Source organism: Phycodurus eques, chromosome 15 (assembly GCF_024500275.1).
Source record: "Phycodurus eques isolate BA_2022a chromosome 15, UOR_Pequ_1.1, whole genome shotgun sequence".
NCBI lineage: Eukaryota > Metazoa > Chordata > Actinopteri > Syngnathiformes > Syngnathidae > Phycodurus > Phycodurus eques.
Genome location: NC_084539.1, coordinates 22,391,535 through 22,618,445, shown reverse-complemented (window position 1 = coordinate 22,618,445; position 226,911 = coordinate 22,391,535). Strand labels below are relative to the sequence as shown.

The 226,911-nt window shown below is 43.3% G+C and overlaps 20 protein-coding genes across 42 annotated transcripts; 8 read left to right on the top strand and 12 right to left on the bottom strand.

Moving 5' to 3' along the window:
• Positions 1-2,913: 2,913 nt before the first annotated feature.
• Positions 2,914-31,236, top strand: setd1ba (SET domain containing 1B, histone lysine methyltransferase a). 8 transcript variants are annotated; one of them, XM_061697755.1, is made up of 20 exons: positions 3,909-6,085; positions 6,493-6,575; positions 6,820-6,965; positions 7,153-7,251; positions 7,685-7,955; positions 9,550-9,671; positions 12,947-14,035; positions 18,260-19,003; positions 21,474-21,647; positions 21,736-21,829; positions 23,228-23,436; positions 23,554-23,620; positions 23,692-24,033; positions 25,115-25,252; positions 25,382-26,357; positions 27,244-27,409; positions 27,605-27,730; positions 27,834-27,953; positions 29,224-29,361; positions 29,603-31,236. In XM_061697755.1, the coding sequence occupies exons 1-20, from the start codon at positions 5,973-5,975 to the stop codon at positions 29,774-29,776; spliced, it is 5,391 nt and encodes a 1,796-aa protein (XP_061553739.1). In that variant the 5' UTR covers positions 3,909-5,972; the 3' UTR covers positions 29,777-31,236. The 8 variants fall into 8 exon arrangements, with proteins under 8 accessions (XP_061553742.1, XP_061553744.1, XP_061553739.1 ...); XM_061697754.1 differs by having other exon boundaries at positions 25,379-26,357; XM_061697759.1 differs by having other exon boundaries at positions 25,115-25,537; positions 25,796-26,357; positions 29,603-31,235.
• A 647-nt stretch (positions 31,237-31,883) lies between these two features.
• plrg1 (pleiotropic regulator 1) lies at positions 31,884-41,328 on the top strand. Its single transcript, XM_061697673.1, has 15 exons — positions 31,884-32,037; positions 32,482-32,588; positions 33,236-33,372; positions 33,855-33,911; positions 34,229-34,322; positions 35,208-35,298; positions 35,390-35,488; positions 35,597-35,689; positions 36,549-36,698; positions 36,871-36,972; positions 37,050-37,152; positions 37,236-37,344; positions 38,045-38,184; positions 38,269-38,462; positions 38,566-41,328. Exons 1-15 carry the CDS (start codon positions 32,029-32,031, stop codon positions 38,623-38,625), a joined length of 1,545 nt encoding a protein of 514 aa, XP_061553657.1. The 5' UTR covers positions 31,884-32,028; the 3' UTR covers positions 38,626-41,328.
• On the bottom strand, positions 39,315-57,893 carry dgcr2 (DiGeorge syndrome critical region gene 2). Of its 4 annotated transcripts, none has more exons than XM_061697668.1 (11): positions 57,206-57,893; positions 50,577-50,609; positions 48,813-48,935; positions 46,966-47,052; positions 46,684-46,897; positions 46,478-46,554; positions 45,339-45,515; positions 45,049-45,252; positions 43,280-43,432; positions 42,547-42,783; positions 39,315-41,809 (listed from the first exon to the last, which is right to left on the bottom strand). In XM_061697668.1, exons 1-11 carry the CDS (start codon positions 57,285-57,287, stop codon positions 41,583-41,585), a joined length of 1,614 nt encoding a protein of 537 aa, XP_061553652.1. In that variant the 5' UTR covers positions 57,288-57,893; the 3' UTR covers positions 39,315-41,582. The 4 variants fall into 4 exon arrangements, with proteins under 4 accessions (XP_061553652.1, XP_061553653.1, XP_061553655.1 ...); XM_061697669.1 differs by having other exon boundaries at positions 46,684-46,894; XM_061697671.1 differs by lacking the exon at positions 50,577-50,609.
• A 502-nt stretch (positions 57,894-58,395) lies between these two features.
• ess2 (ess-2 splicing factor homolog) lies at positions 58,396-65,828 on the bottom strand. Its single transcript, XM_061699434.1, has 10 exons — positions 65,431-65,828; positions 64,779-64,941; positions 64,025-64,102; positions 63,777-63,949; positions 63,585-63,702; positions 62,454-62,587; positions 61,511-61,613; positions 61,309-61,418; positions 61,113-61,228; positions 58,396-59,319 (listed from the first exon to the last, which is right to left on the bottom strand). The coding sequence occupies exons 1-10, from the start codon at positions 65,575-65,577 to the stop codon at positions 59,040-59,042; spliced, it is 1,422 nt and encodes a 473-aa protein (XP_061555418.1). The 5' UTR covers positions 65,578-65,828; the 3' UTR covers positions 58,396-59,039.
• A 1,010-nt stretch (positions 65,829-66,838) lies between these two features.
• Positions 66,839-75,316, bottom strand: LOC133413306 (homeobox protein goosecoid-2-like). 3 transcript variants are annotated; one of them, XM_061697467.1, is made up of 5 exons: positions 75,306-75,316; positions 69,430-69,523; positions 69,119-69,322; positions 67,422-67,702; positions 66,839-66,995 (listed from the first exon to the last, which is right to left on the bottom strand). In XM_061697467.1, the coding sequence occupies exons 3-5, from the start codon at positions 69,273-69,275 to the stop codon at positions 66,918-66,920; spliced, it is 516 nt and encodes a 171-aa protein (XP_061553451.1). In that variant the 5' UTR covers positions 69,276-69,322; positions 69,430-69,523; positions 75,306-75,316; the 3' UTR covers positions 66,839-66,917. The 3 variants fall into 3 exon arrangements, with proteins under 3 accessions (XP_061553451.1, XP_061553448.1, XP_061553450.1); XM_061697464.1 differs by lacking the exon at positions 75,306-75,316 and adding an exon at positions 70,970-71,487 and having other exon boundaries at positions 69,430-69,458; XM_061697466.1 differs by lacking the exon at positions 75,306-75,316 and adding an exon at positions 70,022-70,133 and having other exon boundaries at positions 69,430-69,458.
• LOC133413302 (uncharacterized) lies at positions 70,828-76,852 on the top strand. 2 transcript variants are annotated; one of them, XM_061697460.1, is made up of 3 exons: positions 70,828-71,063; positions 74,188-74,476; positions 75,650-76,852. In XM_061697460.1, the coding sequence occupies exons 1-3, from the start codon at positions 70,934-70,936 to the stop codon at positions 76,149-76,151; spliced, it is 921 nt and encodes a 306-aa protein (XP_061553444.1). In that variant the 5' UTR covers positions 70,828-70,933; the 3' UTR covers positions 76,152-76,852. The 2 variants fall into 2 exon arrangements, with proteins under 2 accessions (XP_061553444.1, XP_061553445.1); XM_061697461.1 differs by having other exon boundaries at positions 74,188-74,471; positions 75,650-76,071.
• Positions 76,469-84,247, bottom strand: rnf185 (ring finger protein 185). The gene is made up of 6 exons (XM_061697463.1): positions 83,230-84,247; positions 81,784-81,802; positions 81,587-81,699; positions 81,435-81,489; positions 80,338-80,455; positions 76,469-80,266 (listed from the first exon to the last, which is right to left on the bottom strand). The coding sequence occupies exons 1-6, from the start codon at positions 83,418-83,420 to the stop codon at positions 80,169-80,171; spliced, it is 594 nt and encodes a 197-aa protein (XP_061553447.1). The 5' UTR covers positions 83,421-84,247; the 3' UTR covers positions 76,469-80,168.
• Positions 84,248-84,323: 76 nt separating this feature from the next.
• Positions 84,324-89,368, bottom strand: LOC133413301 (chemerin-like receptor 1). Its single transcript, XM_061697459.1, has 3 exons — positions 89,316-89,368; positions 87,937-88,641; positions 84,324-86,139 (listed from the first exon to the last, which is right to left on the bottom strand). The coding sequence occupies exons 2-3, from the start codon at positions 88,626-88,628 to the stop codon at positions 85,827-85,829; spliced, it is 1,005 nt and encodes a 334-aa protein (XP_061553443.1). The 5' UTR covers positions 88,629-88,641; positions 89,316-89,368; the 3' UTR covers positions 84,324-85,826.
• A 495-nt stretch (positions 89,369-89,863) lies between these two features.
• Positions 89,864-94,229, top strand: LOC133413307 (iron-sulfur cluster assembly scaffold protein IscU-like). The gene is made up of 5 exons (XM_061697468.1): positions 89,864-90,055; positions 91,330-91,443; positions 92,625-92,735; positions 92,823-92,901; positions 93,851-94,229. Exons 1-5 carry the CDS (start codon positions 89,954-89,956, stop codon positions 93,940-93,942), a joined length of 498 nt encoding a protein of 165 aa, XP_061553452.1. The 5' UTR covers positions 89,864-89,953; the 3' UTR covers positions 93,943-94,229.
• A 927-nt stretch (positions 94,230-95,156) lies between these two features.
• On the bottom strand, positions 95,157-98,034 carry tmem119b (transmembrane protein 119b). Its single transcript, XM_061697462.1, has 2 exons — positions 97,773-98,034; positions 95,157-96,114 (listed from the first exon to the last, which is right to left on the bottom strand). Exon 2 carries the CDS (start codon positions 96,099-96,101, stop codon positions 95,445-95,447), a length of 657 nt encoding a protein of 218 aa, XP_061553446.1. The 5' UTR covers positions 96,102-96,114; positions 97,773-98,034; the 3' UTR covers positions 95,157-95,444.
• A 3,630-nt stretch (positions 98,035-101,664) lies between these two features.
• On the bottom strand, positions 101,665-104,062 carry selplg (selectin P ligand). The gene is made up of 2 exons (XM_061698180.1): positions 103,972-104,062; positions 101,665-103,223 (listed from the first exon to the last, which is right to left on the bottom strand). The coding sequence occupies exon 2, from the start codon at positions 103,221-103,223 to the stop codon at positions 101,973-101,975; it is 1,251 nt and encodes a 416-aa protein (XP_061554164.1). The 5' UTR covers positions 103,972-104,062; the 3' UTR covers positions 101,665-101,972.
• A 1,199-nt stretch (positions 104,063-105,261) lies between these two features.
• On the bottom strand, positions 105,262-120,217 carry LOC133413598 (coronin-1C-A-like). The gene is made up of 11 exons (XM_061698179.1): positions 119,845-120,217; positions 117,320-117,519; positions 115,001-115,123; positions 114,208-114,337; positions 112,858-113,039; positions 110,785-110,904; positions 109,590-109,694; positions 109,370-109,515; positions 108,529-108,586; positions 107,386-107,643; positions 105,262-106,086 (listed from the first exon to the last, which is right to left on the bottom strand). The coding sequence occupies exons 2-11, from the start codon at positions 117,515-117,517 to the stop codon at positions 105,964-105,966; spliced, it is 1,443 nt and encodes a 480-aa protein (XP_061554163.1). The 5' UTR covers positions 117,518-117,519; positions 119,845-120,217; the 3' UTR covers positions 105,262-105,963.
• On the bottom strand, positions 118,247-122,341 carry LOC133413601 (uncharacterized). Its single transcript, XM_061698181.1, has 2 exons — positions 120,675-122,341; positions 118,247-118,393 (listed from the first exon to the last, which is right to left on the bottom strand). The coding sequence occupies exons 1-2, from the start codon at positions 121,489-121,491 to the stop codon at positions 118,272-118,274; spliced, it is 939 nt and encodes a 312-aa protein (XP_061554165.1). The 5' UTR covers positions 121,492-122,341; the 3' UTR covers positions 118,247-118,271.
• An 11,484-nt stretch (positions 122,342-133,825) lies between these two features.
• Positions 133,826-146,680, bottom strand: ssh1b (slingshot protein phosphatase 1b). Its single transcript, XM_061697796.1, is given in 17 exon segments — positions 133,826-134,386; positions 134,764-135,361; positions 136,169-136,257; positions 136,259-136,370; positions 137,420-137,566; positions 137,943-137,989; positions 138,094-138,222; positions 138,293-138,386; positions 138,606-138,800; positions 139,676-139,741; positions 141,403-141,471; positions 141,561-141,682; positions 143,594-143,658; positions 143,734-143,834; positions 144,425-144,462; positions 145,464-145,611; positions 146,601-146,680. Coding segments are annotated over 17 exon segments (2,484 nt in total). The 5' UTR covers positions 146,663-146,680; the 3' UTR covers positions 133,826-133,984.
• On the bottom strand, positions 146,178-155,539 carry LOC133413519 (synaptic vesicle 2-related protein-like). The gene is given in 19 exon segments (XM_061698015.1): positions 146,178-146,824; positions 147,659-147,748; positions 147,826-147,907; positions 148,135-148,246; positions 148,769-148,778; positions 148,780-148,874; positions 148,954-149,030; positions 149,131-149,207; positions 149,278-149,406; positions 149,841-149,882; positions 149,884-149,967; positions 150,217-150,280; positions 150,660-150,784; positions 150,880-150,951; positions 151,936-152,034; positions 152,175-152,263; positions 152,350-152,468; positions 153,531-153,946; positions 155,463-155,539. Coding segments are annotated over 18 exon segments (1,590 nt in total). The 5' UTR covers positions 153,593-153,946; positions 155,463-155,539; the 3' UTR covers positions 146,178-146,662.
• myo1hb (myosin IHb) lies at positions 153,511-163,070 on the top strand. 6 transcript variants are annotated; one of them, XM_061697978.1, is made up of 9 exons: positions 153,511-155,211; positions 157,994-158,155; positions 159,418-159,464; positions 159,912-160,175; positions 160,252-160,423; positions 160,496-160,631; positions 160,719-160,789; positions 161,283-161,380; positions 162,062-163,070. In XM_061697978.1, the coding sequence occupies exons 5-9, from the start codon at positions 160,355-160,357 to the stop codon at positions 162,306-162,308; spliced, it is 621 nt and encodes a 206-aa protein (XP_061553962.1). In that variant the 5' UTR covers positions 153,511-155,211; positions 157,994-158,155; positions 159,418-159,464; positions 159,912-160,175; positions 160,252-160,354; the 3' UTR covers positions 162,309-163,070. The 6 variants fall into 6 exon arrangements, with proteins under 6 accessions (XP_061553962.1, XP_061553964.1, XP_061553960.1 ...); XM_061697980.1 differs by adding an exon at positions 161,936-162,013 and having other exon boundaries at positions 159,418-160,175; positions 162,106-162,195; XM_061697976.1 differs by having other exon boundaries at positions 153,511-153,859; positions 159,418-160,175.
• A 6-nt stretch (positions 163,071-163,076) lies between these two features.
• susd2 (sushi domain containing 2) lies at positions 163,077-175,982 on the top strand. The gene is made up of 16 exons (XM_061698012.1): positions 163,077-163,188; positions 163,459-163,657; positions 164,046-164,197; positions 165,320-165,487; positions 166,453-166,624; positions 166,972-167,173; positions 167,950-168,035; positions 169,218-169,486; positions 170,550-170,684; positions 170,757-170,906; positions 172,243-172,551; positions 173,724-173,907; positions 174,266-174,360; positions 174,758-174,943; positions 175,484-175,583; positions 175,678-175,982. Exons 1-16 carry the CDS (start codon positions 163,077-163,079, stop codon positions 175,739-175,741), a joined length of 2,583 nt encoding a protein of 860 aa, XP_061553996.1. The 3' UTR covers positions 175,742-175,982.
• A 761-nt stretch (positions 175,983-176,743) lies between these two features.
• On the top strand, positions 176,744-190,086 carry taok3b (TAO kinase 3b). 3 transcript variants are annotated; one of them, XM_061697903.1, is made up of 9 exons: positions 176,744-176,970; positions 177,145-177,472; positions 178,448-178,684; positions 179,469-179,597; positions 180,668-180,871; positions 181,875-182,114; positions 183,130-183,342; positions 184,531-184,713; positions 185,071-190,086. In XM_061697903.1, the coding sequence occupies exons 3-9, from the start codon at positions 178,499-178,501 to the stop codon at positions 185,233-185,235; spliced, it is 1,320 nt and encodes a 439-aa protein (XP_061553887.1). In that variant the 5' UTR covers positions 176,744-176,970; positions 177,145-177,472; positions 178,448-178,498; the 3' UTR covers positions 185,236-190,086. The 3 variants fall into 3 exon arrangements, with proteins under 3 accessions (XP_061553887.1, XP_061553886.1, XP_061553885.1); XM_061697902.1 differs by having other exon boundaries at positions 177,072-177,472; XM_061697901.1 differs by having other exon boundaries at positions 176,744-177,472.
• Positions 190,087-192,844: 2,758 nt separating this feature from the next.
• Positions 192,845-195,592, top strand: m17 (IL-6 subfamily cytokine M17). The gene is made up of 3 exons (XM_061698805.1): positions 192,845-192,995; positions 193,783-193,925; positions 194,003-195,592. The coding sequence occupies exons 1-3, from the start codon at positions 192,950-192,952 to the stop codon at positions 194,459-194,461; spliced, it is 648 nt and encodes a 215-aa protein (XP_061554789.1). The 5' UTR covers positions 192,845-192,949; the 3' UTR covers positions 194,462-195,592.
• A 2,941-nt stretch (positions 195,593-198,533) lies between these two features.
• Positions 198,534-203,353, bottom strand: tescb (tescalcin b). 3 transcript variants are annotated; one of them, XM_061698344.1, is made up of 8 exons: positions 202,888-203,353; positions 201,797-201,866; positions 201,514-201,594; positions 201,123-201,262; positions 200,985-201,046; positions 200,423-200,529; positions 200,300-200,348; positions 198,534-200,042 (listed from the first exon to the last, which is right to left on the bottom strand). In XM_061698344.1, exons 1-8 carry the CDS (start codon positions 202,949-202,951, stop codon positions 199,965-199,967), a joined length of 651 nt encoding a protein of 216 aa, XP_061554328.1. In that variant the 5' UTR covers positions 202,952-203,353; the 3' UTR covers positions 198,534-199,964. The 3 variants fall into 3 exon arrangements, with proteins under 3 accessions (XP_061554328.1, XP_061554329.1, XP_061554330.1); XM_061698345.1 differs by having other exon boundaries at positions 200,300-200,368; positions 200,449-200,529; XM_061698346.1 differs by having other exon boundaries at positions 200,300-200,347; positions 200,449-200,529.
• Between the last annotated feature and the right edge of the window lie 23,558 nt (positions 203,354-226,911).

Here is a 226,911-nt window from a genome sequence, read left to right as displayed (position 1 = left end):
TGGCACAAAGTTTTGCCCACCCCTAGTCTGTATCCTTTAATAAACAAATAAGTCATATTTGTTTGATTATTGGTTGTATAATTGTAGATTTTGTCATTTAAAAACACATGGGGCCCATAATGACAAAATGGGGGCATAATTTCAACTACTTGTATCTTATAATCAATTTCCACGAGTAATGAGTGATTTGACGTGACAAACACTCCCGATGCAATCTTCCTCAGCAGAAAACTGACTTGGAGAGTAAAGAATAGCAGTGTGTGATGATATTAAACTGTCAGTACTGTATGCCAAGCCTCTTGACGGGAGCAAGACGGCATGAAAAGTAAGTTTAAGATAAACATGGTTACTTTTACAGTTATCGCTTTTTTACAGATAAGATAGCAAGACCAACATTGAGCAGTCTGCCTCTGGACATTGTGCACTTACAAACACGGTCCTGGTCGCATAGTCTTCGTCTGGGCTTAAGAGAATTTACAAATCATTAGCCTTAAATGCCCAAGTCATTTTTAAGTGAGTGTCACAATGTCAACAAAAAATACAAATGACGTTTGCTGAAAATTGTGGTTTTGTTTTGTGGAAATTCCAGGTTGGAGTAATCCAAAAAGGTTGTACAGAGGCAACTGGGCTCTTCTTGTGTGTTGGATTTGTTGCGCTTTTTCTTATTTAAATGTAAATGTTCAATATTGACCTATGCAATCATTCTATGAAGCTAACGAAATACAGTCCGGCGTGGCCCTTTCAGGTTTCTATTTGTGATTTATATGTAAAGCGGTGCTGCAATGATTTTTGTCAAGCTGTGCCTTTAAGGGAAGCGACAAGACCAGTCTATTTTGACGAGTTATTCTCATGTCCTTAGCATTCCGAATCCTTAGAATGCTAAGGTACTAAAATTAAACCAGTTTGCAAGGTTTAAATTACACATGACAACCAAAATAATGAATTTTGTTCACTATACATTTCAAGCATGAAACAAATAAGTAAAAATGAAATAAAAAGAACAGCTAGTTACGACTAGTGTTCCCACCACTAGTTTATTTAAAATCTCAAATACATACACGACATATTGTGAAACAAAATAGATTAGTACATGCAAGTATTTAAGAACCATTAAAAAATGGATTACCAATCCGAGTCTTCAAAAGACAGTTGCTGATTGATTAGTCAAAGAAACACAAGGTGCCAGATACAAGCAACAAACTGTCGAAATGGCTTTAAAGAGAGAGAGAGAAAGAGAGAGAGAGAGAGAGAGAGACAGAAGAGGGGAGGCCATAACCAGTTGGTTATGCTGATTATTCAAATGATAATAGCGTTCTATGGAAAATTACTTATCGACAAAAAGGGAGTGGGTAGTTTGACGGTTAGCCTAAAGCAACTGTTCCGTCGACATACAGACAATATCCACGGGTCTTTTTCGTCAAAAGGTGAACAAAGAGCAGCTTTTGTTGGCCACGGAGGGAGGCAACTGACCGAGTCGAGATACTAGGGCAGGGCAGCAGCCCAGTCCGCGGTGGAACATTCCAGAATGTTGAAGGCGCAGCACTCATGTAACGGGCGTTTATTTTGTTTTTCTCCAAGGCCTACGACCACTCTCTCTTTAAACGAATCTCCTTCGTGTAATAAAACGTTCACCTTGCATACACACGCTTCTTCTCGACTGTGTGGTTCCATGGAGGAGGAGAAGGTTGATGTGGGGGGAGGGTTGTTCGAACCGCAGCTCGGAGGAATAACAGTCCCGTGACCTGCATAATGGCGGAATGCCCAAAATAAACATGGCGAGCCGGAAAAACAGGCCTCTTGACACACGCTCGTCAAGTCAAACACAATAGACTACCTTTGTGTCGTCTCCAATCCCCAGACACGCCAAACGAGCATGTGTATTCTGTTTTAATGGATTTTTACATGGATTTTCCGGCGTCCGGTGACATTATTTTCGAGGGTATTTTTATTTCCACCTCGGTCAACCAGACAACAGAGCCGCTGCAGACGTCCCATGACCTTATATGGCAACGTGTTGCCATGGCAACCCCCGCCACAGCTCTCGGATTACCGTCGCACCTTCCGCTTCGGGAGAGTCAGGGAGATCCAACCGTCGCCATCTTTTATTTCCCTCTTTCGTCGATTCTTCGTCAATTCACCTCGACCGTGTACGTCCATTCCTGTTAAAATGACATGGGGAGTTAACAAAAAAAAAAGAACTCAACAAAAAAACGCCCTGTTTTGAGTGTGGAAACGTCGTGAATTTCCCCTCCCCCACCTCCTTCTCGAAGTGCTCTTCCTCCTGAATGAGAGAACCTCACCCACCCAGTCTGAAGCACAAGCGCGTGTGTGTGCCGAGAAGCCATTTTGAGAGCGGGCACAGTCGACAAACTGCTCGACACTTTGAAACCTACACGCCACCTAAATGGCTATTGGACATTGGGAAAAGCAGTGAAAAGTCCCAAGATTTCTCCCCATTAAGATTCGTTTACGTTTTACAGGCGTGGATTACATATTTTGAATACCAGCTGTAAGTCTATATTATTGACAAATACTGTACAAAAGTATTATGTTACATACATTGCTATGGAAAACTGTGTTGATGACTCTCACTTGACAAGTGTTAACTGTCCACTTGGGAGAATGCCTCCATGTAGATTAAAAAACAGGCAAAAGTGAGTGAAAAGTGTAAAAATCCATTACCTTTCCAAACCACATTTCCTTGTAGTTTTAATGTGTTGACACTTAGTGAGAATGGTCGACGTGGAAGAGATTTTTAAGGTGACTCTTATCCTGTCTTCAAGGAGAGAGAGAGAGAGAGAGAGATGGTTTGCATATTGCCCCAACAGATGATGGTTGAAGATGCATTATTCGCAGCCAGGGACACAATGGCAAGAAGCACTCATGATTTCTTTTGTTTTTGGCTATTCTGAAAGAGCCTCGTATCTTTTGTGCTAACGGATCCCTTCCTTTTCAGGAGACGTTTCCCCATCCCTTATTAATGACATTGCTGGAGGAGCCGAAGATGGAGCTGAAATCGTCCCTCTTGCCCCTGCATCATGTAGGCCCGTTCACTGCATTTGAGGTAAATATCGTCAACCGTAGTCCCTTGTCCTCTGGCTCTCGACCCTTTGACTGCAGGGGCTGTCGAGTATAGATAGCCCTGTTTAGGGAAATTAAATGTGCCCTTGAAGCAAGGTCATTTGGTTGTTTTAAATGGAAAATCGAGCAGCACAAATCAATCCTGCCCAGAGCTTTCTCCCAAAATCCATCAGTTTCTGTTGTGGGAGAAAATGTTCAGAGCCATTAATCAAAGCAGTTGGGTGCTCAATTTAATGGTGAAAATGTAGCCCACATAAAAAGGCCACCAATGACCAACACTAGTATTCATATAAAGACCAACATTTTGAATAAAGATCGAAACTACAAAAACTTTACTCAGTTCTAGGAGACAACAGTTTAATGAACAATAACTTGCATGCCTTATTCACATTACAAACATTTTAGATTATCAGAAAATTGGACTTACTCATTGCTACTCATACAAGGCCTCACTCAACTATACATTCAGATTTGATGTTTTTCTTCCCCCTCCCAAAGTCATTAAGCTGTGTTTTAAAACATTTATTTTAAAAAGACAAAACTACTATTATATGGGTATGCCGTGTGGCCTGGCTTAAAACAAAGATGGATGATTCCAAGCAGAGGAAAAAAGGCTGAAAATGTTCACGGGGTAATTACATCCAGTACATTCTCTTCCTTCTTCTCAGTCCCTTTCAAAGGAAGCAATCATAGGATCTTATCATAGTCCGTGAGAGGTGAGGAAATCGAGTGTAAGATCCCTTTTTGGAACAAAGGAAACCCATGTAGGCCATTAAGTCCCTGTGTTGTTGTTGTTTTTTTTTTTTGTTTTTTTTTTTTTCGTAAAATGGCTGCTGAGAGAGAGCTTTCAGGCCCCCTCTCTCTGCTGTGTGTTGAAGGACTTCTTGTGCCTCCCTCAAATAGCAGACGGCTCCTCTTTCTCTTCTTTCTGCTCCGCGCTGATTGGTTGGCCGGGCTGCCTGGTGGTAACCAGCCAATTGCTCGAGGACTGCAAACAAAAAAAACAAAAAAAGAAAACCCAGCAGGCAATGTCAAACAGAACCTCTTACTTGCCCTAAAAAACAACCCAAAAAATAGATAAAATCCTTTGAAACTAAATGCAAACATGGCATCGCATAACAAGCCGGTGAGAACAACTTAGTACTCTGTTGTCTGTGGTGCATTTAAAGGCACCAGCTACATAAAGGTCTGCTGTATTAAAATACATACCACACATTGTATAGGGTTCTTGTTTTAAAAGCAATTAGATAGATAGATAGATAGATAGATAGATAGATAGATAGATAGATAGATAGAGTGCATTATAAAAAGTCTACGCCCCCGTTCTATTGACAGGTTTTTGTGTTGTAAACTCATTAGACCAAGCTAAATCATTTCAAAACCTTTTTCCACCAGTAATGTGACCTATAATCTGTACAATTCAAATGAAAAAAGAAAGAGGAAGTTAAGATCATGTGGTTGCGCAAGTGTACACACCCTCTTAAAACTGGGGATGTGACTGTGTTCAGAATTAACCAATCACATGCCAAACTCATGTTAAATGGGAGTCAGCACACAGCTGCCACCATTTAAAGTGCCTCAGATTAACCCCAAATAAAGTTCAGATGTTCTAGTAGTTCTTTCCTGACATTTTTGAAGTAATATCTTACAGTACAAGCAATGAATGATCTGCAAAGAGCTTCCACAGCATCAGAGGGATCTCGTTGTTCAAAGGTATCAATCTAGAGAAGTGTACAAAAGAATTTCCAAGGCATGAAATATACCATGGAACACAGTGAAGAGAGTCAGAATCATATGGAGAAAATAGAGCACAACAGTGACATTACCCAGAATTGGACATCCCTTCAAAATTGGTGAAAAGATGAGAAGAAAATTTGTCCGGGAGGCTGCCAAGAGGCCGACGGCAACATTGAAGGAACTGCTGGAGTTTCTGGCAAGTATCGGCTGCTCATTACTAAATGAACACCATATACCTCGAGTGAAACATGGTGGCTGCATCATCATGCCTCGGGGACATTTTTCTTCAGCTGGAGCTGGGGCCTTAGACAAGGTGGAGGGAATTATGAACAGTTCCAAATACCAGTCAGTGTTAGCGCAAAACATTCAGGCTTCTGCAAAAAAAAAAAAAAAAAAAAGTCAGGAAAAGCTAAGTCGAAAAGCTCAACTTTATGAATCGGATTAATCAAAGGCACTTGAAATGGTGCCAATGTGTGTGTGCTGACTCCCATTTAAGATGAGTTTGAATGCAGTTATTTTTACTTCCCCTCTTAAAAATATATATATTTTTCCAATTGAGTTGTACAGGAAATAGGTCACATTATTGTTGAAAAAAGTTTTCAAATGAATTTTCTTGATCAAATTTTGTATATCACAGAACCTGCCATTTGAACAGGGGTGTGTTGACTTTTTATCTACTGTAAATAGATAGTATTACAGTAAAATGATTTATACTCAGACCAGATTTGAAGTGATACATATACTTTTTGAATTCATCAAGAAGGGAAATTCACTTTCAATTTACTTAAATTCATTAATACATCAAAAGGCTGCAGCTCAAATCTGTCTTTATTAAAAAGGCATTTAAATAGTTGTTGTGCTACCAGATCGTTTATTTACATTTCGCTGGCGATTGTCATGAGGTTTGGCAGGCAGTGTCAAACGAAATGCTTTTTTTTTTTTTGCCATAAAAAACTACCCAAAATAAGTAAAATCATGTTAAACGTAAACATGGCGTCAGATGACGTTCGCGATGGGAAAGACACTACAGTATTTGTTTATTGCGATGCATTTATTAAAGGCATCAGCTACCAGCTTACATCTGTCTTGTAATTAAAATATATACTCACATTTAAAGCATTTTCTTAGTTTAAAAACAAAGAAATTGCCGTTGGATGTTTTTTTTTTTAATTCACATTTCGGTGGCGATTCTAATGAGTTTTGATCGAACGTTTGTCTGTTTGGACATTGCGAGAGGATGCAGATTCGTCACAAACGTGTTGAGACGGTAAACCCGACACCGAAACATATATGATAATAACAATAATTTTTAAAAAGTCAGACGCGCACTGTATATTTTAACCAGGATTTTGTGTGCGTATCACGTTACGCGACGCTTTTGTCTTTATGCAACGAACGGGGTTGAAGTTGTCGTGGCGAAAGTGTGTGTATGTCGTTCAGACGTGGGGCCAAAGCGTCAGCTAAGCTAAGCTGTGTATTGTGGGAGAGACAGAAAGAAGCTACCTATACCGTAGCCGACCGAAGCTCCACACAGCAGCACAGACTCGAGCGGCAGCCACACAATATGTGCGGGTTCTCGCGCAGAAACGAGCCACTTATACTCTTCTTCCAGCTAAACCATGTAATGTGATCAGGGTTAAAAGCGACTCTCCTTTATCTCACTGATTCAACAAGAATCCCTCGATCGGGGCGAAACATGTCCAAGCCGGGGGAGAGAAACAAATTGTGCGAGGACCATGGCAGAAAGCAGAGTTCAAGTAAGATTTTATTTGTATTTTTTCCTCCTCTTTCTCCACGTCTCTCGCAATTAATTGCCTTGTCGAGCAATACGGAGTCGCGCATGTGTAACGTTTTTGGTGGAAGTGTCGCGGAAGAGGAAGGTGTTGGTGGTGGGTAACTGGTGGGAACGGGAACGGGATCGAGCGAGCGAGCGTCAGTGCTTTAGCCGCCGCCGCCGCCTCACGTTAGCTCGGCTTTGCCTTCCCGTGTGTGTGCTTTCAGCGCTGGCCAACGGCACGGAGAGTCACCCTGGCTCGGCGGAGAAGCGCAGTCACCACTGGAGAAGTTTCAAGTTGATCATCGACCCGGCGCTCAAGAAGGGATCGCACAAGCTGTTTCGCTACGATGGACACGCTTTCAACATGCCCGTAAGTGGACCGCCGCCGGTCAGAGTAACCGAGGAGGAGACCTCCATGACGGGGGCTCGCTCCCCCGGACGCAGCCTCCTCCATCATCTAAAAAGCAAAAGCGACTTCACACTTCTTTGTTTACTTGTCATCGGAGTGAGAGAGTAATTAGGCGGATGACAGCAATGCGCTCCTGCCTCCTCCACAGAACCCCGGGATGCCACCGGTGGACAGCGTCCGAGACCCGAGGATCGGTCGCCTGTGGACCAAATACAAAGAAACGGATCTGCCGGTGCCCAAGTTTAAGGTAACCTGACAGCAAGTGTTCTTCTTGGGGTGTGTGTGGAGGGGGGAAACCGAGGGTTGTCATAAGTTCCAGACACACCCCCTTGCTCATCTTAGGCCTTTTCTAGGACAACTGTTGTGCTGCGTGTTAATAGTGGAGGTACTAATATCTTGGCAATGAAACAAATGTTTATTATTACAAATTAGCAGCATCTGTAGGGATTTCTTGGACAACTGTTGCGCTGCATGTTAAAAGTAGTTCCTATTTAAAGTCCTCTGAGGGCCATACTATACTTCAAGAATGAACAAATGCTTAATAACACTACATATGAGCGGCATTTGTGAGCTTTAAAAAAAAAAAAAAAAAAAAAAATAGCCCCTCCAAGCTTTTGTTTTTGGAGTTGCATGGCATGCCAGATCAAATTCTCTCTCTCCAACCGCTTCCCCGACCCAAGATCGACGAGTATTACATTGGCCCCGTGCCGCCAAAGGAGGTGACGTTCGCCCGCTTGAATGACAACATCCGCGAGGGCTTCCTGACGGACATGTGCAAAAAGTTTGGCGACATCGAGGAGGTGGAGATCCTGTACAGCCCCAAGAACAAGAAGCACCTGGGCATCGCCAAAGTGGTCTTCGAGAGCGTCAAAGCCGCAAAGGTGGCCGTGCAGATGCTGCACAACACGTCCGTGATGGGAAACATCATCCACGTGGAGCTGGACCCCAAAGGTAAACAACTCCGGTCGCATGCTCTGACACTGCCATATCTGAACGCATAACGTCTGCGTTGCTTTTGGGTGACGGCTGTCACGTGATCACCTGCATTGCTTGGGAACTGAAGGCAAATTGAATTTCATTGAATGTAATACCTGCTCCCACAAGCCCCTGGCTGAGGGCGCCGTCCGTCTACTCCCCAGTGAGCCTAATTTCAGTCCTGTAACCAAACATTAAACAACCTGACAGTGCCCCCAAAGTGCAAATCCACTCTGCAGTCACTTGTATGTCGATTAGACATTTAGTTGAAATGCGTGGTTGTATTTTTTGACCCATCCAAACCATTTAAACTTGAAACTGTTCAGATCATTCAGGATGTCTTGGAACAGTAGTGGGGCTTTGAATTGACTCGTGCCTCGAATTCAGTATGTTCGAGAAATAACCCTAGATGGTGTTGTATGTTATAAAACCATACAGTAATCACATAATTAAATAGAATGTAAAAAAATAAAAGTTTGTGTATCATAATTTTGACTCCTTCTGGTGTGCGTGCCTTGGCCCCCAGGTGGCAGTATAATATATACACACATGTATACGCGAAGATGGTCACAACTGTTCAGTAAGCTGCAGTAATAGTATTCTGTTTTTTTTGTAGCGGCAAAAGACTATACCGTATGCCTGTATTATGTTGTCTGTCTGTTGACGCACTGTTGGTGTTCAAATGTCCGTTACTTAAAGTGTTATAACACCGCGACTTCGATGCTAGTTTCGTTGGCCAGTCCATGGTGTTTTGCATCGTGTGTTAACATTAGGCTAGCAGACGTTTGTAAGACAAAGTTAATGTGGTTTGTGTAAATGCAAAATTTGTAATTCTTTTAGTTTTACATTTATTTCGACAGTATACTACAGCTGGGGACGGTGATAAACGGCTTGAAGCCTTTTTTTGAAGAATTGTTCAGTATCTGCCAAGCTGCTTCTTGATGTGAAGTTCACTGGCACCATCTATCGCTTGTAACTCAAATTTATATAACAACTCGAGACAAAAAAATTGTCCGAGCTCTGCTCCTAAGTCGGGTCACTCGTGAGTGAAGGTACCACTGGTTTCCTATTCCCCATGTTCCTGTATATCCACTGTAAAATTCTCAAGTTAAAGAGAGAATAGACATATTAACCTCCTCCTTCCACATTTCTCGACTGATTCAAACCATTCCACACATTTAACATTTCAACAATTCAATACATTGCACAGCATTTCAGTTCAGCTTCAGATTTTTCAGTCACACACAATTGCTACAGAAATCGCATTCTCTAGCTGTGTTCTTAATACGCTTTCAAATGTTTTAGCTCCTTTTCATGTTGCTTTCAACTACAGGAATCAAAGATTGGGTGCAGTCCTACACCAGTGCAAACAATCTTCAATAATAAACTAGCAGTCATAAATAGTCAATATTAGTTTATAAAATCCCTATTTGTAGTAGTTTTTTCAGCGCCTCCACATGCCGACTTTAGTGTTCAGATGTTACTGCAGTAGGAACAATGCCAGATGAAGTGTAACAAAGGCGGCTTTCTGAACCAGGCCTCAGATTCCCCTATGTTTACTGCTCCTCAGGTGAGAATCGCCTTCGGTACTTCCAGCTCCTGATGAATGGAAGCTACACGCCGCTGACGGTGCCGGTCGGCGGGGAGGAAGCGAGAGAAGTTTCCCCTCGCAGCCTGGCTGAAGCCTTACTGGTAAGAAAGAAAACCGACTACTGCTTCCAATAGGCCCTTTTGTCGTAACCTGTTGCAATGTGAGCCTTTGCGCTGAATTGCTGAGGTCAGCGTGCACACTTCAGAGTCCATACCACTTTTTTTTCCTGTTTCAAAGGCTTTGAAACATGCACTTTGAACTTATAGTCCAATATCCTCCCCCTATGCAGTGTCATGATATGCAAGTCGGGGAGTTCATTTTTTACCTCTGCCAAGGAGGTTTTTCAAATGATTGTTTTCAACATTCTAGGAATAGTAGTAGTATTTCTCCAGGGATGTTTACATTACACAGTTCACATGTTAATGCCCAATTTTTCCCTTAATGGTCAAACAAATGAAAAGCCATTTTGCTGTTAAATGTGACTCGATTTGAAGGAAATGTTTTGTTGTTTGTGCTCGGTTTAGGATCTCAGAAGTGCTACCTTTTAAACGCAGGGGTGGGGAACTTTTTTTTTTTACAGGGACGTTTTAAGCTTTATGTGGGCATTCATACTGAAGTTATACATATCGCAGTGATTGAACACATCACTATTGTACAGGTTCATCACAATGTCTTAGAATATCGTGTTCAACGTAATTGATTTCAGTAGTTCAATTGAAATAGTTAAACTCGTACAAACTCACTACATACATTGAAATATTGAATTCGATTTTTAAAAATGTATTAATTATTGCTTACAGCTAGCAAAAACACAAATTTACCATCTTAAGACGTTTGAATATTGCATAAATGTTAAATAATTTATGTTTAATATTTCTGAATAATATTTTCCTGTGTTTAAAAAAACACTGATACATGAATTTCACTTTTTGAATTGAACGACTGAAATAAGTAAACATTTGAATTTAATTCTGCATCACAAAAAAGCACCGAGGATTTCATCCTTTTAGGGTCCCCACTGAGCTGAAGTTTGCCGAGATACACTGACACCAGCGTGATGAGCGTTTGACCTCCTTTTGGCTAGGGATGTGCCGTTCATCTTTTTTGCACCCGAGTCCAAGTCAAGCCACTTGATTTTGAGTATCTGCCGATAGCTAGTCTGGATCCGATACCTCAGCATTGCATTGTATTCATAAAGAAAAACGAGATTGTTCTACTGGCAGTCTTAAAATTCTGCTATGACAACCCCTGAAAATGGTACGCTGTGTAAAATTAGTTTCGCTTTTTGAATTGAATGACCGAAATAAATGAATATTTCTACAATCTCCTAGTTTATTGAGATGAGCCTTTGTGGGTTAAACGTTGTCCTCAGAGGTCTGGATAAAATGTGCTCGCAAACGTCACATCCCTCGTGTTTAAAGTGGAAGGAAAGGGGGAAAAATGGACAAGAATATGTTGTATGTACGCCCACTAATCTAAACCTGATATTCTAATTAATATTGTGTTTGTGGAATAAGGATTAAACGGAGGATGTGTCCGAAATCACTCACTAACCACTATATAGTGGTTATGCCATTTTGTAGTGGCGTCCAAATGGTTAGTGATGAAATTCAGTGCCACTGCCACTAAAACTTTTCCACAAAGCACAGCAAAAAGTAGTGACAATTAATGCCTTGTGTTTTTGATGCTCACAAAAATAGCACGTTTAAACTGAGGTCTATTTGTATTTGTGTTTGAAATTGCCTCACGAGAAATGTTGGTAGACAAGAAAATGCAGTTTCCTGCTATATTCACGATGTGAATTTAAGAAAAATACTGTTGAGTTTCGAAAAGAGGAAACCAATCGGATGTTCATTAAGTGAATGTCTCATTTTCTCTTGCGTATTCATCATTGGGCTTTAACCAAGCAAAAAATATAGTTTATCCTTATATGTGATTATTCCGATAGAATTGTCAGTAGAATAATCGTAATAATGTAATTGCAGCACGACTGAATGCAAACTGTTATTTGTGACTTATTTAATGTCACTTCAGAAATAAAGTGAGACAGTCTAACTCATAGCATAACATTTTCATAGAATAAGTGAAAACCTACTATTAATTATGCTTTTGAAGGTGCAAACATTTTGATCAGCCCCCTTGTTTTCTTATAAATGTTGTTTATCAAATTAGTTTTGATAAAAAAATATGGATTTTTAAGTATGTCAAATGTATAACTGCAGTATATAATATATACATTAATTTAACAAAGAGATTTTTATTTAGTTGGTACAATGACTTGAAAGGACTTGAAACTCAAAAGTGTAGGACTTGCGACTTGACTCGGGACTTGAGGGCAAAGACTTGAGACTTCCTTGTGACTTGTTCCCACCTCTGCTATAGAGTGCAACCCTGCATGGAGAGGAGGGAGCAGTGAGTGAACGAAGAGAAATTAATCCATTTTCACCTATTCCGGGAGGCATCCATTTTTGGCTAATATCGCCGTCTGCTGTCGACTGAAAACAACGTCTCAGGCGTCACAAACGTCACGTGACCAAGCGCGGGGGGAAAAAAAAGGATATCGGGCTCCCTCTGTATGCTAGTCTCCATGCTAACTAGAACTTTGGGTTGATTACATGACGGTTTGGACAATATTCTAGCAAGTTTGAGTTCAAACAGTGCAACTCCAGTCAAAAAGTTGAAGTCAAGTCCACCGCAACAAGATCGTTCATATTAAGCAACACGGAATTTAAGAAGAAATAAATAGAGCATCACAGCAACACCCGCAGAAGCCTACGTTACTGCCAAGTTCCAAATAAAAGCTCCACCATTGAGCATCAATGCCTTATTAGGCTTTTGCCCGTGAATATTCTCATTCATCCAGGTCGTTTCACTCTCAGAGCATTGACTCGATCGCAATTGGTCAACCAGAGCAGTCCATTTGTGATGGATTCATTGCCCTAAGATTTGTGTGGCTTTTACTTTTGAAGCGCCGTCACAGCTCTTTCAGGCCTCCGGCAAGCTGTCAGTGATAGCAGTCCCGTCACCAGACCCAACAGTATCTGCTGTCCTTACCGCAGTTTATATTGCCATCATATACTGTTTCCACTAACATAAACACAACACCATCCCGAAAGTATGTACAATCGCTACTTTAATATGATACATTTATTACGCTGTCATTAATTAAATGGTAGAATACGGTACTAGTGGCTTGCAGCTAGCTACTCTAGTGCTCGGTAGGTTCGCGACAGTATTTTTCCGAGGAAGTCGAAAATGAATCTGCACACAAATACTTAGAAGATATGGACATTTACGATATAACAGGAATTTTTGACCTCCTGACATTACTTCCGCTTGAAATGTTTCTGTTTTTTTGCCCCCCCCCCCCCCGAAGGCGTGCGAGCCCATCCGCAGGTTGTCTGAGAGCAGCTTGTCGGCCGTGGCGGAATCGGTGCCGCCCGGCAGTAGCACCTCTACCACGCCGCTGTCCCTGGAGACCGGCTACTCCAGCCTGAGGCAGGACACCCCCCAGTCCCAGGGGACGCCACGCCAAGCGGGCACCCCTTTCTCCCAAGACTCCAGCTACTCCAGTCGCCAGTCTACACCCGCGTACCAGTCCGGCCGGGCGGAGAGTTCCGGTGGTTACAAGTCGCGGAGACACGAGAGCAAGTTCCAGGATGCGTACAATCGCAGACCGGAGAGGCCTCAGTACCGCAGCAACATGTACCGGAGTACGACGTCTGAGCAAGCGCCCTTTAAGCAGCACCGCCTCACCCCGCCTGAACCCCCACCTACGCCTCCCTCTTTCACCTACACGGCACCTCCCCCCGCTACGCCCAACTTCAAGTCGGGTTTCTCGCCCTACCAAGCTCCCTTGCCTCCCGCGTTTCCCCCGTCGGACGCCACGTTTCACCACCCGTCCCAAAGAGAGGGCGAGTACCAGCGACCCCCTCAGCCACCTCTGGCAGCACCCACTGACTTTTTGCCCTTGAAGGACAGACCGGAAACCCCTCCCATCCCAGAGCCCCCGCCGGAACCGGGTCCCCATCCCAGCACACCACCTCCCCTGATGCCCGAGCACTGCCCGTCGCCCGGCTCGCCCGCCGCCGATACCGAGCGCAATAGCCTGGACTCGCGCATCGAGATGCTCCTTAAGGAGAAAAGGACTAAACTGCCCTTCCTGGCGGAGCGAGACTCGGACACTGAGGTGCGAATGGAGGGGAGTCCCATCTCCTCCTCGTCCTCGCAGCTTTCCCCCATACCGCCGTACATGGGCGGCGGCGCGCAAAACTCCCGACCCTGTAGCACAGGCTTGGAGGACATCAGTCCCACGCCGCTGCCGGACTCGGACTCGGACGACGAGCCCCTCCACGGAACCCCCTCGCTGGTCAAGAGGATCGGCTCACCCCTCGACCACGAGAGCAACAGCGAAGTCAGAGAGGAACATCCCCGAGGACACACGGAAACGGTGAAAATGGAGATGGTAAGTACGGTCTTCATAATAGTAATAATGCTCCGTTTTGATCAGAAAGGTATTCACAGAAAAAAAAATTATTATTGTGCTTGCAGAACTGTGCTATAACCTTGGACCTGATTGATTGACTTTGATGGCTTTTTTTTATGGTCCCTATAGTGGGATTTCCTGGCTCATATTGAGGCAGAGGTGCTACCATTCGGATCATCCGCACATCCAACAAACACTTTTTCTTTGAAGTATTTACATGTATTTTACTGTTCCTTACCAGGTTCAAATTCTGAAAATATTTCATCTTTCACATGTGCCTTAAAGTTTTTCGTTTGAGGCTTGACGAACACGATGCATACATTCTTGAAACACTACAAATACATAAAACCACATACACCTAAGAAATTTACACACGTTATTTAAAAGAGACTTTGCTGTGGGAATAAGCGTTTTTTTTTTCTTAAATAACTTGTCGCCACCCCGCCTCGAAACAAAACTCGCTTATTTTCCGATTCATCTCTGAAAAGCCAAAAAAGAAAAAAAAAGGTGTAACACTTTTTTCTGCAAAATGAGATGTGGTTGATTACAAAATATTTACCTGTCTGAAACTCCACCAAATGATCTGACATATTGACATATTGGACGGTACACGGGACAATTCGCCCTTAATGGAGCACAGTTTTGCAATTCACCTTGCATTGACGTTTGCATGAGCGGAGGGGTTGCGACAGAGACAAAAATTTGAAGACGTGCACCGATTAATTTGTGTCACTGTTAAATACAAAGGACATTTTATTGTTTAGTGTTGCTTGAAACATGTCCCGTAATTTTCAAGGAAACACAAGCAATATGACTGAGCTTCTCCTTTGTTTGTATCCTGAGATAATAACGCTTGCTGGACACATGACAGCCGAGTGACTCGAAAGGTAACAACAGTGAAACAAGTCTCTATTGATAATGCTTTTGAGCCGGTGCATTCCGATTTGGTGTACAAATGTGCACTACATTTAATTGGAATACCCATATGACATGCGCACTTCGTCGTGAACGTCACGTCATTTATCAAGATGCAGGACCGTCATCTATTCAGCACAGTAGTTGGAATTGATTTGAATATTTTAAAAACATTTGATAAAACAATTTACGTGTAGTTGGAAACAAGATCTCCATCGCATATGAGCTCCGTCATGAGCCGCCTTATTTATGTCGTGCGTAAACGATGACGTCACCACGCATTTTTCGAGTTCTATCATCAATGACGGTATACATGGTGAAAATTTACTTCTGATCAGTTTGGCAAAAAGAATATTCCACCCCTGTGAAACCGAATGAAATTCCCTTTGGATTCGGCCTGTTTATTCCGATGAAGGTGTTTATTTTCATTCGAGTGTAGAAGGCTCCATATAAATCAGGCTAGTCTTGCGGCTCTTTCTTCATTATTTCAGACCCAGGGGATCCATATCACATAAGAAACACAATTTAATGACAAACAAGCAAGGAAATTATAATAACAACAATAATGATTTAAAATTAACTATATATATATATATATATATATATACACACACACACAATTAATACAAAATAAGGCCGGCCTTATTTTTCATGATTTCAGAGCCATTTAAAAAAAAATATATATATATCACTGAACGCACCTCGTGATTCGCTTAACGGCGACGTAAACATGAATGGCGGCAGCACTGAATGAGTTTCCAAAAATGGCGTTTATACCCAGACGTGAAAGACATATGAAGGCTCGTATATAGTGCGTTCAGCTGGTTTTTGTCCTGGAAGTCCTTAACAAGACCTGGGACGCTTGAATGAAAATGAACCTTCGTTCGAAACCCTTTCAGTTGCTAGAATGAGCCCGTTCTCAATAACATTCATCGGGCAGAAAACGCTCGCCCAAAATAGAAACTAGTTCATGAACTTAGGTCCATTGAACTCGTTTAGGTACAAAATTGCCCTCACCATGATGCAGTGCAGTTCTACGCCACGGCAATCTACAATCAGCAGCATTACAATCTTTGTAAAGGTAGAATTTGGGACATTGGCTTGCAACAATAGAGATTTCAGTTGTAGCTCCTAGCTAATGTGTCAGATGTGCTACTGATGAGAAAATATTGGCAGATCACTGACCACAGCACTGATCATAAAAGAGAAGAAAGTCTCGTGTTAGCGATGTTTCCGCATAGCTGTGAATGGCAGTTACCAGGACGCAGGAAGTGAGGTCTAGTTTCAAGTGCTAAAAGAAAGCTTTCCCTTTTTGTTTCACACGTTGTTGTTTCTTGTAAAGGAATCTCAGGTGCCAAAGCAAAAATCAAACTCTGTTTAGTGTCCTAAAAGTGGCATGTGAATGAGTAAGTATAACATGGTGCTCGGCCAAACGGGGTTTCTACTCTGATGCGCGCGTGATTAAGAAACTACCGGTAGGCTTGTTCCTCTTTCTAACGCTCCCTCGTAGGAAAAGGAGGAAAACATAAGTTTGGCTGTTGGCCCCTTTCAGTGGCACACTTCCTGCTTTCACTGCGCTCCTGACAGTCAAGCTTGGCCATGCCGCCGCATGGGTGCTCACATTTCAGTTATTACAATGCAAACACATCATTTGTGTAAGCACGACACTCTCGCGCCTGCTTTGTGTTGCTGCTTTCACAACAATCTCAGATTGTTGTTGTTTTTAAAGTGACAGAATGTTTTTATATCACTTGCATTTGCATCACTGAATCATCCTGTTTTGGTTCATAGTTTGGTCCCGCGAGACAACAGTTTGGTAACGGGCCTGTATAAGGCTGTCACAAGCGAATATTTTTAGACTCTATTAGCCTATCAGTTATTCTATCAAATAATCAAGTAATTGCACCCCCCCCCAAACAAGAAAATATTTTTTTCCCAATGTTATTATTATTATTATTTTATTTTTTTACACTAACATGCATTTTATTCTCATTTATGAGGGCTGGACTTCTATCCTTAAACTGCATATGTCGGTACTTAGTGTGAATTAAAAAATCACTTTCAGACGCTCCTCTGTTGTTTTTGACAATGCTTTTAACTGGCCCAACACTGCGTCTGCAATAAACGTCCGTGCAGTAAACATGGACATTGCCACATTGGTTCTGGGTGTCGCACATATGCTTCTATTATTATTTTTTATCACCACCAGGAAAAAATCTTTGCGTCGACCAATTTTTGTGGTCCACTTAACCGAGTTAGCCGATTTTCCACCCCAGCCCTAGTCCTCTATGTGCGCTAAACCTAGATTTATTGATATTTGCATGAGCAACAGGTGCTTTCCTTGAGTTACCTTCTAAACGTCAAGAAATCTTTGTCGTTAACTACTGTTGTGCTTGAGACAACACTATCAGAGACCAAGACTTGCCTGAGTCTTCGGTGGTGTGACTGGGTGGGTGTGGGGTGTGACAGTGTCCTTTTCAAAATTCCACTCTGGCACAGAAGTACAGTGATCCCTCGTAATTTAGCGCAGGTGTTAGGTTCCTGACCAGCCCAGCAATAGGTGAAATCCGCAAAGTGGCGGCCATGTTGTTTTTGTACACATTTTAAAGCTTTATGAATCTCCCCAGTCACATTCATACCATTCTCAAAGAGAATTCACCATTAAAGTTGAAGTTGATGCTGATTTTGCTTGTAATGCACAGCCACGAAGAGCATTACAGCTACCACCCTGATATTATTTTCGTCCTTGGTTATGTATCAGACCAAAGATTGAATTATCCCATAATGGGTCAAGAAGTTCCATCTTTACTGCTAGTTAGCTGCTGCCATCTGCCTCTCCTGCGAACTGCCAGGTACCTTGGAAGGCACAGAACGTTTGGGCGGCATTGTGGGCTTGAAATCAAGTATTGTAACGTCTTCCAATGATACATGCTGAGATGTTAGTGTATTTATCGATAAAGTAACAAAACGCTGAGACGTAACCGACGCCGTCAACAAACTCTCTCTCGGCTCCCCCGCCTCTCGGTTACCCCCCGCATGCACTGAGAAGCGATGCGTTCGAAGACACTCGTAAATCTCAGCAATATAAATATGATGAAAAAATCGACGATGCACTGATAATGTGTATATTTAGCGTAGGATTATTGTAAACTGTCAAAGTGAAAGATGAACCATTCTATAGTGGGGGTCTACAATAAGAAGTGGTTTTGGGCCACTAAAGTACAATGTGACGATCTCTCAAGGCACACTGATCGTGAATGATGGGTTTACCTCTTGCTTTACCCACAGAGTCATCAGTCTTCCGGAGAAGACATGGAGATCTCTGACGACGAGATGCCCGGCACGCCAATCACCGGCGGCGACTGTAGCAAAGGGATCGTGGTCAACTCTGCCGTGTCCCCCATCCAGACCCTCGCCCTCCCCCTGCCGGGCTTCTCCCACCTGGCTCACCAGGCGGGCTTCGCCATGCCCCACCACCACCTCGCCGCCGTGCCGGGGCATCCGGCTCATCTCGCCGCCCATCCTGCCGTGCACCCGCACCTGCTGCCCCACATGGCTCACTACGCGCCTGGCATGATTCCGCTGGTCCAAATGGATCTGATGAACTGTTTGCGTTGGGAACAGTGGAGCACGGTTCCCATGTCCTTCCAGATGCAGCAGCAGATGCTGAGTCGTATGGCGCAGACGGGGGGGCCTTATCCTTATCCTCATTTCGTAGACAACGCCGCCTCAGCCCCGTTTGCCACACCGTACCAACATCTATCCATGGGTGCCTCGCATGCCAGCGGTTCGGGGGCGCCGGGACAACAATGGCAGCATCCCAGCATGCCCAAGTTCAACCCAAGTGTTCCTCCACCGGGATATGAGACTAAAAAGGAGGACCCCCACAAGGCCACCATTGAAGGAGTGCTGCAGGTCATTGTCAAAGAACTGAAGGCCATCATGAAGAGGGACCTCAATCGCAAAATGGTGGAGGTGGTGGCTTTCAGGGCATTTGATGACTGGTGGGAGAAGAAGGAACGCTCGGCAAAGGTAAGTCTTTCTAGTTTTTACGCTTTCAAATAATGCTTGGCGATATATCGAGAAGCTCGATTTGAGCAATATTGTATTAATGCTCGAAATGGAAAAAGGGCATCATCGATATCTGTGTAAAATCACCTAAAGATGAAAGCACATTATTGAGTGCGATGTATGGTTTACGTTACGTTAGAGAGATCCATGACTCGTGCTGCTCCTCTAATGTAAACACAACAACGCCGTGATCGTGGTGGGAGTTGAAGCACTAATGTTTTTGTGTTCGCTCCGTGAACTGTTCGGGAAGAAAACAAAATAGTAGTTTGCCTTTCGCAGATGAGATAGAAAGTGTCCACCGGGTTTGTTTATGTTAGCGTTAGCAGCTACGAGCTAGTTCTGTTGCGTGAGTGATCGCCAATCACGCAAATAGTTTGACCGTGGGTCGGCTGTCACTGTCTCAAAAAACTTTTCCGGACAGTTTGGTTTGCACAGTATGATATTCTCAAGAATCAGTCTTGTATTTCTTTTTTTAATTTACTTTATTTACTGATCCCCACCTTGATTCGTCCCAAATGACATCACATTTCTTCTTCGTGTGATCGTCGTCTTGATTTTCGGCACACTGGGCATGTTTACGTACATTGCTGCCACCTAATGTTTAAGTGATGAACAACAACAACAGCCAAACCCGAAGAAATGCATTCAAATAACAAATATTAAAGCCATAATATATAACGATTAAAACTGTAGAGTAATGATTATGCTGCCCAATTGAACAGTATGCAGAATTAGTTTGCTGCTTTTACATAATATACTGTCCCGTGGTAATGACCTCACAGTTCATAGAGTGGGCGACGAGGGGTTTAGTTTTCCCCCTGCTTCGTAAAATGTGCAATCTGTGCAAAACTGAAGTACCTTGGGGGGAAAGATCATCTAAATGCTTCAACACAACAAATTTGATCACAATGTACACAAGGAGGAATATGCCACGTTCAAGCAACACAGCATGGAAACGGAAAAGCTAACAACCAAACGGATGCTAACGCAAAACAACGCTGGGCAACACCCGTCCATACCGGGAAAGTGAGAGTTGGCACGCGGAAGCTGATGGAGTTCATGGTGCTGGCCCACCTCCCTTTTTATGTTGTGGAGAACCCCGCGTTTCAAAGATTGCTAGCACATTTTGATCCACGCTACATCCCCCCCAGGGCACACATACTGTGGCGAGACCGGTCTGAAAGAGCCACACCGGGACGTGCACTTGCACGTAGCCAGCCTCCTGAAGGAAGTCAGTCCTTCGCTTAGCTTCACCACGGACAATTTGGTCATCAGACGTTAGCCCCAAGTGACTTCTACGTTTGACTTGCCTTCTATTTGCACTAGTGCGACTGTGTGCATTACAGTATTTGTTATGGTAAAGTAATTTAAGTACAATACATTAATTTCATAACAGTAAGTTCGCACCCATTACTTCTTTTTCAAGTAATTTATGTCAGTGGCCAATCCTTGAATGCCCTCTAGAGGTCACTGATGTTTTACCTTTTGTCTAAAATGCAAGAGAATACTTTTGAACAAGATACTCATTATACAGTACACAAGTGTATACAGTAAATGAGCAAGTCATTTAAATAGACATATTGCTCCATTTTGTGACTGGATGGGTGATCGATTATTATTAGTATTTTTTTTTTTTTAACTCGATCAGTGATCTGCCCCAAAAATCTTGATCGTGTAAAGCCTAATAATCACATCTTAGTGATGAAAAGCGTCACTTGTGTCACTCTCCACTATTTTTATTTTATAAAATAGCAAATATTGAAGCCATAATTTCGTAACGATTATGATTATAGAGTAATGACTGTGTTGTGTTCCCCCTCCCCCCTTTTTTGCATTCCAAAAGAACGATTCCATCCGTGGTGTGGGGCATGCCTCTAAGTGGGAGCATAAATAGTTGAGCCTTTCACACAAACCCTGGCCAGTGCCTCCCAACTAAGCCTTGTTGCATGACCTGATGAAGCTCGCTCGGATGAGAGGCGACACGTCTTCCAAGACAAACGGAACAGTCGAGTTGCGATCGAGTCAATGCCATGAGAATTTTGACAAATTGTTCTGGAAGTGAATTTCTTTAGGTTGGCAGCCCTGCATTTCTGTATTTTTAATCATTAAAAAAAATACATTATAGAGTGCTATTTTGCCTCATTAAAAAGCACATTACAACAACATCGGCGCTGGAACAGATTAAGGAATTAAGTAATTGAACTCATCTCAAGGCAAAGGTCATAAAAACAGATCACTTAATAAAACACAATTTAGCGGGGAACACTGCAAGCCAAAGAAAAAAGCAAGACACACGGCCAGAATTAATCGTGTGAAGGTCTCTGACCTCTGGTCAATTTGCTGAACCATATTAATATGATGTCTTGCATGACTCATTTTGTGCAGCTTTCCCCCAAAAATGTTGCTCAAATTTCAAATGTTGTTGTCCCAGGCATCCTTGACTCCAATCAAAGGTGCGGAAGGGAAGGAAGAAGAGCGACCTAAACCTAAAGAGACCATCGGTTCGAGTCTGCTGGAGAACTGGAACAAGGGCGAGGGGCTGGGCTACGAAGGGATGGGTCTAGGAATCGGCCTGCGGGGAGCCATCCGCTTGCCGTCCTTCAAGGTAGGAGGTCTTTTTATTTATTTATTTTATTTTTTTTCCTCCTCCTCTCTCTCTCTTTTGGTGTTGAGCTTTGGAATGTCGCATACAGGTGAAAAGAAAGGACCCACCTGAGGCCATCTCTGCGGGGGAGAACAAACGAGCACGACCCGCCACTCCAGTGGATGATGAGCTGGAGGATGAAGGTAAAGGCCAACCCACTGAGCATTTACATTATCATAGAAAGAGTCATAGAAATATAATAGAATGGTTAAATGGAGCGCTGCGATTGGCTGGCAACCAGTTCACGGTGTATCCTGCCTCTCGCCCGAAGTCAGCTGAGATGGGCGCCAGCTCACCCGTGACCCTAGTGAGGATAAGCGGCTCAGAAGATGGCTGGTAAATGGAGTGCACTTCTATAGCGCTTTAACGCCACAATAACGGTGCCCAAGGCACTTTATAGAGGCTCACACGTTCACACGTTCACTCACCAGTGAGCGGCTGCAAGGCTCCGCCAGGCACGCTGGGAGCAATTTAGGGTTTGGTGTCTTGCAGTTGGAACTGGGATTCGAACCGTCGACCCTTTGCTCAGTGGATGACTGACTCTACCAAAGTATTAACAATTACATTTGAAGTACTTTTTTTTTTAACCTCATCTACAAACGACCTAGCCATTCTATCTGATTTAGTTTTTTTGTTCATATATGGTATCTCATTAGATATCTGTTTGGTTGATGGTCGCTATTTTGGTTTAGTTTCCAAAGACCGCTTCATTCAAGTTGGTGTTATACCTTATATTGCTAGCATATATCATTTGACACAAACATCAACACAGCACCACACCCAAAATCATGTCCAATCGCGAATTTAATACACACAAAAAAAAAATCACAAATGAGTTGCGCTGTCTCTGATTTAAAATGGAAGAATATGTTGCCGGGCGCCAGCCGTCCACGTCACCGTCTGCCCTCACGCTGAGCGCCCGACCGACTGTGGTTACGTCGTCTTCCCAAACTCTTGGAAAGGTCTTAGACCCATGAGCGATACAATAAGTAAAACTATTACGCAAATGTATCGAACCTCACAGTTTTCTCTCGTTGTTGTCTTAAAAAAACTAAACATCCAGACAACAATTATGCCGCACAGCTCCCGCAGAGTGAAAGAAGAACGTTGAGAGTTAATAGATTTGTTCTCAAGCTACTTTCAACACTTTAAATGGGTTAATAATGCATAAAAATAACAGAGGACACGGGGACAGACTAATAGTATTGATATGTGCAAAAATATGGAATTGACCATATGTGGACATGCGGTTTCCGCCTGACAGCGATGATATACATTTAATCATTTTCATTTATTATTTGAAACAATTGGTTAATTAAATAATGGAATTTTAAAATGAGAATGAATTCTTGAATTATGAAAATGTATTTCACATAGTTAACATGTGACATTTTAACTACTTTTGTGTTTGACTCGGCCGCTCTGACCATTTTCAAACCGAACGTGTCTCTTGAGTACAAAAGGTTTTCGCACCATGGTCTGAAGACTGGTCCACAGGCAGTTTTCCATCCGCTCACGTTCTCACCACTCCTCTCAATCAGACCGCGATCAAGACCCAGCGGAGCTCCCCTCGGACGACTCCAAAATGGACGGCGACGGCATTTCGACCAAGCGGAGACACTCGCGGCCCCTTGACCTGGACAGCGAGGGCGAGGAGGAGGTGGACACTTCGGGGAAAGAGGAGTCGCTGGGTGACCGAGAGGAGGAACCCGACGACACGGCGCCCATCGACAGGCGGTCGCCGAGCAAAGTAAGTACAGGGAACTATGTTGCTTTTTTTTTTTTTTTATTTTTTTTTATTTTTTTTTATTTTTTTTTTTTTTTAATAAAACATATTTTGTGGACCCGCTGTGTCTTGTTTTGGCAGAGCGGTGATGAGGAAGCGGACAGAGACTCATCCAGTGAGAGCGGATCCTCAGACTCCTCCGACGATGGTACTTTATTTGCACTTTATTTGAAGTCTGCTGTCCCGCAGTTTGTCATCTCTCTGCTTCATCTCCCACAGAATCGGAGACTTCCTCGTCGTCCAAGAGCAGCTCGGACTCGTCGTCGGCCGGCTCCGAGTCCGCTGAGTACGAGTTGAGCTCGGAAGAGGAGGTGTCCGAGGTGGAGGCGGAAGACGAGGATGCGGGCAAAGCCGCCAAGACCTCCTCGTCCTCTTCGTCGTCTTCATCTTCGTCCTCTGATGAAGAGGGAGAGGCTGATGCCAAGCCGCCAAGTCCTCCTGCAGCAGGCTCCGTCGTGGACACTTCGGAGGAGCTGAGGAGCAAACCTAAACTCAGACCTCCGAGTCCTGAGGACGAGCTAACGGAGGATGTGAAGTCACCGTCGCCTAAAGTTCTCCCAGGTAGGATTGCTCAACCGACAGCTGCGTTGAGCACGCAAGCCATATTTTGTTGTTTTATCGGGCCCACCGGGAATTTACATGATCAAAAGTCCGTTTGATACTTGTTCCATTAAAAAACGCAGAATTGTGAAATTAAGACATAATTAATAATTCCAACAAATGGCGTTACCGGATGACCACCAACCGTCGCTCATACGTCGTAAAGTAAAACCTCTTCACGTCAAACAGTCCGATCCAATTTATTTGGAAGCAATTTTTCTCACTGAAAATGAATACATAATCATATTTAGTAGGATAGTCATATTTTTCCCGAGAATGAAGTTTTCGAGATGAAAGTTGTATATTTACGAGAATGAAGTCATAATATAATGACAATTAACTTGTCTAGTTCTATATTTTCCAAATTAAAAATTGTGTCTTTTGGAGATTCGTTATAGTTTTATAAAAATAGTCTTCCATTTTCAAGACAAAAGTCCTAGTGTTCAAAGAAAAGTTGTGGTGTATTTTCTCGATGAAATGTAATATTTTCAAGATTAAAGTCGTAATATTATGAGAATATAATTATTTACTATGTTTCAAATGAATGAAAATAAAGTTGTATATTTATGATGTAATAAGTTAATGAGAATAAAGTTGTTTTTTTTTATATATACGAGTAATATTGTCAAGGTAAGAAATGGTATGTTCTCCATTGAGCATTTACATTTTGGGAAGTTTTTTACTTAAAAACAAAAACAACTTTAAAATGTGGTTAATTCAAATTCATGATTTTTGTATTCAAATCGTTTTTATTTATTCATTGTAAAATCAATAATAAAATAAAAATAATTCCAACTATTTTGTATATACATTTAAAAATATATATTTTCTGAAACAATTGTATTCTTTGTTTTAAATTAAACTTAATTCATTACAATATACTTTGTGTAAAATGTATCCAAATAAACATAAAAATAGGAAAGATTTGCCAAATGTATTATTGAAAATAAACTAGTTTGAATGTAGATTTGAACATGTGCAAATGAGCCGCCCGTCCGTCTGTTTTCAATCAAAAGTTTGCCGTTTGTGTGCCCAAATCAAGAAAACGACTCTTCTGATTTTGTAGTCAAAGAGGAAGATGAAAGTCGCACCGTGAAGGCGGAACCTCGGGAGAACCTGCGGCCGGCCACGCCGACGGGCGCTCTGCCTTCCGACAGTGACCAGGAGAGCAAAGCCAAAGGTAAAGCGGAGCCCGAGGGAGCGGCCGTGACGCCGAGCGGATTTGTCCCGTCCCCCCTCCGTTCCGAGGCCCCCTCGCCCCGATTCGCCTCTTTAATGCACCTCCCTCTCCCGCCTCACCCGACAGTAGAAGGTCGCTCCCTCCTCCGCCCGCCCTCGGACCTCCCTCAGCGGGCACGCCTGCCCACGGACGAGGACGTTCCTAGGACGCCCGGCCGAGACCTGATGGAGCGAGCCCGGAGTCTGGGCAAGTCCCAGAGCACGGACACGGTGCCCAACACCCCAGGTAGTGACGCCCCGCTAACGGGGAGCAGCCTGATGCTCAGCTCCCCACACATTCCCGGTAGTCCTTTCTCTTACCCTGCTCAGTCTCCTGTCCTTAGCGCCGGAGTCCCTCGCACTCCGGGGCGGGACTTAACCTTCACTCCTGTCTTCCCTGACCCCTCCGCACTTAATCGCAAGATCTCCTCCGAGAGCTTGGACGATCGTCCTGTGTTTAAGGAGCCGCCCGTCGGCGCCTTACCTAACCCGGCCTCGTCAACAGGTGCGGAGCGTCCGGCCGGCCTGGCCGGAGATATCGCCGCCGGCTTCCCGGAGGAGGATTCCGACGTATCGGACGGCATGCCGTCAAAACGCAAACCCGGACGCCCCAAAGGGAAAAAGATCCCCATCGTCTCCGAATCTTCCGAGCCGTCGCCTGAATCGACTCCTTTGCGAGATGTCGCCGTGCGGGAAATTTCCACCGGGTCCCCCGATGGCCTGAGCCCCGACTTCAGGGCAGAGGAACCTCAGACGGCGATGCCCGAAGCGGAACACGGCTTCCCGTTCTACGAAGAGGACGCCCCCGTGGCCGTAAAACCCGCGCGGCGGGCGCGGCGAGGCTGGGAGGAGCTTCTGCTGGACAGCCTGTCACCCGTCACCTCGCCGCCTCGCTCCTACTTCTCCAGACGGAGCGACTTTGAGGAGATGACCATCTTGTACGACATCTGGAACGAGGGCATAGACGAGGAGGACATCCGGCTCCTGCAGGTCACGTACGACAAGATGCTGCAGCAGGACAACGGCAACGACTGGCTCAACGACACGCTCTGGGTTAATCACCCTCATATCCTTTGTTTGGTGACCACCGAGCATTGCCAAAGACATTTTGGTCAGATTTTGGATTTCTTTACAAGGCGTTTTTCTCATTTTCAAGCTTTGCCACCATCCCATTATTAAGGCTGGCCCATCTTTTTAGGAACCAATGTCACAAAAACTAACTACACCGTGAGATTAAAGTCAAAAGGTTCATTTTCACATTTTTAAAATAGATAACTCGGGAGTTTCTATTTTTGGGGTTAAAGTTGTGACTTTATAATTTGGAGTAAAAAGGTGGAAATTTGAAGGAGCAGTTGTATTTTTATGGGGAGAGAGATGTTTTTCAGATCCACAAATATATCCATGATTCGAACCTGTTTTCTAATGTTTTGTGTGCGTTTATCATGACTTGTCATTTGTAAACATTCAATTCTGCTTGTGAATGGTTGAAGGCGCGTTTGTGGATCGGCGGGTACTCGCATTTATTTCGGAGACAAACGGAACGCAGTTTCGAGCTGAAAAGATTCACACGGGTGGGAAGGCCCTCCCTCCATCCGCCAGGCGCCAGCGTTGCTGTCTCCGTTGATGACTTGACTGCAAGTCATTTTTATGGGACTCCAACAAGTCTATGGTCCCACCCTGCTGAAATCCCCAGTAAACCGATCGCGGCCGGACAACCGGCAGCCCCGGCATTAGTTGGTCAAATAAAAAGAAATTCCTTCCTCATCTGTCAGGAAGATACAAAAAACAGCTTATTATTACAGTGTTTAAATAATAGCAGTGGCTAGCTCTCAAACATCTATATCTGGATCGATCTCTACCTATCCATCTATCTATCTATCTAGAGAGCGAGAGAGCGCAGTTTTTGCTTCCTTGCTGAGCTCCAAAGAGTTCCTTCCTTGACCGCGCTGCACAAACCAACATCCCGCGGGTGAAGAAGAGGAGGCGAGACGACGGCATGAGGGATCACATGACCGGCTGCGCCAGAAGCGAAGGCTACTACAAGATTGACAAGAAGGACAAGATCAAGTACCTGCAGAGCACACGGCTGCAGTCGGAGGAGCCGCCCATTGACACTCAGGTGATTTCCCCCCAAAATTTTTGAGTAGCATTCTGACATATGATGGGAAATGTCATAGACAGAAATTTGCTTAGCGGTACCGGTAATTGTAAACCTTCAAACAACTGCTACTTTAACACACACGGACAGAGCAGCGACACACACGAACGGCGGGTACAACGCATCCTCACGTGAATATTATTCCCTTCCTCTCAGGGGATGAGTATTCCTGCACAAGTCCACGCCTCCACCAGGGCGGGTTCGGAGCGGCGGTCCGAGCAGCGGCGCTTGTTGTCGTCGTTTGCGTGCGACAGCGACCTGTTGAAGTTCAACCAGCTCAAGGTCAGCATCCGTCCGCGGACGCCCACACAAACACACACACACACACACACTGTCTTTTGATAACAAATTGTACGACTTTGCTGACAAATGTCCGCCCTTCCAGTTCCGTAAGAAAAAGATCCGATTCTGCAAGTCGCACATCCACGACTGGGGTCTGTTCGCTTTGGAGCCCATCGCTGCTGACGAGATGGTCATCGAGTACGTGGGACAAAACATCAGACAGGTGAGAAGGGTTGACGGAGACCATTATTGTTTTTATTAGTATTATTAATAATCAATGCTGAGAACATGTTTGTTATGATAATTGTAGTTTGCTGTGGTGTACAAAACACGATTGCAATATATATGAGAGAAGAAGGAAAAAGGGACTATACGTTTTTTGAGATTAAAGTCATCCATTTTCAAGATTAGAGTTGTACTTTTCAATTTGTATCGCTTTATTTTAAACCTGTCCTGTTAGGCTGCACGGCCGCGCAGAATGGTGGCTCTGTATGCCTTTGTGCTGGAACACTTTTGCTTATGTTTTCATTTTTGAATTCTTCGAATGTTTATTGAAAATGCAGCCGGACAGGAAAGGGTTTTAGGGAACAGACACCGGGACAGAACAGACAGGGGTCATTTGAATCCAAATCAAATTTGATAAAAACAGTTGCTTTTTTTAAACAACAAAAAATTTACAATTTCAAAATTTTTACAAGAATTGTTGTATCTTTTCATGATTCAAACGTGTATTTTTTGTAAAATTGTGTATTTTATAAATTTAAAATTCTATATTTTTAAGATTCAAATTGTAATTTTTGTAGAATACGGTAGTCAATTATTTAAAATAGATATTTATATTTTTTAGAATAGTTTTTGAGAAAAGAAAGTTGCATATATTCAAGATAAAAAGTTGTGTATTTTCAAAACAAAAGTAGTCTTTTGGATTTGGCATAGATTTCCAAGAATGAAGTTGTATATTTTCTCAATAAAAAATTATCTTCGATTCAAGTTGTAGTTTTACGAGACACAAGCTGTATATTAGTTAAGGACAAGATTTTTATAGGATTAAAGTCCGAATTTTACAATAATCGTTATATTTTTCAAGATTTCAAGAATTTATAAGAAGAAAGTTTTATGTTTGTGATTATATTAGATTAAATTTGTAATTTTACCAGAATAAAGTATATTTTTTAAGAGATACATTTTTATTGGTTAAAATTTGTGTATTTGTGTTTTTTTACATGAAGTCAGATTTTGATGAGAATAAATGTCCATATTTTCGAGATGTTGAGACTTTTGGCTTGTGACACAGCGAGTCACTCGAATGAATTTGTAATTTTAAAAAAATAGATTTCAATTGTGCTCTTATGAGAATAAATGTTCCTACTGTATTTTTGTGTGTATAAACCACTTGAGGGGTTGGAGTCAGTCCAAAACGGAAAGCCGCACGCAGTGGCAAAAACGGCGCCATCTGCTCCTCACTCGCTGCCGTCCGTGGTTGTCGTCCGCAGGTGATCGCGGACATGCGTGAGAAGCGCTACGAGGAGGAGGGCATCGGTAGCAGTTACATGTTCCGCGTGGACCACGACACCATCATTGACGCCACAAAGTGCGGAAACTTTGCGCGCTTCATCAACCACAGCTGCAACGTAAGACGACAATACCAAAATTCCTTCCTTCCTTCCTTCCATCCTCCCTCCCTCCCTCCCTCCTCCCTTTCTTTCATTCCTTGACCGGGTGGACACCCTAAAAGAAATATAACCGTTGAATGTATATCGTTTATATAACGATTTCAATATGCCATACTGTGTTGTTGCTGTTTGTCTTCTGTTCATGTGTTTTCCTGTTTTTGTTGTTGTTGTTGTTGTTGTTGTTATTTCTTTTCCCCAGCCTAACTGTTACGCCAAGGTGATCACGGTTGAGTCGCAGAAGAAGATCGTCATCTACTCCCGGCAGCCCATCAACGTCAACGAGGAGATCACGTACGACTACAAGTTCCCCATCGAGGACGAGAAGATCCCCTGCTTGTGCGGGGCCGAGAACTGCCGGGGGACGCTCAACTGAGGAAAACCACCAACGTTGATTGTTTACGATTTATGGTGCTGTTCCATCCATGTGACTTTTCCGCTTTCGGTCTCCCACGCGCCCCCCGCGAGTCTTCCTCCTTGCAACTCGGCTTCTTCTTGCTTGCAAAAATCCACCATGGGCAAAATTAATGACGCTGCTCGCCAAAAAGTTCAGAATGACCTCTGCCAAGGCATAGGACACGAATTAACACTTTTGTCTTTGGGATGATACGGATTACAAAGAACCAAATTCAACCCGAGTTATGATAGTAACAAACACATGGGGCTACTTTCAAAAGGACAGCCACATTTTGTGTCACATTAGTTTATGCAACGACAAAAGATGACAAGACTCTTGGCATAATAATGGTTTATGTGAGAGGGAATTGTCCTCTTCAACAGTATTTGTTTGGATCTGGGGCGGGGAACCAACAGCCCACAAGAGCATTAATAATTCTAAAAAGAAGTAAAATCACAGAGAAACGGTTGTAAAAGCCCCCACACCCCCATTTGCGCATAACATATAATCTTTTTATTTTCATGGATTTTTATTTAGGACTTTCAGTGATCACTGCGCGAAACTAAAGAATCATGCAGAAAAAAACTTAAAGGCTCAACTTTAAGCTTTTGTACATTTATTAATTAATTTGACTCATTTGAGGTATCGGCAAGCTTCGCATCACGTTATTCTGTCAGTGTTCAAATGGTTCCTAAAATAGCAAAAAAACAAAAATGTTGAATGCACTTCCGCTTTGCCAGGAATACGACGTCTCATTGGCTCGGTGTCACAATACTGGAGACTTGTTTTCTGTTAATGTTGTAAACTTGTACAAAACAAAATCTGCAACCTTTTTTATACGTCATCACGGGGTCTCAATTTTAAGATGTTTTCTAGGGAAAAAAAAGACTGAATATTAAAAAAAAAAAAAAAGTATTATCAGGGATCTTTAAAAGGAATGACAAGCTGTTTATTTAAAAAGAAACGAAGGTCCACTGTGTACAGGAAGTCACCTTCCATCTCCCCTTTTTGGAAAGATTGTTTCTTGTGGAAACGTCTTCATTCCTCTCGTTCGTCTCAAACGTGTAGATAAGCTAACTGTGAATATTATTATATAAATATATATTTTTTTGTTCCCCGAGGATTTGCTACACCTTCAGAGCTCCAAGAGCTGTGTAACATATGATGCGAGCGGTGAGCTTGTAGCACCACATTTCAGCTTGTGTCAAGCTTTGGGTTTCTTTTCTTTTTATTCATTTTTTTGGGTTGTAAATTCTATTAGAAGTTGTTTTGTGGTGTGGAGAAAGACAGGAAGAAAAAAAAGTGCTGAATCAGCGTAGGATGAGGACTGAACAATCAGCCTCCTCCTAATGTCTATTTATTACATGACAAATGTATGAACATGTTTGAAAAAAAATGGAAATAAAGCAATTTTGCATACATCCATAAACAGTGCTTGTGTGTCTACAGCCAACTCAGCATTTCCTGTTATATTTGTTGCATTCATTTTAGCCATCCTGAAATTGGTTAATTTGAATATTTCAATGTTGAGAATTGATTGTAAATGATAGAATTTTAATTATTTATTTGAATATTGTTGCACTATTGGAGTTCTTTGTTTCCCTCTGAAATTGGTTTAAAAAAAAAAAACTAGGTAATGGAAAGAATAAAATGAAAACCATTAGTAAAATGTTTATTTTAAATAGGTGGTCCATTATTAATTGTTAGGCTTATAGCAGAGTTGCTGGTCATTTTTAACTTACTATTACAATATCACTAAAAATCGAATGTGCTTGTTAAAAAAAATTTTTAAATGTGGACTTGGGCGACTACACTAACGAAATACGATTACAAGTGAACACATTTTTTAACTGACGATTCCTAAGTATACCACCTGTATGACGTACGGCTTTAACGGGACAAGACCTACTATTATTGCTACATTAGAATTATTTTATTTCTTACACTTTCTTTTATACGGAAGTTTGTTACAGCTGCGGTTTTTATCACAACGCGCTATAAAGTGGAGTGCATCAAAATAAATTAAAGCGAATTTCCCCCCTTGCCTCTAGATGGCGCAAAGAAACAGCCTTGTACGTTCAATTGCTCATGTTTGCTTCCGGTTCGTGGGAGGGTCGCCGTCCTGTTGTGGTCGCGTGCTTCATTTCCGACGATATAATAAAACTTTTTCTTGTCCATAAGAAAGAGACAGATTTCAGCTGTAACACTTTTGCTACTCAATTATTATCAGAATGACTGAGGTAAGACGAACGTTTGATGCTTTTCGTGGCTCTATTTCGAGCGCTTCAGCTCAGCTACTCGGGGTCCGACTAATACCTGGAGAGAATTAGGATCGTATAGAATGTTACTATTGTCAGTCCTCAAATTATGTGGGACACACACAGGGCCCAAATTTGTTTTACAAAAGGCCACTGTTACAAAAACAATACAAAAGAACATGAAACATGCGTTCAAACAGCCTCGTTGTTGTACGAAGCGGGAAGGCTGCGGTCTTCCTTCATCAGTGGATCAAAGATGTTGCGATCACTCGCGTTCGTTTAAAATAAACCAGCAACTATCGCGTCCCTTGGAACATACAGAAAGAATGTCTCCATCCTCCAGGCCCGTCTAGCTGCTTTCGATGCGCCACTTTTAGACGCTGCTTTGTTGTCCTCAAGATCGAAATATCGTTTGTGTGTCCGCAGGACGTCCAGAAGCACTCTGTCCACACGCTGGTCTTCAGGTCGCTCAAGAGGACTCATGACATGTTTGTGTCCGACCAAGCCAAGTACATCGCATTGGACGATCAAAGGTCAAGTCAGTTTAAAACAACACTAAAAATGTATCGAAAGATGTAAAAAGGAAAATTCCACTTACGTGTATCGACCTGGCAGTGCCACAAGGGGCTAATATTAAAGGGCAAAACAGTCATGTCTTAAATCGTCTTTCCCCGTTCAATTGAGTGAAAATGCAATTAATCTGTTCTAGCGCCTGAAAAAACACCAACCCAACACATTTTCATTTTTTTAAACAAGAAAAACAGTACTCTACAGTATTGTACTTTATAAAAAAAATAAAACCTTTCATCACAGAAGTTTGTGCAGCATGATAATTCAATGCATATTGTGCTGCTCCTAGTGTGCACACGTTGGCCGCCAGGGGGGCAGTATACAAAGCCATACTTCAAGTAGATTTGGTAATGAAACGCAGAAGAAGGGTGTCACAATTAAGCTGCAATAATAGTTAGGGATGTCCCGACCCGATCACGTGATTTTCAGCTGATTGAGATTGGGCGAAAAGATCGCTTTTATTCATTTTTCTATGGCGCTTCCCATTACGTGTTAGCATTAAGCTAGCAGACTTTCGTAAAGACAGTTATGTGGTTTGGTTAATTAAATACACAACATGTTTTTGTCTTTGTGTTTGCTTTTGGTTCACACTGTTGCCGTGCGTGTGCAGTCACAAGCTGAAGATGGCGGTGAAATTGAAAGCCGACTACGATGCTGTCCTCCACATGCCCGTCTTGAAGGAAACCAAAGACCGAGTCTCTCAGCCTGCCAGCAACATGCAGCTTCAGCTAGGCTACACGCAGCCAGGTGACCAGACATAAACAAACGCTGTACATATATTTAAGATTGTGTGTGTGTGTGTATATATATATATATATATATATATATATACAACCCCAATTCCAATGAAGTTGGGACATAGTGTTAAACATAAATAAAAACCAAATACAATGATTTGCAAATCATGTTCAACCTATAGTTAATTGAATACACTACAAAGACAAGATATTTATTGTTCAAACTGATCAACTTGATTGTTTCAATTAAATATAGGTCGAACATGATTTGCAAATCATTGGATTCTGTTTCTATTTATGTTTAATGTCCCAACTTCACTCACCCGCCTTGACTCACATATGATTTTAAGTGATATCCCATTTTAAATCCATATGTATTCAATACTTAATGTCAGTATACTCATATATATGAGTGTGTATATATATATATATATATATATATACACACACACACACACACACACAGACACTCAATTCAATTTTGTATTCTAGTGCCTGATGACCCAGAGTACATGATCACTGGAACACATGCTTACCCCTCTGGACCAGGTAAGTTCTAAACTTTTCCGGAAAACAACAACAGTGGTGCCTTCACTGACAAGATTTCCGGGGTTTGCGCTGTTGCTTGGTCGGTATTTTTTTTTTTTTTGCTAACGAAAAACGGTGGCGTTTCTTTGGGGGCTGCAACGGCAGAATGGATTTTGAATTCATTTTAATGGGGAAAATTTATTTGATACGAGTAAATGAAGTTAGTAGCTTGGTCACTGAATAAATTAAACAAGTAAGTGAAGGTCCTACTGTATTATTGATATTGTGTAATTAATTTAAAGTAGACTAATTTAAAGTCACTGAACTCAAATGATCAGGAGTGGCGCTGACCGCCGACACCAAGATCCACAGGAACCCCAGCGAGACCGGCGTCCACTCAATGGCGTTGGCGCTGCCAGCGTCACGAGCCAGGTGAGTCCCGCCTTCGGGCCTTTTCACACTGCTATTGGCGAGGCGTCCGACCCCCTCGACTTTCCCGTTCTTTGCGTATGTGCCGAGGGGACAGCGGCGCATTTTGAAGTCGCGCTTGGCGTCCTCGGATAGAAAAATGTTCTATTCTGGAGCAGCGAACAAGTTTAGACGCCGACATTTTGCCGTGAATTTGGTATGATATATATATATATATACATATTTGTTTTTGTTTTATTTTTTTTTGCTGCTGTGTCACCACCACCTCCTTAAAATAAGCAAAGTTCGGGCTTTCTTTTCCGACAATGACAAACAATCGTTTCGCCACTTAAAAGTAGCACTGCCCGCCTTTGAAGAATAGAGAGACATCGCACACGACATTTACGTGATGGAAACGCTGGCATTTTGTTTTCCTTTGGGGTCAGAGTAGATCGGATATGGTCCGAAGTCCGTAAAACCAATAAGATCTGATTTCCATGGACGCTATCTGACCTTGCTGATACATTTCTCCTTTTTCTATAGACCAGTATACTTGCAATTGGTTTTTGTTTTAGATTTTCAAATCTGGAAGTGCAATATACAGTGAACACATTCAAGTGGAATGCAAAAAGAAGTATTTTGCAACTTTCCAATATAAAGAACATTTTGAGAAAAAAAGCAGTGGAATCGTAGATGACAAAACCAGGAACTTCAAATGTGGTCATTTTATTAGTCTGCTATATCGCGATTCACTTTTTGTGGCTTCGCTGCATGGCAGATGTTTTTATCCTTCTTATTTTGCATTTTATTTGAGCAACGAAAGCAACAGATGCAATGGCCCGAAAAAACCCGAAGAATCTCCCAGCCGTACATATGATTAATGTGCAATAAAATCTTGCCGACTTGCAGCCAAGATGCCAACCGCACCGCCGCCAGCGTTCCAGACATCCATCGGCACGCCGGGGCGGCGGAACGATCTCACCCGCCTTCGACCACGTTGGTACGCCCCGGAATGGATTTGACTTCCTCTCACGTACCCCCGCCCGCCACCCCTTTTGACATTTTTATTCAACAAGTTTATTTTTCTGCAGTCCGTGGTGGAAAGTGCCAGCACCAGGACTTCCGCTCTCATGAGACGAGCGCCCACTATGCCCAAGCCCCAATGGCACCCGCCGTGGAAACTGTTTCGGGTGACTGCATCTCACAGGAACTGTGCGCTTGCGAATGCTTCTATGTGAGCGTTCTGAATGTGTGTGTGTGTGTGTGTGTGTGTGTGCGCGTGCGGTGCGATGCGGCAGGTCATCAGCGGTCACCTCGGCTGGGTGCGTTCCATCGCCGTGGAGCCCGGCAATCAGTGGTTTGTCACCGGCTCTGCTGATAGGACCATAAAGGTGACTTATGCTCAGATGGACGTTTTCAAAACGTTCCTCTATTTACAGTGGTGCTTTCAGATGCGAGTTTAATTTGTTCCGTGCCAAAAAAAAGAATTCTGTTTGTGATTTTTAATAGGGAAAAAGCACGGTATAATATTGTACTTGTTAAGAACGTATAACACAATCATAGATCATTTTACACTTGTAAACAACGAGTCCCAGCCCTTTAACAATGAATCACTGCAACTTATCATCACGGAATACAGATATAGTAATCGTCGCACTCTAATTATTCACAGCGCTTCGGCCTCAGACGCAGATTGATGTCGCTTTATGCGTCCCTGCACAACACATCACACAAACAGTCAACGTGCAGCACACTTGCGTAGCGCTTTGCTAGGCACTCAGAGACGGTTTACAATTTCATGCATTATTCATTCACCTTTCAGTAACTTCCTGGTGGCGGGAAGCTACTTGTGTAGCCACAGCTAGCACTCGGGCGGAAGCGTGGCTGCCGTTCTGCGCCCACGGCCCCTCCTACCGCATTCGTTCATAGGCATTGTGGGTTAAGTGTCTCGCCCCGCCCGGCACACAACGGCGACGTGCGCTCGACGTACTCGTGCCCTCTGCGCCTCGCCGCCCACAAGTAATAACATAATTAGATAAAATGTAAAGAGTTCAACAGTTTGAGCATCGTGATTTATCGCTGGATTCCAATTCATTGTGCCGCTCCTTCTGGTGTGCCGGCCTTTGCCACCGGGAGGCGGTACATTACAGTCGTGCAGGCACAAACGGATCATTTTTATCCATTTTCTTAAAGTGCAAATGTAACTTTTTGCGGGGGAAATTAAGTGTGCTGTCGTGGTCCCCCCGACAGATATGGGACCTGGCTAGCGGGAAGCTAAAGCTGTCGCTTACTGGGCACATCAGCACGGTGCGCGGCGTGGCGGTCAGCAGTCGCAGTCCCTACCTGTTTTCCTGCGGCGAGGACAAGCAAGTCAAGTGCTGGGATTTGGAGTACAACAAGGTGGGCCTGCAAGGCGATGGAGCGCTTCAGTGTTTATGTGTCCCGCCGCCATATTGCCGTTGATCGTTTGCGCCTCAGCTATCTCGCAGATGTTCTGACGAGACGTGTCCGTGTGTTCACCGTACGTCCGACTTTTGCTGTTGACCTGAACGTATCGGTCCTCGCCCGACAGGTGATCCGCCACTACCACGGCCATCTGAGCGCCGTCTACGGCCTGGACCTGCACCCCACCATCGACGTGCTGGTCACGTGCAGCAGAGACTCCACGGCGAGGGTGAGCCCCGCCTCGGCCGCCGCGTCGCGATCACGCTTACCGCCTGAGTGTCGATCCGCCGCATTTTTCTCGTTCAGGTGTGGGACATCAGGTCCAAAGCTAACGCGCACACGCTAACCGGTCACACCAACACGGTGGCCACCGTCCGGTGTCAAGCCGCCGAGCCGCAAGTCATCACCGGTACGAGAATACTGCAGTAATAGACGGTAATGGTACAGTCCAGCCAAAGTGAATCCTGATGAATGCGATGTGACCTCCTCCAGGGAGCCACGACTCAACCATCAGGTTGTGGGATTTAATTGCCGGCAAAACCAGAGCGACGCTGACCAACCACAAGAAGTCGGTCAGGAGCGTCGTGCTGCATCCCCGACAGTAAGTCTGGCGAAACTCTCCTGGGAAAGTATTCGACTGAGATACAAATCACCGGTGACGTTCCGAGTCGATTTCCACTCCCAACACAACGTCCGCGTCCATCCAAGACTGAGGGCTTCTTTATACTTGCGCGGGCGTCACCGCGGCTATCCCGTGTGCAGTTTGCCTTTATACTCCAGCGCAACCCAGGCGCGCAGTTTTGAAAATGTACTGCAGTTTTTACATTATTTTATATATTGAGGGAAAAAATATTTTCAAAGCTACCCCCCCCCCCCCTCGTTAAATAATGAATTAACTGTGGCACATTTAATGAAGGGCTGAGTTCAGTTTCACTGACCGAACGCAAGTCTGATTACCTCCAGACCTGTTCAATCAAGAACAAAATGAAGTTGGCCAAAAGGTCAATCACAATCCAAATAAATTGAAGAACAGATGACAAATAAAGTAATTGACATCCATTCATCAGTAAAGGCTTACAAAGCCATTTCTAAAGCTTTGGGACTCCAACTTGCCAGTCATTCCATTAGTCCACAGTCAATTCCCAATCCCCAGTCTGGGGTCCTTCCCCTTGCCAGTCCCTAACTTGCCATTGAGGTCACACTTTATTCTGTTTCTCTCCAAGCGGCTAGTGAAAAGGGTTTCCCAGCACTGCTCTCTGCCACACCCACGTGCACATAAAAAAGTATTCCTTATCTGCCAGATACACGCTGGCCTCCGGTTCCGCCGACAACATCAAACAGTGGATGTTCCCGGACGGAAAATTCATTCAGAACCTCTCGGGACACAACGCCATCATCAACACCCTGGCCGTCAACTCTGACGGCGTTCTCGTCTCGGGAGGTATCGGTCCCCGCTCATCGTTTAGCGCCGATGGCCTGCGACGCGTAGTATGATGTCACACCCGGCGTCTGTGTCTGTGCGTAGCCGACAACGGGACCATCCACATGTGGGACTGGAGGACCGGCTACAACTTCCAGCGGATCCACGCCGCCGTGCAGCCCGGCTCACTGGACAGCGAGTCGGGCATCTTCGCTTGCGTCTTCGACAACTCGGAGAGTCGTCTGATCACCGCCGAAGCGGACAAGACCATCAAAGTGTATAAAGAGGACGACACCGCTGTACGTTGTTTATATTTTTTAGTAGTAGATGACATAAAATTTTCCGATAGTAATTGATTGATATATATCACTTTCACGACATTTCAACATTTGTGTTTTGCAGACGGAAGAGAGCCACCCCATTAACTGGAAACCAGAAATCCTGAAGAGGAAAAGATTTTAATAATCCCCCCTCGACCCCGCTACCAGATCAAATGTCTTTTTTGTTTAATGCCACCACCGCCGTATCCTACGCAATGTTTATTTTATATTGACACACACAATTTAGAAGCATTCATGTTGCAGCAACATTAAAGAGCTTTGTACATTGGAGTAACTGATTGAGACACAACTTGCTCAATTTTTCTTCTTTCCACTTAATGGCTGGTGTCTTCGGACAAAAGTTCAATACATGTACAGTAGATTATGTATACAAATATGATCGAAGCAAACAAATGAAGCCTAAACATCAATAATTGTAGTGTTTGGTGGTGACATCTTTTGTTTATAAAAAAAAAAAAAAAAAAAAAAGTGTCCTGAAGACATACGTATGGAGCCACATCTAGGAGATGTGGCTGTAGAGTTTTTGACCAGCTTGTTCAACAGAATTCTCACGTGTGAGGTGGCTCGGGCATCTGTCGAGGGTGTACCCCGGAAGCCTCCCGGGTGAGGTGTTCTGTGCCCATCCATTGGCTGGCCTGGGAATGCCTCAGGCTCCCTCCGGAAGAGCTGTAGGAAGTGGTTGGGGAGAGGGAAATCTGGGTTCCCCCGCTTAAGATGCTGACCCCGGATAAGCGGAACACAGTGGATGCATGGATGGAAACTTCATTGTGCTTGAAATTGGTGCAAGTGATGAGAGTCTGAGTTGTCCTGCACGGTGTGTCATTTCATTTATTTGGCATTTAATTTGACGTACAGTACATCTAGTTGACAAAAAACACAAATGCCTTCTGTACAAACAAGGGCATCGCTTCATTTCCAAGCTACCAAAGAATCAAAAGACATTTCAATCAAAAACAGAAAAAGTCAAAACAGTCCAAACTCGATTGGGAAAAATAAACCGCACTCCTTGCATCCAGAGAGACCAGAATGTTGTTGGAAAAAAATAACTATCCCAGCATGCATTCAGAAGTACGTAGCAACACAAGACATTGGGGTGGGGGGGGGGGGGGTGTCATTTACTTCAATTTATCCATCAAATACTCATTTGCAGCTGCAGATTAGGAATAGTGCACGCGCAAAATACAAATTAATATTATTCCTGGACATTTGGTTAAGCAAATGGAATGCACATTCATTAGAAATAAAGATAGGTGACGTACAATTTCTAGCAAAGGTGCACGCTACTTGTTTACTAAGACGTCCAAGTTGTCCACAAGAAGAATAACCACGCAAATTAGTATTTCGTGTGCACGTTACACTTATTTCGTGGACACAAATTACTATTCAGTATTGTTCCCCTCCACCCCCCAATTCATGTCTGGGGTCCGTAAAAACAACAACAAAACACCAGGCACTGCAGTTCGACAAAGAAAGAAAACACATGCACTCCACTGAGGGACCGTCGTGGCCAAAAACAAAATGGTGGGGAAAACAAGCACATCACCTGAAATGAATGATGAGGGGATGATTGTCCACCCAAAAGAAGAAAAAAAAAAAGTGTCCATGAGGAGAAAGACTAAGCGAGTGAGGAAAGGTAAAAAGGTGGTGGTAGAAAAAAAGGGTGTAGATCATGATCGGGGGTTGGAATAATTCATTTTCATGTGTTCAGATTTTGTCTACAGCGACATTTTGTTAGTCATTAAGTTGTTTTAGCCCCTAAAAAGTCGGAACATGAGAAACAAGTTGTAATTTCACATTAACATTGTTGTAATTGTATGGGAACAAAGGTGTCATTTACGTGAAAAAAGTTCTGTTACATTACATTGTCGTTATATGGAAATAAGTCTCAATATGGCGGAAAAAAAACTTAATTTGAGCTCCCCAAAAAGGTGTAAGATTATGAGGAAAAACTATGCTTTTACCTGAAAATCTTGCACGTCGATTTTACACGTCAAAAAAAGGGCGTAATATGGTGAGAAAAATATAATTTTACCCCCCAAAAGTCAGAAAAAAAACTAATTTTACATGAAAGGTTTGTAATTTTACAGAAATGCAGCTGTAATTGCCTACAATGTCCTGCAGGAATAAAGTTGTATTTTATACATGAAAAAGGTCATTTAACATGCAATTTGTCATTTTATGAGAAAGTCAAAATACACAAATTTATCTTCCCAAAAGTTGTAACATTATGAGAACAAATCAGAATTTTACATAACAAAATGTCATTCTACCCCCGAAAAGCTGTAATATTACAAAAATAAGTCATAATTTTGTGTGTAAATGCTTAGTTGTAATATTGTATGTGGGAAAAACGTCATTTTATACGGGGGGAATCAAAATATGATGAGAAAAATGCCATTTTACCCCACAAATTGTCATAATACTACAAGAAAAAAAAAAATAATAATCTACCGTATATTTTGTATGTAAATGTAAATTCAGTTGTAATTTTTACAGGGCAAAGTTATTTTACGAGAAACAAGTCATGTTATGGGAATAAAGACAAAATATGGCTAGAAAATTTTACCCCACAAAAAAGTAATTTTAAGGGAAAATAGACATTTTACGTGAATGCAGTTGTAATTTTTTGCGTGAAAAATGATACATTTTACTATACCAAAATTGAGATTTACACGGAAAAAAGCACATCACCGTAATCGATGACCGGGAGATGATTGTCGACCCAAAAATGTCCATGAGGATGAGGATGGAGGGGGAGATGATGAGGGGGTGTTGAATAGTTTCACTTTTCATGACGCGTTCAGGTTCCGTCTACATCAACCATTCATTTGTCGAAAAACAGAAAAGGACGCGTAAAGTAAATGTACCGTGTTGCACAATCCACACAGTGTAAGAAAGAATCGAGTCGAGACAGGAGCACGATGGCGTTAGCTCGGGGGACACGTTCACCTACCTGAGGGGCTTATTTACATCCTGGGGGCGGGGCTTGGGGGTATGTGGACCAATCAGATCAGTAAAAATGCAGCCTTAAATTAGTGTTCTTTATACACAACAGTCCTGTCTGCTCGTCCGTCTGTCTCAGACGGCCGTGCTGAGGGAGGACGGCGAGGCGCCGCCCAGTGGCGCCTGGCCGTCCGCGGTGTGGGTGTCGGGTCCCACCAGGAGGGTGCTGCTGTCCACAGAGTCCTCCCTGGCTTGGGAGGCCGTTGCGAGGAGCGGACCGGCGGGGGCGTCGACGGTCTGCTGGAGTCCGTCCACCGTGACGGTCACGTGGTGGCCCGGCATCACTGGCGCGCTGCCGTGTCCTGTGGGGGACAGGGAGGCATTCAGGGCGTTCCCCATGGATCCATCTTAGAGCCCCTTCTTTGTATTGTCTACCTGCTTGAACTTGGGCACTCTAGTTTTCAACACCAATTTTTGCAAGTGGCCGTATTCTGGTGAAAATGTACAGTATGAACACAACCACCCCCAAAATGTAATCAGTCGCGCTCCATGGAAGGTTAGATAGCACAAAAGAGTCAATTTGCTCCATAGGCTGCTTCAAACCAAAATGGCTGACTTCCTGTTCGATTTCAGGCATGGGTCCTTGAGACTTTTTCATGCATCTTGTGATGATAGCATTGTCCACCAAATTCTATGTTGATTGGTGAAACTGGTGTCTGGGCCTGATTCTTGTCCCCCTCATTTGCCCAAAATGGCTGTTTTCAACCAAAATGGCCGCGTTCGATTTCAGGCATGGAGCCTAGGGACTTTTTCATGGGCCGCGTTCCGACAGACATGTCAACCCAATTTCGTGTTGAAACTGCTTTCGGGGGCGTATTCTTTCTCGTTCTTTCTTTCACTATCAAGGAAATACATTTTGACCACAATACACATACACGCAGAAATTGGGGCACAAAGTACAAAACCAATAGTTTATTAATTTAATAATAATTTTAGAGTTTCAATGGACCGCCATTAGTCATGCTCCCCCCTCCCACAGCCATTTAAGAGTCCCTGTAAAGCTCTGAGCGTAGGAGTGTATTTGTTTCTGTGGTCTTACTGAGGTCCACGTAGAGGAGGCTGTCGGGGTTGATGGATGCCTCGTAGGGAGGCGGGGGGTCGTCGGGGTGTTGGATGTCAGGGTACTTGTAGGCGGCGTAGGGCGGCGGGGGCTCCTGGAAGTGGAAGGCGCCCCCCTCGCCGTCGTCCGACAGATGCAGCGGCGTGAGGCCTGTGCCGAACGCGTCCGGCCCGTAGTCGAAGCCAGGGACGCGTCTGCCCAGGTTGAAGTGATGCACTGACACACACAAACAACCAAATGTTATTACTACACTTCATGATTACCGTAACGTCTACGCTCATTTACGTCGAAGGTGTTAAGCAGGATGTTTTAACATTAAGCGAGCTCATTTTGGTGAGATGAAATGAAATGGTTTGGGTGAGCATTTTAGTGTCAAGGATCTGGTGTCGTATGCTCAATTTGTTGGTGTTGCTGCTCCGTGTGTGCTAAGGTAGTAGCGCGGTACTGTAAAAGCCGTGACGGGTGATCATTTCCGTTAACCCACATATGGCGTTTCGCATTATATGTTAGCATTATCAGCTAGCATACATTTTGTTTGACAAAATGACACGGCTTGGTTGAACATATTTGTGTCACGTGTCAGTTTTTGTGGAATTTCACCATATTGTCCAGAACGTGATAAACGGGGGGTTTACGGTTTGCCGTTCGCTTTGATTGGAACGATTGGCGCAGCTCTAGTACTGGTGGCGTGACCGGGCGTTTTGGCGCTCACAGTTTCCTCCGATGAGCGTTTCGATGCGCTCGCGTCGGCGCTGTCGTAGCCGATGCACCATGAAGAGCAGCAGAGACAAGATGAGGAAGGACGAGATGCAGCTGACGATCAGACGCATGCCGCTGGCCATCGAGTCAAACAGGCTGTTTCCATCTGAGGCCGAGAGTCGCCAGGAAAAGACAAAAACAAACATTCAATTCAAACATATTTATTTATATGCGGTATGTCGAAAAGTCTCATTTTTTAGCAAATGGAAAAAAAAAAAAAAAAAAAAATGTTCATCGCAGTCTTATTGCTTTCCTAATTTAAACATCTATTTTTTCCTGATTTAAATAGTTTTCAAAATATATATGTATAGTTATCATGGTCTCATTTCCCCACAGGTTTAACAAAAATAGATATTTACAATTGTCTCATTTTTATCTGAAATGTGAACATTTTTACATCACAGTCTCGCTCTTTTCCTAATTTAAAAAATTTAGTTTACAGCAATACAATGTAAAAAACACTTATGGCAAACGTTTTTTTTTCCACAAAAACAACAATTGTTTTTTCCCCTGAAATGTATTTATGTATTTTTTAAATGATAGGAAAAAATAAATACCAAGGTTGCATGGGGGGGGAAAAAAAAACGTTAATCATGGTCTTCCTCATCCCCGATTTAAAAGAAACAACAAAACACTACCGTAAAAGAAAATGCTAAAATATCATCGTACCCCAATTTCTTCATCTACAGTGGGCACGGAAAGTGTTCAGACCCCCTTCAATGTTTCACTCTTTGCTTCAATCATGCAAGTTCATTTTCCCTCCACATTAATCCATATCGACAGGAAAAAAAAAAAAACGTTTGCAGATCTATTCAAAAAGAAAACCGAGCCTTTGCTCCCTTCTGAGCGTTTTCGGGAATGACGCAGCAGGTTTTGAAGTCAGGGCTCCGGCTGGGCCGGTCAAGAACAGTCACGGAGTTGTTCTGAAGCCACCGCTTGGCTATTTCGGCCCGATGCCGCCACACCACCGCGCTTCACCGCTGGGACTGCATTGGACAGGCGATGAGCGGTGCCCGCTTTTCTCCACACATGGCGCTTAGAATTTCGGCCGACCGTTTCTAGCTCGGTCTCATCAGACCAGAGAATCTTATTTCTCACCGTCTCGGAGTCCTTCAGGTGTTTTTTGAGCCAACTCCATGCGGGCTTTCACGCGTCTTCCGGCGGGCCACTCTGCCGTCAAGCCCCGACTGGCGGAGGGCCGCAGTCACGCTTGACTTTCTAGACTTTCTTTTCTTCCATCTCCCGACTGCATCTCTGGAGCTCAGCCACCGCGATCTTTGGGTTCTTCTTGACCTCTCTCACTTTTCTCCCCCGATTGTTCAGTTCGGCCGCACTTGGAAGGGTTCGAACGTTGTCCATTTCGGGATTACGGAGGCCGCTGTGCTCTGAGGAACCTCAAGTGACTCCAATGAAGGTGTAGAACCATCTCAAGGATGATCGGAAGAAATGGACGGCGCCCGACCGAGTTCGATATATGAGTGGCACAGCAAAGGGTCTGAAGACTTCTGGCTGTGTGACATTTCAGTTTGTCTTTTTCAATAAATCAGGCAAAACGTCAACAATTCCTTTTTTCCCTGTCAATATGGGCTCTTGACGAGGAACAAAATGAACTTAAATGATTTCAACAAATGGCAGCAATGTAACAAAGAGTGAAAAACTGAAGGGGGTCTGAAAGCTTTGCGTACTCGCTGTATGTATTTTTCACGGCGGGCGACGCGGTACCCGGATCGAGGCACGTGAACTTGCAGCACTCCTTGGGGTCCTTGCGGAAGTGCTGGCACCCCTGCGGCCTCTCGCAGAGCGCGGCCACGCACATCTCGGGCTCTCCGTCGTGACACGTGCAGCTCAGGCACGGGTCGTCGCCTTTGGGCGTGAAGTAGTAGCCCTCGCCCACCACGTTGTCCTTGATGTCCACGCACGTTTGCTCTGTGGCAAAAAAGTTCTCACGGTGCAATTTCTTTGCCAATATGAAAACCATTGCCATTGCCTTATTTGTGGTTTTATGTACGTACTGCGTTTGCAGAGGAAGGGGAACTCCTTGTAGCAGTTCTCCGCATGCCAGCTGTGCAGGCCGCGCTCGTTCATGCTCTTGAGCTGGAAACGCTGCAGCTGGGCGCAGAAGACATTATCCTGGTTGGCCTCGCCCAGGTTGGGGAGGACGTCGGGCGGCAGGAACACCTGCACGGGGCCTGCGACAAAAACAACATGACCTCTTCGCTCCCCCGAGCGCGGCGGCCCCTCCGTTCTGTAATCTGGCCCACGGAGCATTCGCCGTTTCAAGAGTCATGCGATATTTATTTCTTGCGATTTTCCCTCGATATCGGTTAGTTTCAAATGGCTTGATTCTTTTTTTTCTTTATTCTCCAGTTATTTATGTCATTCGTCGGTTAGTTAATATATAGTAAATCAAATGACTATGCACTTAACATGTTTTAATACAATGTATTGTATAAATGGTTAATGTTAATGATAAATTACAAAAATGAGTAAAAATAAACATTTACAATATTTTTATTAAACAATTGGTGTGTACTGTAAACCATCAAACATACGTTTACCATTTTAATTGATTATAAAATGTGTTCATTTATTGACAATAAACTAAAAATAGTAAAACAAGCAATGCTACACATACATTTAACATTTTAAAATCATTTTATACAATACTTGCTTAATTTATTATATATAATCTATATAGAGATTTACCTCTAAATCAATTTGATCAAATAATTGGTTAATTTATTGTGAATAGTAAAATAAAAATATTAGCGAGATAATTTTACATATACATTTGTATTACATGGAGATTTAATAGATTGCAAAAACTAATTTCTAGATTCAGTGTTTTAAATACATTTATTACATAATGGATTGCTTTATTGTAAATAATGAAATAAAAGCAAAAACCATATAATACATTTACATTCAACCTTTTACTGATTCTAGAATTGGTCAATTATTTAATTATAAAGTCACCAATATTACTAAACAATTTGACATACAGTATAAAGTCAACATTTTTGTATTTTGGGGATTAAATAAATGGTGAATTAGTTGTAATTCATTGGAAATATTACAATTGAAAAGGGAATGTCAACTTTTTTGTTTTCAAAGTGAAACTCAAAAGTCGGCTCATCGTGATTTCCATTACCGTTATAAACCACCTCCCAGTGGCCCTCCACAGAGCGGTTCTGGTTGGTGATCACATACTGGTAGCCCACCCAGAACCTGAAAGGCAAAAAGAGCCAACTTAGACCCTGACAACGGACAATCTTTCTTCAGGCAGGGATTCCAACCCAGAATGCACTCGTTCAGAAGACGTTTCAGTCGTGGGCACTCGAGGCAAAGAAAACTCACTTGCACTGGTCTCTGAGCTCGCACACTTGGTCGTCAAAGTCCACCTCGATCTTCAGGATGAACTGCAGCTCCTCGTCCGTGACGAACGTGGCCAGAGAGCCGTCCACCTTCTGGCACGTGTCGGCCGCCTGCCAGTAGTTCTCGCTGCGCAGGTACACCTTGTAGCAGCTGGCCGTCTTCTCGTAGTGGTGCCACCCGTTGGGGCATTTCTCTGCTGACGCAGAAGCGCATGAGTGTGGGCGTGCGTGGCACGCAGCGATGCGAAAGATGCGGGCCGCTCACTGTTGTAGCGCATGGGCTGAGCCACGCCGATGACGTCCTCCACCTGGTTGTAACCTTGGCCGAAACGAAACCGTTCTTCCTTTATGGCTGCAAAACAACAACAACAACAACAACGTTGAATACGCTTTACAAATCGCACACTTGCTCCTAAATGCCCATTCCCGACATACGGGATGTAATATTGTCTCCACGGTGCCTCGTAAACGTGAAATACGAATTCAAACGGTCCCCGCATTCCTGAGCTGCAGACGTTTTACTGCCGAGAGGCCTGAAATCAGGTCATCGGAATTTCTCAAGCTTATCTACGCTTGCTAGCTGCTAGCTTATCAATTAGCATGGCTTCTCCGTCTGTTAAATAATCCTTGTCCTCCCGCCGTTCTAACAATACTTCTTAAAAACGTAGCTTATTCACTGTCATGGAGGCAACGATTAGTGACGTACGCTGGATTGACGCTGGCCGCAAAGCGAACGTTCGCCTCCGCGTCGTGTTTAGCCGTGTTAGTTTTAGCTCGCAGGTAGCTGGGGCAGCGCAAAATAGCGAGCAACAAGCATTCCCTGACACGGAAAGCAGCGAGTTTGGGCGACTGCTCAATGTGGACCTGCCATTTATTCTTTTTTTTTTTATATATATTTTTTTAAAACAATATAGTGTCCACGACCACTGCGTTTTTTTGCTTGCGTCATATCCGTTTCAGACATTTTATTTCGGTGCCAAATGTTTTTCAGTCCGAAAGCCAAAAAGCACCGTTGGACCATTTTCGGCCGCAAATCCGGTGCATCACCAATATTGACAGCATATTTAATGTTCTATTAACATATTGTAGCGGATTGAGACCATATGAAACGTCCTATACACTTCTAATGTAGAATATTTACATCTATTTATTGTGTACACCAGAGCAGCAGCTATCCAATATAGTGAGAGTCGAGTATTCTCCCGATTATACCCATCGATTAAACGGAGACCAATTTGTTTTTCCTGATTAACTCACTCACTACAAGCTGTTTCCAAAGCAGAGTTCCCCATATTAGCAGCCAATTTAGAGCTTTTGACTTCTTTCAAGTAGGGCTTGGCGATATGGCAAATAAAACGATAGCGATGAATTTTTTCATATCGTTTTATGCCATGACACGTATCCCAATCGTGCCACTTTAGGGTTTCCCACATATACATGTAGCCTCGTCCCGAGGACTCAGCACTATTTTAGTTTCCCTTACGACGGCATCAGCAAACACTTGGACAGCGCACGTACACCTCCATCTGCCGCGCTGGCTCGCGTGTCACGGGAGCTTCACACCGACATCGGGCGAGTCTTGGCAAAACATTTCATACGCTGGAGTACTTTAAGCCATGCATTACATTTTTTATTGAAATTTCCTTTCAGTTATTTGGTAAGTGTTCGATATTACAGTTTACATTCATTTATTTGTTTTTATACAAGTTAGTGAATGTATTTTTGAAATGGAATTTCTTATGTAATTTAATTTATTGCATCCGTGAAAAGAAAAGTACAGTATTCGATTCAAATCCCAATCTAACTTTTGTGTGTGTGTGTGTGTGTGTGTGTGTGGTTATAAACATCGATGTGCAAAAAGAGAGCCCCCTCCACCCCTCCTCCCAACAACGCGCCTGCCCGGGCCGGTCAGCAGGTGCCCACCATCGCAAATAGATTCCGATCCTGTGGGAAACCTACACTTGTACTACAATTCTATCTTTTTTGTTTTCTTAGCTTACTAACCATGCAGTATAAAAACCAGCCTCACTTGTTTGCTGTCTTGTCAGTGTACAAGGTGAGAAAGCGGGGGTGTAAAAAAAAAAATAAAAATTAAAAAAAAGAAGTACTCACGGGGACAGTCCATCTCGTCGCTCTGGTCCTCACACGCCGTCCAGCCGTCACACTGCCACGACACGGGGATGCACTGCATCTTGCCACTGCGGCAGGCGAACTGCCCGGGGCTGCAGCGCTGCTCTGAAACACAGCGACAATAAAACACACGTGAGCGCAAACGAAGCAATTAATCCACTTCGGGACCGCAAATGCCGTGACGGACTAAAAGAGAAAAAGCAGGATGAAAAGGCAATCAAGCCTGAAGCGATGGAAAGTCCTCAAGTTTTATGCCAGTCATCAAACTCAGACGCCGCGCTCCAGCCGCACACGACGACCGAAACTTGAGCGTTTGACAATGTCCATGTGTCTAGTGCACATGGTTCAGATTTGGGAGCAAATCGGACAACATCTCAAGGAGGAGTTTGTCTTTGATGGACTGCAGGGAAATGGGCAAAATGACCCCAAAATGGCTTTTTCAAAACCAAAATGGGAGACTCCCTGTGTGCCTTTTCATGTAAGGCAGCGTGAGACTTTTTTGTGGTTCTACTTACTCCCCAGCCAATTTTTGGGTGTTGTGGTCATGACGGCAAAATGAGCCGAAAATTGCCACATTGAGACCAAATAGTAGACTTCCTGTGTCTTTCCAGACAGGACTGTTTTTTGTAAGTCTCCTTGTGATAGACATGCCTACCAAAGTTAATTTGGTGTCATGTGACACTGGCTTCGGGGGAGTTGAATTTTCAAAGAGCAGAGATTGATGGCATATAATGGTTGCAGTTTGCCTTCGTACATTGCTGCCCTCTCATATTAGATATTTAAACTTGTATTGCACGCTTGTATTGTAAACTGTCAGCCATTGCAATAAAGTTAAAAAAAACAACAACAACAACAACATTGCTGCCCTCTGCCAAGCCAAAGGCTGCCACACACCTAGCGACAGTTAACGTCTAAATGCACAGAAGCGTTCCCTCACGTTGAAAATGCATTTCCGGGTTTTAATTGCGCCGCCGTGCCAACTCAAGCCATATAAATAGTAAAACAAAAATCAGATATTGTGTTTTACATCAATACTTAACTATATTCACAATGTACTGTAACTGTGTGTCCATCTGCATAGCTATGATAGTCAACATTAAGGTTCTGAAGAATTTGATCCAAGGGAAGTATATGCAGGAGGGGTCCAAGAACTGACCCTTGAGGGACCCCATAGGTCTTTGCCATTCCATGAGATTGAACACAACCAGTGGTTACAAAATAACGCCTTTCCTGCAGCTAGGACCTGAACCATTTAAGGATTCTTCCACTTAGTCCTACCCGGGTTTCCCACCTGTTCAGCAGTACGTTATGATACACCGTATCAAAAGCTGCACTGAGATTCAACAGGACCAGAATTGACACCTTTCCCGAGTCAGTATTCAACCTTATCATTTAATTTGGCGCCCAGAAGGCTAACTTGCCGAGCACAGATTTATCCAGTTGGATCGCACAAATATAAATCGATATAATGAATGAATCGTTACACCCGTGCATGCAGTGTAGTGAAAAATCTGTGATATAAAATTTTATATGTATGATTTAAAAATCCCCGATCCGGTTGGACTGTGAATGTGAAACGCCATATGGCAAAGGACAACTGTACTTGCAAATTTAGCATATCAGCTTCAAAGAAAACATGAAGGGACGTGTTCTGTTGTGACGTCGAGAAGTACAGTACAGTACTCCATTTTACTGATAAAAGGCGAGTAAATGCTAATTACGCTTAGGAACATTCTGGTTGCTTACCTGACAATAATCTTGCCAGCGCTAGCCGGGCACCTGAAACAAACAGACAATAGAGTCAACTAACAAGCAACTACCTAACACTGACTGACGACTGTGTCTTCTTGTATTACTCGTCTACGCTAGCGACGTACAGCCACAATAATAAACAAAAGTAATAAAAGTAAAACCTCTCCGACAGTGAAATCAAAACTGAGCATACAGAATGCATTGGATGTTTACATCGAGCTAATCCAGGGACACGCTAGCACCTGGTGTCCTAAATGCAGTTGTTTCACCTACCAGTAAAGCATGACCAAGAAATGATTTGGTTTTTTGTTTTAAACTAAGCAACTTCAGTTACTGTAACTCTGTTATTAGTGCATTCAACTTAAATGTTCCGTTTCCTTCCATTCGGAGCGCAAGTCTATCGAACGTAGTCCACCTTACTTTTTCAATTAATGCTTCATTTTGAATTTGAAGGCAATGAGTTACTTTGATTTATTCTTTTTTTTTTTTTTTTTTAAGTGGCTTTACAGTGTACAGTTTCGACACCTTTCCCAAAGCACCTTTTGCAAGTTCTGCCAATAACGGTTTTAGAAATATGCTGTGTATGACTTACTTATTGTAATAGTTTGTCTGGGATAACATTTGATTTGCATTGCCAATGTATACTTTAGCAAAGAAGGCTTCAAACAAAAGGTGCTCGGTTCTGAGTTGTTTACCATATCGAGATGTAAATACCATGAAATAAAAGCTGGAATTCTAAACTTTTGTCTCGTATCCATCTTTTGATCTGAAACCAAAATGTCTTCAGTATACAACAAAAACAAAGGAATTGACCTTGCTATTCCAATACTTTTGGAGGGTGCTGTAAATATATATTAAAAATCATGAACTATTTCACTCTGGGTGTATGTAGTGCAGCTCTATAATGTGAATTTCAGTTTTTGAGTTGAACTCCCTCACTAAATGAAGCTTTTGGCACCGTTCTAATTGACTGAGATGCACCTGTAGTACGCTCTCTTCAATTCTATATTTGGCACTTTCAAAGTTGAGTCGCAGGGAAGTGATTGACCGATTTGCAAAAATGAAAAATAGGCAGTACATTTTTAACGCTGAAATAATAAAGCAACTGAGAGTTCTGACTTTCTATTGTTTATGTCATCCAGTATATGCTTTTGGTGCCATGTTCAAAGTGTTCATAATTTTTATTAATATCTCAAGTAGTAGTTTTAGTACAAGTGCAGTAGTGGGCTGGGGCGGTTTGTGAGCGCGTCAGGAAGGAGATATACTATAGTCGGGGGGCTGTGCCCCAGTAGCGCTTTCTGCCTAGCAACGCCCCTGGTCACAGATTAGTGTAGAACCCGAGTATGGTGACACCAATTGGTTCTAAAAATATTTGACAGAGGAGAAAAGAGCCTCGTTTACGACCCAATTTTAAAACGTCAATGTTTTTAGACTGTTGCTATGTAGACAAACACCCAAAATGTCACTTTTTATCACCTGCCTCCTAAAAATGGCATCTTAAAGATTACTGCGCAAGACACCAGAGGAATACAACCTCTGCTGTTAATTCATAATAACTTAAAATGAAATGGCACTCTGAGGGGTGAATCGGTGACACTAAACTCACACACAGGCTAGTTTATTTTTTTGGGAGGGGGTGGTGGTGGTGTTCAGCGTACAGACGAGTGAACACAACTACATCTCTTACATAACAGACGAGAAAATACAATAAGGGAGCGACGACATGTTTCACCGGCTCAACATGCTCCTTTTCGACAGCAATATCTCAAATTGGGAGGATTACCGTATTTGACGTCTTAATGCGGACGTAAAGATTGACATCCGCTGTGAGAAAACATCCTTGCGAAGGACTACTTCTGCTCAAGTGGGGGCTTAAATGGTAATCAACCACTCGGGGAGGCATGTCCTCCCTTTAAAATATTCTTTACGTCCTACAAGGATGTCTCTGCCCGCTGGCACAAACATTGTAAAACTGGATTCTCTGCACTTGGAACAACAATGCAGCACCGATGAGATACAAAATAATCTCTGGAAGAACGTGTTGGGATGTCCCGATCCAACCGTTTCAGTACCGATCTGATCAACGATAACGATATCGGTCCGATCCGACAGCAATACTTTATTTTGTAGTATGGAATGATCAAGTGATATTACTCAAACTGAGAACAATAACCACCAACTGTAGCTATGAGAAAAACTGACCCATTTACTATGAACCAATGGGTTACATAAAGTAATTAAACATAAAAATGTACTACAATTGAAAACAGATACAAATTATATTAGAAAATCCTGCAAAATAACTTCAATAAAACCAATAACAAAATATATTTAAAATGTAAAACGTCAACATAAGTATATTCTACATTTGAATAGATTAAATAAAAATTAAGAAAATCATGAAAAATAAATACAAATGATACTTTTAAAGTGCAAAATAATTACATTTCAATTCAATTATTTTTTACTGTTACTGTTATTCCTGTTCCTGCTGTCCACGTCTTGGCCTCTCAGGGGCAGTGTGGTGCACGCAATGAGATACACACTTGAAGTAACAAACAAAGTAGAAGTATTGACATTTGCATATATATTTAATGTAGGCGAGAACCCAAGAAAATTCAGTGCTTTAGCACAAAATTTTCTCAGCTGATGTAGTTTGTAAACAATGATCAATCAATCATCCATTTTCTGTCCCGCTTATCTTCACTCGGGTCGCGGGCGTGCTGGAGCCTATCGATCAATTAAAAAGAAAAAAAGAAATCCCCTAAAGTATAGAAATGCATCACAATAAACTATAAATAATGACAATAGGAAGAAAATTTGCGGCACAAATACCACAAACCTTGACAACTTGAATAATTACCTGGACAGTCTAGGAGGCTACAACACACCCAAAATAGCACTAACACGCTAGCGCGCTAAAGCGAAGACATATCCGTAAAGTCGACGCCACACGTACTGTCGCTGCCTGACTGGAATGATTTTTAACTACCTTCATCCTGTTAGCGACAGATGCTATTGTTTTTGCGCTAAGTGAGCATGTCGAAGAGAAGCCTGCTCCACTAATGTTTGACAACAAAGTATTAATGATACTTAATTTTAAGCGGTAGATAATACTGTTTAAAATTTGATCAGGCGTCATTGGTAAACCGTTTCATCCATTTCAGGTTGATCGGACTGATTTGAAGCAAGTTTGACTTTTCACTACTGCTTTCCGGACGGGCAGTACACGGTCTTTTAGTGTAGGATGAATTTCATCTCTTACATTTTTATTTATATATAATAGTTTTTTTATACTGCACATTGGAACAAATGTTCAATCGGTCGGTCCAAATTGGACCTCTTTCGCTTTGTATTTTGGACCTCTGTTATTGATGATCCATAAGAACAACAGCGTCCAGATTCTGGCACCACATGACCGTTAAATTCACAAAAACGTAACGTCATTGAGCTCAGTTCTGGGCGAAGAACAACAGTCACAAGTCTTTGTTTTTACGATCCTTTCATGATGGCAAATCACAATCCACCTGCCCTGCACGGGAAGCCAGCCATGGGAGACAACAATACGCAACTTGAACCTTTATTTTTCCATGAACACACGAGCAGGAATTACAGTGATATCCGTTAATCCATGGGGAAACCTTACAGAGCCACCGGCATTAGGTGAAGACATCATACAATTTTTATGATTTTTTTTTTTTTTAAAACATAGTGTTACTCCTTCCACACATTTAAATATATATTAAACTTAGGGCTGGGTGATTCATTGAATCAATAAACTATTTTTAGGGGTCTTAGCCATGTATTTTTTTTTATTTTATTTTTTTTAAAGTAGCTTCCATTGCCTTCTGACACGCACGGTTTACACTGAAGTCATGGTGGCGAATATAGAGGAGCTAGTTTGCTAAAGAGCCACCGTTTTGTCAGTCATTTGGAATTGGTTTGAGTCTGCAGCGCCAGACGATGAGCAACAAAAAGTCCACCGCAAAGTATGTTTAAAGGATGTCGAAAGCAAAGCGTGCAGCACGGAAGGGAAAACGCCCGCTAAGAATCACACAACATGAGACAAATTATTTCACATTGGTCGCGTAAATGGTTGAACATTTATAATATATTATTAAAATGTTGTGCTTAAACAGCCACTTTTGTTTCAAAAACATTTCATTATTTGCTTTTGCTTTTTATTGAAGGGGGAAGAAAACAGATTAAAATCCGAAACCGTTTTTTGGGGGTGGGGGGGGCAATGGTGGATTTAATTTTTGGGGCCATGTCGCCCAGCTCTAATTAAAACACAAACTTGTTCAAAGTTGTTTGTCACTCCCAGTTAATGTTTAGTGTACAACTGACACATGCACACGGTCGCGAGACTGCGACCCTTTTTTTCAGCTTGTGCGGAAAAAAATAAATTCCATCTTGTGCATGTTTTAATGGTTGAAAGTCGCCTTTTTTCCCCACTGCAATCTCCTGGAAGTATAGAATTGCCACAAATCTCTTGCTAAAATATCACATTTTAAGATTTAGGGCTAGCCAAGGGCGCCTTGACCTAATTCTGTTCAGTTTTTTGTTTTTTTTAATCAGGGTACAAAACCTGGCTTTCAACTCAACCTCCATTAAACAAACAACAACAACAAAAAGGCAGCAATCACTCAACACAGTTAGGGTGGTATGACTCTTGAGTAGAAAATCAATGCGGGCATGACCCAGATTGAAGCTCACGTCCAACGGAGCGCAACAAATATCAGTCAAAATACACAAAAACTGAGCGCGGACTTTGTATCCAGGTCGCGGGAACTGTCAAACAAGTCGCTGCTGGTTACGGCTATGAAACATTTCACTTAAGCACTCGCAAAACATGGCCAAATAAGCAAATAGACTTGCAAGCACAATTGGGCCACTGAGAACTAGATTGGGCTAACTCCATTTTAGCCATTTTGTCTTTCAGCGTGAACTGAATACTGGTCTAAATTAAGGTTAAGTTCCAATTCTGACATATAGGGGGGCAGTCCATTATTGCACTCTCAACTTTTCTTGATCCATCCATGAAACACCATTTCCACGTTTCCTTCCCCTTCGTTTTTCAAGTGCGGTTCACAGTGTCATTTTCAGGGTTGGCGCCCCCCAAAAAAGACAACTGAACAAAACTTAAAAAGAAAACAAATTGGAAAAAAAATACGCAGATTGGTTATGAGTATGCGGGGGTTTACTTTCTTGTCTCGCCATGACTCGGCAGGGTGCACTCGCTTGCTATTTTGGCAGCTTAAAGGGAAACTAAACCCTCTATTTCTTTTTTTGCAAGAATATGTTGCATGTGCCCCCACTAGTCTAAGCACAATATTCCGATAGGTATTGCATTTGTGGAATAAGAATTACAAAGATTAATGAATCAATTTACATTCATCTCAGGGGGCCGCCATGTTTGGCAACATCCCGGAAATGTGGTAGCAGACTCCCCATGTATGCTGCGATAAATAGCGCAACTACGGGATGGAGACAATTTAATGAATTAAGTAGTTTAGACTAGTGGGCTAGACTAGACTAATTCTAGCGTATACAACATTTTCTTCCAAAACATACATAAATCAATAAATAAAAATAAATCAGTTTAGTTCCCCTTTCATGTTGCCATAACCATGCGTTCGCCCCCTAGCGGTTGGCTGACAACTGGTTGAGAAAGTGCTCGAGTTTGTGCAGCACAACCCGCAATGTAAATGTAAATATCGCCAACAATACGGTGACGTTAATCCAAAGAAGCCACAAATCGTAATCACGATTAAAATGTGATGATTTGTGCAGCCCAGTTCTACTAGAAACCCTAACCGGGAAGCCCAAACTACTCTAGAACCATAACCCCTGACTTGAAACCTAAAGAACCGTTTTGACCTTTTTTTTTTTTTTTTTTTTTTTTTTTTTTTTAAAAACAGTCCTAAATTTTTCCAAAGGGTGCTTTTAAATAAATTGCTTTATTGTAATTATTATTGTGAAGCCCTGCGTTGAAACCCTAATTCTGTCTTCAAAGCGTATTTCGAAAGTTCATCTCGGATGCTTTTATTGAATTTGATGCAGATGGGAATTAATGTGTTTTTCTGCGTTTGTGCCGCAAATTCCGCAAATGTTGTTTGACGAATGTTGTGATTTTGAAGGAGGACATTAGCAGTATTTACCAGATTAGACTGTGTTTAATCAATGACTTTATACCAGTAGCTACTTTTTTTTTTTTTTTTTTTAATAGCTGCATGTTAATGCTGGAGGATGAGCCCAAATGAGATGCAGGCTTTTTGATGCGGCACCATGAATCTTCCATGCTAATTAGAGTTAGCCCAAGGCTAACTCAGCAAAGGCTAAAATTGCTTTAACAACATTCGATTACTTTTGGGGGGGAAAAAATAAAAATCTTGAAAAAATATCCCCACGTACCAGTAGAACAGTTATAAAACGTGCACACTAATCAAGTTGTTACGTTAGGAGAAAAGGCGCAGGCTGGCCGTTCACGGTCTGCTCCATCCATAACCCCGCAGACGCTCCTCAGCGGGGTAGAGAAACACTCGAGCCCGCGGCTTGACTAGGCCTCTACGCCGTTTCTCCCACTTTCCCAGCCGGGCTAAATTCAACTCAAATCCGCTTACCCGGCCGCGGCGGGTCCGTCAACGTGAGGACAAAGAGCAGAGAGAAAAGGACGAAACTGCTGCTGTCAGCCTTTGGCAACATTTATCCTCCATTCATAGTCACTTCTTTATCCAGAAATGTAAACCATACACGGGGGGAAGAGGGGAGCCGCTGCGGCAGTCGTCGTTCGACCTCGTCTGGGATTTATCCGGCGAAACACTCGCCTCGATGTTCGCCCATTTTAGTGGTTCCGCAATCAAACGGGGGCTGGCGAGGAACGTTTAAAAAACATATTCCTTTAAAGGGAGCGAAAATAGGGGCGGCTAACATTTGTGTTTTTTTTAGCTCGACCGCTTCTTCGTGCTCCAGATTGAGTCGCCGTCCTCCAATTTGCTGCACATCAAGATGGCCGCCTGCGCTGATCAAAACAATCCCAAACATGCAACACCTCGAGCGGACTCGGACGAGCTTCGACTCCGAGGTCCCGTCGTCCCAAATCCATTGGGTTTAGGAGTTAGGAAAATGACATTAATCCCTTCTAGCCGCCCTACCCCAAACAAAAATGCTTATTTATGAGGAAAAAAAACACTAAAGTATTTGACTACACTAATACCACAATTAAATAGAATATAAATAATGAAACAGTTTTCGCATTAGGATTTCATGTTTCAATGCCCATCGGCATTGTGCTCCTTCAGGTGAGTGCGCCTTGGCCACCAGGGGCAGTATAATACAAAAAGAAGAGTTTCACAACTAAGTGACTCGGCTGCGGTAATATTAGTCATTTTTCGTAGAGGATAAAGAATATATGCCTGTGAGTATTGTTTTATTGTGTGCGTGTCATTGCACTGTTTGTGTTCAACTATCTGTTGCTTCAAGGCTTATAACGCCACAACATCGATGTAGAGTCATTAGCCTGTCTATGGTGTTTTGCTATGTGTGAGCATTAAGATAGCAATATGGAAAAACATGAACCAGGAAGCATCGAACCATCAAAATATTGGCCTTATTTAAGCAAACAATTTGATATTGTTGAGTCCAAGAAAGAATGTGTTATGTGTCAAACGCTAGCTAAGCCTGCTCTGTTCTATTATCCGGCCCAGTGAGCATTTGCAATACATTATCAACAGTCCTGTAATGTTTTAATTCAGCAGTTTTTTCCTAGTTTTTTTTTTTTTTTAACCTCTTCCACAAATAAAATGGCCCATTTGTTTATTTCAAAGTCTAAGGTCCTCCCACCTTTTATCAGTTTTTTATTTTCCAAAAATAAATTTTTTCTCTTAGTACAAGTGACAATACATTTTCTGGACATGCTACCCAAAAAAGGTTTATAATTGCCTCGTAGATTCAGCGAGATTGCGCCCATGCACTATTTTTTTTTTTTTTACTTTGGACTGGCTCATAGAATAGAATCTCGTCCCTTTTTACTTTCAATAGTTCCTTGGCCCGACAAAAGCACTACCTTTCCAGGACTATGACATCTTAAAACAACAGGGCAAAGGAAACATTTTCAGCCAATAACATAATTGGTAAAAAAAACAAAAAAAAACAAATGGGAGCAAAAACACTGTCCCAACATTGACCCATTTTATATTTCAATTGTTAAAAGGAACATCTGGCAAAAGGCAACATAGAAAACAGTGTTAAACATGATATTTCCGCCTGCGACACAACTTTTGATGACAGTTCTTGGATTTGTGTGTACTGCTGCTATTTTGGTATGTGTGAACAACACAAATAAATAAAATACGGTCACCAGCATGTAAAATGCTGAAGCTTCCGACACAAAAATGTAGCAAATGAATTCTCGACATTGCAGTTAGTCCACGATTGAAAGTCCACCGAAATGTCCTGTTAGAAAAAGTCAGAGGCTTTCCGCCTCTTGGGCAGCTGCAGCAGATTGTCGGTGAGCGACGACTCGTCCTGCGCGCCGGGCGTCTTGGCCTTGTCGGGCGTGCCCGCGGCCGAGGGCGTGGCCGGCCCGCCGAAGGGCGACTTGCAGCCGGCGGCGCGGTGCGAGGGCGACGGCGTGTAGCTGGCCCGCAGAGCTTTGTCCGTGTACTTGCTGGACGTGCGGTTGACCAGACGCTGCAGGGCCGGCGTCAGTGCTGGGCTCAGGCCTTTCGGAGTCAGGCTGCCAAACAAACACAAAAACAAGTCGCCATCGTGTCTCACGCTGTGGCACAAGTTATTACGCATACAGTGAACTATATCGGGGTTCATCTTTTGCGTATCTCAAATTATTGTTCCCCACTGAAATGTTTGGAAACGCCATTAATCTGGGCCAGCACCCCCAAAAAGACCTCCCAAAAATATGCTTTTTTAATACGAAAAATAGCACTCACTCTACAATATTGTACTTTACAAAGACATACAATAATAACAATTAAACGGAATGTAAAGAATTTGCGCATGAGCTTGAGGCCAAAATGTACGCGCGCTGGGTACGATCAAATGAACGGGAGCGAACGAGACTCATTTAAAATATCCACACACTGGCTTTTATTCTCACTCACATCCAACCCGCTTCTTCCTTAACAATTAATTTATCTTTTTAGGGTTTAATAAATGTGATAAAGTACAAAATAGCGTATGTGCAGCATCAAACATCTATACAGGTTCACTGCTCAGAGCGTCTATAATCCAATCACCCAGTGTGTGTGTGTGTGTGTGTGTGGGGGGGGGGGGGGGGGGGGGGGGGGTTGTGAGTCAGAAGTGTCATTTTTTTTTTTTTTTTTTTTGCAATGGTCCTCTCCTATCGGGTTCGACAGCACTGCGCAGTGGGCCAAAACTGCAACATTAGTTGCGTTCCGCAGCGGAGAAAGAATTGAATGCCTGTGAGTGTTGCTATATTCTCTGTCTGCATGTGTCGCTACCACTTGTGTTCATATAGAAGTTGCTTCAAGGTTTAGAATTATCGTGACATCAGTGCTAGTTTTGTTAGCCCATCTATGGTGTTTTGCATTGTCTGTGAGCATCAAGTTTGCAGACTTTCTTAAGACAAAGTTAATGCGGTTTGGTTAATTACACAACGTGTAATTCTCTTTGTTTAGTTTGACAGTAAACTTCTACTGTGAGTGCCAATAAACTGCTTGAAACAAGCCCTTGCCCCCCCCCCCCCTTTTTTGTTCACGATCTGCCAAATCCGCCTAAAAAAAATAAAAATAAAATACATATATCAAATATATTTTGAAAAATGTAAAGAGTGACGGCTCATATGTAAAACTCGTGCACCGAAATACCAATATAAAGTGACTTTAAGCAATTTACAGTGAACTTCCATTTATCGCGGGAAATACATTCCAGACTCACCTGAGATAGGTGAAAATCCTCGATAAAGAGACCATATAAGTTTATATTTTTTACTTTTACATCTCCCACAAGCTTGAAACACATCTTTTATATATAGATAATTATTTTGCTATTCAAAAAAAAATGTAGAAAAGTATTCTAAAATATATATAATATAGAAACTTTAGTAAATGCCATTATTTTACATATACATTTTAACCTGTTTTTTATTGTCAAAAGATTAACACTAAGATTAGACCTTTTCCTTGTGAGATCACGTTTTAGAAAAAAAAATTATAGTTTAACCTCATAAAATTGTTAAAAAAAAAGACAGCAGCACTTTCCTAACCATACCTTTTTCTAAACATTTATATTTATTATTATGTAATCACGCCATTTTTACAACTGCATTCTTGCAAGATTACAACTTTTTATCTAAAAAAAAAAAAGTACTATTCTTGTAATATTAAGACAAACAAAAAAAAGATTTCATTTTCACTCTTGTCCGAAGATTATGATTTAATCTTAGAAAAAAACCTTCTCGTAACAGAATTATGCGCGCAGCCTTACATCAGCATATTGTTCAAAATGAGGAACCCAGTGTCAACTGCGTTTGAACAGGTGTTAGGCGTTTACCTGGCCAGATTCTCTGTGACTTTCCTCAACGCCTCCTGCTTTTTGGCCCGATTTTTGGCGGCCGCTTCGTTGGCCATCTTCAAACCCAGTCGCTCTCGTCTGCCCGGCTCGGGAATCTGCCCGGACGGACGACGCGCCGATAAATGTCCGCATTTCCACATTGCTTTCGCACAAACACCGCGGACGCTTTTGGTACCTTAAACGAGGGGCCGTGGTTCCTCTCGGCATACGGCGTGTCGGAGCCGTCCAAGCGAAACGGCGTGCTCTCGATTTCTCCCCACGTCATTAGCGGTGACTCGGCCACACCTGAGACGAGAAAACCAATGATGATTATGGGATTGATCCCTCCTTCCCCACAAAATCAAAAATCATTTTTGTGCGTTTGTTGAGTTGCTCACCAGGGGCGGGGGACGGCGTCCTTTCAAAGCCGTACCCGTTCACCGTGGGAGAATCGTGCGGAATCAACTCTTTGCCATCTGGACCCACCTTACCCTGCTTGAACTGGACCGCATCGCACCACAGGGACAATGTGACTTCTATGGAAAATTGGACTTTCCAATTTGTTTCCCAAATATTTTGGTAGGTCTGTGATGAAGTGCTGCCTCCACAAGTGAAAATACCAATTGATCATTGTTTTTTCTTTATTGAGGCTCACATCCACTTTGCAGTTCATGCTCCCTACTTTTTGACTCTAGGCTAGAGGTGCAACAATGAATCCATTAATCAAAAAGTAAATCATTATCAAATGCCTCTAAAACTATATTTTTTGATTGATTAACCATTTAGAGACCTTGTTTGACTTAAAAAGTCTTTGGAATTTCAGCCTCTCAACAGTAAATATTCTCCAATTTCTGTAGTCCTCCATGAAAGCAGACTGATTACCTTTACATGCAATCAAAATAAGACATTTGCAAACATCAGTTTTCACTTTGGAAAACAAAAATATTAAATGTACAGATCAAAGTAGTAACTGAATCAAAAGCAGTTAAATAATGTCCTGTTGTTGAATAAAGGGATGTTTGTGAAAACACTTTTGTGGTCCAATCAATCGAAACAATAATAATCAGGTTAATCAATTATTAAAATCGTGAGCTGCGGCCCTACTTGGGGGCCAACAACTTTGGTCTTCATGGTAACATATGCCATACTCAGCGTTGGCCCAGCAGTAGAGGGGGCGGGATTAGGTGTGTCTCATTTAAACCAGACAAGGCTGCCCCTTTAAATTGGCTCATATCAGCAAGGTTTCAAAATGGGTGAAGACACCCAGAAACTGTTGAAAATTGTGAGAAAAGAGCCTAATGTGTCTTGTTTCAAGCTAATAATATTGCGTGTGTACGTCACCTGTGCGTTGAGTGCTGCAGCCTGCTGAATCTGACTCTTGTTCAGCGTCTTGCTGAACGGGTCGCCGGTGAAGCGCGTGTTCCTGTGAACCACCTCGCGGGGCTTCTTGAAGATCGCCTCGTCGTCTTTCACACCTAATACGTGGTCACATTGATGTGGACAAATTGTGGAAAATTGGCATTTTAATGTGAATTGAACACGGCATTATTTTTTTTTTGCTTCAATTCAATGGAATAACTCGGCTAAATTGGGTTAAAAAAATAGGTTGATGCAAAATTTCTTCCTCAAAGTTCCGCCGAAACCATGTTTGCGCCACCGTTAAGTTTGTTTCACACGGACACTTACTGCAGACGCACGTGGTGTTGTGCCAGCAAAAATCTTGCCAAAAACACATATAATGTACATATATTGTGATGTATGAGTGAGCTGAATGGTAGTTACCATTTTTTTTTACCTAAAATGGCAAGCGCTAGCACGCAAATGCTAATCACAATTGCTAACCGTTTAGCATTTTGTTGTCTCAAATACTGTACACCAAATTTTTACCATACACTCACTCTGCAGTTTAAGGATAGAAGTCCATCCCTCATGAATGAATAAAATGTACATTAGTAGTAAGGGGGGAAAAAAACCTATATTATTTTATATATATATATATATATATATCGCTCGCTCTTTGCCTTTGATCCTGGACACCCACTTTTTGAGTGCGCTTTAGGCGATTGCTGACATTCTCCAACCTTTTAAAAGTGTTTCGTGGTGGTTCCCCTTCAAAAGCAAGAAATTCAATCACAGCTCTCTGCTTCTGATGGGCAACAATGACGTCATTTCCAAAATGGCTGAGAGGAAGACGGCGGCGTTTGTCCTCAAAGATCCGTTGTTTATAGGGTTATTACACTATGACATCGACTAGCCCGTCTATGCCGTTTGTTTTGTTTCTGAAGCCACCGATGTAGCTGTGAAAGTGTGAAATTTAAAAAACCACAAACACCTTTTGTTTTCCAACCATTTCTGAAAGTGTCTTCCTTTAAAAGAGCATTTATCCCAAAAATGATGGTTCAAATTGCACATTATTATTAACTGTAGAGGTTCAACTGTAGGTAGTGAATTTTTTCCCCCCATTCATCTCACCTTCTGGGTAATACATCAAAGCATTCTTTGCTTTATATTCCCACGTTTCCAGGCCGGCTTTTACGCACTCAAGCGCGGCCTTCTCTGCTTGTGGCAAGGCGAGGTTGTTCTCATGACGCTGGGGAGAGACAGAAAACCAAGGCTTCATCCAATAATATACTGTGCCGTATAAGAGGGGGTTTCCTCTGTTACCTGTTTGAACTCGGCTTCGGCTTCGTACAACCACGCGTGCTTCATCTTTTCCTTGTCCTCGGCCAGCTCCATGATCTGCTCAAACGACGCATTGTCCTCGCTAGTGTTTTTGGCCAGGAAGCGATCCAGCGAGGGCAGCTCCTTCTCCTCAGCCTTGTCGCCCGCCACGCTTTCTAGATTTAAAAAATATCCACGGACGTCACACGAGTCTGGTGGAAGAACAACAGCTGTACGTCTGAATGACTTACCGGCATCTAGGCCTCTGTTGGAGATGGAAGGCGATCCTGCGCGGCCCACCGGTGTCTCAAAGCTAGCCGGCGTCACGTCTAACCCGACAAAAAGTCATTGAAGTAATCACTAAGGCTGTCACGATTAGTTACGACAACTTTGACAATCAAGATCGTCAACAATTTATTATATATATATATATATATATATATATATGAATGTATACAGTGCAGTTTGGTGGCCGACCGATGTCCCTACGTGGCGGCCATATTAGTGGGGGCAACGTTCCTATCAAAGGTAATACATTAAAAATGAATGATAATATGCTAATTTATCAACCGAATTTCATGAGGTTTACTATTTTGTCGACGTCAAAGCATGTGCTATTAATACCGAACATTTGACAACAATGTTGCCTATGAAAGGTTATTACCAGTTACCTTGCAGTGATTGTACATGAACATTAAACAAAACAAAAACATAAACTTAACTAAACAGTTAAAATGTTGAAGGCCAGAGCCATCATTTTAATTTGCATATATAACCATGTCAGGAATACTGGTACAAGCTCCAAAGTTTATGTTAAATTGAATATACTATTACCAAACCAATATTGTAAATAAGAAACTGCAATATATTTATAATTATACTATGAACCTATTTGTCGACTAATCGACTATCAAAATAAGTGTTCCGTTGCAGCCCGAGTAATCAATGTGTAGGAGTTTAACACAAAAAATAATAATAACAAAAAATAGAACATCCTTAACTCACAGGGTGCAGAGGATTGGGGTGTGTTTTTGGACTTCCCGTAGCGGATAGAGATTTCTCTCATGCGCTCCAGGTCTCCGCTCTCCTCTGCATCCAGATAATCCTTCTGAGCCTGCAGTTTGGTCACGTCTGGGAAGAAGTCCCTCTGGATTATCTTCTCCAAGTTCTATCAAAGGCATTCACAGAGTAAAAAACATACATGTCAAACTTGTTTTCATCAGGGGCCACATTGTAGCCAGGGTGGCCTTTGGGCCCCATGCTCGTTGCAACAATTTATTATTTGGCTTCCATAATTCTCTAAAGATAGAGAGAAACTGTTATTTTCTAACAAAAGTACTCACACGTTGAGCAAAATACTTTATTCACAAGAATAAGTTCAACAATAAAGAAATGTTTAGTTTTTTTTTTAAAGGCCATAACAACAATTGTTTAACTACTTTAATACCAACGTTTAAGATAATGCATCCCTGGCTTGTTTTCCCTTTATGACTATATATTATTAACTGTACGTTGTTGTTTGTACACTTAATGTTCTGTCTAGTGTAAATGACCAATTTATCAATAAAGGTTATACAAGCCAAATTAACACTCGACCTGCGCATGCGCAAGTGACCATCCGAATGGCACCTTCACGCTTGACGTTGACGCGACTTACCTCAATGTAATCCTCCTCGTTGAGGACCTTTTTGTGCGGCTTCCCCCCGTCCGCGTCTGTGGGCTCCGGTCTGAGGGCGACGGCAGTGAGGGAGGCGGGCACCAGAGTCCCGCACAGGGCTCTCCTCACACTAGCGCTGCCGTCCATGGTGGCGCTGCCGCGGGCCCCCTTGTTGACACCCTCGCCCGGAAAGCTAAATGCGGCTAACAGTCTCGCGACAACGGCCCGACAATTTTGCACAATCTCAACACAATCGTATAAATTAGTTGTTAAAATGTCCCCGTGTTGCGTAGTTCTCCCCCGCCGTTTTTAGCTAAAGGCGTGTTTAATCAGGCATTACGACGACGAACTGCTCAGATTGGGACCGGAAAACACAAAAGCGAGAAACAGACTGAGGCGTGACGTCACCGGAAGTTGTCGTCGTCTTCTTCTTTGCTTGACAACTGGACACTCGGCTGCCACCAGCAAGATTTTAAAAAAATAAAAATAAAACAACAACTGCCACTGTCACTCGTTCGGATTTGCTCGTCTACCATAAACCACCAGTTTCTCTATTGTTAATTATTTTTCGATTTATAATGCAATTATTGCATACGTGGCCCCAGCGTATATTGTATATGAATAACCTATTATTGTATTTATTAATATATTGCAATGTCAAAAACTATTTAGTGGCTAGTTTTTTTTGCTTCCTGTATGATGTAGTTTACTATTGGTTTTTACCTTTATCTATATTTCTAGATTGTTTTCAAATTTTGCTATCGGCGAAGAGGCGAATGTGTGTCATTTCATTCACACGTGCGAAATAAATGAAAAATGGCCAAATCAAGCCAGAAATCAATCAATAATAGGGGGATTTTGGAGACATTTAAAGCGGTTCTTTTTTTATTTAAAAAAATATTTTGATTTGAAAGGTCATTATGAACTATAACAATATTGATAAATACTGTAATTGTAACTAATCAATTTCAATACATTTTACTAATTGAAATGTTTTTGCATATTTAAATATTTTACGTTTTTTTTCAATGTTTTATGTTGTTTAAAAGCAACATAAACTAGCACAAAACCCTTAATTTCTCAGGATGAACGTATTCATGTATTCATATGCTGTATATAAAATACATGTTACATTGCTGCATTTTCAATATTGGGTGTCATCTGTTTCATTTTTGAAAGAAACCTTTTGTGTGTGTGTGTGTGTGTGTGGTGTGCAGAATCGAGGCAGGCGGCCACCCGGATGTGGAGAGCAGAGGCCAATTCATAAAACACGCATTTAAGGAGGCTGCTCCAAAGTCGCATTCAAAGATTATGTTTTGATAAAACCCAGAAAAAGACAATGGCAACATGCAAGGTTTGCAACTCAAAGATAAGAGAAACAACACCAAGCCCAAATGTTCTATGCGTGTATGATTATGGTATCATTCTTTAATGTAATGCATTTTCATTTTCCAAAAAAACATACACTAATGGTGATCCTTACAAAGTTAGTTTTCTGTGTTTCCCGTGTAAAATGAGAGTCTTCGCTGGCGCCTCCACTTGGCTCTCCGGTTTTTAAACCAAACCTAAAAACAGAAAAATGGAACAAAAGAACTATTAAAAATTAAAAAAGAATCACACATTTAAAAAATATACTTTTTCACTGGGAAATATTTAAATTCCCAAAATAATAAAATATTTGTTCTTTGATTTTCAGATAAAAAAAGAAAAGGGAGATACAAACTCTGATGCAAAACGAGTGCAAAAAACTCGAACAAATGAAATCACCCATAAAAGTTTTTAATACATTGTTTTGTTTTCAAACAAAAATTCAATCATTGAATTGTTAAATCTCCAAAACCATAAAATATGTCTTTATTGCACAAAATTTAGAATGACAATGCTCTGTTACACATTTTGTTTGAAAACAAAAAATAAAAATGTGAAATTGACCCTAGCTAAGAAGAGTGCCCCCGATTTGACCCTCGCCGCCCACCGTAGGTCCTCCTTACCTCCACCCTCTCTTCTCGGAGGCGCGTGCTCTGCGCTATCTTTTCCCGGGCGTTGACGTCCGGGTAGTGGTTCTGCAGGAAGACTTCCTCCAGAGCGTCTAGCTGCTCCTCGGTGAAGATGGTTCGGTGTCGCCGGGTCCTCCTCGGCGTCTGGGCCGCCGCCGTCGCCGCTTCCTCGTCTTCTTCTCGGACGCCGGACTCCGACGTCGCCGCCCATCCGGTGAGGGAGGGAAGCCCGGTAAGTGGTCGCGGTGTTGGCGCCACGCAGCGGCAGGCCTTACCTTGGGGGAGGTCACCCGTATTTCCAGTTATGAGAGACCGCTCGGTCCATTTTTGGATTTGTGTGGAGAGGCAAAATTTGAGTCACTAAAATTTGGGCCGAAGTGAAAAAAACAACAATGGAACAATTAAGGTACTGTAATGGCCCGGCATTTGGGCAAGGAGAGCCACAGACAACGTTACCGCACCTTATTTGTTCCATGTGGTGGCGCTTCTGAAACGCAAAAAAAAAGGATCAAACGACGGCTCGTGACTTGAAAACCCAGGCACGGGGAGAACATGTAAACTCCGACTTGAGAAACTCTTAAGATATATTTTCATATTTTGGGAATTCATTAATTTATTCACTTTATTTTTTATCTAATATTGTTTATTTTTTATTTTTTATCTAATATTGAATATTTTTAAAATCCCCAAACGAGGATTTTTTTTGTGTGTGTTTTAAATAATTTTAAAAAACAAAACTTTTTTACTGTAAATGCTCTTTGTTAGAAAATGTGTTTAGCTGAATAAGATAAAATAAAAATAAAAATGTATTAATATTGGGTATAAAAAACCAAGTTATCAACAAAAGGCACTTATCCCTGTTTTTAAATTAATTGAATTTTTAAATCAATTATTTATTTAATTATAAACTTAACGTAAAAATGAAATAGATGATATTTTCGATCGCAAAACTCAAAGACATTTTTTTGTCAAATAAAATAAAACACTCACACAAAATTTAGAGAAACCTATTTTGGACATTTGAGATGATGAAACTTTACTAAATTTCTCAATAGTAAAAATATTTGTAGATATGGAAATACTACATTAGAATTAAATTTTGTAATAATTGTTTTGTATCTCAAAAACAACAATAACAATATTTGTAAATAATATGTATAATTTTGCAATTAATTTGTAATTCATTGTTTATTTTATGGCGGCACGGTGGTTCAAATCCCGCCTGTGTGGAGTTTGCATGTCCTCCCCGTGCCCGCGTGGCTTTTCCCCGGACACTCCGGTTTCCTCCCACATCCCCAAAACATGCGTGCTAGGTTCAATGAAGACTCTAAATTGCCCATAGGTGTGAATGTGTGTGCGAATGGTTGTTTGTTTGTGCCCTGCGATCGGCTGGCGACCAGTTGAGGGTGTACCCCACCTCCTGGCCGATGATAGCTGGGATGGGCTCCAGCACGCCCGCGACCCGCGTGAGGATAAAGCGGTCCAGAAAATGGATGGATGGATATTTTATTGAAAATATTTTAAATCCCAAAACAAAAAATCCTCAACCCCTTAAAATACTCAAGAAGAACAAAAATAGTTGTGCTTTTTTGAAGATGATATCATTTCACAATTTGAAAATATTTTTGTTTGTGTGGGTTCAGAAAAAAACAAAAAAACAACACAAAATTGGGAACCCGCTCTTGTTTTACCTTGACTCGGGTGGTCCGTCATCCCGTCTCCGCAGCAGCAGCAGCAGCAGCAACAACAACAACAACACAAACACCACATCGCCGGATTATCCCAGGCCGCGCTTGGATAATTCCTCAGGATGTCTTCGACGGTGAACGGGAACTTTTGCCTGTCCATCTCCCCAGCCTCGACGAAACTGTGCTCGGCTCCTTATGGAACGCCACCTGGGAGAAAGAAAGAAAAAAAAAAAGAAAAAAAAAAGGTAAAATCCCCTCTACCAGACATAAACCGGCTAATCTTGGGCTAGTTTTTGTGAAAAGGTTAATCTCACCTTCTTGATTCCTTTTCATCAGATTTTGGCTGCATAAAATGAGAAGTGGAAAAGAGCCAAAGATTCTCATTGTTGGCGGGTTTACAGAGAAAATCTCGGTATTAGAAAGCCGGATTTAAGGGGGGGAAAAATAGGAAAAGTTTTCACTCAGCAACTCAGATTACTGTTTAAGCAATAAATGCGGGTTACGATACGATACAGATGGACGATGAAGCCATCTCGTTGCGTGTTAATTGTATTTTTATTTTTTCCTCGCAATTTATCAGCGTGGCGCAGAGTTTATTTCATAACCAGCCTGGCAAACACGGCGGAATTAATGGATTTCCACAACGTGTCCTAAGCTCCTCTCAAGCGGCCTTTGGAGAGCTGATAACAATAAACACCATCTCATCCCTTTCACGCCGGCTTTAATAGCTCGGCAGATGCTATCTGCGCTCATTGTGCGCCTCAAACGCCTCACATTTCATTACCGGGGATTAAGAGCATAAAAAGACGCGGTTTGGGATGTTGGGAAAGTCATATTTGCTCAAGAAACCACTTTTGTTCAGCTGCAGAAAACAGAAATATGTTAGAAAATCAAACGGGTAATCACCTGATTAATAGTTCTCGGTTGATTTCGAGTGGAAATGAACGTACAATTGATTAGATTTCGGCGAACGCGAGAATCCGTCTGTGATGTCATATTGGCTTCTTTTAACAGCAGAAGCAGTTATGCCCATCCCGACAAACCTCCCCCCCCCCCCCCCAAAAAAAAATAAAAATAAAAAACTATGCTCACTAAATGGCTTTCATTATAATTGACATGAAATACATTTTTTAAAAATCCAGAAAAAAAACCCGCAAATAAACTACAAATCTGGTCCCTAAAACGCAAATAAGGGGGAATCGCTCCATCGGGAATCAGTTCCCAAAAACGTGAATAAGCGGGGGATTGGGTTCAAAAAACGCAAATAATCGATTAGAAAACATTGTTAGCGCTTAGTTTGATAATCAATTATCGCTGTAAAAACCTCAGATATTGCAAAAAAATCTGAATAAGAAAGAAATAGAAACGTGAATATGTATGATTTAAAAATCCGCAATACGGTGAGACCAGAAAAAGTGAACCGCGTTATGGAAGACTAATACAAAACGTGAATTTCCTTTGCTGGATTACAATAAATGTAGGATCATTTATTCAATTGTTTTTTTTGGGGGGGGGTGAAAATTTATATTAAATTTCATATTTATATTTTATAATTATATAGTGAGGATAAATCTTAGTACTGAAGGAGAGAATGGGAGTATTTTTTTGCCTCGTCTGCTAAAATGACAAACCCCCCCAAGATGAACAGCATCAGCAGCAGAGATGACGTAACAAAAGCGGACTTTGTCACCACCTGGTGGCCGCCGCCGTCATTACGGCACGCGGCAGAAGCGGCAAGTGACGTGCAAGTCGGCGGAGAAGGCGGAAGGCGAAGTCTGCCGCTTCCGCGCAGCACCAAACAACCAAGCACAAAGAAAAATGGACGAAAAGTTAATAGTTAGCGTGTTTAAGTACCCAGTGCTGTACGATGCGACTTTGGTCGAATACCGCTGTATGGACAGTCGGATTATCGCGTGGAAAAACGTCAGTACTTTAGTCGGGCAACCGGGTGAGTAGCGCCGAGTGGTTACGGGCTCAACTTTTACCGAGTTGGATATTTGGTTAAACGGGCACAAATGGTCCAAATGTCCTCTCGGGAGTCCGAAAATAGGCGAAGCGAAACTTGTGGCCGCCCTGTGACGTTCGCTCCAGTCGGGCTGCCGCGTGGAACGACGCGACAGGCGACCGGGCTAGCGGTAGCCGCCGTCGCCGCGGTAGCTCGCGGTAGGCCGCGACGCTTCCGAAGTCGGCGGGGAGGCGGAGGCGCCGCCGGCCGCGTCGCCGTGCTACGCGCGCGGCAAGAGACGGCACGCCGCGTCGGTCAATCCGCGTGGAGCTCCACAAGAACCGACGCGGACGGAGACGCTCGCGCCTTGCGGTGGTGCGTTCAAATGCTACTTGGAGTCGGCTCATATTGACCACCGTGCTCAACATGCCCGTGATAATCGGCAGCAGAAAAATAAATGAAATTTAATTTAAAAAATGCGACCAGGAGGTTTGGCTGGGCGATTACGGAGAGACGGGAGGAAAAAAGTAAAACAAATCACGATTAATAAACTAAATTATTCATTGATTTTAAAAATGTAGTATTTAGTCAACTACCAAAACTCAACTTTAACTTAAAAGAACAACCACAAATAAATTAGTTAGTAAAATAATAAAATATTAATTAAGTAAATAGTAGCAAACTGCTACTATTTACAGAGCCAATGATAAGTTTAAAAGGAACAAAGCAAACATTAGACTGGAGGTAGTGGAAAGGGAAAATATTTGCTTTTCTTTCTCTCTCTCTCTCTTTCTTTCTTTCTTTATTTATTTTTTATTTCCGGACGGCTTCAAGGAAATTCTGGTCCACCAGCCGGCGTCTCAGGAGGGGGAAGCAGTGCACCATCAACACTGTGTATAGCGGGGGTGGGGCGCCGCTGACCTCGACTCGGGACGTTGTGAATCGGTAGGGAGAATACTTGGAAGACCTCCTCAATTCCACCGACACGCCTTGCCATGAGGGAGCAAAGTCGGGTTCTCCTCTCCTATATCTGGGGTTGAGGTCACCGAGGTGGTTAAAAAGCTCCTCGGTGGCAAGGCCCCGGGTGTGGATGAGATTCGCCCGGAGTTCCTAAAGGCACTGGATGTTGTGGGGCTCTCCCGGTTGACACGCCTCTCCAACATCGCGTGGACATCGGGGAACGTCCCTCTGGATTGGCAGACTGGGGTGGTGGTCCCCCTTTTTAAGAAGGGGGACCGGAGGGTGTGTTGCAACTACAGGGGGATCACACTCCTCAGCCTCCCCGGTAAGGTCTATTTAGGGGTGCCGGAGAGGAGGGTCCGCCGGGAAGTCGAATCTCAGATCCAGGAGGACCAGTGTGTTTTTCGTCCTGGCCGTGGAACAGCGGACCACCTCCACACCCTCGGCAGGGTCCTCGAGGGTGCACGGGAGTTCGCCCAACCGGTCTACGTGTGTTTTGTGGATTTGGAGAAGGCGTTCGACCGTGTCCCTCGGGGAGTCCTGTGCGGGGTGCTTCGGGAGCATGGGGCACCGAACACCCTGATACGGACTGTTCGGTCCCTGTACGACCGGAGTCAGAGTTTGGTCCGCATATCCGGCAGTAAGTAGGACTTATTTCCAGTCAGGGTTGGGCTCCGCCAAGGCTGCCCTTTGTCACCGATTCTGTTCATAACTTTTATGGACAGAATTTCAAGGCGCAGCCGAGGCGTAGCGGGGGTCCGGTTTGGTGGCCTCAGTACTGCTTCTATACTTTTGGCAGATGATGTGGCTCTGTTGGCTTCATCAGGCCGTGACCTCCAACTCTTACTGGAGCGGTTCGCAGCCGAGTGTGAAGCGGCCGGGATGAGAATCGGCACCTCCAAATCCGAGACCGTGGTCCTCAGTCAGAAAAGGGTGGCGTGCCCTCTCCGGGTCGGGGATGAGATCCTGCCCCAAGTGGAGGAGTTCAAGTATCTCGGGGTCTCGTTCACGAGTGAGGGAGGAATGGAACGGGAGATCGACAGGCGGATCGGTGCAGACCACAGTGATGCAGACTTTGTATCGATCCGTTGTGGTAGATTTACCGGTCAATCTACGTTCCTACCCTCATCTATGGTCACGAGCTGTGGGTCGTGACCGAAAGAACGAGATCCCGCATACAAGCGGCCGAAATGAGTTTCCTCCGCAGGGTGTCCGGGCTCTCCCTTAGAGATAAGGTGAGAAGCTCGATCATCCAGTAGGGACTCTGAGTTGAGCCGCTGCTCCTCCACATCGAGAGGAGCCAGATGAGTTGGCTGGCGCATCTGATTCGGATGCCTCCCGGACGCCTCCGGAGGAGATCCCGGGGACGACCCAGGACACGCCGGAGAGACTATACGCCTTTCGGCTGGCCCGGGAACGCCTCGGAATCCCCCCCGGAAGAGCTGGATGAAGTGGCTGGGGAGAGGGAAGTCTGGCTGTCCCTGCTAAAGCTACGGCCCCCGCGACCCGACCTCGGATAAGCGGTAGAAAAATGGATGGATGGATTAGGGCTGGGCGAAAAACAAAATAACTGCTAAATCAACTTCAAAAATAGGTTGACGCAAAATTTCTGCCTCGAAGCCCCGCCGGGACCATATTTGCCCCACCGGAATCAATGTTTCACACGGAAATTCCTTGCAGACGGACGCAGTGTTGGGCCACTGATAAACTTGGTCAAAAACGACAGAGGAGCATGTGTGATTATTAAAACACTTTTTGATGCGAGCTGAATGGTCGTTAGTGTTTTTTGACCTAAAATGGTCATCGCTAGCTCGCTAATGCTAAACGCGATTGCTAACCATTTTGCTGTCTCAAGTTTACACCATACAGTCAGTACCAACGTGCAGTTTAAGGATCAAAGTCCATCCCTCATTAATGAGAATAAAATGCATGTTAGTAGTAAAAAAAAATAAAAATAATAATAATAGTGGGGGGGGTGATTATTATTCGATTATTCAACCAGTAATCAATAGAGGATTCCATTCTAAAAAGGTTCAATAAAGTGAAGCGCTGTGAAAAAGTATTCACAGTGCTTCACTTTTAGAGAACTTAAGAAATGTGTGTAGAAACAAACCATTTTTGCTGTACTTTTATTTTCTGTCCATCTTCGCACCGTTTCCTGCTGCAGTGGACGATTGCAAACGGAAATGGAAGAACTTGAGAGATCACTTCATCAAGGAGTTGCGCAAGGAGGTGCGCAGCAAGTCGCAAGGCGAACTTGTTAGCAGCCGCTGGAAGTACAGACAGCAGCTGAACTACCTAGCGCCATTCTGCACTCCCAGGCGCAGAGTGCCCGACTTGGACCAAGACCGAGACCGCCAGCGCGCACCCGCCGGCGCTGAGGCCGAGACCAAGCCCGCCGACAAGGCTGACGTGCTGCCCGTCGCCAAGATCCCAGATGTCAGGTCACAGGCAAGGTTACTATAGTTAATTAAAAAAAATAAAATAAATACTGCACAGTGAACCCCACGTTTATCGCGGGGGAGGGAGGATACGTTCCAGAACCACGCGCAGTGGAGCCTTGAGATACGAGTGCCCCGATTGACAAGTTTTTCGCGCTACGAGCCGTCGTTTGGCCCATTTTGTTTTGTCTTCCGAAAAAGAATAAACAATGCAAAACGCCACGGACTAGCTAACAGCAACAAATGTAGACGAACAATTCGACAATACTCACAGCCATCTATTTGTTATCCTCTGCGAGGAACGACTAATATTACTGCGGCTTACTGAGCAACCTGCTATATGAGGACCGTCACGTGACCAAACCCGGAAAACAGATTAGCTTCCTTCCCGTGTATGCTACGCTAACGAGCATGACGACGGGTTGATTACATGAGTGTTTGAAGCCAAAATTGCTCAAATTTGGTTTTCTTTTTGGCTGGTGTCTTTGGACAAAAGTTAAATACATGTATATAATTTATTCATACAAATATGATACGATATATGTAAATGTACGAAGCCTAAACATCAACTATTGTCTTCTTTGGTGGCTCTGTGGTGACATATTGTGTTAAACAAAAGACATTGTAGATGTTTAAAATTCCTACGGTTGCTTCGAACCGAGAGGAAGCGCTTAGACTTGTTTTGCCGAATGCGGAAGTAGGTTGCGCTTATACTGGATTGTGACCTCGGGTTGTTTGTGTCAAAGTGGATGAGCCAACGGAAATTAGCATTGATTATAAACCTTCAAACAATTAACACACAGCGAGAAGCAACACGTACAATAGATCATACAACAATACTCACAGGTACAGTAGATTTTCTCCCTGCTCTGTGGGAACGATGACTATTACTGCAGCTGTAGTAGGGGACCTACTCTGCCGCCTCGTCTATTATGCTGCATGCCTTCCAGTAGAGCTCAGTGCTGCCTGCCATGTTGTGGCAAATTGTGGTACTACACTGAAGACGTACAAATTCGGACTTGTTCTCTGTAAAAAATAAATGATTGCTTAAAAATCTGCATTATAGCAGGGTTCACTGTAAAGGTGAAACATTTTCAATAATCAACAAGAGTCCACTCACTTGATGACTGAGAATGCATACAGACAAAAAAAAAAAGAATGACTAATTCCAAACTATTCTAAACTTAGTCCCAGGTGGCATTTGTGTACCAGCTCGTCTCCCCGGGAACCAAGATACCGCAGAGTCCTCAGAGCGTCAGGAACGGAGGACACAATCGGCCTCCGTCGCCGGCAAAATGGGCGAAGAAAGAAAAGGGCCCCTCGTTGGACTCGGACAGGTCGAGGGACGAAGACGAACTCTTCCTGCTCAGCTTCGTCCCGGCCCTCAAGAGACTGGCGCCTCAGAAGCGATACCAGACCAAACTCAAAATTCAGCACATCATGTACGAGGCAGAGTTCAACGTGGAGCAGCCGGAAAGTAACCACACAAACCTTCTGGAAACACAAGACTAAGACAGATCTTTCGTGTATGTGTTTTCTGATGTGTTCAAAGAAGATTTATATCGTCGCTGTTGGGCGGACACCTATTTCCAAATATTTTCAATTTCATTTTTTTTACAAATCAATACTGCTGGTCAGTCCCGATGTGGGTCTGTTATTTTTACAAATATTAACCAATCGAAAATGTTGAAAATTGTTTGAGGTCAAATCTCAATTCCACCACTTCACTCCACGGGGGCCTTGCTACATTACGTCTCCTCAAGATTGAAAGTTGCAACGGGTTAGAAATCCTCATCGCGCAACACGTCCTCTGCATTTATGTTGCTTTTTAAAAAAAAAAAAAAAAAACGCCTTACAGCGACTTTTTGCAAGTTTCCCAACATCGAAGCCTTTGCCGAACTATGTGCCGCTAACGCTAATCAGTGCTAGCATGCAGCCCTGCATAGCTTTGTGGCTCTGACATGATGGTGCTTCCGTGTAGTCCGGTGGCAGGAAAGTGGCTTTGGATCTTTGCCCAGTCTAGCTGCCAAATCATGGGCAGAGAAAAATAGATGGGGCAGGGTTATGTAAATTAGCCCCACTGTTGCATTACGATCCAGGACTCGCTCACAGAAATAGACAGCTCACGAAAGATTTCCTTGGTTGTTTAATTCCACACTTGATTGATGGATGGGTGGGCGGGCACCCCATATACACCATTATTGGGATACAACCCACTAGAGGTGTTTTCCATAATTTTCCCTATTAAACCTTGACTTTACGACCCTTTCTGCTTGTTTGTATAGTCTGTTTCTTCTACTGTACAAATTTCAACCAACGTCGGTTCTTATCATTAGCATGTTTATTTTTTAACATTTCGAATTCCAATTTGCTTGCACAATGCTCGGGTTTTAAAACAACATATATAGTATAGTCTTTCTACAGCCAGCAGAGGGAGAGTCCACTCCATCCATTTTTTATACCGTTTCTTCTCACTAGGGTTGTGGTTATGCTTGCGCCTATCCCAGCTGACTGTGGGAGAGAGGCAGGGTACACCCTGAACTGGTCGCCAGCCAATCACAGGGGACATATAGACAAACAACCATTCGCACTTACATTCACACCTACGAACAATTTAGGGCCAATCCCAATTCTACTCCTTAGCCCTTCTCCTTCGTCTTAGCCATTGCTTTTGATGCGTGCACAAGAACGAAGGGGTATCCCGTTTCCTAGGGGAAGGGCTAAGACGAAGGGGCGCTCACTTGAAAGAGAGGAATGGGACAGGCGAAGCGCTTGTTTACAAGATGGTGGAGCAGACGAAGTATATGAATGTAAGTGAACATAATTATGGACATCCATACTAATGATAGTCATGTTTTCATCAACATAAATATTCATGTTTTGAATTGTTGGTTAAACGGCTTGTTATCGCGAGCTCGCGCATCGCTAGTCAATCGTCAGACTACGGTGACAAATTCACAGCAAACGCACTTCACTACAATGTATTGCATTTTATTAATGATTAGAAAGAATTATTAGACAGCTAAGTCACATTCAGAAGCTACATAGCTAATGTAGCATCGCTAATAATGTCGCTTGAGTTCACCGTGACATTCGCTTTCCCTATTGTTAGCTGTAGCCTCAACACTCATGTAATCCCGTATTTCATCGGCGTGATGCTGTTATGCCTTTATCAGACAAGACAAATTTGGTCTCTCTCTAACCCAATTGCACTATGTCAGACTACTGCCATAAAATCTTGGCGCATCTCGGTCAGACAGTGGCAACACTACACGACATTTATTCTGATAGTACCGTATCCCGTCTTTTACGATCCCTGGTCTTGTCAAATCAAACCCTGTCGGAGAGGCGAGACCAGAAAACGTGTCACCGGTCAATGTGACCCGATAAACCCGTTACCATGGCGACAACAACAACGCGCCACCCCAATGTATTGTGTGTGGGGGTAAAAAGAACAAAATGAGGAAAAAGGTGCAGTGGTCGTCACTGGTGCTCTGGAGAGGACGTCCATTCAACGATTGCTTTAGGTATGTTCACATACTTTGAATACAATACGGCTTGCGAGCAGGCAACAAAACGTTATGTAGCCTAGCAAGCTAGTGCTAGCACTAACTGTCGTACGTAAACGTGCCGAGATTCTGTCGAATCATGCTCTAAAGCTTTGGTAAACATTGGTTCGTACATGTGAATAAATGCTGACAACGGCGTGCAAGTACGTTGAAGACGGCAAGCACGGGAAGCGATGCGCCGGTGTCAATACGGAATCCTATTGGTCGACGTCGAGGTGCGCTCTCGGAGAGTTGTCGTTGATATGTCACACTACATGGAAGATATCCCCAAAAAATTAAACATGCTAGACTTTTCATTTTGGTGTCGGTGGGCCAAATCGGTGGTCGTGGATTATGTCACGCTACAAGAAGTTTTATCGTTCCGAACAAAATATGTCGGGCCCGATCTGGGAAATCGGCTGCGATCACTAATCAGGCCAATATCGGGGCTAAAATCCTGTAGTCTGATCTAGGCATTAACCCTTCAAACAAAAGGGCTAAGGGGTAGGGGTAGAATTGGAATTGGCCCTGGGAGCCTTCAATTAAGATAGCATGCATGTTTTTGGGTTGTGGGAGAAAACCCGGAGTACCCGGAGAGAACATCCAAACTCCACACAGAGGGGAGGCCAGATTTGAACCCGCAACCATAAACTGTGAGGTAGATGTACTAACTGGTCGCCCACCGTGCTGCGAGCTTCCCCTCCTTGAAGTCCAAATTGCAACATTCATTTCACATTTTTCACCACTGGAGTGCAACAGGCCATTAAACGGCTTTTGCATTAAACGGCTCTCTTGTCCAAATAATGACAAATGCTGTACTCTGGTAGGAAACTAACTTAAAGGTTTTCAGGTGTCGGGTCTACAGTGAAACCCATTTTACCCAAATTGTATGCTTCAATCCAGTGAACATTGACAAGGAATTTAAAAAGTGAGAAGGTTTTCATGGGTTTCAATTGGCCAACAGATAGACCCAAAAGGTCCAATTTGATGAAAAACAAATTGATGTGAGAGTCACTGATGGTGTAGTGGTACACTCGCCTGACTTTGGTGCGGGCAGCGTGGGTTCAGTTCCCACTCAGTGACGGTATGAATTATATGTGCCCTGCGACTGACCGGCGACCAGTTCAGGGTGTAGTCCGCCTTTCGCCCGAAGTCAGCTGGGATAGGCTCCAGCGCCCCGCGGTGTTGAAAATGGACGGATGGATGGATGGACAGATTGATAAGTATAAAAACCTCAAGTTGGAAAAGACAAAAATCAGACAAAATCGACATCCTTGTAAAGCAGCAATTTAATGTTTTCTCCTCATCAGAACATAAATGCTGACAAGAATATATAGTTTTCATTCACGCAATTTTAAATAGTGAACTGACATTTTTATATTGTCCAATCACAATCACGCATTTCCACATTGTGAGCATTTTTCTTTGAGTTTCAGAGATGAAGAAAAAAAGACTCAAAATGCTGAGATTTTCACTTGATAATGTCAATGTATTATTGATACACCCTAAAGGATCAAACGACTATTTGAACAGCCATAAATGTTAACATTTGCTTGAAACTCATCTAAAATAAAGATAGCGATTGGTGGAGGACCTGCCGCGAATGGCGAACATCTGCAAGTTAATTGATTAAAAGCTTTATTATTGCCTATAGATGCCACTAGATGATGGCAAAGCACTGCTCTTCTATTGGACAGTGCTACGGCCCGGCGAAATGAAGCTCCTCCCCTCACTGCGACATAGTTCCTTGGAAACAAGATGGCGCCAAAATAATACTTTTATATTAGACTGGGCTTTGGCGGGGAGTTTTTCAACGAACAACAGGACACAATCTGCAAATCGGTGAATCCGTGGAACACTGAACTACCGGAGTCCTCCCAATCAACAGCGACATTTGGGTGACGGCTGGAATCCATTTCGTTTAAGGATTATTGGTGCTATCATTATTATTCAATGGCCACTTCATTTGATGTATTAGGTACACCTTTATAAACCAATGCACTCAACGTAAGGGCTGTATTATAAATTGTGCCGTGTTAATTCCACAGTCAGCTCCTATTTCTTTTTAAAATACTGAAGCCTTCAATCTCACGCAGCTTTCGATGAAGAGAAAACAAAAGAGTCTTATCTTGTCGCTACGACTAAATCCTGTGTGCTGTTCACGCTATGAGGAGCCAAAACATGATGACCAGAGCCACGAAGAGGAAGAGTCGGGACAGGAACTGTTCGTCCAAGTGCTGCGGGGTTCCCGGGGCAGCTGTGAGGGCGATTGTGGGGAAAATGTTAGGATTACGAGACTTGGATCCTTTGAAACGTACGCTCAAATACCTGGAGGGGGTCTTCCGTCATTTATGTTAAACGCTGTGGCAAAAATACCAAAGGGGAAGGCACCTATTCCAAAGGACATCTGAAAACCTCCGTCCCCAAAGCCGAATCCCTGGAAGCCCTGGGAATGTGGAGAACAGGCAAGGCTAGGTATCACAGCCCCCTGGTGGCCAAGGTGCACGCACCAGAAGAAGCAGCGCAATGCCCATTGAATTATCATGATGTACAATGCGTTTAATTCGTTACTTTCCATTGAATTCTGTTATTTCTGTGTGTTTTTATAGAGTACAATACAGTGGAACCTCAATTTAACGGACTAATTGGGGAGGGGGTCGTCCGTAAAATCTGATTGTCCTTTAAATTGAAGCCATCTTAGCTAAATGAATGAAGCACAACACAAGGCTCACAATGCGTCATTCAGTGTAATGTCACGTTACACTGCCTGGATTTATACTTTTGTGCATCAAGTGACACAATTCCCATGTTTTGCTCTCAAGTGGCAAAATTGGGATATACAATCAGATATCTTAAGATGGCAAAACAACACAAAGACACAGAAACAACAACAATAAACCTACACTGTAGTAAAAGCATAGCAAAATAAAACTTTCTAAATAATGAAATGCAAATCTCCTTCAGTTAAATACAACTGAACAGTACTTAAATGTACTGTACTGGGTTAAAACAAATATCCGTGACGCTGGAACATTATGCGCAGTTGGAACGTTTAGTTCAGTGACTCATTAGCGTACCACTTGAGGGAGCTGGCATACCACCAGTGGTACTCGGACCGCACTTTGAGACTCACCGGCATAGACTGTTAAATCATGTAAATATTCTACATTGGAGGTGTACAGAACATGACATACGGTCTCAATATGCTACGTTAAAAGGCGTATCAAACAGTCCATCAATGTAAACACAGACGTATGGGATATGTGTTATTTGAAATATTCATGTAAACGGTCACAAATATGGGATATAGTGTCGGCATTAAATGGGAATTGTGCAGATGGAGTCGCAGTGCAAATCCAGCCTGAGACACAGCTGTGTGTATTCATGCGGTGCGTTCAATGACACTTGGCCTGAGTGGTACTCACGCCCCGGTTTTCTGGCTCGGGCCTTTGGCCTTGAGGTCGCGGGGGTGTTTTTTCTCTAAAAAAAGTAGAGGGGGGCAAAAAAAACAACAGTTTTGACTTCCGTCAAGTGTCACCATGACTTCGTTTCTGTTTTGTACCAAACATCTTCCCACCTGGGGTCCTGCTGACCGGTGCTTCCGCGCCCATATAAGGGGATGACTTTGTCCCTGCTGATGCCGGCTTTACACACCGGACACACTTGCCTGCTGGGTCTTGTCTCCAACCACTTGAAAAACAAAAAGACAAAGTATGTATTACAGATAAGAACACTGATGACGAGGAGTGTTTGTAAAGAGACAATTGTGCTTACCTGGTGTAAACAAGGCCAGCTGATGGGAAATGGAGACCAATTAGAATTGGGGAGTATAGGGAAAGAAAGACCTCTGATTAGTTACACAAGACCAGGCATAAACACAATCCTCAACTCCAAGTAGGAGTTTGTCAAAGTACGAGCCGTGCAATCCACCCAATATGGCCGCTTCAAACTGAAATGGCCAAATTTCAGACGTGAGTCCTTGCGATGTTTTCATGTGTCCTTTTATGGTGGACATGTCCAGCTAAATTCATGTTCATCGGTAAAACTGTTGTCGGGGGCTGAATTTGTTTCCTAACTTTCCAGGCACGTTTTTTCACTGAACTCGTCCAAAATGGCTACTTGGAGTTAAAACAGCTACATTTCCTGTTCAATTGTGACCATGGGTCCTTGTGACCTTTTCTTGCGTCCTGTTGAGTACACCCAATTACATCTGGATCGGTTATCATTTCATTTGTACCTGTGGTTAAAAAGTGAAGCGTGGTGAGTCTCTGTCGCCGAAATACACGAGTGAAGTCAACAGTCTCTCAAATAGTCACAATCTCTCCTTTATTTCGTGCCCATTTCCTCACTTGGTATCATTAAGAAGAAGTCCCGATCCATTTTTTTTAAATTTCCGATCCGATATTGCAGCCTTGAGGTGTTTTTGGGACATACTTGGCAAAATAAAGATGATTCTGATATTGACAAGCAATCACCAAAATAATCGACAACTTTTTGCTAATCAATTTAGACCGACCCATTGTATAACTTAAATGTGTCCAAATCCTCTGCTTTCAGCCTCTCAACAGTATTTATTATGATTTCTGTAGTCCGTTGTGAAAGCAGACTGTTTAGCCTTTGTGTTTTTGCAAATGGACGTTTGCAAACATATGCTATTTACTTGGCAAAATAATGATCAACATTTTTCCCTGATTTTCTGACCGATGTTATGGACTGAACCAGTAACTGAATCGTGATCATTTTATGTTTGCGCATTTTCTGCATTTGGACTGTCAATGAGAAATAAGGACCTGGTTTTCAATAAAGGGATGGAAATTATATGTTTTTAATCCAATTCATCAATTAATTGAAAACCAATAGACAGATGAATCAATTCTTAAAATAATTGTTAGTTTCTGCCCTAGTTAGGATTAAGGGTTAATTTAGGTTTAAGGGTTAGTTCAAGAGATAGTATATCTATACATTTTTAAGCACAGAAAAGTAAACTTACCATTTCAGTGCAATATTTTTAGTTATGCAAAATTTGGGAATGGTCTGATTTTTAAATACATTTTCTAGGAGTTGTCTGGTTTTGTAATGAAATGAAAAACACATTTTCAATTTAAAAAATAAAAAAATTAAATGTGTCTCTTAACTGTGTGCTTTTGCGTTTGCACTCTTAAGTGATTTTGAAAGTCGAAAGCGGAAAGTCCAGCATGGTCGTCGAGCAGCGGTTCCTACCAGAAGAGGTGCCCGCACAGGCTGATGACGGCATCCTTGGCGGTGTCCAGACAAATGTTGCACTCAAACGTGCTGTCCTGGTTTCCGCCGTCGCCCGCCGCCGAGCTGTTGGATCCGGGGCTCGCGTTCTCGGCGGCGGCGGCTCCAGGAGAGCCGGCGGCCGCAGCAGAAGACGGGGCCGCGGTGGCCATTTCAACTACAGCTCCAGTCGGTTAACAACAATTTGTAGCCAGCTGCCGAAGCTCCGCCGACATCCAACGCGTCAAAAGCCGCACATGAACACACCAGGAACGGGCACAATTTTCCACAATTTGACGTCGAGAATTGAGTCAAAGCTACACAGCTGCTAGTTGCTTCCTGGTGGAAAGTCGGCAGTCCGGACGTGGCTAAAAGCTAAGCTAGGAAAAACAACTCGTGTGACTCAAAATACGCTTTTGAAACAGAAAGTCCGATTTGGTTGTTCGAAGTTCAGGGAGCTGGCTACGTCACATAGCGGCACACTTGGCGTTCATTTGCGTCTTCTTCTTGAAGATACAAACACACGAGAAAAATCCTCTTCTTCAAACGCTCATCAAATCTTCTTCGACTGGCAGTTTACGAGCACATTGTAAGTAAAAAAGTACGCAGCGCCACCTACAGTCAGGAAGACTCCGCCACACCAATTTAAACCGTTCCACCTTCAAAATTCAACATTGCCCAAAATCCCACTTTCACCGAGAATTACAAAAACCGAAATCCGCTGAATGAAACATTCCTTTAAAATGTCCTTACTTTCCCAAATTCCACATTTGCAGCATTCCCAACTGTTGTATTATTCCACATTTTCCATGACAACATTCTCGAATGAATACAGACATTTGACATTTTTTCTCAACCAATTCAAGCCATTCCACCTTTCAAATGTTCAACTCATTCAGGACCGTGGACTTGGGAACTGTTTCTATCAAACTTCTCAATCTGTCATGTTCACTTGGGTTACCTTTGATAATATTTACCTTATATATTTATTTATATATATATATTTTAATCAAACGAAATTACCTTTTTTTTTTTAAATCAATTATCTTTACATAAATAAATCATCAATACATGTATTTGAAAAATACATTTCATGACAAATAGTTTATATGTAAATAAACTCATACATGAAATTCTTGAAGAGGAAATGAAAATTCCAGTGAATAAAATGAAATGCCACAAAGGACAGCGAATGTGGATGTCTACCGAATTGGTCCACTCAAGCACAGTTTACAACAATCTGGAAACAAATACAATGTTCATCATCTTGTTTTGTCGCAGGTCAAATTGACCCGTGTCAAAAAATCCTTTGTTCAGCACAATGAAAATGGTTCACTTCACATATTTGCATTGAACTGGCTTGCATTGGAGTTCATAAATAACCAATGTTGATTGGGATATTTTTCTTTCCCCACACTTTTGGATAATGAAACACACAGGAACATGATTGCTGTTCCTGAGAAACAAAGGTAACAGGAAGGTTAAGAAACAAACAAAACAAACAAACAAACAAACAAACAGTTACAGCTGAGATGAACGAAATGATCATCAAACGTTGATGTCATGCTCCGCCCACATCAGCGGGAGTAGGCAGGAATGCAATTTGGCGTCGCTCATCATGCTAGGAAACATCCGGTACTTCCGATGAGGCCCATTCCTTCGTTCATAGGTGTCAAACTCAAGGCCCGGGGGGCAGATGCGGCCCGCCGCATCATTTTATGTGGCCCGCGAAAGCAAATCGTGCTCGTCAACTTCCGTGATTTTTGCTCAAATCTGTACCCAAATTCCAAATTGTCATAATAATAAGCAATAATGTTGAGATATTGCATTTTTCTGTTACCAAACCCTTCTTCGACAGTAACTTAAACAATACTTGAACAAACTTATTATCCTCGTCTTCTTGTTTCAAAACTAGTTATCCCTCAATTTGTTGTGTAATTGTCCTAATATGTTTTGGTGATGATTAAACATTTATATGGTTTCACTGTTCCAACGGCCCTCTGAGGGAAATCACAACTACAATGCGGCCGGAGACAAAAAAAAGAGTTTGACACCCCTGCCCTAGTTGGACTCCTGCAAAATACAAGCCCTGGAATTCGCCCAAAGTGGCTGCTTCAAACCAAAATGGCCGACTTCCTCTTCAATTTCGGGCACGGGGTCCTAGAGACTTTTTGGTGCGTCCTGTTATGATAAACGCATACGCCCAATTTTGTGCTGAACGGGGAAACTGGTGTCAGGGGGTGGCTGGATTTTTCAAACAGTCCATGTGGCACCAATGAGTAAATTCACCCAAAAAGGCCGCTTCAAACCAAAATGGCCAATTTCCGGTTCAATTTTGGACTTGGGCTCTCCGACTTTTTCCTGTGTCCTGTCACAATAGACATGTACACCAAATTTCATGTTGATCGGTGAAACTGATGACAACAATTGATGAGCTTTGGGGCACGTTGATGCCCCCTCAGAAGGCAATTAATTTGTTGAATAATAATAATAATGAACAATGATTACAATAGGTTCTTCACACATACTGTACCTGCTGTACTTCATCACCAGATCCATACGGCATATGGAATATGGAATCAAAGGTTTTGCATGTTTTGCACCGACTGAGAGCGTCCTGTCCAGAAACCCTCCGCCATCACCGACTCAAACCTTTGCGTCAGAGAGCGTCTTAAGATTTGGTTGAAGTCGTTCCCGATGAAGACGTAGAGAACGGGCGACAGGAAGCTGTTTGCCGCCGCCAGAGTAGGCCCAACTTTCATCCCGGTGTGGAGAGTCTCTAGGCTGAGCTTCTTCACGTCCAACTCCAGGAGAACAAACGTGTGGTAGGGAACCCAGCACACGAAGAAGCAGGAGATGAGCGCCGCCATGACTTTGTACGGCTTTGTGGACCTGAATAAATGAAAAAGATGTGTGAGAAAAGCGTATGCCTTTGCAGAAAGCAGACCTTGTTCCTCTCCCTCTTTCTCTGATACTGTAGGATCACTTTGCTGTGAAACAAAGCGATGTATCTGTGGTTGCGGGAGGAGTGCCAGTTGCATGAGGCAGATGCCTGTTGATGTGTGTATGAACGACCTCGACATCGTGTTGTATTTGGACTGCCTGCCTCCTTGCGTGCAAGTTTGTATTCAAATGTATCTCTCATCATTCTCCAAAATTCTAGGAATTTTCAAAGTTGGAAATGGCCAGGCATGGGAAAACGTGGTTCAAAAGTGTGTTCTTTTAGGCCTGCTCCGTGTGGTCCCTCACCTCGGCCCTGTTTGCCAGGGGCGTCAAGCCCCGGACAACTTACAAGCAGCTCCTAGGATCATTGGGACACGCAAACCCCTCCACCACGATGAGGAGATGGAAACTCACAATTAATCGGCAGTCCGACAACAGTGGGAGACGATTCTGGTACAGTTGCTGGGCTTAGTAACCTCGTGGGCCAAATAATACACAGAGTCATCATCAGAGTCACATCAGGAGTCATCAGAGTCGAGACCCACGGCGAGTCGGCGGCCCTCGTCGGCGGAACGGCCTGCAGGGCGACGTCGGCGTCGCAGAAAGCGTTGATATTTTTCCAAGGGGGCTCATGACGCCTTTTTAGCCTGACTTTTAACTGATTATGAGTCGCTTGTTTTATAGCTAACATTTATCAGCCATTTTATATATATAGCATTTTATGTACTCTTAGGTTACCAAAGTTTGATTGCTCACTTCTTGTATTTATTTATTTTACCCTATTTTATTATTGTTATAGTATGCTATTAATCTTTGTATTTACCTATTTATTCCTTTATTTTAGCGTTTCTATGTCTTATGCTGCAGTCTTGTTCTTTTATTTCTTTTAATGTTCCAGTGTTTCCACACCGGGGGGCATCAGCCCGCAGTCTCTGTTGGTGACGGCCCCCCATGACGGCGCTTCTAAGTTCCAATCTGTGCTCTGCCATGTCTCAATAGCTCTGTTATGTATTTCGTCATCTTTTTTACCGTAACTACTTTTACTTACGGGTGTTGGTTGTGGCAGGGACTCGGAGACTGCGGGCGGGTGGGAGGCTTGCATTAGCGTCTTTTATCATTTGCCTTGTGAACCACGTCGTGTTGCTTTTTAAGTATGAAAGGTGCTATACAAATAAAGGTTTGATCGATTGATACCCTACTCTTTTCTCCAGGAGCTGTTTTAGGAACAAGGCTCGGCTGACGATCATTTGGACAGACATGAGGCCGTCAGCATTTGCAGCTTAGGCTTTGCAGTTCTTGCAAGCATATAATTCCCTTGACCGTTGCTCACCAGTTGACATTATGAATTTCTCTGTCTCCGACTGTAGTTCGGCCCAGTGCAGCTCTCCGGATAGACGCCTTTGCACGAATGCCTGCTCTAGGAGTTCGGTGTTCTTCCTGACCATTTGTCAAGAACAGGTCCTGTTTTGAGAACCCTGCCATGGATAGTGTACATCGCACTACGTATTAGAGCAGTGTGATGGCTATAAAGCTTCTCAAACAGGCGCTGAATTGCAGTCGGGGACAGAAAAACTTCTTGTCGGGTGGGAATTTTGCAACGCTTACAAAAACTGCAGAGCCCAAGCTGTCAAATGCTGAGGGCCTAGAGTCTGTATAGTGACTTTTAGGACACCCGGTATACATGGCGAGTCATATATCACCAGTCCCCACTTGTAAAGCCCAATGGGAAAGAAGAAGAAGTTGAACCTGATGCTCATCCCTCGCAGCTTGGCAGCCAGCACGGCGCTGCACAACACGATCACCACGAACGGCACCAGGAAACCGCAGATGAAGCGGCTCAGCACCACCGCCTTGTGTCTGGACGGCTCCGTGTAGCCCAGGTAGCACAGGACCGCGTCTCCTCGGGCCGCCGTTTGCCTGAAAATCAGCGACGGCAATGTCAGCAGCGCCGAGAGGCCCCACGTGACCACCACGGCTGCCGAAGCCCCGCGAACCGTGCGGTAGTTCCGCGACCACACAGGGAAGGACGCCATCACGCATCGGTCGGCGCTGATCAGAACTAAGAGGAAGACGCTGCTGTACATGTTGAGGAACAGCACGGACGACATCAGCTTGCACAGCGCCAGTCCGAAAGGCCAATGCGCAGTGAGCATGTAGAACACCTCCAGAGGCAGGAGGGCGCAGAACAACAAGTCGGAGATGGCCAGACTCAGGTACCAAGTGGTGATGACCGTTCTTTTCATCTTCCAGCCGCAGATCCAGATCACCAGAGAGTTCCCCACCAGGCCCATAACGCAGATGAAGACGTTGACGGCCACCAGGACAGGAGTCAAAGACGCGTGGCAACTGCCGACATTCAATGCACCGCAGACGCTGACGTTTGCTTCGGTTTCGTTGTCCGCAGTGTAATCTCCATATTCGATGTAATCCACACTCATCTTGGACGCTATGCTGAAATCGAACACGCAGTTTATCTGGATGCCCGTGAATATTCTCCTGTCGTTCTCAGGGCATTGAATCGATCGCAAATGGACTGTTCTGGTTGTCTTAGAGGACATTTGGGCTCTCGTCCGAGCAGGCTTCATCAGTTCAGTTAGTGTGAGTTTCTCCACACAAATTCAGGCTAGCGCATTGAACTGATCGCAACTGGACTGTCAGAAGACGGTTCAGGCAAAACATCTAAGACAACCAGAACAGTTCAACTGCGAGCCATTCAATGCCCTGAGAAAATTCATCTGGATCGTTACTTGGGCGATATTTTTGTCTCGAGTTATGAGCGCACAATAGATTCTCCGCAGCTCCAGTGAAGAGAAGAAAATTAAGCAATTCCATATTACCCAGTCAAAAATTACCCATTCAAAAATGGAAAAACTATACGACAAAGCACAATTCAAAATGTGAAATGAAAATAGTGCCTCTTACTCAGAAGAAAAGTATTTTCTCCAGCAATTTTTAAGTTCCTCATTAACAGCCAACTTTCAATTTGGTAATCTCCTGATTTATTCTTGTTCATTCTCATAAATTCCCGTGGATTCCGATAAATTCCCATCGAAAGTTTCCAACTATAAAAGTTCGATGAATTTTACAATTCTAGTCAAGACAAAGAAAACCTTTTTAGTACTCACAAAATGCGTGCTGGTGTGGGTAAGAAGTAATCCAGAGATGAATTTTTCTGCTGACTCCCATGCAACAACGCAACTTCCCATTTTTTTTGTTTCCTGCCGAGTTCCTGATAAAAACGTGACACAATATGAAATGTGATTCTGCCTTCCAAATTGTATATATATATTTTTTTATCAAGCATTTACTTTAGCATTTATTTTACAGGAGGGGTCAACAACATGCTGCCCCCAGGGACTAAATGAGTAGTTCTAAAAAAAAAAAAACAGCTCACCAGTGATTGGACATTGTGATTTCCTAGAAATGTGAAAAGTGTTCATTTCAAAATGTAAACACATGATGCAGCTATTTATAGAAATAAAGTGTTGCGTTTTGATATTTATTCGTTTTCTACCTTGTTACCATCAGTCATTATTGTTGTCCAATTAATAAAAGTGAGCCTCACTCATGTCAATCCTGACATGCGCAGTATTGGCGCATATCCCCGCCCCTTGGTGGTGACGTCGCTGCGACGCGTGTTTTTACGTAGCCCGCCGTTAGCGGTTAGCCGATAGCTGGCCTTAAATAGCTGCCGTCCTGTTTGCAAGTGCGTCACTACTCACTAGTGTTTTGGTGTTACTGTACGCTCGTATCCAGCAGCAGCATGGCGGCCATTGTGGCGAACAAATGCTTCAGCCCTCTAACTTTCCTCACCAGGAGACTTTCTGTTCCCGAGTTCTTCTCCCAGTGTTGCTATCATCAGAAGGTAGGAAGCCCTGGCTTTCCTTCTTTAAAAGGGTCAAGTCGTTCACTGTGGCTAATCGTGATAAGTCTCTTATTAGCAAAGTAGGTGACTTGGCTCTCTTTATTGATTTGTGTTACGAAAGAGATGTATTTATTGGACACACTTTCTCTCGTAAATATCAAAAGTGAAAGTGAAAACGTGTCAAAGTCACTTTCATCATGAATCATTTGTAGCTTGTTGAGCTTCACCTTCATCATTTACACCAATGAACGCGTAATTGCATAATAAAAAAAAAAAAATTTGCTCAATGTGTACTTTTTAAATGAATTGATCTTATTAAATAATTGGTTAATGAATTTATTGTAAATAATAAAATGAAAATACAATTCAAAAGAAACTATTTTACACATACATAAAACCAAAACAGTTCATTATAAATAATGAAATGAAAAGGAGAGTTATGATTTCATTATTAAAATAAAGTATTTTACATATTGTCAGCCTAATCGATTAGTTGCCTGAGTCATTTTTGAATGTTTCCGGAAAACAAAATGTTGTTTTTGTAATGTAAAATGGATTATGCTAGCCTAATAGCGTACTTGCCTAAGTCATATTTATACAGTAAAAAAAAAAAAATTCAACAAACAAGAAAAGTCCAGTTGCCTCCAGTCGACCTTTTCGGATGACCATGATCAAGATAACCGACAATACACAGACACCATTTTTGAATTGATACTGTGACAGTATTAGGCACTTTCACTATTAAACTAATGATATTTACCAATGACTTTCTTTTAAAAATCAAATGTGGTCCTTGAACACACACACACACACACACACACACACACCCGTACACACGCTACTGAATGTAACTCACTAAAACTTCTTAAAAACTGAAAAATGGATTTACTACAAGCAGCTGCAACACATCAAAACACTTTGAAGTTGCATGTTGTAGTACATGGATGATTTTTTTTTTTTTTCTTGTGTAATTTACTGTGATGTAATGTTGCCTTGGTCACGGTGACTTAGCAGAAACTTGTGGGAGTTCATCATTCAGGCGTTGCCATGGCAAACAATGATATCCTGTCCAAATAAATTTTTTTCATCACGTGTCATTCGTCATGTTGAGAAGGCGTCCTTGGGTAAATGATGGAATTTGGAGTTTAATCCAAGAAAATGTCAGGATGAATATATGCCTCAATAATTTGGGAGGTGCACAAGGTCACGTGAGTTGAGTTCTGTGCGCATTATTAGCGAATATAAATGCCGTTCTGTTGTGTCCTGCGCTGAAGGTGGTGGATCATTATGAGAACCCGAGGAACGTGGGCACCCTGGACAAACGCTCCAAGAAGGTGGGCACCGGCCTGGTGGGCGCCCCGGCCTGCGGAGACGTCATGAAGCTTCAGGTTTGGAATAAAAAAAAAAAAAAAAAAAGAAATCACGCATTCTTGTGTACACTTGCGCCCGGGATAGACCGGGAGGTGTCCACATTAACATGTTAACTTGTTAAACACCAAAAACATGTTGACAAAATGTTGTTTTTGGGAGTTTATAGTGTTTCCTTACATATTTATTGTAAGGTTTAATATAGTATTTTGAATGAAATTATTTTTCAGTGTAAAATTTGTTTGTTCATTTTATGCAGTTTCTGGAAAATTAATTTCTTTATTTAATTTTTTAAATTATTTTTACTTTTTAAGCTTTACCACAAATAACCTTCCTTTTAATTTAAATATTTATACATTTATTTTCTGATTGTGCCTTTTCCCAAAATAACAATTTTATATTTAATATTAGTTTGTTATTCTTTCTGAAAATAAATTTTAATTATTACATTTCATTTAAATATGTTTTAATTTATGTTGCGTTTAATTTTCATTTTGATATTTATAATTTTGTAAAGAAAAAAAAAATACCCTACCAAAATAACTTTTCACTTTATTTTTTATTTTTTTATTTTTCTATTTAGTTTTTATTTTAAATTTGTTTGTCCTGTTCGGGTGAACTTTTTTACTTTTAATATTTATCATTCTGTAGTAGACTTTACACCCATCTGATCGGCCTGATCAGATATATTTGCGGGGGTATTTTGCTTCATTTTTTTACCTTCACCAAAAAAATAACTTTAAAACATTTTTAAATGTTTATTTTTTTCATTTGTATGATGTTATTGTCTTTTCAGAAAATACCTTTGTGTTTAAATTTGTTGTGCCTTGATTTATTTACCATATTCCGCAGACTAACTATCTTCACGTTTCGTCTGTATATATTTTTTTTGTGCCTTTTCAAAAAATGACTTTCTTCAATTTTATTTGAATTATTTTGTTACCATTGTCTTTATAAACTGCCTGTGCCTTCCCGTTTTTGAAAGTAAATGATTCATTTTTATTTTATATCATATTTTAATATTTTGTGGTTATTGTGCCTTTTCTGAAAATAATTCTCATTTTTATTGCAATGTTTTTGTGATATTTCTTTCTTTCTTTCTTTCTCGCTTCATTTTTATTTGAATTTTATGTATTATTTTACATAATAATTAGCATCCATCTTGTCCAAAAATCCAATTCAATGTTAAATGTTCTGATAGATTGAGGTGGACGACGACGGCAAGATTGTGGACGCGCGCTTCAAGACGTTCGGCTGCGGCTCCGCCATCGCCTCCAGCTCTCTGGCCACCGAGTGGATCAAAGGCAAATCTGTGAGTATTGTGCGAGTGTATATTTATATCCATATACGTGTATACTATGGGGTGTTGGGTTCACCGGATGCCTTTTTCTTCTTTGAGGTGGACCAAGCGCTGACCATCAGGAACACGGACATCGCCAAAGAGCTCTGCCTGCCGCCTGTCAAGCTACACTGCTCCAGTATGTTCCTATTATCGCTAAGCAGCGATCCCCCGTTTATCTCGGGGGATACGCTCCAGACACACCCGCGATAGGTAAAAATTCCTACCACTGCCGGTCCTCCATGTTAACATAGTTATTTGAATTCAAGAGCCGTCAATGGCAGTGAATGAGTTGAGTACAACTGACACATAAAACAGAAGGGCATTGTATTAGCTTAATGCTAGCATATAATACAAAACACCTTAGACAAGTTAACAGAAATTAGCATCCATGTTACAGTAATTATAAACCTACAACAATACTCACAAGGATATATACATTTTATTATGATTATACTTCAACATTTAAGAGCTAATGTTTAGATAACAGGTATCTATTTAAAAAAATGTAATAACTTTTATTTTTATTAGTCACGTCTAAAATATTGTAGTGATATCTTGCGCCATTCAACTTACAAACTTTTTAAAATTAAAAATAAAATTGTAGCATTTAAAATTAACAATTTTAAGTGAAAACATGGAATGAAAACGTATAATCAAACAAAGTGTGATTATATTGTAGCATGCAAATTTTATTACTTTCATTTTGAATTTAAAAAAATAGTGTATTACCTTGTAGCATTAGATTTAAAAAACAATTTTTTTAACCAAATGTAAATGAAAGAATTGTGTGAAAATGTTGTATTAAACCTTTTTTTATGTAGAAAATAAAAACCCAAAATAAAATAATAGTTCCATTTTTAATTATAATTTTATTTTCAAGTATGCTATCTTTAAACATTTTCACTTTTCCTTGTGACCAAATGGACCTCGTATTTTGTTGATCGGCCTGATCCATTTGATGGACTAATCACCCGACCAAAGCGAAGGCTCACTATATACTGTGACAAGAATGGAAATAGACATGCCAAAGTTGGACATTTCAAAAGCAGGAGTGTACCGCGTACCTAATGAAGCGTCTCTCCTAGTGCTCGCCGAGGACGCCATCAAGGCGGCGCTGGCCGACTATCGCCTCAAGCAGCAAGACGACCAACAGGTGGCGGCCCAGGCCTCCAATTGAGCGCCACTTCCTGTTTGCTGAGAAGTAGTACTAGTAGCTGTTGGCCAATGCTGCCCCCGCCGCATCACTTCCTGTACCCGGTAACAAGCCACAGCCTCACCCTCCGCGTATAACACGCTTTGCTTAGCCTGTCACGCATACGCACAATTTTAACACTTGATGATGTTGTTCATGTTGCTAGCAGAGTTGTGAGTGTTGTTGTTATGATGTAACCAAGCAACCCAGCTTGTAATTTGCGGCAATGTTTACAAATGCCCAATAAAACTACTGAAATGTATATTACGCTACCTTTGAGCACGTGTGAACTTTAACATGACAAAATGTCTGAAATGTGTTCAAAAGAGAGGCCTGCGATGATGTGTGCTTATTTGGAAGCAGCAATATAAATAAGCCTCTTTCAATTATTATTATTATTATTATTCTTTCCATAATGGACTAAGAAAATTAAAGGGAACAGACATGCCACCATTAGTCGTTGCCAAATATAATTCCAAAGTAATTTAGGTTCTTGTGTCTGTATCCTGCGAAACAATGAACAAACAAATAAATGGAAATGCCATTAATCAGTTCCAACCTACCCAAAAATAACAACAATATGTGTAATGTCTTATGTCATAAGAAAAAGTAGTACTCTATAATAACATACATTTTATGATAATAAAAAAAAAATAGAGAGAATTGAACGATTTTTGCCACGTTTTCTTCAACTTCAATTCATTGGACATTGTGCTGCTCCCGCCGGTGTGTGCACCTTGTCCACCTGGGGGCAGTATAATACAGCCGTACGTCTCAGGTCCCCATGCAAGCCACAGCAACGGAAGTCGTCGTACGCAGAGCATAAAGAAAATATTCTTGTGAGTATTGCTATATTACCCATCTGCATGTGTTGCTCAGTATGTGTTCAAATATCTGTTGCTTTAAGGCTTATAACTACTGCAAAATCAATGCTAGTTCTGTTAGCCTGTCTATGGGGTTTTGCATTATTTGTTAGCATTTGGTCAAACTGACTTCCCTAAGGCAAAGATACATGGTTATTTATTGGTTGTTTCGTTATATATTGTATTATATTTCTATATTATTTTGAATTGGACACATTTTAGCGCAAGGTTGAGGATGTATAAAGGAAACGTACCATTTGAAAACAACATCAAATTACTTTTTTTTTTTTTTTGGAAATATATATATATATATATATATATATAGTATGCCATTATGTATGACCATCAGTCTAAGCCACTTTTACACAAAATAGACACACAAAAAAAAGCCCCCACAAAAACATTCCTGCACTGATGGCAGCCGTAGTGACATTAACCCAAAAACCGTTCAAAACCGAGAGGGTTCTCAGAGCTGGGACTCGAACCCAAAACCTCAGTGATGTGAGGCGAACATGTTGACCACTAGTTTGCCGTGTTTTTTTTTTTTTTCCCCCCCAATTCTCTTCTGAAAAGCTGTAAAAATCCTTAAAGCTATGAGGTTAGTCCAAAGTGATTCGGCCTTTTCTAGAAGGCAGTTTTCTCCCCGGCGATGAGCTGCAGAGTGGCCGAGTCGTTGTGAAGGTGCAAAGACGGAGGCCGCAGACCCTTGACCGTGGCTGGCGCCCGGGACTCATCTTCAGGCTTGTCCACCGCAGCACCCCCTGGTGGCGGTCCGGTCGCCTCGCCGGCTTTCCCTGCGACGGGACTCGGGGGCGACTCGTCTTTCTTGGAGGCGTCCTCCAAGGTTCTGGTCGGTGTCCTCAGACTCTTAGCCGCCCTCATGATGTCTGCCTGGAGCTGCTTGTGCGAGTCCGCTTGTTCGCTTTCCGCATCTCTCGCCAGCTCCTTCTTGTTGTCCAGAATTTCGTGAAACCCCCTCACCCCGCCGCTCTTGTCCAGCTGGTCCACGTACATCTTGGCGGGGTACGACGACGGGTAGTAGGCGTTGGCTTTACGCCGCCGCGTCAGGAAAATGACACCGCACACGCCGAGGACCAGAATCAGAACCAGGGAGACCGCCACCAGGACCAGGAACACGTGGTCCCGCAGGAAGTCCGCCAGCTGGACCAGGAAGTCCGAAGTCGTGGATCGGTGGTCCAGGGGGGCGCCGGAGGACGTGACGTTGTCTGGTTCCTCAAGGTCGGCGCTGCCCTCGGCTGAGTTGTACAGAGCCAGATTCATTTCCCTCCAGGATCTGGAAAACAACACGGTCACAACTCGGACTCCATTTCTTCTTCTGCTCATCTCAGATTTTGGTCTCAAAGGTGACATCGCCCACAGAAAAGCCATGATAAAAAAATGATGTCACGTGTCAAAGCGACGACCAGCCGTCCAATCGGATCGCTCTGATGCAAACCCTAAGCAGTGGTAGGAAATAAGAAAGTCCAAATACTTTTTTGCTGTACGTCAAAAAAAACGTGCTGGATTTGACGACACTTTCTGGTTCGTAGCCTAAACGGTCAGGCATTTTTAAGATTTTCTGTTTTTTGCTTTTACTGCAGGGTTTCAACTAAAATTGGTATAAAAGCCATTCAATTGCATTTTGTTTTCAATCCCTTCAACATTTTAAATTAGTTTGAATTAAAAATACAATTTTCATATATTCTCAGGATCGCCATATTTCTTTCTTATCCAGCGGGCGTGCTGGAGCCTAGCCCAGCCTATCACCGGGCGAGCGGCGGGACACACCCCGAACCGGTCGCCAGTCAATCGCGGGGCACACATAAACCAACAAGCATTCACACCTACGGGCAATTTAGAGACTTCTAATGAGTGACCTCGCCCAAAAAGGCCAATTCAAACGTCGGTGGCCAACTTTCCCGGTGACTTTTTCCTGCGTCCTCTTATGGTGGACCTATCCACCCAATTTTCTCTCGCTGCTGGCAGGGGCTATTTATTTTTTTTCTAACTTACCATAGTGAGTGGGCACAAAAAGGCCCCTTGAAACCAAAATGGCTGACCTCCTGTTCAGTTTTGGGCAGAGATCGTCGGGACTCTTTTTGTGTGTCCAGTTACGATAGACATGCTGACCCAATTTCACGTCAATCGGGGAAATTGCTGGCAGGGGGCTAATTTCTTCCAACTTTCCGTAGTGAGTGAATTGGCCCAAAATGGCCACTTTAAACCATAATGGCGGACTTCCTGTTCAATTTGGGGCACGGGCCCTGGAGACTTATCCGTGCGGAGTGTCATGGTGGACTTGTCCACCCGATTTCGAACTGGTGACGGGGGCTGGTTTATTTATTTTTTTATTCCCCCCCCCAAAAAAAAAAAAACACACTCCTTGTGTTCTCCCCCAAAGGCCACTTAAATTTGAGGCATTTTATTTGAGTAAAGGTTTCAGCGAGTGTTGTAAGAAGGTTTAGTAGAGGAGAAAAATGTGATGATGAGGCAATGTGAGCAAGACAGCCTGCTTAACTTAACTAAGTTTGTTTAAATGTTGATCTTTTGATTTATTTCTGCAGCGTCCGTGTTCTCGCTAGGCCAAGTGAAACTTAATCTGGCCGAGGGAGCCGAGTTCATTTTTTTTTTTTTATTTATTCATTTCTTTTTACCGAGACACACACCCACACATGCATGCATGTGTAGTGTAGCGTGACACATAAACATTCAAATTGAGACTTTTTTTTTTTTCTTGCAGCAGCAATGAACTCAACTCACAACGACGTATTCCTTAATTCTATTGTAAAATAACAAAATAGCTCCAATGTCCTCACACTGGAGGCTCGCTTGAAGGCATCGTGGCGCATTCCCCGTCTCTGAACTTCTTGTGCTGCATTCAGGGTGCCGTTTATTTTCAATTTAGCCTGATGGCGTGTACGACGGATGGGGGGGGGGGGGGGGGGAACTCACCAGCAGCCACCAGGATAGAAAAAGAAGAAGAGTTCCTGTCAGTAAAGAGCTCCGTTGAAGGATGGAAAAGTCAAAGCTTCAATGGCGAGCGTTGCAAACTGGTCCACGTGCACTTTCCCAGTCAGGAATGGTCGAGACAGACGGCGTTTAAAGTGCGAGGGGACCTCCCTCCCTCTTTTCCTCCCTCTTTCCTCCTCCTCCATCTGCACTCCTCCCCCCGTCCGGTCTACACAGATTGTTCTTGTTAGCCAGGAGTTTACATTGTGTGGGTGGAGGTGGAGGTAGGGGGAAGTATTTGTGGGTGGGTGGGCGTTGGGGGGGACGGGACGGGACGGGACGGGACGCGCGCCTCCTGTGTACAACACACGTGTCCGTTATTAGATCACAGCGTATCTCCGTAATCCACATAACGAGTAAATATAAAGGGCAGCATCCGAGATAATGTCGGTGTCAAATAATACGTGCATTTTATTTGACTGGTTGATTTTTTATTTATTTATTTATTTTTTTAAAATTGTATCAGTAAAGAAATGCAAAACATTTTTCGACCCATTTTCTTTCTTTTTTTTTTTTTTTTAATCAGATACACATTTTATTAAGCTGTTTAATTTCTAATATTTTTAAAATGTAATTTTACCCTTAGAAATAGAAATGTATATTAATTTCTTCAGTTGCCATTTTAGTCATATTCTTAAAGAATTATTTTATTGCAATTAAAATAAGATAAAAAATGTTATTTTACTTACATTTATCTGGGTATTTTTATGACACAGATTTATTTTTTATTCTTTATTCCTGAGCCTAAGTTGCTCTGCATTTCACCCAAAACATTTTTTACTGTGTGTTTATTTTCATTATTTATTTGAAAATGTTTTAATTGTGTTCTTTTAGTTTTGTTTTATTCTTTTTGGTGATTTACAATTACGCCACATTTTTTTTGGCCCAGAAAGTAAATAATACTGTGCTTTTCACAAATATTATTATTTAAATCTTATTTTTAAATCAATGTTCAGTTGGGTTTTCTTTTTGTACCTTTTTACTATTCAATGTTTTATAATTACAGTATTTAGCATTTTGATTTTTAAAGTTTGTATTTTTTTTCAAATGTGTTTTTTAAAATTCCTCACTTCACTCCTTTTATTTTAATTACACATCTCATAATTATTATTTTTTAAATATCTGTTTTAGTTGATGCTTTTTTTCCTGTACTCCTTTTCAATCCCTGATGGGAAAATGATAGATATATTTTTTTTAACTGCACCTTTACTGTATTTTCTTTTTGTAATAATTCTATATTACATACATTATTTATTTCATTCACTCACACATGTAATTAAATGATTTCATCACAATTATTTTACATTAAAAAAAAATTATTGGTAAAAAAATGTTTTAGTGTATTCCCTTTTTTCATACTCGTGCGTGTGCGTGTGAGAATGCACACGAGTTCAAAATGTTCGGCCACGCAACACTGCAGATTTGATCTTGTTTGACTTGAAATCCCCCAAATTGTTCTTCCCCGTGTGCCGCCCCATGAATGAATGAATGCAGGTCAGGTCAAGCGGCGGCGGCGGCGGCTAATGCAGGAAGAGGTTAATGTTTCCTGTGTGGCCAACCTCCAGAATGGGGGTTGGGCAAAAAAAAAAAAAAAAAAAAGTGGAATGGGGCAAGCGCACACTATTGGAAAAAATGCCGGCTGATTTATTATTTTTTCCCTCTGGCTGCTAAAGTCACACATTTGAAACTTTATATGGTCATCGGTGAGAATGATGACGACGACGACGACGGCGATGATGATGATGAGCGGTAGTCTGGATTCTGTCGGTGGACACCTCCGAGGTTGGCCACTCAAAAGCATTCCGCCGGTGTTTTGTTTTGGCAGGGAGGGGAAAAAGTACAGTCGTGGCGTGAATATGCGACGAGTGAAAGCACAAACGGGGGAACTTGACTCAACGAGCGTGCGGCTCACTTTTGAATGCGACTGTTCCAAAATACATTTGAATAGCTTCATTTCATGCGGGACATTTCAGCGTGAAACCCTCACACGTGCTTACATACTGGGGGGCAAAAATATGAAGTGAAACTAGTGTTTAAAATGTGTAATTTAAGGATTTCTTTTTTTATTGAACAAAGAAAACCAAAGGTCCAGTGAAACTGGAATTAAATTACATTTTTGGGTGCAATCAATTCTTCCAAAAAGTCAAGTCGAATTTTATATTTGAATGATTTTTCAAATGTAATTTTATATTTTATACTAAATTGTATATTTTTAAATACAGAAACAAGTTTAATTTCATCATTGAATGTAATCATTTGCAATTTCTTTCAACTTAATTGAAAACCAGAATATCACTTTCAGTATTTTTATTTATTTTTTTTGTAAAAATAAAATCCGACTTTCAAATGTCAAGTGAGAGTGGAGTGTAATGAATTGTTTTTGTTTTAATTGAATCGACAATGTCGAGTGAAAGTAGAGTATAATTTCAATGACTTGTTTAGAATAATTACATTTGGATTCCCGGAAGGTAAACATGGACACGCGCGACATTGTGGAACGAGCACATCATGACAAATGGCCACGCCCACATACATTAAGATAATGAATTCCGCGCAGGGGATGCATTAAGACGCCAAATCGTCAAAGGAAGTGTTGACGCGCCTCGACCGGTTCTGCTTTTTTGGTTTGCGATGGAGTAGAGGTCCGCCGTTTGAGCAAATAGGGCAATATTGGTCCGCCAATCAAGATTTCCTGTCAGCTGCTAAGTCAAGCAGCAGCAGGGCTCAGCTCCGGAAGACTCGAGCTGTTGAGTCACGACTGAATAAGAAGACGGAATAGTCCGTTGCGCGAGAAGGGAGGGGGAGCGCTCGAAACGAGCACGATACAGTAGACGAAGCATTGGATGGGTTTTAAAGCGCGTGAATTATAAGGCAATAATAATTCATGCTTTTTTTTTAATGAGATGTTTTGGGTCCCCGGAAATCCCAATTGCCTGCGTTGGCCTCATGGAAAGTCCGCCCTGGCCAAGTGACAGAACTAAACCGAAATATGAAGGATTTTTCGCGTGACTGCGGTTCGTCTTGCTGCGTTGAACTTAAAAGTCAGTCGGGTTCAATTTTGGCTCATCTTGGTGCACACTTTAGTACTCAATGTTTAGCCCTAAAACAAACTTTTCCTCAAAATTCTAAAAATCTTGACAGTGAAGTGCTGCAAATAGTTCCAGAATGCATTCATCTTTGTATTTTTTATTTTTGTATTCTTTTTTTTTTGCGTTCCTTTGTTCCAGCCTTATTCCAAAATGTGTTACCTCAAAATTCAATGCACAACAAACACCCCATAAAGACAACATTCATTTCTTAGTTGTCGTTTTTTTTTTTTTTAATTAAATATGATCAATTAAGAAATGACATGTTTACGAGGAATGGGCGAAACTACCCAAAGATGGGACAAGTATTAAACAAAGGCCATGAGTACGTTTGTCCATGTCATTTCTTAAAGAGCTTTTAGCCATTGAGCGGAGCAAAAACATAAACATACAGGAACAACTCTCCACAACTTCCAGTAACAAACCAGGCTAAATTTAGATCTTTGTCTCTCAGTGGAGCTCTACCACCTCAGCATACTTCCTTATCACCAATGACTACTGCAAGGATGCAAAATTCGAGCGCTGAACCTGAGAACCGTGAGGCAGACGTGCTAATCGCTCGTTCACTGAGCTGCCCAGAACAAATAAACGAGGCGACATAAGTCATCGAAATATGATGGCGCGTCGCGTGTCGTTGGCCTGCGCTTACTCTTAAATGAGGGGAATTCTTTCGATGGACAGACTTCTAATGTAGCGTAATTACATCATATTTGATGCTATTCGCGGGGGGGGATAGGGACTGACCTCGACTAGCAAAAATTGCACGCAATTGTTTTTTTTTTTAAGATAAAAAATTCTTGAACCAGCAGTGATACACCATCAATAAGCGCTTTTGGGATTGGTTCTGCCCCCCCCCCACAAAAAAAACCAAAAAACAAACAGAAAAATGTAGGAAAAAATGAAAAGAAGTTGAAATATTTTTTAAAAATGTGGAGAAAAAAAATAGGTGAATGCGCCGGTGCCGAACGTGAAATCCTCCTTCCGACGACACTACAGTCAGGCTGCTGGACTTAAAAGTTTCACCAGTCAGTGACCATCCAGAAAAAACAAGTCCTTCCTAAACAAAGCGGTCGCTTTCCGGAAGGAAACTGCTCAGGGTGAGGTTGTCGCTGATGTCCTCCTCGCTGTCCCCGGCGCTGTGGATCACCAGGACTCCGTTGGAGACCGGACTGCGCTGTCTTATGCCGGCGTAGTTCCTCTCGGGCAGAAGCACGTGCGACATGAACATCGTCTCCTTCTCGTCCTGGGCCTTCCTAAGCTTGTACTTCCTGGTGGAGAGTTTGGCACAGAGCACAATGGTGGACACCATGAAGACGGTGGCTAGCGTGGCCAGGCAGGCGATGGTGATCAGGCAGGGTTTGACTACGCCGCGGGGGGAGCACGACTGGCGCTCCACGGTAGGTGGCGCCTTTGAGGTGGTACAAGGGGGCGGTGTCGCTTCCAGAGTCTGAGTGGTTGCCAGGTTTAAGGACTTTCTCGTGGTGGAAGCTGCTGAGACTGAGATCAGGCCTCTCGTAGTAGAAAGAGCTTGAGATGTGAGCTCGGCGACAGTCCTTCCCGTTGTCTCAAAACCCGTAGGACTGCTTTGGCTTTGGATCGGGACTGCAGAAGAATCGGGGAAAGAGCTGGATCTCTGGGATTCTGGAGGCTCTGGTGTGGAGATCTGTCTTCTTGAGTCAGAAAGATCCAGAGATGTAAAGGTGCCAGTAGAAGTTGTCCTATAACTTGGTGGACGGCTGCGGTTTTGGATGGGGATTGGAGTAGAATTTCCTCCAGACCTTCCTTCAGATTCCTGAGGCTGTGGTGTTGAGATCAGACTGTAAATATCAGAGTTACTCGTAGATGATGTCTTTATGTGTGTCTTTTGACTTCGGGCTGGGACTAGAGTAGACTGCATACTGGACTTTGAGGGTTCAGGAGACTCTGGTGCTCTGGAGTCAGAAAGAGTCTCGGATTTGAAGGTAGGATCTGAACTCTCAGGAGACGATGTCCTTCCAGTTCCAAAACCAGGAGGACTACTGGGGTTTTGGATTGGGACTGGACTAGAATTAATTTTAGTAACCGAGTCAGGAGAAGAGCCAGAAGGCCGCAGATGTTCTGCGGGTTTAGTTCCAGAGATCGTCCGACCATGATGTAATCCACCGGCACCTGCCACACCTGGACTCACTTTGGCAGAGTCCTCAAGGACGGGATACAACCTGGTCTGCATTTCTACAGTGGTGGGGACCACCAAACCAGCAGAGACCAAAATAGAAAGACAGCCTGACAGCCCCAATAGCAAAAACCAGTTCACGCTGAGACCCGACATCTGAAAGAACAACAAAAGGTTTGATTGATTGATTGATTGGTAGCAAAACTGCAGGACACAAGACGCATAAGGAACTTTGTTTTTTTGCTGCCAACACACTTTTTGCAACATTGTTTTTCCACGAGGACCAACATAGAATGATTTTGAGACTAACTGAAAAACCCTGATTCTAGATTACGATACATTTGGATTCAAGGATTATGTTTTGGATGAAGATAAAATGTATGTCATGTTGGAGTTGTATTTATCTACAGAACTTGGTTGTTGTTAAAGTGCTCTGAAATCGAACGAATAAAAACAATTGAGTGAACTTCAAAGTTTAGCTCACCGATAGCTGCTCAATCATGAACCAAGCTTGGTCACACCCAAGCGATTAAACGACTTGACTTACGACTTGCTTCACCCAAATGAAGGACTTGCCTGGACTATCTTCAAAATGTTGTCGAGACTGGACATGCTTGATTTTTGTCTCCGCTAAATATTGACTTGCTTAAAAACTTGAAGGTTAAGACTTGAGACCTACGACTTGACTTAAAACTTGCTTAACGCAAGTCATGACTCGACTTGCTTGATTTCTGCCACATTAACTTGGGACTTGAAAATTGAAGGTTGAGACTCGAGACTGACTTGCTCATGTGACTTACTCGCCAGCTACTGCTAATTACTTATAGTACAATTGTAGTATCGTAAACCCCCAAAGCAGATCATCATCATCATCGTCAAATCTACTGGATTGGAAATGTCTTACCTTGGCTCGCCAACAAAACGATGCGTTCAAGTCACGTCAGTCTCGATGACACGCTACCCATGCCGACTGCGAGATATCAAAAGGAAACAGGAAATGTTCACACTTGAGGAAAAAAAAAAAAGAAAAAGAGGTTTTGAGATACACGAGGCACTTCCACTCTGTGCTCCCGTTAGCAAGGAGGAAGTCCGAATCAAATGTGACTGGTTGCGCAAGTCACCAGTCGGTCGCTCCGTAAGTTCTGCAAATGCAAATGTGACGCGCTAACCGCGCTCGGGCCTCAAGAGTCGACACGACGCTTCTTGTTGTAAAGATCACGACACACGTCAGTAACGTGAACGAGGCCAAAGCAGAGATGGACAAAACGGCCTTCAAATAGAATCTCGGTTTTTTTTTTTCCCCCCACAAGAACCCGAGTTCCGATTTTCATCGATTTTTTTTTCTGCACGAAGCAAATGCCATCATTCAAAGCTAGTTTTGCTGTTTCCCCCCTTTCTGGGATTTCTTTTATTTCTCCAGTTGCCCAACAAGCTTTGAAACGGTTCTATCCCAGCTGGATATTAAAATGGAAAAATATCATACAAATGAAATTCAGTTTGGACAACAATATATATTTTTTAATTAAAATAGAAAGAAACACAGTACATACTTAAACAGTTATTTCAATCATTTGTGATTTGCAAAGCAACTGTAATTTCTGGGGAATTAGAAATAGACAAAACTTATATATTTAAAAATAATCATGTCAATTTGGTATATTCTAAACAACAACCGCAGTACTTTTGCTATTAAAATAGAATATATATATATATACATATATATATAAAATGAAATTCAACTGTGCATTACAATGCATTTCTTTTATTAAACTACAATATATAAAACAACAAAATAATTGTGTACTGCAGAGTAATATGCTCCACATGGCCTAAAAAAAAAACCCCCCAAAACTGCTTCAATGTAACGGCCAAACGGCTGTATCGGACGACGCCGCCGCCGCGCCTCGATTAGTTCGTTCTATCGCGGTTCCACTGTATTTTAAATGTGTACTGTGTATTTTGATAAATAAGCATATTTTTTAAATGAAAATAGAATTATATATTCAAAAATATTCATTTAATTTGTTTGGGTTTTATGTAAAAAAAACATTTTGGTCTAAAAAAAAACAAAACAAAAAAACATTTGATTTTGATTTGGTTTTTGCAGTGCATGCAAAGACGACGTGTTTCAGGGGGGAAAAAAAACACAAGCTTTAATGTTTGTTTTGAAGTGTAAAATCTTTATTATGTGCACAGAACTTATCGTCAGCGATGGAGGTGTGAAACACAAGCTGGGTGTGAGTGGTCCCTCTTCCCAACACCCAAAACTCACTTGACAGGGTGGCGTCTTTTTTTTTTTTTTTTTGTACTTCAAAAACCCTCCACAGTGACAAGAGGCACCACTACAATTTGCACAACATTTTACACGGGATATGCAAGCCCGCTGCCCACCTGGCGAAAACCCCCCAAATCACATTTGTTACATATTTCAAGGAGTTCTTCCACATTCATTGATGGACAAAATGGTGGGCGAGGGCTGGATTGGGGCTGGGGGCTTAAAAAAAAACAAAAAAACAATTCGACCTGGAATGTACGTACAACGGGACAGAAAATGCAAAAGTTGCGCATGAAACTGCACACAAATAACTCGTAATGTAATATTTGGCAACACAGAAGATGACGAGACATACTGATGCTACACTTTGAGAACACAAGCGTCACATGATGTAAAAAAAAAAAACAAAAAAAAAAAAAAACAACGTAAGACTGTTTCTTTTCCGTCTGCGTGTCTTGAGTGTGGAGAGAAGAAACGGGGGGAACGTGTGGGAAAGGGAGGAAAAAGTTCATTTTGGAATGTTGGCCTGGCGGCACCAAATTGGGTCCAGCGAGGGAGAGGAGGAGGGGGAGGGCGAGGGAGGAGGGTTGGTGTTTTTGAACTGGGGGGGGGGGGGGGGACTTACATGGCAACCTTGGCGACCTGCTCTTCCAGTCTGGCGATACGCCGGTCCTGAAGGATGACGCGGTCTCGCAGACACTTGAACTCTCGGAGCACCTCTTCCAGTTTATCCTCCATCTTTTGCTGGAAAGAAAAAGTTCAGCTTTGAACTGCTGCTATATTGGCAAAATATGCGCTGATTCATAACTTTTCTGATTTGTTCCAACCACACTAATTACCCAGAGTACCGACATCAGCACAAGACACAAACCCAAAACGCATCATCCACTATTGCATTCAGTTGATCCCAGATGACGTTTGGCGAGAGAAGTGGGATACACCCTGGCCCGGTCGTACGGCGGACGACTTTCCCGATCGGCCCGACTTATTTTGTTGGGAACGACAAAAGTCAAGTCAAGTCAAAAGTGACACAAGGCGCGAGCAACGATTTGAACCCTTGAAGAACGAACGGCCCAAAATGTCCTCTCCGGACCACCGCGGCACGACGCCGCACACGTTTCTTCTTCTTTCTGTGTTCCCCCCCACCCAACACAAAATAATCAGAACTAGTGCCACTTCCTCCATGATTGTTGTTGTTGCCGCTACAGGTAACGGTTAGATCCGGTAGCGTTGACACGTTTTCCGGTCCCGGTAGATGTTGCGTAATGTTGTCAGTGTTCCGACGGCGACACCCGTGGGATTTTATGGCAGTAGTCTGACACAGTGCCATCGTGAGAGACCAACTTTGTCTTGTACGCTGATGCAGGCCTAAATAGCTCAAGAAAGATCACATTTTGGGGGTTTCCTGAAAGCTGACGGTTTTTGGAGATGTGAGGATTCCGCCTGACGCCAGCGAGGTCCACAAACGAGCATTCGCCTGTGGACAATCTAGAGTCTTCGATCAATCTAAAATGACTTTTGGCGAGAGAAGTGGGGCCCACCCTGGACGAGTTGCCGGCCAATCGCTGAACACAGAGACCAATGGTGTCAAACTCAAGGCCCGGGGGCCAGACACGGCTTGCCACATCATTTTATGGGGCCCGCGAAAGCTAATCATGTGCGTCTGCTTCGTGCTACTTGGACAAAATCTGAGATTCCGAGCATTTATTTTCCTCGTTGAAAAATAAATGAGACAATAGTTGAATAAAAATGGTTTTCCTTGACTTTGTATTTCAAAATCAAGTAATTTTGGGGGGGTACACTTTATGTCGTCATGTTCTAACGGGTTCAGCATGTCACCTTTAAGCCCAAATCAGGGTTGGAATAAAGTGTGTGTGGGGGCGGGGTTATGCAAATGATCCCAGTTGTTGCATCACAATCCGACCAAATTCAGAACAGTTCTGTCACAGGCACATTTTCAGAAATAGGCAGATACCGAAAGATTTGATACTTGCACACTAATTGGACAAAAACCTTACAAATTCACTTCATGCGCGCACTCACTGTCGCCGGCTGCGCAGGAGCGTGAGACGAAACGTTCTTGTGGACGTTGGCGGCGTTTTCGGCGGCCTTGGCGGCAGCTTTGCCCTCCAGGACGTTGGCTTTGACCACTTTGAGGTCTCGGCTCTTGGTGGGCACGTAGCCGTCCTTGAGCGAGATGAGGACCGGGCCGCCGTTCTTGCCGGCGAACCACTCCTCCGCCTCCAGGGCGGGGTCGGCACCGGCCGTGTCCGGGTACAGGTCGTCCTGGAACAGGTCCGACTGACGGGGCGACAAGCGGCCGCCGACGTTAACGTACTAGTCACAAAATGTCATTTCTTTCACTACAAGTACGAGATTCTCAAGATACGACAGAGGTGGCATCTGTAAAGCTGACATTTACAGGGAAAATGCTGCTGTAAACAACAATTGTCAACAATTATCTATGCTGACTGTCATTTATTTTTACGTTCTGATCATTACATATATATATATATATATATATATATATATATAGGAATTTAAAACTTATTATATGATTTATTTTAACTGTATTTGTATTATTTTAGTTTAATAAAATTTTCTAGAACCAGTCATTTTCTATGCCGGTTTTCTTGATATATTATTATTATTTTTGTTAATTATAATTCATTATAGTAGATCATTGTATTCATTATTCACATTTCATTTTGTATTGTTAATGTTACTTAATATACTTTCATATTTGCAATTTGTATTATTGAATTGAATTATCCTTTTTTCCCCCCCAAAATGATTTTTTTTTTTCATTTTTAGTTGATGTTAATATTATTTAATTTTTATTAGTTCATTTATCCATACCTCCATTTTCTATGCCATTTGTCCTTGTTAGTTTGCTGTATTATAATACGTCTTTTTATATATATATATATATATATTCTTTAAATTGTATTCATTTTTATGATCTCATTTAAATATCATTTGATCTATCATTGATTTCTATGCCGCATATAATATTTTTTTTAACTTGAATTGTATATTAGTACTTGCTGCCATTTCCAATGAGTTATTTTAAAGAATTCCTTTGTATATTTTATATTTAGTTGGAAAACAAGTGACTTACTATTCAAGGTTGCTGTGAAAATGCCTTTTTACAACCGGAGGCCTGCCACGTAAAAATGAAATTACCTTTCGGGGCACCGTCATGATGATTGGCTCACATTTTCTCTCCTGTAATTTGTAGAACCTGAAAAAAAGATTGATTATAAATACAGAACAGTGAACCCCCGCTATATTGCGCTTCGTCGTTTGCGGCCCACTATATCGGCAATTTTGAATTACCTTTTTTTTTTTTTTTTAATTCGTGGTTTTTGAGCGTATACAGGCAAGTCGGAATTTGGAGTTGTGTGCCTTCCGTGCAGTACCACGTTGGGCCACAACATGCCAGGCAGCACTGAGCTCTACTTGAAGACATACAGCATCATTAGGAGCAAGAAGAAGAGGCGGAGAAGGTCCCCAACTCATGTAAGTTCTTCGTTATAGTCGTTCCCATATAGCAGAGAGAATATCGGCCTGCGAATATTGTTGTATGTTTGTATGCTGCGTTTTAGTTACAGTAGCAGTTGTTAGAAGGTTTATAATTGCCGTGGCAACGATGCTAATTTCTGTAGCCACTCTATGGCGTTTTTCATTATATGTTAGCATTGAGCTAGCAGACGAAATGATATGGCTTTGGTTTTTAAATACAATAGATGTACAGTGATTTCTTTTCTTTTGTTGTATGTGTTATACAGTCAACTTCAACTGGGAGTGACAAAGAGCTTGAAGCCAGCACGCTGTGCTTCTAATTTGGAGAACTGCAAGTGAGGGTCTTCTTTTCGCTTCCTCAAAGTGATGTTTTACGACAATCTTCCGTTTGTTGACTGTGAGAAAGTCAGAACAGGTGCTCACGTGTTTTGTCAATCGGTTCAAGTGTGTTTTAGTAAGGTTAAATGTGTTTAAAGCGTACAGGAGGGGTGACTGGGGGTACCTGGCAATTTCACATTTGTTGACATCGAGTCCGCGCTTGGGCATGTAGCCCATGCCCCTCTGCGGCTCCTTGGTGGAGAAGGTGTTGAGGTAGTGCACGTACGGCGCCTCGTCCGTGATCTCAAAGTACCGAATGCTGCTGTCGCCCTGAGGAAGGACCGGCAAGATGAGGAAGAGGAGGAGACTGAAGGAGGAGGCGCGGAAGGCAAGTCAGCGTTCACCTTTCCACACAGGTACACTATGTTGGTGTCGGGGTCGAAGAAGGGGAGCAGGACTCCGTTGCTGGAGTCCATCTCTTGAACGCAAATGGGCTCCTCCATGTTGTCCTGCTGGCACAAGACGCAAACAGCCGCTTTGGAAACTTGAGCTGACACGCAGAAAAATACAGTATTTCAGTTTTTCCCAATCATGTGCTCGGAAATAAACGTCGCACGTGTCCTTTTGCGATGTCCAAAGACTGAGAACTATGTAGTACTGAACTGCGGAGACATAGTGTTAAAACAGTTTTTCACCATTTCAGTTTTCCGGATTTTCCGGACATGGCTAAAGTGGCGCCGTGTGACGTGTTTCTAACATCAGCCCCCCCCCCCCCACACACGATATAAGAACTTGAGCACATCAGTGGTTATCCAGCACAATTGCAACGTGAGGTTAGCTAGCTAGAAATGTCTACACCCGTCTTCCGTGGCCGCTGTAGAGCGCCTCGTTGTCGGCCGTGAGCGCTAAAGGTGGAAACGCCAAAAAGGGGGATTGATTAATTAATTTGTTTTTTTATTTGACTTGAAAGCCATATGGACTGGGGCTTTTGTGGCCGCTTTAGAGCGCCCCGTTGTCTGCGGTGCGCGCCCATATGTCATGCAGAACAAGATGGAAGTTTACAATAATGTGTATTTAAACAAAAAAAAGATGACACGTGGTTTCCAGAACCTCTGCTCAATTATATCCACTTGAATGCATTAAAACTGCACCCCTACTTTTCCCCAAAATGATAAAAAAAATATGTGGGGGGAAAAAAAACATTCTTATTATATGTGTCGGCTTCACTTTGTACACCGGACGCCCTTCCCGAAGCAACGCAGCCATTCATCCGGTACGGGAGAAGTTCAAATGTATAACTGTTTATTTTACAATAAATAAATGAACCAATTACTTAATGGGATAAATGGATAAAAGCTATACAGAAAGTGAACAAACATTTCAATTCACCCATTTTAGGAGAAAAATGGCAAAATTAATGCAACCGAAATCACAGGACTTTTTGCAACACAAATGTCTGCGGCCCCCGGGCCATACTTTGCCCACACCTGCTCTAACCAAAAATGTTTGCGTGACAAAGCAGACTCCACGTCGCACTCCAGCGCCCCCCAGTGGACCACCACAGCAGTACCGAGTCATATCGCAGGAACGGTGACGTACGGTTTTCCATAGCGCTAGCTGGCGCTCGCTCATGCGGCTGAATCCGGTGGTGAAGATCTTTCCATCCGCGAGGAAGATCGCTCTCATTGGCCGAGCTCCCTCGTGGGCTTTGTCCTTCTCCTGAAAACAGAAAGGAGCCCATCACACTGGGCCGCTGAGCGTTTTCAATTCATTCGTGGACTGAGTGACTAATGCAAATCATACGGCCATATTTGCATACGCTATGTGACTGATGGACTTGATGTGAGTCAACGACTGAGTAACGTAATCTATGTGAGTAAATATATGAATACAGTGGTGCCTTGAGATACAAGTTTAATTTGTTCCGTGACCCTGCTTGTAACACACAACTCTTTTCCCCACTGAAATGAATGGAAACACCCCCAAAAACACCAACAAAAATGTTTGTAATGTATTATTATTATTGTTTTTTTTTAATGCCCGGACGCCACGCAGATCCCATGTGATCAGAACAACAGGTTGCTAAGGTGCTAACATAGTAGCAAGGAGTAAGAGTGAATGTTGCTTGCTTAAAGTCGTCAACTGACACTCCAGTTGAAGTTCACTGTGAAACTAAACTCACATTAGAAACAATTACACCTATTGAATGTTCAAAGACGTCACAGCCTTCATTTCGTTCTTCGTTTTTATTTGTGGTGGCTCAAAGCTAACACACAATGAATTAAAACACCATTGACGAGCTAATTGAAATTAGCACTGAACTCACAGCACTTATATCTCTCAAAATAATGAATATTGGTACACAAATTCTGTGTAAATGCAACAAAAAAAAACAGGCAACATAACAATACTCTTTAGCATATATTCTTCAAACTGGAAAATATAAATATAATCATATTTGATCGTGACTCCTGCTTTCTTTGTTACTGCAAGTGTATATCTCATTGTGTGCACCACACTGCCCCTCAGAGGCCAAGACGTGCACAACAGAAACTGATTGTATGTATGTGATAAACACACAGACACACACACACACACACACACACACACATATATATCCATCCATGCATTTTCTGAGCCGCTTTTCCTCACTATGGTCGCGGGCGTGCTGGAGCCCATCCCAGTTATCATCGGGCAGGAGGCGGGGCACACCCTGAACTGGTTGCCAGCCAATCGCAGGGCACATACAAACAAACAACCATTCGCACTCACATTCACACCTACGGGCAATTTAGAGTTTTAGAGTCAATTAACCTACCATGCATGTTTTTGGGATGTGGGAGGAAACCGGAGGATATTATATATATTATATATATATATATTATATATATATATATATATATATAGTATATATATATATATATATATATATATATATATATATATATATATATATATATATATATATATATATATATATATATATATATATATAGTATATATTATATATATATATATATATATATATATATATATATATATATATATATATATATATAAAATACTGTACTGTAACTAATACTGTAAATGTGCCGAATTTAGCATCCACCTCATTTACATTCGTAGTCCCTCGGCAGGTGACTTAAAACAAGAAAACAAACAAGGCATATCAATAAGGACATACAATTATTCAATAAATGGTAAATGGGGTGTAACGTGCCCAACTTATGAAATGCGAGTCAGAAAATGCTTGCAGTGCTTTTAAAGTGCTGCAGTTTCTAGGAATTACGAATAAGTAATTTCTATGTAATATTTGTATTTACTGTACAGTGTTCACCTGCATATTGCAATTCTCAGATTTTTTTGGGGCGGGGACCTGTCCTTTGTCATTTGCTGAAAAACTATTGAAAAACCTACTCTTTGTTTTTGTGTTCAGGCCAAATCCCTGTCTAATAGGAAAGTAGTGCTTTGCTGCCGTCTTGTGGCATGTTAGTGCCAATGAACTATGTTGAAGTGAGGGAAGGAACTTCATTTCGTCAGGCCGTAGGGACGGCCGACGGAAATGAGCCACGAAGCTGTGATTTGGCACTGAGCGTCTCTTCTCCGGATGATTCGTTTCATGCTTTCCGTGCATGGTCGCTGACAAAATGAAGGAACCGTCATTCCACTCACCGCCACGATCTTCTTTTTCCGGGGGTCCACCACGCGGACCTTTTTGTCCTTGCAGGCGGTGCACAGGAGGCTGCCGTTGCGGCTCCAGCTAACGCTAAAGATCACGTCGGGATGCATGTCGTCCAGGTTGATCACCGCTTCGCCCGTGCCCACGTTCCAGATGATCACCTGGTTATCGCACCCTAAAGTGGCGTACACACATACCGATAATCAGGATACGATACGATACGATAATCATCCCGTTCCGATCAAAGTCAGCGCAGGTCTGATTATCAGATGTCTCTAAAGCACGAGCCGCTAATCTCATTTTGGTTGTCGTGCCGAGCTGGCTCGAACCAGGGCCGTACGTACCGTAGCTAGCTCGTCATTTGGCGGCCCACGGCAAACATAGTCACCCCCCACCCATATGTAATTTGTCCTGCTTTTGAAATCTGTTACACTTATCGGACAGCTGAAGTTAGTCAACGAATATTTACCACCAAAGACCAAAAATCAATTTAACACTTTTACCGTAATTGATAACATTAATCAACATTTTATCTCCACTTTATCGCTAGATTTGGCTGACACTGACAACAGTGCTACTGTTATTGGCAAGAGCATCATTATATAGTATTACATTTTTACAAGGCATGAAGTTAAATCAATAGGTCTGCCACTTCCAAAAACTGCGAGCATGACTTAAACGGGGCTATAGATAGTTTTCAAATAATCAAATAGGATTTTCCATTTGTTGGACTTTTATTTCTGAATAATACATGGGATAAGAGAGCAAATTGATTCGATCATTGCTCGGCAAAGACAATACGAATATCGATTGGATTTTAGGGGCCGAGTCTGAGGCCTAATATTTATGATCAAATCCTTAGGTGTGTGGTCAACATCAAGTTTGGGGAAGAAGACAGGGTACACACATACCGATAATTGGTACGAATTTCTGCATTGCCCTCCCTCGGATTCAAGTCAGCAAAGGCCCGATTAGCTGATGTCTCCAAAAGATGGTCCTGAGCAATTATACTGTGGGGTGGGTTGGGGTGCGTTATGAGTGATTTTTCCTCCCCAATCTGCTTGGAAAACGAATGGGGCTGAGAATCGTGCCCTGTGGCACAGTGCTGGTCATTTCGAGTACACCATACACGACAGGAGCAGTGAAAAACATTTCTTTCATGCGTGGCGTCTCACGTTTTCAAAATCTGTTAAGATGTTAAAAAGAGGGTATGTGTTCATCATGATGGATAAAAAAAAACAAAAAAAACACCGCATTTATTTGGGGATTTGGATCTCAGCTGTGCAAAGATAACAACACGGGACAAAGCAAATGCCAAAGCAAACGCAAAAGAAACTGCGTACCAGCACTGAGGAGAACGTTGCGAGCGGTGGGGTGCCAGGACACGATGCCCACCCTCTTGGAGTGGCCCTCCAGAACCACCACCGCCTCCGAGAGGGGAGACTCCAGGCCATTCTCTGGGACCTGCCAAACCTGGAACACGCACAACAATGTCAAGGAAAAGCTCGACATGGAAAAAGTACAAGATCTGTATCGAAAAGGATGGCAGTATCACGAAATCGATAATATTGTCATTGTGCATAATGTACGTGTTAATATGCGTTGAAGAAAATTGATACACACTTTCTATTCACACCTTAACTGTGTATGTGAACCAGTATTGTGGGTAACTACTTGTACTGTATACTGAAACGTGTGTTTTTCTTGTGTTTTTTTGCTCATTAAGCACACATTTGTATTAAATAATACCCCAAAACATCTATTTAATTGAATTTTGTAATATTTTTGCTCATTCGGCATACATTTCTAATAAAGAATACTCAAAGAAAATTCCCTTTTTATTGACTATATTGCCACCTTTTCTCTTTACGCCTATATTTCTAATAAATTATACAAAAACATGATTTGCTATATTAGCATTTTTTTGTCATGAAGCATATATTTGAAATAAATGATATAAAAAAAAACAAATGTATTTACTCTATGTCTTGTGAGTTCTTTGTTCGGGCCTGCTCAGAGTTTTCTATTTTTAAACTTCTAACACTCTAATTGGGTGCTCATAAATGACCAGCCCATAAAGAAGACATTTGTTGCACAAATCATGTGACGGACCAGAGGCGAAAAGGGCGTCCTTACCATAACGGTGCAGTCCTCGGAGCCGCTGGCAATGACGAGGTCATTGTGAGGACACCAGTCGATGTCCAGCACGGGACCCGTGTGACCGCACACCGTTGGGAACACCTTGTCGATACGGCCCGTCTGCGAGACACAGCAGAACCCGCCGGGAGTTAGCGTACATTATTCAGTTGATGGCGTATTGATCCCATGCCCTTAACAATTTGTTATGTAGGCGGCACGGTGGGCGACTGGTTAGCACATCTGCCTCACAGTTCTGGGGACCGGGGTTCAAATCCCGGCCCCGCCTGTGTGGAGTTTGCATGTTCTCACCGTGCCTGGGTGGCTTTTCTCCGGGTAGTCCGGTTTCCTCCCACATCCCAAAACACGCAGGACAGGTTAACTGAATACTCTAAATTGCTCGTAGGCGTGAATGTGAGTGCGAACGGTTGTTTGTTTGTATGTGCCCCGCGATTGGCTGGCGACCAGTTCTGGGTGTACCCCGCCTCTTGCCCGAAGATTGCTGGGAGAGCCTCCAGCGCGGCCCTAGTGAGGATAAGCAGAACAAATACAAAAATCCCTTTCTTCAGTCGACTTTTTTCTTAGCTTTGTAATTTTGTTTTATGAATAAATTGTGGAATTTTTGAAAAAAGTAAATTATCCATCTCATTAAACCAGTATGCATCCATACCAATTATCAACATTGGTATTCAAACTCCACACAGGCCAGGCTGGGATTTGAACCCCAGTCCCCAGAACTGTGAGGCAGATGTGCTCACCGGTCGTTCGCCGTGCCGCCCACTCGTATTATTATTATTTATCATTATGATTCAGCTGTGAATGATGAGGTCGCCTCAGTTTATGGCAATGCTACGGCTCATTAAGTCCAAGTAATGATGTGGAAACACCAGGAAGCCAGTCGCCTAAGTTTCACCCTCCCCCCATTGAGAGTATCACATGCTCATTGATGTAACTGGAACACAACACTGGAAACATTGATTATCTGCATTTTTTATGGCTCTGGTATTGATCAAGCACATGTTCTAAATAGGCCTTACACGATCAGGATTTTTGGGGCCGATCACCGAGTTTCAAAAAACGATAACCGATCACAAGATGGAGCAATGTGTCTATTTAAATGACCTGTTCATTGACTGTATATACTTGTGTACTTAATTGCTCAAAAAATATAGATTTATCATAAATAATATATCTTTGTTCGTCTATTTATGCCAGTGAGGAAGAGTGACAGAAGAACAAATGAATGGTCTTCTATTCGATGGCAGGACGTACATACAGTAATGAATGTCTCCACTTTTTGTGACATTTTTGTTTGTTGGTGTGCCGTGAGATTTTTCAATGGTAAAATAAAGGTTGGAAATCACTGCTCGAGTCAGATCGTGGATTCGAATCAGTCAGCTCAAAGCAACATTACAACGTGACAGAAATAATGGGTGCTAAGTCACTGTAATTAAATTGCTTTTATTGTAATTAAATGACTTCACCCACACCGAAACTTTAGAGCACGATTCGACAGAACGGCGGCACGTTTACGTACAACGGTTAGCGCTAGCACTAACTTGCTAGGCTACATAACGTTTTGTCGCCTGCCTGCGAGCCGTATCGTATTTAAAAGTACGTGAACGTACCTCAAGCGAGCCCCTCCTGTCCCGAGCACCGGTGACCACCAACACACGTTTTTCCCCATTTTGTCCTGATAATACAGTCAGCTCGCTCCACTCTTGTTGTCGTCGCCACGGTAACGAGTGTATCCGGTCGCATTTGAATTGACAAGATAAAGCCCAATGATCGTAAAAAAAACGGATGCGGTGGTATCGGAATACAAGATTTGATTGCAGTAGTCTGACATAGTGCAATCGTGAAAGAGCAAATTTGTCTTGTCGCCTTACGTGTTGTCCGTCTCAGATGTGTTGTCTGTCCCACACCGCCGACGTGTGTGTTTTTTTTTTTTTTTTTAAATAACTTTATTGGCCGGCTGATATTAACAGTACTACGTCAAAAGACATGCGACAAGGCTAAAAATAAACTAGCTTTTGGATTCAAATATACTGTGCACGATGGCGATGCGGAGTCAATGTTTTTGCAGAGCCGATCGGCGAATTATGGTATTAAAGCCGATCAGCGTAAAATGCTAATTATCGGCCGATACTGATCAGGCCGATCGGTGTAAAGTCTAGTTCTAAAAGCCATCAATCCGTATGATATGTATACCCTAAATCGTGAACCCACAATAAACGGCGTTTACTGTACTCTCTGTCTCTGTCTCTTTATTCCTACTGAAGACTCGGGTTAGTTTGTTATTGTCCGGGGCATGCTGACCTTGTGCAAAGGCAGGACCAGGAAGGCTCCGCCGCCGCTGGCCTCGATGATGATGGCGACGAACTTGGGGTTGACGGCGCAGAAGGAGCTGTCCCATGTGACCCGGGAGACGCGGATGTCGTCGTAGCACTGGTCGTTCCTCACCGCCTGGCCGAAGACGTGGCGGAACTTGCTCTGTCGCACAACTCGCCGTAACATGTCTGCCGGGGGGCACAAACGGACTAAATGTCAGTGAATGCAACACGCCACATGGGAACCATGCGTATGCTGTACATTCTGCTTGGTTTCTTTGGAGCTAGTTTCTTTTGTAGACGAGGGCCACATACAGAAAAATGGAAACAAGAGAGGGCCCCACTTCAACTTGTGTTTATGAAACATGGTAAAAAAAAATTCAATATGCTGTCGGTCAACATATTATAAGCAGTTTAACATATTTAAACAAAAAAATGTCTCACTCTCATCTTGGTGGTATCAGTGACAAAACAAAAAGTTGTTAGTGTAAATATGATATCTTGTAAAATGTTACTTAAAATATTTTTTTCATAAAAAGTACTGAGATATTTTCGGAACATTCAGTCTTGTACATAAAAAAAAAATGTGCAACAAATTGTCATCAAACCTCTTTTAACCTTTCTCTCAATTTAAAATAAAAATGCGATGTATTGTAACATTCAACTACATTTTTATTCTTAATTATAAAATATTTACATATACAGATGGTTTAGGTATTTATTGGAAATGTAGTCAGACAGAATGAGGTTTGAAAAAAGACAGAGAGAACAGAGTAAAAATAAAAATATCAGTATAACAACACTAATGTGACATAAAGGTTGGATTTGAGCTATACGATGTGTGACAGAGAAGTCGCAGGACTAGTGTCACAAAATATAGTACATTGCAAATCTATCCCCCGTGAGTCGAACGCACTTTCCCAGCCTTCTCTCCCACATCTTCAGGCAGTCTGGAAGGACTTTTCAAGGACTCTCCAAAGTGTCCGCAGCTCCATCGTCACAGCCATCTTGATGCCGCCCACATCTTCAAAACCGGTCCCCTGTCCTGGATGAGCCTCCTTAGCTTGGAAAAGAGGAAAAAACATCACACGGAGCCAAGTCGAGCGAGTATGGACGTTGCTCCAGCAAGGCCACGTTCTTCTCGGCCAGGAACTGTTGGACGCTCAAGGCGAAATGGTGGAAGTAGCCACGGGTTTTCCTGCCACAACTCTCGACTCTTCTCACGCACTGAACTAAGCAAATTCCACAGGCTCACTTTATAGACATGCTGCTTGATTGTCTGGCCCACATTGAAGGAGAAAACTCCTGATTTGTAGTTTGGGTTTGAAATGGAGAATATCTTTTGTGACATGTCCTGGAACCTTTCTGACACACCTTGTATGAGGAAGGAAATAGCAAATAGCACAGGAAAGGATGGGACAGGACAGGGCAGTTCAGGACAGTACGCAACAGGACAACGGTAGTTTGTGTGGAATGCGGCGATGCAATTTTAGAAAAATCCCCAAATTCTGTCTATGCTTAAGACACCAGTAATTCATTCATCTTTTTAGCACATGGGCTCAATTGGACATCATCTTTATGAACGGTGTGGACAAATCCAACTACATTGGATATTTTAATCCTTCTCGTTTGACTTTATTCCACTGCAACTTGTCGAATTGTTCCATTTTTTGGGGCTATGTCCCCACCGACAGATGTGAAGCAATGGAGGCAACATCTGCACCGGGCTAGCTAAAACAATGGTGCTGGCTAGCCGCTAACGTTAGCCATCACATAGCTGAGCTTTCCCTAAACCATTTTAATCAATTAAGTTACATTTTGGAGCTACTAAAACGGCCCGTGGTCATTGAAAAGCCAACTCAGCGTACATATCCAGTAAAATCACACGGGAAGCGTTTTTCTTTGTTTCTTTTTAGCGAGCTGGCTAGCCACCCAAGCTAACATCCTCGAATAGCCCATTGAGGAGGGTCGGCTCGGGTGGGTGTTCGGTTAATACGCTCCAGATGCCTTCCCGAAAACAGCGGTTTGTTCTTCAACGCGATTATAAGGTGTTATAAATGACTATAACATAAAATAGAGCGTTAAAATGTGATAGAGAGGTGACTGTCTGTTTGGGAGCCCAGCGGTGAGCCACTTAGCTCCACCGGACCGTCTGGCAGCTGCTCGGCGGGCTGGTTCGTTCGGAGCAGCCGCGGGCAACGGAACAGCCATTCCACGGCAAATATAGGGCTGTGTGAACATAAATGACAAGGTGAGCGAGTATAATTTCGGGGTGTCAAAAGAAAAACAAAAAAGTAAGACGTTTAGTGCTCTCGTCTGTCCCCCTCAGTGACCGGGACCGCCGCCAGCTGACGCAAGTGCAGATATTTCCAACCCAGCGCAGCCTACGAGCGAGCTAACGGATGTTGCGGAGCCCGCCGGTCGACACGTAAAACACCCCCCTGAAAGCCCTCAAAGCTAAGTAAAAAAAAAAAAAAAACACGCACACATTCACCCACTCGCTGTTTTTCTTACCTCCAAAATTGATGCAGTTCTTTCCCGAGGACAATCAATCACGACACATGAATGTGTTGGGTTTTTAGGCGCGCCCTTATCCTGCAGGACGTTCCTCCAGTATCCCTTGTCTCCACACACACACACACACACACACACACACACACACACACACACACACACACACACACGCACACACACACGCACACGCGCGCGCACACGCACACACACGGACACAACAAAAAGCCTGATATATGTCTTCAAATTCTCCCCTTTGTCAAGATGCCGGCTGCGGAACTGCGCATCCCCTTTGCTCTCATCACCTGCGGTTAACAATCGCTTGTTCTTCTTCCCCCTTAAAAGCGCCGTTATTACATTCAATGGGGTTTGGCGATGGGCTACTGCACATGCGCAGACGGAGGAGCTGGATGCCACGAATGTGTGAATGGATTCGGGGGTGGGGGGTGGCTTGCCTGGGGAAAAGATGGATGGATGGATGGATGACTGCAAAGGGAAGCTAAATTGTTGGAGATCGGCGTGGCTGCTACAGATAGATGTTAACAGTGATATTACGAACACACACCCCGCAGCTGTGAAGTTTATAGCTGAGTTTAAAGAAAGCACTTCAGTATGTAACACTATCATTATTGTAAAATGCAAACAAAGGCACACAACATCCATCCATCCATCCATCCATTTTCTATTGCCCTTGTCCTCGTTTGGGTGTTGGCTAACTGGAGCCTGTGCCAGCTGAGATCAGGTAAGAGGCGTCCTACACCCTGGAGTGGTTGCCAGTCAAGTTTTGGAAACAATGGAGGTGACGACACCCGGAGGACAACATTCTGACATACCTTTCTTTGGAGACGAGTGACTTTCTTGTGGCCTCTCTTTGGATTTCTTTGGGTTGTCAAAGGCATTCTTCATCTGGGACACTTTGACACTCGGGTTCTGCTCTGCCACCCTGTCCTGGGTTTTGGCCACCTCCGTTCTAACAGGGCCCTGACTTCTCTTTATGGTTTCCTTGACCAGTTCAGACACGGTCTTGTAGGAATCTGTGTGATCTCCAGTGTCTCTATCTTGTTTGAAGTTGGCTGCGTTGTCCCAGGGGTTTGTCCTTTCAGACGGGAGCTCTCGTCTCAAAGGTTGCGTTTCGCGGTCTAACTGGACCTTGGGGATAAAAGGATTCGGAGGCTTTTTCGCAACCGGCGGTGGTGCTTTTTTATACCGATTCCGTCTCTCCAGGAATACCCTCCTTTGCAACATGTCCAAGTCTACAGGATCCTCTTCCGGAGACAACTGCGCCACTCGGTCGCAGTAGTCAAAGTCGACTAAGCCTCGGTACTCATTGTCCAAACGGTCCAGCGACAAAGGTTCCCAAGGACTGAGGTCCACCGACAGGCGCCGTATGTCGGACAGAATGCCGTAGGTGCCCCTTTCGTCCCACAATGAGCACATGTCCTGATTGGTCGCAGCGCTCCTTAGGAAGCCTTTGTGAACATCGACGGTGTGTCTCCTCCTGGTCCTCTCCTCAGAACGGAGGTGATCTTTGACTTGTCTCTCACCGGACTTCAACTGAGCTGTTTTAAGCTTTATGAATGGGTTTGGGGGTTTTTTTGGGAACTGGTGGAGGTGGACCTTTGGCTTTTGGCTTCTCCTGTGGTGTGACATCTGTGAACATCTGTATGCTTGGTAATTCTTTGTCAGGCATGAGATCAGTTAAAGGTGGAGGGGTGTTGACCGCATAGAAGCGAAAGGGATCGGTCTCTTTTGTGAGCTGTGCCAAATGTGACAAACCTTCACAGCCTTTGGGGCTACAATTGATGGAATGGCATTGTTCCAGAGACTGTCTTACACAAGGTGTGCGGGTCTTGGAGGTAGACTCTCTAGAGACAGCTTGGGCATCCTCTCCTGCGACGTCTTTTGTGCCCTTCAAGACTGCGCCGGCATATCTGCCCTGACCTGTCGCAGCAACTTCCCCTTGGGTTTTTCGTACTCTATCAGGCTTGTCAAACACCTCCGAGGAGGCTTCACAACTCCACTGGTCTGCCTCCTGAACTCTGTCACTGTCAGTCTTTAACGTGGTCTTAGCTGCCTCGTTATGGCTTGTTGTGCACACGTGCTGCACGTTTCCTCTCTCGGTTGTCTTGCTATGTCTCAGTCTGCCCTCTGTCGCGTTCACCGAGCGTTGACCCAGACTCTTTTCTGGCAGGTGATTCCTGGATAGTTGCGTGGCATCTACCTCAACTCTATTCCTGCCGGCGGATTGACGATCTTCTGTTTTTATCTCCTGACTGAAATGGACACTGCTTTCCCTGTCAAGCGGCACCAAAGCGTCACCCCGTTCTAGAACCACAAAGTCGTCCTCGTTTGGAAGCTCGCGTGTATCTCCGCTCTGCGATACATTTCCGCCGGCTTCCATACCTGTAGCGCCGGTACAGGCTACAGCCCTCTTCTTAAGCTCCAAAGTTTGTGTGATCTCCCTGAAGTTCAGGCCACTGTTTGAGTCCTCAGCTGTACTAGTGTCACGCCGACCCTCCCTCTCTCCACCCACCGCCTCTTCTGCGGTAGTCAGAGGTCCATCCCTCAGACCGAGATGCCTGATTGGCTGCTCAATTTGGGGATCTATATGCTTCACTGTCTGCTCCGAACACGGGGAACCTCTCTCGTCGGATGGAACACCCTGCTGGGCTCCTGTCTCTCCGTTTCTTTCCAAGCCATTGGGTGACTCCTCGTCTTTGTCCCGCACCTTGTCCACCTTCTGACCCATGGTTACAGTCCTGTCTTGCAATCAGAAACACATCAGTCAAGACGCTGCCGGCGGGCGTATTAATAGCGGCGTAACAAGGGTGACATCACACAACAGGCGTCGCCTTCTATCTTTAAACCATCTTGAATCCCCTCTCCTCTATTTTCGTGTATTCCTCACACCCTCCCCAAGGCATTCCTGTCTATCTTCTGCCATTCTCCATGGCAGGAATGCGCTGCCGCCTATAATTAGGTGGCCCTTGTGCAGCCAGTGAGTCAGGAGGCCAATAAAGGCAACCGGACACGTGAGATAAGAGCCAGTTGACAAGGTCACTTTGAAATTTAGGGGAAGTCCGATTTGTTTGAAATGCGTTTTGAGAAGGATCAGAACCTTCTGGAAGGGTTTCAGACGTTGTGATGCTTCATCGCAATTACCCCTTTGCAGTCGGGGAAGTAGCAAAGTACAAATACCTTCTTACTGTACTTAAGACAGGGCATCTTTTTCAGGTATCTGCACTTCAGTAATTCTTTTCTGACGGCTTTTTACTTCCGCTCCCTACGTTTGAACACGGTTACCCATAGTTTCCACTATTGCTAGTTTCCTTACTTTGTCAAGTTTGTCGACTCGTTACTATTTTCCACCTGCACAGATGACAACACGACGACGGTGAAGTCAACCGCAGTTGTGATCTTGTTTTGCTGAGACTTAAGTACAGCGTGTGAGTACTTTTGCCACCTGTGCCGCTTTGGATGCCGGCCTTTGTTTGTTCCCATGATTGTTTTGGTTACACCGTCCAGCCTAAAGGTCACCCGGAATTTGCGGCTCGAATCACAAGCAGCTAGACGCCTGCTCTCAATCATTTGTTTGGGGTTTGGCGGACGATGGACGGCGAAGGAGAGGAGGGATTATTGCAAAACGGGGGAGGGGGGGGACGACAAAGCTCAGTTGACTTTAAAGTGCTATGTAGAAGGACTGTAATGGCTATTTTTAGGCTTGGAACAAAACGGTACATACGCAAAACAACAGGTTGGATTTTGGAATGGACAGCGGCTAAATAAAGTACAGTGGACCTTTGCACTCATGACTAAACCTCGAAGGTGACCAGTGATACGTATTAATTAGGCCTATCTAATCATTATTTTGTAAATACAGTGGTAACTAAGGAATTCATTATATTTTGAGAAAATTCTGCCTCCGAAGTCACGCAAAACCACCATACACGTCCAACACCACATAAGATGTCAGCATGTAATGCAATACTTCAAATAAACGTACTTAATAGATCCCGGTAAAGTAAAAAAAATAATTAAAAAAAACAGCCCCCCAAAACCAGTCTTACCAATGGACATGAAATTGGGTTCACATTTCTATCATAACATCCATCCATCCATTTTCTGAGCCGCTTCTCCTCACGCGGGTCGCGGGCGTGCCGGAGCCCATCCCAGCGGTCATCGGGCAGGAGGCGGGGTACACCCCGAACGGGTCGCCAGCCAATCGCAGGGCACATACAAACAAACAACCATTCGCACTCACAGTCACGCCTACGGGCAATTTAGAGTCTCCAATTCATGCATGTTTTTGGGATGTGGGAGGAAACCGGAGTGCCCGGAGAAAAGCCACGCAGGCACGGGGAGAACACGCAATCTATCATAACAGCGTGCATGGAAAAGTCTCAAAGACTCATGCCTGCAATTTAACAGGAAGTTGGCCATTTTGGTTTGAAGCATCCATTTTGGGAAAATTCAATTAAAAAGTTACCTACAAATGAGCCCCTGACACCAGTTTCATTGATTGACTGGAAATTGGATGGACATGTCAATCATAACAGGATGCACAAAAATGTCCATGCTGAAACTGATCAGGAAGTCAGACATGGAGCTTATGAGTTGCCATTTGGGATGAATTCCAGAGCTCGGACTTTCATGAACTCCGCCAAAGGCTTTCGGCAAAATGAGCCCCAATCGGAAGCAACCATCTTAGTCTGGATTTACAATGTATGGTTCAAATGACACAATTATGATGATATGAAATTAAGGTATGCGTCATGGCAGCGTAATCGCATGGAATCAGATCCGAATTAGGCAACTTCTAAATGTTGATAAAAATCACGATATTTATTAAATATCTGCTGCGCAAATGCGATACAACTTGTCAATGCCAGCTTCATGTCATCCAAATAGAGAAATTGGTGACGTATACACTCCCGCGTCAAACAAACAACACAAATATACATTCAAAAAAAAATTATAGCCAAAACATTTTTAAGTCTGTTAAAAAAACTATCATTTTGACATCAAAATCCCTTTCTCTCTGTGTCGTTTTATAGTTGGAGGTGTGACAAAAGCAAAACATATTAGCGTCAAAGTCATTGTTCTGCTTGACACGGCTCTGTTCGCAAAACAGCTTGTTTTCTCCACTTTTTGGTCAGAAACTGCTAATTACAAAAGAAAGTAAAAAAGCTAGAAAATAAAAAAAACATTTTCTGGTGAAACAAAATAGTCTACTCTTTCTTTCGGTAGGTTCGATGCGTATATTGTCACAGAACACGATAGTCTGTGGGTCTTGAAAGATCAGTCAAAACGCTCTAAAATGGCTGGCAATATGAAAATGTCTGGCAGTGAATAAGTTAAATATAGTGTAAGTAAACATCATTCAAGTGTATATATGATGTAAATATGCTACATTGGAGGTGTATAGCCATTAAATACGTACAATAATGTGTCGTAATGTGCGGGAAAAGAGTCAGCGCAGGCCAACTCAGTGCTATTCAACTTTTCATCTTTGTTATTATCGATGTATTGTTGTTTACTTCTGAGTCACGCCCGGTGTTATTTTGATACTCATTGGCTCAATTAAAAATGTTAAACTATGACTTTCATTTCCTGCCACCAGTATTTCCACTGTGTTCAACTTTCTGATCGTCCACTTGGTGCCAAAAGATTTATTTGTGGCATTCTGTGTCTGCCGCATACCCCCCCCCCCCCCAGCCCCCCCTTCCTTTGCTCATGGGTTCGTTCGCAAGGCGTTTTATAGGAGACTTGTGACTTGGAGCGCACAACCTATTAGCCCGGCTTGAGACTTTGCGTCTTCGTGGTCCCTTTCGGAAGGTTGACGACACAATGACGTGCTCGGTATATAAAAGAATAATTAAAAAAATAAAAATAAAATGTGTTGTATAAAACTTATTCTGCGAGCCTACTTTTTGTTATTTTCTTCTTTTTGGGCGATATTGTACTATTCATTTTAGATGTGCAAACACCGCCCCGTACACAGGACGCTATATTAAATATATTGACCCAGCAGTGGCACGAGTTAAAAAAGCAGTGCAAATGTCATGTCTCGTTTATAAAATGTATACAACTTAAGGTTCATAAATGTAGTTTTTACGTCATAGTTCTTACGGTGGTATTTTATACTGTTAACCTCTGATATTTTCCTTTGTTTTTTTTAACTGCGTCTTCTCTGAACCACACGTTGAATTCTATAGTAACAACACATTACAACAGAAGAAACATGAAGTACAATAAGGTTAAATATACTGTAAGGAAAGTGGTAATACTTACCGTGCAGGACGCCTAAAAAAAAACGGACGGCTGATTTCCTGCAAGCTTCTTAATGTGAATAACTTAATAAGAGTCTCAAGGAGGAGGCACAAGAAGTTGTTGGTTTTTTTTTAACACTTTGAATGTTTTTATTTTCATAATAAACACAAGACTTAGAATGAAAAGTCCAACACACAATAAGCAATGTACAGTACTGACAAAAAACAACAGGAGGTAGGTAGAGTGCGTTTGACTGTCCATGCTTGCTGGCAGACTTGTGTTAATTCAAACACTAAATACCCCCATTTCCCTTTACAACAACAATAATAATAATAAGAATAATAACAACAGTAATAGCATCTTACCTCATTTCTCCCAAGCAGCAGTATTGTCACCACTAACTTCATTAGCAGGCTATTAGTGTGACGTAAGAAAAATATGTACAGGCCCTTTGAGCATTTTTTTTTTTCTTCATAGCCCTGATATCCAGCTCAAGGTCCATGTACTAGTATGCTCTTTGTCCTCACTAGTAAGACAGTTCTGTGCACTACTATCTTAAAGTTGTACTAGGTGGCCAAAAGTGGCACTGATAACTGATAGTTGAAAAAATAAAAATTCTAGTAAGGATAGTCATTCTACTCGTGTGCTGAATTGTCAAAGAGTGTACTACTACATGGAAGCAACCAGGGCGCACGAGTAGAACGAATGTCTTACAAATAACATTAGTAGTGGAGAAAAAATAAATAAACGTACTAGTAAAACACAGTCATTCTACTAGTGCGCTGAATTGTTTTACACCCGGAATTCCAATGAAGTTGGGACGTTGTGTTAAACGTAAATAAAAAAAAGAATACAATGATTTGCAAATCATGTTCAACCTATATTTAACTGAATAAACCACAAAGACAAGATATGTAATGTTCAAACTGATCAACGAGATTGTTTTTAGCAAACAATCATGAACTTATAATTTGATGGCTGCAACAGGTCCCCAAGAATCTGGGACAGGGTCATGTTTAGCACGGTGTTACTTCACCTTCATTCAATGAATGTTTGGCCACGGAGGACACTAATTGTTGACGCTTTGCAGGTGGAATTCTTTCCCATTCTCGCTCCATGTACAGCTTCAGCCGTTCAACAGTCCGGGATCTCCGTTGTCGTATTTGACGCTTCATAATGCGCCACGCATTTTCAACGGGAGACAGGTCTGGACTGCAGGCAGGCCAGTCGAGTACCCGGACTCTTCTACGACGAAGCCGCGCTGTTGTCACACGTGCGGAATGTGCTTTGGCATTGTCTTGCTGAAATAAGCAGGGGCGTCCGTGAAAAAGACGTCGCTTGGATGGCAGCGTGTGTTTCTCCAAAACCTGCATGTAACTTTCAGCATCAATGGTGCGTTCACAGATGCGCAAGTTACCCATGCCATTGGCACTAACACAGCCCCATACCGTCACAGATGCTGGCTTTGGAACTTTGCGTCCACGACAGTCCGGATGGTTCTTTTCCTCTTTGGCCCGGAGGACACGACGTCCACCATTTCCAAAAACAATTTGAAATGCGGACTCGTCGGACCGCAGAACACTTTTCCACTTTGCGTCGGTCCATCTTAGATGAGCTCGGGCCCAGAGAAGCCGGCGGCGTTTCTGGGTGTTGTTGATTTAAAAAAAAAAAGCCCTAAAATTCTAAGTTAACGATTATTTGCTCAAAACAATAAAGTTGATCAGTTTGAATATTAAATTTCTTGTCTGTTTTTATTTATGTTTAACACAACGTCCCAACTTCATTGGAATTGGGGTTGTACTAGTGAGGACAAAGAGTGGACGAGCACATGAGCCTTAAGCTGGATATCAAGGATACTGAAACAGTTTGAGCATTTATTGGTTCTCCTTGATATCCATCCTAAAGTCCATGTAGTGGTATGATCTTAAGCTACCAGTGCGCTGAAATGTCTTACTTGTGAGGAGGAAGAGCGTACTAGTACATGGACCTTAAGCTTGATGTGCTTGGTATCAGAATCAGAATCATCTTTATTTGCCAAGTATGTCCAAAAAACACACAAGGATTCTGTCTCCGGTAGTTGGATCCGCTCTATACAGGTCGATGTACTAGTACGCCGTTTGTCCTCACTAGTAAGACAACTTTGGCAAACTAGTCTGAGAGATACTTGGGAGGCAAAACTGTGCACTTGTTGACATTTGCATTTCTACTAGTGGCTTTATAAAATTCTGATCGTTAATTCAGCGCACTAGTAGATCATCTGTGTCTTACTAGTAAGGTTTTTGTCACTACTAGTGCCAGTATTCGCCTACTAGTGTGACCTTACGACTGATATCTTTGACGAATTGCTCTAATGGCTTTCTGAAAAACGGGATATCCATATTAACGTCCATAGACTAGTACACGTTTTCCTCACTAGTAGGACAAGAACATGTCCTACTAGCTGAGGAAAAAAACTGCACACTAGTTGACAACTGTGTGCTACGAGTACTACTTAGTGATGTGAGAAAAGTCTGCTAGTTAACATCTAGCGCTTCACTAGTAGTACTAGTAGCGTGCAGATGTATTGCAGTGTGAAGGTTTGCTATTAACGATGCGAGAAATCCAGAGCATGCGCGCCTTCCCAAAGCCTGCGTGATAATGTCGTGAGTAACGGAGCGAAGGCCCAGCTTAAGGCACTTGAATCGGAGAAAAACAAACAAAGAAGAAAAACTAAATATTCATGCCAATGAGTACACTTGAAAGGAGTATTTGGGCAACACTGCAACAAAATGCGCCGCTAGATTCTTTTCGAAAATAAAGTCGGGATATTTGCCAGAAAAATGTTGCACGTTTCCGAGAATAAAGTCATGAGATGAATCTCAAAGATATAGGACTTTTAAAGACGGACTACAAGAAAAAGATCTTACATTTTAGATTTTAATCTTTTCCAGATTAAAATGCTATTTTACGAGAATAAAGTCACATTGAAAAAAACATTAAAAGCCTATATTTTCAAGATACACTAATAATTGTAGGATTATAAAAATGCATATTTTCAAAGGCAAGATTTTTTTTTCACATTTTAGATTAAAATTATTTATTTTCAAGAGAAAAAGTTGTATATATTTTTGAAGTAATAATTTAAAAAAAAAATAGTGTTAAATAATTCTCATGATCAAGCAGAAATCTGACCAGAATATAATCACATATTTTAGATCAAAAGAAGTATTTTTTTCCAGGATGATGTCATTCTAACAGAATAAAGTTGCATATTTTCAATCATAGTTATTTTTTATTTTTTTTAGAAGTTGTGTATTTTTAGACCAAGATATTTCAAGAAAATATTTTTTTTAGATAAAAAGGAGATATTTTTCAGAATAAAGTCAAGACATAAGAATAACAGTACAGTACACTATATCGTTTAGATTAATCTGTAAAAATAGGCAACTTCCTAATATTATTATTAGTAGTAGTAGTAGTAGTAGTAGTAATAATATGTTAAAAAGTAGACTAAGTAGATTAAAGTTGTATTATAATGAGAATAAAGTTGTCATACAGTCATATTGAGCAAATAAAGTAATATATTTTTTTAATCAACATATATTTTAAAAAATAAACTAGTATATTTAGAGATAAAAAGTTGTATATTTTCAAGATTTAAGTCACAATGTTACGTGAGCAAAGCCGTAATGTAATGAGAATAAAGTTGTATATTTTGGTGAATGAAGTTGTATATTTTTTAAAGATACAAACTTGTATAGCTTGGACCCCGCATATTCCCCTTTTTTGTTTTTTCTCCATTTTGTGTTTTTTGGGGGAACCTTTGCTAGTTTTTCATGGAAACTGCTTATTGACCGTATTTTCCCATTTATTTGCAATTGTTTTTCATTTTATTCACGCTTTTTTGGCAAAAAAAAAAAAAAAAGAAAATACATTTTCAGGGGGTGTTTTTTTTCATGACAATTATAATTTGCTCCAATTATTTGCATATTTTCATTCTTCACGGGGGATTGGAACTGCGCCCAGGGGTCCACCGTATGCTCGAGATTAGAGGCACAATTTGATGTGAAAAAAAGTTGCACATTTTTTAGACAATTTGAATATTTCCATATATCAAACATTTTTGTATTTTCAAGATTGAAGTCGTAATGTTGTAATATAATGAGAATAAAGTTGTTTATTTTCAAGGGAAAAGTCATTGTTGAAATGACTGTCATATTATCACAAGTATTTTTACGAGGGGAAGTGAAGGAATGATATCTTAACTTTATCTTGACAAAATATGACTTTTTCCTCCTGAAAATATACAACGAGATATAAGACTTTAATCTAGTCGGCTAGTTTTGTTTTCTTTTCAGTGCGGCCCTAATACTAATACTAGTTTTTAACTAAAAAAGCAAAAAGAGGGAAGAGCCTCTGAAAAGCTGGCTAGTTAGTTTAGCATTCCGCTAGTGCTCTGCTTAGACGATTTATTTAGCTAATGTGTACATCGATCGATGTACACATTTTTATCCGGATCAGGTGGGTTAGTTCCCTTCGTTTGTAACCTCTTAGCCACAACATGCTAATTGCATGACTGATGCAAATCTTATAGCTTGGCTTTTTCTTTGGCCTTTCCCCCCATTTGTTTTGTTGTTGTTGTGATGTCGCTATATATCAGTTGTGGAACCAGAAATTGACATGGTGGATATTTCCAAGCACATGCTAACGACAATCTTAGCATGTAGCCCAGAAGCATAATGGCTAATGACTATTTGACACTTTTAGTCTCCATTTTGTGTCTTCATGGGGTTTTACTTTATTTTAGTCTTATGAAACACTGGTGAACTTTTGCTTGTGTGGGGATAATTGGAGTTACAAGTCATGCTCACTCAAACACTCACTCACAAGTGCTAAAAACACAGTGAAAGCAAAACCTAATTATTGAAATCTAACTAGTGGAGCAGACCGGCAGCTCCCTGGAATCTAGATAACATTGGGTCGGGAACAAGAGGAAGTATTGTTGTTTGCCTTTAAATAAAAACAAACCATCTGATTAAAGAAAAATCCATAGCCAAAAAATAAATAAATCCCGTCTCCCTCGTGGTGGTTAAATTGCAAGCGGTCATCCTCTTGCTTGCCAGCACGCCAAAAACAAGAATCCGTCAGCCAAACAAACCATGTCAGCCATATCATTGGATAGGCCGCACAGTTTTACAAAAACCAAAAAGCTGCAAAAGGTTTGGCAATTTAGCATTGCCCATCTGTGGAGGAGAATTCCAATTGGGGCTCTTTTGGGACAGTTCCCTCTTTGGCGCTAATAAAATGCAAGGCCTGCTTGGAATTCTCCCAAAATGTCCGCTTTAGACTAAAATGGCCAAGTTCCTCTTCAATTTCGGGTGTGGCTCCTTGAGACTTTTCCGTGTGTCCTGTTATCAGCGACGCGACAAGTGGAATTTTCTAAAAAAAACATGAAATGAGCATTTCAAACACCTCGAAAATCCTCAATAACCAATAAATTCACACAAAACAAACTATTGATCGATGAATCACACGACCTATTCCACTGCTCCTCTCACCACTAATGTTTCTTTTGCGCGAGTTGAGTTTTTAGGGCAAGTGATGTCGTTTGAAACGTCACGGTAATTTCGATGCGTCGGCGTCTCGGAATGTCGGCCCGTGTGAGCGATCGGTGGATATTTTGAATTGTAACTTGTCGACTTATCAGAAGGGGTTACCCAAGTGGCAAACTAAATGAACCGGCGAGGAGATATGTTGAGAAATAATTGCATTTGATTGTTTTACTCTAATTTGAAGGTGTTTTCTGACCAACTTTTGTGTGGGTAATATCACACACACACAAAACATTTTCAAAGTTCTTGCTGCGTTTGACTCAGGTTGAAGTAGCCGTTCCAATCGGACCGTGCATTTTGGCAAAACTTGTCACGTTGCTACTGTTATGACAGACGTACATCCAATTTTGTGTCAAATGATGACAGCGGCGGATTTTGGTTCAACTTTCCAAATCCCCCAAATGACAACGCGTTTGTCAAAGTACACATCCGAGAATTCACCTAAGATGTCAGCTGCAGTTCAAAATATGACTTCCCATGCAACTTCAGACCTGGGTCCTTGAGACTTTTTCGTGTATCCCGTTATAGTTCATGTTGATGCGTGAAAAGGATGATTGTTTTATCTACTTCCCAGGGGGCACCAATGAAGACTTTTGAGGCGAATTGACGCCTCAAAAGGCCACCTCAAACAAAAATGGTTGACTTCCCGGTCCATTCCACGCATGTGTCCTTGAGACTTTTTTGTGCATCCTGTTATGATAGACACGTCCACCCAATGTTGTGTCGTTCTGTGAAACTGGTGTCGGGTTAAGTTTCCCCCCCCCCCCCCGCCCAAACTTGCCCTAAGGGAACTGATAATTCAATTTTCCCCAAAAGGCCACCTCAAACCAAAATGGCCGACTTCCAGTTCAGTCTCAGGCAGGAATCTTGGAGACTGCGCACGTTTATGATAGACATGTCCACCCAATTGTGTGTCGACTGGGAAAACTGGTTTTGGGGGGACTTTTTCTTGCATCCAGACACATCCACCCAATTTAGTGTGAATCAGTGAAACCGGCGTCAGTGAGTGATTTTCTTCCCGAAATAACAAAAACTCACGATTCTCGCCATTTAGTCTGACCAATGTGTCTCATATAACCGCTTCTAATCTGTGCTCATTTTGGGGAATTCCTTCGTAGGAGTTTGTCAAAGGTGGCTCCTGCTTGGAAAACGACCAAAATGGCTGACTTCCTGTTGAATTTATGGCTTGGGTTCATGACTTTTTCCGGTGTCCTGTTATAATCGACACATCCATCTAATTTGGTGTCAATCAGTGAAACGTGCGTCAGGGACAGATTGTTTTCTTTACTTTGTTGGAATCCTTCACAGTGGTCGTTTTTTTTTTAAATCTGTACCATGCTCAGGATCACAGTACCAAATGACTAATTAACTGGGAACACTTTAATCCTGTCAATGTAAAAAAAAAAAAATCCAAAAAAAATCCATTCATGTTTTTTGGTCTCAGTTTCCTGTTTTAAGTCTTCTAGTCCCTTTGCAACCCGAGGTTGGAAAATGAACACTTTTAGATACGTTTTGTGTGAAATGGAACGAAGAATTATTTTCCTGTGCTCACACTTGAGAGGTTTGTTTTTTTGGGAGAAAACCAACCGTGGTATCATCGGAACCAGAGTCCACTTGAAAGTGGACTCTGGTTCTGTTTGGTTCAGTTAACTACACGGACTACATCATTTTTGGAACACGTAAAGAACAAGGACTATGGATCCGGTTGTTGCTTGTTTTTTTTTTTTTTTTTTTTATATAACCATGGTCTGGACCAGTGTACCAAACGTGTGAACACAGCATTGCATTAAATCCTGGATAAAAAAAAAAAATACCAAACTTTGAATTGAAATGTACTCTCGAGATGCAAAATCACGACACTTGGACATAAAACATCGCCTTGTTGTTACAACCATCGAGATTAATTTGTGAATATTGTTTATGAGTTACACCGATTTGAGATATTTATCCTTCTTGTTGCAATCTCATCATTGATAGGTCCAGCTCAAGCGACCTAAAATCCGATCCTGGCCTCCATGCTTTTGTAAAAATGACGTACAGTGCCCCTCGAGAGTAAAAGGACTTGGTCGTCCTGTTTCCGTTTCCAGGTTTCAGGTTCCAAAAAGTCTTTTTGGTCCAAGCCCAACCGGATGCATTCGGCCAACCAGCTCTGTCTGAGTCCTACCCCTCAAAGCGGCCAGTCTAAATTTTTCTTGCCCGAGCTCGGGCTACCCTGTCACGGGAAGCCGGTACCGTTGGTCCACATCAAAGCAGATCACCGATTTAGACATTTGGTGCCCGTATCACTCGATTTCTGCGATTTCCGACCCGGCCTGAGGAGCGGTCTTTCCTTCCGCCTCGGGTTCGTCCATGGCTTCTGCTTCCGCCAAGGCGCGGGCATGCGTGGGGTCTTCGCAGCTCATGGGCGACACCAGTTTCTGGCGTGAAAGCGGGACCCCGGCAGAAGAGCAGTACTGGACCGGGACTGGAGGGGCAAGATTCGGTAGCGACTGCGAAATGAAAATGGTCCCGGGGGGATCGATGCAGATGGTGGGAAGGGTGCAGTGTCGAGAGGGGTTGAGGCGGTGGGAGCGCGACCCCGCCGGGCGGTCGCAGCGCCGACCTTGCGGCAGACGCAGGCAGCAGTCTTTGCAGGACTGGTAGGATGGCTTGACTTTAAAAGGGTTGCCCGTGCTAGCGCTGTCCTGTAGGGATACAAAAAAAAAAAAAAAAAAAAAAAAAAAAAAAAGGGGGAAATAGTCAGTCCCTAACCCCATTATGTACTCATATTCAAAAGTTGAATACTTGAGGTTTCCAGCCATTTCAACCCAACCACATTTTTATTTCTTCATTTAGGACGAGAAATGTTGGATTTATATGAAATTTGAGCAAACTGAAAGAAATGTATGCTAAAATTGAGAACTTAAATAAATGACCCAGAGGCTGTCTTTGGAGTCACTCACTCGTCACCTACTTACTACACAGTCAAGCCCCACATTTTGCAGTCAATGATTTGCACATTTTCTCTATTCACTGTGTCGTGATTAGGGAGAAGGAAATGAGCCAACGATTCCCAACTCACGTCAAAGGCGGCCGGGCAGCTTCGCTTGGCGGCCAACCGGTTGCTGTTGTTGGTGTTCAAGTTGGCCAGGCCCAGGCGGCTCTCCTCCACGTGCTTCTTGCCCTCCAAGGCGGCCATCTCGGCCTCCTCCTTCTTGGCCTCCTCCTCGTCTTCCTCCTCCAGTGTGCTGAACTCTAACCTTAGTCTCATGTCCTCCAGGGGGTCGAGACGTCCGCACGTCTGTGCCCCCGTCCCCCCGCCGCCACCGCCGCCCGGCAAGGCCAGATGGGCCACGGGGAAGCCCTCGTCCTCCAGGAGGGCGTCTCGCTCCACGTCCTCGATCTCGATGAAGACCCTCTCCATGCCAAGCAGGGGAGGGCCTCGTACCGGCGTGGAGGGCTCGCTGTCCAGCGCAGAATCGGACAAACGTCGGAAGTAGTAGTTGTAGTTGAGAGAGTCCAGGGGCTCCATCTCCAGACCCCTGCAGGGGGACGCCCCGCAGAGCCCCCAGGCCTCCTCCTCGTCACCCTGCTGCCCAGCGACCTGGCCCGAGACCGGCACGTCGTCCGAGACTTCCTCGTCAATGCCGGGTCGCCAGAGTTTATTGTGACGCTGTTTGCTGTTTTAAAAAAAAAAGTGGAAATCGATCTATGCTGATCATCGATGATCAACTACAGCTACCGACAATCAGGATGAATTGAAACATTTCTCCTCCCTTCCGATCAAAGTTAGCAAAGGCGGGATTATGGGATGTCTGTCTCAGAAAGATGATATTCGCCTGTGGTGTTGGCTGCCTGGGAAAATGGTTGGCCAGACAATTGTAAAGCAGGGTACACACATACCGATAATAAAGATGAATTTGAGGATTTTTCCTTGATTCCCATTAAAGTCGGCAAAAGTCCGATTATCGGATATCTATAAAAGATTATCCTGATGGATTATGGTGTGTTCAGAGTGATTTTTTCCATCCAGGTCTGCTCGAAAAAACAGTCAGGACGACCATCGTAAAGCGGGGTACGCACATACCAATAATCAGGATGGTTTTGAGGATTTTTCCTCGCATCTAAATCAGTAGAGGCCCGATAATCTCAAAAGGATCATCTCTAAAGATGATCCTTTTGTGTGGGCTGTGTTAAGCCTGTGAGTATTGTTGTCTGCTCTGTTTGTATGTGTTGCTGCTCTTTGTGTGTGTTGCAGTAGCAGCTGTTAGAAGGTAAAGAATGACTGTAACAGCTATGCTAATTTCCTTTAGCCTTCTATGGCGTTTCCCAGTCTATGTTAGCATTGAGGTAGGTAGGACTTTCGTTCCGATGTTTCGCTTGAACGTTTATTCTATGGTCTCTCTTAACGGCAAATGTTCACCTATCGCGTGTCGGCCTGGAACGTATACCCCGCTAAAAACGGGTTGAGTGTAGCCCGGCTTCACCTGGCATCAAGGATGCCCTGGTATTCTGCCAGCTGCCTCATGAATCCGGCGTTGGGCTGAGCAACGCTGCGCTTGTGCTTGACAAAGGTTGAAAGCTTTCTCCAGGGACCATCCGTACTCCTTCATGGCGTACGCCATCACCGTCGAGGCCGAGCGGCTCACGCCCATCTTGCAGTGCACCAGGCACTTGGAGCTGTTCTTCCTGGACGGAAAATAACACACGGTCACTACGGTGCAAATTTGCATTGACAATCTAAATGCTTGGCTTTGTTCCATGAAATGCTATGAATTTATTCCCATCCATCCATCCATCGGGATGCGGGAGGAAACCGGAGAAAAGCCACGCAGGCACGGGGAGAACATGCAAACTCCACACGAGCGGGGCCGGGGATTGAACCCCGGTCCTCAGAACTGTAAGGCAGACGGCTCTAACCGGTCGTCCACCGTTGCCGCCGTTACCTTCACAATTATTAGCGCTGGACCATGTAAACTATATTAGCAACGAGCAGATTTCAAATTCATCCTCACAGGGCCAGAGCGCTGGCCCTCGATGATGTCAGCATTTTTCCATTCTCTGATTGGTTGGTCAGAGCTAAAATGTTCAACTAGCAAAACACGTCTGTAGCGATTTGTCAGCATCTCTGGTTAGCAGGTTGTATTCTATTGAAAATATTCCTGTTTTTGCTTCACAATACTGATTGTGAAGCGCCCCTGAGGATGCGCGTGGCACAGTTGCGTGCTATTATATTGCATTTTTGTATAATACCGATGGTTTTCAAACAAAACAACAAATATATATATATATATACACACACACACATTAGTAAAATAAATTACAAATATTTTTTAAAACGTATATACCTGTACAGTATGGCAAAAATATTTATGCATATACATTTAAATATATTGTCATAGAACAACAATGATGTACAATCTATTGTGTATTAGCCCTATTGTAAATACATTTTTTATTATGCATGAGTGTAGATGAATGCGCGTCACTCAAAAAAAGAGCATAATTATCTTTGCGAATTATCTAATTTTCTATTTAGTTTGCCTTTTTGAATTGACCGTTTCTACTTATATACGTTGATCTAGTGTACATTTTCATATGTCGCTACTGTATATTGTCATAGAACCCCAATAATTGAAGATACTATTGTGTCTCGTGAGCGCATCACCCGCTGAGTGCAAAACGTTCAATTGTCGTAAAGTTCCATTTCCCGCATGAAAAGCCCAGAACGGCGTCACCTGGCTTTGACAATAAAGTTGTAGGTGTCGTTCCAGTGGGCCAGCAGGTCGGTGGCGTCGTCGTCGTTAACGCGTACGTTGTGGTAGGAAAAGCTGCCCGGGAAGAAGTTGTCAATCTCTCTGGTCATGTTCAGAATGTAGCCCACGCTGGAAAATAACAAGACACGACCAAATGTGGTCCTTTTAGTCATAGGACACTGGACAGGAAGATAAATATTACGTACAGGGTTCCAAGCTATTGAAGTAGTCAGTGCCCTCGAGTGTGATACCGCTAAATAACAGTGTAACATCTTTCTGAAGGCAGTTAGTTACACTGGAATTTATTTCGGGCTATCAGAGTAATAAGGGCTGAATACGTTTGCACACCACAAAACATATTTGAAATCATTTTCTTTCCGCTTTGCGTTGGTCTCTCGCGTGAAGTCCCGATAAAGTAGATTTCGGTTCAACGAGACAAAATGTCGCTTTTGCAGGCCGCTGCGTATGAACGCAACGTTTAGCATACCGATATGAATCGTCTCACCCGCATTCACGAAGTTCGTCCAGGTTAGAGGCGTTCCATTCCGAGCCCTAACGACAAATATCGACATGTAAAGCCTTTGAGAGGATGCCCACGTAAACGACAGCAGAATGAGTGTCGAGTTGCTGCGGAGTTCGAGTAGGCGCCGGCTCACCAAGTAGACGTGGTCAAAGATGAGCGTGGCCTTGTCCATCTGGCCCAGGATGAGCAGCATCTCGTTGTCGATGAACTCCTTAAATTCTTTCAGGTCGCAGCTCATGTGTTGCTCCAGCTCGTTACGGATCTGACACGGCGAGCAAACAAGGAAAAATGCGTTTACGTTACGAAGCGTATGTGTGTTGTGAGGCACGCACCTCCTTGGAAGTGATGTTCTCCAAGTCTCGGAACGTCATGATGCCGCGCAGCTTGGCCTTTATCAGACTCTCCGTTCGCTCTCTTTCGCTCGGCCTGCGGGAGATGACGCGACATCAGTGACCGCCACGGGTGGGAGGAAGTCACGTAGCGTTCGCCTGATCGCACGAGGTGCCTGAGCCATTTTGGAACGTTTTCACAAAACGTGAATTTTAGCAAGCGCGTTTGTATTTTTGGTTGTTGATATTGTGACAGAGTTAAAAATGACTTCGGCAAGTATGCTATTAGCCAAGCGAGACGAGGCTTTGGACTCACTGGTCCCCGAACGTGGCAGGGGAGTCGGGCCGAGCGGTCTCCAGGTCTGTCATGGCGTTCCACTCGTCGACGCAGCTCTGCTCGGACGACACGCGGCCCTCGTAGAACGCCGTCCACCTGAGGGACGGGCCGCCGGGGAAGTAGCTGAAGCGGCGAGACACCTCGCACGCCTTGTGCACCGCCTGAAGGGCGCACCTGTGCAGTGACAACAATAACGTTAAGGTGGATGGATGGCTGGATAGATGGATGATGACGGGTTGATGGATAGATAGATAGATAGAGTGGCTATAAAAAGGTCTACACACCCCTGTTCAATTGTTCATTTCAAAACTTTTTCCACCATTAATGTGACTTGTACAACTCAATTGAAAACAAAAACAAAAAACAATGAAATGTTTTCGAGTTGGGAAGCAAAAATAAACAACTGTAATAACGTGCTTGCTACTAGAACAGCTGAACTTTATTTGGGGTTCATCTGAGGCAGTTTATATGGTGGTAGGTGTGTGCTGACTCCCATGTAACATGAGTTTGGCATGTGATTGGTTCATTCTGAACACAGCCACACCCACCAATATAAGAGGGTGTGCACACTTGTGCAACCACATTATAAGTTGTGTGTGTACGTTGTCACACACACCCCGCAACCCCACCCCACCCCACCCCATACTTCCTTGTCCAAAAATATATTTTTGGGAAATTCAATTTAATTGTACAGGTAATTGTTCACATTAATGGTGGAAAAAGTTTTGAAATGATTTATCTTGGTCACGTTTTCTTTTATATTACAAAAACCTGGCATTTGAACAGGGGTGTGTTGACTTTTTATATCCCCTGTAAATAGCTAGATAATCATATATAGTAATGATGAATTATTATACAATTATCAACCTGCCAGAGGAGTTGAATCAGTCCTACTTTGACCAAGTATCAGTACTTGTACTTACAGACTGCAAGTGAAGAGTGTGACTGAATACTTTTTCCACCTGTGCTGGGACTCATCCAAGCTTTCCCTGGAAAATGTATTAAAAAAAAAAAAAAAAAAAAAGCTGACGCCAAGCCAGCGAACTCACCACATGGCCTGCACTGACACAGGCTTGAAGACATGCGAGCGTCCCGCCGTCTTCACACTGAAGCCTCTGGAAGATGCAAAAAAAAAAAAAAAAAAAAACCAGAAACAAGAACAAGATGAAGGAGACGAAGGTGAAGAAGAGCGGCGCATGTGCGGGATGTACACACGGCAGTGGGGCGAAGTGGGGCGGAGGGTGGGGGGGGCCGGTTGGTGCAAAGCATTCAGGACCTGTGGAACATTCCTCCGCCTTGTTACACGCACACAATGTTAGCAGGTTAACGCACACAATGTGACCACGTCAACAGCAACTCTTCTCGCGCTACCACAACAAAACAAACCAAAAATGCTCGTCGTTTACCGCTGCGCCGCTGGGGGTCAATCAAGGTCACATTTCAATTCTGAATTCCAAATATGGAATGGAAAGTTTCATTGTCAAGACATTTACATTTCAACTAAGTGTTCAAATCAAACCATAATTATCCACATAAGTTAAGGATGATTATTAACTAAACAATATATATATAACGTAATATTGATTAATACAAGATATCATATATTACTGTATAAATAATACTGTATTAATATTAAAATAAATAATTCAATTAGCGTAATACAACAACTGAATATCTTTAAAATGTTTTTTTTTTTAAACTAATGTCATAATAGAAACAAATATTTGGAGTCATAAAAAAATAGATTTAATTTTAATTCATACACAAATGTTCATGTAAAGTATGAAAATCATTTCATAATAGGCGCAAATTATTATTTTACATCTACATTTTTCCTCATTTCTTCTTGTAACATCATTGCACAAATATGCACATACTGTGTATGAATTGTTATAATAGTAGTTTTGCTGCAAATAATTACAAGTACGTTTGGAAAATATTCCCATTCATTGATTTTTTTTGTATCTTGTTGCAAATCTTGTTTCAAATAATATGAGCAATCTGAAATTGCGTCACAATTCAACAACATAATGCAACTTACAGCTCACACTGGATCTGTATACTGTGCAGCTTTTATAAAACAACTTGTTAAGATCTCGAAGTCATGTTAAATTGACGGAAATTTCCACAACCGATCTGGAAATCCGCAACTTATCACACCACACAAAAAAAGTCTGAACTTTTCAGAAAGAGAGCACAATTGTCCCCCTGCCTTTTAAGTGGATGGGAAAAAAACAAAAACAAAAGGGTTCCTCGAACTCAACCGCTTTTGAATTGAAGCTGTTGACTGATATTTTGCGGTATTCATTTCAACGGAACCGTATTCTTCACAGCGCAAAGTCGGCACAGCATTTGATGTGAAGTACGCCGACTTCGCTCCTGAAACTTGTCCTCGTTTACCTCTCACGAGTGCATCAGTACCAGGCGTCAAATCCTGAGTTACGGCCAATTTCAGAATGTCATTTAAGTGGTAAGTGGTCATTTAAGTGATCGCCAGTGCGACCCCCAGTGGACAAAACTGCCAACAACAGTTACTTTGAATTATGAATGTGTTCTATCCCTATGGGCTGGATAGGGCCTCGGCCCGTACGTTTGACACCCCTGCCTTACCTAATACCGTACGTTCCGTGTGGGAATAATATTGCCCGTGCGTTTGGCTACTATTATCCTTTTTTGGCTGGTTTCGAACAGACATCATGGAAAATGCGTGGCAAGCTTTGGCGCACCTCGAGTTGGACACGTGCGCCACCGGATGCGAGTAGAAAGCCCGTCTTACCCGTCGCCGTCCAAGCGTATGTTGGTGTCGCTCCACAGCGGCAGCACCATCCCGATGGAGCAGCTTTTTCTAGCGGGGCACAGCCATTGATGGAAACACAGTCAGAATCATCTCAAGACGCAACGACATATTCCCCCCCCCCCCCCCCAATGATCAACCTGTCTTTGTCGGCGAAGTCCATGCCGAGCACGACGCTCTCCTCCGTGTCCCGATGGCCGCCGGTGTACACCACCAGCATGTATCGCACGCGCTCCGACCGGCCGCTCTCCAGTCGCACCGCCTGACAAAGGCCACAGCGTCTTTCGTACGGATATGCCACCCGATAACCCGCAAAATGTATTGCACATGTAGGCGGTGTTTATTTCATAATTGATACAAATAAAAACATATATTGGAAAAATATATACAAAAATACATAAAACAAACATTTTATATCTTATATATACACACACATGTATATAAAATGGCATATATTGTATATAAAAAAAGTGGCGTGAAAAGGTATAGGGCCACTTCTCAATTTTTATATATATATATATATATATATATAATATTTTGCAGTTTCCCCACTTTAATATTTCAGATCATCAAACAAATGTAAATATAAGACAAATATAACCCATGTGAGCTTAAAATGCTGTTTTTAAATGTTTTTAAACCTGGCACTGTGAGAACAAAATAATGACCCCCCCCCCGTTAAATCATGAATTAATTGTGGCTAATCACAATTTTTGATGGCTTTTCACTGATCATCCCCAAGCCTGATTACCTCCAGGCCTGCTCAATCAAGAAATCACTGAAAGAGAAATCAAGTTGGCTAAAAAGCTCTAAAAAAGCTGCAACAAAACGACACGATCCAAAGAAATTCCAGGACAGTCGAGAAATAAAGTCATTGACATCTGTCGGTCTGGAAAGGGTTAAAAAAAAAAAAAAAAAAAAAAAAGCCATTTCTAAAGCTTTAGGATTCCAGCGAACCATAGGGAGCGCCATTAACCTCAAATGGAGAAATTGTGCAACAGCGGCGAACCTTCCCAGGAGTCGCCGGCCTACAAAGATTATCCCGAGAGAACAGCAATGACTCATCCAGGAGGCCACAAAGGAACGCAGGACAACTTCTGAAGAACTGCAGGCCTTCCTTGCCTCAGTTAAGGTCAGAGTTCATGACAACAATAAGGAAGAGACTGGGCAAAAATGGCATCCATGGCAGAGTTCCAAGGCCAAAAGCACTGCTGATCAAAAAATAACAAAGGCTCGTCTTACTTTTGCAAAAAGACACCTGAATGATTCCCAAGACTTTGGGAGAATATTATATGGACTGACAGGACTTTTTGGAAGGTGTGCGTCTCGTTACATATGGCGTAAATGTAGCACAGCGTTTCAGAAAAAGAACATCATACCAACAATCAAACACGGCGGTGGTAGTGCGATGGTCTTGGGCTGCTTTGCTCCTTCAGGACCTGGACAACTTGCTGTGAGTGATGGAATCATGAATTCTGCTCTTTAACAGAAAATCCCAAAGGAGAATGTTCAGCCATCAGTTTGTGACCTCAAGCTGAGCCGCACTTGGGTTCTGCAGCAGGATAACGATCCAAAACACACCAGCAAGTCAACTTCTTGAATGCCTTAAAAAAAAAAAAAAAAAAAAAATGAAGGTTTTGGAGCAGCCTAGTCAAAGACTTGAATCTGATTGAAATGCAGTGGCATGACCTTCAAAAGGCCGGTCATACTTGAAAACCTTCCATTTGTGTGCAGGGAAGAGCGGGCCAAAATATCTTGACAGAGATGCGAACGACTCATCGCTAGTTCTAGAAAACGCTTGATTTCAGTGGTTGCTGCGGAGGATGGCCCAACCAGTTCTTAGGTTTAGTGGGCCATTACTTTTTCCACACAGGGCCAGCTAACTTTGAATACTCCCCCCCTTAATAAATGAAATCACCGTTTAAAAACAGCATTTTAAGTTCACTTGGGTTATATTTGTCTGATATTTACATTTGTTTGATGAGCTTAAATATTTAAGTGGGGAAACTATGCAACAATTAATAACAATAACAATTCATTTGCTTCACTACCATTACCATAAACACATTCCCCCCCCCCAAAAAAAGCTGGATGGAAAATGTGTCCTTTATCAAGATAATGGTTTGTAACAGATGAGCCTGATAAAAAAATATGACCAATAATAAAAATGTACCAGCTTAATGCGATCTTCCGAGCGGAGGCTCTTAAACATGACCTGCAGGTGTTGAGGCAAGTCGCCTGGAAACAAACACAAAACGCAGACTTCATTTCCCTTTTTCTTTTTGCCGTTTGCCGGTAGGTTGGTTGTCGTACCCGCGTGTGTGCGGCGGGCGGGGGTCTCGGGGTCCTCGGTGCTGCCGCCCTGCTGGAGGAAGAGGGCGGCCCCCTTGACCATGAAGAAGCTCTCCTTGAGGCTGACAACAACAACAAAGAAGAAAACACTTTGAGTGTCGTCATCATCGGGTTGCTGCAGAGGTCATGGAAGAGTCACAGAAAGGTATACAAGTGGACTTTTAGTCGCCTCCCTTCGCAAAAACAAAACAAACATCCATTTTCCATAGCGTTCGTCCTCATTGGGCTTGCATTTGAGCTGGCGTCTATGCTGGCTGGCTGGCTGACCTTTGGCGAGAGAGGTGGGACACAGCACGGATCGGTCGCCAGCGTTGTGCGTAACCCGCTTCTCTCGCCCAAAATCATCTCGGATTGATTGAAGACTAAATTGCTCGGAGGTGGGAACGGGAGTCGGAATTCTTGTTCGTCTGCGCGTACCCGCCGTGACTGGCCGGCAACCAGTCCACGGTGTGCCCCGCTTCTCTCGCCGACGGTCATTTTAGGTTCACTGAGGACTGTAAATTGCCCACAGGTGCGAATGTGAGTGTCTGGTTGTCTATATGGGCCCCGACTGACTACATTTATTATTATTATTATTATTATTATTCACCTTTTTTTCCCCCTCAATGTGACCTGTGTTTTAAGCAGAATTTTTCTTTTTGGCGAAACTCACCCTTGGTTATTTTTGCGGTCATCGTCACTTCCAAAATTCTGCAAGACAAAAATAAGGATTAAAAGCAGAACAAACGCGTGCGTCTGTTTGAGTTTGAATCATGACGGGGGCGCCCAAAGATTCTTCGAAAGCACTCCATGTGAGTGGTGGTTTGTATTTGTTATGCAGTATAAGACAAACGATACCAATAACATATATTAACCAACTACAATATGCAGTTATTACACATGCTATAGTATCAAACACATCGGATTTAACGCTATACTACCAACAAAATTTATTTAAAAAGCTGCACGTTCAATGTCAATCAATCAAAAATGTCACTAACATCGCGGTACGACAACGCGTCCTCGTTCGCTTCTGTCAAACGAAACGTCTCCACTGTGATTGGCCAAATGTTGAAGCGGGTACAAATTTGCCAAGCTCCTCAGCTGTAAAAGGTGACGAGTTGGCGCGCTTGGTTATGCTCCACATGGTAGAAATGTTAACTGATCCACCAAATTATTTAGAGGCGGGGGTTAAGAATATATGAAGGGGCTTCAGCCCCCCTAAAAGGGGCCTCTAACGACGCCACTGACAGGCTCTGTAGAAAATAACGCCCCGAATAATTAATTGGGGAAGTGATGAAAAGATGTGTCCGAAGACTGCCAAATGAGTCAAACGGAATGTTTCACTCTGTGGTGCTTTCAAAGCAAGTCGGCACAGAGCACAGGGGAGGCCTTTGTGGCGCTACGCCGCCCCCTGCCGGTCGGAGGCGTTAACAAACCATCCACCCTTAAGTGGACAATTGGTGATGTGTTCATCGTGAGGAGGGGTTCCTCTATATTTGCACCCTCGAAATCAGACCAAATATTAGGACCAGCTCTCACCCAATCAAAACGGAGCCTCGTTCTTTATACAGGCAGGTGTACCTAATAATGTGACCAAAAATGAGGACTTCGTTACTGTGGCGGCTAAAGCTAAAGGCTACTTTAGCCACCCACACCCAGCGCGTATGATCACAGTACCCGGCTCGTCAGTTCCACGCACGTCCACGTACCTCTCCCACGCTGCTGGCCGACGGGGCTGCACTGGGGCTGGGGGAGCGCTGCAGAGTCACCAGGGCCATGGCCGGAGGAAGAGGAGGATGCGGAGGCGGAGGATGGGGGGGGGGAGAGATGGGGGAAGATGCGCAGAGTTCGCCTCCGCTGTCACCGGGGAGAAAACGGCCAGTCAGGCCGGGCGACGCGGCTCCTCGTGCGGGTGCTGGTCCACAGCCGCTGCCCCCGCGGCCGGGATGAGGAGCGTCATGCTGCCGCTGCTCGTGTCATCCGTGCGTGGATAGAGACGAACAGAACGGCGCGTGTGCGTGCGTGCGCGCGCGCGCGTGCGCGAGCATGACATGCAGCTTTGTGCGGGCCGCCTCTGATTGGCTGGCCTAATTTGCGTGTGCGCTGTCATTGGGCCAATGTTGTCAAGGTGACTGGACAGACTCAGACCAGATTACCCCAAAAAAACAACTTTAAAATAAAATGAAATCAAATAACTGACGATGATTTTAGCCCCAAGCTAGAAATAATCTTTTTTTTTTTTTTTTTTAAATTCATTTTTAAAATGACATGAGATTAATTACTAAATTGCCCTTAGGTGCGAATGGTTGTTTCTATGTGGCAACCAGTTCAGGGTGTACCCCGCCTCTCGCCCGAAGTTAGCCGGGAAAGGCTCCAGCACGCCCGCGACCCGCCTGAGGATAAACCGCGACGGAAAACCGATGGACAATTACAATAATACTAATTTATTACAAGACCACCAATGAAATGTACATTAACACATCATGATGAAGTTATTTACGTTAGTTTATACTTACAAAGCGAATTGAATTATTATCATTCTTTTTCAAGTTATCACATTAAATTTCAACTTTGAAACTTAAAAAAATAAAATAAACAAAAGGCCAAATACAAAAATTGGTCAATGTACGGTAAATTGTCAAGATAACGATGACATTTTAGCGCCACGCATTCTCAAATTCGTGCCAGTTGTGAATTTGTGCGCTCAGAAATAGCGGGGGGATTTTTGTAAACAGTAAAGTCGCAGTCCGAAACAAATGGTGTTAATGGGATTTAATTAACAAAAGAGATAAACATCTATGTAACCAGTCCAAGAGAATGTAATCAACCAACGAAACGTCTTCCACCTTAATGGCGTGCTTGTCTCGACTCCTCTTCTTTGCCAAGTCGTTTCAGTCTCGTTGGACATTTAGGGGGCCCTTTTGGCGGACCCGAGCGCGGGGGTCCGCTCGGACTCCCGGAGGGCCCTCCCCGACGTCTCGACGGGCAGCAGCAGGCACATGAGGCCGGCCAGGAGAGAGCAGAGGCAATACAGGGTCAGCGTCAAGGACACGGAATGTCTGAGCAGCACCTTGGGTCCAAACATTTCAAAGGTGAACACCAAAGCGCCATTCTGGGCAACTTTATATTTTGCACTTCTATTGGGGTTAAAGGTCCCAAAATTACAGTACAGTCAGTGGCTTGACGTACATGTTTAATTGGTTCTGTGATCGCGTTCGTAACTCAAATCACTTTCCCCATTGAAATGAATGGAATACCATTCATCTGTTCCACCAAAAGCATCTTTTTGTAATGTGTTGTTTAATAGCGTCAATAGCACTGTCTAATTATTATCGTATATCGTACAATCATATTGTATGGTACAGTTTTTGCTTCAATTAAATGGACATTGTGCTGCTCCTTCTGTGTGCGCGCTTTGGCAGTATAATACAGAAATACGAAGATACACTGTGAGTCACAACAATATTAATCGTTTGTCGCAGAGGCTAAAGAATATATGCCCGTGAGTATTGTATTACCTGTTTACATGCGGTGCTACCGCTTGCGTGCACAATTACCGCAACATCAATGCTAAGTGTGTTAGCCTGTCTATGGCGCTTTGCATCGTGTGTTAGCATAAGGCTAGCAGACTTTGAGGCAAAGTTATGTGGTTGTTTTGAACACACAGAAGTGTGATTCTCTTTGAGTTGAATGTTTAGCTGAACGGTAAACGTCAGCTGGGAGTGGCAACCAACAGCTGGAAGCTGCCACCAGGCGGCGCAATATCTCAATTTTGCACACAAGTCAAAGCAAAAGTAAAAAGAAAACAAACAAAAAAATCAGCCAAACGAAAAACTCAGAAGTTGGGTCCCTCGTATCAAGGCACCACTTGAGTGTTCTCGTATTTTGACGGACAGAGGTTTACCTGTGCCACGAAGGGCGTGATGAGGGCGCCCACCTTGGACACGGCGCTGCAGGTGCCAACGGCCAACGATCTGATCTCGGTCGGGAAGACCTAACCGAGCGGAGCGGACAGTTAGACTCGACGACTTGAAATATTTTTCGAGGTAAAACCGCTAGCATACTGCATACTTCTGGCGTGTACACATAAACGACTTGGAATCCGCCCGAGATGAAGGCTCTGCCGATGAAGATGAAAACTGTGAGAGTCATCCTAGAAGAGGAAACGCACGCAGGCACAAACTTAAAAGGAGACATTTGATGTCGTTCCCAGGTATCTTAACAAGCAAACTCCGGCCACATACGGTCAAGGGGGTCTTCTTCAATTTGGCCCGCCGAGCATTTACGTGATCGAGAGTGACTCGAGACAGAAAATTGTTGCATTTAGCTATTCCCCCCCCCCTCATAAAATGTACAGCATCTCTCACACACGCGCGTTACCTCCCGATACAGGCGTACAAGGGCAGAATGCTCAAGGTGAAGATGAAGAGGGGCAAGGCCATGCTTTTCTTCCTGCCCAGACAGTCCACCGTCCCCAGAACAACAACCAGGCCTGACGCACAAACACATCGTCAACCAACAACATCGCACGTCACGATAATTCCTCTTTCTTCTTACGTTAGCCTTGGGGATACATGGTATAAAATATGCTTACTTAGCATTACAGCAAACATTTAGACGAGCTGACGATCTGCATTAGTGCGCACGAGCCACATTGACGCAGCGGGTTAGCGTACTTCCTCCCACAATAGAAGCTGGGCTCATTCGCTCGCTTAAAACCCAAAGTTTGGCTCAAAAGCTTAAAACACTACAAGTGCGCATGCACCAAAGACTCTCCATAACCCTCCACTAACAACCCAGGCTAAACTTAGCTCCTCCGCGACATACACAGCTGGTCTCAGTCGAGATACTTCAACATACGTACTTGACATTTCCTTATTTCTTTAAAAGGTTTATAACTACTGGAGCTACTTTCCTTAGCCCATCTATGGCGTTTCCCATGATGTGTTAGCATAAAGCGAGAAGACGTTTGTAAGAGAAGGTCATGTGGTTTGGTTAACACGGAAGAGTTCACCTGGAAACTCATGCAAAGGTCGTCCATAACAAGTCTCTGTAGTCCTCTGATGTCAAAAATGTGCATTCCAGACGACAACTCGGTTCCGTTTTGGCCCCCTGGGTGGCTGTAGTTCATGTTGAGGTTTTGGCGGTTATGCGCGACGGAGAAAGGTGACGGAACCAAACGCAAACGGCGCGACTCACCCCCACACGAATCTCCAGATTGGAACATCTCCGTCGTCAGCAGGATGATTCCGTAATAGGTAAAAGCGAAGGAAAACCTTGGAATGGAAAAAAGGTATGCCGTACACAGAATGCCAAACAAGTCCTGAGCTACGCGTAAAAATACGTGGAGAAGTAAGAAATGTTTGTCAAGCTGACCATATGAACCAGAGGAGAAGCGTCGTTTTGTAATACTGTCGCGTAAAAAGGTCTCGGAGACGCCCACGGTCGTTCCGCTGCATCCAAGTGAGACACAAAGACGACGGTCAAATGACATCTTTATGGTGGAAAGACGGATCCCCTCACCTGTATGTCGCAGACCATCCTTCCCCGAGGTAAGGCCTTGCCGTTGTCTCTGGCGATCCTCTCCAACGTCGCCATGACTTTGCCTCGGTCTCCGTTCAGGAGGTCGAAGCGAGGGCTCTCGGGCAGCCACTGCGTGCGCGCCGCAAACGAACAAACAAACAAAAGCTGATTTGAAGTGGAACGAGACTCAAGTTTCTCAGGAACGGTATTTGCGCCCCCACTACGCGCCGGGTTCAATCAAACCGCGGTTCTGCTAGTTATCGCAGCATACGCGGCGAGTCCGCTAACTGTTTTGGGGATTTGGTCACGTGACGTTTGCAACGCAAGCGCGAGGGCACTCGCGACGTTAATTTCAGTCGATATTGGCGGCCCCGCCTGAGATCGGATTAAAATGAATTCATCCGTTTAATTCTCATTTTTTTCATCAAAATGTCTCATGAAATGGACTTCTTGTTTTTCAGCCGTTCACGCGCGTACGTAGCGAGAGACCGGAAGGGTCACAGAAAGGCAGAGCAGCGCGGCCGATTCTGCGGCTCGTTTCAAGGAACCGCCGACGTCCTTACCAGGCAAAAGCACAGAAAGATGGCCAACGGCGTGGAGGACAGGGCCCAGCAGCCAGCGCCAGCCCAGGGTGGGCATGACCCACAAGGCCAGGAGGACCTCGAACACGGCGCCCAGAGCCCAGAAAGCCTGAAACGTACCGAACAGAAAGCGCCTCAAGACGTCCCTACGTGATCGGGCCACGCTGGAGCTTCATTCAAGAGGCTAAATGGTCCGTAGGTGCAAGCGCTACAGGAAACGAATGGACGGACTTCAAGCGTTGCCCGCACACGCGCGAGAAAGCTTTTATGGCGGTTCATTTGCACTGTGCGCCATTGGCAAAATGTGAGAAAACTTTGCGTTTGCATTGTGCGGTGAAAGTGATGCACGTGTACCGACTGCTATCAGGATGACGGCTAAGCCCCTCCTCTTGCACGGAAGCAATTCCGAGTACAGCGTCACCCTGCGGATGAAGACAATGACACATTGGCTCGTCCAGTGCAGCCGGCACTGTGCAGACGTACTCTAGGGTATCGGTGCAAAACAATGGGAACGTGTTTTAGATGACCACCGCCCCCCCCCAAAAAAAAAATAAAAAAAATAATAATAATCAATATAATTGATTCATTAGCAGGCCTAAAGTACAAAAGTGACATCAACAAATAACAAAATGTCACAATTGAGGCGATACGATTCAGCTGCGATGCCGAAGCTCACCAGGCCTCAAAACAACAAAATCGACTTTAACTGATGAAATCAATCCAGCCCTAAATGGAAAAGGTAAACAAACAAACAAAATAATAATACAATCAAATTATAATTATAATCATAAGCGCGCTCACGATTGATGGGCTCCTCCGATGCCAAAGCCCACCAGGCCTCGCAGCACCAAAATCCAACAAAAGTCCGGCGCCAGCGCGCTCAACACGCTGTAGTAAAACGTCCAACACATACAAACGGTCAGCCCCTGCGTTCGCGTTCACAAAAAAAGGAAAGACGGGTGAACGGCGTCACACAATCACCGCGCGGGATCGTCCAAGCAAACCGGCGACCTCGGCCGACCTTTTTCCTGCCGTACTTGTCAGACAAGTTTCCCCATAACGACGAGCTGAAGCACATTCCGGCAAACACCACCTGAGGGGGAAAAAGAAAACAAGTAAGACCGACGGGGTTTACAGCCCAAGTGCACCATTTCCATTTGTACGTGTGTGACGTGTTCCGTAAGCGCAACCGCCACATTGCAATTACTTTGCCTGTTTAGTGACGGACGCTTATTCGCATCACATTTCGCTTTCCGCGCACCTCTAACGTAGCACGTGCACATATTGTTAGTTCCTCCATATTTGACGGCAACATGACTGATTCTCCAAGTGTGGTATGTGGGCTCCCCCTTGTGGTACGCTACAGCATCACTGAATTTAATAGAAATAAAAATGTACATTTAATACACGATTTCAGACTTTTTTTTTTTTTTTTTTTTTCCCCCCCCACAAGTACCACAAATTTTTTTATTTTAATTTCTATTATACTTTTTAAGTACATCAGTTTTAATTTTTTTTTTTTTTATTAAGTACACTCGAACCAACGATCCTTGGCCCTCATAAAGTTTGAAAGTGATAAAAGTAAAAGTTAACTTTATTGATAAGAATAATTAAATGGTATTTCAACTTCATGTAGTTAAAACACTTAAAGTCTGTGTTTTATGGAAGATGTATTTTTTTGAGTGCACAGTTCACTTTTATTTAAAATTGAAGTACAATACGTTTACCCGTTTGTTTGTATTTGATTTAAATTACTATATAAATGAAATTCTTTTTTTCAATTTTATGTACACCAATTGTATTTTCGGAGTGATTAAACTACATCATGCAACAGCGGCTTAGGATAATGTTCAACGTACGTCTTCGGATTCAAATTCCCGCAAGGGCCACGCGGCTATCGTTATTTTTAGTCTTCGACCGATTATCCCGTCGTTTAATCGAGTAACTAGTCGTGTACCCACTTCATTGCAAATAATGCGTCGGAAGTTCTATTTCCCGCTGAGGGGACCCAAAAGAACACGAAAGAAAAATAATATGTTACGATTATTTTCTCTTCCGGAATTATAGGCGCCGTTACCGACGTGATGAGAGCGACTTTGTAGCCCGGCAAGCTCCACTCGCAGTGCAGCTGCGGGCCCAAGATGCCGAGGATCATCATCTCCATGGCGTCGGCCACCTGAAACGTTACATTCATCGCGGTCAATTCTCCAAATGGTCCTCTCGCCAAAAGTCAGCCGGCGGAGACGCCACCCGGATGACGATTGAAGACGAGCGCTGTGGAAAACGGATTCAAAAACTAAACAAAATCCTCGTTACCCAGGAGAACCCGGTGAGAAATAACAATTTCCACTGGAAGCTTCCGAAGCCGAGGGCGTCCAGCGCCTCGTCCAGACTGAAGGAGGTTTCTGCAAGGGACGCCACGCCGTCAAACACGACATTCGGTCCTGGCGCGTCGTCTGACCAATCCGTCGCCGATAGCGGACGAACAAACCTCGAGTCGAATCCGCCGCCGGCGAGCGGGGAGACTTGAGGCGTCCGACGGTCACGGAGCAGTTTTCCTCCATCGAACGCGAGGAGTCCGCATTGGGAGCCGCGGGGTTCCCCTCCGGACTAAACGTCACAAACAAGAATCAGTAGTAGGACGCACTTTGTTCACCGGACAAATCTCGACTGCCAACGCACACAAACATGAAAAGACACACACACACAGAGAGAGAGACGGAAACACGCAGACACCCACATGTTGACAAACACACAGTCAGCACACAAACATGGAAACACGCACATATAGATGTGGATAGAAACGGACACACACAAAGTTAAACACACACTCGGACATAGAGAAACATGAAAACACACACACACACACACACACACACATACATATAGATGTGGATAGAAACGGACACACACAAAGTTAAACACACACTCGGACATCGAGAAACATGAAAACACACACACACACACACATATATAGATGTGGATAGAAACGGACACACACAAAGTTAAACACACACTCGGACATCGAGAAACATGAAAACACACACACACACATATAGATGTGGATAGAAACGGACACACACAAAGTTAAACACACACACACGCACACACACAGAGAGAGACGGAAACACGCAGACACCCACATGTTGACAAACACACTTTGGCACACAGTCAGCACACAAACATGGAAACACGCACATATAGATGTGGATAGAAACGGACACACACAAAGTTAAACACACACTCGGACATCGAGAAACATGAAAACACACACACACACACATATAGATGTGGATAGAAACGGACACACACAAAGTTAAATACACACTCGGACATCGAGAAACATGAAAACACACACACACACACACACACACATATAGATGTGGATAGAAACGGACACACACAAAGTTAAACACACACACACACACACACACACAGAGAGAGACGGAAACACGCAGACACCCACTTGTTGACAAACACACTTTGGCACACAGTCAGCACACAAACATGGAAACACGCACACATAGATGTGGCTAGAAACGGACACACGGACACACACACACACACACACACACACACGCGCGCGCGCGCGCGCGCACACACACACACGTATAAAGGCGGAAACGAACGCGCGTCACATGACCCACAAAGACGCGGAAAAGTTGTTTGTACTTGTGCTCGGGATTTCTCCAGCGCTTGTAAGTGACGGACGTCGCCGAGCTCCACTCGTCCATCTCGTCGTCGTCGCACAATCGCGGTCTTCGGCCCACACGCGCGGAACCCGAAAATCGGGGCGGGGTCTCACGCACCCGGAAGCGCGGCGCCAGCCGGTATTTCGTGGCAATGCTCTTTCAGTCACGTGACCGCCGTGCCATCCCGAAACGCCGAATGGCAAACGGCATCCGTGACCGGGTGACCTCCGAGTCACGTGCCGCGCCGACGCCCCGAAGCGCGCGATTGCGTCACAGGTTCAGTCGAGTGGGCGATGAGATGATTGACAGGTCGCTCTGCCTCCTTTTTTCCTTACTATTATCATGATTATTTTCTTTGACTTTATCGAAAGGGGGGTCGCTGCTGCTGCTGCTGGTCTGAAAGAGAAAAAGAAACACGGAAATCGCAAAGCAGACGCTTTTTTTTCAAATGGGACACCCAAGCAAAAAAGAAGCCAAATACAAATAAACCCACAAGCCCGAGTAACAGCAAACCAAAAGTTCACAACAAAGGTTGGAGTTGGCGCCTCCACCTCACCGACGGAACGCCGAGTAACCGAAAATAAGCAAGAAGAAAAAGCAAAACTACAAGTTGTGCTTGTGGCGGACAAAGGAACAACGTCGAGGCAAGCTAGCAGGGCGCTAGTATCCGTTTGTCGGGCTAAATAGGCCGAGAAAGTTTGATCGTGGTGGTGGTGATCCATCCATCCATCCATCCATTCTCTGAGCCGCTTCTCCTCACGCGGGTCGCGGGCGTGCCGGAGCCCATCCCAGCTGGCATCGGGCAGGAGGCGGGGTACACCCTCAACTGGTCGCCAGCCCATCGCAGGGCACATACAAACTAACAACCATCCGCGCTCACATTCACACCTACGGGCAATTTAGAGTCGTCAATTAACTTAGCATGCATGTTTTGGGGATGTGGGAGGAGAGCGGAGTGCCCGGAGAAAAGCCACGCGGGCGCGGGGAGAACGCGCAAAGTCCACACAGGCGGGGCCGGGGATCGAACCCGGGTCCTCGGAACTGTGAGGCGGGCGCTCTAACCAGTCGGTCACCGTGCCGCCGGTGGTGGTTATATCACATCTAAATAAGAGAGCAAAAAGTCTTCGGTGTCGTTATTTGTGTCGATCGCGCGGGCCAAATTCTGGCGGAAAATCGAAATTGTCGTCAGGAAAGCAGCCGGAAGTGACTGCAGTGGGCTTTGGGGTGTCAAGCGCGCCTTTACAGGCGAACTTCATTTGACCTTTCGGGAACGTTTGAATGCATGCAAAGGTGAAGTTTCGCCCCAAAGCCCAATACCCTTCCGCTCTTTTGTGTGCGGTGTACTGAATGTGTCTCGTTGGCAAACGGGGCGTTAAAGTCACGACGGCCGCGGTCGCGCAACGTTCAGGACGGCGTGATCAGCAAAAACAAAAAAAAAAAAAAAAAAAAGGCCCGACGAGCTGAGTCGCACAGCCGGCCGCGACTATTTACGGCTGTGTTACGGGCGTGATGTTTGAAATGAAGAAACTGTTGGGACGCTCATAAATCCAGCTGGATTATACGGCGTATTTATACAGCCGCCTTCGTCTCGTTTGGACTCGCCGAAGAGCAGACGAAGCCGAAGCGGAGCGTCTCGGATTCGCTGCGGCACGGACGCGGAGGTAAGACGAATCTGGGAATGACCGCCGTTTTGCGTGTTAAGCTCCAATGTTCACGTTGCTCGCCAGCGGGTGTTCGCTATGAACTGCTGCTCCTCACTTTCTTGAAGTCATTGCATCCAATTGAAACGCGATCAATGCCCATAATTGAAATGTTTACCGATTATTTATCGCGCGCCATGGCTCGCGCGACGTCAACGACAATCCTTCCAACGAGCTCTTTTTATGTGTTCGGCGCATCGGCGGGCGCTAACCTTAGAGGTCTTCGTTGACGCCCCCACGGGAAACTCGAAATATTAAGGAGAGGCCAAAGTCGTCGTCGTTGTGGAGAGGATGCGGCCGCTGCCGTAAAAAAAAAAAAAAGTCGCTTTTCACTTGGCGGAGGTCCAAACCATTTGAAGTGCGTGTGGCAAATGCGAGAAAGTTAGACCGATGGACGGACAGCTACGAGTCTGCATAAAAACAAAAAGCGAGGCCACGTCTGCTGTTTGTTTTCTTAGCACCCAAAAAGGTTGCGTTCCGAGTGCGGCTTTGTGAATTGATCACCTTTAAGGAAAGATTGGGAAAAAAGAAAAATCAGCCCCCGACAGCAGTTTCACCGATCGAGTCGGAATTGGGCGGACATGTCCATCATGACAGGACGCGCAAAAAAGTCTCAAGGACTAATGTCTGAAATTGAACAGGAGGGCGGCCATTTTCCCAAACGAGCCCTCGTCGGTAATGAGTGATGCTAATTGCAAATCTCTTTTTTTACCTTTGCCATCAGATGTGGGTCAAGAACAATTTAGGTGTGTTTTAATGAGTTTAAAGCACGGGGCGGTTGTAAAACTAAGTAGAAAGATTCTTTTTTTTTTTTTTAATATGGTCTCTGTTTTATGGGTTTTCACCGATTGCGGGTGGGTCCGAAACGTAACCCCGCGATACACAGGATTTGACTTTACAATAGAATGTTTTTACGCTTCTCTATTTTCATAACCTCATGGGTCTCAAGTGCAGTTCGTAATCAGTTTGAAAAGCACCCATCTAATCAAAGATCAGTAATCAAATACCTGTGTTTTAATTGTAGGCCAGGATAGGGTTTCTTCATCCTTGTGTTACAGTATAACACACACACGCACAGAAGCGCAGAATGGCCGTTTGCCGCCTGAGCGCCATGAATGTTTAAGCAGTCTCGGTCCGTCCGGGCCCGCGCGAGCCCTTACCGCCTCATTGGCGACGAGGTCGGAAGCAGCAGTCCTACCTTCCTCCTCACCTGGAGAGAAGACACGAGAGACGACCGCTGACATATGCCTTTGTTGACCAACTGGGGTTCCGCCCCGGGTTTACCTCGGGGCCACTAGAATTGCCATTGTGGACGATGTCTATCTGAGGAACACTTCAGCGTTGGAGCTGAAGACCATTCGGATTGAGCAGGTTCAAGATACAAGACCGATTCAGCCGTGACTCACGTGGCTTTGGAGGTAAAGGAGGTAATGACATGAAAGTAGTTGCTCACGGCTCAACTTCTCAATTGGTGTCACTTTGGGACGCGCGTTTTCCTTTGCTTGCAAGGTCACGAGACCCTTTTATTGCCACCAGTTTACTCTGGAAACAAATACAGTGCAGCTAAGCCTCTGGCTATAACGGATGGATGGATGGATAAACCGCCACTAAGCGTTTTTGGAGTTGTCCCCCCTCCCAAAAAATAAGAAACAAAAAGAAAGTAGAAAAAAAATAACAATTCTGAAAACATTTGTAAAAACTTTGGGGGGGGAAATCCACAAATGGGCGAACGAATGGTTAACCGTGAGTATGCGGGCCGTCCGTTGTACAGGTCATTTCTTATTCGAACCCAAAATGAGTTGGCGACCCACTTTCGGGTCCCGACTCACCAGTTGAAAATCTCTGCCCCGAGGATTGCAAACATTTCTATGTAGAACACTTAGAAATAAATATTAAAAAAAGAAAGAAAAACAGTAAGTGCGGTAGTAAGTGAGCGTGTCCTGTTGTGCCGCATTTGGTCTCACTTGTAACCTCAAAACCTCGTAAGACGGGACTGTACGCAACCGAGGACCCCCCGTGGTGTGCTTGGAGTGAAAATCATAGCAACAGCGAGGTAACGTAGCGCCGCGTCAGGTTTCCATCGACACCCGGAGCCCCCCGAAGCCCCCCGCGTGTTGTCCCGTGCGACGCGCTGCGCGCCTGTACCTCTTTCACGGGGCCCAACGGCCTTTCTGCGGCTCGGTAACAGGATCCCGCACCGTACCGGAAGGACGACGAGAACAAAGGAGCCGCCTCGGGCTCAGATAGACTCTCCTCTTCCTCTGCGGCTGACATCCGAGTTTGATGTTTGCTCTTGTTGATTTTGGACACAAGATGGCACCAACGCGCTGGCTAACAGGAAAGTCGTAATTAGAGTCTTTCTTTTCTAGCGGCGCGACTTTTGGCTTATTGGTACGCCATTTAACCTTACAAGTCAACTACTGTGCTGCACTTGTGACACTACTAGGCCCGAGTAGTGGGCATGTGTCACGCACTAGTAGCCTTCTGGTTCCTCCGAGTCGCTACCAAAACGCCCGCTAGTAGTTTTGCCTGACTCGTAACATGAAATTGTCATAGTAGTTTGTGGAAGGCAGTAGTGGGAAGAAAATGTTACTAGTAAGACAGCTCTTCTACGAGTACACCTGTCCATTCTACAGTTGTACACAGCATACTAGCGCGTGGACCTTCGGCTGCATATGAAGGATATCAAATCACAAAAGCTTGACGGCTCGCTACAGTGTTGTCATTTTCTCGATCGGCTCAGGGCCTGGAGGAGCGCTGCGACCGCATCCTGAGGAACACGGAGGCCTCCCTCGCAGCCCGGGACCGCGTGGGGATCCAGGATTTTGTTCTGTTGGACGCCTACACCAGCGAGACCGCCTTCCTGGACAACCTGCGGAAACGCTTCCACGAGAATCTCATTTACGTGAGTCGCTTCCTCGTACACGCCGTGGCCCTCGGTTTATGTTTATAGTCTATCGCTGACCTACGCTAACGCAGTGAAAGAGTCATAATTACAGTAACTCTTTGTTTTGTCGCTCGAGTCTCCTCTTTAGCAGGTAAAATACATGCTCTGTTGGCTTTAAGTCTGGAGATGGCGCCGCAGTTCGCCGCAGCCGCTGTCATTGGTTTTGTTTGTTCTAATGTTTCACAAAACAAACAACTTTGGTTACCTCATCTTTCCCAAGCGGTCTTACTCAAACGGATCTCACCCATTTTCACTCATTATTGTCTCAAGGGTGAGGAAGAGGCGGAGTTTCACGATACTTCTCGGACAGTTCGAGCGGCCGAGAGAGTGAATAGCTTTTCTAGTTTCAACGCTTTAAATGATTTGATAATGTGAAGAAAAAAAAAAAAAGAAAAAAAAAAATCATAACAACAGATCCCATGGGGACAGACCAACAGGATCGATTTGTGAAAAAAAAATATATAAAATTGATCTTAATTGGACGCGCGGCGTTTCTGCCCCGACAGCGACAATATTAAGTTTGTGCTGGCATAACTTTTAGACACCCGGGTATGAAACCTTGTGAACAACACCAAATTCAAATGCCGGGGCAAAGGTCAATAAATGCCACGTATAAAATAATTCATATCGTTCAGCTACAGTAAATAATACTCCCATGACAATTGTCACGCACAAGTAAGAAATTCGAATATGAAGTTAAAGGGTCGCAAGATCACAGTCGTGCGACCGTTTAACTTCATATTGGTCTCATGTGATGCCCCTTTTTGTTTGCCATCTTTTTTGTGAAAATTCAGAATTCGGTCGCTACCAAAATGTCACATTTTGGTAGCGACCCCCCCCCTCGTCCTTCCACCCAACATGCTGCTTTTACCCTGCTGCTAAATGAGACGCCTGTTCTTGCTGAAAGTGCAAACTCCGCAAGGGTCACCTCTGTCCGCGGCCTCCCCCAAAAAGCCGTGAAGCAAACTTATTGCTCTTGAGCGGGACGACATTGCTCGCACGGCGAGCACCTTCTCAATGTGACCTGCGTTTGATGAACGCACACGTGCGAGGCACAAGAGGTGACGACCGTGACCTTTTGTCTCCGCAGACCTACATCGGCACTCCGCTGGTGTCGGTCAATCCCCCCCCAAAAAATAAACAAATGGGCCGTACCTAATCACGTGTCCGGCGTGGCGCTCGGTGGCGGCCAACGTGATTTTTTTTCTTTTTCTTTTCAGGATTTCTGGACAAAAACAACGATCTTCTGTATAGAAACGGAAAAGAGGTAATGAACGAAACGAACCTGTTTTGACACGGCAGCCCGAGCCGCTGCTCGGCTCCGCCCCTCTACCGCTGTTCCCGAGAGGCCGATGGGGTGTCGGCGAGTGCGAACTGCCAACGGGTGGTGACTCCCTGTTGTATTTTCTCTGGCGGACGCAGGCGCTTCGTCAACAAACCGCCGAATGTCACTTGCCAATTGGTTTGTCGATCTGTGTATGTGGCGCATGCAGTAGCCGAACAAGAATACCTCTGACAATCATTATCTTACACTATTCCACTGAGAGTGAACACATTATTTACATACAAACATCCGGCGTTCTCTCATTTGACCAAAAAATGAAATTTGAGCCAAACAAAAAAACGGATACTTGTTTCTCCTGACGCTGCAAGATTACTACGGCGCATGTAGTCGATGACAACGTTCCAATCCAGATTTCTTTTTCCAATCGAGGTGATGCGACAGTCCAAAAACGCAATCATCCAACACCGCTTCCCTCCGAGCGAGCCGGATCGAAAGAAGAGACCGTAAACCGCAAGAGATATTTGTTCGAAACATTCCGGCCTCTCGGGTTTCGCCGTTTCGACCGCCGAGCCGTGCTGTCGGCGCAGGCGGTGACTCAGTTTAAGAGCAGCCTGGCGGTCCTGACCCAGATCCTCGGCGCCAAAGAGCCGCGGTACGTCCGATGCGTCAAACCCAATGAAGCCAAACGGCCAGGTGAGCCCCGGCGTCCCGAAGTTCTCGAAGCACGTCAGACAGATCCTTCCCGTCCGTTCGATTGCCCCGTTTGCAGCGCGAACGGGAAATCGCGACCGCAATTCGCCGAGCTGTCGTGACTCCCGACAGGACGCTTCGATGACGTCCTGGTGAGACATCAGGTGAAGTACTTGGGCCTGATGGAGCACTTGAAGGGTACGGCGCGCGGGGTTCGCCTACCGCCGGAAATACGAGATCTTCCTCCAGAGGTAAGAGCGGACGTGGGAGTAAGTCACGTGTGTGGCAAAAGTCACATCCTGTCGCAATGTCCAAATGTGCAGTACGGCGTCCCGGCGGTGAAGTACGACCGCAACGGCTTCCGCCCTCGTCCTCGGCAGCTCGTCTTCACCCGAGACGCCGCCCACCTGCTGGACGAGGCCAAGATCAAGCAGACGATCCGTTACGGCTCGCTGAAAGGTCAACTCGGACCGGAGACGCAGTTCGGGAATGACACTCGACAAGTCGCAAAGCCTCCGACACGTGTCGCTCTTGTTTGGGTTTCAGGAGTTTCCGTGAGCAACCTGAGTGACAACTTCCTGATTGTCCACGTGACGTGCGATGACATCGAGCAGAAGGTACGACGGGGAAGCGACTTGATTTTCATCAGAACGGCGATTTTCCGAGCTTCTCGTTAGCGGCCCGGGAAAATACGGACAAACTGATTTCACCGACTGACGTGAAATTGGGTGGACGTGCCGATCGTTATAAAACGCACGAAAAAGTCTCAAGGACCCACGCCCGGAATTGAACAGAAAGCCTAGACTTTGAGGTTTGAAGCTCCCATTTTGGGGGGCAAATTCCAGGTCGTGATTTGGTCGGACTCCTGTTGGGCTATTTGCCCAAATGAGCCCCAAGTGGAAGCCGCTATGCTAACGAGACAGATGAGGGCTGCTTAAATATGGCTGACGGTATGCTAATTGCATGCAACATGGCGAAATAATTGGACAATCAAACGAAGCAGGGCCGACGACACGAGTCGATTCGCATCGCGACTTCCGCTGTCGTCTACGACGGAAAACGGGATGATATTGCGTCAGCTCTCCACGTTACTCGAGCTTGCCGTTGCAGGGGGATCCGGTGCTGCAGTGCGACTTCCTGTTCGAGGCCCTGACCAAGCTGAGCGCCATTGTCGACAAGCGCGACTTGATCCGGGTGGTCCGGGGCAGGTACGCGCCCGCCGCTAGACGTTTCGGATCGAAATGACATGCTGCTTAGTTAAAACAACCACGTAGTGCGGCTTAGCTTCATGCTAACAAACAGTGCAAAACGCCATGGACGGGCTAACGAAACGAGCATCGACGCTGCGGTCGTTATAATCGTTTTAGCGATGGATATTTGAACACGAGTGGTAGCAACACATGCGGACAGACAAAATGACAATCCTCACAGGCATAGATTCTTTATCCTTTGCGAAGAATGACTCATATTTGTGCAGTTTAGTGAGGGTTGACCGCGAAAAAACATTGTTTTAAAAAATTATATTACTATATGTTTATATGAAGTACAAAATTGCAGATTGTTTTTCTCCTGATTAAAAAAAAAAAAACTTTTACCTCAAGCCACCACTGTATTCAAAACTGGTTTGACCAACACGGACGGACGTGTTGGTAGGTCGTAAACGTTGGCGGGGTGAATGTCAGTCAATAATATAATCTGCGGTGGACTGGAATCGTAATCCAGATCCCGATTTGAAACGCGTTGTGCGCGTTTGTCACGTCCAGCGTGCGATTTGACATCCAGCCCGGCAGGGAAGGCTTCGTGGACTCGTCTACCGGGCCAAAAACGGACATTTGACGGTGGTGAGCTTTTTTTCTTTTTTTCTCCCCTTTTCTTTTGAAATCCTAAAGGACGCCTCCATTTGAAAGGAATCCATTTTCAACGTCTTCTTTAGGAATCCACAAGCACCGAATCCAGATGATTTGGGACGCCGCCGCCCCCTGTCTGCAAACGTCTGCGACGGCCACGTTCGCTCCAAAAGCCCAAATTGACTTTTCTTGCGACTTTATGATGTCATTCAACAACAAGAATGATGCCAATATTTTCATCATGGAAGCGGTCGTATACAAACACGCGCATTCACCGTGCTTAATATGAAAAAAGCGACTTAGTAATGTCTCCGTTGTGTAGATGTTAGAAATGATTGTGACGCATTAAAATCAGTAACGAGACTTGGGAGTTTACTGGCAATTCCGGAAGCTGTCGCACTGCCGGTACCTTCAAGTACCCGCTTGAAAGTTGTCAAAAACCAAGTCCCGTATCGATGATATATGATATATATTCATATGTTACCGAAAGAATGTTCGATAACAAACTGTTGTAAAAGATTAGCGTTGGGCTTCGGTTAAATATCCATTTTCTTTTACCGCTTCTCCTGACGCGGGTCGCGGGCGTGCTGGAGCCCATCTCAGCAATCATCGGGCGGAAGGCGGGGTACACTCCGAAACTGGCCGCCAGCCAATCGCAGGCCACATACATACAAACAAACAAACAAACAAACAAACAACCACCGTGCCGCTAGCTTAGTTAAGTAGGTCAAGTAAAATACAACTGAATTTCCCTCAGTGTCCCGTCATTTAAAAATATATACGATATAGAGTGCGTCGCGGCCTTTTTCAACGCGTAGCGAAACGAGTCAACAAACATTGACCTTTTAAAAGATCGTTAAAAGGCAAATTCATTTTGCCCTTATCGCGACGGTGCCGGCTAACAAAGACGGGCAATAAAAGCGCCAGCGGTATCAAAGGTTGTCTTCGCGGCAGTAAAACAGCCGAGCGCCGATTCCTCCGGCGACTTCCTGGTGAGAAACAAACGAGGCCAAAAGTCCAGCGAGGCGACGGCGGCCTTCCTCCGACGTTCGACTTGATGGCGGGATACGATACGATCGGCGGCTTCGCGCCTTTTTCGCCGAAGGTGGACACGCGCACGGCCGTCGCCGTCCTCCTCCTCCTCCTCCCGTCCGTCGGCGGGACGCTCGGTGAGTGCCTGGAAATATCCTTGATTCTATTCCAAATCGCCATTCTTAAAGCTACGTATGTATGCGATAGGATACGTTCACACATTGTTTGATGAATATGTGAGATTATGATCCGTTTCTAAATTAGCGTATATATTGGAAAACACCTTTGCATTTATATTATTATTATTGTCCCGCGTTATAGGGGTTCATTGCTTTTGATTTCTGCAGTCACAATCAAAGGTGCAACGTTAAGCGAGGCCAAGTCAACTTGTTGTTTTGGTGATTCAGGTGAGTCGTGCCAGGGCAAATGCGGGCAATCGTTAGGCCGCTGTTCGTGCCGGGCGACGTGCGCGTCTCTGGCGCGCTGCTGCCCGGACTACAAGGAATTCTGCGTGGAATTCTCCCCGCAGTCGGGATCCATTTTGGGCGGCACCGATTTCCTGGTGCTGCACGCGACTTTCAACCGAAGTGACCTGATCGTGTGCAAGTAGGACTTCCCTTTATTTTTCGCATGCTCGGCAATTTTTCTTTCCGAGTCACGTGACTTCAGATATGTCAGATAGTCAACACTTTTATTATTTATCATACATTGGATCAAAATGAATGAAGCAATCGTTTAACAAAAGAAATGGACAAATAGTTTTGGAAATGTATTTTTATTATAAATTGTACGAGCCCAATTCCAATGAAGTCGGGACATGGTGTTAAACGTAAATAAAAACAGAATACGACGATTTGCAAATCATGTTCGAACCTATATTGAATAGAATCCCCTCCGAAGACGAGCCCAATTGGCAATTTGCGGAAACCGCCGGCAACAAAAGCGAGCGCACCCCTAAGTGAAAATGTCCCGCCGTTTGCTCGTGGTTTTCCAGGTTCGACGACGGCGTCACCACGACGGGCTACGTGGACGAAGCGGAAGGAGGCCACTGCATCTCGCCGCTGTTGTATCAAAGCGGCTGGGTCCCCGTGCGAGTCTCCTCCAATCACGGCATCGCGTACGACCGCGTCGGCTCCTGGCTGGCGGGTACGCCGCCTTGTTCTCTTGGCGCACCAGCTTAGTTCGGGCCGAGGTGCTGCGGGGAAGTCACTCGGGAATGGAATCGCTTTCATTTGAGCTCGTGTTTTATTGAAAAATCAATACATCGTCAAATTGATCATCCGATGTTTACTCTCACCTAATATCACTATATTACAACAAAAGCAAAAAAGAAATACTGTTGCAATATATCAGACCATTTTTAAATGTCAAAAAAAAACAAATTCACAATACAAATTTTCATACCATTTTGTAAAATGTATTTCTTTATTTTTGTTTAATAATACACGGTTTTTCAATCGTATTCTATTAAGTTATAGAAAGTTGAATTTCACAAGATGTCGCGCAATTTTGATAAAAAATGTAAATGTCAAAAAAGGACTGCTACACTGTTATACCATCATTTATTGATTAGAAAAAAATGAAGCCAAACCTTGTTACAAGGTATTGCACATTTGTTTGTCAAAAAATGGTAAAACACATTTTCAGAATATTTCTACATTTTCTTTTCATCATTTCTTCACAAACTTTTTAAGCCTATATTTTGGAATTGAGTTGAATTTCACTGGATAATAATAGGGTCTTTTTTTTAAAAACGTTATATGATATCATAAAAAAGATGTAAAAGTAAAAAAAGGTGAGTGTTACAATATACAATTTTCTTCTTTTAAAAAAAATGTCAACAAACTTTTGAACATTACAAGATAGACAACTTTCAATTGTTTTATTCTTTTTACAAAGTTAAAAAAAAGTTCAATATTACAAATTATCACACTATGCATTTATTTAAAAATGTTTTTTTTTTTTTATTTTTTTTTTTACTTAAAACATTTAGAATTTAAACAAAACGCTGACTGTGACCAGATCTACAGTAACACTGTTTTTGGGATTGAAGTGAATTGAGAAGAGAAAAAAAAACAAAAAAAAACAACAACAACAACAAGATAACAGTACTAAAAAGTAAATATACTAAAAAAAAAAAAAAAAAAAAAAAAAAGTCAAAAGATAAAAAAGACACTACCGAAAAAAATCCTCCCAGTTTTCTTTTCGTCGGCCCTGCGCGTCAAACATTTGTGATGCTAACGCGTCTGCTCGGAATGTTTGGCGCAGTGCATACTGGCAAGTTGGACGCCAAGCTCAAGGCGCATTTGGTGAACTCCACCAAGTGGCAGTACTACGGCACGCCTCAGGTGGGCGGCTCTCTGGAGATGACCTGGAACACGTCCCTGGTCCGAGCCCGCGGGGTCAACGTGGAGCTGTGGGGCTACAGGGAGACGGGTGAGTCTCATTGCACTGTTAGCGCATAACCGACGATTTGCACTTCGGCTACGTAAGCACATTTTCAGTTGTTGCGCTTTACTTGGGATTATGCTAAAATCGGGCCAACCTTCAGTTTGGTCAATTCCCGGCTTTATTCCTATTTATTTATACATTAAAAAAAAAAAAAAAAAAAAATTACATTCTATTTTATTTTTTCTCCGAGCCGAGCTACGACGAGCGAACATCCGCGAGCAATTAACAACCCCTCCAAAAGGTTTCCAATCATTCATATAGATGCCACAAGATGGCAGCAAAACGCTACTATTAGACACGACTATTTGTTGTCGATAGATCGGGGGTGTCTAACGTATGGCCCACGGGCCAAGACTGGCCCGCTAGACGCGACAATCTGGCTCCAATTTGAAAATGAAAAAAATACAGAACAGATTGTGGCGGTGGGGAATAAGGATCATTTTGAGAATTTGAAGGCTCGTGTCAAAAAAGGGAATGGGAATAATTCCTAGGTCTTAATAAGCTGATTTCATTTGAAAGTGCAATACTATATATTTTTTTCAGTTTCAAATACCCATGACTTAGTTTTGCGCCTTCAAATAAAATCACTGTGATCCGTTTTTATGCACACAAGAAATCCGAGCTGCTTTTGTAACGTAACAATCACTTTGACACCCCTGGTCCGAATGAAGTGCCTCCACTCACCTCAAAATAGTTCCTCGGCACCAAGATGGCATCAAAACAATCCTTTTATATTTGACAACACTTGGGCCACTTTGGCACTCGAACAAAGAATAGGCGAGCCTTTCAGAGAATAACGGAGGATAGGATAAAAAAAAAAATCGAATCAAATCAGCAAATATTCAAATGTGCAAATATGCGGGGAACACTGTACATTTCAGAGTCTCTACTGAAGTCATCAATATTTTCGTTCTTCTATTTTGACTTTTCATCAATACCGCCCCGTCCAGGAAAGCCGTATTCGGACCGCTGGCGCGCCGAGTGGAAGTTTCTCTACTCCCTCGCCGAGGACGCGGCAAACAACGGCAGCTTCGCTTTCGTGCCTCAACCTTCTGCCGATTTCTCCAGCTGGGAGGTCGGAGCGCTCCGGGTCAGCTCCAGTACGAACCCGCGCGGCTTGTGGTACGCTTAATTATTGTTATTATTATTACGATGATTTTTGGGATTGTTTTTTTGACCAACTATTAATTATTGTGAAAAGGAGTTTGGTAACGGCAAAACAAAATTGCTATAATATCTCAACAACAATTTTGGCACAGATTTCGAGCAAAAATCATGTCACAAATGTTTTGCTTTGGCGGGCCGGATTTGGCCCCTGGGCCTCGTGTTTGACACCTGTGATTTCTGTACGCATTGCAGGACAATCTGACCAAAAATATGCTCACGCTTCGCTGGCAGATTGCTATTTGTTATTGATATTGTGCCAATAACTTCCATTGACGAGCTTCGGGCGGTTCCGACGCGGTCAGGAACGTGGAAGCGGCGTGGAGCGAGGACCACGCCTTGGCCTGGCACCTGGAGCGCAAGTTCCGTAACGACTCTGGGGCTTGGGCTCTGGGCAAATGTTTGGCGTGGGACCGGCTGGAAAACGACCTGCCCGACTTCCTGGACGAGATCGTCGACTGCCCCTGCACGCTGGCGCAGGCCCGAGCCGACACGGGGAGATTCCACGTAAGCGGCCGCGGTTGCCGTTTCTCTTCCGCGCCCCCGACGATAGCGGCACCGTTTCGATGGGTTGGACTTTTTTTTTTTTAAACAGTACACAGGCTCGTCCCAATTTAAAGTTGCGCACGTTCAGCGTCGTACCACGTTGTCGCCCGTCGCCACAACGTGCCGGGCAGCACCGAACTCTACCAGAAAAGATGCAGCATGACGAAGAGGCAGAGAAGGGCCCCAACTAAACTCTAAAAGTAACGTTGGTCCTTCCCCACTGAGCAGAGACTTTTGCCAAACGCTCCGTTTGTATGTGTTGCTGCTCCGTGTGTGTTAAATAAGTAGTTTCCGGAAGGTTTCTAATCACCATAACGTGGATGCGAATTTCCGTTAGCATGTCTATGGGATTTCCCGTCGTATGTTAGCATTCATCTCCAAAGCTTTCGTTAAACAATATTATGGTTGAATTTTGTTTCTGTTTAATTATACAATTTCCCATTCTCTTGTTTGAAACAGTGCGTTCCAAATGTCTGACGCAATTATGCTACGAGGCTAACAATCTGGAGAGCTGTGCGAGCGAGTCTTCTTTTTGTTTCCTCAAAGTGACGTTATCCGATTGTCCCCCCGTTTCTTGACCGCAAAAGAGCGACATGGTGCTAAGGAGTACATTAAAAAGTATCTTTTGATCAGTTGACGTGTTCAAAGCGGGTTCGCTATGATAACTGATGACTTTAAGACGCTTTTGCGAATGACTCACCGTCGACGCTGACGTGTTTTTATTGCTCCGCCTCCAGACGGATTACGGCTGCGATATCGAGAGAGGGAGCGTGTGCACGTACCATCCGGGCAGTGTTCACTGCGTGAGGGCCATCCAAGCCAGGTGAGGGAGTTCAGAGCGAATACGGTTTCAAGGCCCAACGATCACATTCCCATCTCAATGACGGCACCACAATACATACGCGCGTTCAAAGAATCGGTGAGCTGCAGGAATATCCGTGAAAGACAAACAACATACTATACCTGCGAGTACTGTTAGCATTGTCTGTCTACATGCCGCCGCACCGTTTGTGTCGAACTATCTGTTGCTCAAACGGTCAGAGGACCGTGACGTTGATGCTAGTTTCGTTAGACCATCTATGGCGTTTTGCATTGCGCGTCAAGCACAACGCTAGCGGACTTTCGTCTTTGGCAAAGTGATGGCATTTGGTTCAATGCACGTATTTAACATGGTTCCAATTTTTGCACGCAAGTCGAAGCAAAAAACAAAAAACAAAATTGGAATTCAAATTCTTTTAGAAGTTAAAAGATGAAATGAAAGAGTTGCTCGGGATGTTAACAAACCGACCTTAAATTTGCCATTTCCAAAGCGATTCAACTTGCAAATGTTCACCATTCCTCAACAATCCTACATTTGTTTTTCATTCCACATTTTCCATTTCTAAATGTCTCCGTTAACGGAGAAATTGAACAAATTCACTCCAATCGATTCGTGTCATTAAAACGTCAAGATGTTGTGGTGTTCATTCGGACCATCTGCTTTCTTACTCTTCAGATTTCACAAATTTCCACTTTTCCCCCTCATTCCAACAGTTCTGCATTTTCTATAGGACACTAAAACATTCGAATGAACCCAGAAAAAAAAATCCTACTTTGAAAAAAGAACTCCACATTTTACGTTAACGGAGAAATGTTCCAAATTTGCCTCAAATTCATTGTTTCTCAACTGATTCAATCCATTCAATTTTCGGATGAATTCCACATTTTCCATGAAATGATTTCCAAATCATTAATTATTATCATATTACTAATATGAATTTCTAAATTCACCATTTCACTTTTGGATTAATTTCCCATCAGAAAATTCCCAACTGGCCTCACATTCGACTTTTCAACGCATTCCACATTTTCCATTGGAAATTTCCCAGGTCAACGGAGAAATGCACCAAATTCCCAATTTCCCAGCAGCTTCGAAGCATTCAACTTTTCCAGCCATTCCACATTTTCCCTTTGAACGCAAGAGAACCGTAAGAAAATCACCTGATCCCGAATGTTTGGTCTCCAGTCCGAGGTACGCGGCCGGCCAGCAGTGTTGCTACGACGGCAGCGGCGTTCAGGTCCTGACGGCGGACTCCGTCGGCGGCAGCACCCCGGACCGGGCCCACGACTGGGGCTCGCCCCCGTACGGGAGGCCCCCTCGGGTGCCGGGTCAGTCGCACTGGCTCTACGACGTCCTCAGCTTCTACTACTGCTGCCTTTGGTCCGATAACTGTCGCTACTACTTCAAACGCAGACCGTCCAGCGACTGCCGGCGATACCGGCCTCCGAGCTCAGGTTGGCGCTCGCTGCAGTCGACATTGTTCCGCAGCGACATTTTCGACCGCCGTCGCCGTTCGACTCCTTCCGCATTTCTCCACCGATTGGAACCGTTCCAACTTCTACTCTTCGCTTTTCGCGACATCTTGGAAATTGGTCCCCTTTCCAAAATTGACACGTTCCCAATTGAAGAGATATTGGACCTATTTACCTTCGACTTCCACATGAACGTCAAACCTTTTTCACTATGAAATATTCGGCTTATTAAAGGCGTCCCGGGAACTATTCCCATGCCCAAGTTTCCCCAATTTCCAAGATAGTCGTTCCCAAATTAAGAGCCATTTTACATATTTACCTCCTCCTTCCACATTTCTTGACTGATTCAAACCATCTCAACTTCACATTCAGCTCATTCTGGGAACTTTTTATCACGTCTTCAGATTCCCAAATTTTCACAATAGATTTCCAAATTCAAGCCATATTTAATGTATTTCATACTTGGACATTTATTGACCGATTTAAAGTACTCCAACTTCGAGTCTCACGTTCTCTTTCCCAAAATTAATGAATACATTTAACAAGTGTACCTACCATTAGAAATTTCTCAATTTTTGAAAACCATTCCCAGGTAAAAATGTTAAGCAGTTAAAAAAAAAAAAAAAAAAGCAACTTTTTTTTATTTTTTTTATTTCACATTTACCATTAGAAAATCACCAAATTAATGAAGACGTTTTACAAATTCACCTCAAATTCACAATTCCCAAACCGCTTCAAACGATTCTTCAAAATGTTTGATATTACAATAAAAAAGATCATTCCAAATGTTGCTATTTTTTTGGTAATACGTCCACACTTCATTTGAAAAATCCCCAAATGAATGGAAAAAATTCACAGTTCTAAAATATTAAATGAAAACGTACCTAAACGTTCAAAGTGAACTGCACTCCAAACTTCAAATCAACTTTCAGTGGCTGTAAGATGTTGCACAATTTGATCATTTCATTCAGTGATTGTTTCACGTACCACTAGAAGGCGCCCACGTGCCACATTTCGCGATGACCAAATCCGTTTGCATCCCCAGCTGTGGTGTTTGGAGACCCGCACTTCATAACCTTCGATGGCGTGCGCTACTCCTTCAACGGCAAAGGGGAGTACAATTTGTTGACGTGTCCCGGGAAGCGTCTGACGATCCAAGGCCGAACCGAGCCGGTCGACGGTGAGCCACGCGCGTTATCCTGTTGCGAGCGCACTTCCTCGACGTTTGATCGCATGGATTGGCGCCCCGCAGGAAATGCCACCAAGCTGACGTCCGTGGCCATGAAAGAGGCGTCGTCCGACGTCATCGAGGTGCGACTTGTCGCCGGCGATGACGGCCTGCAGGTGCTGCGAAATCAAAAGCAACTTCTCTTCAATGAGCAGAGCTGGATGGACCTCGATGGTGAGCAAAAAAAAAAAAAAAAAAAAAAAAGAACCTAAATTTTGCTATATTATCGTATGTTCCATCATGGATTAAATACATTTTTACCCTCAAAATTGTACACCCAACACCCCATCAATGCAATGTGCTAAATGTATATATATTTTTAGATGTTTGCAAATTTAATGAGAACAAAAAATAAACATATAATATAAATCATACAGTATGTACATAAGAAAAGGGCAAAACTGGCTGGATAGGTGTGCTAAAAATGTTTTGTATTTTTTTTTATACACAGAATAGCCTATTGTGACAATGTGAAAAAAAAGATTTGCAATTTTAGCAAATTTACTAAAAATAAACAAAACTTAGAAATCATATGTACATCAGCAATGGACAAAAATGACTAAAGACGTGTGCTTGAAAAAAAAAAAATTCTCTCCACACAATCCATCATGATGTGAAAAAACATATTTGGGTCGATAACAAAAAAACAACAACTAAGAAATCCTCTGTACATAAGGAATGGGGAAATCTGCTCAAACGTAATTGTGCGCCCTCAAAATGTTGATTTTTTTTTTTGTACACAACACCCCATACTTTCAATGTGTGAAAAAAAAAAAAAAAAAAAAAAAAACATCGTACGTACCATAATTTCTCATGTATAATACGCACCCCCAAAGTTGACCTCAAAATTCTGGAAAACCCTCTACCTATGTATAGTGCATTTTTACAATGCATGAGTTTGCTTCTGGCGGCACGGTGGACGACTGGTTAGAGCGTCTGCCTCACAGTTCTGGGGACCGGGGTTCAATCCCCGGCCCCGCCTGTGTGGAGTTTGCAGGTTCTCCCCGTGCCTGCGTGGGTTTTCTCCGGGCACTCCGGTTTCCTCCCGCATCCCAAAAACATGCGTGCTAGGTTCATTGACAACTCTAGATTGCCCGTAGGTGTGAATGTGAGTGCGAATGCTTGTTTGTTGATATGTGCCCTGCGATTGGCCGGCAACCAGTTGATGGCGGCTGGGATGGGCTCCAACGCGCCCGCGGCCCGCGTGAGGAGAAGCGGCTCAGAAAATGGATGGATAATAATTACACACAGCACCCCATAATGATCTTTTTTTTTTTTTTTAATGTTTAACAATTTATTAAAATCTAAATAACTAATAAATCTTATGTACATTGCTAATGGGCTAAACTTGTCAAAGATAGGTGTTCTAAAAAAAAGAAAAAAGAAACAACAGCACATAATGACATGAAAAAAAACTTGCTTTTTGAAATTTGTGGCAAAGGTTTTCAATACGATGCCACAAACATACGCGCAGAATCCGAGCCCAATTGTGCGTGAACGTGTCTTTCAGGCGTGTTTGTGTTTTCCCCTTCGGCGCCCAACGTGACGGTGATGTTCCCCAGCGGCGCCGGCGTGGAGGTGCGTCTCCGGGACGGCACCGTGACGGCGACGGTGCTCCTGCCGGAAGAATTCCACAACGCCACGCGGGGTCTGTTGGGCAACGCCAACGGCGTGGCCGGCGACGACCTGGTGCCCGCCCGCGCCGGCAGCAACGCCACGCGGGGTCTGTTGGGCAACGCCAACGGCGTGGCCGGCGACGACCTGGTGCCCGCCCGCGCCGGCAGCAACGCCGAGGACGTTTTCAACTTCGGGGCCAGCTGTGAGACCCGCTTCATGTTTTCTATTGTGCTCGTCTTCTTTATCAAGAGAACATATTACATCATATATTTTGCATTCATTTAGTATTTATTTCCCTTGAAATTGTCAAACTGAAATGTATTTATTTCTTTTGTTTACTGATTTATCTCATTCAATAACCTTTCAATTGTTTTGTTGTGTGTGAATTAAAAGATAAAAATAGTTGTAAATAAAGCAATGTTACACATGCATTTAAAAATAAATAATTGGTTTTAAATAATTTCATAATAAATAACACACTTGCGAAGATGAGAGTAATTATTTTATGAAAATAAACAATTATCCATATGCATTTAAAATGTTTTATTCGATTAAATATTGGTGAATATCAATAAATGATTTGTCAATCATGAAATTAAAAAAAAAATGAGAATATTGCCGACTGGTTAGAGCGTCTGACGCCTCACAGTTCCGAGGGCCGGGGTTCAATCCCCGGCCCCGCCTGTGTGGAGTTTGCATGTTCTCCCCGTGCCTGCGTGGCTTTTCTCCGGGCACTCCGGTTTCCTCGCACATCCCAAAAACATGCATGAATTGGAGACTCTACATTGCCCGTAGGTGTGAACGTGAGTGCGACTGGTTGTTTGTTTATGTGTGCCCTGCGATTGGCTGGCGACCAGCTCAGGGTGTACCCCGCCTCCTGCCCGATGATTGCTGGGATGGGCTCCGGCACGCCCGCGACCCGCGTGAGGAGAAGCGGCTCAGAAGATGGATGGATGGATGAGCATTTCCTTGTTAAAATAAACAATTTCACTTATAAAATCAACCTTTTCTATTTTATTAAATAATTTGTTAATGACAAATAGTAATATTTAATAAATATTTATTTTATATTTTCATGTAAGATGTCAATTCTTTTATCAAATAATTAAATAATAAATAACATACAAATATTGGTTTTCAACAACTTTTTGAATTTTTCGTACAAATATTAAATAGTTGGCTTGTTAATTATATATAGTACCATTTGAAATAATTTTGTTTTTATTTTCATTTTAACAGTTTTAAAGAAAATTCATTCGGTAACAGTAAGTTAAAAGGACTTATTTAATTACAATTACACTGTTAGGCAAACGATTTCCACCCATCGAGTCTAGCTGGCGAATAATTGTGGCTTTCTTTTTTTTTCCCCCCCAGGGGCCGTTTCCAACGAATCCGCCTTGTTCACGTACGATTCCAAATACCTTTTGGACACATATTACAACTCTCCGAGACACGACCCCGATTTTATTCCGGCATTTTCCGTCCCGGAGAATCCCGACGACCCGCTCTACGATGTCGCTTCGGACGTTTGCTCCGGGGCCGGCTCTCAGTTCTGTAGGTAGGGGCGCCAAAAACGCGTAACACAACGTAAGAAGACAGTGGCGAGAAAATACACGTCGGCGTGGTCCTACAGCCGTGCAGCGAGTGCACTGAGCGGTATACTTTGCTTCAGTTAACGGAACCTGAAATTCGTTTGCATTTTCACTGTGGAAAAAGACTAGGAAAAGAACCAAATGGGTAAAAACAAACAAAGTACGCATTGGCGTGGTCTCACAGCCATGCAGGAAGTGAACCATGCGGTATAATTTGCTCCAGTAGACAGCTACTTGAACACACGTGGAGCATCGACACACAAACACAGCAGGGGACGCAGGACGCTGCAGTCGTTTCGACTTCAAATGTGGTGATTTTTGCAGGTATGACATTTTGGTGGGTCGTAGTCCGGATCTGGGAAAGGCCACCAAAGTCTCTTTCCAGAGTCACGCTTCTCTTGTGGAGGACTTAAAGCCTGGTGAGTATATATAGTACACAAGAGAACCACAGGGCTCATGTACTGTATACTATATTATTTGTTGACGTAATATCAAGCGAGTTAAGCGTTAGCATTTTAGCATGTAAAGCTATTTGCTAATTGCTTACATACAACTACTATCTTTTTCATCAATGTATATTATTGTTTGACATAACATGCAGTTTAACTAAAAAAAAAAAAAAATCTGAAAAATTGTATCGCGTAGTCGCAATTGCACGTTAACGTTTTAGCATGTGAAGCTAATTGCTGAAATAAGATGGACAATGAGAAACATTGCACATGTTAGCATATTAGCATGTAGACAATCAAATCCAACTGTTTTTGTTTTTGAACTTCTTTTAACAACGTGCAATATTGACTTGCCGTCGGCCTGCAGTGGTGTCCTGCGGTCGGCTGGCCCCGCCGACCGACGGCAGGAAGGAGGGCACCGCCTACCTGCAGGGTTCCACGGTGCGACTGCTGTGCGACGACGGCTTCGCGGCGGAAGGGCCGACCGAGCGCACCTGCCTGGCGGACGGCACGTGGTCGGGAGGCGACACCGTCTGCGTCCCTTACGCTCCGAGTACAACGGGTTCGAGCGGCGCCGCACGCATACCGTCGCCAACAATTTGAGCGTTTTTGCTTTGTTTGATCAAAGTCAGGAAAGGCCCCACAACTGCTCGAATACTGCAACTTCTGCCGCAGCTAATACCATTACCACGACTGCCACCACTACCCCTACCACTATTACACTACCACTTCTCCTAAAACCACCATTACTACCACGATGACACTACCACTTTACTACTACCAGGCCTACTACTCCTACTAGTTACCACTCTATTATTACCACTACTACTACTACTACTACAACAACAAGCACATCCATTACACAACTACTACTATTATTACCACTACTACTACTGGTAGTGCGAGTAGTATTACGACAATGACTACTCCATGTTTTCCTCATCATGTGCCGGGTGCCTCGCGTCTCCAAAGAAGTTTAAAAAGTGTACTGTATGTATGTGCGTGCCCAGCTTCTTTCATGCGCTTGCTTTGATTTGCGCTGGGAACGTTTGGCCATCCGACTTCAGAAACGTTTTTGTTTTGTTTTTGTCAGGTAACAAAGCGGCCGTTATCGCCGGTTCGGTGGTCGGAGTTCTACTAGCCGCTGCACTAATAACAGCAGGGCTTGTGTTCTGGGCCAAAAAACGTAAAAGGTCAAGTAGTATCATTGGGATTTGATGATGTCATCTTGTTTCCGATTGGATGAAATGCTGAAATGCTCTTTTTGCTCTTTTCCTGTGTTTGCAGGTCCAGCAGACTGTCAAGAGACTTGAGTTCATCTTTTGGCAGAGTTGAATTCACAGATGAATAGCCCCATACTTATGTACTAGTACGCTCGTTGTCCTCACTTGTCACACCATTTAGAGCACTAGTACAATGACTGTATCATACGAGTAACGTTTTCCAACACTCGTGCCACTTTCGGCCTACTTTGCGTAAACAAGCATGCGGGAACCGACCGCTGTAAATTGAAGTGCTGCCTCCGCCAGTGAAAAATACAATGGAGCATTGTATTCTGCTGATGTTGACTTTACAACTGTGAAAATAAATGGATCCGCACCTTTACGCAGATTCTCACCAAAATGTCATTGTTGGTTCTTACTCATTTCTATCTATCTATCTATCTATTTGGAACGGGAACATGTTTCAAACTTTGCCTCTACATACCTACCACCCATCTACCAATCTTCACATCCTACCTACCTTTCTACCCACCTACTTACCTACCACCCAACTTGCATATACCTAGCTAGTTAGATACTAGGTACATAGCTACTGAGCTACCGACAATCTACCCACCTACTTACCTATGACCCAGCTACCACGCTATGAACCTACCTACCAACCACCAGCCTTGCATGTACCTAGCTATTAAGCTAGCTAGCTAGGTACATAGCTACTAAGCTACCTATAATCTACCCACCTACTTATCTATGACCCAGCTACCACGCTACCAACCGACCACCCGCCTTGCATGTACCTAGCTATTAAGCTAGCTAGCTAGCTACTTAGGTACATAGCTACTGAGCTACCTTCAATCTACCCACCTACTTACCCATGACCCAGCTACCAAGCTAGCTATCTATTGACCTAGCTAGCCAGCTACATACCTACGGACCTACAACCCATCTATCAAGCTACCTACCTAGCTACCTAGCTGTTATCCATCTGTAGTACTGAAGAGCGTCACAGTGAATTGAGCGCGTGTAGTTTCCCAGTGTCTCTTTAAGAGAAGGGGGAGTGTAAGGAGAAGCGGCACACAAAAAAAAAAAAAAAAGAGAGAGAGAGAGAGAGAGAGAGAGAGAGAGGGAAGAAGAGATGAATCGAAGGCACGAGAAGCACCTACCATGAGCAAGTGCGCCGTAAATGTAGGCCACCCATCGGAGCGGGCGGCTTGGGCAGCATGTCCGGACTGGCCTCTCCTCGGCGGCCCGCCGCCCTCCTCCACCCGAGCACGGCAGCCGTCACCCGGGGAAAGCCTTCCTCCTCTGCGGCCTCTCCGGTGCCACTAAATTACATCACATCTTTCGATTATCAATGGTAGGCATTGCGTAATTGCCGCCCCCTCCCCCTTCCTTCCTCTTTATTGTTTTGATCCTTATTATTTTTATTTGTCATTTCCTCCCTCCCCCTTTGTGGAGAATCGCCACGCATGCCGCGGTGCTTTTGTTTTGCATTGACGGGCTCGAGGATGCCCTTTCCCCGGCCAAAAAGGACTCGCGGTGCAGGATGCGCGTGAGGCCGGCGGCGGACGTGTGCTGCATTCACGGACGTCGGACACACCGCGAGCGGGCGTGCTGCGGGCATCGGGAAGCACCCGGCGGCGGCGGCGGCGGCGGCGGCGGCGGCTCCGGCTCCGGCTCCTCCTCCTCCTCTGCTCCGCGTCCCCCCTCCGCGCTGCAGGAGCATGCTGCCGGCGTGAAGAAGGGATGAGGCCGCGTACGGGGACTCCAGCGGGCCACAGCTGCGGCCTTCTTCTCACCGACGCTGCTGCAAAAGCCGCCCACGCGACACCGTCACTGTCATCACATCAGCATCTTTGGTACCTTTTTCCCCTTTTGACGAGCACTCGCACCCGCCGATTGCATGAAAGAGGGGGGAAAAAAATTGTGTAATGCGCGTGCATGTGCGTGTGTGAAAGGGGAGGAGGAAGGGGGGCGGCGGCACACACGCACGCGCTATGCCATGACTACATCCTTCCGTAGTCATGGCAACCACATCCTGTTAATGGATGTCATTTTCCCCTCCTCCTCCTCCTCCTCTTCCTTCTCGCTCTTCATCACCTTAAAAGAAACTGTTCTACTGACCCCGTGAAACAAAAGGACACCAAAATACTGTATGTCATGAAAAATTCCACCATTAATGTGACCTGTAATAACCAGTACAACGCACTTGAATTTAAAAGTATCTATTTTCAAAAGGGGGATTTAAAATGGGAAAAAAAGACAATAACATGTTGCAAATGTCTGCACACCCTCTTAACCAATCACATTCAAACTCAAGGGTCATCACACACCTGCGACCATTCCAAGTGCCTCTGATTAAAGTTCAGATGTTCTAGTAGGCTTTACCCAACATATTTTGCTGAAGGTTTTATGCTAACGCTGACTGCTATTTGGAACTGGTCATAATTCCCTCCACGTTGACTAAAGCCCCAGTTTCATGTGAAGAGAAATAGTTTTAAATAAAGTTCAGTTGTTCTAGAAGCCTTTTTCAAACATTTCTTTTTTTCAATTTTTGAGCTTTTGTGCTAACACCGAACGGTTTATAGTTCCCTCCACCTTGACTGAGGTCCCAAAGCGCGACGCTCCCACCACCATGCCTCACTGCAGTTGAGCAGTGATATATTAGTAAGGTTCGTACAGCTTTAAAAAAAGAAAAAAAGAAACAAATGGGGTCGCTAGTTTGTGGATTTCACCAATTGCGTGGGCGGTCGCTATTTGTATGGATGAAAAATAAAATCAGCCTTGTTTTCCCCGTGTGGCCCCTTTTTTTTTTTTTTTCTTCTTCTCTCCAGGTCATCAGGTAGATCCAGGAGCATGAGCAGAACTTTGAGCTGCGGGAGCAGATGTCTGGCTACAAGCGCATGCGACGGCAGCACCAGAAGCAGCTGATCGCCCTGGAGAACAGGCTCAAGGCCGAGATGGACGAGCACAGGCTGAGGCTGCACAAGGACCTGGAGACGCAGGCCAACGACACTTACGTGGAGCTGGAGAGGCTGGCCAAGCGCCACGCCGCTCAGACCGACAAAGAGGTACGCGCGCACGCGGCCGCAAATGAAAACGTTGCCGGTGCGACGCTTTGGGAAGCGGATACGGCAGAATTTTCATCGAACTCATTCCCTGCCAACCGATTTCAAAGCAGAGTACCGCATATTGCCGGACGTTTTAGGGCATTTTTAACCTTTACTTAGCCAGGAAAACCTCATTGACATTAGTCATGTCTTTTACGAGAGCGTCCGGGTCAGGACAGGCACCAAATATATAAAACACGTTTGACAGGACAAGCTAAAAACATTCAGACAAACAAATCTCACAACACAACAAGCGGCAGTTTTCCTTGACATCATGTAAACTTTCAAACCGAACTGCGTCGTCATTTCTCATGATTGCGACGCGCACTTTCTACTACCTACACATCCTCTGTTTATACCAAACATATACATCGTCTGTTTGGTGTGAGGTCCTTAAACCGGTCCGACTTAAAACATATCAGCATTTCTCTCCCTCGTGATCGACGTGACAAGCTGAGATTCGCCGCTTAATCTTTATCTTCTACTGAAAAGCTGTGCTGATCTCAAATCCAAACTCCGCCGTCTACAGGAATCTGTTAGTCATTACACTGCTTGACAAACCTGAATTTGACCGATTAAAACGGGCGAGACCCTAGTCCACGGCTACCCATTGGAAAACATTCTTGACGAATATATTCGTCGGTGGCATCGAACGACTGGATTGCGGTTGACGAACATATACGTCTACGGCAGTGAATGAGTTCATAATGACGATGGTGATGATAATACCGCGGCGTCCTCCCAGATGAAGTCGGTGTGTGCTGAGGAGAGGAGGATCCAGCAGCAGATCGTCGCTCAGCAGAAGAAGGAGCTGACGGCCTTCTTGGAGAACCAGAAGAAAGAGTACAGACTCTGCAAGGACAAAATCAAAGAGGTCAAAAGACACATGCACAAAACATAATGCACACCTTCACTTTTTGCACATTTCCAAAATGGATTCCCTTCGGTTTTTTTCCCTCAAAATTCTGAAATTCTCTAAAGGTGAAGTATTTGCATCGCTTCACTTTCTAGGCACTTGCTGATGTTACAGTCTTCTTTCAAAATGCATTCAATTCATTGTCGTCGTCCCCCCCCCTCTAAATTCTTCACGGAACACCTCAGAATGACAATTGAATATTCGTTAAGATTTTTGCAAATTTGGTAAAAATAAAGAACTAAGAAATAACATGCACAAGTGGATTTGGCATGTTTTCATGTTGTCATTTTGGCCTGTTGATGAATGAATTGAATCCATTTTGGAATGAAGCGGTACTGTACGGAAAACGTGATGCGCTATAAATATTTTGTTTTAGTGAATAATTGCTTATTTAATTATATTTAAATTAATTATAACATAGAAAATGAGAATGAATCATTCATTCATTCATTTTCTTTTGTGATTAAAATATGTTACATGTATTTGTTAATTTAATTTACTTTTTTTTTTTTTTTACTAATTTATGTCATTACAGAATTGGTTACTTGATTCAGGATTGTAGCTAATAAAATGAATGAATATTAGTAAAACAACCGATTTGTATACATTCAACACATTGTTGTTTTTATTTTAAAAATAATTTACCATCGTTAAATTGTGACCTTTAACCTTTACGAAAATATGAAAAAGCTGCCAACTCGTTCAAAAGTATTTCATTGCTTGGCTTGTCACGATACGTCGTCGGCATAGATAAATGAACAACGATACGAAAAGATTCACGTAAATATAAAAACAATGAACCGTTCCAAAAGTTGTCCCATCCGAATAAACGCAAATGTTCTGTACTGCAAAGTTAAATACAACTGAACCGTACTCAACAAATTCACCACACTGGATTTGAAAAAAAGTTGAAGATACCGGAACATTGCGCCCAGTTCCCTCATTGAATCCAGCGACTCCTTCTCGTGCCACGAGAGGGCGCCAGCGTGCCACTATGTCCGACGGAGCGCATTGCGTTCGATTTGCAGGAGATGAGCGAGGACCCGTGCGCCCGCAAGGAGGAGAAGCAGGAGCGTCTGTCGCGGCACAAGGAGACGCTTCAGCGCTCGCAGGCCGAGGACGAGGCCGACCTGCTGGCCCAGCAGCGGCTCGTCTACGAACGCAGCTGCCGCGCGCTCAAACGCCGAAGTCTGCTCAGGAAGCACGACTTCGAACGGGAGCAGCTCCGAGAGGTGACCGCCGCCGTGCCGCAAATGAGACCTTTTTTTTTTTTTTTTTTTTTTTTCCCCCCGTGTCACTTCCTCCTTCTAAAGCCGACGCTCGTGATTGGCTCTCTCTGGTCTGTGTGCCGTTTGGCTGTCGTCTCAAACGTGCTATTTCTTTCCCAAATGAGACGTCAAAGCGCTACCGTGTGGTGCAAACATTTGAACAGTTTCGTCTTTGTAATTCTTTGATGGAACATTCACTCATCCGGTTTGTCATATAAAGCGATATTGTCTAAATTGTGCACATTTATCATTAGGTCAACATGCTATCATCTTTTGTACACATATAATGCAACAAATCGATTTTTACGTATGTATTTACTGTCTGACTCATTCAAAATGAAGACAAATCCTTCAAATGTAATTTGTTATATTACATTGAGAAAGCCATTGAAATAGTTGGGCGACGACAAGGGAATCGCGAACGGCAAATATCCGCCTGTAGTTGACGGCCATTAGAATTGCATTTGAAAAGGTTTGGGTTTTTTTCAAACCCCCCCAAAATTCTTGAATAAGAGGGGATTCACTTGAAAAGAAAAATGGGAAACCCATCCATCCGTCTATCCATCCATTTTCTGAGCCGCTTTATCCTCACGCGGGTCGCGGGCGTGCTGGAGCCCATCCCCGGTACACCCCGAACTGGTCGCCGGCCAATCTTGAGAGAAAATGAAAAAAAATAATCGCTAAATCCGCTGTATTGCAAATTGAGCATTTTCAAAGGGTTAACTCGTAATAGTCATCGAGCAAACACTGGCGGCGCGCTAGCGCTTAGCACGTCCGCCTAGCAGTGCTGCGCTTCTGGGTTTGAATCTCGGCCTTCCCGTGTGGAGTTCGCAACTTATGCGAGCGCTCGCTTTGTGGGCTCAAAGCGCGCTCGTCTGCACGATGTGCCTCGAAATTGACTGGCGACCACCGCGGGGCGCTCCCCGCTCCTCTCGGTCACCTTTCGGCTTCGTCCGACTCTCCCTAGGAGCTGAACAAGAAGAGGAGCCAGAAGGAGATGGAGCACGCCCTGCTGATCCGTCAGGACGAGGGCACGCAGGACCTGGAGCGCCGGCAGCTGCGCGCGCTCCACAAGCTGCGCGCCGAGCTCGTGCGGCTGCAGCACCGCACCGAGCTGGAAAACCAGGAGGAGTACAACGGCCGCCGGCAGCGGGAGCTGGCGCGCAAACACGCGCTGGAGCACCGGCAGCAGCCCAGAGACCTCAAGGTTGGCCGTATTCCTATTTACAAATATTTATATACATACATACATTTGAATTTATCAACCAATTATTTCACAAAATAAATACAAATGTTTTTTATTTATTTACTAACATTACAAATATTCGCAACAAACGATTGAAGACATCATTTTGCATGTACATTCAACAATTTTGCATCTACAGCATGAAATAGTGTCTCATTCTTTTATTCATAATTAATGTAGCTATAATCAATGAAGAAATTATTTATTACAACAAATACAAAATTGTTTATTTACTAACATAAAAAAGATACGAACAATCCATTAAAAAACAATTATGAAATCATTTTACACATACAGTCAACAATTTTGTATGTATTTTATTATATTTATCTTTTGATTCTGTTATTCGTAATGAATGTAACTAATCAATTCACAATTGAATGAAATAAATACATATTTTAAATGCATCTATCAAATGTTTATTTTAATAAAAATGTTAATAGCTTTTTACAATCATTCAACTAACCACTCATTTGATAGAATACAAAACTGTTAAATGTATGTATGAAATTGTTTATTATACTGATATTTGTATCATTTAAATCAACCAATCAGTTATTTGATCAAATAAATACATTTTTAAATGTAAATATGACGTTTTTAAATTTTGTATTAGTGACGACAAATCAATCAACTCATTATTTGAGATGATGCAAAAGTGCTAATAAAAACTAGACGACGCAATTTCTCTCGGAAGTATGAAAACGATGAGATAAGATCGCTTCCTTGGTCCACTGTGGGCTAAATCAATCAATAAACACGTTTTTTCGAAAATAAAAATATCCATCTTAAAAAAAACCTTTACAATTCCATAAACCCAGTCAGCCGGTGAGAACTCCATAAAATGTTGAGATTTGACATTTGGAATGTAAGATTCGGAAATGTTGTTTCGTTTTGTTCGTCACGTGAAATGTGTCATTTTGTAAAAAAAGTGGCAACCGGCAGAATGTTGAACGCGATGCGGCCTCGTCCTCAGGCGCTGGAGCTGCAGATCAAGAAGCAGTTCCAGGACACGTGCAAGGTTCAGAACAAGCAGTACAAAGCACTGCGCAACCACCAGCTGGAGGTCTCGCCCAAAGCCGACCACAAGAGTCTCCTCAAGGGCCTCAAGGAGGAGCAGACCCGCAAGCTGGCCGTGCTGGCCCGGCAGTACGAGCGTTCCATCAACCAGATGACGGCCTCGCAAGCGGTACGCTAGCCGTGCTTGAGCCTTGAGATACGAGCGCCCGCGCTGACAACTTCCCCGAGATACCAGCGTTTTTTGTTTTTGTTTTCCTTTTAAAATTGGAGAGACATAAAGTTGCGCCTTTAAAGCAACCTCGTGGCTTTGTTTTAGGAAAGTCTGCTTAGCTGACTTTGCTAACACACTGTGAAAAATGACAAAAATTGGACTAACAAAACTTGCATTGTTGTTGCGGTGCACATATTCTTTATCATCTGCAAAAAAAAAAAAAAAAAAAAAAAAAAAACGACAATTATTACTGCAGCGTACTGAGGAGTTGTGACCGTCTCCACGTACAGTACAGTGGACCCTCGCTATTCACGGTGGTTAAGCGCCGCGAAAATCCGTGGATAATTGATTATCCTTACATTGAAAAAAAATAGTTTCTATTTTTTTAAACTCCGAAAAATCTACAATAAGCAGGAATAAACCACCAATAAGTGTTTTCGGGGCTGCTTCACCTTCAAAAATGAAAAAACAAAAACCATATGTAACCTTTTTGTTGTTTAATGAAAAAAAAAATCCACAAAACGGCGACTCAGCACGTGCAGAAATAGGAGAATGCGGGGGTCCACTGTATATCCATATGTCTGTATTAGACTGCCCCCAGGTGGCCACGGTGCGCACAACAGAAGGAACAGCACCATGTCTGTTGAACTGAAGCAAAAAATGTGGCAAAAACAGAGTAGTGCTATGCTATGCATTCTATTTAGTTATTACTATATGTTTTTAGAATGTGCAAAATGACTGATTGCTGTTTTCCTTGGTACGAAACACATTACAAACATTTTGGTTAGGGTTTTTTTGCGAAACTGGACCAGATTAGTGGCTTTTCAATTCATTTCAATGGGGAACGATAATTTGAGATATGAATGTTGCATGTGGAAATCGTATGTCAAGATGGCACTGTATTGTGGGGGGGCAAACCTCTGACCACTTCTTTCTGGTCAGAGAATCAACTAATCACCACTGTTTTGATTGGACATAAAAAAATAATAATAATTTGCGCCATGACCATTCTGAAGCAGTTTTTGGAGGCGTGTATTCCACTTTTGACGTTTTAACTGCCTCGTTCTTGCTATCCGCACGCCGCCATTGCAGAAAGTACCTCTGGCCGCGATTGGCTGGGATTAACCCCAATTTCTTTGTGTCCAGATGAGGCTGGAGGCCGAGCAGGAGTCGGAGTGCGAGGCCCTGAAGCAGCAGCTGAAGCAGGAGATGGAGCTCCTGGGCGCCTACCAGACCAAGACCAGGTCCCAGTTGGAGAGCCAGCATGAGCGGGAGCTGCAGAAACTGGAGCAGAAGGTCTCCGTGCGCAGGGCCCACCTGGAGCAGAAGGTAGCTGTCACCTGTTGCGTCAAAACAAATGATTTGACGTCAACCTCCAAATTAACCCGATTTGGGTTAATTTTGCTGGGTCAAAAAGGGACTGACCACTACTTGGGTCAATCTGATGCAAAAATGTGGGCTATTCGTTTGAGCCAACGTTTTGGGTTAAACGTATAACCCAACTATTTGGGTGAACATAAGGCCCAAAATGTCGTTATTCGATGACTCACCAATGGGTTAATTGTTCCGCTCAGACAATCAACCCAAGAAATTTGACCCAACACAAACAACCCAGGAATTAGGTTTATAAAATAACCCATCCGTTTTTTCGAGTGTATTATGAAGCGTAAACGTGCGTGTGCGCAGATGGAGGAGGAGCTGTCGGCTCTGCAGAAGGATCGCAGCGAGAGGATCAAAACTCTGCTGGAGCGTCAGGAACGAGAGATTTTGTCCTTCGACAGCGAGACTCGCATCCTGGGCTTCGGCAGTCTGGGCTCTCCGGACGTCTTCCCCAAAGACGACAACAGATGAAAGCGGACCGGCGGCCACCTTTTGCTTTTTTTCCCCTTTTTTTGGGAACGGCGGAGAACTCGTTTGGATCCTCTCCATCTTGTTGGTGGGATTATTACTCCTCCTCCTCTCGATTTTTGGTATGAAGTGAATAATTCAGGAAATTTTTTGCTAAAATGGGCACTTTGATATGTTTCAGTAGAACTCTGTCGTGGGTGTGTGTGTGTGTGTGTGTGTGTCGAACAGGGGTGGGCAAAGTATGGCCCGGGGGTCACCTGGGTCAACTCTGTTCTTTGCATTCATGTAACTGTTCCCCCCACCCCAATACAATTGGTTAATCAACATACATTAATAGATTTTTAAACAAAAAATACATTTTGTATTCATTTAGCTCAAATAATTGGCTAATTGATTTATTGTAGATGATAAAAAAAATATTTTTTGTAAAATATTGATCAAATATTTATCTTTAGCAATTTTGTGTTTATTTTGTAAAATAAGCAGTTAGTTACTTGTGATTCAATTATGAATACATAATAAATACATAAAATACACAATGGTGAAATGTATAGGCCAATGTATTTATTTTTATATTTTATTACTTACGATAAATCCATTAACCAATAATTTAATGGAGCTAATGAAGAGGTTTCGAACAAAATATTTTGTGTTCTTGGTTGATTTTACATGGAAAAGAAAAAAAGACAACTGAACAATTTGATGTCTACATATTTAACATTGATAAAAAAAGATTTCAATAAGTCATTATAATTACATTGATGATAACTATCCAAATATAATAGTGATAAATGAAACAATTCGATGTAATTTTGAGCTGGACCACCCTTAAACATTTCTTCATGAATTATGCAGTCTTGCCTTGAGATACGAGTGACCCGACTTGTGAGTTTGCCGCGTCGCCGTCGTCGAGCAGACTTTTTTGGGTTGGACTTGCGAGCACAAATGGGCCAAAATGGAGTTTACTGTCAAACTATAAACATAAAACAAAGAGAATGACACATTTTGTATTTCAAACAGCCAAATAGCTTTGCCCCAATCAACTCCGTTTAGCTTAATGCTAACACATACTGGGAAACGCCATTGACTGGCTAACAAATAGCACCAGTGTCTCGGTATTATAACGCTCGAAGCAGACAAAATAACAATCCTCACAGGCATATATTCTTTATCTCAAGACAGCGCTGTAATTGCATTAACTATGCATTGTACAATTTCAAAGTAAGAATGTCCCAAAGAAATGCCGAGACGTCACCGACGTTGACATTTTACTCTCCTTTTCCTGACCTCATCTACGAATGAGCTGGCCCATTTTTTTCCCCACCTTTCGAAACAAAATTTGGCCCTTGAGCACAAAAGTTTGCCCACCTCTGATGTCGAGGGACATTGTGGAATGTGAGCTGCTCTTCTTCTTCTTCTTCTTCTTCTTCTTCGTGTTCTTCTTCCTCTCCGTCTCAAGCTGCTTTCCTCATGATTTTTCTTCTTGTTTTTTTGTTTTGTTTCGTTTTTTTCCTCTGAATTGTGAACGCGAGCGTGGGAGACCCCCGTCGCGGGCGTCATGGCTCCTCTCATTGCATGCACTTTATTAGGGACACGTGACGCATGGCTGTGTTTGTAAATAAAGTGGTCATCAGCATTTTAGGTTGCAACCCCAAAACCCGACCCCATCAGTTATGATAGGTTCGCATCCACGAGCTATGACAGGTTCACATATGCCTTTCTTTCAGTTTTTGTGCCTTTTTATTTTTTGATTTGTGTTCTTTTTTTTTTCTTCATCAGACTTGTTGTACATGACCCATGGTGAGAATTGTGCTGTTTTTTGATATGAATATTTGTACTTGAGTATATAGCTAGAACACGCCCACCGATACCGGTCTATTTACTCACGGGACGGAGCTTACAATTTTTTATCGCTATCGTCTCGTTGTGAGAGATTGTACCGTAACGGCGGACAGAATTACACACACGCGCGCGCTGGATTATTCATGGATTATTCACTAGGGTTGCAAAGGTACAATTATGAGGAGTTGGACACTTTTCATGGGATTTTAACTTTATACGGTATAACTTAATAGCACATGCATTGAAATACCTGCAAATTCCAAGTGATTTTTACAAAAGTAGTTTACGATTTGCAACGTTTTGGTTTTACTTTTATAAAAATAAAAAATAAAAAAATAAAATTCAAAATGTGTTCATGATTTATATATTTTTATCTATTTAATGTATCAATGATTTTGGTGTAATTGATGTATTTATATATTATCCATGTAATTATTCTCTTTAAAATTAATTAGAATGGAAGCAAAAAAACTGTTCAAATACATTGTAATTCAAATATAAACAGTGTTCAAAGTGATAAGAATTTAAAAAAATAAAAATGTATATTGTTTTATTTCGACAAATTGCCACTTCCAGGCATTTATTGTCGTCGTCCCCCCCCCCCCCCCCCCCCCCCAAAAAAAAAGTAAAAAAATAAAAATAAAAATGTGGACCCATGCTTTAAGCACTCTTTGAAATACTTGGACAATCGGAATAAAATTGCTGAAATATTTGTTTTTCTTGTACTTTTAACTTATTTTCCTTTAATTTTAATTTAATTCATTTATAGTTATTTAATCAACAATATCCAATTTGTGCACTTATTCTATTCAAGTATTTATTCTTTTAGCAAATTATTATCCTACAAAGTGAATTAAATCAATTAAATTATAATCCTACAAAATAAAGCCCTTAAAAATAAATTAGAATGAAATAAAAGTATATAAAATCAATGTTACGTCCGTAAATTTAAATAATAAATAAATAAATAAACAATAATGGCACAAATAGTTTTCATTCACTATGTTCATTTGCCATGGCAGAACATGAATTGTTTAAAAAAAAACTAACGTCAAGCAACTTCATTAGAAAAGCGCTGGCTAATTAATTTTTCCGGTTACTTTAATCTGTTAACTTTTTGGGGTGTCCTTTCTGAACTGATCGGCTGGTAGAAATCACATGACCCCATAGAAAATATGCAGGAAAACTACAGGCTGCACTTATATTTTTATGAAGAAACATATTTCTTTATTGAAGCATGTAAGTGTATATATATATATATATATATATATATATATATATATAGTACAAGTGCACATTGACATTGGGAACATCCTGTAATTTTAAATGATTTTCCCTTTATTCCCATGGAAAGTTTCCAAGTAGAATGTTGCAACCTCGGCACTCACACACTTACAAAAGAGAAAGGAAACGTCTTGCGTTCTGCATTAACTGTGATCCATTGGCACAATATTTGCCATCATGTTCATTGATCAGGTTGCACAATTTCCATTTTGGACCGAATGGAAGAAAGAATCGTTTGGTGCTTCATTTCTTACGCCAGTTGCAGCCTTGTCCTCCTTTTTGCCCTCACAGTCAACAACGCTCTTAACAAATCGCCAAGAGTCCACACTAAAATGGACTTTTGAAAAAATGAGCCCTGAGAACAAGAGTGGGTTAACGCTAAATCATATTTTTGTCATTTTGCACGACAAGGTTTTATGGCTGCAATAAAATCTGAGCAATTGATATCTTGGTGATTTATATGACGGATGCTTACCTCTTCTGGATATTTCATTGTTACAGAAATTGTTGTTCTCCTCAGATTGTGCCAAATATAAATGAGTCTTGGACTTCGATCATACTGCATACTCATTTTACATGATATCGTTTGCACTTTTATCCTTCCATCGTCTTCAGTTGAGTCGTCAAGACTGGCTGAAAGACAAGAAACAAAGTGGAATTTGAAGAAAAAAACCCCAAAACATTTCGCGCCATAGCGGTCTGTCATCATCTTGAGTTGAATCGTCTACGTTGCTTGAAAGAAAAGAAAACAAACCACAATTAGAAAACAACCTTTAAGTGCAATCGTGGTCCAAGTCCAAACATCCCGTGCACTTTTATCCTGTCATCATCGTCAATTCAGTCATCTCGCCAACTGGAAAGAGAAGAAGCCAACCAGGATTGCAGAAAACATTTAGTGCAATCGTGGTCCAAGTGGAAACATTCATCAAATCTATCGACGATCATGAAAAGTGATACATGGCGTGCTAGTTATGAAAAAAAAATACAAAATCGTTCGGTGCAATGCTTTTGTCTCGTCATCGTTTTCAGATCAGTCATCTCGGTCGCTTGAAGGAAAAGAAGAAAACTGGGACGATCGAAAAAGTGGAGCGCAATTGTGGTCCAAGACCAAACGTGCGTCACATCTGTCAACATCTCGCGAAGGATGAGAAATCACGTAATAATTACGGTCGGAGTCTTCTATCCGTGAAAAGTGTCGCGTGTGTTTTTCGGACTGACCCGAAAGTGCCAAAGTCGTGACTAAAACTTGATTTCGACCGGTATTCGTCTGAAAGATGTGCTTTGCCACCCCCCCCCCCCCCCCCAAAAATGGACTTGGCCCACTCTAGTTCTCAGTGGCTCAAATTGTTATTGGAACTCGATTTAATGTGGATCGTCTTGACTTCACTTTCGAAACCACGACATCAGATAATAAATAACGATAATAACGATAAGAACCCTGAAGGCAATAGAAACGCACCAATCTGAGTGCGGAACGGTTCCTTCATGGAACTTTTAAAAGTCATTTTCCAAATGATGTGATGATGATGATGATGATGATGATGATGATGATGATGATGTTCCTGGGATGCAGTAAGGCCTTTTCATGTGTGTGACCGAAGCCTTCATGAGTCCAAAAAGTGCTACGAGGCTCCTTCGCTGTCTTCAAATGAATAATGGCAACACACACACAAAACAAAAACAAACAAACAAAGAAAACAAAACAAAATCGGGGGGGGGGGGGGGGGGGGACAACGAGACAAAGACAAAATACTCGCTGGACCGCTTCAGAAGCATAACAAACTTTGCCGATTGTTTTGCGCGAGGTTTTTCGTGATGATGATGTGAGTTTCGGGAGAAATGTATTTAGTTAGAACATAAATATGAGGTTAAGCGCCATAGAAGATGGACGGACGGATGGATAGAGGGGAACTCTCCTAAACGACCCTGGTCACCATTCCCTGTGCGGTCAAACAGAATTAAAAAACAACTCGATCTCCTCACCGCGCCACATTTGGATATCGTTTTGTCAATATATTTTGTTACAATGGCAGAAAATAATCCTTTTGAATATCTGTAATTTCATCCAATTTTATAATCACTTACAATGTATAAAAGCATAAATCTGAAAAAAATATATTTTTATTCCATCACAATGTCCATTCAATTTAAAAAGTGTACAAATATATACCTGTTTTGTTCAACAAAATATATAAATTACAATAAAAAGTAAACTGTTACATAAATTACAATCATACAAAAATGTCAATTACATTTAATTCAATTTTTTTTAAAAAGAGGTCGTGTAAAATATTCTTCGTTCACTCTCTTGAACTGCAATGGCAGAAAACCTGCTAAAATAAATTATAACTTTATAATATACACTTTAAATTGTACAAAAAAATATCAATGAAAAGTATTAAGTCGAAATGGAAGCAAAAAACATTTAAAATGACATCATTAAAAAACACATCATTTAAAATTCAAATATCTATTAAATTTAAGCAATTTTAAATGAATGAAAAAGATATAGTGTCAAAAATATGATTTTGTTACATTGATATGCTGCAATGTCAAAATATAAAATCATATAAAAATAAAAATTATAGTGTAAAATATTTCCTTGCATTATTTATATTACAAATAAAAAAATAGAAACACTAGAAATAAATGATACGAAAAAAAAACTACATTTAAAAAAATTTCAATTCGATTGAATTAGAAATAAAAATGTAAATAACAATTATACAGTTTAAAATATTTTTCTTTCCTTCTAGTAAATTATAAAGGAGGAAAATAATTTCTAAAATGCAATGTTTTTAATCTTCTGTAACAATATAACTATTAATGAAATATGACAATGAATTCTGATTTATTATGATCCCTCTCGTGAAGCTAAACAAGGTGACCAAAATATAAGAAACAGCGCAACAAATAAATGAACTTTTGATTAAAACCACAATCAAAACTGAGTGAAATTAGTCATTATTGAAATGTTTTTTTCAAATTTGATGTGTCAACGTGATGCTTTTCTTTACGTCACGGGACGCCCCCAAGCGGAAGTGACCCCCACGCCGAGGAGGCGTTAGCGACCGTGATTACATATTTCTACCATCCAAAAATGTATATCTATATGGATTGCGTCATCTGCCATATTTCCAGGGTGCTTTCCTCATTGGCCGAGTCACGATGAAATCATGGCGCGGTAACGTGACCTCAGCCTGACTGTTCCGGGCCCAGCGCCCCCCCCCCCCCAGCCCCCCATTTACGCACAAACAAGTCGAAGATTGCGAAAGAACATTTCCGCTGTTTCCTGTCACGGTCAAAATAAAAAAAATATGAGGAACATGTTTTGGTTTGCTTTAGTGGTCCTCATCTTCGAAATTATATCGTAACCGTTCATTGATTGCAATCTACTGCAACAAGGTGCGGTTTGGACACGAACACTGCACTTGACGATAAAAACAAACAAACTGACTAAGGGTGGGCTTCCGCGAATAACAGGATAGGTTAAAAAAACAACCCTCTGCAAATAGGTCCATTTGCGAGTATGGGGGTCGACTGTATTCTTTATCCTCTGTGAAGAACGACTAATATTACTGCAGCTTACTGGAGTGACTCTCTGCATGTGCTGCAAATGTACGCCAGGAGGAGCAGCGCAATGTCCAATGAATTGAAGCCAAAAAAATGTGGCAAAAACTGTTCAATTCTTGACATTTGACTTAATTATGCCGCTACTCTTTTATCAGTGCTATTTTTATGATTAAAAACATTACAAAAATTGGTGTGGGGGCTGGAACGGATTCATGGCATTTGCATTCCTTTTGATGGGGAAAGCTCCGTATCAGAATGACTGGGTTAGGATTATGGGCTGTGGCTTGACTTATTTTTCCACTTGCATGTCAATTTAATGGTTTAAAATAACAAAAAAAACAACAACTAAAGTTCCCCTCATTTCCTCTAGGGGGCGCTAAAACGTGTCAAGCGTTGAACAGAAAATGTTACGATTTTTATTCATTCTTAAAAAAAAACATTGTACTGTCCATTTTTTGAATGACTATTGTGTGGTTTACATTTTACTGCATTTATTGTTATTATTTATGTTTTATCGTTATTTACATTTACTTGAATGAAATGCAAATGTTAGATTTGCAATGGCTCTTTCAAGTGTGCATTTGAAATAAAGACTTTTTTTTTTTTGTACGATTCTAATTATTATTATTGATCAGGACAACATGTGACGACATGCATACGATGCCCGAACATGACCCGAACACGCCTCCACGGCCGGCGGGCATGTACGGGCGCTGCCCCCCTGCTGCTGTCACAATAAAGTTACTTTCAAACACACACACAAAAACACACAAAAACACACAAAAGTCCACATCAGCACCGAGCGAGGAGGAAATTCTGGGAAATTCAGTTGCCTCACCAAAAAGTTTCCACGTCACTTCCTGAGATGACAAATGTGCGGTTGGCCAGCAGTTCTTTAAAAAAACACAAGTTGTCGGAGGCGCAACATGAAGCGACCCCGGAGACGCTCGCTCGATCGCCCAGATTGGCGAGAGCCCCGAAATTGACGAGATTGGCGCTCGCCGCCGCCCGGTGGAGAATGATCGGGTGCCCGCTTTGGACTCGGTGGACGGACACAACAGCAAGTAAGATTTTGGGGCATTTTCCAAACCGACCCGTCCCCTTTCGTCACTGTTTTGATGTGCTTTTGCAAAATGATTTGGGTTGGAAATGCCCAGAATGTCCTTTTTCAAGCTATCCTAGATGGTCTTTTACATTTGACATATAAATGAGCTTTAGTCTAATCAGTTTGCTCATCTTCCCCAATTGAAATATGGAAAACAGCTTGACTCTGATTGGTCCATATCACGGCATCAGAATTCCTAGCGAAGTCACAAATCACGTGTGTTGAATTCAGGTTACTTGCCGATACACCAAAATTGCACGTTGTCTTCACTTTTAATAACATTGAGATGTTGCAAGCATGCTGATCCCGCCTTCAAAATAAGCCGAATACTAGTTGAACAAATGACTTTTTATTGGCTTCTGGTTTCAAAACTAGTTACCCATCAATTTAGTATGCTAGTATGCGGAACCCGCATACTAGCGGAACCCGCAGATTTACCTATATGTGGATTTCTCGCCAATGTATTATTTTTATTCTTTTCTTTTTTTGGGGGGGGGGGTTTGAAAAAGAAAAGTATTTTTTTTCTTTCCGATGCAATTGTCATTTTCGCTATTTGTGGTGAATCGCTTTCCCTGCAAATAATAATTGTAATAATAATATTTATTTTGATAGATGTTATGAATAAACAGTCAAAAAAAAAAAAAAAAACGTAATCCGCAGGAAGGGGACCTTTAAGAATCCATCAAATATACGTCGAGATGTCCAGCATAAAGATTGCTGAGCGTGCGTGTTACCCGTCTCTCCAGCGTTCCTCGTTGTCCTGCTGCTCCTGCTGTCCACCAATCAGGCGTCTTCCATCAGAACTCGTCAGTGTTCGGATTCCATCCAACGAATTTTGAAGCAGACCAGACTGACGCAGAAGGAATCCGCCGAGCTCATCAAAACCTACGTGAGTTTCAACGCGAGTCTCTTTGGTGTCGTGTCCGAGGCCTGCTCTCATTTTCCGTTTTTTTTTTCCGGTTCCAGAAAGCCTCCCAGGGGGACATGTCGGACGTCTTCTGCCAGGCGTCGCTCTACGACGTCCCCGAGCCCGCCGTCTCCGGCCTGGAGGTTTCTGAGCGGCTGGAGAGCGTCCTGGACCGCCTGCGCGCCTTCCTGCCCCACTTGCGCAGGGTCTACGACCAGCAGGCGGACCTCCAGGCCCGCGGTAGTCCGGTCCTGGTCCAGCTAGGCCACATGGGAGATCGCAGCCGGCGCTTGGGGTCCCTGGTGCGGGCGTTCTACCGGGACGCCTTCCCCAACCTTCAGGAGCCTGCCGGAGAGCCCGCGGTCCTGGAGCCGCCGGCCCAGAACGTGTTCGGGCAGAAGGTCTACGGATGCGTGGTCCTCAAGACCTACAAAGAGTTTCTGACCAATGCGGCCCGGGAACTCAGGAGCGTCAAGGGCAAAATGTGCAGAAACAGGAGGTTCTTCAAGTCCTCGTGATACCGGCACGACTTCAGAGGAACTACGGGACACGAGGCCTATTTATGATTATTTATATTTAATTCATATTTATTATGGAAATGATGGAAAATGTTCAATGAGTTGCATTGGGACCATGAAATGAATGTACATGCCCGGATGGATTGCACTGGCCCGGCGGCCCAATAAAAATAGGGGGGGAAAAAAAAAAAGAAACTCATGATGTCACTTTATTCAGGTCAGTCATCGGTCACTTCATCAGGTGACTACTAGTCACTGGTCGCTTTATTAGGTCACTGGTCACTTTATTTGCTAAAACGTGGACCTTTCATCATTGGTCACCAAATTACAGTGGGTACGGGAAGTTTTCAGACCCCCTTAAATTTTCACTCTTTTGTTATATTGCAGCCATTTGTTAAAATCATGATTCATTTTCCCCCTCATTAATGACACAAAGCACCCCATATTGACAGAAAAAAAATGGAATTGTTGAAATCTTTGCTGATTTACTGAAAAAAAGAAACCCTGAAATATCACACAGCCAGAAGTCTTCAGACCCTTTGCTGTGCCACTCATATATTGAACTCGGTCGGGTTCTTCTGATCATCCTTGAGATGGTTCGACACCTTCGTTGGAGTCCGGCTGCGTTTGATTATACTGATCGGACTGGATTCGGAACGCCACACCCCTGCCTATAGAAGACCTTACAGCTCACAGTGCACGTGAGAGCAAATGAGAATCACGAGGTCAAAGGAACTGCCTGAAGAGCTCAGGGACAGATTTGCGGCTAGGCACAGATCTGAGATCAACTCCATGACCGTTCTTGAATGGCCCAGCCGGCGCCCTGACTTAAACCCAATTGAGCATCTCTGCAGAAGACCTGAAAACGGCCGCCCGCCAACGTTCGCCATCCGACCTGACAGAACTGGAGAGGATCTGCGAGGAGGAATGGCAGACGATCCCCAAATCCAGGTGTGAAAATCTTGTTGCATGGTTCCCGAAAAGACTCGTGGTGGCTGTATGAGCTCAAAAGGCTCTGAATACGAAATACTGAGCAAAGGCTCTGAATACTTATGGCTGTGTGATATTGCATTTTATTTTTATTTTTTTTAAATAAATCTGCAAAGATTTCAACAATTCCGTTTTCTTCTGTCAATATGGGGTGCTGTGTGTGGATTAATGTGGGGGGGGGGGGATGATGAACTTAAATGATTTTAGCAAATGGCTGCAATATAAAAAAGAGTGAAAAATCTAAGGGGGTCTGAATACTTTCTGTACCCACTGTACATCAATCGTTGGTCACTTTATTAGGTCAGACACTGAGCGCTAGTCATTGGCCGCTTTAATAGGCAGGCACTGACTGCTAGTCATTGGTCACTTTATTAGGTCAGTCACTGACTGCTAGTCATTGGTCGCTGTAATAGGTAAGAAACCGACTGCTAGTCGTTGGTCAAATTGTAGTTGTTGGTTGCATTACTCGGTCAGTCATTGGCCACTTTATTTGGTTAGACAATGAGTGAGAGTCATTGGTCGCTTCATCAGATCAGTTGTCAGTCACTTTATTAGCTCAAACACAGCTAGTCATTGGTTTCTTTGTCAGCACAGTCACTGTTTGCTTGATTATGGTCAGACACTGAGTGCCATTCATTGGTCACTTTAATAGGTCATACACTGAGAGCTAGTCATTGGTCACTTTATTACATCAGACACTAAGTGCTAGTCATTGGTCACTTTATTTGCTCAGACACTGACTGCTAGTCATTGGTCGCATTATTAGGTAAATCATTGGTCACTTTATTACGTCAGACACTGACTGCTAGTCGTTGGTCAATTTAATAGGTCAGAAACTGACTTCAAGTCGTTGGTCGCTTTAATAGGTCAGAAACTGACTGCTAGTCATTGGTCGAATTAATGGGTTAGACACCGAGTCATTGATCGCGTTCCTAGGTTAGTCGGTCACTTTATTAGGCTAGACACTGAGTGCGAGTCGTTGGTTGCTTTATTAGATCAGTCGTTGGTCAATTTAATAGGACAGAAACTGACTGCAAGTCGTTGGTCGCTTTAATAGGTCAGAAACTGACTGCTAGTCATTGGTCGAATTAATGGGTTAGACACCGAGTCATTGATCGCGTTCCTAGGTTAGTCGGTCACTTTATTAGGCTAGACACTGAGTGCTAGTCGTTGGTTGCTTTATTAGATCAGTCGTTGGTCACTTTATTAGGTTAGACTGAGTGCTAGTCGTTGGTCGCTTTATGAAATCAGTCGTTGGTCGCTTTATTAGGTCAGACACCTACTGCTTGCCGTTGGTTGCTTTATAAGAGCAGTCACTGTTTGCTTTATTAAGGTCAGACACCGACTGCTAGTCGTTGGTCGTCATGATTAGAATGATTCCAATGATGATGACGATCGCATCAAGGTGGCCCGAATGCGTTTCAGTGGCCCAGCAGCAGAATAAAACTAAAGAAAAAAAAAAACAAAAAAAAAACTAAACAATCTTTTCTTTTTGGAGCGTCAAGTGTCACACCTGACGGACTTGAAAAGAAAATCAGGAAGCATTTGGAGACGTCTGAGCGCGGGATGACTCGCGCGGGTTTGCACGGAAACACGTCTGGACGCTCGTCGGTCACACGTCGTCTGGTCGTAATTCGGAGGAAGCAGACGATAACCGCGCAGGCCTCGCCGGACACTTCATTAGGGACGAGTAATGCAACATCAGTACACGCGCTGATGCAACGAGTCGCCAAATTCGTCAGTCCCGTGTTGCCTAATCTGGAAATATATATATTTTCGGGGATAAAAAAAAAATCCACTAATTAAATTCAATTAATCAACTTCATATTTTCGTATTTCATCGGTATGGACTGACTGTACCTAATGAAGTGTCCCGCGAGTCACTATCTGGGTCATAGATTGTCGGCATTACGTAAGAACCCCGGCAGGCCCGTTCGGATCACAAGCTCTCTGGAAACTGGAAGTCGGCTGAATCAAGTTCCCTTTAATAACAACTCATTTTTATTTAAAGACAAACTAGCTCAACGGGACAAAAGTCATTTTCAGCTTCTCACTTTAATAGGAAGAAAAAAAAAAAACAAACAGAAAATGACATTGGTGTAGAAATGAACGCTGGCGAGCTGACGCTGAACTTTTCACACCAAGTACCACCAAAATGGCTAACATTAAAATACCGTAGCATGTGCACTTTCCTTCATCAAAAACAGGACAAAGGTTATATTCCTAAAAAGTACATCAAACATTATGCTAAGCCATTGTAACATTATGCACAGGTTGAGTATAGGAAGATAAAAACCACTGTACTTAAATAATGATTCAATTCAAATGCATTACACAAAAAAAAATGGATTTAAATAAATGTTTGAAAAGCAAACTTTTTCAACATTAAGTACTTAAAAGTTCAATAAAACTGAACTGCATTTAGGAAGTGATTCACTTGCATAGCACTAGAGGGAGCCCACGTAACACTAGTTTTTTTTTTTTTTAACTTCAATATTTAGAAAATAGCATGGTTGGAATCGGTTGAGAATTTGTGATTTAAAAAAAAAAGTATACTTATTTAAGAATGAATTAGGAATTATTCAGACAAAACAGGAATGTGGACCATTTTGGTTATTTGATCGGCTTTTTTTGTTCTTGTGGAAGTTTTTTGTTGTTGTTGTTTTTTTAAACTAAGGTGCAATCACATGCATTTAATGTTCAGTCCTGCAGAGGGCGGACAGACAACAACTCTTCCTGCAGACAGTGTCGATAGCCCATCGATCCTTCCTTTCATACCACCCATCTTTTCTTCCATCTTTCCTAATATCCTTCTTCCAAACCATCCTTGTTTCCTTCCATCCATTCCAACCTTCCTGAAATAATTTAAAAAGTGTATGCCTACTTTTCGCAAACACTGAAAATAAAACAACCATAACAATTTGCATAATAATCATATGCAGGAATCCCATGACAACAGCTAATTAGAAAATAATGAGGTGGAGCACAACAGCAATTAAAAATAAAACAGTTGGGCAAGAAACACTTTGCTGTTATGTATGCATCCACCATTTCATAATGGATCAAAATCACAAACCGCCACTTTATCTTAAAAGTGTATTTTATTGTGGGAAAAATGTGAAAGACGTGCGCACAGTGGATTTACTGCAGCGTGCAACATTCGGGACACCTGCATGATATTTTCATCATCCACATAATTGCATATTACAATATTTGAGATCCAATACATAGGCCTACCGTAATAGTCCGAATAATCTTTTGTGTCAGATGGCATTTGAGTGGGCTGCTGTACCTAATGTTGTGGCCACTGAGCTGAAGACAAACCTTCGATCCCTGATGAACAGAACATGAATGTTTCCCTTTAGCAGTGCCAATATTTGCATATAAACAGCATTATTGGATTATTGCTTCGAGAGTCTGACGCATCTTATTATTGCCAACACCGCCATAGTAAAAACCAGTGCTATGACGATGTGAGAGAATATGCATATTTTGGATGAATTTGCATAGTTATTCAAATATAATTAAGGGTACAAGACGAACCCACACAATATCACAGATTTTTTTATTTTTTTTAATGGAACATGGTTAAGATAATCAACTCTTCGAATATAAATTGATTTTGCATTAAACAGCAAACTATGCATTCAAGGTGCAGGCATCATTAGTGTCCACTCGGGGTCGCTGTCATCACATTCGACTGCATTATCTGTGACTTCGAGTGTGTGTGGCTTAAAAAGGCAGTGAGACGTGGGCGTCGGTGAATGGAAGCACAGTTGTCTGTGGCGAGCTCATGTTACGAACTGACGAATGTTTATTTTGTTAGCGTTTGTTCAGTAAAGCATTTGAAAGTGCACCGGGCGGCCGCGTCTTCAGCACTCGTGGGGGCATCCAAACACCTTTTAACGAGCGGCGGTGGGCTGCATTCAATTGGCTGACGACATTTTACGTCACGTCGTGTCAGCGATCGTAGACGTGCTGTTGTGTAAGCCGGTTTGCGCTTCGCAGTACACACATTCTTCTTTTGTAAGCGTTGACTTGCTTGTAATCTAATTATTCGAGTTATTCAAATAATTGCTCTATATATTGTTGTATGTTCGGTTTGTATGCGTCGTGGCTCCATTCAAGTAGATGTTGTTTGAAGGTTTATGACTGCCCTAACATCTAAACTAATTTCCGTCAGCCAGTTTGTGGTGTTTCGTGTTACATGTTAGCATTAAGATAGCAGACTTTCGTTTAAATGAAATTATATGGTTTGGTTGAACATTAGTCTCCCATTTCTTGACAGCAGGAGAGTGAGAACAGGTGCTTCAGAATACTTGTAAACGTGTGTTTTCATGAATTTAAATGCGTCTCAAACACATGGGAGGGGTAAAAAAAGATGTTTTGGTCTCTCCACATCGCAGATTTTCACCTACCGCGGGCTGTTTGGGAACATATCCTGCACTGTGTATAGATTTTTTGTTTTTTGGTGAAACAACAAAGCATTTTTATTCATCACATCATTCTGATGTTAGTAGCACACAGCGGACGCGTTCATGTTCAAAAAGCGGACGTTCATCTTGGCTTCAATCTCGAAGCTGTTCAGCAGCTGACAAAAGACACAAACAACTCGTAATTAATAATAAAGTTATTGTTATCATTAAGTTATTGGACACTTTATATTGGTTAATGACTGTGTACATTTGTGTGTGTGTGTGGTCTTTTATTTAAATTTTTTTTTACAATAGCCAAGAGTGAGACAAATTTCTTGTGTTTTAACATCCTAGCTGATTGCGATTGTAACGAAGTTATTGTTACGATGAAGTTATCGTTTCGTTGTTTCGTAGAATTACGGCGAGGACCGACCTTAAGGAAGTGCTCGAACGTGATGCCCTCGTAGAACTCGTCAGGTTCCTGCGAGAAGGAAGAGTAAAACTGACGGGCAAATAAAGAGTGTCACGATTAGCGCAATGAGCCCCCGAACGTAACATGTGACCCATGGATATGCCCGCCACCTCCAACATGGCGGCGTCCGCGATGCTTTCGGCCGTTTCCTTGCTGATTTGCCCGCTGCGGGAGAGGAGCTCCTCCACCACCTGCGCATTTGACATCAAATTCAATAGACGCACCAAGGACAAGAACAGTGGAAGGTTGCTTTTTCTTTGGCTTTTTTTGAGAGACTTGATTGAACACGCACAAACGATGCGAGCGTAAGGAATCACTCCAACAAATTACATTACCTTAATGACTAAGAATCATTATTTTTTTATTAACTAATTTTTAAAATTAATACTATTGTTAAAAAAAAAAAAAAAAAAGTGGCATTGTTTTTTGTATTTTTTTGGGAGTCTTTTTTCAAAAAGATGGCCCACCATCACCATAACGCGTCACACAAAAGACATGAGCGTAAGTTGTAAAGCTAACAAAATAATGTCAATAATCAATCTTTCAATACAATTATATTAATTTGAAATCAATTTAATAAATGAGAGTATAGGAGATAACTATTGTTGTGAATCGGTGCTCCGGAAATAAAATAGACTTGACTCACATGTCTGTACTCCTGCAGGGTTATGGTTCCATCGTTATCCGTGTCGTGCATGTTGAATAAAACTGCGCACAAACCCACAACGGGTGATTTAAGAAAAGTAAGCGTTGAAAAATGTAAAGAAAATGGTCAGCGGCGCACATCTCAGCTTCTCCCTGCGGACGCTGTCCCGCTCCTCATCAGTCATGTTGAGCGACGGCGGCTTGAAGTGGGACATGACCACCACGAATTCCTCCAAGTAGATCTCTTCCATCGAGCCCTCGCCGGGTGGGATCAGGTTCCTGCGAAAATGAGATTGAAAAAAAAAAATAAAAAAAATACTTAGTGTAAAAATGTGGTCAGGCTGTAAATAGCTCCTTATACTGTATGTCCTGAATGAGCGAAACAGTTTGAAGTTGCAATGGTTTGAATTGGTGGAGAAACGTGGATGGAGGATGTAAACATATTCAAAAACGAAAATGCAAAATAAAATGGAATAATAAGAAAATAATTCAGTTGCAGAATAACACATTAGCGAATGCTGAGACGGCACCTCCTGTCAAAGAAGGCCTCGATGATCTGTGCTCGGATGGGATTCCAGGCCAGATCGTGGATGGCGTTGAAGTGTTCTCTCCTGCAGCAGACAACACACACATTAGAAAATAATAATAATAATAATAATAATCATTAAATAAATAAAAATCAATGAGCGGCAGCAGAGATTTCCCACAAGACCTCGCTGCTGTCACTCAGGCGCTCGGGTGACAGCCGCAGCCTGTCGGGCAGGTTTGGAACTACCGTCTACATACGGCTCACTCGAAAAGAATTCAAAGTACCGCAGGGTGTCTTCATTGTGGCTCAACTGCTTGAATCGCTTGTGCAGAACTCCAATCTGCTCACAAGTGACTGCAAAGAACGAAAGCACAGCACGCAATTCCCAATGTAGTCATTTCGGCTTCAACCACTACAATATGGCAATCATATCCTATTGCCGCTCCTCTAGTAACAACACAATTGCACAGTCACATCGGTACCTCCGCGAACAAGTGACCTAAAGTAAAGTAGTAACTGTTTAATTCTTGACATTCTGTTTAATTTCTCATGACTATGTTTTTATCAAGTACAATAGGGCGCCACTGTGCGCGTGTGTGTGTGTGTATATATATATATATATATATATATATATATATATATATATAGGCAGAGCGAGAGAGAGAGAGGATGCAAGATGTTATTTTCTGTTTCATTTATTGCAGCAGATTTAGGTTACGCTGCCTTTGACTGGAATATTAAATTATTTATGAGTAAACCGACCTGCTTCATTCTGAGGCGGGAAACACACACACACACACACACTTCATTAGGTACACTTGCACACCCGAATGAGACCCGCTCCTTAATTATTCATAGTTATTAATAATTATGTTTTTGTTTTTTTGTTTTTTAAAACATGTTTTACAATAATACTAAACAATTTATAATAATACAAAACAATAATGAGAAAATATTTTAAATTAATTTAATTATTGAAGGTTGTTTTCTGACCATGAAAACTACAAGATTTATAGGATGGGTGTGTCAGAAAATAATTAATTACCATGGAAGTCACAATTTTTTTTATAAATGGACGAATCAATAAATTAATTTAAAATGCCACAACATTATTATTTATTTATTTTAAATGTGTTTATTTTGGGCGTACAATTGCATTGCACTAAAAATGACTGCTAATATTTTGGTTATGAGAGGGACAAAATATGAGGCACACCTCCGCCCAAACTGAGTATGATGATGACTATTATTACCTTTATTACAAAGGACGGCTGCGGCTAATACAGTGGCTTTTAAGTATAACACAACTCAATAAAAAAAAGTCTGGCTGAAAAGTGGTGTTTTTTAGTGCGGTTAAAAAAACTAGAATACTCACAGCCTGTCTTTTGCGCCAGTTGTGTGTACTCGGGAGGACTAGAAAGTGACTGCCAAATGCCCATCTTGTCCTCACTGCTAACTCAAGTCAAAATCGGTCCCGGTTCGCGGCACGTCGGAGCCACCGGAGCACACGGGCGGCTCAGGTGGGAGCGGTGTTGCCGGACGCCTCGTCAGCGAGCCGGAAGGCAGCCGAAGCTCAAGGCAACATATGCGTGAGCGTCCACCTGAACGTTTGTTGACACAAACGCGGCAGCCTTCATCCCGAGCATGACTTCCGCAATCGACGCCCGTGACGTCACGCGTCAGGGCGACGTCTTGGACAGTTCAAATCGTCTTTCTTGATACTTTACTTTTTCTGCGAGACCAGTCAGGCGCGTGAACAGAAATATGTCGAGGCCACGTTTCCATTTTTCCCCCTCTTCATTACACCCCACCGCCGCCTATTTTGTCCAGGACGCGTTACTAGGATTTCTAGACAGGACACGCCCTGGAATGAGTTGATGAAACACAGGTGCGCCGAGCAGGGGCAGAAAAACGCCCCGATTGGCTGATAACCCGGAAGAAAGGGAAACACGGAAGCGTTATGAAAATCGTGATTTGAGTGCATGGAGACCTACGCGTATCGCCCTAAAAGGTCTGTTGAACGCTCTGCAAAAATTGCAGCATTAGGTAGAAAGAAAGAGGGAGGCAAGGAACAGCTGCGTGAAGATTTGGGAGTGGTGGGGCGAAAAGACGAAATTACACGCAAAAGAACACTTAAGTCAGAAGGCAGATGGAGAGAATAAAAATGATTCAATTCAATAAATATGATAGTACACAAACATGGGGCCGATGGATATATCGAAATACATTCAAGTTCGAAAATCAAATTTGAGAGCTGGAAAATGACTATTATCTGTAGACCTACGAATGAGGAACAATGTGAAAAAGTGAGGAAGCATCTCAAATATGCAAATGTGAAAATAAATACATGAGCAAGTAGTAAATGGGGTGATTGATGGTATTTTGCTAGATGCGAGTCTGGGGGGAAAACAAAACAAAACCTAAAAGGTGACATTATAGAGGAGGTCGCAAAAAGGATAGTGTTAATATTAACTGAATTTGATGACATAACCTTGCCAAGATCAATAGGTGGGTGTAGAAATGACAATGTAAAAGATTTGCATACCTCCACCGCGCCGATACTGTTCATTGTCAAAAATATGGTCACATAGCGGCTTATTGTGCAAGAAGACAGACGCGAGAGCGAAGTGTGGAGGGCAACATAATTGTGTGAAAAGGAAGAAGAAAAGGAGGAAGAGGAAGATTTAGGGCAGGAATGAGACTACAATGGACTGGGAGGAAAATGAGGCAAGATAAATACAAGTTTGCTGCTTTTTGTATGCGTCCATATTGTTTAGTTTCCATTTGGCACATATCTGACCTTTCATTCAGTCTGACTCGAACACGACGTAAGCCCCAGATACAATACAAGCGCATGTCAAATATTAACGAGCTAAGTGGCTGCTCACAATCATATCACGATGCGAGTGCCGCGACTTACTGTCACGTAAGACGGCTGCTGTTGTGCTATAGCTTCACCCGGTTGCATGTAATTGGTCCAAATACTATTTCTGCACTATAATCTTGCATTGTTCATCTACCGATGCTAGTCTGTATATTGACAGGCAGGACTATGAAATGCTCTTCCACTAACTGGAAGAAGGTCACGTACGTACATAAGTCATAATTAACCTGTGTAATGTAAATGCCAATTAAGACGAGCTCATTGTTGTTCGCGACATCGCAGATTTTTAAGACATTGTTATTTTATTTTGATAGGTTTTTACTGTAGGCAGCCAACTCTGAATTGAGAGTCGTGCAACTTTTTTAGCGCTTTGTGCCGAAACAGAGTACCTTGTGTTCAAGTTGTGCTTGTTCGACGGTTTACACTTTACAGTAACCGTGAACTGGGAGTGAAAAATGAACCGCTTGAAGCAAGCACACTTTGTGATGCCTATCGCAGAGTTTCCACCGATCGCAGGTGGGCCTGCAATGTATACGATTTTACTGGACCGAATATTTTTTGTCAACTTTTGTTCGGTGGTGTGCTGTGATGTTTTCCTCATGTAAATGTGTGGCTCACTAAAGGTTGGGAAATATTGGTGTTGAGTGTCATTCCTTTTTTTTTTAAATCAAGCAACGCAGTCTGTTGCTTTTGGCCACCTACCGAAATAGTTTCTGTGAACAGGGTGTGTACTTGAATGCAGCAACTTGTCAATTTGTAACAGGTGCCAACAATGTCTGTGAATTAAAAAAAAAAAAAAAAGGCAACAGTAAGAGGGCTCAAATGTTGCTGAGTGATTGTTGGCCTGTTGGATGCACGCCACACGGTGGTGTTATTTCACCAAGCAAGCCACACAAGTGCCAGTTCTTTTGGGTCGTGTCAGAGCTGAAGTTAGAATGGAGTACTGTTGTGAAGGTCGGAATGCAGATGAGTTTGGAGTGAATGCAATTATGTGTTTGGCAGTAATTGTGTTATTTTGTGACATCATGTTCTGGGGATACAATTAAGTCCTGGTTGTGGATGACGCTGCTGTTTGTGCTCCTCTATCTTTAAAGTAGTAGAGTACCGTATTTTGGTGGAGTGGACTGAAAACAGCAGAGTAATAGAATGCGATTTTGTTTAGTTTTGTTTACTTACCCGTCTAATCTAGCATTCAATTACGCTGACTAATTTAAGGCTCCCCTGATCAATGACTCATTGCACTCATTATTCGCTACGTGCCCATGCAAGATTCTCCGGCACTTTCCCCTGGATTGATATTCTGTTGCCGACCCTTTCTGCCTCTGATCTTCCTGCTGCCGCTGTTTGGTGTTTTGCTAAGTGTCCCCATCCGGCTGTGGATTATGGAGCATTGCGTGATCTGTTCCCGATCTCCAAAAACTCTTTATCTGGACTTTGACGTTCGTTAACGCTGCTGCTACTCACCCGTTTGTTGCTGGATTTAGCCCGGTAATAAAGTCAATTCCAACGTTTGGTGTGTTCCGGTGCGCTGCGTTTTAGGACGCCTCTCACGAGGTGTCGAAGCTAACGTTGGTGTTCAATTATGTCGACTGTGCTCGTAAAACACACAAATTGTACCAACTCAGAAGTGAGCTATATAATAATTGATTGTTTAATTAATGGAAAAGCGGTAAGCCAATCTTTTTAAAAAATTTAAAAAAAACATTTAACTGCTGTATGCTAACAATCACAAGACATTAAGCTACATAACAAGATTTGTCGTCGATAAAAAACGAGCATTATTTTTTCAATTAAACTATCTTAACAGTTTCTATGAATGAGCTGGCCCACCTGTCTGTTGTAAAAATCAAATGTAAACCTTAAAGCACAAAAGTTTGACCACTCCTGGGTTAGCAGGTACGATACATTCATTGGTTTATGATGAACAAATGCTCGTTAGCCACTCCATTTGTATTTGACACGGTGGATTAAATGTCATTAAACATTCAACATAGGGGAAGCCATGAATCAATCAAGTCAACCTCGAAGCAACTTTTCCTTCCTCTAGCTTCGTCTTTCTTCGCATAAGGGTTTATTTTGGACTGTCGAGTGTAATGTATGCGGCGTGCGGGTCTTATTCAAATCACGAAAGGCAGATTTCTTCACAGCTGTTTTGCGACGCTGCCAAAGGCTTGTAATGCCGTCGCCCTCGCCGACGTCGCCCTCTACCAGCAGCTGTCACATGCGAGGGTTAATTGGAAACTGAGTGTGAAGGCGTCATTTAGGATTCCAGAACTCTTATACCGCCTCTGTTTTTGGCTTGATATCTTACTCGGAGTACTGGACTGTAGCTTCGATGTTGTACTGCCTTTTTCGAAATTCGAATCCCAGGTGAATGGCCAATCATCATGTTGTATCACATGATCTTTCACAGCAAAAATTGCCTATCCGAGCACCAAGCGAGATCCAATTCAATTGTCCGGTTCAGTCTTGTCTGGCCGTGGCGCTCGGTGGGCTGCGGGCCTTAAGCCGCGCAACTGACATGAAAGCACATAGTGTAATTTCTCGTGTATAATGCGCACCCCCAAAGCGCACCCCTCTTCCATTTCTGGAAACTGCGCCACTTGCCCACATCCTGAAGCTCTCGCATGGGCTTTTTTCTGTGAGGATTTTCTCCTTTGATTTCCGCCACTCACATTTCCGCCATTCACATTGGACCGCTGCGCTGCTCGACAGTCTCCGTCGTCTTCAGCGCCATTGATTACTTTTTGTTTCAAGGAGGCCGAGTAGCTCGCCCTGTTAGTTGACATTCCCTACGTTGGGTTTAAGGTATAAGAAAATCTGGGGTGAGCATTTATGCCGTCTAGCGCAGTAGCAACAGATAACAATAGCAATATGGTGGCTGACACCAGGACGCCATTTACCGTAATATATATATCTATGTAAATGGCGTCCTGACGTAAATGTGAATGAAACTATACAACTTTTTCACATTCCCTACAATGTGAAAGATTTTGTTCATTTTACTTATACCTATGTATAATGCGTAATAATAATTGACGTTTGACAATTATTTGGGGTGGAAAATGCGCATTATACAGAAGAAATTACAGTACACTTTCTATGGGAGGGAAAACGGGCAATTGTGAAGTTGACTGGCGACGCAGTATACAGGGGGTCCTCGGATTACGACGGACTTCCGTAAAATGAGGACCTTTCACATTAGGGTTTTTGCCTGTAAAGAATACAAGTTTCATTTTCTAAATAATTAAATGTGTGCTATTTAAAGGTGTATCCCACACGAAAATGTCAGCTGCCCACAGGTGAAAAACAGGCAATTGTGACGCTGAGAGAAGACATGACAAAAATCACTGTTGTGATATTTTTTTGCGTTTTTGCTCTGGATTGTCCGCTGAGGAAAATAACATGGCAGCGGGTATTGATGCACTCACTCTTACACCATCAATCTGAAAAAAACACGGCAGCAGGTCTTGATGCACTCGCTCCTGCACCATCAATCTGTCCTCAAACAGGAAAACATCAACACCCCCCCCCCCCCCCCCTCACCCCCCACCTTTACGAGCCTGTGTCCTTGAACCGCTCTTCGGCACGATTGCGCCTTCACCTCACCACACGCCGCCCTGGTTGTCTGATGGCAGCGGCGCATACGTGAGCGCGCCGCGCTCGGACGGCCTGGGAATTGATTTGAATAAAGACGGCAGGAGAAAATGATGTTTGCGCCTCTTAAACGGGGAGACGGGGTGGTCAAGGAGAGAGGGCAGCTGGTGTCTGCTTTGCATGCGCAGGGGGGCTTCTAAGGGGAGGCCAAGAAGTTGACAGGGCACCGCAGTGCTGCCTCAGACAACATCTGCTCACGTAACTGAAGAAGAAGAAATGAAAAAGACGACGAGATGTCCTGAGGGTGCTGCGTCTATGTTTTTCCTCCACAAGCTTTCTTCACCTGCTTCTCGCTTGACTGAGCATTGGCCCGCTAGAGGCTTGTCTGACACACTCTCACATCCGTTACACGTGCAGACAAACACTGGGCGCAACGCCACACAGTTTCAGCTGAAGATGAAACTGAACGAAACATTTTCCACCTGGCTGTGAGGGTGAACCCTCGCGCTGTGCGCGGGGCTAACACACCAAACCCCGATGCTAATTGCAAAACAGATTGTTTTGTGACAATATTGACACCGTACCTACCAAAAGAAAGTGTCGACGTTCTTCTTTCACCAGGAAACAAAAGTTCTCTGTAGCTTTTTCTGCTGTGTAGCAATCAGCAGGACAACGTGTTGGTTTCACCAAAACTTCAGTTTCTAGCAAACAGCTCTGCTGAAACAAGTTTTTTTTGTAAAAAAAAAAAAAAAAAAAAGAAAGAAACAAGTCAAGGAGAATCGTGACTTGGACGCTAAAAATATTCAAACTCTAAAACAACAAAAACAAGACACAACTGAGAAACGCCCCGAGAGCGTCGCTGACTCGCTGCAGCGCTCGAGGTCATTAACATTAGCGTCATATCGCTAATTATTAGTAGCATCATATAATTAGAGATGATTTGAGCACACTTATTTCAGAAGTGTGTATCAAACCGGTAGGTTGCCCATCGCATTAATCAGGACCAAAGAAGTCGTTTTCAGTTTCAAAAAGGTTGGTAACGCCTGCTTTTAAACATCGTACAGAAACATTTCAACAGCAAAATGTTCAACCAGACCAAAGCATTTCGTCTCGGGGAAGTCCGCTAGCTTAATGCTAACATATAATGTGAATCCACACAGGCGGGCTAACGGAAATGAGCATAGACGTGAAGGTTATTCTAAACCGTCAACCAACTGCTGCTTTACCACACGGAGCAGCAACACATACAAACGGAGCATACGAGAGTACTGAGTGGTTTACAGTGTAGCAAATTTAGATTGAAGCTGGAGCATGCCGTTGCGAGCGCTGATGTATATAAAGTAGCATCTCTGTCTTCATCAAAAGACGGTTTTCCTCTATCCATCCTGTGCGGTCTCTGATTGAGCGCTTGTACCTAATGAAGTGTCCGGCGAGTGCATCTTCACGTGCCGGCGAGCCGCAGACGCACCTCCGTGTTTTGGGGCCGTCATTAAGAGTTGTGCGGCTGTCTGCGCTCCGAAGGAAAAACACTCACAAATCAGTCGGCCAAAGTGCTCATGAAGAAGAATCGCGGCCCGTTTAATGGCAATAAAACGCCGCTTCCTCCATTGTGCTCGGCGCTGACAGAAAGCTGAGCCCTTGTGTGCAATTATTTATTCGAAGTGTCGTATGATGTGCCTTCACCATCACTTGTGTGACAAGTGACGCCTTTTTAATGCCACTGTGGCTTTGTTTGATGTGACAAGGCCTGCTTTTCGAAGCTGACTAAAAGTTTATCCCAATTTTCCTCTTTGCACTCGTTAAAACTTTATTTGCGCGCTAATTAAGCCAAGCGTGTGTATTTAGGAATTGGTCGTCCGCTGTTTACAAGCCTTAATGGAGGCCTTCGTGTAGTCAAAGTGGGGTTAGTTGATGATGTTGATGACTGTCAGCACTTTGGAGGTGACCCACGTTCAAATAAAAGCACAAGCAATAAAGAAGTTCTTGCCCAGTTCTACACTGTGCTCCTATCTCGTGAGTATCTTGTGCACATTACTTGGCTGACATCTTGTTTTTCGCCATATGGGAGCACAAAGTAAGCAAACGTCAAGTTGCAGACTGGATGATAGCTTGGGGAAAATCATAAACATAATAAGGCGCGGATATACAGTACAGTGGACCCCCACATACTCGCGGTCTGGCACCGGGCCGCTGATTTTTTTTCCAATTTATTTTTCAAGTTTAAAAAAACAAAAACAAACAAAAAAACTCTATTTTTACAATATTAACCTTTTTTTTCTTTTTAATGTTTTTTTTTTTTTTGGGACGGGGGGGGGGGGGGCACCCAAGCCTGAAAACACTTAGTGGTGGTTTATTCTCACTTATTCAGAAATTGTTTGGGTTTGCGAAAAAAAAAAAAAAAAAAATGGCCGTCTTTTGGTGGTGCTGGAACACATGAATTGCATTTCCATTTTTTTCAATGGGGAAAGATGTTTTGGGATACGACCGTGATCACCGAACCAATTGAACTCGTATCTCAAGGCACCGCTGTGTATTTGAACACCAAAATGTTCAACCAAACCTTCGTCTAACGAATGTCGGTTAGCTTAATGCTCACATACAACACCAAACGACTTATACGGGCTAACCTGAAATGAACATAGTTAACATTAATAAGTGTGCACACCCTCTTATAACTTGGATGCGGCTGTGTTAAATGAGTCAGCACACACCTGCCACAGTCTCATAGAATGCTTTTTTTGATTGTCACGATACGCATATTGAAAGCAGCTTGTTTTCCAGTGCAAACATGTATGTAGAGTATAACAAGTCAATTAAAAAGTAAGACATTTCGAACACAAGATAGTTATGCAAGAAGATAATAAATGCAATTGTGGTCTAATGTATTGCACAGTCTATGCATTATTGCACAATCCCTTCACCTTGTCCAAAGCTCCAAATAGAGTTCAGTTGCTCTAGTAGACTTTTCCTGACACCTTTTTAAAAAAAATTTTTTTTTTTAATATACATTCTAACAGAAGCCTGAATGTTTTGTGCTGTCACTGAGTTGGAAAATGTATGTTTTATATGGACCAAATATTACTCCTATTAGTTTTATACAACGTTCACATGCTTTATTGTTCCACGTTGTGACTGCTGGCCGTTTTGTGCGTCCTGGTTGTTCCCAGCCATGTTGTGACTTCTCGCTGTTTTTCCATAAAGATAAGTTGAGTGCAGCTGGACAAAGATAATTGTTTTGCTTTCCGTCTCTGTCTCTCTCACTTCTGCATAACGGAGGTGGATTGTTTTGCTTAGACTTCAGTAAGGGGCGACAACTCGTAAGACTTGTGCCTTTTCCTCGCTTTGCAAAGACTTTTCTTTCTTTTTTTTGTTTGTAACAAAAACCCACGAAGACAAGATTGCTTTCTTTCTTCCACCTTGTCTAAGAAAGCATTGCACGATGCTGCCACCACCTTGCTTCAATGTAGGTTTTCTTTTCTGTTGCTAATGAGCGGTTTTGTGTTTACGCCAAACAAACCTTTTGCAGTTATGGCCAAAAAGTTCAACGTTGCATTCCTCCGACCAGAACAAAATCTTCCGAACACGTGGGGGAAATTGTGTTCTGACGCAAAATGATTTCGACTAAAGAATGTCGAGTTGCGATTGTTAGTCGTCATCTCACGCGTGCTATTGTGTTGGCCACCGGTGCGTCAGCGTTTCGTCCGGTTTGCCCTGAAAGCGGGCTGACGTACCGGCTGCGCTGAAGGGCAAGCGGGCCTTGTTAATCAAATGGATCCAAGCGGACGGCGGGCGGGAACGTTCTGCCTCACGCCGCGCTTGGCCCCGCCGCCGTGTCCCATTTCTCAGTACAATTATATCAATACCAAGTCCAAATGAAAGCCGAAATGCGCCACAGCGACTTCAACTGATTTCACGGTGACAAATGCAAAGGTCACTGGTGGGAAGGACAAAAAAAAACACATCTCTGGGTGGGAATAATATTTTAAATATGACTCACTGCATATTGTAGAGAAAGGGTGGCACAGGTTTATGCACAAAAATGACATTTTTGAAACAATCTCTTTTTTTCATTTAAGCATGTCGTAAATGTATATGTAAAATAGTCTTTTCATAATACAAAAATTCCCATTTAATTGTGTCGTTTATAATTATTGGAATTAGGTAACCAATTCTTTTCTGAGAATTATATAAAATTATGTAAAAGGGCATTTTAAAAATTGGGTCATCCCATTTATATTTAAGCAATTTTATCAAACGTTATACGTAAAATATTTAAGTTCATTTTAAAAAATACAATTATAATGTAGTCTCATTTTTCAATTGTTTATGATTCAATCAAAAATAATTCACCAATTATCTTTGTAAATAAATGTTGAATGTATTTGAAATATTTTATTTTCATCATAAAATAACTTGGAATTGTGTTTAAATTATGATCAATATTATTATGATTACATTTTATAGTGAGGAACTCATGATTGCAAGTCAAATGTTCAATTGAAAGTGGACCCACGAGCGAGATTCACGGACAGCGGTTGCCACCCCTCAAACATTTCGGGGTTTTCAGCAAATAGGGCGTTCATTCTTCATTTTTGTGTGTTCCAACAATAGAGTGTCATTAAATCAATGTTCCCCGCACCCTTACCTTCCTTTTGACCTCCAAAAATGAGACGACGTGCCAAACAAAACGAGACAAAAAAAGAAATCTTTTGCAGCGTCAAGGCGAGCCAAGGTCAAAGGCATTGATCTGTATTTTGCAAAGGTGGGATGAAGTCACGTGTGCAAATCTGAAGTCTCAAGTCGTAACCAAGTTTCGAGCAAGTCCCAAGTTACCGTGGCAAAAAATAAAGCAAGTCCAATCGAGTCCCCAAATAATCTCAAGCGAGTCGAGTCGAGTCATTACTTGGGTTAAGCCGCTCATAGCTCAAGTCAGATGTCTGATATCCCAATTAGTGGGCGGAAAATAATTGCGTGTTCAGATTGCACACACTGTTGGCAACAGCTGTAAAAGAGGCAGAGACTGTTTTATTCCCCGCCCCCCAAAAAAAAAAAAAAAAAAAAAAAAAGGTTTTTGTGTGTTTTTGTGGGTTTTGCAAAAGCACTGCAAGCTCAAAATGAAGTTTGAAGTGACAGAATTGGAAGTGTCAGTGGAAGAGGCGAGCAAACATTTGACCGAGCTACAGAAAGGAATTCTGTCGTGCAGATAATTTTGGCAATGTGGAACAATTCGTTTAAAACTTCCGAACACAGCGCCTCCGAAAAAACTGCTCTGTCGAAGGCCAGCGGCAATTGCCGAAGCGTGCTGAAATGACCCAGACCCAAGGAAATGCAAAATTGACCACAGCTTCATCGTAGTTTTATCATGGCATGACTCCTTCTTGTGACTGGCTGCAAGTCAGTCCTTGGATCATTCAGAAGCTCCATAACTGCAATGCAAATGTCGTCGCCTCTCGGTTCGGGTTCGATTTTGCAGTCCTCCCAATGCATTTGTACGAAAAATCTACTTTTTACTCGTGATTTTGAAAAACATCGTTTGTTTGAGAACCGCATTGGATCCCAGGAAATACAAACTACACCCTTCATGAATTGGATGCTCATCCTGAAGAAGTCCAGAATGTTATTTTTATTTTTTGTGCACTGTGTCCCCTCCATCAATACTTGATGTGCGGCGTTGACACGCGGGCCATATTATATCAGCTGCCCTTTCCCCCCCCCCCGCCCCCGAGCCGGCGCGGTGCCGCGTGTCGCTGTCCGGCGGCCGTCATCTTTATCGCCAAGGTCGACCGATTGCCGACGGCCGTTTCGCGACCTTGCAGGCGCCGCGCCGACCGGGATTGATGAGGCTTTAGCGGTCGTCGAGGGCGCGGGGTGACAAACGTGTGTTTTGTTGCACACTCACGGTGAGGAAAAATGTCCAATTTAAAGGTTACACATTGGCGACTGGATTCGAAGGCGACACATAGCATGAGGTAGATGGATCGCTTGCTACTTTTTTCATCCCGTGACGTAAATTCAACGAATTTAGCAGCGATATTTGCACAAACACTTTATTTTGTCTTGAAAGATTTCTTGCAAATATTCTCTATCAGAATGAGTTTTAACATATTTTCTGAGAGTCAGAAAACAAAAGATTGACTTGGTTGTTTTGCAATTTTCCCACTGGATTGGTGGGCAGGTGTCCCGATTTCTGTTGTTGTTGACTTGGTGTTACTTAGATTTATTTTGTCTCCTGTGCCACATGTTCATGTCGTCTGCTGGTTTGGTTTTTGGTTCTCGCCAGCCCTCCGCGTCGTGTCAACCAACCGGCTCCCTCCATCCACCCGTGTCTTGTGCCTCGTTGTCTCGTCAGTTTGCTTGTCTTTCCTTCCTCGGTTTCCTTCAGTCTCGGTCGGATCGTTGCTGATGATTGCGTTTTTTGTTTTTTGAAATGAAATACCTTCTGAGACTCCTTGCCTCGCTGCTTCGTGGCATTTGGGTCCTCCACTTTTTGCCAACTCCACCATGCAAACCAGCGATTGTGACAGCAGGTACCCAACTACAGCGGTACCCGGACTTACAAGTTCCCCAACTTAAGGGTTTCTCCCGTTACGAGCCGAAATTTAGCGACTTCAGGTTGCTGGGCATTAAAATCTTTCGCTTGAAGCCTTTGGATAACCTGAAGTCGGTACGGGTAAAACTTCATCACCGTCGGCAGCGTCCGCTGAATTGAGCTTTTGTCGATGCCGACTTCGTTTCCCTGGCGTTGCGCTTACGCCTGCTCTAGCAGTTTGGTGTTTTCAAGAGCGGCTGTAGTGGTAGACCTGCTGAGTGGTTTAAGAACAGATTGTGTTTTGAGAAACGTACCTCGATGGCATACATTGTACAACACGTCGGAGGAGCGCGACGGCCGTAAAGCTTCTCAAACAGTCGGAACAGAAAATCTCCAGGCCAGGCGGCGGTTTTGCAACGCTGCTCCCATGTCAAGTGGCGAGCCTCGAGCAAGGGAATGAGACGCTTCCAAAAACTGTCAAACGCCGATGGCCTCACGTCTGTCTGAATGACACCCGAAAGGAAAAAGTGCGGTGTGACTTTTGGGACGCCCTGTACTTCTACGATATGTACTATACTGTAAAATATGAATTTTCCGTCGTATGTCGCCGTGACTACGCGTCGCAAACGATTGGCGCTTTAACCTTGGCTGTCATTGCTTTGTGCGACATGCTGTTTTGTTAAAAATTGTTTATCAGGGTCGTTATCATTCAGCCACAGCCGTAGATCCATAACAGCGTCGATCCGCAGTCATCAATCAACCCCGATGACGTCTAAACGCCAACAGACATATGAGTCACATGCCGATCTGTGCTTAAAGCTTTGCTAAACCACTCTGGGGATGAGCAAATGGCAGAGGAATAAAAACGCAAGCCTCCTTTTTTTTTTTTAATGCGGCATTAAAATCCAGCCAATTAGATTTGGAGCGCAGACTTCTGGGCCAGACAGCAGCACTTGTATATTTTAGCTCTGACAAAATCTTAATTTAGTTCAAATGAACATCCTTTTTTATTCTTTTGCCTTAACAGTTCCAACAGAAGACAGTTTTGTTTGGCCGTAAGCGTTTCATTGGTTGGGCTGGACCTCCCGTTTCCCCCAGACTCATCTTTCGTGGCAATTCTTTCATTGCAGTCTTTTTCGCCACCTGTGCCGGCTTTTTTGGAACGTGTTGCAGGCATAAAATTCTAAGTTAACGATTATTTGCTACAAACAATAACGTTTATCAGTTTGAACATGACATATCTTGTCTTGTATTTATGTCGGTGGCAGTAAGTTGTTTGCAGTTGACTAATCTAAAAAGTGAAAAAAGTAAGCTACTGTGAAACATCACCTACAGGGTTCGTAGTGATTCCATTTATTCCTTTGCTAGGGAAACTTTTTGCAAATTAATAAAAGTGCATATTTGAGAAACCTACTCAAGTTTGATGAATAAAGTTATCTTAAAATGTAAGTTTCACTTTGTCTTGTACATGCATTATCATAATCCAACATCCCCCCCCCAAAAAAAAACAACAACACAAAAACGAATCATTGAAGTGATGACAGCTGAGCATCTCCAGAGATAAACTTTGACGCATTTAAAAAATTCTCCTCCTGTCAGGTTATTTATTACTGCGGGATATGCGAGCAAAATACAAAAATCAGCGCACAACTTTTCCGATAAGCTGTCTTTTTTTGTCCCTGCTATCATTACAGTCGGCGGTTTGTTTGGACCGGCGGGCGCATCCCACGTGATCGCGGCTCTTATCTGAGGGCGGCAGCTTGAATGTTTGATCCCTCTGATGTTCCGTCACCTTGCAGGCAAGTCGACAAAAAAGGACGACAATGGCTTTACAGCTTTCCCCAATGATGACACTGTGCTTTTTATTTTTCCCCCCCCCTTCCCCCTTCTCCAAATGTGCAGAGAACCACCCGGAGAGTCTCCCTTTGTGGCGTATTTGATGTGAGTGAGTGATGAATAATTTGTCATTTTCAAGTCGCGTTCGAGAGAGTCTGTCAGACAAATCAGCTGAAGCATGACTGCGTGAGGGGGAGAAAAAAAAAATCCACTTCATCTGATTTGGGAATATTTTGTTGACCGAGATGATTGAATTTTTGCGGGATGTCATCTTTGCTCAAAGAAGCCCGAGTGTGACTTTAGTTGGAAATTGTCACACGCAGAGGGGAGAAGGTTTCCTTAAAGTGCGGGACACACAGCAATCATATTGTTTTGCCTGACCTGAGAGTCTTCGAGCAGATCGGGGAGGTGAAAACCTCCCACAGCTCAGGATAATTTTCTAGAGACATGCGAGGATCGGGCCCGTGCTGACTTTGATCTCAAGGGAGGGGAAATACGCTCAAATTTGTCACGATTGTCGGTATGCGTGTACCCTGCTTTGAGTCTCCTCTCACGGACAAATAAGAATTTGTAATCATCAAAATGAAGGCGTAACATTTACTTTACGATTATCGACCCGGACGGATTGTCGGCGCGTTTTCCCAACGGATCCGGATTAGAGAAATTTCTTTACACACCCGTCACAGTAGGATCATCTTTGTGAGAAATCCAATGATCGGGTCTTTGCTGACTTTGATCGGAAGGGGTGAAAAAAAACGCTCAAACCCTGTGAGATCATCCACGCGTGCGGGCACTCTTTTCTCCACCCAACCTGGTGTTGGCCATACGCAAGGATTTGCCATCGTAAATATTGAACAGGTTTAACATTCACAACTGTCGGCTCAGACTGTTTTCCCAGGAGATCGGGGAGGAAAAATCACTCCAGCAATAATCCCTCATGATAACTACGAGGGATAATCTCGAAGCGATATCCGATAATCAGGCTTTTGCTGACTTTGATTGCAAGCAAGGGAAAAATGCTGTAATTTGTTCCGCTTATCGGTTTGAGTTTACCTCGAGTGAGGTCGCACCAAGCGACACTCGGTTCATTTGGATGAGGCGAATATTCCGTCTGTGCGTTTACGCTGCGCTCGCATCTGCACATAACCCGATTTTTAATTGATCGGCCTGACACCGATCCAATGATTTCGATTTTTTTGTCTTCCTGCTGCCGCGACTCGTATCCCAACTGAGAGCCAAAACAAAAATCAGGATTGTGCCACCTCAGCCGTGCAGTGTAAATCCAGCCAAAACTAATCCTGAATTTTGGACCGTCAATGTGCCGCCTGGGTCGACCGCCGCATCCTGAAAGAGCTTTGTTGTCATGTCCCAAAAAAATGCTTTTGTCGTCATTGTCTTGGATGCGCATTGATTTCCCAAATGAAAAAAGTACATGACAACGCGCCTCGTCGATCCGCCGTGGCAAAACGGCGTGAAGAGATGACATGAGCAGTCGCGGCCCGCAAACCGATCTGGCTGGGCGATGTCCGCCGTGACGCTCCACTGGAGGAGATGAATATGGCTCCCGCTTTGACACAATAGGGGACGTGCGTCAAGTGCTTTAATGGGGCTCATCTATCTCAATCGCGCCCGCCGCATCAATCTCGACGTCTTAATTGGCCCGCAGTCGCGTGCGGGTTGCGTGACAAAAACATTGTGGGGTTGGTGATGATGACCGGCAGGTACAGCAATGCAAATGCATATTTAAAAAACGAATCAAAAATGCTGACGCTGTGCGAAAATCAAATTATAAACAGATGTATTGCTTGATCCCAAATGGAGTTTCTGCATTGTTATTCATTGAAAGGCATGCTCAGGATTATCGGAGTCGCCGCTCACGCTGCCGCAAAACCCCACAGCGGCATATTGCCACTTAAAGCAATGAGGGTGCGATGAGATCAGCCGTGTTTTGTTTCTGCAGATGGACGTACACGTCCCAAGCGTCCCATCATATTTAATAACTTGGGTTGCGCCGAGAGACGTGAGCATTTGACCCTTGTTGTCGTTTGGTTTACTGTTGGTCTGAGTCCTAGCAGCTCACTTCACAACAAGCAGCAGTTTGGCAGCCAGGAAAGAATGGAAAAAAAAAAAAAAAAAAAAGAGGCTTCACACTGTTTAATGTCACGGCGTTGAAGTTTAAAGTCAAACTACATATGAAACATTGTGTTTAACCAAACACCACATAAGTTCGCCTTGCGAAAGTCCGCTAGTTTGATGCCACCAAACGGTGCAAAAGTCAATAGATTGGCAACTGAAACTAGCATGTCATGGTGTCATAGCCCTTATAGTCAACGGGATAGTTGAACACAGTGCAGCAACACATGGAGGCAGACAATATAACAAAACTCTCGGGTGTTAATCGTCGAAATCTGCTCGTGTCTTTTGACTCTTCACATCTGCGCTATCGGTGACCCTGACGTGATTAGTCATGTCAGAACGGGACAGTGACGACAACAAACGCGCATTGCCTGTACTGAAGCCGGGCTAACGGCGCAGCTAATGTCAAAGCTAGCATCTACGCCGCAACCGTCAAGCTGCCCGACTTTTGGTAGCGGGACCCGCAGCCGTGGTTTCAGCACATCGAGGCCCAGTTCCGCTCCGCATCGACATCGAACGCTTGTAGCGGACATAATGGTAGGGTTAATAGTGAGGATAAGCGCAACGGAAGACGAATGAATGAATGCAGCTCCCGTCGGCTTACGGGCTCCGAGTCTCCCGACGGCCGGTTATCTTTGGAACAAGCTTCTGATAGGAAAGCTGCCATTGGGTACGATCCAGACCCACCCGCGATTTCGAGAGTCCATAGAAAGAATTGCTCAATATAATGTAGTGGTACCCCTCACACATGCTTTTAACGCATTCAAATGATGAGAAAACACATCTATGGTGAAGTTATGATCAGTGGTGGGGAGAGTAGCGCAAAAGTGCGCTGAAGTAAGGCTACTGGTACTTTAGAATAATATGACTCAAGTCCTACTTAAGTCATACTTAAAAGTACTATGTAGTAATATATACTTGAGCAAAAGTATTGAGCGGAAAAACTACGAGTATTGAGTAACTTTTGATTTCTATCCTAACTCCTGCAAGACTGAGAGCCAAAAAAAAGAAAAAAGGATTGATTGAGAGTGTCCAGACCATAATATCCTTCCTTTCCCACCCTGAGGATTAAGACGAGGAAGCTTCGTCCCCGGCGTGTCCACTAAAGCCTCGACCCGTCCACCTGGCAGCGACTCAACTCGGCAGAACCGCTGGGGAGCCCTGCGCGAGGCCGACTCGCTACTTGCTATCTATCATCGCTCATCCCCTCCGAACACCACGGTTATCTGTCACCCCCCCCCCAAAAAAAAAAAAAATGAACAGCACCATCATCATCATCACAGCAGCGAAAAAAAAAAGAAGAAAAAATCCCCCCAGTGCTTGCTCGCAGCCTGGTTCTGGTTTTGTCGCATGTCAGTCAGCAAAAGCATAAATATTGCAGTATCCCTAATGATAAACAACAACGAGGATAATGCAAATTTCCCTGCTCCCGTTTGGCCTCCAGGGAGGACTAATATCATCCACACTGGATATGAGATGAACGATGTCCTGTTTGAGTCATGAACAGTAATAAACTAGCGTGGCAGGCGGCACAGCGCAGACCTCCACCAAGGCTAAAAAAATAAGAATAATCGATTAGAGCAGCACCTAATGTAAAGTGTAAGCCACAGCTGCTTTGGGAATGACCACATTCTTTTTTTGTTTTTTTTTTTTGTTTTTTTGGTTTCCGGAGTCGCAAAGGCAAATGTTTCTGCACTATATCGTTCACATCCCCCGCTATGTAGCAGATTTTCAAACACTTTTTTTTCTGGGTTTTCACGGTGTACAAGCAAGTCCGAATGCGAGTCGTGCTATTCGAGTAGCGAGTTTTTCCATTTTAATAATTGTTGTTCCCACAGAGTAGAGGCTACTCGATGTATGCCTGTGAGTATTGTTGTATGCTCTGTTTGTTTGCGTTACAGCTCCGTGTGTGTGTTAGTTTTAGAATGACTCTTTCTTTATAACAGTTTTACAGGAAACTTCAAATGGGAGCGAAAAAACAACAACTTGAAGCAAGGATGCTTGGCCTCGTATTTGAAGAGTTTTTGGTTTTTTCCCCTATTTGTTGATAGCCAGGGAGCGAGAACAGGCGCTAATTTCCGTTAGCCTCTCAGTGACATTTTGCATCATGTTAGCATTTAGCTAGCAGACTTCGGTACACCAAATTAATTGGTTTGGTTGAATGTTTCGAGGTTTAAATACGCAATGTTTGAGTTTCTTTTGTTTTGTGTGTCAGTTTTACAATAAACTTCAAGTGGGAGTGACAAAAGCAGCTTAAAGCAAGCACACATTAAATGTGTTTGTGTGTGGGAGGGGTAAAACTATATATATATATATATATATATATATATATATATATATATATATATATATATTTTTTTTTTTTTTAATTTGGTCTCTGTATGTCGGAGGTCTTCACCTATCGCGCGTGGGTCTGGAACATATCCCCCGTGATAAACGGGGCTTCACAGTACGCCGTTGGACTGGTGCCTGCTGCTCCGAGCGCGATTGTAACTTTAACCAGACGTTCCATCACGGAGCCCTTCCAGCAGGTCATTAGCACAAATATCCTGACACGTCGGTGGAGGTGGGGGGGTGAGCATCCATCAGGATATGAGGCACGGCGGACTGACAGACGCTCGACTGGAAAGAAGCTGTCCTTTAGGGCCGACGACCGAAGCCCGGCTGCCGCGGAGCTTCGTTAACGGCGCGCACGCGTCCTCCGGCGCCATCGCGCTGATGGATATTCTCTGCAGGGAAATGTATTCTCATGTTTGGTGCTTCTCGCACTCGGCATTCCGGAGGAGGCAGATTGCATTCCTGCTGATAAAATATTACTCGCCTTGAGAGGCTCTCTAACGGTCTTATAAGGTCAGCGATGTATTAAAGGGGCTCCACGCGGGTCATTAAGTGTCATAAAAAAAGAAAGAGCCTACATTTTCCATGCGTCGCCGAGGTCAAGGATAATTGTTTTTCTTTGTCTCACTCCATTCAAACATGGGCCATTGCAGTATTGGAAGACAATGTTTATATGACTCTGATTACAGTAACAGGGTTGCAAATCAATGTTAGTTTTTGCTTGACAGTACATGCTGTGTTAGCTGGTCAAGCTCAAGCTTGGCTGCAGCATTTAACGTTGCCTTTTTCTGGTTGTACGAGAAAACGGGGTTGCATTGGTTTGAGCGACACACTCCATGGCATTGATTCATTCCACACATCGTGGCGACACAGCTACCGCGAACTAGCAGCTAAGCTAATTAGCTGGCTTGGTAGAAGCAGATGTTGCCAGCCAGCGTGGATTTGCGACGGCATATCGCAGACCGCAGCCACGATGCGGCAAGCGATCCTGCTTCGAGTAAACCATTTGGAACTCAAAGCTGTTTTGCGAAAGAAAAAAGTACCAGTTTTCAAAAAATCAAATTGGACGTTTTATTTGTTGGACAGAATAGTACAAGGAGTAACAATGTGATTGTGATTCGCTAGTCATTCATTACTGTCAATGCAAATAGCGATTGGGGATTTAAACGGTGAGTCAGAGCTATTAGCTTGGCGATGTCACTTCTGCTGAGTCACGTCGGACACTTTTGTTTTCTCTTTCTCGAGATAGCTCAGAAGGTTTTAGTGAAAGGGTTGCATCAATGTTCTGAGACAAGTTCAGAGCATTGTGACTACTTGAAATATGTCTGCGACATCACAAAGTTTTAACAAGTACATAGAAAATATGTCAAGAAAATCACACTGGAAGAAAAGCTTGTATATGTTATGTAAGAACTGCAGTTACAGTTACATTTTGTCTCAGAAAAAATGCACGGTTCTGTATTTTGTGTATGGATTATTTAAAATGTAATCGACTGGGGGATAGAAAATGTCCTCCAATTCTGGAACGACCCACATATTGACCAGACCCGCCTCGTATCGCACCGCTTCCTGCCCAAAACCAATGACCTTCAGGTCTAACCGGCAGTCCAAGAGGATGTTGTCCTGCTCTAAAGTGAATTACGTTGCGGTAATGCATTATGTTAGGCAGCATTCCCCGGACAATCTGTCATTGTCTACTCGAGCTGGTCGCACTGGCTCATCCGCCCGGTCTTCTCATCCCATCGCTCTGCCAGCCCAGGTGGAAGAGCCGCCGCGTAAGGAGATCCGGCAAGGTCACGGTCGCCGAGTTCCGAATACGCTTTACATTTGCAAGACACAAGCGCAATTACGAAGAGCGTCGGTTTTCGACAACCGTTTTCTCTCTTGACGTCTTAATGAATATACGATGACATTTGTATCATTTATGAGCCAGAGGATAATACATTTGTTCCAAAGACCGTAGAATCCTCTCATGGTTTCAACTTGAACCGGCGCTTCACACGAGGAGTAGTCATGTCAAATATGGAGGACATTTGCGAAGGGCCATTTATGAGTCCAGTCACAATGGCGGATCGATACCATTCCTCCGACCAATTTTGGTTTCATTACAGTGGAGTACAAAAAAGACGTGCTCGCACATTTCTCAGTCTGTTCTCCACACTGACTGACCGGTGGTCTTTCAAAACTAGTCCTTGAAGAGCCCTCAGAAAGAATGCTGCATGAATCAGCACGGCTGTGTCTGTCTTAACAGATGGTCACTTTGCGCAGGGTCTTCCCCTTTGCCGTCAGATTGCTCTCTGATGGCGTCAGCAGACAACCAATCAGTGTAGAGACGCTTCCGGTTGTCCTTGGGAAAGACGGTAAACGAGTCGTGTAACATGTACGCTGATATATGGGCCCCGCAGTTGAACGTAGTAGGAGAAAAGGGCAAGTGACGGGGAGCGTCAACAGATTGTTGAAAATGACCTTCAGATCATACAGTAATACAACTCTGGGCATAAAACCGTGGTCAAATGGACCGATTAGACGTGAACGTTGCTAACGTAAGACCCTGCGGACATAGGAACAGTAAAACGTTGGGCACACAGAGCATTGGTCGTTTTGGGAGCAAATGCTTCTGGGAATCCTGGTAAACAAACTATGTGGGAGACAGAACTTCGGGCACGACAGAACCCAGGAGGCACAGAACCCTGGGAATGGCACAGGATGCTGGTACCATAGATCCCTGAAAACTATAAGTACTCTATCGATAAAACAATATCGTCAGATACAATTGCGGTTGACCAAAGGATCGTGTGAACCTAGAATGATGGAAACAAATACAATCCTTGTAAAAGAAAAAACATAAAGATCCAGTGAACGTGGGACTGAAAACCCTAAAAAAGCACGAGGCAATGAATCAGCATAAAACAATGGCAACCTATAGAAACCTGGGAACAGAGACAAGCGTGTTGACGTCAACACTGTTGCTCATGAAGATGGAATCGAAAGATGGAAAAAAATGTCTGCTTTTTTCCCCAGGTACTTAAGAATAAAACCTAACGGGTAGACCAAGGAAAACAACAGCTGTAACACACCTGACGCTACATTAGAAGACGCAAACAGCTCATTAGCAAGAAGAATAGCAAGGTCACGCTGGAAAAGGTACAGGGAGCCTGAAACATAGAACAATCATGTCAATTAGAACCTTGGGGAACAATACACAGAGTATATTTAGGACTGTGAAGACGGAGAACTTACGCCCTTCATTCAGTTGAAATCATGATGAAAAAGGCAAATGTTAAAGACACGAAGACATGAGACTAAATAGCTTTTCAATGCTCTTCTCGGGATGATAGCCTTTAAAAACATTCAGTTGCTTTCCATATTGAGTGCGAAGCCCCACGGGCGCTGCATCAAAATGTGTCAGGCAAGGACGTTCCCGACTATTTATCTCTTATCACAGTCAGTAATCACATCCTCTTGATGCACATCATCAAACAAAAGAGCAAAAACAGCAGAGCTTTGGAGGACACTGACGCGGCAATTTTACCCATCGGCCGCAACAAACGGCATCGGGGTAGCCGTAAAACTTTATCTCCCTGTATATATGTTAAAAAGCGCAAATAGAGTAGCGCTGTATTTTTCCAAAAGACAACAAGTGCAAGCAAAGGGATAAAAGTTGCAAATGACCTTTCAAATTCCCATCAGTTCCTGTGCCGCGGCCGTATAATTGCCTTCTTTTACTTCCTTATATTGTGCACTCTAAGGCTGTTTTCCGTCTCATCCCGCTCGCAATTGTCTTTGACCGAGAGAGATTTAATTGGAAAATGAAACATTATTTGGATTCAAACAGCTGGCTTCCGCACAAGGGCGCGTTTTGTGTGCGTTATCGTTTGTTTTTGTCGGCCCTTATCGCTCGTTCGGTTACCGCTCGTCATCTTCTGACCCTTCAGCCAAGACGCGTTCACGCTCTGAAGCAAACATTCTCCCTCTGCAACAATAAAAGGGCTACGTTTTGACTGACACTGTGGGAAAAATATTTGACTATGAATCATATTGCAGTGAACCCGCTATCGCGCGGGTTTCGTTCCAGTATTGCCCTGATCGGACAGTGTCACACTGACCAAGTCAATCTCCAGGCTTAAATCCTATAGAACATGCATTTTAGTGGCTAACAGGCAGTATCTACTTTCCAAATTTTATTGCTTAGATCAGCTGGAGCTTTTCGTAGTAAGTTACATTTGGGGGGGGGAAACAAGTATGCAGTTGATCGGTTGATATTTACTGTTGGGGGGGGGGTTGGAAGGTTTAGATTAGCCAAGTCACTCTCCAGAATAAAGCCCGTAGAGCAAGGATCTTCAGTTACAGCCGGAGGGGTCCGGTTGCAAAGGTTTTCCCAGGGCAAAGGTCATAACCTCAAAATGTTTTGATTTGCTTAGCCGACCTCTCAAACAAACTCAAATTGGCACATTTCCTTTTTAGCAACATGAATTTGTAGTTGTGCAAATAGGATGTTTTGTTTCGCGTGAAAGAATAAACACGATTGGTCTGTGTGAAAGTATTTTGATCCTACTAACGCGTGAACATGAATACATGTATTCCCAAAAACTGAAATAAAACGTGCTTTTTAAACACACAAAGAAACCCTTGAAAGTTACAAACAAAGAACACCAATAATGTAAATGTCCAATAGTGTAAATATTCTGCGGTGCTGGGCTCTCAGTTTGCTACGTTGCGTCACTTTGACTCAGTGGATATGTTTAGTCGAAAGATCGGTGTTTTTGTTTGGAAGTGCCACTTAACGTTCCTGCTTTTTATTAAAGCCACCGTCTCGCAGCGGTTTTGCACTGGCTTTTGGAAAAATCCCAAACTACTAGTATGTACACCCATTGTTTTTTTTCTAACTCTATTTTCAGTGTGAACTTTCCGAACTTTTGGGAAAGCCATATACCGTGTCATCAGATCCGCAAATCTCTTCCGGTCAACAAATGATTTGATCGGCTCGTTACTGGCCCTTTACTTGGATTTTGGCAGATAAAAAGCAGTAAACCTTAGCATCGATATTACATTCTAGCATTACAAACAACTGCTACTTTAACACACACGGAGCAGCAACGCATACAAACCGAGCGTATGTGATATAATACGACTATTACTGGAGTTTACTTCTATTACTCTTCTTCTTGCTTGTAATTATACTGCTTGTCTTCCAGTGGAGCTCAGTGCTGCCTGGCATGTTGCGGCACAATGTGGTACTACGCCGAAGGTGCACAACTCTAAATCTTATCTGTGTACCGCAAAATCCCATCACCGTTGCAAAAGATTTACACTTAAAAATCTGCGATTAGCGGAGTAACACCGTACTGTATAGCATCGGTGCATCACAGAAATGTTCTAAGTACTTTTTCTCCACCAAACCAAAATGTCAGCGTTCCACAATGCGATAAGCACGACTGATGAAGCCTTTGCGGAACGTTACAGGCCGTTGTGTGTTTGACTCTACAAGCTCGGCGGCCTTTCAGTAAGACTTCGTAAAACGGTGACCTACATTCTGGGTGGTGGGGATACACTCAATCGTGTTTTTGGAGAATTAGGTCAAGAAATGCTTGTCTTGCCTTGGGAGGGGGGGGTTTAAAAAGCTAAAAAAAAACATCTGAGCTTCCAAGTGAGTCAAATCTGGCGTTGCGTAATGCGGCCTGTGATCCTGCCAGTGCAGCTGAGGTGAAAAGTAATCGGTGCGTGTATTTAACGCGCTAATGTTGATTCAAAGTATTAGGGAGCCCCCCCGCGACGATGTGTGTGAGCCATCGCTGTGCAATTGGATTAAGTCTCCCAATCCGGGAAGGATGAATCCTGTCATGTGCTCCACGCTGGTCTTTTGGTAGGAATATTGGAGAGCACGGGCAGGTTTGCGTGGCGTCCTCCACCGAGGCACCCGCCCTATCGACGCCCAATTTCGTGGGAGCTAAAAAGATTGCAGCATTTTGAAATGCAAATTAGATGGAGACGGGCTGCCCCGCTTGACGCAGCGGAATAAGATTTTCACCCGCCGCTGCGTGTGCACGTCGGCGGCTGTGTTCTAGTGTGAAGGAATGAGT

What these genes read in the sequence shown, in the direction of transcription:
- ess2 (XM_061699434.1), bottom strand. Translation starts at nt 65,577, where the DNA reads ATGGACGGCAGCGCTAGTGTGAGGAGAGCCCTGTGCGGGACTCTGGTG. An exon ending in ACCCCAATCCTCTGCACCCT is followed by an intron (nt 64,103 to 64,778) that starts GTGAGTTAAGGA and finishes TTGTCGGGTTAG; the next exon opens with ACGTGACGCCGGCTAGCTTT. An exon ending in GTCACAGAGAATCTGGCCAG is followed by an intron (nt 59,320 to 61,112) that starts GTAAACGCCTAA and finishes TTTGTTTGGCAG; the next exon opens with CCTGACTCCGAAAGGCCTGA.
- LOC133413598 (XM_061698179.1), bottom strand. Translation starts at nt 117,517, where the DNA reads ATGTTACGGCGAGTTGTGCGACAGAGCAAGTTCCGCCACGTCTTCGGC. An exon ending in TGGTCCTGCCTTTGCACAAG is followed by an intron (nt 115,124 to 117,319) that starts GTCAGCATGCCC and finishes TGTGTCTCGCAG; the next exon opens with ACGGGCCGTATCGACAAGGT. An exon ending in TAGTGTACCTGTGTGGAAAG is followed by an intron (nt 109,516 to 109,589) that starts GTGAACGCTGAC and finishes GTCCTTCCTCAG; the next exon opens with GGCGACAGCAGCATTCGGTA.
- myo1hb (XM_061697976.1), top strand. Translation starts at nt 160,355, where the DNA reads ATGGAGCACTTGAAGGGTACGGCGCGCGGGGTTCGCCTACCGCCGGAA. An exon ending in TACGAGATCTTCCTCCAGAG is followed by an intron (nt 160,424 to 160,495) that starts GTAAGAGCGGAC and finishes CCAAATGTGCAG; the next exon opens with TACGGCGTCCCGGCGGTGAA. An exon ending in GCGATGACATCGAGCAGAAG is followed by an intron (nt 160,790 to 161,282) that starts GTACGACGGGGA and finishes TTGCCGTTGCAG; the next exon opens with GGGGATCCGGTGCTGCAGTG.
- LOC133413301 (XM_061697459.1), bottom strand. Translation starts at nt 88,628, where the DNA reads ATGAGTGTGGATTACATCGAATATGGAGATTACACTGCGGACAACGAA. An exon ending in CTGCGAGGGATGAGCATCAG is followed by an intron (nt 86,140 to 87,936) that starts GTTCAACTTCTT and finishes TCATTTATTCAG; the next exon opens with GTCCACAAAGCCGTACAAAG.
- LOC133413601 (XM_061698181.1), bottom strand. Translation starts at nt 121,491, where the DNA reads ATGTCACACCACAGGAGAAGCCAAAAGCCAAAGGTCCACCTCCACCAG. An exon ending in TCACTCGTCTCCAAAGAAAG is followed by an intron (nt 118,394 to 120,674) that starts GTATGTCAGAAT and finishes CTCTTTTCCAAG; the next exon opens with CTAAGGAGGCTCATCCAGGA.
- taok3b (XM_061697903.1), top strand. Translation starts at nt 178,499, where the DNA reads ATGTCTGGCTACAAGCGCATGCGACGGCAGCACCAGAAGCAGCTGATC. An exon ending in AACGGGAGCAGCTCCGAGAG is followed by an intron (nt 180,872 to 181,874) that starts GTGACCGCCGCC and finishes GACTCTCCCTAG; the next exon opens with GAGCTGAACAAGAAGAGGAG. An exon ending in AGATGACGGCCTCGCAAGCG is followed by an intron (nt 183,343 to 184,530) that starts GTACGCTAGCCG and finishes CTTTGTGTCCAG; the next exon opens with ATGAGGCTGGAGGCCGAGCA.
- LOC133413302 (XM_061697460.1), top strand. Translation starts at nt 70,934, where the DNA reads ATGGACGAAAAGTTAATAGTTAGCGTGTTTAAGTACCCAGTGCTGTAC. An exon ending in TACTTTAGTCGGGCAACCGG is followed by an intron (nt 71,064 to 74,187) that starts GTGAGTAGCGCC and finishes TTCCTGCTGCAG; the next exon opens with TGGACGATTGCAAACGGAAA. An exon ending in GATGTCAGGTCACAGGCAAG is followed by an intron (nt 74,477 to 75,649) that starts GTTACTATAGTT and finishes TTCTAAACTTAG; the next exon opens with TCCCAGGTGGCATTTGTGTA.
- susd2 (XM_061698012.1), top strand. Translation starts at nt 163,077, where the DNA reads ATGGCGGGATACGATACGATCGGCGGCTTCGCGCCTTTTTCGCCGAAG. An exon ending in GTGAGGGCCATCCAAGCCAG is followed by an intron (nt 168,036 to 169,217) that starts GTGAGGGAGTTC and finishes TTTGGTCTCCAG; the next exon opens with TCCGAGGTACGCGGCCGGCC. An exon ending in GCCGGCTCTCAGTTCTGTAG is followed by an intron (nt 173,908 to 174,265) that starts GTAGGGGCGCCA and finishes TGATTTTTGCAG; the next exon opens with GTATGACATTTTGGTGGGTC.
- rnf185 (XM_061697463.1), bottom strand. Translation starts at nt 83,420, where the DNA reads ATGGCCACCGCGGCCCCGTCTTCTGCTGCGGCCGCCGGCTCTCCTGGA. An exon ending in CCGAGCCAGAAAACCGGGGC is followed by an intron (nt 80,456 to 81,434) that starts GTGAGTACCACT and finishes CCACATTCCCAG; the next exon opens with GGCTTCCAGGGATTCGGCTT. An exon ending in TGACGGAAGACCCCCTCCAG is followed by an intron (nt 80,267 to 80,337) that starts GTATTTGAGCGT and finishes TCGCCCTCACAG; the next exon opens with CTGCCCCGGGAACCCCGCAG.
- m17 (XM_061698805.1), top strand. Translation starts at nt 192,950, where the DNA reads ATGATCGGGTGCCCGCTTTGGACTCGGTGGACGGACACAACAGCAA. An exon ending in GTGGACGGACACAACAGCAA is followed by an intron (nt 192,996 to 193,782) that starts GTAAGATTTTGG and finishes CCGTCTCTCCAG; the next exon opens with CGTTCCTCGTTGTCCTGCTG. An exon ending in CCGAGCTCATCAAAACCTAC is followed by an intron (nt 193,926 to 194,002) that starts GTGAGTTTCAAC and finishes TTCCGGTTCCAG; the next exon opens with AAAGCCTCCCAGGGGGACAT.
- LOC133413307 (XM_061697468.1), top strand. Translation starts at nt 89,954, where the DNA reads ATGGCGGCCATTGTGGCGAACAAATGCTTCAGCCCTCTAACTTTCCTC. An exon ending in GAGACGTCATGAAGCTTCAG is followed by an intron (nt 91,444 to 92,624) that starts GTTTGGAATAAA and finishes ATGTTCTGATAG; the next exon opens with ATTGAGGTGGACGACGACGG. An exon ending in AGTGGATCAAAGGCAAATCT is followed by an intron (nt 92,736 to 92,822) that starts GTGAGTATTGTG and finishes TTCTTCTTTGAG; the next exon opens with GTGGACCAAGCGCTGACCAT.
- LOC133413306 (XM_061697467.1), bottom strand. Translation starts at nt 69,275, where the DNA reads ATGGACAGGCAAAAGTTCCCGTTCACCGTCGAAGACATCCTGAGGAAT. An exon ending in GACGGACCACCCGAGTCAAG is followed by an intron (nt 67,703 to 69,118) that starts GTAAAACAAGAG and finishes ACCTCCCCCAAG; the next exon opens with GTAAGGCCTGCCGCTGCGTG. An exon ending in TCCGAGAAGAGAGGGTGGAG is followed by an intron (nt 66,996 to 67,421) that starts GTAAGGAGGACC and finishes TTCTGTTTTTAG; the next exon opens with GTTTGGTTTAAAAACCGGAG.
- tescb (XM_061698344.1), bottom strand. Translation starts at nt 202,951, where the DNA reads ATGGGCATTTGGCAGTCACTTTCTAGTCCTCCCGAGTACACACAACTG. An exon ending in CACAATGAAGACACCCTGCG is followed by an intron (nt 201,595 to 201,796) that starts GTACTTTGAATT and finishes TGTCTGCTGCAG; the next exon opens with GAGAGAACACTTCAACGCCA. An exon ending in GAGGCCTTCTTTGACAGGAG is followed by an intron (nt 201,263 to 201,513) that starts GTGCCGTCTCAG and finishes TCATTTTCGCAG; the next exon opens with GAACCTGATCCCACCCGGCG.
- selplg (XM_061698180.1), bottom strand. Translation starts at nt 103,223, where the DNA reads ATGTCGGGTCTCAGCGTGAACTGGTTTTTGCTATTGGGGCTGTCAGGC.
- setd1ba (XM_061697752.1), top strand. Translation starts at nt 5,973, where the DNA reads ATGTTTTTTTTTTTAATTCACATTTCGGTGGCGATTCTAATGAGTTTT. An exon ending in TGGCAGAAAGCAGAGTTCAA is followed by an intron (nt 6,576 to 6,819) that starts GTAAGATTTTAT and finishes GTGTGCTTTCAG; the next exon opens with CGCTGGCCAACGGCACGGAG. An exon ending in GTCGCCTAAAGTTCTCCCAG is followed by an intron (nt 24,034 to 25,114) that starts GTAGGATTGCTC and finishes GCCCAAATCAAG; the next exon opens with AAAACGACTCTTCTGATTTT.
- plrg1 (XM_061697673.1), top strand. An exon ending in ATCGCATTGGACGATCAAAG is followed by an intron (nt 32,589 to 33,235) that starts GTCAAGTCAGTT and finishes GTGCGTGTGCAG; the next exon opens with TCACAAGCTGAAGATGGCGG. An exon ending in GCAGAGACTCCACGGCGAGG is followed by an intron (nt 36,973 to 37,049) that starts GTGAGCCCCGCC and finishes TTTCTCGTTCAG; the next exon opens with GTGTGGGACATCAGGTCCAA.
- dgcr2 (XM_061697668.1), bottom strand. Translation starts at nt 57,287, where the DNA reads ATGTTGCCAAAGGCTGACAGCAGCAGTTTCGTCCTTTTCTCTCTGCTC. An exon ending in GACGGACCCGCCGCGGCCGG is followed by an intron (nt 50,610 to 57,205) that starts GTAAGCGGATTT and finishes TGTTTGTTTCAG; the next exon opens with GTGCCCGGCTAGCGCTGGCA. An exon ending in GCTGGCAAGATTATTGTCAG is followed by an intron (nt 48,936 to 50,576) that starts GTAAGCAACCAG and finishes GCTGTGTTTCAG; the next exon opens with AGCAGCGCTGCAGCCCCGGG.
- tmem119b (XM_061697462.1), bottom strand. Translation starts at nt 96,101, where the DNA reads ATGAATCTGGCTCTGTACAACTCAGCCGAGGGCAGCGCCGACCTTGAG.